At 49.5% G+C, this 263313-nt stretch overlaps 2 protein-coding genes across 6 annotated transcripts; both read left to right on the forward strand.

Annotated features, from left to right (window-relative positions):
* The first annotated feature begins 12351 nt into the window (after positions 1–12351).
* On the forward strand, positions 12352–111976 carry ATP10A (ATPase phospholipid transporting 10A (putative)). The gene is made up of 21 exons (XM_054561941.1): positions 12352–12797; positions 51863–52067; positions 74142–74227; positions 80004–80110; positions 80485–80616; positions 81622–81752; positions 84090–84342; positions 87085–87302; positions 90102–90296; positions 91115–91682; positions 96759–96862; positions 96954–97080; positions 97788–97972; positions 99948–100278; positions 102829–102905; positions 104508–104633; positions 107722–107922; positions 110491–110571; positions 110649–110753; positions 111056–111243; positions 111379–111976. The coding sequence occupies exons 1-21, from the start codon at positions 12352–12354 to the stop codon at positions 111974–111976; spliced, it is 4464 nt and encodes a 1487-aa protein (XP_054417916.1).
* Positions 111977–179979: 68003 nt separating this feature from the next.
* Positions 179980–243577, forward strand: UBE3A (ubiquitin protein ligase E3A). 5 transcript variants are annotated; one of them, XM_054561929.1, is made up of 13 exons: positions 179980–180513; positions 194611–194674; positions 196738–196857; positions 200043–200087; positions 212354–212658; positions 214815–216076; positions 224158–224302; positions 226946–227151; positions 227685–227849; positions 228870–229025; positions 229109–229182; positions 241945–242088; positions 242852–243577. In XM_054561929.1, the coding sequence occupies exons 3-13, from the start codon at positions 196838–196840 to the stop codon at positions 242970–242972; spliced, it is 2643 nt and encodes an 880-aa protein (XP_054417904.1). In that variant the 5' UTR covers positions 179980–180513; positions 194611–194674; positions 196738–196837; the 3' UTR covers positions 242973–243577. The 5 variants fall into 5 exon arrangements, with proteins under 5 accessions (XP_054417904.1, XP_054417905.1, XP_054417907.1 ...); XM_054561930.1 differs by lacking the exon at positions 196738–196857; XM_054561932.1 differs by lacking the exon at positions 196738–196857 and having other exon boundaries at positions 212550–212658.
* Positions 243578–263313: the final 19736 nt, after the last annotated feature.

Here is a 263313-nt window from a genome sequence, read left to right on the forward strand (position 1 = left end):
TGCCACCGCTGGCCTGCTGTCCAGGGGACAACCAAGCCCCAAGCATGTGACAGCTGCATCCAAATTAAAAAAAAAAAAAAAAAGGCAGTGTCGCGGTTCTGTCTTCCATCGCCCTGAGTGACTGTCGGGGTCTGGGGGTGCTTCGCCCTCCCCGACTTCGGCGCATGCACTGTCTTCCTCAAATGCCTTGTCAGTTCTTGGGGACAAGTACTTGCATTTTCTGCGAGGAAAAAGTAAAAAGCTGTAGGGTGACTAATCACTCAACTACAACTAGAGACAGGTTATGTGGAGGCTCTTCGCTGTGAGGCGGAGCTGGAATGTAATCCCAAAGGTTTCGAAGGCGCCCCTGGATGCTGGGCACAGAGCTGAGTCCAATTACAGAGAAGGACAAGTACCACGTGACCGCACTGTTCCTTAAAGAACAAAATAAACCGATGAACAAAATAGAAACAGACGCATAGATACAGAGAACGGATTGATGTGTGCCAGATGGAAGGGGGTTGGGTGCTGGGTGACAAGGGGACAGGCTTAAGAAGGACAATTTGTAGTAACAGAATAGTCACAGGGAGGTAAAGTTCAGCATAGGGAATAGAGTCAGTAATATTGTAATAACTATTTTTGGGCCTGGAGGTACTAGACTTATTGAGGGAATCACCTTGTAAACTCTATAAATATCTAACCACTATGTTGCACTCCTACAATATTGTATGTAAACGGCAATTGGGAATTTTAAAAACTTAACAATAATTAAAACCTCTCTAGGAATCCATACAGAGAAGGAAAAGCACAGGCCTGAGATCTAGCTGCTGCCAAAATGAGAAGTAGATTCTTACTCTGCTTTGAAAAGAAGAGAAGACATCAGATGGTGATAAATCCAGCAATTAAGATGAAATGGAAGAAGGTTTTCCTGCCCTGGCCGGGTGGCTCAGTTGGTTCAAGCGCTGTCCCGTACACCAAAAGGTTGTGGGTTTGAGCCTTGGTTGGGACATGTGCAGGAGGCAACCGATCAATGTTTCTCTCTCACAGTGATGTTTCTCTTCCTCTCTTTCTCCCTCTCCCTCCCTCCCTCTTTAAAAAATCAACAAGGATATTTTTGGGTGAGGATTTCAAAAACAGAAGTTTTCCTTTCTGACCTAACATGAATGTCCGCAAGTTGGAAAACAAAGCTGATTTGGCAAACCCGACTACGTGGGTCAAAGTTCATCTTGATAAATTTCAAAGGAAAGGGATGGCCTTGCCTTCCATTGCTGGTGCATAGTTCTTCAAGAGGTCGAAGGGTGCTTCATCATATGTTCTTTCTCTTTGATCCTGCCCTGTCGTTGAGGCATGGAACGCATCATGGCAAAATGAGGTCAATCAAAACATCTGCTCTGGCAAACAAGATCTTAGCAGAGGAAGAGGAGGGAGGGAGAAAGGATAAGGAAGCTCTAAAAAAATTATACACCACAACCAAGTAAGATTCATCACAGGTATTTAAGGCTGACTCAACATTCGAAAATCAATCAGTGTAATCTATCAACAAATAAAAGAAGAAAAATCACATGATTGTATCAATAGATACAGAAAAATCATTAGACAGAATCTGCCATTTATGATAAACACCCTCAGGAATCTAAGAATAGAGGCGAATTTCTTCAACTAGATTAGAAAAACAAACAAACCTCCAGTTGATATGATCCTTAATGGTGAGAGCGTAGAAGCTTTCTGTGACAGTTGGGAATGAGGCAAGGATGTCCCCTCCTTGCTTTCCAACACCCTACTGGAACTCCTAGCTAATGCAATGAGACAAGAAAAGGGAATAAAAGGCATACAGGTCGGGAAGAAGAGATAAAACTGTCTTTGTCTGCACATGACATGATTGTCTCTGCTGAAATTCTGATAGAATTAACAATAAGCCATTACAGCAAGGTTGTAGGATACCAGGTTCATACACAATAAGCTATTGTGTTGCTATGTACTATCAACGAACAAGTGGTATTTGAAATCATCGTCCTTTGTGATAATTTCGATTTGATTTCCTAGTACTTAAAATGCAACTTTTCTCCATTTGCCAGTTGTGGCTCTTCATTCTCTGTGCTTGTCCTGTGCTCCAGCCCACAGTCAGGGTCAGAGGGCACAGTGAATCCAATAATTCTTCAAGGTCAGTCACAAATACCTCCATCTTATCAAAGCCTCCCAATTCCAAAAGACTATCTTCTCTCCCTCTTTCCCTTTGGAACTTGGGGTTCTCATCCAGCTTTTCTCACCTCCATTAATTTGATTTAGTTCATTTGATTGGGTCCTGGCAATGTATTGGACTCTAGCACATATGTTTGGGTGCCTTCCTATTCAATGCCCACTGCTCTGTAGTAACTCAGGGTTCCTTCCTTGCATTGTAGTAATTTGCGTCCATTTTTCATTAGATTATAAGCTCATCGAGGGCAGAAACTCCTGGACTTGACATCATTCCTGGGTTACCGACCACTCTTAATGGAAGCCAGTGTCGTGACAAACTGGTTCACCGCTGGGGGCACCTGTGGGGTCGCAGGCACCTGCCTTCAGAAAACCATCCCGCAGTCAGAAGACGACCTGAACGTGCAAGCTGATGACAATGCCCACATGGACAGGTAATTAACAATAGTCAGAAAAACTCCAGGGGAAAAGAACAGGGGAGGAAGGAAAATATTCTTACAAGATAGTAAAACATTTAAATTATTTTTATTTATTAAATTTTTTAGAGAGAAACTCAATGTTTTATTCCACTTATTGATGCATTCATTGGTTGATTCTTGCTTCCACCCGGACTGGGGATTGAACCTGCAACCCTGGTGCATCGGGACGATGCTGTAACCAGATGAGCTCCCTGGCCAGGGCTACAACATATGCTAACATGTCCTTAATTAAAATAGTGTGATGTTGACAAAGGAAAGGACAGCCAGCCAAGGAATCAGAACACGAAGTCCCCAAATAGACCCAAGTATATGGAGACGAGCATATGATAAAGGCAGCCTCTTAAATTCCCAAATACATGTTATTGGGATAACCAGATGGCTATTTAGAAAAAGTAATATTAAATCTACACCTTACCCTCTACCTCAGAATATATGACAGATGTAACAGAAATTTAAGCATAGAATTTTTAAACTAAATTCTAGAAGAAAACGAAAGTAAACATTTTCCTTGCCTCAAGTAACAAAACCTCCCTAATTATGACTCAACCTCAACATTCCCGGTTATGACTCAAAATTCAAAATTTAGGAACAATGGGGAAAAAAAGACCATAGAGAAATCTGGACGAGACATAGAGAGATTTCACGGAGAATAAAGTATCAATAGCCCTTAACCATAGGAAAAGACTAATCTCACTCGACATAGGAGTGATACAAATGAAAATTAAACTGAGATACTGCTTGTTGCCTCCCAGGTGGACAAAAAGTCAAAAGTGTGGTAAATCACGGTGCTGGGGAGGCTGTGAGGAAGCAGAAACCCTCAGATATTGGAGGTGATCACAGGGGAAATGTGGCAATATGGAGCCAAACCACAGATGCATTTACTTTTGGACTCTATCATCACATGTCGAGGAATTCGGCTTAAAGATACACTTGCAAAAATGTGCAAAGATGGAGGCCAAAGGGTATTCATTGCAGCAAAAAGCAGAAACAGCCTATATGTCCAAAGAGCAGGACGCTGATGATATTTCATGTACCGTGAAATGGTAGAAAAGGAGGAGGAATTGGGCAACAGTAATGTTAGGGTTGGCGTGTTTCTCTCTTTTTTTAAATTGATTTTTAGGAGAAAGGGAGTGACAGGAGGAAGAGAGAGAGAGAGAAACATTGATTTGTCATTCCACTTATTGACACACTCATTGGTTGATCCTCGTACATGTCCTGACCGGGAATCGAACCACAACCTTGGTGTATCAGGACAACTCTCTAACCAACTTAGCTCCCCAGCCATGCTGTCCGTGTGCTTCTCTTGACCTTCATATTTGCTCAGCTTTTTTTTTTTAAATCATAAAATGTTAAGCCCTGCCCCTCCCTTCCCCCTGAAATTAGCCCAGGGGGAAGCTCCGTAGATGATTCTTTGATTATTCACCCCAAGGATCTCTTTTATGAAAGCAAAGATCCGAGCGTGGCCCGGGGCCTCTCCAGGAGCTGACAACAGCCTCCAACTTGGGGACGCCTGAGATTTTCCAGAGTCTGAAAGCCTCCGCTGTCTGGGATGTACGCCTGGCCGCTTTACAGGGAAATATTTTGTTGCCATCACAATTCCTTCTCTCTCTTCGGTTTACGAGCCTGGCTGCTCTTCAGGCCCCGCTGGCGGCGTGCGTCGCTGTTGGCGTTGGCCCGGCTGTCTGCACGCGACCGTGTGAATGTGCTGGCTGTGGCTTGCGGTGGCTCTTGCTTTTCAGCACTTCACCGCCACGGAGCCTCTCTCCCCGGGCCCCTGGGCATCGCTGCTCGGGGGGCAAGTGTCCTACAAGCTTCAGCGGGACTGTTTGCCGCCTTTTCCGTGGCCCAAGCCCTGTCCCGCCCACACAACTCTAGAAAGCAGCCTTGCAAACACATCCATCAAACGCAACGAGATTGGGTTTATAAATAGAAAGTGCTAGGGGAGTTAACTGCTAATCATATGGGAGATGTCATATAAAAATGCCAGCCACATAGTTTCACCATCCACGATTTTTAATTCCTATAAAGGCTGGCTTGGCTCGGGGCTTGGTCCTCCCTGCTCCTCACCAGCGTGAATAAACATTTCCATTCCTGCCTGAATACCTTTCCCTTATGCTTCCTAATTCTTTATTCTCTCCCCTGCCCCTGCCCCAGCTCAGAAGTAGTTACAAGGCCACAACGTTAGCACCCTAGAGGAATTTCCACCCTCTCTTTTTAAAAATATTTTTATTGATTCCAGAAAGAGATACATCCATTGGTTGCCTCCCACAAGTGCCGTGACCAGGAATCGAACCCGCAACCCTTTAGTGTATAGGACGTCGCTCTAATCAACTCAGCCCCCCAGCCAGGACCCGTCCTTGTCAATCTTGGTGGTTATTACAGTGTGATACATAGTAGGTGCCGAATAATTATTTACTCATGTTGTGAAATGGTTACTGCCTGGATTGGCTGACCTAGAGAAAAACCATAATAGGACTCAGGCCTTCTTGGAAAGCAAATTTCTTTCTTATTAGACAATCACTTTGCTCTCTTAACAATCCCTTCATCAGAAAAACAACACGGTGTTATCTAGATCTACCAATCAGTTTATTATCTATCATGTAATATATTATTTTTCCAAACATAAATGTGGTTACTCTGTGAGATAAGACTGCACGTCGCCGATCCTCGCAGCGCCTCCCCACCCCCCGCTGTGCCCCCCCACCCCCCGCCGACAGCCTGGTCAGGGCAACCAATCCCTCGATAAATCACTTAATGAATAAATCAATCTTAATTAATAACTTAATCTTAGGGATTGCCAGGGGCTGAATTGTGTTCTTCCCCACCACCACCAAATTCATACGTTGAATTCCTGACCCCCAGTACCTCGGACCGTGACCATACTTGGAAACAGTCATAGACACTGTGACCCATGAAGTTAAGACGGGGTCACACGGAGGAGAACGGCCCTCACCCAAGGGAGCAGGTGTCCTTACAAAAAGGGCAGTTTGGGGACAGGCGCTCCTCCGGGGAGGACGCCCCGTGGAGATGAGAGCAGAGATGTGCACAGCAGGGGCGTCAAAGACGGTCAGCAACATGAGACAGACGCCCTTGCAGCCCCTGGCGAGGGGACCCAGCCCTGCCGACGCTGGGTCGGGACTTCCGGCCCCAGGGTCAGGACTTCCGGTCCCAGGACGCGAGACGGTGCCTTGCGCTGCGTCAGCCCCAGGCCCAGCAGGAAGTGCCGGGCTCGTCCCGGTCCGGTCCGCGCCGTTCGCGTCGCACAAGTGGGATACAACGCGTCTCATTCCTACCAGCTTCCTTTCTCAGTTAATAATGCGAAACGTAGGAGACTGCGTATCTGTCTTCACCAGCACATTCGATTCCACCTCATTTTTTATTTTATTGGTTGGGAGATTTTATGTATTTATTTTTAGAGAGAGGGGAAAGGAAGAACCACATCCAGACCACTCCCCTAAACTCGAATCTGCCCCGTGCATCTTCCTGTACCCCGGACTCCTGCTCCCACCGTTTTTTCAATGCCTGCATTTACACACACGCACGCACGCACGCACGCACGCACGCACACACAAAACCTTTCTCTTTTCACCCAGAATGATTCATGCTCCCAGGCTGGCTCTCAGATCTTGGGCTTTCTCAGCAGATCTGTATGGAAAACTCATTTTTTTTCTTTCCCTAAAGCGCCTAGCCTACCTAATTATGTAATGCCTTTTCTTATATTTATTAGACTTCCTCGCCAACCCCTGCCACTGATCTCTCAGACATGCCTTACAGCCTTCTCAGGAAACTCCTTTCATCTTCTAAAGGTACGTTCCCAGTTTTCCAGCACAAGTATATGTTTATCCTTTACAAAAATATCATGTCTTGTGACAGAGAACTTAGTTTGGAGGAAAGCCGGACGATTGTGTTCAGGCTGGCATCCTAAAATAGAAATCTTTCCTTCAGTCTCCAGAACTTGCCATTTCTTGGATTTGGGACATGATCAGGAATTCAGATTCCTGAATCATTAGCCGATTAACCCAATTTTTCACAGCTCTATACTCTGATGATTTTTAAATGACTATTACAGTCTTATGAATGAATGGGTGGCATCTGTGCCTTGCTTTACACAGGACAAATGCCAGAATCTCTCATGCCTTTTTATTATTATTATTATTATTATTTTAAATTAGGGACTATCCTGCCTTGGCCAGTAGCTCAGTGGGTTAGAGCATCATCCTGATACGCCAAGGTTGCAGGTTCGAACCCCAGCCAGGGCACATCCAAGAAGCAACCAATGAAGGCATCGATAAGTGGAACAACAAATCGGTGTTTCTCAGTCTCTCCATCTCAAATCACTATATTTTAAAAAAATTATAAATTAGGGACAATCACAGTGTAAACACTGGAAAATGCTGTCAGGGTAAAACGCTGCAGAATGTGATTCTTGCTCACTCCGCAGGTACTTATTAAGCCAGCACCGCCCCGTCAAAGGTGTGCGGAAGCCAGCAGCAACCTTCCTGGCTGTCTCCTCTCACGCCTCCCACTGCCTACAGGTACGGTCCTCTTACCCTACAGCTCTGAGTCACAGGTTGCTCGGTCGCCCCCCCCACCCCACCCCCGCCCCACCGTGTGCCTCTCTAGGCCTGGCCTCTCCTGTCACATTCAGACTTTGCATGATGTCAGACACTTCAAGCTTCACATGGCTTCACTCCAGTTTTGTATTTTCTTTCCTGAACCTGTTCTTCCCCGTAGGGGCAGAAAATTTTTCCCTTCCTCCCTTCTACATTCTTTGGCCAGTCTAATAATTAAATGAACATAAGGCAGATGCATAGAAAAACAAACTTAACTTTGGCCCTGGCTGGTGTGGCTCGGTGGATTGAGCGCTGGCCTGCAAGCCAAAGGGTTGCCAGTTCGATTCCCAGTCAGGGCACCTGCCTGGGTGGCAGGCCAGGTCCCCAGGAGGGGGCGCGCGAGAGGCAACCACACATTGATGTTTCTCCCTCTCTCTTTCTCCCTCCCTTCCCCTCAGTCTAAAAATAAATAAATAAAACCTTTTTTAAAAAAAAAACCAAAAAACAAATTTAACTTTGTATTCCGGAATCCATAAAAAGACGAAGCTCAGAGAGGTGAGCGAAGCAGGCAGCTTTTATATCTTTTAGACAGAAAACAAGAAGTCTGTGAAGAACTGACAAAACAAAGGGATTAGAGCTAGGGTAGTAAGTTAGTGAAAACATCACACGGCTGGCCTATACATACAGTCCTCATAGTCCTTAATTCCTGTTTCTGGTGACAAAGGACAGCTTCTATGCCCTGGTCCCGGGAGGGCCCCCTTCGCGTTGAAGATGTAGCTCTTGCTCTCGGGGCCAAAGGAGGGCCAGTGGGTCCTCTCGGCTCTGACTGTTTCTCAGGTACCTTTAATTCAAAATAATCAATAATTGGCCCGTGCGGCATATTTTGGGTGATGTGTTCAGCTCCCTTTCAGCCGCAAGTCATTAACTCTATTTTAAAATTGATTTTAGAAGGAGAGAGAGAAGGAGGAGAGAAAGAGAGATATTGTTCCCCTTATTCATTCATTCATTGGTTGATTCTTTCATGTGCCCTGACTGGGGATCGAACCTGCCACCTTGGTGTATCTGGACGACGCTCTAACCCACCCAGGGCCCAGCCAGAGCCTCTAGTCTTGGCTGTTATCCTCCTGGATTCACCACTTCTTTCTCTTATCCAAACATTCCCCGTTGGCCGATCTTGCCGAGTCTACCTGGGAAAATACTTCCAGTTCTCCCACCCCCCGTCACTGCCCGGGACTAAGCCACCTCCGCCTGTGTTCACCGTCTCGCCGTTCCCACGGCCCCAAACCCATCTTCCACTCAAAGGGAAACAAGACCCTCATCTCGTGCCTCTGCCCGGGGCAGCCCACGGCTTCCTGTTGCCTTTGGAGCAAATCCAGAGGCCGGCTGCTTCCAAAGGCCACAGAAGCCTGCACGCTGGCCCCTCTGCCCACCCAGACCTTCTCTGTCACGCTTTTCTCCACCCAGACCCGCTCTGTGACCCCAGACTGTGCTCCCTCTGTGGGTCACCCTCTGAGCTCAGACGTGGCCCGTGGCCCGGGGCCACCTCCAGCCTGTCCCTCCCTTGCTCTGCTTCAGCAACTCCCGTTTTCAGCTGCTCAGCTGTCTTCAACTTGATTTCTTCAGCGGGCCATGTCCATGACCCTACCAAGGCCGCGGAGGCCTGAGCCACCAAGCCCTCCCCCCGCCCCCCGCCCCCGCGGCCTCTTCTTGCTTCCCTGCCTGCTGTGCACGCAGTGGCCGATGGGCCAGGCCCATGACTCCGCTACTGCCCTTGTCCCATGGCTAAAGGCTAAATCCAGGCTCCTGCGGCCTCTATCTCTGCTTCCCGCTGCCTGGGCCTGAAACCCACGGTCCCCCCACATGCCCATGTGGCTCGCTTCCTCAGGCCGCATCTCAGCGTTTCCTGGGCACCTTCCCGACAGCCCAGCTACTTCCAGTCCCCTGTGCCCCTCCCGGTCGGAATTCCTCCAGGAGGACATACGTCCCTGGGAGCAGGGACTCCGTGGTGTCCCCGGCCTGCCTGTATCACAGGGCACTCATTACACTGTGTGCGTGTGGTGGCCTCGGAGTGGCTTTGCCTCGCCAAGTAATTCTGCAACCCCAGCCGCGCCGCCAGCAGCCCAGCTCCATCCTGACACCCACTGGGCTGCGCAGCAGACCCCACGGGTCACGGGCTCCATCCTACAAGCCTGCCGCCACTTCAGGGGACAGTCCCGAGTTCAGGTCGTCACCTGTGCTTCTGACCAACAGGGATATAATTGGAGGGTTCCATGCCGCCCTCCTGGGGTTCAACTAATTTGCTGGAGTGACTCACTCATAGGACGCAGAAATATTTCACCTACGAGAGCCTCAGCTTATTAGAAGACTGTGACCCAGGAACAGACACGTGGCGGAGACGCCTGGGGCCAGGTATGAAGAGAGGGACCAAGAGCTCCCTGCCCACCCTGAGCCAACGACTCTCCGTGTGGAAGCTCTTCAAACCCATTACACGGGCCTGATCAATTGGCGCAGCCCCTCTCCCCTCCCAGGAAGTCAGGGGGTGGGACTGAAAGTTCCAAACCTCTAATCGCATGGTTGGTTCCCCTGGCAACCAGCCCCCATCCGTAGGGGTTTGAGGACCGAATGTATATACTTCTTACTACAAATCACGATATCATACCGCGTCTTCCTACCAAAACATTAGATCCACGATGTCGCCGATGATTCTCCCGTGTGGCCTCAGGGCCTGGAGCCTGCGGGGCACACCGGAAGTGACCGATAAGTACTTCGGTATGAAAGTGACTTGCCTGGGGCGCAGTGGCGGGGCCCCGTTAGAGTTCAGCGGCGCAGACGGCACGTCTGGAGTCCGTGCCAGCCGGCCCCAGCCCGGGCAGTTGAGTGTGTCCCAGTTCAGTTGGTAGAGAGCGTCCGAGCTCAGTCCCCTGTGGAGCAGTTGAAGGAGGTTCTCGTACCACGCACGTCGGTCAGAGCGGAACTCATTCCACGGGGGTCGGTGGATCGTGGTGTGGAGACCCTCCGGAAGGCCACTGAGCCAGCCGCAGCGTGGGGAATGGAGTTAGTGAAGAGCGGGGTGGAAGGTTCCAGGCCTGGGTGGCAGTGTGACTCGCAGAACCTTGGAACCTTAGAGTGGAATGTGGACGGGCGCGAACAAGGCCCGTTCTGAGGGGGGTAAGGAGACCGCTCGCCCTGGGGCCAGGGTGGGGGTGGGGGGGCGGAGAGAAAACAGCCAGTTGGTGCCGGTCCCCTGAGGGCCTCAAGGGGCCTCTGAGGAGTCAGCCTTTGACTTTGTAAGCAACGGGGGACACGCGTGAGCTCCAGGGTAAGGACACGAGAGGGTCACGTCAGCGCTTGGGCAACACGCAGACTGGCTGAAGCAAGAAGGCTGGGAGGCAGGGAGACCCACGCGGAGGCCCCGGGACACCCGCAGGGACATAGGCACCAGAGGAAATGGCGGAGCCAGCAGGCCCCAGGCCTCCTCACTGGGTTGATGATGGAGGAAAACAGGGGTACGTAAGGTCTTTGTCACAGAAACCAGGGAAGCTGTGGTCCTTCACGTGCTGTGAACCCTCAGTCTGAGATGCTGAGGGTCCTCTGTGAGATCCGGTTTCTTCCCCTGGAAAGGCAGGGACTTGGGGCAAACCTTCCTCTGATCTGGGCCTCCACACGTCGCTCTTGTGGCCCTAGGAACGGCAGGGGTAGGGGACGCTGCACGTGTGACATGAGACCTGTGCTCAGTAACTGACTCTCTAGCCGCCTCGCGCTAGATTCTGGTGAACGCCATGGGCTGTGGAATCCAGGCCCGCAGAGGCTGTGTGGCTGCTGAGGTGATAGAGGGTCCCCATGTGGGAAGAGAAATGAGGGGCTGGCCTCGGGGAGGAGACGGCCAGCCACGCCCCGAATCCAGACAGGCGGTACCCAAACCGGGACCCCAGCCACGGTCTCCAGGGCACGAGATCCCTGTTCCTCTTCTCTGTATTTATATACATAAATTTTTTTCTTGATTGAGAGAGAGAGAGAGAGAGAAACACTGATTCATTGTTCTACTTATTGATGCATTCACTGGTTGCTTCTCGTATGTGCCCCGACCCAGGATCGAACCCACAGCCTTGCAAATCCAGACGATACTCTAACCACCTGAGCTACCGGCCAGGGCGCCTCGCTGTACTTCTAAAGTGCGGGGCCGGATCTCAGAGCCGGGGCACATCTAGGGGCTCTGGCTGGGGGCTCCAGACTCCCTCACCCCTTCTCCGTGGGAGAACATTCTCCACACCTCCACACACGCCCCCTCTCTGGTTTCCGCTGGGTACCAAGGGGCGTCCTTTGCCTCAACAAACACTTGTGCCACTTCTGACACGCCCTCCTGGTCCCTCCTCTCTTCCCCACACGCACCCGCCATTCCCTGTCCCTGTCGGGGTCGCAGAGTCCACCTCAGAACCACAGCACACAAGGGCTGTTTTGTCCCTCCAAGTTTACCGGAGAGGAGGAGAGATTGCCTGTGCTACAGCGACACACTCCTCCCTTTGATTTTTATTTATTTTATTTTTTTTAAATCCTCTGTAGAGAAGGAAGGCAGCGTGGTGACGGGAAGGAAAAAGTCTAGTTCACCCAAGAAGTGAATCTTGAAGCAGGCGGGGCAGGGGTAGGGAGGAGGGCAGAGGCAGGGGGCACGGCGCCCGCCGGGGGTGTCCCCAGAGCAGATGTCCTCGGTGCAGAAGGTATGCGTGGGTCTCTCGGATTCCGGCTCTGGCTGACTCCAGAAGGGGGGTCCCCAGCCAGTGCCCTTCTGGAAGGAAGCGGGGCTGCCCGAGATGAGCCTCGCCTCTGACCCTCTGCAGCGCCCCCTCTGCGGCCTGGGTCGGCGTGTCGCCACGTTGGCGCCTCTGGGAAACGAAACTGAACCGCTCTGGTTTGCCGCCCGGCTCTTTGTGCTTCCCGCGCCCCGCGGAGCTGGGCGCGGCGCGGGGCGGGGCGGGGCAGGGCGGGCGCGCGGCGGAAGCGGCCCGGGCGGCGGGGGCTGGCCGCGCGCCGGGCGGGGCCGCGCTCACGCCTCTCCGTGCTCCTGCAGCCGGCCGCTGGCGATGATCACCTAGGAGGCTGGCGCGGGCGGGCGCGAGCGGCGGAGGAGCGGGGCGCGGCGACGCGCGGCCATGGAGCGGGAGCCGGCGGCGGCCGAGGAGCCCGCGCCCCCGGGCGGGCGGCGGCGGCGGAGGCGGCGGCGGCGGCGCCGGGAGGGCAGGACGCGCACGGTGCGCTCCAACCTGCTGCCGCCCCGGGGCGCCGAGGACCCCGCGGCGGGCGCAGCCAAGGGCGCGCGGCACCTGGCCGACAACCGGCTCAAGACCACCAAGTACACGCTGCTGTCCTTCCTGCCCAAGAACCTGTTCGAGCAGTTCCACCGCCTGGCCAACGTGTACTTCGTCTTCATCGCGCTGCTCAACTTCGTGCCGGCAGTGAACGCCTTCCAGCCCGGCCTGGCGCTGGCGCCAGTGCTCTTCATCCTGGCGGTCACGGCCTTCAAGGACCTGTGGGAGGACTACAGCCGTCACCGCTCCGACCACGAGATCAACCACCTGGGCTGCCTGGTCTTCAGCAGGTGAGCCGACGGGCCGGGCGGGGGGCGCTCCCCGCACTTGGTGTTGGGCACGGTATTGGGAGCACTGGGTGGGGGCGGCCGGGAGAGCGGCTGGAGTCGGGACAGAGGGGACAACTGCGCCGCCGGAGGCCCCTGCGCGCCCAGGGACGGAGAGCCGGAAACTTTAGATGCTGCGGCGCAGGCGGTACCCTGCCCCGGACTGTCTCTCAGACCTCGCCTCTGAGCTAGAAAGATCCCGGGGCGCGAATCCAGGGCGTCCTCGCCCTCAGCTTCTCCCGCCTTATAAGTAAAAAGGAGAGAAATCTATTCCCGGGCGCCCTGGCCTGAAAGTTCCTGCCTCCCTCTGGCTAGACTCCGTGGGCCAGGACGTTTAATAACTTTACCAACCAACGCAGGAATGTAAACCTCAATCTTGGGTGATATCTCATCGCGGGACAACGGAGTGAAACTGCCACCGAGTTCTGTGCGGGGCCCACAGTGGGTAAAGGGCACGGGGCATCACAGTAGCGTCAGTAGCCTGTGGCCAGCCCACAGGTGGCTGTTTCGCTTCCTGAGAGCTAAGCCCCGGTTCCCGATGGAGAGACGGAGGTTCTGGGGGGTTGGGGCGCCCTGCCCGTGGTTAGTACCAGGGAGCATTACCCCTCCTCTCTGCCCGCACCTCCCCAGAGGCCTGGCCAGGAGGCCTGCCGTCCCTTCTGCCTTTATTCCCACGTGAGGGGAGCTACTTGGCTGCAGGTCCAGCCAGGAGCTGTCTCGTCAGCAGAGCCCACCTGCAGGCCACGCCCCCAGGAAGGGCTTGGTCTTGGCTCCTTGCAAAGCTCAGCCCCTGGCTCCCTCCTGTTTCCTGGGCTTGAGTCCTGGTTTAGGGACTGATGGAACCTCCCGCGCGGAGGACAGGAGCTTGGAATCCGCCTCCCCCACATGTGAAGGGGCCCTAGGAAGTCGCTTGAGGTTTCATCGTCACATTGTCCCCTGCCCCCAGAGATTGGGGTCTCGGTTGTTCATGCCTCCTAGGATCGCTTTCAGGGGTATCCAGCCTCTTGGTGTCTCTGTGCCACACTGGAAGAAGAAGAGGTGCCTTGGGCCACACGTTAAATACATTGTGACGTGTAATCCCCTACAATCTCGTAATGTTTTAAGTAAATTCACGCTTTTGTGCTGGGCCGCATTCACAGCCATCCCTGCCTCGGGTTGGACACCCCCGGGAGCATGAATACCTATGCCTGCCATGGAGTATCTCCGACCCTCCCAGCCACGCCTGCTGCGCTTCATACTTACGCGTGAACAGGGGATCAGAGAGGTTCGGTAACCTGCCCAAGGCCACACAGCCGCGAGCTGGCGGTACTGGAATTTGAACTGGGTCTTCCCAGCTGCACAGCTTTTCCCGTATTCCTGCGCTGGTACTTCTCTGATTTCTCCAAAACTCTCTCTGGAGAAGCTTGTTAGAGCTAACAGGTGTCAGGTTCCATCCTCAAGGTTTCTGACCCGGCTCTTCAGAGACGGGGCCCAGGATTCAGAGTCTCCAATTTGCTCCCAGGTGCCGCCTCTGGCGGCTCCCACCTTGTGTAACGCTGCCCGGCTTCCTGTCAGGGGTGCCCACCCTTTAGCCCATGAGTGACGCGGCGGGACAGGGGTGTGGGATTTCCTGGCTCCAAGCCTGAAGCCGAGAAGGGAGGGGTGATTCCCGGCACAAATGCCCTCGGTGTCCCCGGGGCGAGGAGTCCGGGCAGCGTGTGGCTGCCATCTGCACCCAAGTTTTCAGTCTTCACACACACACCACTTCCTGTTATCACCCAGCCAGTTGATCCTGTGGCCGCCGTTTTACAAAGGCCTCAGGAAATACACTTAATTTTCTTTCAGTCGGCAAAGTGCTTTCAATCCAGCATGGTGCGTGTGACCCTTATAACAGCCTTCACCGCCGACACGCAGGTGGGACACTTGAAAAAAACGGGACCCAAAGCAGTTGCCTTCATTCCATGACCTCGAAAAGCTTCATGGGGCTTTGAAACTTTCATCTTCCTGTCGGACCCCCCCCCCCCCGCCACGCATCACCTCGCCTGTCCCCGTGACCGACATGGATCCTCGAAGGGTCCAAACAGTCCTGGGGCGGGCGGGTCCTCAGGGCTAAGGAGTTGCCCAACACCTCCCAGCTCCCGAGTCAGATTCCTTGGATGCTTTCCTGGGGAGAGCACGGCCTTCTCCCGGGGCGGGGTCCGTGGGCGCCTCAGCCCTGGTGACAGGGGCAGGGAGGGAGGCTGCCTGGGGGCGAGCCGTCCCTCCCCAGAAGCCAAGTCAAACTCCCCCAGACCCAGAATGTCTGGCGCCGGTGCGGTGTTTAGGACCAGGCCCGAGGACGGAGCGTTCCTGAGCCTCCCCCTGTCCTCTGAGGACGGTGAGTGACTCGTGTACCTGTGGCATGTGAGGCTGCGTGTGGCTGCCTGCCAAGCCCTGCCTCGTGGCTCACATGGGTGCCCTGAGCCGGTCCTCATGGACCCAGGCCCCCGCCGGGCCGTGGAGACGGAAATGAGGAGGCTGGGTCTCTTGGGGACTGATTGCATCGTGGGCCGTGCCCACAGGGAGCCCTGGCCAGCGGCGGGATGCGCGAGGCAGGGAGGAGAGTCTTTGCAGACAAGGGTGTGCGTCAGAGGACCAGGGGGGTGTGGCCAGGTGACAGCTGGAAGGGCAGAGGCTGCAGGGGAGGAACCGCAGGGTGCAGCATGTGACAGATGCAGGGCACCCTGAGGCTGTCACCAGGGCCTAACCTGTGTGCGGATGAGGTGCCAGCTGGAAGCCCTGGGTCTCAGGGAGCTGGCCTGTGGACCCGCCGGAGATGCCAGATTCACTGCCTTTCCCACACAGACCGTGGGAAGCCTGGTTGTAAACAGTCGGCGTCTATTGGGCAGCCTTGGTCGCTGACACTCTCTCTGCACGGTGGCTTCTCTCAGACGTCAACTGTTGATGCTGCTGTTGACTGACGTGGTGTTGCTGATCGGTGTGGACGTTGGGGCCCCACTCCGTGGGAGTCCCCGATCCAACTGGTTAGAAACGCGGCCCCCCAGGCCTCCTCCACCCGTCGCTGAGCCTCTAGCGTGGGAGCTGGTGCCTACGTCGCGGCTTCGTTTGCACACGGGTTCTAGAAGCCGTCCTCTGTTGCCACGCCCGGTGTTTAGGAAAGTTCTTTGAGCCTTGCCCGGCGGGGTGAGAGAGCACTGTGGGTGATCCCCGGGGGTCACGTCCTGCCTGTGTCGCCCGCCCGGTGGGAAGGTCAGCCGCGTGCCCCTCGGCCGTGGTGTTGCGGGAGGGGCGTGCTGGGAAAGCCCCTTCTGGTCACATGCACCTCCTCAGCGTTGGGAAAGGCTGGTTGGCGAAGCCACCGCACTGTGGGCCACAGGCGGAAGGACAGGGGGCATCTGAGTCAGACCCCCCAGTGCCTGGTTCAAGGGGGACAGGGTTCAGGTTTGTGTTGTGAGCGGCTGGGACTTCCCTTGACTGATGGGCATCAGCCTCCAGCACAGACAGTCCAGGGAAACCAGGCCAGTGCCACCAGGGCCCAGGGCAGGAGGGACAGCGAGTGACTGCAGGGCCCGAGGCTGACGGAGGAGAGCGAGAGGGACAGAGTCGGCCTGGAAGGCGGTGGCTCTGGTGGTGGGAAAGCGGAGGACAGTCACCATAAGGGCAGTGAAGAAAAACCAGGGAGCGTGCGTCACGGGAATTGCTGTCTTGCACCCGTTAAACATCAGGGCCATGTGGGTGACGCGCAAACCTCCACGCCTGCCTCTGGCCTGAGGAGCGGGCAGCCCCTCGGAAGGGCACGGCCGGAGGCGCATGGGGACGGCCCGGGCCCCTGCCTCCGTTTCCTCACTTGTTAAGTGGGAGCCCAGGTCCACACGCCCCTCCCAGCCTTGAACCCGCGGCCCCAGGAGGGTCCAGCACTCTTGTCCTGTGGGTCCCTCCCCCTGCCCCATGCCCTGCCCCGGTCACTGTGTAATATTTCCCTTATGGTTTCATGAGCTTTCATGAGCTCCGTGTTGACACCTTTTTTTTTTTTTTTTTTTTTTTTTAAATTTTGTAGAGAGAAGGGAAGGGAGAAAGAGAGGAAGAGAAACATCAATGTGTGGTTGCCTCTTGTGCGCCCCCTCCTGGGGACCTGGCCCCCAACCCAGGCATGTGCCCTGACTGGGAATCGAACCGCTGACCCTTTGGTTCGCAGGCCGGCACTCAATCCGCTGAGCCAGGCCAGCCAGGGCGTCTTTCAGCACGCCTAGAGGGGCAGCAACAATAGCGTTTATGTGTGAAATCCCCGTGGTGACTTGGCCCTTAACCTTCTCGGCTCTGGACTTGGATCCAAGTGTGGCACCTTGTGCCCTTCTGTCACCTTTGGGGAAAACAGTCCTCAGCGGTGCCATCTGCTTATCTTGGAATGACTGTCCTCCTCGTCCCTGCCCCTTCCTGCGATTCTCAGTCTGTCGCCCGGGCTCCCTGGGGTTATCACTGCCACCTGCTTCATTGCCCTGAGCTTCGTGGGTTTTTCTTTTTTCTTTTTTCCCAGAAGAGCCTGAAATGAGACCCAACAAAGTTCACCTTTTGAGGTCTGATCCTTTATTCTCTCTTGTCCCCTCCCTTTCCTGGAGAGCCCGTCCCTCGACAGAGTGCCTTGTGGGGCGGGGCGGGGACTCTGGTCTCTGTGTTGCTTAGACTAAAAGACCTGGAAACACAAGTGTCAGGACAAGACCCAGAACACAGGGACGTGCCAGGACTAGGCAGGTCCTCAGGTGTCCTGGGCCAGAGGGCATTGCCATTCACGTGGTTTTTGGAAATAATTTTTTTTTTGATACCTGTCATGTATCTTACGTGACTCAGCTCATGGGGTCCAGTCGTTGCAAAAGAACCTTGTTTTCCCCTAAAGGCTTGGTTGCCTTCTGAAGGTCGGCCTAGGGCTGTTTTTTTTTCCTCTTTTTGTTTGGTGTGGTTTCTTTGTTTTTAATCCTCACCCAAGGATATGTTTATTGATTTTAGAGAGAGAGGAAGGGAGGGGAAGAGAGAGAGAAAGAGCGATGTGAGAGAGATCCATAGATGGGTTGCCTCCCGTTCATGCCCTGACCAGGGATCGAACTTGCAACCCTCTGTGTATAGGATGACGCTCCAGCCAACTGAGCCACCCGGCCAGCGCCGGGCTGTCGTTGCTGTTGGCGATGTGAGCCAAGCGCTGTATATGTGCCATTCTCTCCTAACCCCCCAACAGCCCCATTTTCACAGATGAGGAAGCGGAGGCTCCCACACTCCATCGCTTGCCTGTCGGGAGATGGCAGTGCCGGACTTAAGCTGCATGTAGTCCTGCTCCGACTCCTGTTCCTGGATTTTCTTCTGCTTGCCACCCGCCCCCCCCCCACCCCATCCCCATCCCGCCCGCCCGCCCCCAAGAGCACGAGGCTTCATTTTTTAATTAAAAAATGTAAAATTGTTTTCCTCTCAACAGATTTCCTCATTTCCCTTGTGCCTTTAGATGCAAAAAAAAAAAAAAAAAAAAAAAGTTTTTTCCTTGTGGTGAGAACTTTCAAATACCATAGAGCAGTGTTAATGCTAGTTGCCCTGTTGTGCATGACTCCTCCAGGACTTATTTGTCTTTTTTTTTTTTTTTTAAGGATGTATTTATGTTTAGAGAGAGGGGAAAAGAGGGAGAGAAACATCAATGTGTAGTTGCCTCTCACATGCCCCCGACTGGGGACCTGGCCTGCAACCCAGGCCTGTGCCCTGACTGGGAATCGAACCGGCGACCCTTTGGTTCACAGGCCTGCGCCCAGTCCACAGAGCCACACCATCCAGGGTCCCAGGACTGACGTATGTTACAGCCAAAAGTTTGACCCTTTTGATCCCCATTGTCGAGTTCCCCAACCCACCTTCCTGTAGCAACGACAAATCTCATCTGGTTTTCTATGTATTTTTTTTATACCTACCACATAAATGAGATCATACAGTGTTCATCATTTGCTGTCTGACTTATTTCACTTAGCATAACGCCTTCTAGATCCAAACATTTTGCCACAAATGGCAGGATTTTTCTTTTGTATGACTGAGTCATATTCCATGATACACATAATGGAATATTAATACACAGTATATAATGTGGGATATATATACATCGCACCTCCATCTGTTGATGGAACTTAGGTTGCTCATATGCCTTGGCTGTTGTAAATAAAGCTGCTTGGAACGTGGGGGTACAGGTCTGTCTTTGACCTAGTGTTTTTGCTTACTTTGCATAAATACCCAGATGTAGGATTGCTGGGTCATAGGGTCGCTGTATTTTTAACTCTCGGAGAAACCTCTGTGCTGTGCCATGAACCCCAATGGTGTCATTGCTTGTCCCTTTGACAAGGGCCAAGCCACAGGTTCCCCGCGACACCTCAGCTGTGGTTTTGACTCCCTGATGTGGTGCACAGCATCTTTGCACCTGTAAACTCTTAGAACGATGTCGATTCAGGCCCTTCTCCCATTTGTTAATTGAATTAGAAACCTTGTCACTTCTGATGCAGTTCCTTTGTCGCTTTCAAGTGCCCTCCGAGGCCCAGTGTGCCTGGCCCGGCTCTGCCACGCAGCGGTCTCGCTGGATTCCCACCGGCGGTCGTCCCTTGGGGTGATCACCCGTCCACAGGGGGCGCCTCTCCTGAAAGGGGTCAGGCGTGTCATAGACGGTGGGGGCACTGCCTGTAGGCGGGACACGGAATCACCGCAGCGACTGCTGGTCTTCGTGGCCTTTGGAGCTCCCGGGCCAGCTACCGAACGTCATGTGATGTCCTCGACTTCCTCCCCATAAAGAACTGCCCTGGTCCCAAGGCCCTCACGGAAAAGCACTTTTGAAAGCCCATTTAAAGTCAAAGCTTACCCACGTTTCGGGACTTCCCAACTTGAGAGTTTTCAGAGGGGGCTCCACGCCCCGCGGGCTCCAGGCGACCGTGCGGGCCCAGCCCTGTCCCGTAATGGGGCCCGGCTTCTTGCAGAGTTCCCACATCAGGGGCGCCCAGGGCACTTTATTTGTACGAGGCTTCTCTTGCTATATATAGTGCGCTGAAAGGGCTCACAGGGCAAACGGAGAGGCTATTTTGATGTCTGCTTTTTTAGACTCCTCTCAGCTCCAACAGCCTTCCCTGTTGGCTTGTTTTGCATTTCCCCAGAATACGGCTTGTATACATTGCCCCCGGCATACCCTCTGGTGGCCTTCCCACTGGGAAGATGCTGGATTTCGAACTACTTTGCCTACCGAACTGTTTTCCTTAGATCAGAAGGAATTCTTTTGCTCGTTCTTAGCCAATCAGAGGCCACTGGAAGCTGTCACTGAGGTTAGAGGTCGTGCAGGCTGTGTCTGTCCTCAGCCCCGTCCCCTCATTTAGGGCGGGGAGGACCGCCGCTTCTGAGGTTGGGATGACGCGCAAAAGGCGGAACAAAGCCAGGCAGGCAAGTAAGTGGGCGAGCAGGTGCACCGCGCTCAGTCCTAGGCCCGCTCCTGTCGTGATTGCTATTGTCGCTACGATCTTTTGGTCACCATGTTTGTTAACGTTGCTACACCAAGGAAAGCGTCCTTCCAGCCAGAGCAAAGGCATGTGTGTTGTTTGGCCTGTGTGGTTTTATTACGGGTTAACGGACGGCCTTTGAAAAGCACTTTTGAGATATTGAAAACATCCCACCGGTAAGCTCAGGAACCCCCGATAATCCAGAGATAACCCTTGGGTGGCTCGCGACAAGAAAAGCTCTCCAGGAAAATGGTAAAATTAAGGCACTGTTTGTTTATCAGAAAGCAGTGTGGGCGTGTTGGATAAATCCAGTTGAATTTGGTAAATAACCTTGTGTTTAAGCACCAAGTGAGTTTAATTCATTGACCATTTCGTGGTGTCTTTGGAATACTCCATTTTGCTTATCAACTGCCATTTTTTTAAAAAAGTAAAGTGTTTAGTTTTTCTTTAAAAAAAAAAAAGATTTATCCTTAGAGGGGAAGGGAGGGAGAAAGAGGAGAGAAATATCAATGTGAGAAACATCTCTCGGTTGCCTCTTGCACATTCCCTGAACCTGGAACCCAGGCAGGTGCCCTGACAGGGAATCGAACCTGCAACTGTCCGCTTCACAGGCCGACAGCCAACCCACTGAGCCACACCGGCGGGGGGCAAATGTTTGGTTTTGGGAAGGAAAACCCACCTAGTGTAGCCAGGATGAGCTCCCTCCAAGGTGGGCCATGCGGGGCTGCTCAGGAGAGCGTCTCGCGGGCTCTTGGGACATCTGCGATGTTTGGATTGTGGAATCAGCTGGAGCCTGCCCTGTTTTTAATTCGGCACCAGGGTTTTCTAGAAAGGCCCCAGGGTGTCAACAGACATGAGGACACCGTCCCCTCCTCCCCGCACTGCTGAGCACCGACTTCCTGCCTCCATCTTTGCTTTTCTTCTTTCCCCCAGTGCGTTTGTGATGAGAAACGTCTACCCTCTGAAGGAATCAGAAACCTGAGGGGCTGATGACATTGAAGCGGACCCAAGCTGTCCCCAGACCTTAGAGCTGAGTGCCTTGGGGTTAAGCAGTTTGTCTTCTCTTCTACCTGCCCTTTGTTTCTGGGTACTTCTAATAGCCATTTAAAAAAACCAAGTTTAGGAGAGGGAAGGGTTGGTTCCAAGTTCTATCTCTCAAAATTAGACCGTGGGACTTTTTTTTTTAAATCCTCCCCTGAGGATATATCCACGGATTCCGGAGCAGGGGAGAGATATCAATGAGAGAGAAACATCAATAGATTACCTCCCACACACACCCCAACCAGGGACTGAACCCACAACCCAGGCATGCGCTGTGACTGGGAATCGAACCTGCAACGTTTTGGTGCCCGGGAGGGACGATGCTCCAACCAGCTGAGCCAGAGTGGCCTGGGCCCTGTGTTGTCTTTTTCTTTGACTCTTGGAAGCTTGCCGTGAATCCAGGGGTCCCCCTTGGCCCCCGGCTGGGGTCTGGGGCCTGAGCCCTCAGCTCCTCCGCACCTGCCTGAAGTCCCACCCCCTCGCCACCTCCAGCCCCTTCTCCCTCCCAGGCAGAGGCCCCTCCTCTGGACCCCGGGTACCAGTGCCCTTCCCCGGAGCCAGCTATGCCCACTGGCCAGCTGCTCTGTCCTGCCCCTCAAGCCACTGTGGGGCCAGCTGGTCTCCGCCGGTCCAATGGTCCCGCCCTGGGCCAGGGCCTCAGGCGCTCTGGCTGAATGAACAGACGAATGAGGGGACTGATCCTCCCCAGACGAGTCCAGGCGCAAGCACGTCCCCCGACCCCCGCTTCACACATACCTGTGGGTGCCATGTCAGTTACACCGGCGAATCTGGGTGGGTTGCAGGTATACTTAGGCGGCTCATCAGCTGACCTGTCCAAAGGGAAAGTTGTCCTGGATTTATCACCAGTCCTTAAGAGCAGGAGAGCCCAGAGAGATCCAGTGTGACAAAGACCCCACACGCGGCCGCCGGCTTTGGAGATGGGGGAGGGGCCACAGCCCGAGGAAGGCGGGGCCTCTCGGAGCAGGAGAGAGATCCGCCCCCAGCCTTCAGGGGGACCACGGGGATCATGGTATTTGGGGACATGTGTGTATCGAAACCTCCGTTTTATCCCAGGGAGACCGGCCTCCGGCACTGGAACGCACTCGTGTCATTTCAAGCCACTGACTTGTGGTCATTTGCTCCGCCAGCCACAGGAAACTAAGGCATCTGCGCGCATGGGCGTATCTAACCAATACCAAGTTCTCAAACGACCGCTTTTTCTGAGTCGTATGGATTTCTATCGTTTTAGTTCAAAACTTCTCAGCCGTTCGCGTTGGCTGAGAATACACCCAAATCCCACATCGCTTAGTGGGATTTTAAAAACCTCGTGAAAAGAGGTGCTTGTGTGTTTTTCTCCGTTGAAATACAGACAGAACATCAGACGTTTCGTTAGCATTGAAACTGGGTTTAGGAACTGGCACGGTGATATTCCTGGCCGCCCTGAGACCTCGCAGGCAGGGGTGGCCCAGAGACCGAGGTCTCGGCTCAGAGAGGGCAGGAACGGGGGCCCTGAGCTTTGGGATCCCAGGGCCACCCACCCAGGGCCACCCACATGCTGCTTCCCATGAGCCTCTGGGCCATTCTCATCTCTAATATGTGTGTAGACGGGCCCCAGCTATTTCAATATTTCAGGCTTTTGAGAAAGTGTCCAAAGCCAGATTGTTTCCCCGATACGTGTCCGGACCCAGACTTTACCAAGGGTGAGCGGCAAAGACCGCAGGGATGCTTTTTAGAGAAATCTAAATCTTGTGGTGGAAATTCCTTTCAGAGTGGCCGGTTCAAGCATTAATCTCCAAACATTATGAACTCACGGCCTTACCAGTGGAAAAACCCTTGTGCGCGCACTCAATGCGTATTTATGTATAAACCAGGCAGGCGCTGCGTGAGTTTATAAGTAAGTCGATAATGAGAGAACCAACAGTCGCATGTGAAAGCTGTGATTTTTTTTCTGTGACAGTGTGCGCTTCTGTGAATGAGCGGCCTTTGGGGACCGTGGTCCTAGGACTTGCTTGAGTAGCTTTCAGTTGTGACATGATTTTTGAACACTCAAAGAATATTGCACGTCCCTGTTCATTCTCAAGATTTCTCTTTTATCCAGGGAAACTTAGGAAATTTTGTTTTTCTGTTTTAATCCTCACCTGAGAATACGTTCAATGATCTTAAAGAGAGAGGGAAGTGGGGGGCGGAGAGAGAGAAACAGCGATCAGTTGCCTTCTCAACAAGCCCCGACCAGGGATCGAACCTGCAACCTCTTGCCATGTGGGACGATGCTCCAGCCAGCTGAGCACCCGGCCAGGGCTGCTTAAAGGACCTCTGACCCCCTGGTGCTCCCCAGGTGCACAGAGGGGTGGCTCTTCCCCCGTGCTGTGTGGGGCCAGTTCTGGTGGCCGAGGCCTGCGAGGTGCTGGGGACGTGGCTGTCACCTCCCGGGGCAGGTGGGTTACCCCAGCAGAGACGGCTGCTACTCCACGTCGGGGGAACCGTCCTTGCGCACCGCACACCCGCCTCGCGCACGCTCTTTGTTGTGCTTGACTTTTTGAAAAAATCTTACTGTGGTAAAATACATGTACCATTTACCACTGTGACCATTTTTCAGGGTACGGTTCAGTCTGCAGACTTTCAGTGAACTCGTGGGCACTTACTCCAGAGAATCGTACACTTATGTTCACACATAAGACCTGGAAATAGCCCAGGTGTTCTTCAGCAGGTAGAAGACGGAACACAGCTAGACATGCCCCCCACGGGATACAGCGGAGCAACCCAAGGGCATGCGCAATGGGCGCACGCAGCTACATGGACGGGTGTCAAAGAAGCTTTGCCGAGTGCAAAAACGCAACTTCAAAAGGAAACACGATCCAAGATCCCAGTAATGCAGCATTTGCAAAGTAACAGTTTTGGAGGTGGGAACAGATTCGCCATCGCGGGTGGGTTAGGGGTGGAGAAAGGGGATGTGATTTCAGGGAGATAGCGTGATGGGGTCTCGTGTCTCGAGGAGACTACTCACGTGGGCAGTGGCACCGCTACACCCGCGCGCGCACGCACACAGGTGCGCCTACAGCTGGTGGGATCTGAATAAGCTCCCGCGTTGATGTTGTTCACAGGTTCTGCAAGATAGTCACTGGGTGTAGACCGGGTATAGGATGCCCAGCACCTGTCTGTACATTTCTTTGCCACTTCCCATGAATCTATCATTATTGCACAATGAGAAGTTTGTTTTTTAAAAAAAAGGTCATTTCTGTTATGCAGTACCGTAATTAATTAATAGGCAAGGAAGACACAGAACATCAGTGTGTCTAGTGCCCCGCCAGTGGGGAGGCGAGGCTGCCAGGACTGGGTGGCAGGAGGCAGCCTGGTCCCCCCGGGGCGCTGTGTCAGACGGCCCCTGTGGATAAACGTGGGAGGAAAGACGCACCCTCGTTTTTTCTGGGGAGACGGAGCCTCGGAGGTTTACCCTTCTCAGCACAGATCATGTGCTTGGGAAACATCTGGTGCGGGTGTGGGCCTCGGCATAGAAGTTTTGTGAATCACCATAATTAAAGACAAATAGACGGTCTTGCTATTATTTCAGGCCTGACTTTAAGGAGGCTCGGTGCTCTGGTTATAAGGGACACTCAAAATGCCTGGGACTATTAGCTGAAATTAATGTCTGGAAATGCCCGCCAGGATTTTATTCTAATGTGCTTGCCTCTTATGAGGGGTTCAGGTTATTACATTGGAAGGGATGCGCAAAGCTGCGCCCTGGGGTGTTTTACGGTCATTGTCTGAATTGTGGGGGCCCTCCCCCTTTGGCCTTTGAAATCGGAATCATGACGCCTAAAGGTAGCCAATGTCTTCTAGGAAGAGTGGAGGCTGAGTAAAAGGGCCTTTTTAAAAAAGATTTTATTTATTTATCTTTAGAGAGGGTCAGGGAGGGAGAGAGGGAAAGAAACAGCACTATGTGGTTGCCTCTCGCACGCCCCCTACTGGGGACCTGGTCCGCAACCCAGGCATGTGCCCTGACTGGGAATTGAACTGGCGACCCTTTGCTTTGCAGGCTGGCACTCAATCCACTGAGCCACACCAGCCAGGGCAGAAAGCGCATTCTTATGTCATAATTGACACCTAGGTAACGATGCCCTTTTTAACCCATTTACAAGAAATGCATACTGTAGAGAAATACTACACTGTTCCAGAATGTGGCCTGGGCTCCCTGGCTGGTGTTTCTGCCCCTCTTTCTCTCTCCTCCCCTTCCCCTCTCTCTAAAAATAAATAAAATCTTTTTAAAAAGAAAAGCCAAAGATGCTCTGCGCTAGAAGGGCGGGGCAGGGGCGGGGCCAAGCCCCGAGGCGGGGCCTGGGATGCTGGCCAGTACAGTCTCAGCTGGGCTCCCTGGCCTTTGAGGCGAACAGCGTGGCTGGGAAGGTTTCAGCCAAGAGCGGCCGTCCTGTGGATATGGCTTGTCACGATCGCCTTGAAGGCTGTCTGACGCGTTTGCTCACTGGCTCCTTTGGACCCGACAGCCCCCAGTGCCTTCGTTCACTCTGGCTCGGGGAGGACACTGGTGTCCCCTGCCTGTCCTGTGTCTCGTGCCTGAGACAAGAGGATGCCCACATTCCAAAGCCTCCGGCCTCCAAGGTGCTCACTGCTGAGTAATAAGGACTATACTTTGAGTGTGTTGGTTCCACACTGAAAAATCAAAGTGTCCCAGCTTCTGTGAGTTCCTGCTGACACTCGGGGAAGCTGGGTCTGGGAAGGGCCTTCCCCGTGGGGTAGGTGCTGTGCGGCCGGCCTTCTGGTAGACCCACAGGCCGGGCAGAGTGGGTCTTCATGATCCTCCTCGGAGCGCCAAGCGGAAGGATATGCCTCGGCCATCTGGCCTTGGGTAGCAGCAGCTGATCCAGCGTGACCTCATCTTAACTTCACTAATCATATCTGCAAAGATGCGTTTCCAGATAACATCACCTGCTGAGGCTCCAGGTGGACATGAGTTTTTGTGGGAATCTGTTCAACACTGTATCACTGTTACTGTCACCTGTGGACACTTGAGAGTGTATTTAGGGAGGTTTTCTTTCTTCTCTTTCTCTTTAAGGATTCCACGTTGCTGCTGAATAATGAGTGGTTAACAGCAGAAGGTTATCTGGCTCTTTGGCAATCTATGCCAATGTGTGTTTTCTAGATGTTTTCCCCCATATCGGGCAGTAAGGTGGTGCCCATGGGAGCCTCTGTGAGTGCAGGGACAGTGTCCTGTTCTTTGGTGACATCTCCCCCTGCCTGTCACCATGCCTGGCACATCATAGGAGCTCAGTTAGAATTTGTGGATAAGGAGGAACTCAGAAAACATGAAGCATGAGTCCACACAGAATTTGGGGGGAAATAACTTAAGACGCTCTGGTTGCCAAGTATTTTGAGGTTATTGTTAGATCAACATCGGCTGTTTAAATTCTATGAGCCCCAGCTGGTGTGGCTCAGTTGGTTGGTCGTTGTCCTAGAAACCAAAAGGTCGCCGGTTCGATTCCCTGTTAGGGCACCTGCCTTGGTTTTGGGTCCGGGCCCCAGGCAGCGGTACATACAGAAGTACGGAAGGCATCCGATAGACATTCCCTGCCTCTCTCTAAAATCATAAACTAAACCCCAAAATTTAAAAAAATAATAAAAAAACCAAAAACTCTGAAAGCTTGGCTTCCTCCTCTCTGCACCCTGCACGGTCCTTCTGGAGAATTCCCAGCTGCGGGGCCGCCCCCTGCCAGGGGTTGCCCGCCCACAGCGTTCCTTGGAAGACGCTCTCCAGGAGACACTGTGTCCGTGAATAACACTAGCGTGTCCCTGAGGCAGCATCAGCAGGCAGAACCCAGTACAGTTACAGTAACAGCCCCACAATGGGCCGAGCGCCTCGTCTGGGAGGGGCCCCCGCCACACACACCTCTGGGATGACTGGGCTCCTTCGAAGGGACAGGGTGTGGGCAGAGACGGTAGATTCCAGACGTCCAGACGCAGTGGAGGGCGTGCGGGGCCCAGCCCGTCTGCGGAGGGTGGGGCGGGGGAGCCGGGTGGGTGGCTGGGAGTTCTGTTTGCATTTCAGGGCGATGCGTCACTCACCCCGAATATAACTTTGGCTTGAACAACACGGATGGGTAGTCAGATGAGCAAAAATGAAGCGAGGGCAGTCAGTGTGAGCATCCTGGGACCCTGGTGCCTTTTTAAAAGTCTGAGGACCTAGCTGGATTCCTCCTCTTTGAAATGCCGATTCCATTTGATACTGACAGGGTGTGTTTCCTAAAGCTCTGTTTTTTAAGGGTCTAATCACGAAAGTGAAGAGAGAGCATCTTGATGTCAGGCTTTCACAAGAGAGCCCAGGGGTAGGAAAATTCGCTCTAATCCTAGAGTTTTGGACGGAAGAACCACAGAGGAGAGAGAGCGAGAGCAGAAAGAAAAAAATAACAAAGTTGCCCCCTTTTCTGTCACTCAGAGATACTGTTGCCATACGTGTGGAGTTTTATATTATGTTTGTCACCTCGATGTTATGTTTCTTAGGGCAAGGAATATTCTGCAAAACTATGATTTTTTAGAGTCCAAAGTTTCTGCTTTATTTCTCCTATAGAGACCGAATGTTGTATTTTATTTGCTGCTTGCATAAAAGCTAAATTGGCGCTTCACAATATCCCCAAGGATCATTTTAATGGAATTCAAGATCAAATAAATAATGACATCGGCTATTTATGCTTTTTCAGGTGGCTTTTTCATATTTGTGACTTTATCTTCCAGTTGTTACCAACAAACCCATGAAAATTCAATGTACTAGAACGTTAAAACTAATTGCTAGTGAAGGACAAAAATGAGTACAACCCACGCTTGCTGGGTGGGTCAGTTGGTTGGAGCGTCGTCCTGTGCACCAAAGGCCGTGGGTTCGATTCCCAGTCAGGGCACGTGGGTGCTATTTCAGAAGGGCCTGGAGTGGAACCTGGAGGCACTTGAAGAACTACAGGTCTCTCCTTTATGCAGTAAGAAATCCATGTGCTCATAAAACGAGCCAGCAGGTCTGTCTGTGCCACAGCTGGCTGTCCTCTGTCCCCTCCCTGGAACCCCACACAGATTTCTCCTGCTTTGGAACTTGAGGGAATGTTAATAGTTTTGAACCTGACCGTCTCAAGGCATTGGACTGTTTGAGTGCATAGGCGTCCATTGCGATTTTGGGGTTTGGTTTCATGGAACATAGCTCTACGGGTCTTGTGGGATTCGACGTCTGAGTGTCCCGTGGTTTGATGTCAACGTGGCAGAGAGGGCAGGGGATGCAGGGAGTTCAGTTTAATTACGTTGATTTTTTATAACCAACAGAAAATTCCATTTTAATGCCGTTCTACTTAAAAGGACATCCAGAGGTCTTCCGAGGACCTTCTTACATACACATTCTTCACAACCACATGGGGCATTTCGTGTTTAGAAGGTAATATGTACACCATATACAGAAACCACAAATACGGGCGGAGCAAAAGTAGGTTTACACTTGTGCGTATGGAAAATAATACAATAATTAATAAATAATAATACAAGAATAAGTTGTGTCCCTTGCCAGTGTGGCTCAGTTGGTTGGAGCGTTGTCCCATATACGCTGAAAGTTTACCAGTTCGATTCCCAGGCAAGGCACATACCTAGGCTGAGGGCTCGATCCCCAACTGGGAGGCAACTGATTGATGTTTTTCTCTCTCTCTCTCTCTCTTAAAAAAAAACCCCCCCAAAAAAAAACCAAACAAACAGGCACTGGCCCTGGCTGCTGCGGCTCAGTGGATTGAGCGCCGGCCTGCGAACCAAAGGGTCTCCCGTTCGATTCCCAGTCAGGGCGCCTGCCTGGGTCAGGGGTTTAAATTTAAGAAGACTCGCTCATTTCCCTTTAGAAGGGACTGACTCCCAGCCGCCCAGCTTCAGGAGTGCGGAACCCTCCCGGGATTCTGAGGGATCATGTGAAGCCCCATTGGACGTGGATGGTACCGAGGAAGGGGCACGTGAGGCGTGGACTGCAGACCGAGCGGGCCTGGTCCCCAGCTGCCACCGGCGGCACCGGGCAGGCGGGCACAGTGCCTGGAACCTGTCATTTCCACCTGACATCTCCTTCCTTCCAAACTTTCTTTTACTTTCCCAGTGTGCGTGTCCGCCTGTGATGAGTTCCTCCCGTTTTTCTAAGCCCGAAAAAACCTGTATATTGCCGTTGTTTTCCAAATAATATTTTAACTAGCTGTAAGAGGGTAGGTTGACATTTTCTTTTTTCTTTCAGGACTTAAAGGCATTGCTGTCTTTTTCATTATTGGTCTGATCTTTGATTCTCTGTATGTACAAGAATGTCTCTTTGTTCTCTGCTTTTATGATTCTTTTTGAAAATTTTTAAAAGATTTTATTTATTGATTTTTAGAGACAGGGGAAGGGAGATAGAGAGGGAGAGAAACATTAATGTGTGGTTGCCTCTTGCACGCCCCTACCTGGGGACCAGGCCTGTAACCCAGGCATGTGCCCTGACTGGGAATTGAACCTGTGACCCTTTGGTTTGCAGGCCAGTGCTCAATCCACTGAGCCACACCGGCCAGGGCTGCTTTTATGATTCTGTCATTGATTTGAGGCAGTTTGAATATGATGAGCCTTGGTGTCATTTTCTCCTTGTTTCCTTTGCTTGAGTTTTATTGAGCATTTGGAATCTGTGCTTGTATAGTTTTCATCAGATTTGGGAAAATTGGGTCATTATTTCTTCAACCGTTTTTCTCTGCCCCACCCCCATGCACAAATGACACATTAATTAGGTTCCCATGGGATGACTGACCCTTTTCTCACTTCCCCCGAGTTTTAAAGATCTTGGTTTCATATTGAATAATGTCTATTGCTGTGTCTAAATTCACTATTTTTTTTAAACAAGGTCTAACCTACCTTTAATCCCACTAGGTGCATTTTTCATCTCAAAATCAGTAGTTTTCAACTCTTGCAGTTTGATTTGGGTCTTGATTTTTTTAGTCCATTCCCTGGCCTTAAAAATTTTATCTTGCCTGAATGCAGGGGTTATCAGAAAGGTGTTAATGTCACATTCACTCTTTTTTTTTTTTAAGATTTTATTCATTCATTTATTTTTAGAGAGGGGGAAGAGAGAGGAAGCAAGGGAGAGACACATTAATGTATGGTTGCCTCTCACGCACCCCCTGCTGAGGACCTGGCCTGCAACCCAAGCATGTTCCCTGACTGGGAATCGAACCAGCAACCCTTTGGTTCGCAGGCCGGCCCTCAGTCCACTGAGCCACACCAGCCAGGGTAATGTCGTATTCGTTCTGTCATCTGTATCATTTCAGGGCCTGTTTGTCCTGGTTGGTTTCTTTGCCCTTCTTTGCGGGTTATTTTTCCCTTGTCATTTTTTACCTCAAAGGCATAGGACATTGTCGTGTTCCTAGACATACTCCTGAGCCTTGTTCTGGACGCAGCGAAGTTCTCAGAAGCCGTTTGGTGCCGTCGAGCCTTACCCGTGACCTTGGGGAGTCAGGTTGAGTGCAGCTTTCTGTCTGGGGCGGCGCTAACCCCGTCAGATCACTCTACCTGGTGCCCTTTGATGCAAGAGATTTTGTGCCCAGGATGCTGAGCATGTGACTCTCCCTGGACCCCTGTGAGCTCCACGGATCTTTGTTTTTCTTTCGGGTGGCTCTTTTCTTGGCTGTAGGGGACCTTCTGGATGACCTGTCATGTCCTCTCTCTCTCCCCGGGCCTCCTCTGTCTAGGACTCTGCCCCGTAAGCTGTGGCTGCCTTGTCTCCCTGGACACTGGGCTCTGTCGCCTCCCCGTCCCATCTGCAGCCTGGTGACGTCCTCCAGGCAAGTCAGAGCTCCCATCTCTGTCCCCTTGGCTTCCGGCTGTCCTGTATCTGAAAACCATTTTCTTAAAAGGTATTTTGGCCCTGGCCGAGTGGCTCACCTGGTTAAGCATTGTTCCCTACACCAGAAGGTTGTGGGTTCGATCCCTGGTCAGGGACCGTACCTGGATTGTGGGTTCGATCCCCAGTTGGGACACATGCGCATGGCAACCAATCGATGTCTCTCCCTCTCTCCTTTCCGCCCTCTCTTTCTAAAAATCAATAAACACATATTCAGGTGAGGATTTTTTTTTAAAAAATGCATTTTGCTCCTTTTAGAAAATGGCATTATACCTTGCAGTTTCTAAAAACCCACCTCAGGGACAAATAGTGTGTGGCCGTCTTTCCACCGCCAGGGAAGATAATCCTGCAAGGTCTCAGACCCGCGTGTTTCCCTGCCGTCCAAGAAAAATAGAGACAAGCCCCGGAGCCAAAAAATAGCTTGTTTGAATTTAAAGTGGAACAAAATGAGTATTTTTTCCTCTGTGTTCAAGTCAGGTTGATGGCAGATAAGTGGAAAGGCTTTGATACCATCGGCCAAGCATCCTGCCAGCCTGGGGCCAAATGAGTGTTCTTGGAAAAGGATTTTTTTTTTGGGGGGGGGGGGAGGGTGTGTGCTGAGGGTGGCCTTGTTATGTTCCCGGCCTTTGAATGAAAAAAAGAAACTTATTTATTTGTGTAGTAAGGTTTCCTTGCAGTGACTCTGCAACAATGATAGAACCGAACGCTCCGCTCTCTGGGCTGCAAAGCAGAAAGAAACGAAGCTTTGTCCCCAGCCCCAGGCCGGGATCCACATGACAAAAGCGTTCTGTGACCCGGTGAGCGTCGGAATGGGGCTCCTGTTTCCTATTTTTAAGTGTGGTTGATACCACACACTCCTCACCGGAGAACAGGAGAAATAGTCAGACATGAAGGGAATGTTACCAAAAAAAGAGCTAAAACTCAGAGTCCCTTTGGTTTTAGCTCCGAGGCCTCAGGGTCTTCGATGCCACGCGGGGACCCCGGCTCTCAGCTTTGCGTGTCGGCTCTCGGGGCGTTGGTGCATTTCAAGCGCTCCCACGGGCAGAAGCATAGAAGACGCTCTCCTGGGGCCTGCCTGCCGCCGAGAGCTGTGGCACTCCGCCTGCCACCAGCTTCCAGACACGGGCCTCAGTTTCCCCTGGCCTCCGGGCGGGTCTTGTGGAGCAGAGGGCCATGAGGCGCAGCCGGCACGGCCGACGCAGAGGCTGGGGGCGGGGGACCCGCCGCCGTCGAGCTGGGCTGGGTCCGAGCGAGGCCCTTGCGTGTCCGAGAGCTGTCGCGAGCTGTCACTGTCCCCACACAGTGTCACTAGGGCTTTTCATTTCCTCGCTGGTCAGTGTTCGGATCCCTTTTTCACATGGGGCCAGTCTAGCCACAGACACATGTAACAGGACACAGTGCCTCTCTGGTAGGAGTTCCTTCTCGCTGTGTCGGGTGACCGGTCAGTTTCGGGTCGGAGCAGGCCCTCCGGGGACAGCGTTCCCAGGGGGCAGATTGGAGGGCTTCAGGCGTGCCCCGCCGGTTCCTTTTATCTGTCCCCTCTGTCTTCCCTCTTGGTCATCGTCTGCTGTTCCTCGCAAAGTCTGCCTCAGACTTCTTCCTCTTAATCACCCAACTCTGAGAGCCTGCAGGCGCCTGGGGCTGCCCGTGTCTGCGGGAGACGTCACCACACCTGCCTTGAGCCCTGCGTGTCCCCGATGCTGACGGTGGCCCACCCCCACGGACCCACCGAGGACCTGTTTTGCCTGGACCCCAGTCTCCGGTGGCTTTAGGGTGTTAATGGATTGTAACCAATCTAGTGACGTGAAAATGCCCACCAAGGCCCGGGCCGGGTGGCTCAGTTGGTTGGAGCGTCCTCCTGTGCACCAAAAGGTTGCAGGTTCGATCCCTGGTCAGGACATGTATGTGAGGCAACTGATCGATGCTTCTCTCTCACATTGGTGTTTTCCTCCCTCCCTATCTCTCTCTCCCTCTCCCCCTCCCTTTCCACTGTCTCTCAAATCGGTAAATGTATCGTCGGGCGAGGACTTAAAAAAATGCTCACTAAGGTGTTCGTCACCCCTGCTGGACCCCCTGAAACACAAACGTGGGCACAGAGCTGTGAGATCTCAGGTCAGGGCATTATTCTTTCCGTTCTGCTTTTGTGAGGTTGCGGTCAAGGCAGAGAAGCCTTCCACCCTGTTTACGGCTCTCTGCAGCGCCTCGCCTTCCTGGCTCTGAGGACGCGTCGCCAGCTGCCCAGCGTTCGCCCGTGAACTCCCAGGTCTCGCACCTCCTGCGGAGGCTCCTGTGTCAGACCCCGGGCGGCCGCCCTTGTGTCGTGCGCCCTGCCCAGGACCGTGCGTCAGTTTCCCAACCGGTACAAATGTGCCTTGTTGAGTTCGTGCCTGCTACAGGCAGGCGTAAGGCAAAGCCCCGTTAGATGTGGAATCTGAGTTTAGTGTGGCTGCTGTTACCTCTGGCCATCTTTCATCGTGTGTTTTTAAAAATATTTTATTTATTTATCTTTAGAGAGGGGAAGAAAGGGAGAGAAACATCAATGTGAGGTTGCCTCTCGCGCGCCCCCTACTGGGGACCTGGCCCGCAACCCAGGCACGTGCCCTGAATGGGAATCCAACCGGCGACCCTTTGGTTCCCAGGCCGGCACTCAGTCCACTGAGCCACACCAGCCAGGGCTTATCGTGTATTCTTAACTTTTGCAAAACAGCCTGTGAGCCCAGAGCCCCTTTGGCATCTCTGCACTTTGAAAACAATTAGGTGCATCCATGTCGCGTCCCCGGAACATCCTCAGAAGCAAAGGACCCATGAACTAAGCAGGCAGGGGGATGGGGCTGCGGTGCTTGAACTGCCCACGAGGAGCTGTGGGTGCCGAGCGACGTGGCCACATCGGACCCTCCTGGTCAGGTTGACAGCTCGCTCACCTGAGCCTGCCTTCCGGCTCCGTCGCCCGGCAGCCGCCTGGATTTTGTAGCAGCTGTCTTGGCGGTGACCAGGGGCTGGAAAGTTAGGGACACTTGACTCTCATCTCTGCCCCTTTGGTCTTTGGTTGCCTGACAAGCTGCCCTCCCATCCGCCGGGGGCGCTCATTCGTTTGACAGAAATATGGGTGGGGAGGTAAAAGTCACGGTCAAAACTAGAGAAAAACATGCGCCCGCCCTTCAGTCTTTTCTGGAGAAAGAGTGAATTATGGGTGGAACAAGACGGGAGAGGACCAAAACAGTCATAGGGCAGCTGTTCTGTGAGCACGCAGAAAAGATGAGAAGTGACTGGTTTGATGGGTGGCCTTGAGGACATTTAATCTTCTGAATTCGAGACTCACCGCAGTTAGTGGGTCGCTGTTGCTTCTTCGCTCGCAAGCAGGAGGGTCCTTTGTAAAAATGAAGGCAAACATCTCAGAAAAACACTGTTCAAAATAAATACCACGTGTGCCTCCCGTCTTTGATTCTAAAATACCTTTTCTTCATAATTCTCTGTGTGGGGATTCTTTTTTCTCTTTGATTTGAGGTAAAGGTAGAGACTTGTCTTCATGAAGTCAGTCGTGAAATGTTTGGCAGAAATAGGTGAGCCCAGGGAGGGAAAGTAGTCAGCTTGCTTGTTTTCTTTTTTTTGGAGAGGGGGAAAGGGAGGAAGAGAAACATCGATGTGAGAGAGAAACATCGATCGGTTGCCTCCCCAACTGGGGATCAAACCCGCAACCTAGGTATGTGCCCTGCCCAGGAATAGAACCGATGACCTTGTGGTGCACAGCGCAACAACCCACTGAGCCATACTGTCCAGGAACCAGCCTTCTTTTTTAGGCACAAAGTTAGCATTCTGTGTGTTCTTCCCTTTAGCAGAGAAGCACGACCCTCCAATCTGTGGCCCAAGAGGGTGCTGACGAGGACTATGACCCACATCTGTTAGGCGTGCATCTGAGGCTGACGTGTAGTTGATGCATCATCTTCCCCATTAACATCTATAAAGAGCCCATTCATTCCTGTTCTAACCTGGAGATGATGCAAAAGGGTGGGTCCCTTTTTTTTTTTTTTTTTTTTTTTTTTTGCTAAATGCTACCTTTGACGAAAGCGACATCTCCTCCTGGATCCCAACTCTTCGGCTCCCACGATGAACAAGAAGCGATGCCGCGGGCCGGTCGTTTCAGTCCCTGGTGAGGTCCTGGCTCCAAAGCCAGTGTGTGGCCAGGGAGACCAAGTCCCCCTGCATAGCGGCTCCGTCCTTCAAACGCAAGCTTGGAACTATCACTGAGACTCCAGCAGGCGCGCAGGCCCCGTGTGGACGTGGAGGCTGGTTTGTCTAGGCCACCCCCACGGTCACCACCCGCTCCGCACGCTCCCTGCCTGTCCCGTTTGGCGGGGTACTTCTCAAGTTGTGGGTCTCTGTCCTGAGAAACCGGCCCAAGTGCAAAATATCGTGAGTCAGAAACGCATTCACACAGCCAACCTGCTGAACGTCACAGCTTCGCCCAGCTCACCGTGAACATTCTCAGACACTCACGTGAGCCCGCAGGTGGGCAGAATTGTGTCACACAAGGAGCACACTGTAGGTGCCAGTTGGGACGCCCATGACCTTTGAATGACAGGAGTCGCGCTCGCTGCCACAGTCCAGCATCGGGCCAGAGTATCTGCTGCGTATCAGCAGCCTGGGAGCAGATCGACATTCAAAATTCCAAGCACGCTGTCTGCTGAACGCGCATCGCTTCTGCACCATCGCAAAGCTGAAAACTCCTAAGTCGAAGTATAGTGACTTGGGACCCATCGGTACTTAAAAGGGAGTTCTTCCTTTTCCCCATTCCTGCCTCGCTGTTTTCCAAACCCAGAGTATCTGCCTCCCAGGGGTTTATTGCCATTGAAGCAAATCTAAACCGCCAAAGCTTGCAGTTTCTAATATTTCTATAATATTTGATTTTATGCTTCTAAAAGAAAGTTGACGTATATTATTCACTCAACTGCTCAGCAGCACGTATTTGAATATGTGCATTCCCTAGTCTGCAAACGCTGCTATGGCTGGGACAGTCTGATTTGATCCTCTGAGAGGCGGACTCGCCGTGCGCCCTCAGCCACGTTTTGAGGATGAGGCGACTCACGTTGGCGTCCACGGGAGCTCGATGCCGAGCCAGGCGCGGATGGCGGCAGAGGCGGACTTGAACCCTCGCTGGGTGTTTTCGTCTCATGCTCTTTCCAACTCTACTTGGATGCCTCCCTGTCAATTGTCCCTGGTGTCTGTACCCACATGGACCCTTTTGTGCGTGTATGTGCACACCCACATGCAGATAATGCACACAGATGCACATACAACCGCATGCATATACCACACACCACATATGTACATGCATGCCTGCACCACACATCCATATACTCCGATGCACACTCCTGTGCACACACTGTACACATTCATACACACACCACACACAGAATTGCATACATACAACACACACTCCCATAGTCACATGCATACACACGTGGATGCACGCGTGTCCTGCGCAGGGCAGTGGGGGCTCAGCAGCGCGGGGTGGTGTGCGCGAGGCACGTGTGCCCAGGAGAGACGCGGCTCGGTGAGGATGACCGGGCCGCCGCCGTTGGCTCTGAAGGTGGAGGGAGACGCCGAGAGCCGCCGAGGGCGGTTCTGCCCTTGAACCTCCAGGAAGGGCGCAGCCCTCCCTTCCCTTGACTTTAGCTCAGCGAGACCCCGGTTGGCATTCCTGTCTCCCAAACGATAGCGTTGTTAGTCTGCGGGGCGGCGAGCCCCCGAATGGAGGGCGATCTGGGGCAGCAGCCGTAGCACAAGCCCAGTGTTCTCGGGTTCCGACCCGGCAGACGTCCGCAGCGCTCGCGCGGGCCTGCGAGAACTGCCTGGACCGTCGTCGGCGCCGCCGCCAGGGTTTCCGAGGGGAGAGCCCCGCCCCGCGTCCGCGATGCTAAGACGACCCCGCCCGCACTGCCGGGCCCGGCCGTGGCAGTGTTCCCACGTGCCCGGTGCCCAGTTTCTGTTTTAAGAAGGAAAGCATTCAGACGGAGAGTTCCCAAATCAGGTCTCGGTCCAAAAGTAACATTTTCCTGCCTTAAAACAGGGGAATGATTGAGAGAGGCTCTCTAGGGAACAAAGATGGCTTTGTACGTGGTGCTGAGCGTCCGCAGACCACATGGCCGCGTCACGGGGCGCGCGTGTTCCCCGCGCTGGTGGGAGACGCGGTGCCGCCCTGCCCTGCGGACTCGGGGAGGTTTCCGGGCTCCGGCCCCAGGGCTCAGAGCCAGCTGCGTGCCCCCTGGATCGCTCACTTATCGGAGCGGCGCGTTGATGACGGGGGTGCGTGTCCCGCCGGGCGCGTCGAGGTCCACGGGTTAGCACGCGGGTCCCCAAGGGGACTGTGGCGCCTTCCTGGCCGGTGGTGGGAAAGGACAGCCGGTCAGGTGAGCCTCGGGGGCAGGAGCAGGAGGCTTCACGGCGCTGGAACGTGTGTGTACTTAAAAGCAAGCGATTCCAAGCCAGAGTAAAACATTGTGCCAAAAGGAGCACATGAGGCCAGGTGAGTGGCAGGCTACAGGTCAGACGAGTCGCTGTCCCCAGGCTGAGTGCGTGCGCCTTCCAGGCTCCTGAGACGTGTCCACAGCGGCCCTGAGCGCATCGCGGACTCAGTGCTGCCCCCGCGAGGCAGGCGCTGTCGCCGTACCCGCACTTCGCAGATGGGATCACAGCGGCTCAGAGACGTGCCCGGCTGCGCAGCGGGTCCTTGCCTTCCCTGGGGTTGTGGCCCCAGGGTCTGTCCCCAGCCCCGACTCCTTTATTCAGCTTTCCTGCCTCGCCCCGTGCGTGCACCCAGGTGCCCATGAGTGACGCCCAGATGCCCCGCTAGCCATGCACGGACACATGGGCCGAGTCCCCAAATGCACCACCCGTCCGTCCCCCTGTGGGGACGCTGCCCAGACCTCCCTCCGCCGCTGACGGGGAGGCCGTCACTCCACGAGCACTTTCTTTTCCTCACGTTAGTTACCTGGAAGGAAACGCGTTTTCCTTGACCCGAGGTGACTCACCAGGCCCTGCGCCTTGTGGCCGCCGCCCCAAAGGGGCGGCGTTGGGACAGCGCCCTCGCCCTGCTCCCTCAGACCCCGGAACCCCGTCAGGTGCGCCGTGGCCTCTGCTATGCAAACAGGCCCCAAAGTGGTTGCAATGCCAGTAATAAAATAAGACAGAAAAAATGTCGATGAGATAAGAAGTACATGGTTAAAGTGGTTCTCATGAGGGCCGGTTTGGGGAAGTAAGTGGACTTTGCAAACCTTTCCACACTGAGCTAAACCGGGCACCCTGGAGTCACTCTGCGGGGCTGTTCCTGCGGAGGTGGCCGCTCTGCGATTCTGGGGGAGGGGAACGGCGGGGGGTCAGAGCGCCAGGAAGCTCCCGCAGGCCCGCGCTGCGGCCCGCTCAGGCCATAGCGTGTGCTGTTTTGTCCCGTGTTTGATTGTCACCCTAGTGCCTCTGGCCCTGGCAGCTGGAAGCCGTCACCGCTCCCCGCCCCCCCCAGTCATCTGACACTTTGCAGGAAGCAAAAAACCCCTTTTTCTCCTGTGACTGGAATCTTCTCATTGTTCTCTGCTTCCTTCCCGTGCCCCCTCGACCTTTCTTAGGACGGCCGGGCCCTGGTGGGCATTCTGACCCCCAGGCACGTGCTGAGCGTCGCTGTGATTCCAGGTGCCCAGCCTGTGTGCCACCCACGCGGGCACGCGGGCGTGGCTCCCTTTTCTGCGATGCGGGAGGTGGTGTCTGGGGCCTTGGGGTGCCCGTGCCAGCTTTCCTGGTGGCGCAGGGACAGTGGGCAGCTGGGTGGGCACCTATGTCCCTCCCTTGGGATCACTGCACCCCCGATCGCTGCGCCCCAGCTAATCCCGGTCCTTGAAGCGCAGAGCACTGCCGCACCCCTGGAGCGCGTATTTGCCTGCAGGACACTCCAGTTTTTTGGCGTTGGGCCTGGGTCTGCCTCCCAGGGCAGGTCTGTCACCGCCAGGACAGTGTCCAGTGTCGGTGACACAGAGGAGCCTGTTAGCAGGTTATTCAGTGCAGACAAGGGAGGGGCAGCTGGGCCCTGTCTGCCCATTAACCACGTCCCGGCCCAGGCTGTGGCCCTGACATGCTTCTCCCGGGTTCCAGCTTTTAAATTTTTTTTTTATTGATTGATTTTAGAGAGAGGAGAGAAAGATCGATTTGTTGTTCCATGTATTGATGCATTCACTGGTTAATTCTTGAATGCGCCCTGACCAGGGATCGAACCCGTAACCTGGGAGTAACGGCGTGATGCTCTGAGCACTGAGCTCCCCAGCCAGGGCTCCATGTGAAGAACCGTAAACCCAGGGCGGTCATGGCCACAGAAGTCGTGTGTAACGCTGTCCTCACACACCTTGCTGCGCTGACGCTGACCCCCGTCCGTGGCTCATGTTCGGCCTCGTCCCGAGCGCGTCCCTGAGGACATGACCTAGCGTGGCACCTGGCCGACAGGGAGGTCAGGGCAGCATGTCTGGTTCCTGCTGCCATCTCCCCACGGACAGCGTCTCTTCTTAGGGTGTTTCTGCCCCCAGCGAGTACGGGTTCCAGCCCTGGGCCCCGGACGCACCCCCTCCAGCATCCTGCGTCCATTGCGACAGAGTCTGTGATGTAAATGACAAATTCCAGCCCGAAGTAAAGGAGGCATCAGAGAGAGACGGGAGTCGCAAGGGGCACGGGGCTGCTGGCAGGTGGCCGCCGGCCCTGGCTTCCGTCCCTCCCGCTCAGGGGCAGCCTTTCCTCACTCCCCTGACGAGTCCTCATAGAGAAGCCTCCCGCTTCATGAATTCTGTTCTGGAAAAGTCCCACTCCCGACTTCCTCAGGTTTCCGCAGCCTCCGACGGAGTCGAAGGTCGCTCCGCGGTGAGTTTGAATTACGGCAGCTGCTGCCTCCTTCCCGGGGACACACTGTCCTGAGGCCCCATTGGCCCTTCCCCGGGGACACCAGGCAGGTTCCTGGCAGAGGACACCTGTCTAGGCCACATGTGGCTCTGGCCACGCCCAGGGTGCGCACCTGTGTGTGAATCCATTGCTCTGGGCCTGTCCCCCAATGGGAAGACGCCCTTGTACAAAGAGGGGTCACTGTTCTGTGATGTCAGCACCCAGTGAGTGCATGAACAAAAGCATCTTCTTTTTTCAGTCCTCACCCAAGGACGTATTAATTGATTTGAGAGAGACAGGAAGCGGAGGGGGGAGAGAGAGAGAGAAACATCTATCGGTTGCCTCCTGTACACGCCCTGGCCCAGGATCAAATCGGTAACGCAGGCATGTGCCCTGACCGGGAATTGAACCTGTAACCTTTTGGTGTGCAGGACGACGCTCCAACCCACTGAACCATCCGACCAGGACGAACAAAGGCGTGATAAAGTCCCTGGCGGCTGCGTGCTGCCACAGGAACCTGCAGGGTCCTGACCCACGGCAGACCAACCCCAGCTCACATTTCTTAGCTCAGACTCCCGCTGTTTGCATAGGTCACATTTTTTTTCCCCAGTGGATTTCCCCACACAGAGCTCCAGACTTAAGGAATAAAATGTCTAAAGAAAAACTTTCACGCAGTCACTTCAGTGCCAGCCCCAATCTGGCACGCTTTGGGAAAATAAATACTATTTCTACTAACAACGCGTGGCTGAAACCGAAGTCAGAACTCTAAGCCGGCGGCGCTTAGCTTGTTAGCAATGGAAACAGAAACCCAAAAACATTCAAGCAATTTTTTATTCCTTTCGATCCCAAATGACTGGGGGAGTTGAGGGAGGGGTCTGTCGCTCAGTCGTTTCAGGGCACTTCGGGGAAGGCCCAGTGTTGTCATTATTATGTGTGGGAAACTGGACCCGAGGTGACAGGTCCGTGCAGTGGGGTCCTGTGTTACAGTCCCCGTGTGGCATCCCAGCCTCGTGGCGGGGCTCAGCAAACCCTCTGGCTGACTCAGCCCCTCCGAAGGGGGTTGCTTTCTATCTTTGTATATTTGTGTGGCAAGAAGGACACGTAACCGGCTCGATTTCCCAAAGCAGGAAAAAAAAAATGTTTTTGTTTCCCTAAATAATTATAGGCAAGAACATCCATGATGGAGCAGTTCCCATGCCTCAGCGCTTTCCCTGGGTGACCTAAACCCAGGAGCATGAGTAGTTTGGGGCCTCCCTGCCATGCTTGGTTTCGGAGCAGCCAGGGAGACTTGGGGCATTGACTGAACCCACTCGGACCGTCAGTATCTTCTTCGTCCTTAAAATAGGAACGGCACCACCTCACGGGGGCGCTGCGACGGCGCAGCGGAAACCCTGACCGCAGTGGCCGCCTGGGGGCGCAGTCAGCCTGGCTGGTCTCCCCGAGTAAGCAACAAGGTCATTGTTTGTTCTGAATTCCAGCCTTGTGGGTCGTCCTCAGAAAACCAGGGGCGGGGGTGGGGGGTGGGGGTGGCACAGTCCATTTCCTGAGGTCACGCCTGCCATCGCTGCTTCCCTGGAGAAAAATGGGATTTGACTCCCACGCTGGGAATACCCAGGGCGTCTTACGTCACCACGGGAGCTACAGCAAAGGAAGTCACCACCGCTTCGTTTGGTCCAGATTTTAACGTCCCTTCTGTTCCAGGGGCTACATAGTGAGCCCCAGGGCAGACTTCCCAGCTGAGCGGCAGGCTGGGCGTTGGGGTCTGCTGCCCCGAGGGAGTGGGACCTCGCTCTGCTTTTCTGGATCCCGCGTGGAGTGGCTGCTGCTGGGATTCCTGGGCATCCAGAGGAAGCCTTGCGTTTCATCTGGGTCCCGTGGAGCCACAGGCACTCGAACGGCACCAGAGAGCCGGGGCCGGGGTGCGGAGTGAGCTGCCCCCCAAAGCGGAACCTCTGGGGAGTGAGCCCTGGCACGCGTAGGTCCCTGGGGACGGTGGCCAGCAGAGCATGCAAAGGTGACCAGACACTCTGGCCTCGGGCTGATCTTTGCTTACCCCCGACGCTGGGAGAGGCCGCCAGGGAGGGACGGATGGTGAAGCTTCACACTCCCCGCTCCCGTGGGCGGGCCCTGCACCTTCCACAGCGCAGAGCTCACACTGCTAAGCAAACACAGCCGCCATTTCCTCCCAAGGGGCCTGGCCTCCAGGAGGAAGGTGGTTTGAGCAAAGAGAGCTCCCGCCCCCAGGGCTGCTGAGGAAGATCTGGGACCTCATGAAGAAGTGCTCACAACCCTTTAAGGAGCACTGAGCCCCTGGAAGCGGAGGCAGAGAAGATCGGCCCCTGAAAATGGGAACAGACTGGTGGGCAGGCGGGAACCTTTCAAAAGAGAGAGAGAAGCAGCTAGCACTTACAGAAACGAGGGGCGCGGATTGTTAGAGACCATGGGGGAAACGAGAGCACCGTTGGAAGAATTCTTAAGGACACAGGACCTCTCTGACGTTTAAGACATCACCTGTAAGCCTGGGGGTCATGTTATGTCCATTCTGCCGATTTTGTGAGAACGGCGTACCAAGAGAATTCATGGACAGGAATTTACCCTGAAAACTCCAAAAGCGACCCCAAAGGTTTTCCTGGCTTTACAAACGTTGAGTGTGTCCCATCCGGTTCAGAAAAGACTGCCGTGGAGATGGTTTGTCCAAAAAATTAAGGTCAAAGTCACACAGATCCCTGGCTGGTGTGGGTCGGTTGGTTGGAGCATTGTCTTGTAATCGAGAGGTTGTGGGTTCAATTCCTGGTCAGGGCACATACCTAGGGTGCGGGTTCGATCCCAGGCCCAGGCACATACGATCCCCGGTCCAGGTGTATGCAGGAGGCAACCAATCAATGTTTCTTTCTCGCATCGATATTGCTCTCTCTCCCTTTCTCTGTAAAAGCAATGAAAACAATATTCTCCAGTGAGGATTACAGAAAAGTCGCAAAGAGGTTTCTAAGTTGTCTGCTGCTGGGTATCCTTTTGCTCTCACGGGCTGGTCAGGCCTGGGGACACCCAACCTCTGGGTGTGCGGAGCGCACGGTGCTGAGTAATAGTGTGGTCCCAGCGGAGGACTATGTGGGCCAGGGGACCTGGACCACGTTCTGAAGAAGCCACAAGCCCTGTAACCTGGAGAGGGTTCTGCCAGCACCACGTGAAGCTCTTCGTGACTTGCCCCTGGATGCGTCAATATCCTCCACCATCCGGACCCAGGGGGGCGGTCTCCTGCGTGCCCACGGGCGTTCCACAACCTCAGGCCATTTCTTCCAGCGCCGGTAGCTTTTAGGAATCATCTGGGATAGAAAGTATTTTAGAAAACACACTCTGTGCCCGTGGTTTAAACCACCGAACCTTTGGTAGTTTTGCTGTGGTAGGATCCAGCCCAGTACAATCTCTCCACTGTGCTCTCTCAGGGCCTCTGACGCTAGGTGTTGGCTTCAGAAGCCCTCAGCCTGTGTCAGCGAAGACGGGTGTTTCGGTGCAAGGAGAGAGAGACGACGCAATCTGGACGTTGTGCAACACTTTTGGGTTGAGTTCATGCTGCAGATTTTGCCATTTGTGATTCAGTGCTGAGTTCTCACCTGCGTGATTTTTACAATACGTTGGCCCCCGAAATGTGTGCTTTTTAAAAATCCCTTTTCCAAGAATGTTTGACGTGGGTGTCTTAAAGCATCTGTCCCCAACCTGGGACAACGTGGCCTCCGCGTCCCTCAGGAGGCACTTGGCAATGCTGGAGCCGTGTTTGGCTGTTCCAGCTTGTGGGGAGGGGCAGGCTGGAGGCAAGTCCGTGCGCATGGGCCAGAGATGCTGTTCAACATCCTGGAACACGAGGCAGCCAGCCCTGAACCGTGAAGAATGGCCTGGCTTCGGTCGTGCCAGGGTTGAGAATCCTGCTTTAAAGCTGTCGCCTCTGCCTGGTGCACAATGAGTGTGTATTAAACTGGGGCTCATTTTAGAGTTTCAGTGGGTCTTTTTCAAGAGCTGTGAAAATTTTCCCTGTCTCCGTCTCCCTCTCTTTCTCTCTGCCACCCACACCCCCCTTCATTTGTCCGCAATCTGAAAAACAGGCCTTGGCGCTAATGATCATTCCACGAGATTCTTGGCTCTCCTGCTTGAACCTCCCACGGACGGTTTGCCTCATTGCGTCCTGGTTTCTTGTCAGTTCTGTTTGCTTAGAAAAATGTTGTGCACACTCCCTTTCATGGACCCAAGGTGCTTTTCTGTCCGACAGTGCCTGGGAGGTCTCAGTCCAGTGGCTTTGCATGTTAGGTAACTTCCGCGTCTTCTCTTTCCCTTCGTTGTGGCCTGTGGATCTCTCCAGATACTTTCCATGCACACCTTGAACTCCTTGGAGGGAAAGAGCGTGCTTTCAGCTGTCTTGTGGGCAAGACAGAAAGCATCCAGAGGTTCCTGTCCAATGCTATGTCTGTTGGAAACGAAACACAATTTTAGCTGGATCATGCCTGACTTACCCCGGGGAAGTTTTGGCAACAGGAAACGTGGTAAACTGACAGGTAGACCAGAAGCAACTGATGTCTGGAAAAGAGTGTTTTTCTTTGCAGGGAGTGACTATTCCATGAAACAGCATGGAAGGACCCTCACCATGTCCTTTCATTTTTTGGTACCACTGTACGTGGAGCCCTACCCAGCCCCCACACTTGCACTTAACTGCTGTAAACACTTACACTGTTTCTCTAAGTTACAAAAGCAAAACAGCAGCTGCTGCTTTTCTTCCAAACCACAAATCAGATGGAAGATGGAACTTGCCGTTGGTTTGTAGTGCGGTCACGTGCCGCCTGACGCGAACACGTCCGAGACACGCGTCCTTAGGTGATTCGTCGTCATGCGGACCTCAGAGAATGCACTTACATCAACCTGGACGGTACGGCCTCCTGCACACCTAGGGTACAGGCCTGTGCAGCACGTGACTGGACAAAACAACGCGAGGCTAGATCAAGCCCACGAGACAATGACGTGGTCAAGGCACGTGGTATAAACATGGGACGGGCCAGGCTGCTGCCGGCAAAACACAGCTGTTTTAGAGCAAACTTCTTTACAAGTAGAAACAGTACAGTCTCAAATAACGATAAAAAGTGGAGTATGGTAAATACATAAACCAGCAATATCATCAGTGAGCGTTATCAAGTATCACGTGCACATAATTGGACACGCTGCACTTGGATACGACTGGCAGTTCAGTCGGCTTGTTCACACCGGCACCACCACGGACATGTGAGCAGTGCCATGACGCTATGACGTCCTAACAGCGAGATGTCACCAGGCGATGGGAGTTTTTCAGCTCCGTGATAATCTCATGGGACCAAGTTCTTTATGCGTTCTGTCGCTGATCGAAATGTCGTTACATGGCGCATGACTGTATTTCTGAGTTTATTTGTCAAAATCAAACACTTCAAAAAAACATAGTGGGGAAAAATCATGCCTCAGGAAATGGAAAGGGGAAAGGAAACAGAGACCATGGCCTTATTCGGTTGATGGCCCTGGGGACAGGCGCCCGTGAAGAGTGGGAAGGGCCGCTGGGGCTTTGCTGTGAACAGCGCCTGCTGCAGGGGACAGGAGAGGTTGCTCCGGCCCCGCTGGCCGACCAGGACACTGAGGTGCTGGCGTGGCAGCCCCGCACCCCGAGCCCTCTCCTGCTCGGCCTCTTAGTGTGAGTCATTAACTCGGTTGGACCACGTATTTCCCCCCGGGGTTGTGACCCTCAGCAAGTGCCTGGCCAGATGGAAGGCATCATCATAGTGATCTGTACTGTTTGTGAATATTTTGGGGGGAGCGATTTTTCGAGACAGGGCGGGGGCAGCTCTGTGCAGAAGTGACCCGCACAACACCTGCCGGTGGGGGCCGCCCTGTTGGAGTCATTCCATGGCCTCCCTTCTGCTTCCCGGGGTGTCCAATGTGCCCACGCTGGGAGCCCTTCCCGGCGCGTCCAAGGCATCCCGAAGCCATAGGAATAAACGGCCCTCCTGCCCAGCGCCCGCCCACCAGCCGCCCCTCAGCCCCAGATGGGGTCCCCAGGGCCTGAGGCCTGAGGCAGGAGGTGTCACTTTGTTGCAGCCCAGAGGGGCCCAGCTGCAGGTGGCCTCCTTGAGCTCATGGCCCATTTAGGGCCCACTTCTAGTTTGTAGCAAAAACCACACTTGGGTTACTCCCGACCTTGGGCATGGCCCCTGTAGTTTGCAAATACGCAGGCATCTTGGCAAACAGACTGAAATTGCCTGTTCTGTGTCTGCGTCCAACACCACATAGGTCGGCACCGCCCGCCTCCCTACCCTTGCTCAACCGAGGGGTGTTTTATTTTCAGGCTACAGTGGTCTCTGGGATGCATGATTTCAAAGGGAAAAAATGAAGTGTTTTTGGCTTCGAAGCTGCCTCCTGTAGGCTACCAGATAAGTAGTACTTTCAAAACCAGCACCATGGACTCGAGTCAGATTTGGCCCTCACTGGGCGCTCTCTGGCGCGGGACAGGACAGAGCGGGCTGTCTGTCCGTCTGCACGGCAGTGAATGGGGCTACGGTGTGAGGAGAGTGAGAGGCTTCGCTGACATAAAGGAGCTCAGTGCTCTGCTCAGGGCTGGTCCGTCCGCACTGAGCAGCGTCCGGGGGATCGTCCCCTTGCTCTGCCGCTGTAACTAAGACGGGGATGATGATGATGTCTCAGTCCTGACAGGGAAGTGGTGACCAGACCTCCTGCGGGCGTGGAACCGTGTACAGGAGGTCCACGTCTGGGAAACATTCCTTCCTTCAAATGACTGAGCTGGACAGGAGGTGTGCTTGAGTGACGACCAGGTCCGGAGGGGAAGAAGGGCCAGGGATATTTTAGGAAGGTGACCTCTGATCTGAAGGGGTGTGCGTTTTTTTCAGGTGTGAGTCAAAAAGTCGCAGTTTCAGAAAAGTAAACATGTAGTGATCGTGCACACAATCCAGGGGTGTTTTTCCAGATGTGTTCACTTGGAAGCAGAAGAGCGAACGGAGAGGCTCGAGGCAGGAGGTGTTGCACCATCGGACCCTGAGAGCATCTGCGTCGCTGGGCCCCGCCCCCTGTCCTACCTCGTGCCCCGCCCATCTGTCCATGCCCCGCCCCAGGCACCCGTAGGGCTGGCTCCCTCCCGGAGCCCCGCCCCTTGTAGCGCCCAGGGCCCCGCCCCTCACCTTGGCCCGTCGGCCGGGCCCCGCCCCCGCCCCGCCCTGGTACCTGAGCTGGCTCCCAGCCCAAGGCCCCGCCCCGTGCCCCGCCCAGCTGGCTCCCCACCCCTCGCATCTCTCAGTCCACGCTCCGCTGACGCCGCTGCTTTCCTTCCTGCCAGATGGAAAAAATAACCACAACCTTCCGAGCAGTAGTCCTTAAACCCTGCCTTCGTGAAGAGCTACAAAAAAGTGACAGTGAATTCTGGGGACAGCGTGCTTTTCAACTGCTTCCAGTAACTCCTGTAAATTCCGTAAATCAGCTACCTCCTCTTAACGAAATGCTTTGCTTAAGAACCTTAAAAACGTAACTAGTGTGAATACCTAATTCAACTCGGCCTAAACAAGTGGCCAGAAACAATTAATTTAAGGGGTGTTAAAACTCTGTTTGCTGCTTGTCCTTCAATAAAATCTGTCACCCATCACGATGTTCCCTTTTTCAGGCACCCCTGCACGGGGTTGTTTTGGACAAAAAAAGACTCAGATAAGAACTTCAAAGCTTAGCATGATGAATTGCAAAACGTTGTCAACAGATTTTCCCAGAAGAGGAAAGTTACTCATAGAAGCTTCACATTGGCCTGAGAAAAGACCTTTGAAATTTTGAGGGGTTTTTTTTTTTCCCCTGTGTCAGAAACATCAAACTTCCACCAATGACCTTCGAACCCTCGGATCAGTGTCTGGAGTCTAGAGACCCTTCGAGACCCTGAGAGATGGAGAAACCAAGGGCCCTACTTGCAAAATTAGTGCCATCCCGTATTTTCCAGAATGAACACTCAGGGCTCCTCCTGGTTTAATCCTACAAGGTGGAAGCCTATGAGGAAGAAAAAAGAGCTCTTGTTCTGCATTCTTTCCTGGTGACGCAGTGTCCCCTCAGGTAGACACGTTAAAAACCCGAGAGCCAGTCAACTCTGTGTGCTGCCCACCATGGAAGACGGAGCTGCCCGGAAGGGAGAGGCATCAAGCTCCTGTTTCTGTGCAGAAATTAGAAATGCTGTGTGTTCCTCTCCGACTGCTGGGTAATAAATTACTGCAGACTCAGCGGCCAAAACCGACACAGACTGATTCACTCACGGTTCCTGGGGGCCGGGAGTCCAGGCGCACTTGGCTGGATCTGCCGGGGCCTCCCCAGGCCGCACTTGAGGTTTGGGCGGGCCTGTCGCGTCGTCTGAGGCTCAGATCCAGTTCCAGCTCCTTCAGGCTTTTGGTGGGATTCAGCTCCAGGGGCGGTCGGACCGAGACCCCCTGCTCCTGCTGGCGGAAGGGCCAGAGGCCACTCTCAGCTTCTGGCCCAGGGAGAGAAGAGTCCCCTGGCTTGCGCACCCTGGAGCGAGTCCACAGGGACCCAAGGACACGGCGCGCACTGAAATCGCCGACCTGCTGGGTATAGAAGTCCAGAGAAGAGCGTGACTGGGAGGCCGGGCTGGTGGTGGTGTGTCGATGGGATTTAGGTCTGTCTCCTGTCCCGCCTTTCTGGGCGTCCATGGCGGGGAGAGCGCGGGACGTGCCTGGCCCGATGACCCCCGGCCACCCGCTCCCTTGGCTGCCCACCGTTCTCTCTCTGGGAGCCGCTCCCTCCAGCCGGACGCCTGTGAACTGAAGTCCAACACTGAGCTGCCGGCAGCGCTGGTGTCTGCGGAGGCCTCTGCCCCTGGCCTGCGTCAGCTGGTCTTCCCTCCGCAGCCGCCTCCCTGGTGTCTCTTCCTCTTCTTCAAAGGACACCAGTCCCTTTGGATTAGGGCCCCGCCCTATGGCCCCGTTGCCACTCTCTAAAAACCCTCTGTCCAAATGCAGTTGCTGGGGGGGAAAGAAATAGAATACCCTCCCCCTATAACATGTTTTTTATACATGTATATACATTATATGTAATAATGTATTGGTATAATTATTTGAGTATATAATCATCAAATATATCTTTATTAAAGTATACAACTAGAGTTTATTGTATATAATTATAATTTATTATATATAATTATAATATGTAATACTATACAATTTATATTGCATATTGAATATATGTACATATATAACAATGTGTATGTAATAGAGAATATGAAATACATATGATATACTTAATATGATAATATGTTAATTTAGTATAATACAATCAAATAAGAGAGAGGCCAGTGGGGACGCTGCAGGGGAGGGTGTGGGGACAAGACCAGCGCCGAGTGCTCTGCGCCGTGGGGCTTACGTGCGGAATCTGTGGTCTCTTGAGGCCGTGAAGGGGTCCCATCTTGTCCTTTCCCAGATGGTCCCTGAGCCTGCGTCTCCGAGGGTCCCGCCTCTGTAGGGATTCCTGGGAGCTGGGGGCCTTTGCACCCGCGCCAGGGCTAAATTCAGTGCCGAATGCGGAGCTTCCGGCTGCCTGTGCTTCCTGCCGCCCCCGTGCGCCCTCGCCCACGCTGTCCCCAGAGGCCTCCCCCGTCTCGGTCACAGTCTGCGGGCACCCCCAGGGACGTGGAGGGGTCTCCTTTGGGGCTCTAATGCCTGCACCAAAGTTAATTTCAAAAACATACTCTGGCCCTGACCAGCAAGCAGGCTCGGCTGGCTGGGCGTCATCCAGCAAAGCGAAAGGTCTCCAGTTCGATTCCCAGTCAGGGCTCAAGCCTCGGTTGTGAGTTCGATCCCCAGTCAGGGTGCGTACGAGAGGCAACCGATCAATGATGTTTCCCTCCCTTTTTTTCTCCCTCGCTTCCCCGCACTCTAAAAATACATAAGTAAAATCTTTTTTTAAACACGCTCTGAAGAGGCAGGTGAGCTAATGTTTCAACATTGCCAAAAGATGGAAAGCGACCCCATTTTTGATGAGTTCCATCAGTGGAATGTAGTTAAGGTAAACTGAACATAGGCAGCACCATGTACTGCCCCTTTGTCCCCATCATCACCTCCCTCTGCCTGTCCCCGCACCAGTCCGGGCCCACCGGTCTCCTGACAGCCCCCGCCACACCGACGTCTGCTCAGCCCACGCTCAGAGAGCCCACTGCCCTCCTCTGTGACTCAACAGTGACTTAGCTTTTGGAAACATTGTACTATTTTTGGTGGGAGCCCGACCAATGATCACAGTAAGACTGAGGCATTACTGCTTGCAATATTATAAAGTCAAGGTCTGACCTTTAGAAAAGGAAGTAGGAACTTGGCTGGGTGTCCACTACGGAGACGTAGGACTCTGCCTTATCTCAGAGCCAGGTGACCTTGGGCTGGAGCCTGATGGGACCTTGTCACAGCTGGAGAGCATCCTTGCAAGACGCCTGGCCTTGAGGGGCGTGTTGGGTTGGCCCGGGAAGAATATTTTTGTGCTCACATTGGGTGCCTGATTCTGCAGCTGCCACGGAGTGCTGCTGCTTAGTGCTTCAGTCTTGCCTTGTATTGATTTTTGAGGATAGAGTTACATCAGACTTAACCCTTGCTGGCCCTGGTAACCAAAGCATGCTTTGCGTGTAATTGGCGGATCTTGCGATAGGGGAGTACAAGAGAGTAGAGGCATCCTGGTGGTGTGGCTCAGTGGATTGAGCGTCGGCCTGAAAACCAAAGGATCGCCGGTTCGATTCCCAGTGTAGGGCACAGGCTTGGGTTGCAGGCCAGGTCCCCAGCAGGGGGCACGCAAAATGCAGCCACACAGTGATGTTTCTCTCCCTCTCTTCCCCTCTCTAAAAATAAATAAATAAAATCTTTTTTAAAAAAGGAAAGAAAGAAAACGGAAGCTTAAAGTGGAAGGGGTGATACTTCTCTCTCAATGTCTGAGGCAGCTGCTGGTGAGGAGCCTCTAGAAGCTTGCCTGGGTTCCCTCAAACCCACGGCGTGGAATAAGCAGATGTATACAACTCTCAGTGCTTCTCATCAAAGCTCCAGAGGCAGATAGACATAGCTAATGTGGTCCATGAGGCCCAAGTTCTCTGCCAGAATCCGGGCTCTTTGGGAACTTTGTTTTGTGGAGTGGGGACCAGTGAAAAGGTGCTAGTTAAAGTGAAATGTGTTTCACTGCATTTTTTTTCCTCAAGAATATCACCCAGAGGATATTTTAAATTTTAAATATTAATTTTGAGAGAGAGAAAGAAAAAAAGGCATCATTTTGTTGTTCCACTCATTCATGCATTCATTGGTTGGTTTTTGTATGTGCCCCAACTGGGAATTGAACCCGCGAACTTTCAGTCTATGGGACGATGTTCCAAACCAATGGAGCCACACTGGCCAGGACAACTCCAGGCATTTTATTTGCCCCAAATGGACACCTGTACCCTGTGAACAATTTCTCCTCATTTCTGCTTCCCTCAGCCCCTGGCAACCAATAATCAACCTCACGTCTTCATGGACTTGCCTATTCTGGGTATTTCATGTAAATGGAGTCACACGACAGGTAGCCTTTGTGAATACTCTTTTTAAAACACTTTCTATTATGGAAATGTTCAACATACTAGAAAGTCGGCAGAACTGTTACCTGAGCTCCACGTGCCCAAACTCAGCCACGGGGCCTCCTGCCGGCCTTGCTAACGACAGTCTCCTCCCCAGGGAAGAAAAGCAGTATGTGAACCGATTCTGGAAAGACCTCCGCGTGGGCGACTTCGTGCGTCTGCGCTGCAACGAGATCATCCCTGCGGACATTCTTCTGCTGTCCTCCAGCGACCCCGACGGGCTGTGCCACATCGAGACCGCCAACCTGGACGGAGAGACCAACCTGAAGCGGCGGCAGGTGGTCCGCGGCTTCTCCGAGCTCGTAAGTGCCCCAGGGCCCCCAGGGTCTCCGAGCGCCTGCACCCCCTCCATCAGCCAACCTGTTTTTCCTGGGTGGCGAAGATGAGACCGAGGGTCTGAGAGGACCCCTGACCTGCCTGAGCCCGTCACTGGTCTGCAGTTATGGGAAACAGGACTCCTTTTTTTTTTTTTTTAATCTTCTCCCAAGGATATATGTTTTAAAAAATTGATTTCAGAGAGAGGAGAAGGGATTGAGAGAGAAACATCCATGTGACAGAGAAACATCGATCAGCTGCCTCCCATAAATGCCCTGACCAGGGCTCGAACCCTGCAGCCTAGGGATGCGTCCTGATCCGGAATCGAACCTGTGACCTCTTTGATGCACAGGACGATGCTCCAACCGCCTGAGCCACCTGGCCGGGCAGGACTTGGTTTTTATGATTCCAATTTCCACTGTCCACCTTTAAGTTTCTCAGACCAGTATTTGGGGTCCCTTGAAAGTTGTAAGGAACACCATGCCCAGCTGTCCCAGCTCTTGCTTGGGGCTGGCCCGTTCCCAGCACATGGCTCCGTGAGGGCGTTTCTGGCCTCAGCATCACTGAGTTCTGTGACAAAGGCGCGTCAGCCGCGGCCCGAAGCGCACAGCCCAAGGAGCATCCTTAGGAGGGAAGGGGGTTCTGACCGCCTGCCCTCACCCAGGGCCTTACCACCAGAAACCTGAACCTTGTCAGGGTTTCTAACCGTCTGTCCCTGCTCCCTCCCCCACCTCCCCAGGTGTGTGCAGGATGCAGGGGAGCGAACTCCAGGAGCGTGGCCCTCGGGATCCGGAAGTGTCTGGAAGGGACATGGGCTGGACCTCACTGCTGCTTCCCACTCCCGCTCTGTCCTGTCTCCATTGTCCTTTGCCATCTGCCCACACTGAAGGAAGCTTTAAGAAATGCCCGCGCGTCAGGGCACACACCGGGGCTGCAGGTTCAATCCCCGGTCAGGGCACGTACTGGAGGCAGCCGGTCGTTTCTCTTGCTCGCTCTCTCTCTCCCCCCATTCCTCTTGCTCTAAAATCAAGTTCTTTTTTAAAAAAAGGCATATCCCTGGGCGATGATTAGAAAAAAAGAAGAAAGAAGTGCCCAAGGCCGTGAACTTTTGTGGTTCAGGAAGGGTGCCCTTGGGGAGGGTCTTCCAGTGTCACCTGCAGTGTGTCAATCAGTGCTATCCCTTGAGGGCTTCCTTCCTCTGCCATTGAGCCGCTGACCTCGGGCAGAGCAGCTGGGCCTCAGAGTCAGGACAGAACCCGGAGGGGGGGCATCTCTGCAGCTGTGGCTTGTTTGGTCACTTGGGGACGTCTCCAGGGCACTGCTGGCATTTGGGACGGGGGATTCATTAGGCAGGAGTGTTTGAGGGGCTATCGTCCCTGCCTCCGGATCGCGTCTGTCCATGCATCTTACCCTCGGTCCACTACGTCCAGCGTGTCCTGCCCGCAAGGCTCCCCCTGGCGGTGGCCCGTGGAATTTCTCAAGTGTCACTCCTTCGCCTTGCGCCCTTTGCTCGGATTCACCGCCAGCGTCTGGCTTAGGCCTCTGCCCCCTCTCACTTGCACCACAATTTCCTTATTTTAACATTATTTTGCGCTAAATATATTCTTGTGAGCTTCCTCAAATCTTTCTTGGAATGAGGCAAATCATGCAAAAAATGGAAAGTGCGGTTCTTAATGGGGCGCTCTCCCCACAGATTAGGGAAGCTGGCGAAGTGTTGGTTAGGGACCATCGAGGCCAAGTGCAGACAGTTTTCGCTTCCGTGTGGATGTGCTCCAGGGTCTGGTCATGAACGTGGGCCCCCTGATCGCTGCCCTCCCCAGCCCCCAGGCCCGCTTGTCGCGGGTCCCTCCAAGGTGGGCCTCACTCCCAGGGTCCGCTGGGAGTCTCCCAGGCCCCAGTTCCTAACTGCCCTCGGGGACACACATCTGCGTGTGGACTAAGCTGAAACCAGCAAGGAGACAGCGCCGCTCAGTTCTCACGGTGTCAGCACAGGGTCCGTGGGACCCAGCGCGGGGCCGGCTTGGCCCTCACCCGAGGAGCGGAGCAGCGCTGGTGCGCACGCGCCGGCGGTGGCTGTAACGCGCGCGGTGGGTGGGAATGAGCCGCGGGTGGCGCTTCGGATCGTGGGGCAGATCAGGCCAGACCTGGAGAGCAGGCGTACCCGGTCGGAGTGAGGGGTCGGGGGCGGCCACCTAGGGGTATCGCTGGTCGACTCTCAAGAATAAGCCCTTGTCTTTCCTATCTTATATCAGCAGCCGACCCGGTAACATTTATCCAAAAGCCCCTCGCGCCCACGTTTTCCCCCAGAACACATCAGAGCGCAGTGGTGCTTTATACCAGCGCTGTTTGTAAGTTGAACGTTACGAGTTCTCCGACAGCTGCAGGCAGATACAGCCTATGGGCACCGTCCTTCGTGCCCGTGAATGCGCGAGGAAGTAGATGGAGTTGTGCTGTCATGTAGTCAAAATGGCCAAAATTAACGTCCAAAGCAATGGAGATTTAAAAATATGTATTAGCAGGCATGGTTGGTGTGGCTCAGTGGATGGAGCATCGGCCCGCGAACCAAAGCGTCGCCGGTTCGATTCCCAGTCAGGGCACATGCCTGGGTTGCAGACAAGGTCCCCAGTAGGGGGCGTGCAAGAGGCGATCACACATTGATATTTCTCTCTTTCTCTCTTCCCTGCCCTAAAAAGAAATAATTTTTACATTAAAAATATATATATATAAAATCAGCACCCAAATTCTTTCATATGCATGCCCATTCTGGTCCCTGTTTTTGGTCTATCTTTTCACCTTGTCTTTTTTCCTCTTTTCCTAAATATCTAAAGATATTTCTGTAGTACCTCTTCATGTATTATTCTGAAACATCGTCATCATCATCATCATTATTATTAAATATATGAACCACCCCATGGGAAATAAAGATAGGGAATCAGCCTCCAGAAGCCGGATGATTGGAACACCTCGGCTGCGACCGCAGCGTGCGGTGTCAAGAGAACGTCCGTCCTCTGCACAGGACGGAGTCAGCTAGTGTCTCAGGCAGGGGCAGAGTCACCCCTGTCGCATTCAGAGCCCTGTGTGGGCTCTCTGATGAGTGGGGGCTCCTGGGAGGACTTCGAGGCGATTTGTGTGACTGAGGAGACGACTGAGAGAGGCCTTGGCATTAATGGGGGCACTGGGTGCGCCCACCAGTGTCCGCCGGGGAGGGGAAACCACCCATGAGGCTTCCGGGGCAAGGTGGATGTGAAGAACTCTGGTCGGGGGTGGGCATTAAGAAGTAAAGGGGGCTGGGCTAGCCCCAAGGGCGCGGCCCCTCCCCCTCCCCGCCCCAGGCTGAGTCCGTGCCCCCGGGGTGGCAGAAAAGCTACAGGCCGTACCAGGCAGAAGTGGGCCCTGAGGGTGCGGGGAGCCGCCCGCAGGGAGGAGCCAGGCCCGGGAACCTGGGAGATATCGGGGCCGGCAGCTGGCCCCTGGGCCCTGCTGGGGCCCGCTCAAGGGATGCTCTGCATGTGACCCTGGCTGCTGCTGTGGACAGACGCCCTGCGGGGGGGCGGGGGGGACTCCACGGGTCCTTGAGAAAATCGTGCCCTTGTGTCCTTGTCCTGGACAAACCTGGAGGGGCCAGTGGAGAGTAAAGCCACACACCCCTCCCCTGGAAGGCCAGCCCCTTCCCCTGAACGCATCCCTCTAGCGCCCTCTGCTGACAAGGTAAAGCGTAACTTCTCTTTCCACCCTCTTCCTTTCCAGAAGTCCTTTAGCGGGGGCCTGTTGGCCTTAGGGAAGGGTGCTAAGAAACGGGCACCTGGCCCCGGAGGTCAGGGGGGCTTCCGGAAGGAAGGGTGGAGTCGTATTCTGAAGCCTAGGATGGCGAGGGTTTGGGGGCAACCTATTTGAGGCTATGACACAGGTCAGAAGGTGTCTCAGGTGGAAATAAGATTTTACCGAATGAAGAGCATTGGACAGATTGTCAAGAATGGAGGGGCTAGAAGCAGAAGGCAGCATGTGTGGCCTGTGCAGACCCCCAAATCCAAGCACAAGGCCAGTGGCCCCAGAAACTTAAACACCCAGCTCTCTGGTCTCTGGCAAAGGGGACATAGATATTGGGACTTCAAAATAAACTTTTTAAAAAATCTATTTTTGGATAGAGGGGAAGAGAGGGAGAAAGAAAGAGAAATATCAATGTGTGGTTGCCTCTCATACACCTCCCACTGGGGACCTGGCCTGCAACCCAGGCCTGTGCCCTGACTGGGAATCGAACTGGTGACGTTTGGTTCGCAAGCCAGCGCTCCATCCACTGAGCCACACCAGCCAGAGCTCAAAATAAACTTGATAAAAAAGTTGGACCCGAGCCTGGCCAGGTGGCTCAGTTGGTTGGAGTGTCATCCATGCACCAAAAAGTTGTGGGTTCGATCCCCAGTCGGGGCATCTACAGGAGGCAACCAACCAGTGTTTTTCACATCAATGTTTCTCTCCCCCCACAAAAGAAATCAGTAAACATATCTTAAAATTTGGACCCAAACACTGAATACAAAGCTATCACAGTAATAACCCTTGCGTAGCCACGCTTCCTCACGCCCACATTTGTAGTAGCACAAACATTTAAAAACGCTACACGTATTTTTATATATACATCTTGTGAGGTCAGCATCGTCACACCCTTTTATAGAAGAGAAACGGAAAAAGTGGAGTCAGGAGGTTCTGCCCAGGTGCCTGCTCCCTCTCGCCCCCTGAACCAGGGTAGAGGCAGGAGCCAGTTCTGGGTTCTGCCCCCTCCTGAGGTGGTATGGTTTGGGGGGAAGGGGTTCCCGAGCACCTGGCTCTTCCCTGTCACACTGGGAATCCACTCAGACCCACAGGCTTGCGCATGAAGCAGCACGTGTTTAGCACCTACATGGGTGAAGACGTTTCTAGTTCATCTCTAACATCTGCACAGCCATTTCTGCAGAATTAGGAGCTCCCTAGGTGGCTCATTGGACTTGAAAATCATTATTTCAGCAACTCATTTTGTGATTTTCTTTTTCATTCTTTCAACCAGTATTTGTTGAATACCTACTGTGTTTCTAACACACTGCCTTGATCAAAACAGGCGAGCACTGGGGGACCCCCGCAGGGGGGTTTCTACGACCCATGTAAGGAAGTTAGGCAGACAGTAGACCAGCCTTAGGTGCTGAGGAGTAAAGGGCAAAGGAGAAGCACGGGTGTGAAGCACCAGGTGGGTGTCGATATTTCAGGTGGGGGTGGAGCGGGCCAGCCTCCCTGGCAATGGCCGGAACTCAGACCTGAGGCCCCGAAAGCCAGTCACCATCCAAGAGGAGGCGTCCAGGAGGTGACACCTGTGTTGGTTAATTTATTGACCAAAAATGACCCTCCAGGCTATTGCCAGGTAGCTCAGTCTTCCCAATACGCCAAGGTTGCAGGTTCGATCCCCGGTCAGGGCACCTACAAGAAGCAACCAATGAGTCCATGAATAACTGGAACAACAAATCGATATCTTTCTTTCCTTGTCTCTCTCTCAAAAAATCAATAAATTTTTTAAAAAATGTCCCTCCAGTTTATATCTTGGATGGACCTTTGGGACTATTGCCCACACCCCAGCGACACCCACAGGGCCATCTGCTCCTTGCTGGCGAGGTTTGCAGGAAGAGCTAACACCACCAGGCTGCCAAAGCCAGCTGTTCCCCGGCTGTGTGGGTGTGTGCCCACGCGTGTGCATGCGTGCCTGCTGCGTGCTCCTGCTGAGGAACAAGGACAAGGCTGTCACCGAGTTCAAGGGGCTTGCAGCCTATGGTGCTGTGTTCAAAAACAAAGTGTGATTATCCCAGGGTGGTTTTCGCTTATTTGCAGCTATGAAAGGAGGCAGGATTCATATCCAACCCTCTGGCTGCCTCCCAAAAGGGAGGCTTAAACTGTGGCTTTGATACACTATTTGGTCAATTACATGTTGAAGTCTTCCTTGCAGTTGGCTACACTCACTCCTTCAGTTCCTGTCTTGCTCATCCCCTTCACAGCTGGTCTGCCAAATACTGTGCTACATTTTAACATTTAGCAAGGATAGCATTTACCTAGTAATCACTCCTAGAATGGTGCAGACTTTTAGATCTTTGTCTTATCTAACAAGACTGGTGTGGAAACTGTCCTGGGCTGGAAGGAATCCGAGAAACCTTCTTCTCAAAGATGGAGCCAGTTGCCAGACCTGCACGGACGCTGAGACAGCGATGTGACTTCACGTCTGCTTCACACAGACATTTTAAAAAAAATATTTTATGGATTTTTAGAGGGAGGGAAGAGAGGGAGAAAGACAAGGAGAGAAACATCAGTGTGAGAGAAAAACATTGATCAGTTGCCTCTGGTAAATGCCCTGACTAGAAACCGAACCTGCAGCCCAAGGATGTGCCCTGACTGGGGATCGAACCCGTGACCTTTCACTTTGCGGGACAACGCCCAACCCACAGAGCCACACTGGTCAGGGGTGCACAGACTCTTTACTGTGGGCGCCAGGCGCCTCTAGGGCGGTGACAAAGCACAATTTCCTTTACAAGGGAGCCGCGGTCCTCCCCCAAGTCACTTGACGGAATTCAAGGAGCTTAGAAAAACGACTTTAAAATTTCAACTGTGTAGGAGGAAAAAAGTTATTATTTTCTGTTTGTTTCTACCTGCCCATGCTCCCGAAATGATCTCTACCAGGAGAAAATGAGAGGTGAAAAAAGTACAGTTTGCAAGATCATCCTTTTTCCTTAAGCTTTTCAGGTTGTTAGTCTTTAATTAAATTAGCTACCTTCTCTGCTGTGGAATGGAAGGAGGAAACAATTTATCATCCAAGTGGAAAACAAAGACAGCCGGCTGGGTCTGTTAATTGGATCCGTCTATCTCAAGCTTTTACAGAAATATCATGGTCTTCTTTTACGCACTGAAGCTGAGTCACTAAGCCCATAATTTATACGGTGGGGCATGTTCATTGTCAGATTTCACAATCGCATACTTTTGTCGGGAGATACGAAACATGTAACAGGAAAGACTGGGAGAAAGAAAATGACTTAGAGAACACCAACTATATTTAGAGAAAAATTTTAATTTCACCAAGTGTGGACGTCAAGCAATTTGGTTAGGTAGTTGATGTAATTATCTCAGAGTTACCATGCATTATAATATCCACTGTGTTTACTTCATGGGGGATGTAAATTTGGTTGTATAATACGATTTTTCCCCCTAATCCTGGTGGCTTTGCCATTGATTCTTTTCCTTCAGATGATGCAATAGCAAATACGTGCTGGGGTCCTTCTAAAATCAGCTCAATGCCACGAACTTGATCACAGCAGGCTAAACTGAAGTATTTATGCAAAAATATTTTATGACAGTATATGAAAACTTGAAAACTCTTGTGTGCGGTTCACTGCGCGTATGTTGCATGGTAGGAAGTGGCTTTTTCCCTAAGAAAAAGAGAACTAAATCAATAAGAAGTGTTTTTTTTTTCTATTTGTGGTGTTGAATGATGTGAAGTGCTGTTTTTCCTCTTTGTATTTTCATTGTAAAAAAAAAAAAAAGAACGTAATCAGCTTCCAACTTTCCTAAATGTAGTTGAACCGCATCGCAAAGGGCAGAGGGCCTGAGGCTCCGTGAGTGTGTGCATGGGTTGCAGGAATTTACCAGGAGGAAACGTGGACAATGGGAGCTCTCCAAGTGACGCTATTCCTCTTCACAACTGGGTATGGGTGTGGTACGTTCACGCGTGTGTACGTGTGGGTGTGTTTGCGTTACCAAACTCAGCGGGTTCACCCCTTGGGGTGCAATACTAAAGAACGAGACAGCCGCACTGTGGTCGTTGCAGGTGGTTTTATTGACGTGATGACCAGGCACGCAGAGGAGCCGCGGGTTCACACCCAAAGCTCAGTCCCTGAGAAAGGAGGGACCGCATATTCCCTCGGCAATTGGGTCAATTACGCGGTGAATTCTCTTCGCAGTTGGCTGCTCTTACCCAATGGGGTTCCCATCCACCGCATCCTGTTTACGGGCGGAGTCTGCAAAATGCTTAGCAAGAACGCCCAGACCTTGAGACCGCTGTCCTGGCGACACTTGCGTGTGTAGGCACGTGGTTGTACGTGTGCGTGAGAAGCAAAATAAAAGCCCAATCAAGTGCTGCTGTTCTGTTATCTTTCCATGTAGGAGAGGTGACCCGTCTTCCTTGGGCTAAGACACGCTGCTCCAGAGCCTGACTGAGGCAGGAGGACACGTGTCTGGGGGATCTGGAAGCTTCTGTCTGGTCGCTAAGCGCGTACTGTGTGCCCCGTGCGCTGGGTGACAGGCGACCCAGTCCGTGCTCAGGGGACTGTGGGACACTGGGCTCCTTGCCGCGGCGGCGGCCGTGCCTGGCGGTGTCTCATCCCACTTGTCTTGTGAGCAGAGCCCCGCCCCCCATAAGGGAGTTAAGAGGGAGCGTCCCCGTATCCACGGCATGAAGGCAGGCGCCACGGCCATCTCCTCGGCATCTGAATTCTTGGAGGTGCCCTAAACTTGTCTCGGAATATTTGCGTCTGTTTTCCCATTGCGCCAACGAAGACTCAGGAAGTTTCCTGATGCTTTCGGCTCGCCCGTGTTCTCGCCGCGAGTGGGAGACGGGGGTAGGGAGGTCCGTAGGCACGTTGGCACGCTCCTGACACTCCCCAAAGCCAGACCTTCTAAGGAGAGCTGCCTTGTAGGAGCAGCAAACATCAGTAAATACTGTTGAGGCTCTTGAGTGTGGGCGAATCCACGCTGTCTGGCAATTCTAAATTATAACCCCAAATTAGGTTAAAACTGTACTGAGCCCTGGCCAGGTGGCTCAGATGGTCGGAGCAGCATCCCGTGCACCAGGAGGTGGAGGGTTCGGTCCCCAGTCAGGGCCCGTACAGGAGGCAACAGACCAGTGTTTCCCTCTCACACAGATGTTTCTCCTGCTCTCTAAAATCAGTAAATGTGTCCTCTGGTGGGGATTTAAAAATAAAAACAACTGCACTGAAATAAGTTCCGGGCTTTTCCACGATTGCTAACGAATAATCCATGTGGTGAAAGGTGCAGAGGAAGTGACTGAAAGGGGCCCCGAGGGGCACTTTCACCCACCTGAGATGAGAGAGGGAGCCAACTGCTTTAGTTTGTTGCTTTTCAGTAGAGTCGCTTCCGCTGGTCTGTCTGTCTGAGTGCCTTCCACGCCCCGCCCACTACAGAAGGGCAGTCGTTGCCAGGGAGGACAGGTCTTCCTGTAGGTTCTAGAGAGTTCCAGAGGGTTCCAGAGAGCAGCCATGTAGATAGGTCTGGACAGGTTTTGTAAGTTAAGAATTGGGCCAAAGCTCAAACATCGTTCTTTGTCACGTACACGCACACGAGATTTACGCCCCCCCCCCCGCCCCCGCCAAAAAACAATACCATATCTATTCGTGGCTCTTGTGTCTTTGAGGAAAAAAAAGAGTAAAAATCGTTCTCACTCACCAGTAAGGACTGACTTTTCGACAGGCACATCTGCCGTTGGCTAAAAACAAGAGCCCATTCCCTGGGTGATGAAAGCAGCCAACTTCAAAGGATTATGGGTTTAGGTTTGTTTTGGATGGAACTTCAAATAGTTGGTTTGCTCCTCCGGCCTTTATCCAGCGCTTTGGAGCTTTGACAACCAGGCAGGAAGTGTGCAAGGACAGACGTTGTGAGGGTTCTGTCCCCACCTCGGCCCCGCGAGAGCAGCACGCTTGCTGCCGGTTCCTCGATGCGGCTGTGTGGGGGCACTCGCCTGAGGCCGGCGCGCGTGGAGTGGCGTGTGCCATCGTCACGGGTGGGTTCCTTGCAGGGGAGCCGTCAGAAGCCCGCGCAGTGGGCGCCAGAGACAGCGGGGAGGTCCTCCCTGTACTCTTTCCACGCCTCACGCGTCTGCTTTGACCTGGATGAGCCCAGTCAGCTGCCTGCGGCCTGTAGGAGGGAACCTGGCGGGATCGGTCGGTGCACCACCCACAGACCCTGCGTCCTAGGGTTCTAGGCGGTCGCACCCCCAACAGCTGTCCCCGCACCCGCATGGAAGGCTGGAGAGGGAGCAGGGAGGCGCGCTATTTGGAGGAGAGTTGCTTCCAGCTTCAGATTGTTGGATACCAGAGGAGAGGCCTTTTATTTGCCCTTGAGGATAAGGGATTTGGTCATGACATTGATTGTTGCTAACCGATTAAGCATGAGATTTGGAACAGGGTTCTAAGTTTAAGTAGCGGGCCATGACCTTTGACCTGCTCGGCAGAGCAAACGCAGCAGGTGCTGACCCCAGCACCGACCCTGGGGGATGAGGGGACAAGGGTCGCAGGGAGATGCTACCTCCAAACGGATGGGCTTCCTGCTTTCGTTGCTCAGGGCCAGTCACCCTCTGGGCCCTACTGTCTTTATCTCTCTCCCCTAGAAAAGAAAATACTTTCCTTGTAGTGGCATTGTGAGGCTTGGGGGCAAATTAAGAATGTTTTCTGGCCCTGACCTGTGTGGTTCTGTGGGTTGGGCTTTGTTTTGTCCTGCAAAGTGAAAGTTCGCGGGTTCGATTCCCAGTCAGGGCACGTGTCTGGGTGGCGGGCCTTGTCCCTGGTCGGGGTGAGTACGAGAAGCAGCCAGTCGATGTTTCTGTCTCACATCCATGTTTCTCTCCTTCTCGCTCTTCCTCCCATCCCTTCTCTCTAAAAATAAATAAATAAAATCTTTAAAAATATGTAAGTGTTTCCTGGCACGTAGCATGCACGCAGTGAAAGACAGTTCTGTATTTAGTTGCTTGGCGGGTCTGCCTGCCCACGTGCTGCTGTCTGGGATGAGCCGGCCTTGCCAGTCGCTACCATTCAAGAGACAAACAAGCCATGCGAAATTGATGATCTAGAGTTAAAAGGACACTGAGTCCCCGTGGAAGTAATTTATTTCAAGAATTCCATGCGCAAGCAACTTTCGGCTTGTGAAAGCAAAGCCCTCACTCCGGGCAGATTAATTTTGCTCGAGAACGAACTCAGCGCAGGTGAAGGTGCCATTATTTTCCTACAGAAAGACGTTCTTTTCCTGAGGTGAAAACAGCTTCGGAGAAGTCGGGTGACAGCGTGTTCCCTCACGGACAGGCAGTTCACAAAGCACTGGTTTCCACTGCGCTGTAAGAATTGTTTGAAAAATGAGGAGCTGGGGAAAATTAGGCTGCCCCAAGGGAAAAAAAGCTTGCTAGGTCATTATCAGGTGCCAACTTTACCCGCCCCTTTATTTTTAAATCGCTTCGTTGAGCCCTGGCAGGTGCCTCAGGTGGTTGGAGCGCCATCGTCCGGTACCCCCAAAGTAGGCGGGTTCGATTCCCAGTCACAGCACATTCTCAGGTTGAGGGTTCGATCCCTAGTCGGGGCACATACAGGAAGCAGCCGATTGATCTCTCTCTCTCTCTCCCCCCCCTTCAATAAAACATATCCTCTGGTGAGGATTTAAAAAACTGAAACTGCTTCAATGAGATATAATTAACATACAGTAAGCTGTGCATATTTTATTTGGATAACGTGATGCGTTTTGACGTAGCTACACACCAGGGATACTGACTACACAATCCTGGTAGTCAACTCACCCCACACCCCTAAGTCCATATGCTCTCTCTCCCACCATCCTTGGGCGCTTAGACAACCAGTAGTCTTCCTTGGTCACTATAAATCTATAAATAATTTTGGATTTTGTAGAGGTTCCTATAAATGGAGTCCTACAAGAAGGTACTTGGTTTTTCTGTTTGTTTGTTTGTTTGTTTTGTTTTTTGGTCTGGCTTCTTTCTCTCAGTACAGATATTTTGAGAAACATCCAAGTTGTTACACGTATCAATAATTTGTTTCTTTTTATTGCTAGTATCACTCTGTTATGTAGAATATCCCAGCTATACGCCTTGTGATACATTCATCCATTGGGAGGCACTTGGTTTGTTTAAGGGTTGTTTTGGCTGTTAAAAATACAGGTGCTGTGGAAATTCATGTATATTTACCTTTGCACGCAAATCAGTTGCATTTCCCTTGGAAAAGCAGCAAATACCCAGGAACAGAATCGCTGGATTGTATGGTAGTTTGTTTAACTTTCTAAGAAACCGCCACCTACTCTCCAAGGTGGCCACACCGTTTTGCGTTCCTGTGACTCCTTGTCCAGCAGAGCCTAACTTTGAATTGAGAGAAGGCCACCTCCCCATGGGGGTCACTGGGAACAAGGAAGGGGCTATTGTACAGCTTTTTAACTCCACTAGGTAACGCCAGACAGCGATCCGCAGCGGCCGTACTCACCAGCAATGTCTGAGAGTCCACCGTTCAATTAGCACACACTAGGTGCTTTCTTTGTTACTGACGTCCTTTGATGGGTACGTAGAGGTTCCTCACTGTGGGTTTTTTTTTTTTTTTAAGATTTTGTTTATTTATTTTTAGACAGAGGGGGTGGGAGGGAGAAAGAGAGGGAGAGAAACAATGTGTGGGTGCCTCTCACGCGCCCCCTACTGGGGATCTGGCCCACGAACAAGGCATGTGCCCTGAGTGAGAACTGAACCAGCGACCCTTTAGTTCGCAGGCCGGCGCTCAATCCATTGAGCCACACCAACCAAGGCTCCTCGCTGCGGTTCAATGTATACTTTCCTGATGATCAAGGATTTTGAACACTTCCCCTCTTTCTGTTCAATATAGCCTTCCTTTAACTTCCTTGAGATTTCATTTACTGTTTTCTTACCTTTAAGATGGATGCCCACCTCATTAATTTCATCGTCTAATATTTTTAACAGGTGCAGGTAGCTTTGAATGTCCCTTAAAGCCAGCCGTAGCTCACAAGTTTTGGACACACAATACATTTAACAGTATGTAGGTAAATATATGTCCTCATGGCTCTGGTGCCATTTTTCTTTCCCTAATTCAAATTCCTGCATTTAGAACTGTATTCTGTGATTTCAAAGCAAATTTTTAAAATGTTGGCATTGCTAACTCTGGTTTAGGTGAATTCTGCTTTCCGTCACTTCTTTCGTTATTCGCTTTATGGCTTTAGAGTCACTATTTGTGAACGTGCGTGCCACACTTAAAACTCCGTGTAGTCTACAGTTGTCGCGCGGCATGTTTCTGTGCGCCCCTGAGGTTAGGTGGCAGTGCTGTTCAAGTGGTGTCTCCCTTCCTGGCTTTTCAACTGTCATCGCAAATACTGCAACATGGCGTTCAGATCTCTCCCTGTGGTTGTGGGTTTGTTCATGTCTCCTTTGTTTCCATTAGTTTTCGCAACCTATCATCTGAAGCTACGTAATTAGAGTTCGTAAATTTAGAATTATTTTTATTTTCTTAATGCACTGAACTTTTTGCCATTTCAGGTTTACCCTTTAATTTTGGATTATTGATTGAGTGAGAGATTTGTTGTTCCACTTATTGATGCATGCATTGGTTACTTCTTATATGTGCCCTGACTGGGGATCGAACCCACAACCTTGGTGCATGGAGATGATGCTCTAACCAACTGAGCTACCCGGCCAGGGCCTGAAATAACCACTTCTAAATACAGAAATGCAACCTGATTCAAAGCTACTTGGTCTAATATTAATATAGGTGCACTGGCTTTCTGTTACTCTTTGCCAGCTCCATCTTTTTCATCTTTTCACATTGGTATTTTTGTATGTTTTAGGTATATTTCTTATAAACATCATATTCAGCTCTTTATATTCATTCTGGCCACCTTTGTAATTTCATTAAAGATGTGGTGTGATTTACTTTTACTGCCATAATTGGTATCTCAGAGTGTGAAGCTCCAATCTTTGACCTGGCTTTCTTTTTCCCTTTTCTAGATCTTGGTGTGATTATCCTTTACCTTCTTTTTATTAAACTTTTTATTGATTGATTTTAGAGAGAGAGAGAGAGAGGAAGGGAGAGAGGAGAGGGGAGGAGAGAGAGAGAAACATCGATTTGTTGTCCCGCTTATTCATGCCTTCATTGGTTGCTTCTTCTATGTGTCCTGACTGGGGATCGAACCCACAGCCTTGATGTAGCAGGGCGATACTCTAACCCACTGAGCTGCCCAGCCAGGGCCATGTTCTTTACCTTCTTGTAAAGCATCTCTGGCAGCTTTGGGAAAGCGTTTTTATTATCTTCTCCACTGTTTCTCTTTACCTTCAGTTGGCTCTGGGGTCCAAACTGCCTGTCCTGAATGCTGGATGGTTTTTCTCGCCCGGCCGTGCTGTAGAACTTCACTGTCTCGCCATCCGTGTCATCTCGCAGTCATTGCCCAAGCAAGCGCAAGAGCTGCTGGGCTGACCAGTGGGCGCCCTCTCTCCTACGCAGGTGCTATGGCACCTTTAGTATAAATGCACCCGATGCTTGAGTTCCCTTCCATGCTCCTGGTAAGAAGACATGGCCGTTTCCCTCAGTGATTTCTGAGACGTGACAGGTTCGCCCCCGCAGCCCTGTCTTTGCTCACGCCATCAAGCCGCCCGCAGTGCCTGCGGAGGGAGGAGGTGGCCCGTGGCCGTAAACCAGACACGCTGACGCGCAACTGGCGGCAGGTGCAGATTAGCTCAGCGGTGTTGCCGTGGACGCGCTTCCTGCTCAGCACCGTGTTGCATTAGGTACAAATCCTTTTAAAAGGCTATCTTAAAGACCAGCTCTCGTTTAGGGTTTGAAGTCGGTTTTCTGTAAAACAGCCCTTACTGCCTGGCGTCTGAATGCGTTGCCAGTCCTCAGATTCCCTCAAACACCTGATCAAAGAGAACCCAGGGCTTGGGGGGTGCGGGGGGGACAGCCACAGGTCCCGAAGGCCTCACCAAGCATCAGGCGCCCAGAGGGAAGGAACAGCTTTTGATTTTGCAAGTTCAAGCTCAAACCCCAGGCATTGGGAGCCTTTGAATTTTTTTGCCACCATCCAAACTAATGCTTCGAGGCTTTTTGACTGAAACAGCAAGGAGGCAGGGGAACAAAGGATGAGAAGGCAGGGAAGGGGAGGGAGAGCCATCTTTTTCATTTTCACGTTGGATTTCACGAGAAAAAGGCTGGCTTTTCTACCATCAGACGAGAGGTCTACTTGATCTCTGATGCTTGTTCTTAGCACAGGCAAGTTTGCAATTAGGAGAAGAAGGTGGGAACCCAAGACACCGCTGATCAGTTTCCCCTCTGAGCTGTCAAAGGCGGGGTACCTCCAGACACCTCCTGCGAGGCCCATGAGGCCCTGACGCCTGTACTGTGGTCTCTGTCACATTGTGTCCCTGCAGACGGCCTCAGAGGTGGCTGTCCACTGCCACATACTGTATGGTGCGCAATCCAGGCTTTGTCCTAGCCTGCTGCAGGCTGAATGATAGAGCCACACCTATGGCAACTGTAGTCTTAAAGAGTTACTCGAATGCTGGTGTAGCTCAGCGGGTTGAGCGCCAGCTCGTGAAGCAAAGAGTCGCCAGTTCGATTCCCAGTCGGGGCACAGGCCTGGGTTTCAGGCCAGGCCCCCAGCTGGGGGTGCGTGAGAGGCAACCACACATTGCTGTTTCTCTCCCTCCCTTTCTCCCTCTCTTCCCCTCTGTCTAAAAATAAATAAATAAAATATTTTTTTAAAAAAAGTTACTTAAATGTGTTTCATAACCATTTCTATTCCACTTCTGTTTGTACAGGGGCGTAAACTCCCAGTATAACACTGAATCCATGGAACCGATTGGAGAAAAGATACTTTGACCTAAAGCTCCTTGTACTTTTGAGTCTCCCGCTATCAGTACCAAAATACCTATGGTTTCATTCAGGTTTTTATTTATCTACTCAGTACTGTGAGTGTGAGCCTGGGGACTCTGGTGACCAAGACAGCTTCCTTCCCATTTCAGGTTAACTAATCAAAACTGTTGATTTGGCGACGCCGTCTTTGCAACAAGTAAGTAACTGCACAACGCCCATTCATTCGCTGGCTCACTCAGTCATACACTGTTGGCCATTGTTCGAGTTCCCACAGAATTGACAGGCATAGAGTAAATACAGCTTGGATTGAAAATGCCAATTGAGACTTAAGGTCATTATTCCAGTTAATTGGGGTTAAATGCTTCGCCTAAGTTAATTCGGATATTGTTCACGCTTTGTCAATACATGCGCAGTTACATTAGACAATACAAGGAAATCATTTTACTGTGGCACCAGGCGGGATGAGCTCCCCCTTGGCAGAGAGGGACTGTGCTTTCTGGAACATCAGAGAAGCCCTCGGGCCCCGTGGCAGTCCCTCCAGGTGAGGGGCCCGGAGCCAGCAGGAGGTCTGGACCCCGAGAGTCCAGCTTGGAGCTCTAGGACCATCTCTTGAGACACATGGGATCCTTGGGGCGTGAGCAGTGGTCAGCCCTGCGCGTCCGTGCCCCAGGCTCCGCGTTGGTCTCGCGGAACCCGAGGTCTAGCGCAGAACGGCGGGGTCTAGCGCAGAACCGGGCTCCAGGCAGGAATGGGTGCGTGACGCCCCTGCACTCCCGGCGCAATGGCGGCCCCCGTCTGACCCACCTCAGGCTAGCGGCTGTCACGACCTGTCATGCAGGGGACAACTAGTCAGGTGGACTGGGGCGGGGCAAAGGAAGCCGGGTGGAAAAGCGTGCGCCTCTCCGTGGCTCCCCACGTGGCGGGAATGGGCGCTGGGAGCGCGGCGGCGGCGGCGAGGTCGATTCCGGGACCCGGGACAGAGCCTGGCAGCTGCGTGGGAACGCGCGTCTCACGCTGCCGCTGCCGACAACCCGCCGCCCAAGGCTGGTGAATGGGTGCGGCGGTGACGTTGGGCTGCAGGTCCCCTGTGACCAGGGACATCCTGACAGGCGATGACCAGGGCATTCTCAGGTGCGGCGGGCGGAAGGAGCGCCTGCGCATCCCGCGCCCCGTCGCGGGCGCCGGAGGTGGCGCTGCTGGGCTTGGCGCCGCCTATCACCGGGGCCAGGACGCCGCCCGCCTGGGACCCGAACCTCCGCGCGCAGGGCGGCGCCTGCTTATCAACGTAAAACAACGTAAAGTGGTTTATTTCGCTTTTTTTTATGATAAAAAAAAAATGATGTCCTCTTTAATGAACTGTAAAGGCCCTTTCAGACATCACTGCTTCTGTTTAGGGGCCCGCTTTTGATTTTAATGAATGCGTATTAGTAATTCACTTAATGGATATGCATTAGTGATTCATTTAATGGACATCCGTGGAGGAAGGACGGAGCCCTCGCTGGGGTGACTCAGTGCGCAGGGCTCTCGGCCGCTGTATTTTCTAGCGGAAGCGCAAGTTCAAAGGTAGGGCTGGCGTCTCCCTTCCTACCTCTTAAGGTCAAACCACTTCGACCAGCGAAGCCTGAGAAACACTGGGAGCAAAGCAACAGGAAGGATGAGCATTTTAGTGCCGGGGACGGACTTGCTTGGACACGCGTGCTCTGCAGTGGCGGGTGTCCAGCTCCTTGTCGTTGATCACTTTTGCTCTGCGGGCTGTGGAATCGTGCGTTCATCAGGCTCCGCAGACCTCAGGGATTCAAGTTCGAGTGCACGCTCTTCACTTGCTAAAGACTCACATTTATTAATTACAAGAACTCGGACGAACTCCCAGGGCCCCTGGTGTTGACTCATTTGAGGTCCCCTTGCTAACTCCGCCTCCACAGACGCTGCGGAAGGTGGGAGGGGCTATTGGCAATCGGCCCAGGATACCCCGAATTGTTCCGGGAAACATTAAAACTGTTAAGACATTTATAAGGCTTTGTTGGGGGTTGTTTTTGTTTTTTGTTTTGCTTTGTTTTGTTTTTTGGAAATTTCCATAGACTCAATCATACACTTTCTGGCTTATTATACATAGTGTCCTCTCTTCCTGTTAATGCAGGATCGCCTCGGTGAGTGAAGGCAGAAGCTGGAAAACATTTTTCTCAAGTGCAGCCTTCTCTTTTTCATAGAAATAACACCCGAGCTACATAAATAGTGGTATTGGCGAGGCAGCTCTTATCCAGAGATAAGTGGAGATACGTAATGAGTTATCGGAGTCAGGATGTTGACATGGATTCCTAGCACAGCCTCTCATTTCTTGGGCTTTGAGGGGTGGGTGGGCTCAGTTGGTTGTGCTTCATCCTGCAAAGCGAAAGGTTTCCAGTTCGAATCCTGGTCAAGGCACATGCCTGGGTGACGGTTCGGTCCCTGGTTGCGGGACATACGAGAGACAACCGATCGATGTTTCTCTCTCACACTGATGTTTCTCTCCTTCTCTTTCTCCCTCCCGCCCCCTCTCTCGAGCTACGTGATGCCCAGAAGCCAAAGAAAACATGTTTCTCATCTCTTAACATTTTTTTTATGATGGAATGAGTTATAACTATAAATAACTAGCGATAAATGGCATATAGATAACTTATTTCTAGAAAAAGAAGAGGTAAGCAGAATAACTAGTTAAATCTCAGGATTTCAGAAACAAAACTTTTCCAAATATAAATTCTTATTTTTCTTACAGCGAGTCACTGGTATAGGTACGCAATTATGCTTTTATAATTACATTACTTGGGGTGATAAAAAGGAAAAAAAGGAATTACTCACACAGGAGGCCTTTATGTTTGTGCTGGCAGGTCCTGGGACGCCGGGCTGTGTTCTACTTGGTGATTAATCACTGTCCTCGCAGTCAGTTCTCAGTGTTTGTTTATACCTGCTTTTTTTTTTTTTTTTTGCTTGTTTGTTTTTTTTTTTTATTGTGGTAAAGTGTATAACATTTTAACCGTTTTTAAGCGTAGGGTTCTGTGGTATTGATTTTATTGCTGTGCATCCATCACCATCATCCTCTCCAGAACTTTTCCATCTTCCCCAACTGTATATCTGTTGTAAAATAAATGGAGTTGGCCCCAGCCAGCGTGGCTCAGTGGGTTGGAGTGTCATCCTGTAGACCACAGGGTCGCGGGTTCTATTCCCAGTCAGGGCATATGCCTGGGTTGCGAGTTTGGTCCCCAGTCAGGATGTGTATGAGAGGCAACTGATTGATGTCTCTCTCTCACATCGATATTTCTTTCTCTCTCTCTCTCTCTCTCTCTCTTCGTCTCCCTCTCCCTCTCTCCCTCTCCAAGCAAGCAATACATGCATCCTCGGCAGAGGATAAAAAATAAATAAAAATAAAATCCGTGGAGTTAGCATGCTCAGAGCAGAAGGCTGCTTTGGGACCTCTAACTCTGTCCCGGCTGCCGAAGACAGGGTTGGCAGTTGGGTGACCCAGGCGTGACCTGAAGCCAGCTTAGAAGCAAGCAGACAGGTAGATGAACGGATGGATTGGCTAACTAAATATGTTTCATAAATGAGCGTGTTATTACCTGGCCAAGTAAGTTAGAAACAACCGATTCAGGCAGAAATTTCTCATTCAAAAGGTGAGCTCCAGCTGGGAAAGCCTTTTTAAGTGAAACAAACTCAGAGGTGGTCGCTGGATCAGTTTGCTTGAGCTCCCATAACAATACACCACAGACTGAGTGGCTTCACCGTGGAGATTTCTTTTCCCACCGCGATGGAGGGTGGAAGTTCAAGGTCAAGACGTCGCAGGGTGACTTCCTTCAGAGGCCTCTTTCCTTGGCTGGCAGACGGCTGTCTCCTCCCTTGTCCTTCCCGCGGTCGTACCTCTGTGTCTGTGTCCGGATGTCCTTTTCTTATAAGGACACTAGTCAGGCTGTAGTGGGGCTCACCCTAGTGACCTCACTTTAACTTAATTATCTCTTTCCAGACTATATGTCCAAATGCAGTCACAGTCTAAGGTGCTGAGGGTTAGGGTCTCAACAAATCATCTCTGGAGATGCTGGTGGGGGAACGCAGCTCAACCCATTTTTAAAAAAAATTTTTTTTTAAAGATGTTATTGATTCATTTTTAGAGAGGGAGAAAGAGGGAGAGAAACATCAATGTGTGGTTGCCTCTCGCGCGCCCCTTGCTGGGGACCTGGGCCTGCAACCCAGGCATGGGCCCCACACTGGGACTCGAACTGGCGACCCTTTGGTTCACAGGCTGGCGCTCAAGCCACTGAGCCACACCATCTGGGGCTCAACCCATTTCTAAAGGCGCCCCCAGTTCTAAAAATCCTTAAAGGCCTCCCCAATTCCAGAGGGGGCAGGGGGAGGTGAAGCCAGGCATCCCGGGCATGCACACGTGTCCCCAAGGCACATGGCTGTTGGTAGCACATTGCCAGTGCAGCATTCCATTTCCAGTGACAGAATGTCCTACCGCTTCTGCACCGTGTGCATGACATTTTTCTCAGAAAGGATAATAAACAGAGATGGAACGTTTTCCAGCTCCCCTCCTTGTCTGCCAAGGATAATTCTGGTGTGCTCTGGAACTCGCTTCAACCACCGCCATCCTAGATGCTCTATCTGCCCTGCAAATGGCAACCAACTGGCTTCAGGATCATCTGCACAGCTTGAAATAAACACAAAGCAGCCCGAAGCAAAGTCTCGCTGTGGGAAGAGCCCGAGAGGCCATTGCAGTCCAAGGAGAGAGGAACGGATGGCTAATTAAAATTCAAGAAGAGCCACCCTGGCCAGCTGGCTCAGTTGGTTGGAGCGTCATCCCGTGCACCAAAGGGTTGCAGGTTCGAACCCCAGTCAGGGCACATGCTTAGGCTGCAGGTTCGACCCTTGTTCCGGGCACGTACAGGAGGCAACTGCTCAGTGTTTCTCTCCCCCACCCCCCACATCAGTAAACATATCCTCCAGTGAGGATTAAAAATAAAATAAAATTCAAGAAGAGCCTTTTAAAATGGCATTGTAATGCCAGCTATTGAATTGAGTCCTCCCTTTGACATAATCAATGCCCTTGAAAACAGAAGCGACTCCTAAGTAACTCCCGCTTCAGCTGTCCTCTGCACCAGGGAGCGCACTGTCGCAGTGGAATGAGCAGTTGTGACCTGGGGTGGTGTCACCAATAGCAGTGCCATTTCTGTGACTTTTAGTCACTCGCACTTTTTTTGTGATGATAGCTCATGTGAGCAAAGACAGTTCCGCTTTTCACCATGTTGTGATACTGGATAGAGAAAAGACTGGCAAACTTGATCAAAGGGAGCTGATTTTTAAAACCATTTGTTTGAAGCCCTGGCTGGTGTGGCTCAGTGGATTGAGCACAGGCCTGCGAACCAAAGGGTCACCGGTTCGATTCCCAGTCAGGGCGCATGCCTCGGTGGAGGGCCAGGTCCCCAGTAGGGGGCCTCAAGAGGCAGCCACACATTGATGTTTCTCTCCCCCTTTCTCCCTCCCTTCCCCTCTGCCTAAAAAGAAACAAGATCTTTAAAAACAAAAAATAATAATAAAAAAAAACCTTTGCTTGTACTCAGTTCTCTAAAGGCTTATGCCCTGTATTTTCCTCCTGTCTCCTTCTCCCCGCCCCCTCCCCTCTCCCCACTCCTAACATCCTCACATGTCATACCTATCAAGGGCTAGATTCTAAATGAAAGACTTTCTTTGCAGTGCCCTGCCATTTTTTTTTTCATTGAGCAGAATAACACAGAAGCTGTTGGCTTACCCGTTGGCAATTTAAATGTTTTTCTCCCAGTATCTGTGAAGAATTTTTAGCGCACCTTGAAGAAATACCTCACTCAAATCCCTCAAAGTTTGTTTCCCAGGTGGAATTTGCTGCTCCAGTAGGAAGTGGGGCGATACTGATCTATCCCCCCTCCCCGTCACTAGTGGCTCCCTTTGCTCTGATCTCGGGGTCTGTCAGTTTGCATCAGCGCTCCGAGCTCTGCGGCTCCCCTCACTCAGCAGCCGCGCTCTGCAGTGATGAATGATCATTCGTGATAAAAGTGCAGGTGCAGCCCTGGCTGGTGTGGCTCAGTGGACTGAGCACTGGCCTGCGAACCAAAGGGTCTCCGGTTCGATTCCCAGCCAGGGCACGTGCCTGGGTTGCAGGCCAGGTCCCCGGTAGGGAGCACGCGAGGGACAACTGCACATAGATGTTTCTCTCCCCCTTTCTCCCTCTCTTCCCCTCTGTCTAAAAATAAATAAGTTAAATACGTAAAAAGTGCAGGTGCAGGCACTGAGTAGAATCTCCAACATGGGGTTCCCCTGCCAGGGGTGCAAACCAGAAGGGTGAGGGCCCCCGCGGGGCAGAGCAGTAGTGTGAGCTCCAATTTCTCTAATGTGTCTGTGCTATTATTTTAGGTCTCCGAATTCAATCCTTTGACGTTCACCAGCGTCATCGAGTGTGAGAAACCAAACAACGACCTGAGTAGGTTCCGTGGTTGCATGTGAGTATCACCTGTCGGCCTGAGCTTGTCCTTCTGTTTGACAGACTCTACATAGAGCGTACAGTTGACCTTGAGCAACACAGGGTTAGGGGTGCTGACCGCCATGTAATCAAAAATCCTCATATAATTTTGACTCCCCCAGAACTTAACCAACAATAGCCAACTGTGGACCGGAAGCCTTACCAATAACTTAAACAGTGGATCAACGCCTATTCTGTCTGCTCTGTGTATTATGTACTGCATTCTTACAGTAAACTGGAGAAAAGCAGTGCTATTAAGCATAAAGACGAGAAAATAAATTTACAGTATTTACTGAAAAAAATACGCATATAAGTAGACCCACACATTTCCAACCATGTTGTTCAAGGGTCGCCTGTATACACACACACACACACCGTTCTACAATATGCATTTATTCACCATGTTCTTCGCCACGTGCATAGCCCTTTAGGAATGTTGCCCAGCATGAGAGCCTCTTGGCTGCTTGCAGGACTAGTTCTGAGATTGTGTCAACAGTAGAAACTTACCCAAATGCCTACGGTGTGGAGTTCTGGTTTCACCTCCTCAGCAGGGAGCTGGGAGGAGGGGGGCTGGTGGGCGGGGCTAACCATGAGTAGAAACACAGGGGCCAGACTCAAGGAGCCTGAGCGGAAGTTTGTTCGTTCGTTCATTCATTCATTCATTCATTCATTCATCTATCCATCCACACAGTCATTGAGTATTTATTGAGCACCCACTCTATGCTTCGCTCTGTTCAGTGCTCTGAGGGATAACAGTGAACAGAATAGACAGAAAGTCCTCCTTTGTGTTTATTTTATCCTAGTTAGGGGAAAAGAGAAAATAAACACGCGAACCAAAAAATACAACATGTAGTGTGTCAAATCACCTGGCCCCTTGCTCCAAAACAGAAAGACCCAAAAGGTGGATAAAGGACACAGGTTGGTACTTGTTGAAGCTGGGCTGTGGGTCCATGGAAGGCAATTATAATATGTGATGTTCATGTGCAGTTGAAATTTCAATAATAATAATTATTATTATTTTATTACATATTATTATATATTATATATGTTATTATATATTATATAATGATATTTATTATATATTATGTAATGTTATATATAATTATATATTATTATATATTATGTAATGTTATATAATTATATATTATTATATATTATACATGATATTACTTATATAATAATAATTATTATTATTATAACTGTGTGGGGAAAGATAACATGGGAAAGAATGGGGAGAGTCTGTGAGTCGGGGAGTGTCTCACAGAGAGAAAGTGAGATGTGTGAGCAGAACCTCAGCGCTGCAGGTTACTCCTCCCTGATCGCAGCTCGACCCTGGGTGACCGTGAGTGCTCCCAGGCTTAGCTGTCTAGGGAACGCGGGCCTCCTCCCCACCGCTGTCCCGCCCCAGGGCGCGAGCTGGCCGGTGTGGCACAGAGGGGTCCTGGCGCAGACTTGCGGGGGTTCCGTTCAGCAGAGCTCTCGGCATAAGCTTGCACCTCTGATTTCCCGCACGCCCAGCATCAAGCGCCAAGTGGCGTAAGACGTTGAGGAGCCGTAGCAAGAAGTCTGGACAAGGAAGGACAATGGATACTGCGGAGTCCTGGCCGCAGGCCCGGGGAGCCAAGCCCAGAGCAGCTCCCTGACAAACAGGAGCTCAGGCGAATGGCACTGCTCCTTCCAGCAGAGAGGCCGGTGCGGGCCGCGCTGAGGCGCAGGCGACTGGGGAGCAGGCCAGGCTGCGCGGAGCAGCCGGAGCAAGAAGCCTACAGAGGCAGCTGGCGGCACCAGGCCGCAGGAAGTAAGCAGCTCGCACCGGTTGCTCCCAGGAGAACGTGACATTCGGGTGGCAGGAGGGACCCTGGCTGGTGGCGTCCAAGGGGTCAGCATGAGGTGTGTGGCAGGCGGTGGCCCCGCGGGGCCTGAATGAGGTCAGTTCTGCACAGAAAGGGCAAGAAGAGGGAGGACTCATAAACAGCCTGCAAAGAGGGGGAAATTGAGGACTGGTGTTTAAATGGATATAAAAACGAGGGAGGAGGGGTCAGAAGGACCGCGGGGAGGCTGGTTTGGGTGGCTGCGGGGACAGCGGAGCCCACCCAGGTCTATGGTTGCTGGAGGCAACATGACCACCCAGGACAGTCAGCTGCGGACTGTCCGAGGTTCCTGGGCATCTACAGTGCCGTCTGCGACCCTGGAGGGGACCAGGCGGCAGTGAGTGCCCCTTGCACGTCTGCGTTTAAGCCGATAGCTTGCTACCCCTGTCACAGGCTCCTGTCACCACCCCTGTGGGCCAGGACTCAGACAGACAACTGCTGGTGTTCGGGACCCATCACCAAGAGCAGCTACTGCCAGGGACACCTAGCCTGTCCGAGCAAAAACAGCCCGCAGGCCGCACGCGGCCCTGTGTCAGCTGAACCCAAGGGGCCTGCACGTCACATTTGCCAGTGATCAGGACATGTCACCGGAAATCCTCATCGTCACATTTTACTTTTGGACAGTTGGTCTGAGGCGTCCAGAGGCCTGGAGACTTGAACTATAGGAAGCCTCTCAGGGCTCAGATGAAACATGAAAGGATGTACCCGTTTGCTCAGGCTGACCATAGACAAGGCAGCTCAAACCACAGAAATTTATTGCCTCGGATCCGAAGGCTGGAAGGCCAAGTTCAAGGTGTCTGCCGGACACGTGTCTCCTGAGGCCTCTCCCCTTGGCTTGTCGACGGCCGTCTTCTCTCTGTGTCTTCACATCGTCTTAACCTCTATGCTTGTCTGTCTCTGTGTCTAGATTTCTCCTTCTTACAAGGACCTCAGTCCTATGGATCAGAGCTCATTCATTGACCTCATTTTAATCACTCATCACACTTCAAAGACCTAACTCCAGATACAGTTACGTACTGAGGTGCCAGGGGTTAGACTTCAACATGACGTGGGAGACACAGGTCAGCCCATAGGCAGGGGTAGGCACTAAGGGCAGCAGGACAGCTTCATGTTGTCTGGTGCATCTTTCTGGAATCTTCTGGAGCCTGCTTCGGTGGGCCCTTGGCCGGACTCTCCCATCACAAGTTGGAGGTGATGTTCAGGTGCCGAACGCCTGCTGGGTGACTCAGGTCCCCAGCCACCCTGCTGAGACTCAGGTTCCTTCCCTTCTGCTTCTGATACAGGGCCTTTCACTCAAGGCAGTGACTCGGAAGCAGTGGATTTGTCCCCTTGCATCGGCTGCCTGCCCCAGTGGCAGTGGCCCTCATCGAGGCCTATGAAGCGGCCGGCGACGAGTTCTGGTGTGACTCAGCCTGAATAAAAAGCCCAGTGGTAGTTCAGACACGTGTCATATCAAAGGAAGCTTAATGTCATAGTTCCCTTGTTTCTACTGAGTTCATCTCTTGTTCTGAATATGCATGACTGGAACTTTGATGGAGATGATGTGTTCTTTCCTGAGAAATAATTTTCATGTCTGGTTGTCACAGAGAAATAATTTTATGACCCTGAGAAGTAATGTTCACGTCCAGTTGTCACACAGAGAGGACCGTGGCATCAGACAGTCGGGCACTCCAGACAAAGGAACAGGGTCTCAAGTCCAATGTCACATAGGCTGGTGTCTCAATGCTTTCAGTCGGCCATGTGGCGTTCAGGCTTGAATGTCTTTTTAAAGCAACTTCTTACTCTGTCCAGATGTGCCACGGGGGTCGTCGACAGTGTTGACGGGTCACCCCCTGTGTGGTCCTTTGCGCGCCTTCTGCAGAGGAATCAACATGGCGGTGCTAAATAACAGGCTTGCAGAAGATACGTCCCTAGCAGCCTCCGCCTCCTAGCTTGTCTTCTGCAGCGGGGAGTATATTCGTTTTCCTGGTTGTGAAGAACCCGAGTTATGTCTGAGGCGGAGAGTCAGCCCTGCCCCTCATGGTTATGAGGAGGCGCTGGATGTGACAGGAAGGTCTGCTTCCTTTGACCTTGCACCTCCCCAGACCTGCTCTAGTGCCCAGGCCAGTGGCACCATGCTGGGAACTGGTGAGCTTCAAGGACCACAGAGGGTCCTGGCTGGTGTGGCTCAGTGGATTGGGCACCTGCCTGTGAACCGCGAGGTCGCCGGTTCAATTCCCAGTCAGGGTTGTGAGCCAGGTCCCCAGTAGGGGGCGCTCAAGAGGCAACCACACATTGATGTTTCTCTCCCTCTTTCTCCTTCTCCTCTGTCTAAAAATCTTTTAAGAACACACAGAGGGAACATTGAGGCTCTGGTGTGTGGAAGAGGTATAGAGGACTATCCACTGAAGGTTCAAGAATGTGGCTACTTGGAAGGGCCCCCTTGGTGTAGAGTAGCCTGGACCCTGATTTCGGAGGTTTCCAGGGCCTTCCGCTGTGAACTGCTCATCCGGCCCCTGGGACCACACCTGTCCCAATGTGGTCTAGCACACGTGGTCCTGGCCAGCATGGTGACGAAGCGACCGCCCTTCCTGGGCCAAGAGGAGGAGCTGCAAACCCAGTGGCTTAAACGGGGACTGTCCCTCTGAATCTAAATAGCCATGAAGCCAAATCTAGAAAATCGTCTCCTGGAATTGATGGCGTTTCAAAAGTAATACATTAGTATTTCTAATAATGTTATGACTTTGTAGAAAGAAAAGTGACGTGCGTAGGAAATGTCGCTGAAGCCAATCCTGTTCTGCTTTCTAGAGGAACATTTGTGTTTCTGTGGCTGAGGAGCAGGGTATTCTCCGTGGTGGGAGGGCGGTCAGCTTCCCAATCAGCCTCACGTTCCTGGGCTGCCTCTCTGGCCGTGGCGTGTCCCCAAGGTGACAGCAAGACGTAACGCTGACACCATTTCCGACATGGGGTTTCCCCACCCCAAGCAATTCCGCGACATGAGCTGTGTGTCCTGGGATGGCACTCAGTCCTGACACCATCTACCTGGCGTTGGCAGACCCGACAGGTTCCGGGTTCCGTCGGACAAGCCCGCCCCCACCCCAGGTGCCAGTGCCAGCCTTGTCACCTGTGCTTCTGACAAATCAGAGGTACCCATGACCTCCTTCCCGGGTTCAATGAATTGGCTAGAGTGGCTCACAGAGCGCAGGAAGCCAGTTTACTGTTTGACAGTTTATTATGAAAGGATGCAATGAAGGGTTTAGATGAACATCCAGATGGAGACGTGTAGGGCAAGGCGCATGGAAAGGGGTGGGGAGCCCCCCACTCTCCGGCTCCCCCATGTGTTGGGTGGTGGTCACGCTGGTGAGCAGCCCCCACCCACGAGCCCACCCAGAGTCACCTTATTAGAACAAAACACACTCCCATCACCCAGGAAATTCCAAGACGTTTCGTATTCTGCGTCAGGAACAACCAGAGTCAAAGGCCAAAGCGCAGAACAAAAGGTGCTCCTGGAGCTCTTCACTCAGGAAATGACGAGGGTTTGAGCCGCTCTGAGCTGGGAGCCGGGATCAAAGACAACGTTAGAACAAAAGGTTTTCCTTGCGCCCTTGTTTACAAGCTCTTCAGGAGCCCTGCATCAAGGAACCCAGGCAGGGGCCAACACACAGGTTTCTAAATATTTTCCAAAGCCCATCAGCAAAGTAAACATCAGGCTCTGGGGATGCTTCTAGAAACCCTGTGACCAGTGATCACAAGCTCTTGTAGAAGCCACCAAGGCAAGCTGCCCCTCCAGGGTCCCCGCACCCTCTCCTAGCCCGGCACCTAGGCCTTCCCTCCCCAACGCAGTGCTACTTGGGATGGGAGGCACATACGGGCATCAAATGATGCGTGACGCACCTTCCCCAACAGCATGCACGACAATGGGAAGAAGGCCGGGCTGCACAAGGAGAATCTGCTGCTCCGAGGCTGCACCATCAGGAACACAGAGGCCGTCGTCGGCATCGTCATCTACGCCGGTAGGCAGCTGGTCTGGGATGGCGCTGGCTCGCTTCATTGTCCTGTACTTTCTTGAGCATGGCTCCTTGTTGTTGTTGTTATTGTTGTTGTTTTCTCATTATAAAAGTACCATTTGGAACACTTGGAGAACAAAGGAAAGGGAAAGAAGCACAATATCAAATAATATCTTGACCACCCTCTTAAGCCTGTCTCATTCCATGTGTCTCTGTGGTTGTCAGTTTTTTCAGATTATTTTTATACCCTGCTCTTTTGACCAAACCTGTCCCATAAGGACCGTTGGATGCCAGTATTGTACTTTGATTCCCAGAGTCAGCACCACACGTCCCCTCACTGCTAGGCTCTGACTCCCTGCACCCATTCCCCTTTCCCACAGGACACGAAACCAAGGCGCTGCTGAACAACAGCGGGCCTCGCTACAAGCGCAGCCAGCTGGAGAGGCAGATGAACTGTGACGTGCTCTGGTGTGTCCTCCTCCTCATATGTATGTCTCTGTCTTCAGCGGTTGGTAAGTCTCCTTGGTGGGACAGCCTCTGGTGAGCCTGGTGGGCTGCCTGCAGCTCACTCCTGTGCCCTAACTTAAATGGCACAGCTGTCACCAGCTGAGACCTGCGGGCTGTTTGCACCAGCAGGGGCCACATTGAGATGCCTCGTTGGCACCGTGTGTTACTTTTCCAATTGGAAACTTCCTGGATGGAAGGAGGGTCTAGTTCCTGCCGTTGTAGTGAGTCCAGTGGACGGAGTATCCAGAACCTGGTAATGAACCAGGACTCGTAAGAGCAGGAGAAGTCTAACACTCCTGAGAATGAGAACTTCATGAAAGGAGAAGAAAAATTAACTTGGAGCATGAGACAGGTCTGGGCTGGCACTTAGTTGGCCTGTGGGCCTCCAGACCTGGCCTTAGCAGTGCCTCACAGGGAAGGGCATCAAACCTCGGGGGACCTGACCTTCACCACGCCCGGGCAGGTGGGTTTAACGTCACTCAGATCCGGGCCAGTGGGTCACGGCACTCAGTGGTAACAGATGTAGGCATACAGGACAGGGAGAGGTTTTCTCTTACCCGAGAGCGGCGGGACCCATTGACGAGGTACCGCACATTGCCGTTGGCTTCGTAGAGTCTGAGATACATGACTTTGAATCTCCAAGAAGGGACGATAATGGGCAGTTTTCAGAATCTGCTAACGAGGCTGAGATTTTGTGCGGCACACACCGCGCTGGGAGATTCCTTTCTGGAGAGTTCTCAAGGGCAGCTGCCAACAGCCCTCTGATTCCAGCATCATGACCGGTGGGAAACCAGATGTGAGTGAGTCTGCATCCCAGCGCCTCCCAGCAGTCTGGTTGCGGGTCGCCAACAGTACCATGCACTTTGCTTTCTTAGGTGACAAGCAGGTGCTTATGGCCACATGTACCTGTGTCGTCGAGTCCTGGTCTTCAAGTTTCACTTTAATTTGCACTTAGCAGAGTTCTTACCTTGTCATTGGCTAAATGATGTTTCTCGTTGAATGTACTACAGGACACGGATTGTGGATACAGCGGTATCAAGAGAAGAAAGCGTTGTTTGAAGTCCCTGAGTCTGATGGCAGCTCTTTGTCCCCAGTCACCGCTGCAGTTTACTCATTTTTGACCATGATTATAGTCCTGCAGGTAATAGTTCTCAGTGTCACGAGGTACTGGCTTTACTTCGCTGGCAAGAACTCCATGTCGCCACACTGTGCTAAGCCTTGCCTCTAAACTCTGCATTGGGACAGTCACAAATGCACCTTCCTGACGCGTGGCATTTTATCTTGACTCCTGATTTGTCTAGAGTGTGTTTTTCTTGGGTGATGGTCAAGTTCAAATTCTCCTTTGCTGTTCTTAAAGAAGACGCTTAGGCTTTGAGGGGTTGGTTGTGATCATTTTTATTGTCTTGTTTTTCCATTCAGTTATTCCTTTTAAAAATCTAAATTTTATTTCAGATAAAATTCAGAATCAGAATTTTTTCTCAATTATCATGGACATTGGGTATTATTTTGTATTGGTTTCAGGTTGACGGCATAGTGGTTAGTCATATGCTTACAAAGTGATCCCCCTGATATATCCAGTACCTGCCTGACACCATACTTAGTTGTTACAATATCATTGGCTCTGTTTCCTGTGCTGTACGTTTTATATCCCCACGACTGTTTTGTAAAACTACCAGTCTGGAGTCATTTTAAGACTCAGAGACAATTTGTACAAAATAGTGCAGCGCGGTGCCCTGTGTCTGCTTTCCCTAATGTGAATGTATCACCGTAATATGTTGTCAGAACTAAGAAACCAGCTCTGGTCCTTTGCCCTGAACTAAACTCCAGACTTCATTCAGGTGCCACCACTTTTCCCAACAATGTGCTTTTTCTGTTCCAGAGATCCATTCAGGATCGCTCATCGCATTTAGCGGCATTGTTTATTGTTATTATTACTGTTACTATTATTATTGTTAACTCCCATGCCTCCTGCACGACTCCCAGTCACTAACTGAGAATCTGTGCCCAGGAGGAGAGGGGACATGGAGTGTCACACCCAGCCTCCTTGAGAATACACAGTGACCACAGGACATTTGCTTCGCCTTTGTCTCCCATCACATGTGCTTCATACACTGGCAAACAGCCTTACTTAACGTTCCAAATGATCAAGGGTTTGTTTGGAACTCAGTATGTCAATTTACCTCCTCACTGTTCTCTGTAAAAGTTTGATGGAAAAAGGATCAAAACTATTATGGTAACTATATGAATCAGTCAAAGAATTTTTATCAGTTATTCTTTTTTTCCCTGTAACATTGTTCCAATTTTATTGAGATGTAATTGACATATAAGGTTGTGTTTGTATTCATTTCAGGTGTACAACATGCTGACTAGATATTTGTATATATTGCAAAATGGTCACCACAATAAATTTAGTTAGTGTCCATCACCTCACAAGTTAGAATTTTATGTGTGTGTTGAGGACTCTTTGGGATCTACTCTCTCAGCAAATTTTAAATATCCGGTACCGTATCATTAACTGTAGCCACCACACGGTACAGGACCTCCCCAGGACTTATTTATCTTATTACTGGGAGTTTGTACCTTCTGACCCCCTCCCCCCATTTGGCCTCCCACACCCTGCTGCGAGCAAACACTAGTCTGTTCTGTTTGTAGGAGTCGGGCTTTGTTTAGACTCCACATATACAGGAGATCATAGTGCCGCAGGTGACAATACTTGTCTTTCCTTGACTTACTTCATTTGACAACGGCACGTTTTGTTCGCGCCCAGAGTTAGTCCTACAGTATGCGCTGCATTAACATACTTACGTTACCAAGAGTGCCAGTCCATCTGAACAATATTCTGAGCCCATAAACTATCAATTCAATACTGTTACTCTCTGAAAAAAGAAAAACATTAAACATTGATTTAATGGAGGCTGTTCTTCAGTCGTCACAGCGTGACTGAATATTTTTCGTGGAGCCTTCTTGTCTTTGCTCTGTATTGTACGTCACAGAGACTCTCCTTCAACACAAAACAAGCCTCTGAAAAAGTCTGCGGGGTTGTCATATCCGAGGGTCGGGCCACTGGGAGCCCGGGGACCGCCTGGGGGCCCAGTGCCGCTGTGGTAACGAGGTGACTTTGCTTGCGAGGACTCTGACTGTGCTGTGTGTTTTTTCTCTTTCTCTCTTTCCTCTCCTAGCCTTTCTCAAGCACAACTTAGTAACGAAAATGCTTGCCTCTCTCCAAGCCATGGTTCCATACTTCAGACACCGTAGTGGATTTCCGCTCTGCAGGGGCACTGTAGGCTGCCCTAGTTTAAATTCTATGCCAATATCCTAATACTTTTCCAATAGTGACTCTAAACCAACCTATGTAAGCTCTTAAAGGTACAGTACAGTCCCTACTTACTTGTGCTTGTAGTCATTTCAATAGATCAGACTGATTCCACAGCATCCTGGTCCTCACGGTCGCTCATCCCGTGTGCCTGGTGTCTTCTAGGTTCTGATCCCCATTTCGTTATATGTCTCCATCGAGATCGTTAAAGTTTGCCAGGTGTACTTCATCAACCAGGACATGGAGCTGTACGACGAGGAGACAGACTCTCAGCTGCAGTGTCGGGCTCTGAACATCACAGAGGACTTGGGGCAGATCCAGTATATCTTCTCGGATAAAACCGGCACTTTGACTGAGAACAAGATGGTTTTCCGAAGGTGCACCGTGTCTGGCATAGAATATTCTCACGATGCGAACGGTGAGTCTGGGGATGGGGACTCGGGGCGCGGGCTGGACCAGGGCTCGCAAGGCTGCAGCGAGCAGGCGCGTCTGCATATATGCGCATGCGCACGCTGTGCCTCGTCAGGGACCGCCGATTTTTGCGGGAACCTGGAATGGAACTGAGCACCCTTTACCGAAAAGGGGTTTCTGCGCGCTGCAGTGTCGCCGCGTTGAGGGCTTCGGCTTGCACACTCATTTCCTGCCACCCAAGCGGAAGCCAGGGGGGCATCCTGGCGGAACTCGCTTCTGAGGCGCCCGGTCCCTGGGCCACACCAACGGGCAAGAAGTGTTTCTGGTGTCGTCCATGGTGGTCTTGTAATCAGCTGAAAATTCTCAGAATGTGTGCCAAATTCGTTCCCTGGGACCTGTGATGTCACGGGAGCTGGGAAGAAGTGAGTCACCTCACGTTGGATATTTTAGGCGGTCTCTTCTCCCACCTCTCCTGTCTTTATCCCTTGCTGCCTCCTTTCTACCTGAAGGCACAGGTAGCTCTTAAGCGGAGGGCGAGGCTGGGGACAGGTGCCCGCCTGCGCCAGCAGAGGGCGCCCTGTCGTGTTTCTAGGGGTCAAGAGCAGATCCCTGCCCTACAACCAGGAGCCCCCTTCCTTCCCGAAACAGCATCCGAGAACATCCAAGAGACCGTGCCATGAAATGAAGCAAACACAAAACAGGGGACACCATTCATAGGAAGCTGTCCTTTAGGAAGACTCGGTGGGAACCGTCTGCTGGAACACAAAGAGTTTTGTGAGTTTTATAAAATGAAGAATTATCATGATGTCCACAAACGTCCTCCATGCAAAATTAAAGCCATCACATTAAACAGAAGGCGTAAGAACTTAAACACTTTGTTTAATGCTTTATTTGCCACCCAAAATAAACAGCAGCAGCATCCGATCTCCCTGTGACTCCTCAGCCTCAAGCAGAAGAGCCCAACTGCCCACAAGCAGGACTCGGCCAGGCTGTAAAGGATTCAGGGACCCAGCTGGGCAGGTCAGCCGCAGCCTCTGACACTTGGACCTGACGCTCCATGGGCAGCTGAGATTCTAAATGTTGATGGTTGTCACCGCTTACTACAAAACCCAAGGCTCCCGTTGCCTCTGGAAGACCCGGCGAAGCCTTTCTGGTGACGATGGAGACAACCAGGCACCTGTGCGGCATTTGAAAGCCATGCTGTGATCAGTAATCAACATGTCCCCAAAGCCATGAGCGTCTTCCGAGGTTTCTCCCATGATTTTGACCTCTCGAGGTCTCCTTAGGAAAACGAGCTCAGAGCTCAGCTCACGAGTACCTGACCTGGCCACCTGACATCCGGTGCTGGTGCTGGTGTGTGCCCAGGGCCAGGCGTCACCTGCTCCTGTCCTTCATCCTCCCCAAGGACATTCAGGCCATCGCAGAGGTCACTGCTGGTCAGACATTCCAGCATAGTCGCCAGCCCACCAGCGCTGGCCTGGGGTGGCTACTTTCAGGCTGTCATCTGACCCCGGGTGGGTGGGCTTGGCAGGTGTGCCCTCCAGGAGGCTGACGCCAGGCCCCTAATACACAAGTTTAGAAGCCGACAGTCCTGTGTCCAGGCTCTGTTCTTTGTCAGAGAACCCGAGCAGGATCCTGGTGTTGAGGTTACTGGGCCTTTGGCCGTGGACAGGCGACTTGCCCTTCCCCGTCTGTGTTTTGCTCATCTGCAAAGGAAGATGCTGACTGTAAGGCCTGGTCCGCAGGACAGACCCCCGGCCGGAAGCCCCTTCTCGGCGCCTCTCACGAGCGCCACCTTGTGTCAGGATCCCTTCACTGCCACCCTTGCCGCTCTCAGCGCAGTAACCGCTTGTTGCGACTGAGTAACCGCTCGTGGATGGTCTCCTGGTTGCTCACCTGTGATGACACAGCCGCCCGAACTGGGCCAAGCCAGGAAAATGTGTTCAGGGCCATTCTCGAGCCCGGGACAGCAGTGTGGACGCGCTTCCCTGATCACTGAGCGCCACACGGCCGTGGGGGCTGGTGCTTGCAGCGCCCCCTAAGGGCCGAAGCTGGCATCCTGGTCAGGTCCTCCAGGGCCCCTTTGCTCGCGTGGCCGTACCCCGGTGACCAGTGCACGCTGGGCACTCCCTCGAGGTCCGGAGGCCTCCAGGCTGCCCAGCGCTGCATCCGCAGCGGCTGAGGGCGGGCAGGATCACCTGGGCCCTTGCCCACGGGAGAAAACCCTCAGCACAACCTTGAGGACCGTCACTTCTGTGTGGCTGCGAGGCTCAGTGGCCTCTGTCGCCGTCACCCCAGTGAGCCAGGTGGGCCCTCGACCCCACATACTCTGTGGGCCAGGCCTTCCCAGCCACCTGTCCTCAGGTCCCTTTCAAAGGTAGGCTTCACCTGAATAGAGGGGCGCGCTCTGAACCCACCCCGGCCCACTCCGGGCCTCTTTGCGTGCCACAAAGGACAGGACCCAAACTCTGGCGTCCCACCCCCCGCGCCTGCGTCCTGTGACCGTAGCAGGGTCTCAAGGCCTCTGAGATCGGTTTGCCGATCTGTGGGACGGGCTGAGAATGTCAGCCGCTGCGGGTTGAGCGCAGATGCAGATAACTGGGAGCGCCCCCCCCCCACCCCCGCCCCGTCCCTCCTTAAAGGTGGCCTCGCCATTAACAGCGGGTGGCCGGGGCCCTGCACACGCACTTCCGTCCGCCCAGGGGCCCCCTCCCCCCGTGACGTGTCGCCTGCACCCCTCTCCCCACAGCGCGGCGTCTGGCCCGGTACCAGGAGGCCGACTCGGACTCGGAGGAGGCGGCGCCCAGAGGGGGCGCGCTGTCCCAGTGCGGGAGCATCGGGGGCCCTCAGAGCGTCCGCACGCTGCCCAGGACCCAGAGCACCAGGTCGCACCGGCGCACGGGCAGCCGGGCCGAGGCCAAGCGGGCCGACATGCTGTCCAAGCACACGGCCTTCAGCAGCCCCATGGTGAGTCGGAGCGTGCGCGCCTGCCCCCATCGGCCATTTCCCCGGCCCGTCAGCAGCGTCTGTGTTCAATTTTACACACACGCCGTCGCTGGCAGGCTCGGCTCTGCTCAGCGAGCGCTAGGCTTAGGGTCGCCACCTTCTCCCCACCGCCGCGGACACGGCCCCTTGGCCACCAAGCCCCTGAGGCTGGGCGACCTCCAGCGCGCCGCCCAGACGGGTGACGGAGGGGAAGCCCGTCTTGCCAAATGAAACAAATAAAACCTAGAGCAAGATGACAACTGTGAAAAAGCGAAGCCAAATGAAAAAATATATAGTTTTAATTAGATGAGCCCAAAGCCAATAAAACTTTTTCCTCCCTGGTTGTGTCGGCTGCCCCGACATTTCCGGCTGTGAGCGAGCGGCAGCTTCTAAGATCCTTTGGCTTCTAAAATGGTTCAGAACAGGGAGGGAGAGCCCGTCCAGCTCACTCCGGGCCGGCCTCCTCCCTTTCGGTGGCTGCTGGGCGGGTTCGTGCGGGGCCCATGGGGGGCCTATGTCACGCTTGGCAGCAGGGAGACTGCGTTGGAACAGGTTTTCCTGACGTCTGTTTAACAGTGTAGAATCCGAAGACTTATATGCAGAGAAGCTTACCAGTGCATCGTTTACGTCAGCCAAACAGTGAAGAAAACAAAAAACAAAACGTATCTAGTAATAAAGGAATGGTCAGGTAAACTATGTTACATCTGTTTTGAAATTGTGAGAAGCGCTATTTCCAAATACAACCGCTCTCCTTATTCAGGGTTTTACGTTAGGTCAACTGTGGTCCGAAACTATTAAATGGAAAATTCCAGAATTAAATTTCAAGCCATTCTGAGTGGCATGATGAAGCCTCACACCATCCCGCTCCATCCTGCCGGGGAGGTGGATCATCTTGTTTTTTGTCATCTCCACGCTCCCTGCTGTTTGTCACTTAGTGGCCTTGAAGGTTGTCAGGTCTATTCTCATGGTAGTGCAGACCTTGTGTTCAAGTCACTCTTATTTTACTTCATAAGTGGCCCCCAAGCACCACAGCAGCGACGCTGGCAATGTGAACATGCCACAGAGAAGCCAGAAAGTGCTTCCTTTCAGTGAAATAGTGTGTATGTAGAGGAAAAAACATAGTATACAAGGTCCGGTAGAAGGACCTTGTCAAACGCCTGCTTGAGTGTGGTTGGTAGAGTAATAACATGGATGTCATAATTTACAGTTCTGTTTTATTTTTTTAAAGGTTTTATTTATTTATTTTTAGAGAGCGGAAGGGAGGGAAAAAGCGAGAAAGAGAAACATCAATGTGCGGTTGCCTCTCGTGTGCCCCCTACTGGGGACCTGGCCCGTAACCCAAGCATGTGCCCTGACTGGGAATCGAACCGGCGACCCTTTGGTTTACAGGCCGGCACTCAGTGCACTGAGCCACACCAGCCACACCATAATTTAGTTTTAATTTTAACATTTCACATACCATGTCCTACGGCATGCTTGAGTGTGATATTGTTATGTTACAGCATGACATGCTTAGGATTTTGCAATGAAATATTTTGTAATAAAAAAGGGGTGTTATTTGTGGCGAACCCTGTATATAAGGACCCTATACTCTCTGCGGTTTCAGGCATCCAGCGGGGGTCTTGGAACGTATTGTCCGTGAAAAAGAAAGGACGACTGTGCTTCTGAAAGGCCTGGAAAAGTTCGGACACTATAATGTTCTGGGGGAAATGGAAACTGCCAGTTTATGTGTACATTTTTATTGAGATATAATTCACATATAAGGTGAAGTTGGGAAATGCAAATCAAACCATAGCGAGCTCACCCCCCGCCTTTTAGAATGGCTGTCATCAGAACACAACGACAGTAAAGTGTTGGTGGAGAAACTGGAACCCTTTGGCACTGTTGGTGGGAAGGCAAACGGGTTCGGCCATTATGAAAGCAGTAAGGAGGCTCCTCAAAACATTAAGAATGCGCCCTGGCTGGTGTGGCTCCGTGGACTGAGTGCTGGCCTTCGAACTTAAAGGACACCGGTTCAGTCCCCAGTGAGGGCACAAGCCTGGGTTGTGGGCCAGGTTCCCGGTTGCGGGGCGTGGGAGAGGCAACCAGTCGATGGATCTCTCACACATCCGTGTTTCTCTCCCTCTCTTTCTCCCTCCCTCCCTGTCTCTCTAAAAATAAATAAAGTCGTTTAAACAAATATTTTAAAAAATTAAAAGTGTAATATAAGATCAAGCATCCCCACTTCTGGGTAGGTAGCCAAAGAAATGAATAAAATATTTTGATTATGGACAATGTAAACATATAAAAAAACGCCTGGAAGAAAACACACAAAGCACAGAGTTTCAAACAGTATATACAGGGCGGGGCAAAAGTAGGTTTACAGTTCATATGGGAATTAATATGATAATTAATAAGTAATAATACAAGAACACCTCTGTTTTGCAGGCTCACAACTGTAAACGTACTTCGCCCCACCCTGTATTAACAGGAGGTGGTGTTAAGTTTTTTGTATTCTTCTCTGTTATTTCCAGGTCCTTCTGAGTAAGATATTTTATAACATATATTCTTAGATGTGTTATTACATAATAAGAGCATGTATATCTTATATAAGAATATATGCTTTTCAAGTTATATATTCTTATACAACTAAAATCATGCATAATTATCCTTATAAAATTACATACGTGTATGTGTAAGAGGAAGGAGTGTTTGCAGCTTATAATTAAAGTCAAGGTGTCCTAACTAGATGGCCACCAAGGCACTTAGTAGGGCCCCGGGTCTCACTCTGCTTTCTTCCAGGAGAAAGACATTACGCCTGACCCCAAGCTGTTTGAGAAGGTGAGCGAATGTGACAGATGCCTGGCCGTCGCGAGGCACCAGGAGCACCCGCTGGCCCACCTGTCGCCTGAGCTGTCTGATGTGTTCGACTTCTTCATTGCGCTCACCATCTGCAACACAGTCGTGGTAACATCCCCGGATCAGCCACGACAGAAGGCAAGTCGCCCCCTCCCCCGCCACCCTGCCCCGATGGAGCCCGTGCCGCCCTTGACGTTTGGCACGTTGTCAGTTTCTGGCTTTTCCTTCCCTGCAGCAGCTCAGCTGTCATGGGAAGGGCGCGCAGCTGGGGGCTTCCTGCAGGCAAGCCAGCTCGTGGCCCCGGGCTGTGGCAGTTGGGCGTGAGGCTAGGGGCCAAGTGGGAGAGGACAGACACCCTCCGAGCCCGGGACAGGAGGGGCGGGGGCGCACCGGTAGGGGCCCTACGTGACCTGCCCAAGTCTTGGGGCCCCAGCTTCACAGAGGAGAGAGGGGACAGGGCAGGCTGGGGACCGACTCTGGGACAAGCCACCTGGACTGGAATCCCAACTTCACCTCCCAGCTGAGCGGCTTGTCCTTTGTTCAGAAAGGTTCTTTGGGATTTGGGAATATCCTTTGTATGTGTACATTTGTTATGGACATAATTCAGAGAAATGTATAAACTAGTCTTTTCGTTAAGTGGTGGGGGGTCCGGGAGCTGGACTTGGTGACAGGCTATGACCAGCCGGTGCCTCCAAGCCTGCAGACACCGCCAGCCACACGCCCCTCAGAGTCAATCGGGGCCTCAGGGGCGGTGACCCGCGTGACCGCCTCCTAAGTCAATGTACACGGCGTCACCTTTAACGAAAGAGGCCGCAGGATGGGCTCAAGAAGGAGACGCTGGCTCTGGCTGCAGCTTTCACCGCCGGCGCAGAAATCTGGGGACTGGGAAACACGGGAGTGCCCCGTGGCAGCCTGGGCGGGGCCTCCTGGGGTCACAGCCCACTTGTCTTCGGCAGGTGAGGGTGCGGTTCGAGCTGAAGTCCCCGGTGAAGACCATCGAAGACTTCCTGCGGAGGTTCTCGCCCAGCCGCCTGACCTCGAGCTGCAGCAGCACCGGGAACCTGAGCAACAGCAGGTCCAACCACAGGTCAGGGCCCAGCTTCCTGTCGGCCCTGTCCGCGGACAGCACGCTGTTCCGGCTGGAGGAGCGGCTGGGCCCGCCGGCCCCCGGCGCGGGCAGCCAGGGCGGCGGCAGCGAGGCGGACGGCTGGGCCCCCGAGCGCGCCCCGGAGCGCGAGCCCGAGGCCGAGCTGCGCTACGAGGCCGAGAGCCCCGACGAGGCCGCGCTCGTGTACGCCGCGCGCGCCTACAACTGCGCGCTGGTGGACCGGCTGCACGACCAGGTGGCGGTGGAGCTGCCCCACCTGGGCCGGCTCACCTTCGAGCTCCTGCACACGCTGGGCTTCGACTCCATCCGCAAGAGGATGTCGGTGGTGATCCGGCACCCGCTCACCGACGAGATCAACGTCTACACTAAGGGGGCTGATTCCGTGGTCATGGACCTGCTGGTGCCCTGCTCCTCAGGTACCCCGCCCCCTCCCGGCCGTCCCGGAAATCGGCCCCGCCCCCAGCTCTTCCACGGGCCCAGCGATTTTCATAAAGCGGGGGAAGAGAGCGAAACATCCGTGTAAGACAGAAACAGCCATCTGTGGGCTCTGGTATGCACCCCAGCCAGGGATCGGATTGGCAATGTTTTCAGCGTCAGGGCGATGCTCCAACCAACTAAGCCATTCAGCCCGGGCCTTAGATGCTTCTTTAAAGCCTGCCTCTTGCCTTCCCATGTCCTCGGGACTGGAATGTCAAGGGGGCTTCAGGGCCAACTCACCTGAACAGAGGAGCTGGGGGTCACCAGGGTGAGACCTAGCGTCAGGTTTCAAACCTGGACAATGAAGGTTAAGAATGTTTAGACAAGCAGTTCTCGAAGGTTCCTTCCTGTCCTGCACTGGCCACAGTTTTTAGCCCCTTTGTGGAGCTGACTCAACCCCCCACCCCGCCCAGACGCGGGCCCCAGGAGTGGGAGCTGCTGGCCCTCTCGCTGGGCCCGCTGTCCTGAGTTTGGGCAGAGCAACTTCATCTTGGTTCATACGACTTTGGGGCGGAAAAAGAAGGGTTGGAGCCCTGGCTGGTGTGGCTCAGTGGATTGAGCGCCGGCCTGCGAACCAAAGGGTTGCCTGTTCAATTCCCAGCCAGGGCACATGCCTGGGTTGTGGGCCAGGTGCCCAGCAGGGGGCGCGCAGGATGCAACCGCACCTTGATATTTCTCTCTTTCCTTCTCTAAAGAAGAAGAAGGATTTGAAAACCACTGGCGTAGAAGGGTGGGACTTGATTGAGCAGGGCTGGCAGGTCTTCGCAGATATAACCTCTGGGAACAGGGACGGGGCTCCCTAGGAAACGTCTGACTCTGACCTGTAGAGCGGGCAGAGGAGAGAACGCAGCTCCCTGACAGAGGGGACCCACCGGGGCTCCCACCTCCCACACCTCCCGCCGCGGAATCCTGGAAACGGCTCTGAGGCGAGCGCCGCGGAGCCCCGTAGGCTGGGTGCGCACTCCCTGAGCTCTGGGGTGCAGTTCCTTTCCCGCCCGGCATCCTCTGCCTTCACCTCAGTGCTGGGGACGCGTGGGGCTCCTGGCTCCGAAGGCAGGGGCCACGCCCCTGTGGGAAAGTGCGCCAGAACAGCTCTCCCCACAGAGACCCCTTCCCATCACCGACGTGTCGCCTCCCAAAGGCCGCTTACCTGAAGGTGTAGAGGCGTCCCTACAAAGAGTCTGGACGGCCTTCTGGGAGCAGCCCCCTGAAGGGCGGGGTTTTGCTCCGCCCCCCGCGGGGGTACTGCCCTCGTGCGGCCAGAGTCCAATGCGCGGGGAGGCACAGGCTGCGTTCCCAGAGGCTTCTTTATTGGAAAATCTGACTTTGCACCCACACAAAAAGGAAACAGCTATAGCGATTAGCTGTGCAGATTTCCTTCTAATGCAAAAAAAAAAAAATTATTTGTGTCCTATTCCACCGCTTTGCAGTAAAGACAGGTTAATGGACTGTGGTATTTCAGATTTTACCTCTTAAGGCCTGGAGGGGGCGCGGGGAGCCCTGCTGAGCTCTGCCAGGGTCGTGCCAGCTGCCAAGAAGGCAGCAGGGGCCACCCTGGAACTGCGCTGGCACTGCACTTTTTGAATGAGTAAAAAGTCTCCCATTTCTATACGAAGCCCAAATGAAATTCCTATCGCTGAGAGTCGAGGGTGCAGGGAATCCAGGTGCAGGCGGGGGCCGGAGAAGCGATGCCGTAGCTGTGACGATGCCCGATCGGGGCGCTGCAGGGCAGAGAATTCAGAATAAGCAGTCGGTGTGGCTCCCCGCTCTCCTCCAAGCCAGATGGGTTCTGACGGGTTTGCACAGGGAAGATTTAGGGAGAGATGCCAGGCAACGTAAGATTCAGGACATCCAGAGATCCCAGCGGCTTCCCAACAGCGGGGCTTTGGGGTCACCTCGAGTTAGGCACCAGTGACACCGGGCATTGTTCAAAATCATTCCCCTTTGCCTTTGGGGGTGGGCAGGCGTGGAGAAGAGCAGAGGCCACCTGTGCCTGGGAAGCAGCGTGGCAGCCAAGCTGCTGTACCCGTGAGCAGGTGATAAAGTGACGACGCTTTTACCAAAACACGCACACCATTGATTGGAGAGAGAGAGAGAGAGAAACATTGATCAATGGCCTCCCATACGCACCCTGACTGGGGCTCGAACCCGCAATTTAGGCAGGTGCCCTGACCAGGAATCAAACCCACAACCTTTCGGTGCACGGGAAGATGCCCCAACCAACTGAGCCCCCTGGCCTTTGTTGTTGTTATTTTAATTTCAAAGTCCCTCCGATGGTAACATCTTAACTGAAAGGACAGTCAGAATCTGAAGTAAGGTCATCCTCACCTGCTAAGAACAACGTTATCACAACGCCCAGGAGGAAATGGTAGTCCGGTTAACATGACTTTGTGATCTTTTCAGAAAATGGTCATTCTTAAAGCAAAGCAATGGGAGCAGCGAGTCCCATTTCCCAACTCTCTGCTTTTTCATTATTGCCCCCTTACAGATTCTTTTTAGACTTACTGTTTCTAATGGTCCCCCCATGACATTTTTTTTTATTGATTTTAGAGAGAGAGAAGAAGGGAAGAGAGACAGACAGATGCATTCATTGGCTGATTCCTGTATGTGCCCTGACCGGGAATCGAACCTATAACTTTGGCATATCCGGATGACACTCTAACCAACGGAGCTACCTGGTCAGGGCCCCCCATGATGTTTTAATGCCACAGATATGTTGTGTCTCTGTGTGTGTGCATACCTCTGTTGTGTATCTAAAAATATTGTTTTGCCTTGAAGAACCGATCTTCAGTCCCTTGACACATGTGGAAGGCACAGGGCATTCGTCCCAGGTCCCATCTGTCATGAGGCTGACTTGAGAGCAGACAAACCTCATGACTGGTGAGTGGGTCGCCAGATTTAGCAAAGAAAATACATTGAATGTCCAGTTAAATATAAATTTCAGAAAAACAGCAGCTAATATTTTTAGTAAAAGCACGTCCTATGCAATATTTGGGCATCTTATTTCTGCCTGGCAGAGCAAACAGATGGAAAGGCTCTTCTGAGGAGAGAAACTGGACTTTCTTTTAAGGACGATTTTTCATAAACGGGAAGGACACGCACCTCCATTCGGTGGATGGGACAGACGATGCCAGGACGCTCTTAATGGAGCTTCTGTCTATGAAGCGTCTCATTTCAGGCAGCGATGTTAGGAATAGCCCAAAGCACACATGCTGATGAGATTCTTTTTTAGGTAACAGCTTCTCCTGTGAATGTGATATGAAAAGCGTGTACTCTTTACAAGTGGGGAGCCAAGCATAACCCCAGTGGCAAGTGCAGGGAGTTTCCCATTGGTCCCGCTGGACGTGGCTGGATCACAGCCCAGTGCGAAGACGCTCTTGTGACATCCCTACTTAATGGGGGGTGGGAGGGGGCGGGCGACAAAATTCCAATGCCACTGTCGCCAACGAGTTTGCGTTCTTAGTCTCCTGACATGAAAGGATTTAGACCAGGGCCCTGACCCATGTGGCTCAATGGGTTGGGCGTTGTCCTGCAAAGTGAAAGGTCACCGGTTCAATTCCCAGTTGAGGCACATGCTGGGTTGTATGTTCAGTCCCTATAAATAAATTAACACAAAAAAATTTAGACCAGAGACACTGATAAAAGCAAGGGGAGATTTATCGAGGCTCTGCAGAGGGTGAAAACATGGAGACAGGGTCCCAGGTTCTGCACCCCCAATGTGGGATTTAGGGGTCTTAGGGCTTGGGAACCCAGAAATTGCTGGGGTCAACCAATCAAGGTCTGGGTTACCAGGCTTTTTCCTTTTTGGCAACATTGATGTCCGGGTATACGTCCGTGAAGCAAAGCATTCTGGGATTGTGCAGGACTTCTTATGGGATGCAGGAAGGGACGTTCCCAACCAAGTATTGAGTTTGTCCGTGTGGCTTGGCTTCAGATCTGAAAAACACACTTGAAAGAAGTCAGGGTAGTTCCGGGACCATTGTTTTGTGGCTGCCTATCGATAAAGAGCCATGGTTCCGGCAGGGCTTGACTCGATGGAGCAGTTTCCAGGAATGTTTAATTCTACCTGTCTCCCCGCCAACCAGAGCAAAGCAGAAAGGTGAGGACCCCTTATTACCCTATAGCCCCGGAACACACTCACTTGTCATGTACTGTTATCACACACCAAGGGAAGTGGCTTCGGCCTCCCTACTCATAGTTGTTGGCCCAAGAGGAGTGCAGGCATGTCGCCTTGCTGCAGATTCCACAGCTGGGTGAGGCTCGCGGCCGGCATTTCCGCAGTTTTGCAATAGGCAGCAAGTCTGCTCCTCGTCTTTATCCACAGAAAACTGAAAAGGGCAGATGTGTGGAGACCTCTTACTAGCTAGTAGCTGATTTCTTAGTTGTTGGGTTTTTTTTTTTTTTTTATTGTGGCTAAAAATGCGTAAGTTACCATTTTGCCCTGGCTGGTGTAGCTCAGTTGGTTGTTGCATCATCCTGTACACCAAAGGTCGCCGGTTCGATTCCCAGTCAGGGCACAAGCCTAGATTGTGGGTTTGATCCCCAGTTGGGGCGCATAAAAGAGGCAACCAATCGATGTTTCTCTCTCTCTCTGTCTCTCTCTCTCCCCCCACCCCGTTTCCTCGCTCTCTCCCCCTTCCTCTCTCTCTAAAAGCGATGAAAAAACATGTCCCCAGGTAAGGATGGAAAAAAAAAAAAGAAGAAAAAGTGATGGAGATGTAAAGAACAAAATAGCAAATACAGTCTATATAATATTATAGTAACTATATATGGTTCTAGGCGGGTGCTGGAAATAATTGGGGGAACCCTTCCTAAAGTATATGACTGTCTGACTATGCTGCACACCCGAAACTAATACAAAATAATATTGAATGGCAACTGTAATTGAAAGATAAAATTTTAAATAAATGAGAACACCGTGCAGAGGTCCCCAACCCCCCTGGCCTGGCTCTAGGGCCTCCCACTGGGCTCTGTTTTTCTTGCTCACGCCCCTGTCTGCTTCTGCTCCCACCTAGACGACGCCCGAGGAAGGCATCAGAAAAGAATCCGCAGCCAGACTCAGAGTTACCTCAACCTGTACGCGGTGGAAGGCCTGCGGACCCTGTGCATCGCCAAGAGGGTGAGTGAGGCTGCTACCCGGGCGCGTTCCCAGGGTCTCCGTGCGGCTGGCACGCACCAGAGCGCGGCGCTCAGCGGGCCGTCTCGCGCAGGTCCTGAGTCAGGAAGAGTACGCCTGCTGGTTGAAGGGCCACCTGGAGGCGGAATCCGCCGTGGACAACCGCGAGGAGCTCCTCTTCCAGTCAGCCATTCGCCTGGAGACGGATCTGCACCTCCTGGGTAATTACGCTCTCCGAGTGCGTGTTGCGTGGGCCTGGGTTGAGTGTACAGAGCTCGTCCCGGAGCGATGGGAGGCGACTTGGCTCTACGGATTGGTGGCATCTCTGCACATGCCAGCTCGGTTAAGGAGCCTGCTGGCCCGAGGCCAGCGTGGCCCTCCCGTGGGCCCATCCTTGATGAAATACTGTCTCCGTAGCCCGGTTGTGTGAGGCTCCCTGGGTGCCCCACCAGGCAGTCTCCCGGGTCCCCCGCCTTACCTGGCCTGCAGCCCTGCTTTCCGAACGGAAGCAGAAGGCAGGCTTCTCGACAAGTGATGCTTAAAAGGATCCGCCCAACCGCCACACCCAGGAAACAGAAAGAAACTGTGTTGAGCCCCAGAAATGGCTGCCGTTTACATCCTAAGAATGTTTCCAAATTGTCTGTGAAGTTAAAAGGCAGCTGCATGTTTGGAAGAGTTGAGGGCACTTTGTTGTAGGTGCAGAGGACTCTGGTCGGGGGCTCCCAGTCACCCTAGGACACAGCCGTTCACTGCGCCCCGCAACCGCTCACTGCTCCACGCATGCGACCACATGGGGCGGACCCTCAGCGGGTCCCTGTCCGCAGGCTGCGCCGGCAGCTTAGCATGGGGGTGTGTGGCTGCTTTCCTCGTCCATTGGGCTCTGGGAACAAGAAGGATGGGGCCCACACACTGTCGCGCCTCTGACCAGGTGCCACCGGGATCGAAGACCGCCTGCAGGACGGGGTTCCCGAGACCATAGCTAAACTGCGGCAGGCAGGCCTGCAGATTTGGGTTCTCACCGGCGACAAACAGGAAACAGCCGTTAACATTGCGTACGCCTGCAAGCTGCTGGACCACGACGAGGAAGTCATCACCCTGAACGCCGAGTCTCAGGTACGGGCTTTCCCAGGACATGCTGAGGGGCCGGGGGCAGCCGCGCGGGAGAGTGTGCACGCAGAGCTCAGTGAGATGCACCAGGAGCCTCTGCGTCCGGCAGCCACTGCGCTCGCTTCCGCCTGAGCGTGTGTTCTGCTTCTAGCACTGAGCACACACTTGTCGTTCCCTTGCAACAGGTAGAATCTGCTGGGATTTCAGAGTCTCAAAGGAATGCCCACCTCGGCTTTATTTTACTTTTTTTTTTAAAGATTTTATTTATTTACTTTAGACAGAGGGAAAGGGAGGGAGAAAGAGAGGGAGAGAAATACCAATGTGTGGTTGCCTCTCATGCACCCCCTGCTGGGGACCTGGCCCACAACCCAGGCCTGTGCCCTGACTGGGAATCCAACTCATGACCCTTTGATTCACAGGCCGTTGCTCAATGCAGTGAGCCACACCAGTCAGGGCTATTTTATTTTACTTTTATTTTTAATTTCTACTTATTGATTCTACAGAGAGAGGAAAGGAGAGAGAAACATCAATTTGCTTTTCCACTTATTCATGCATTCCTTGGTTGCTTCTTGTCTGTGCCCCGATGGGGAATGGACTCTGCAGCCTTGGCGTGTTGGGACAACGCTACTGGGCCAGGGTAGCGCCTTAATGCGAGGCGTTATTACTGCAAAGTTCAGCCTGCTTTTTCCTGACAAACTGTCCGTGTCAACACTGTCAGAGAATTTTTCATGAGTTCACGAGCCAGGGCAGCAGGTTCATTCAGCGCTGACATCCTCAGGACGGCGGCGCTGTCTTGGCGATGCCCCAGCGGGCGCGGAGGGTTCTCATCCAGTCCCATTTATGTACTTTTTTATCCTCACGTGACGACATTGCTTTTAGAGAGAGAGGAAGGGAGAGAAACATCAATGCGAGAGAGAAGCATCAATGGGTTGCCATACGTACGCACCCGGACGGGGGATCGAACCTGCAACCCTTTGGTTACAGGATGACGCTCTGGCTACCTGAGCCACACCAGCCAGGACCAGTCCCATTTCTGTATTTCAATCCCTGAGTATGTAGGGAAAGTAGGGAGTATCTACGGCTCATAGGGCTGTCTCATATCCAGTAACACTTTCGGATGCCCCGGCCTGTGACCAGCTGTGGTCGCCAGGTCGTGTGTGTCTGTGACTGGCCACCCATCTTCCACCCCAGGCCAACAGCTGTGCCTTCTCAGCCTTTTTTTCATCCAGTCTCGCTCACTTTTTTAAATATAAAAGGTCCCCAGTAAGTGTGTGTTGAAGACAACTAGATTTCCTCAGTGCATGGCAGGAAACTGGTCACTAAGCAGAGGACCAGGAGCCGCGGGGGTTCCGTGGGTGGAGTGTGTTTGTTCCTGGAAACGGGCTGTTTCTCCTACGCCCTTGTCCCCCGAAGCTGCAGCCTCCCCAGGAGGGCTTCCTGCTCACTCTGGAATTCAGATCTGGTTTGGGAAGGGCATTGCCAATGAAAAGTCTCCAGAATAATGCCTCTTTTTAAAAACTTTATTTCCGTGGTCAACAGGAAAGCTTAGGAAGAACACTGATAATCACATTTCTTTTGAGGCCAGTCATAACAAAGGCTTTGAACGAGCCCTGGCCCCTGTCGTCCGCACCTTCCCAGGAATCAGGAGGGGCTGAGAGAGGGCCCCCAAGAACTGTGCGGGACTCCTCAGTCCCACCGGCCAGCAACTTCGCCACCATGTGGCCCAGCCTCCCAAAGCGAACAGCCCCACCCCCACCTCTGGGCATAGACGTGGAGATTGATAGAAACCCTAGACCAGCCCGTTCTCCTCTGTGCGGAAAGTTGTCCCCTTTAGCCAGGTTTAGGAGGGAAACGGGGCAGAGCCTGGTGCCTGTAGGCGATCAGACCCAGATGTGTTCCCCAGATGTGTTTGAGGGCAAGGGAGTAACCTAGGCTCCACGGCAGCCAAGCCAACACCACCGTCCTCACGTGTGCGTTTCAGGAGGCGTGCGCAGCCCTGCTGGACCAGTGCCTACACTATGTGCAGGCCAGGGTCCCCTGCCGCACCCCGGACAAGAAGGCAGGCGGTGTGAGCGTGGGCTTCTCCCCGGTCTGCCCGCCCGTGGAGCCCGCCTCCGCCTCCGGCCCCTGCCCGAGCCTCGTGATCGACGGGAGAAGCCTGGCCTACGCCCTCGACAAAAACCTGGAGGACAAATTTCTCTTCCTCGCTAAGCAGTGCCGATCAGTCCTCTGCTGTCGCTCGACGCCCCTGCAGAAGAGCATGGTGGTGAAGCTGGTCAGAAGCAAGCTCAAGGCCATGACCTTGGCCATAGGTAGGTAGGCAGGCCAGCCCGTCTTAGGCGCCTGCTTCCTCGCTTCACGTCCTGAAGTTCCCACCCGTCCATGCTGCACCGTCAGATGGGACGATGCTTCCTCGATCTTTTTTCTATTTAGAAAATCAGTCCCAGTGCAATAAAGCAGCAGCCTGCTGCAAACAGAACACAGAGGTTAGAAAGCCACATGTGTGTAGCGGCGGCAGTCGTAGCCACATATTAAGTCAGTAACACAGCAGCGGTTGGAGACGACAGCTTGTCTTGCCATTTGCTGGGCGGCAGAGTAGCGACCTGCCTGTCCCAGGCGGTCACAGCCGCAGCGGAGGACGCTGCGCGCTCAGCGTTGGCCCGCGCCAGCTCAGGAAGAAGGTTTTCTGCAGATGCTTCCGGTCACTGTGAGCTGCCGAGGCTCCTTTATGCCAGAAGGACCCAGAGGCTTGGGGGTGACAGAATTCCCATGGCCTCTCGTCTGCTGAACTCAACTCATTGCTCCAAGACAAGCATCTAATGAAATACATCCATCCTAAGATATGAATAGTTGCTGAAATTTACATGAGTTCCTTAGGGACTGTGCATCTGACGCTGGTTATTCCTCGCAGACTGTTGGCCTGGAGAGCCTTCTAGGCTTCCGTCCAGTGCTCCCCGTGCTCACCTGCCTCCTCCCAGGGCAGCATCCAGCCCCCAGACAGGTTCAGGCCCAACCTCCAGCCAGATCCAGGGACTCGGCAGCTCCCCCTGCTGGTGAGAGCTGGGAAAGACAGGTTGCTTAGAGAACGGGGAGACTCCTCGTGTCGCGAGGCATCCCTTTGGTTTTTCTGCCTATAGAATCCACACCTGGATGAGAGCTGGCTTTGCAATAAAGCGTCCTCACCCATCCGTGATAATTAGAGTATTTTCTGCCAAAAGTCTATGACAGCTGTCATGCTGATGCGGAGACGGCCTCCCTGGCACGCAGAGTGAAGGCCAGTGGAGAGCCTGGGTCTGAAGTGGGGTGTGGCCTGAGCGTGGTTGTCATGGAGACCATCCCCAGGGTGTGCATCCATAACTGCTGAGGGGAGGGGGCTGGGCGCTGGCCTGAGCAGTGAGCAAATGTTCATAATGGCCCCCTGGTCCAGGCCCAGGGAAGGCAGGCAGCTCCTCCCAAGGGAGACTGTCAGGGGACCACCTCTGTCCCCGCGTGCCTGGGCGAGCCTTCCAATGCCCGTGAGCAGGTGTCGGAGGCAGGAGCCTAGGAGGCTGCAGGCTGGGTCTGCAGCCCGGGAAGGCTGGCGTAGGCGTGGATGACAGACCACGTTCGCACAGACTGCCGCGTGCCTGGCTCAGCGACTGAGTCACGGATGGGAGGTGTTCATTTAAGAAAATGCAGGTAAAGCCTTGGCTGGTTAAACAGAAAAGGGAAAAAAAAAAAAAAAGCAAGAGAATTTCAAAAGAAAAAGTAGGGAGGCACCAAAACTTCAGCTCATTTCTTTGACCGTGAGTCAAAGCATCAAGTGTGACCAAGTCCCCACAGCCCAAAGATTAATAACAGAGGGCACTGTTACCCATTATCTCTCATTTTGAATGGGATGTTCTGGGAAAAGCTGCAGAGATTGTTATTGCTTCACAGAATTTCAATTCGATCAGTGTTGGCTAATCATCCACATTAGGCCCAGAGCAATAAAGAATAGGAAAGTCACAGGAGAGAGACGTCCGGTGGCCGGCCACTTGATGAGGCACTTGGACTTTCTTCACCTGCACCACTGTGTATTTGAAACTTGTCACTGTGTGCTTTGGGTCCTTCTGGAGTCCCTTTCAGAGAATGGTCACTGTCACGGAGCAACAATGACAAAGCCCCAGCTTTCCTATCTGCCAAGGGTATCGAGAGCTCTCACGTGTGCATTGTGTGGCTAAACATTTCCCGTCAGCAGCTTGGCTCAGTGAATAGAAGTTCTTGACTTCTGAATAGAAGTGCTTCCAGTCACTGTGAGCTGCCGAGGCGCCTTCATGCCAGAAGGACCCAGAGGCTTGGGGGTGACAGAATTCCCCCTCTCAGAGGGCGCAGTGGTGAGCATGGAGCTATTGAGCTAGCACGTAGTCAGGGCACAAAAGGATCCCAGCCGTGTTCTGGGTGGAATTTACCTTCCATTCAGCGTAGGGAAGCACCCATGTGCATGTGCCCTGGGGTAGCCTTGATATGCCATCCGTGTGATAAAGATCAAGGCAGTTCAGGAAATAATGCTGATGCAGGTGAGAGCATCTTTCACTGGGCCAGGCACCGCATGGAAGGAGGGCTCTCTCCACATAGGAGCCAGTAATGCAGAGTGAATCCTAAATAAAACAATAGCCACGCCAGCCTGCAATCTGAAACGCCTCTCAGTGTGGCTGGTGGTTCCAGACTTCACACCATGGTGGTTCTGACTGTGTGACAGCCTCCCACAGCCTGTCCTCGCTCTTCCTGGGACCCTTTCATGGGACTTGGTCCAGTGGGGCCCCCCTGAAGATCTGTGCAGCTGATTTCAATCTTTGTGTCTGAGCTCAACCAATCCTTCTTCCTGCCTGTGCTGTTTCTAGGAGACGGAGCCAATGATGTCAGCATGCTCCAGGTGGCCGACGTAGGCGTGGGAATCTCAGGCCAGGAGGGCATGCAGGTAAAGACCCATCAGGGCATTTCTTCCTGGGGGGTTCTGTCCAACAAAGCTGAAGGACTGGCCTTCAACACAACCGATGCTCACCTTCTGCTAAAACAATAGTAAAAGATAAAGTGGAGGTGACTCCATGTTTATGAAGCCGCGTGCTGATGATATTTTTTGCAAAGTAAGTAGAACCGAGGGTCAAAGTGAGTCACCACCTTCTCTGTGGCTGCTGTGCCTCATTTTCAGATGTACTTTTTACTGTTCCTGGACACAAGCGGTACCATCTGAAAAACTGACTGCTGTGGTTGGAACTCGGTATCACTATAACATGGGATGTAGCCATTGTGACTCATGAAATGTCATCCCGCCCTTCTCCTCTGTCACTGTGTTGTCTTGACCTGTGATCCAGACAATGCACAAAGGAGTTCATTAAAAATGTGCTCCTTTTTTCCCCAGTTGGGTGGCTCCGTTGGTTGGAGCGTCACCTCATACTCCAAAAGGTTACAGGTTCGATCCTTGGTCAGGTTCAATCTGCAGTCAGAGTGGATATGGGAGGCCACCCACCAATCAGTGTTTCTCTCTCCCTTCCTCTCCCTCTAAAATCAATGGACATACCCTCTCAGGAGGATATGTTTTGGATGTCATTACAGCAATTTCCTACATTTGGTTGGCTTCCAATCACAACATTTTTTAACTTGGTGGAGACTTTAGGGAGCAATCTATGGGGGCCGCTGCTTTTAAAAAAGCAGGACGTGGTCACCATGTGAAGCCAAGCAGTCGCCATGCGCCGACCCCTCAGACGGGCCAGGTCTCTGCAGAGCTCAGCAACCTTCTTACTTGACATGAAAATGACAGATGGAAAGTCCCAAGCAGGAGTCACATGGGCTCCCTCTTGAGCCCGTCTGACTCAAGCTGTGTTACTTGGGTGTTTTTTCCTTCCTCCATGAAATGGGAAACAGAGTCCAAATGGGACCCATTCTAGCCTCTCCCCAGAGCTGTGTGCATGGAGGAAGCGCAAGAAACATTGGTTGAGTGAATGAACACAATAGTTCATTCATCCAGGATTTTTTTTTTTAATCCTCGCCTGAGGATATGTTTATTGAATTTTGAGAGAGAAAGAGAGAGAAACATCAATCTGTTGTCTCTCGTATGCGCCTGGACTGGGGATCAAACCCACAATCTTAGCATATGTGGGTTCAGCCCCCGGGCAGGGCACGTATAAGAAGCAACTGATCAATGCATAAATAAGTGGGACAACAAATCAATGTTTCTTTCTCTTTCTCTAGCTCTCTCTCCCAAATCAATAAATAAAAATTAAAAAATGTTTTTAATTAAAAGCGTGGGAAATTTAAAAACAATTTCTTAAAAACCCATCACTTACATACATTTGAAATCTTCAATGAGTCCTACAAAGCGATTCCCCTGAACTCAGCATTCGTTGAGATAGAATCCTTCTTGAACGGAAGGAGATAACGAGAGATCCTGGTAAAACAAGCCTTGGCCAGTCACACAAATGCCACACTGGATGTCGCCACCCGTGTTTCACCTTGTGTTTGGGGGAATAAGACAGACGCTGGGACGCGGGGCCCCAGTAACGGAAGTCCTCTCCCTTTCAAGGCAGTGATGGCCAGCGACTTCGCGATGCCCAGGTTCCGCTACCTGGAGAGACTCTTAATTGTTCACGGACACTGGTGTTACTCCCGACTTGCCAACATGGTGCTCTACTTCTTCTACAAAAACACGGTAGGTATCGGACACCGCTGGTCTCTGAGCGTTTGCGTTCAAAAGTCTGACCTGAGATTTAGGGGACTGTCCCATGAATGCAGGACCACTTTATAACAGGAAGTAGAGTAACATGACGTCCAGTGCTTTGCACAAGGTCACGTGGCTGGTAGAGCCAAGGCCACGCTCATCCCCATTCCATGGGACACCATCTCCTAAGTCCTTAGCCACGCTGGCAACGTGTTTCTCAAGAGTAGGCCGCCGATGTGACCACAGACGGGGGTACCCCAGTCAGTCCCTTCTGTAGAGCAGACGGGGGCACGTGACAAGCAGGAGTGTGACCGGTGGTCCTGGATTCAGCAGGAGAGGACTCAGTCACGCTGCTGCCGTTGTGTTGAATGGCCCACTGTGGTGCACGTCCCTGCTCAGGGCACAGGCGCAGCTCTGGAAAGAAGGGGGGCCCCCCGCAGGGTCTGGTCACACCGTCTCTTTGGCTGAAGGGCAGATGCAGCCCCTTCCAGCCAGCTCAGTCTGAAGGGGATCCTTCGGTGAGGTCGTACCAAGCCGGACAGCTCTCTCTCCTGGGGCTCTGCTCCAGGGCCCGGCCCAGCTCACGTTGGTCCTAACACGTGACCCTTAGTCCCTTCAGTACTGAGCCCTTGGCGGACGGTCACTGTCCTCCACAGCCCCCCAGGAGGGACACGTGGCCAGTCCAGAATCCTGTTTTCCTTGTTAGGAGGGACAGACGGTCTGCTGAGGGGCTGCTGGGTGGCTCCCTGGCCTCTGCTGATGAACGGACAACCAACAAGACAGAATAAATAAACTCGTAGGAGATGTGACCTCCCAGGGTAGCCCCCACACCTGCCACAGCTGATCAGACACTACAGCGCCGATGTTGAGACCACCCGGTGGTCTCCTGAGAAAGGATAAAGTACAATATGTGGAAAGGCCTATTTCTTATTGTGTTTTCTTTTTCTTGTTTTTAATCATTTTTTAAAAAGATTTTATTTATTTTTAGAGAGAGGAGAGGGGGAGGAGAAAGAGCTAGAGAAAGAAACATCAATGTATGTTTGCCTCCTGCGCGCCCCCTGCTGGAGACCTGGCCTGTAACCCAGGCATGTGCCCTGACTGGGGATCGAACCTGTGACCCTTGGGTTCGCAGGCCGGCACTCAATCCACTGAGCCACACAGGCCAGGGCTGAACGCTCTCTGTGTTTATTCCACGTATGATGCAAGGCCTCCATTAACAAGCACTGAATCTACTTGAGAAGTTCGAGAGTAATTAGTCTGCCTCCCAAAGTAAGGAATTCACTCATTTTAGGAATAAGTTGGCCTTCCTTTCGAATAAAGAGGATAGAAGTTTCCATAGCAACTGTGGTTTGGGAAGAAGGCTCCAGTACCACAGGAAAGAAAAGTCTCGATACCTTCATACTTTTTCTCCCCTTTTTCTGGGTGCGGCTTTCTCTCTGATGGCTTGTGAGGCCGCCAAGCCTGTGGTGGTGAATCGGGCAAAGCCAGGGAGAAAGCCAAGTCTGTCAGCTTTCTCTGTAGAAGCACAAGGTTGCGTTCCATTGTAGGTTGGAATAGGACTTGGACGATGTGTGTCATAACTGGATACATCCATGCACACGATCATGTCATCTGACCTTCAGTTCAAGACACGGGCCCTGGCTGGTGTGGCTCAGTAGATTGAGCGCCGGCCTGCGAACCAGAGGGTCACCGGTTCGATTCCTAGTGTAGGGCACGTGCCTGGGTTGCGGGCCAGGTCCCAGTAGGGGGCGCGCAAGAGGCAACCACACATTGATGTTTCTCTCCCTCTTTTTCTCCCTTCCCCTCTCTAAAAATAAATAAATAAATAAAATCTTTAAAAAAAAAGAAAAAGACACTGAGGTGACTGAGTCAAAGTCCAAATGGCAGGCGGTGGCAGCTCCAGACCAAAGCCCAGTCCATTGTCTGTGGTGACCAGCAAAGAAGTTCCTTTCACCGTGTCCCTTCCCTCTTGGGACGGCTCACGCCCTCCAGGCCAGGCTCCAGGAGCGGCTGAAAAGACTGGGTGTATTACTCACACAGTGGCATAGTCAAGTCATTTAAGACCTGGGACCTCAATTTCCTTTCCTCTAAGTGGGGTAACCGCATGGCCCTGCATGAGCCTCAAATAAAGAAATGACCGTGCTGTTTGCAGTAACAACCGAAAGCGTGGGCGAGCCCCTACTGTGTGCAGGAGGCGCTGTGAGTCCTTGAGACGCATTAGCTTGTCATTCCCCATAGCTAAGAGCCGCTGTTGTGTGCCCGGTTTGGTTCGTGGATAGGGACCCTGAAGCAGGGCGGGTCCAGCGACCCTGACCGAGCGCATAGTTCATCACTGTAATAATGATTTTCAATCACTGAACGGCTGTGCAAGCCCCTTATACTACAGCACCGGCCACTGGAGTTCAGTGGTCACACAATGGCGGGAAGAAACCCACACAACCCCTCCTCGATGGAGCACGGGCTGTGGAACCTCCCTGACCCTCACGTTCCTGTTGGCAAAGCTGGGATGACGCCTATAGCTTGCTCACCCGCCAGCCGAGCGCGCAGTGGGGACCAGGGCTCGGTCAAGGTCAGTGATTTTGCTGTCACGCCTGTGTGGGCCCTCCCCACAATGGGAGTCTGTAATTGCCTGCTCTCCCTCATCCCAAGGATATGTCACTGCAGAGAGAGGTGGCATCCCTGGGATGGAGCACAGGTAGGTTTGGTTTAGGGTCGCAAAGGAGGGGTATGACGGGAGGGGCCAAGAGTGAGTCCCCTGGTCCTCGAAGTATGAGCAGCCCCCGACTTGGCCAGACCTTTGTTTTGTTTTCAATGATCTGTGGCTCTTCTATCACAAGGCCTCAGCGCCCCGAGGGCTGGACCTGGGAATTCCTCGCACCCACAGCCCCCACTTTGTGCTTGAGGGGACAAGGAGGAAGAGGGCGAGATCAAGGGTACCGTCGCCAGACCTGTCGTGGGAGGAAATCGCAGCCTATGAATTCAGCCTTTGCCTTCAGGCCCTGCAAGCCCTCAGGCGCCTTGGATGAGACTGTGGAAGGGCATCTGCGAATTGCTTGCTCCCCTTCTTTCTTCATTTCAGATGTTCGTGGGCCTCCTGTTTTGGTTCCAGTTCTACTGCGGCTTCTCCGCGTCCGCCATGATCGACCAGTGGTATCTGATCTTCTTTAACCTGCTCTTCTCGTCGCTCCCCCAGCTGGTGACTGGGGTGCTGGACAAGGACGTGCCGGCGCACGTGCTGCTGAGCGAGCCGCAGCTCTACCAGAGCGGCCAGAACAGGGAGGTGAGGTCCTCCCGCCCCGCCTCCTGGCCAGTCACGCACCTTCTGGAAAGTGCAAGTCCCCAGTTCCCAGGCCCCTCTGGGACCAATTCTTCAAGTTCTGTGATCGTCAGAAACAGGCAACTCTGTAGAGAATTTTTGTGAGTTTATTTGAGCCAAACTGAGGATAGTTGCTGGGAAGCGAAATGTCAACGAGTGGAGAAAATGTACCAGAGAACTGCAGTTTTGCACTTTATTTTAATATTATAATCAAAGGAGGAGGCCAAAGAGGGTTATGTGAATCCCATTGGTAAAAGATTAGGGAGGCGGGAGAACGCAGAGGGGAAACCTCTGGGATTGGGTAAAAAGTAAAATGATAGACAGGTACTTCTTTTACGCAGTGGGTGGAGGACAGCTAACAGTGAACAGTTAATGCAATTACAACAAGGAGGGGCATTTGCGGCCTCAGCTCTAGGCAGTGGTTGTGCCATGAGCTGGTTTGGAAAAAGGGAAAGTAACTTGACATTCCAAAGGTCTGTCATTGTAGATGCAAAAGGCCTCGAGACAGGCTCAGTTAAGGGAGATAAGGACTTTTGTCAGGGAAGATTCCAGCCTGGAACATGACCTGTTTTTAGTTAATAGTTTCCACTTCGGACCACATTAGGTGCCCTGTGCCTGTCAGGCTTCATGTGGGGCCCCTTTCTGCCCACGTCTGGAATCTGACCAGTGAGAAGAGAAAATGGATTCTGTCCACTTGACTGTGTGTTGCGTTAAGCAGAGTGAGGTGATTGGCGAGGTGCTAGGCCTTGACGTGCGTGTCCAGACCTATCAAGGTGTGCACGTTAAATGTATGCAATGTTTGTATATCAATTTACCTCCACAAAGCTTTTCAAAAAGAGGAGTGTTTTTTTTAAAAAGTATAATGGGCCCTGGCTGGTGTGGCTCAGTGGATTGAGTGCCAGCCTGCGAACCAAAGGGTCGCCAGTTCAATCCCCAGTCAAGGCACATGCCTGGGTTGCAGGCCAGGTCCCCAGTAGGGGGCATGCGAGAGGCAACCACACATTGATGTTCCTCTCCCTCTCTTCCTCCCTCCCTCCCCCTCTCTAAAAATAAATTTTTTTAATTAAAAATTAAAAATAAATAAGTATAACGGGGTAAAAACGGTGTCCACACCAGAGTTTCCAGAAGTAACATAACACAGTGTCCCCAGTCAAATGGACTCAAGAAGAACAGTGATTTTAGCTCGGGACTTTCCATCCGACTCTTATTTTATTTTACTTTTTTAAAGATTTTATCTATTTATTTTCAGACAAAGGGGAAAAGAGGGAGAAAAACAATAGGTTGCCTCTTGCACGCCCCGAACCCAGGGCCCCGCCTGCAACTCAGGCGCAAGTTCCTACCAGGGTTCATCATGCTTCTGACCCTTCAGCCAACCAGCTGAGCCACACCCTCTGGGACCTTTATTTTAGTGTCATACGATCTAAGTCAGGTCACTGTGATAGCTGCCGCCTGACGGGAAGTATTTTTTCCCCTGAAACAACCCCTCCAAAATGGGACTTATTTTGCAAGGGAATTAACAAGAAGACAAACGCACAGGGAAACTGTTGAAAGAACCAGCGAATACAAACGGATATAAATACACAGACATACGCCGCAAGGATCGACATGCTAATTACCAGCTACTCCTCGCAGCCAGCATTAGAGTAAGCCCGGGAGGGCTTCTCGTCAGCCGACTGCAATTGTCACGTGTGTGCAAAGCGAAGGGAGCCCAATAGTCTCTAGTTCAGAATTTGTTTACCGACCAGCTGACTTCCCCTGGTCGTCTCTGTTGACCTTGGGTTCCCACCCAAGCCGGCAGCTCAGGGAAGGGGCATCTGAAAGCAGGCAGATGAGGAAGACCCCTGCGTGTCCCCGTCCCCGTCCCCTGGGGGAATTCCTGTACTTGGCTGGGCTTCGCCCCCTCCGCTTGGGACCAAGACGTGGGGTACTGGCCCTGTGGTCTTGGGCCGCCCACAGGAAGGGCCCAGCTGACGCCCTCCCAACTGCTCAGGACACGCCCCTCCCGCCTGCTCTGCATTTTCCGCGCGGGAACTCACTGGTTCAAGTCCACGGGGTCACCCAGATAAGGAAGACCCTCTCGAGTCCATATCAAGGTCCTTTTTGCCCTTGCTGTACAGCTTTGCGATTTTGACACTAGGAAACCTTCATGATCGACTTCTAAGAGATCGCTTTAAAGAAACATAGGAGAGCCCTGGCCAGTGTGGCTCAGTTGGTTGGAACACTGGCCCCTGCCTCAAAGTGTTGCAGGTTCGATTCCCGGTCAGGGCACATACCTAGGTTTCAGGGCACGAAAGGAAGATGTTTCTCTCTTACGTCGATGTCTCTCTCTCTTAAATCAATAAAAACATATTCTCAGGTGAGGATTTAAAAAAAAAAATTTTTTAAAGAAAGAAACAGAGAGAGGAAAACCCCTGACAAAGGAGAGGCAGACCTCCGATGGGGGGAAGACGCCCGGAATGCCCCGTGGCTCCCTGGAAGATTTGAAGAGACAAGCGCTTGCCTGTAACAGCTGCTCTTGTTCTTGTGTCTCAGGAATATCGGCCCTGGACCTTCTGGTTAAACATGGCCGACGCCGCCTTCCAGAGCCTGGTTTGCTTCTTCATCCCTTACCTGGTAAGTTGGCACCTGGCGTGGCCTTTCCCCTCAGCGCCATCGGCGACCCGCAGACCCAGGACACCGCTGTCTTTCAGGCCTACTACGACTCAGACACAGACGTGTTCACCTGGGGCACCCCTGTCACCGCCATTGCGCTCTTCACCTTCCTCCTGCATCTGGGTATTGAAACCAAGACCTGGGTAAGAGCTCTGGGCCCCTCACTTCCGTGCACGTCTGTGAGATCTAGAAGGTTCTAAGCAAACGGGACCCACGGGCCCGCCGCAGCCCACGCCACCCCACAGCTCCTTCCGCCTTTGCCCCTCCTTAACCACATGCTTTTCTTCCCATGATGCCCCTGACTTCCATCTCCCCACCTGTGTCCAGGCCGGTCCCCAGGCTCCCAAGCCCCATTCGCCCCCCGGCCCCCAGAGCCCTCTTTCCACCAAGCCCTGGGAACATCACAGCCCCTCATGAGTGGCTCTTTCTTTCTCTGCCCCCTCAGACCTGGCTCAACTGGACATCGTGTGGCTTCAGCACCCTCCTGTTTTTCACCGTGGCTTTCATCTATAACGCCTCGTGTGCAACGTGTTACCCTCCGTCCAACCCGTACTGGACAATGCAGACATTAATAGGCGACCCCGTGTTTTATCTGACGTGTCTCATAGCGCCCGTCACGGCACTGCTGCCCAGGTGGGTGTCGGGGACAGTGCCCCGCGAGTCCTCTGGGAGCTCAGAGGGCGTTGTCATGGCTGTGTTTCCCAGAAAGCTCCCCGGAGACCCAAACCCCACAGCAGTCGCTGACTGTGTTGTATGTGCTCTTTCCAGATTGTTCTTCAAAGCCCTGCAGGGGAGCCTGTTCCCCACCCAGCTTCAGCTGGCTCGCCAGCTGGCCAAGAGGTCCCCCAAGAAACGCCACGTTCCCCAAGAGACTCAGGGACCCCTCCCGGGAGAAGCGAGGCCTGAGCCGTCAGAACAAAGTTGCTTCAGCGTCTCGGGATCCGTCTCCCAGGACCACACCCCGCAGACGTCCTGGCACACGCCGCGGCCGCCCAGCTCCCCAGAAGCCAGCACGGAGCCCGGCGCGGTGCCCGTGAGCCTGCCTTTGAGGGACGCATTGGGCGGCCAGGCCCCGGGGGCCTCCGCGCCCTGGGAAGCCACTCTGGGAAGGTGTCCCGGGGACTCCAAGATGAAACCCGCCAGCACCAGCCGGGCAGCCGCCCTCTCATCCATCTTCAGCCTGTCCAGCTTCAGCTCGCTCAACTGGATTTCCTCCCTGTCGCTGGTCAACAGCCTAGGAAGCGTCTTACAGTTCTCCCGGAGCGGTTTGCAGACCGACAAGCGGGAGGCCGAGTTCCTGCCCAGCGCCCCGCAGCCCGGCCAGGACCTATGCGGCTTAGGCAAGCAGGCCACAGACTACTTCTAGCGGCCTCGCCCAGGACAGCGAAAACCGTAAAGTGGCCTTTTTTTTTTTTTTAATAACATAGATACTAATTTTATTTATATTTCTCATTTGCACAAAAGAGTTCTAGCGAGATGTCTTTTATATGTTTCCAGGACTCACACCGGAAACGAAAGGTACCCAAAACAAAGTTTATTTTTTAAAAGTTCTACATAGAGTATATTGAAAAAGAAAAGTCAGAGCTTTATGGTATATAAAAGGTTAAAGAAGAGTGATCCTCGAAAAGTGTGTTTAGATTTATTTTATTTTTTCAATCTCGTTTTGTGAGAAAACGCAGTGTGATTGGTTTGGTTGCTCACGTGTGACTCTGGCTTCTCCCGCGTGGGAATGCGTGTGGTACGCAGGGACGTCGGGCGGGTGTGGACAGCCGTGAGGGGAGAGGACAGGGGGCCGCACGTGACCCCAGCAGCAGGTCCCCTAGAGTCTGTCCCCGATTTCCACGGCTTGGGAGTGTCGGGGCTCCGCGTCACCCAGAAAAGAGAAAGTGATATCTGAACAAAAAGAAACCCACGCACGTGAAGTTCATTGCCACGTTCGATCCTTCGCAGGCATTCCCTAAATATCTCCTCGTGGTATCCCAGTCCCTACAGGGGGTGGAGGGAGGTGGTTCTGGCCTGTCAAAATCGTCACAAGCAATAAACCAGCTCCATTTTGCAGAGAGCGCGCATCCCGTCCGCTGTTGCGTGAAACTGTGTACACGTGACCTAACGGGGCCTGTCTGAGCGCCGCAGGGTACTCCCCTGCGGCGCGTCTGTTTAGATGCCCTGCGGGAAACAGCGGGTGACGTGCAGGCTGCGCACTGTGACCCTGGATTATGCCACGGCTCCCTGCACCAGGCCACCAGAACCCCCTTGGACCCTTCCTACCAACAGGCTGTGCTTTGTAAGTGCGTATTTTTAGGCATTTGTCTTATGAGTCATTATTTCTGTCCCTCTAGACAGAGAAAAAAAGAGGAAAAATGATATTTAAAAACTCCAAGGCAGTTATATAGCAGTTCCTCTCGCAGTCCTCTCTGCACATTGCCAACAGCTGGGCGTCGCCTGCTCAGCTCAGCCTGGGGACGCGACTGGAGCGGGGTGTCCCCCCACTTGGGGCTCCTGTGGCTGCCTGTCCTGGAGAACAGCAGTGACCATGGAGGCGGTGGACCTCAGGACACACGACACCAGGCTCAACGCTCCTGACAGAAGACACACGTCATCTCTCGCCTGAGGAGAGAGGGTGTCACGCTCCACGGTCCGATTCGAACCCTGGTTCCTTTAGCTTCAGGCTGCCATGTGTCATGGGACAGCCTGAAACCGTGTCCTGGCAAATGGTGGGAGGTGGGGGGAGACCCCCCTGACTGGGGCTGGGAGAGAGGTCAGCTTTCCTGCAGGTACCTGGCCCTCAGGAAGGGGTCCCGTTATCGGGAGAGATAGAAGAGGGCGTGGCGGTGGAGGGGTGTGGTCAGCAGTCAGCCACGCCCAGGATCACGATGATGCTCTCCCAGCCCCGCCCCTTACTCGCAGATCTGAGGCTACCTCGTAGGTTCTGGGAGCAACACATGTGAAAAGAAAGTCTTGGTGAAGATTCACAGCGCTATGGTTGCCTGAAATGAGGTAACAGTGTTAGCGCCAAGTGCAGGAAGAGCTATACACAAATTTACCTGCACATCTGAGAGCTCAAAATGCGCCTGCCTCCAGGTTCTCCTGCACTCGCAACCGGCCTTCTCTCCAAAGAACGCCTTTCCCCCGTAGGTACTTCCTCTCGGGAAGTGGAAGGATGGAGAAGTGACTTTGGGAATAATAAGCACATCAGAGCTATTTCAGAGAAATAAACAGCCCGTCACGAAGCGCAGGCGCAACGAGCTGCTCTGGAGGATGAAGACTCCTCGTGGATGGACCTACGGTAATAATCTGTCCCAAGCAACGTCCCCAACCACGTCTGGACCCCCTTTCCTGGCTTATTAGTTCCTCGAGGTTAGCGGCTCTGAGTCTCCAACGAGGCGCGTTCAGTTATTAGCCACTAAATTATTTTTATTCCAAATTAGCTGGGCTGCCCATGCCGCGCATCACTAAAACAATCAAGCCGTTGGTCTTGACTTTGTCATTGCACGCTCTGAGCTCTGGTGTCATCTAGTTCTCATTATAGAGTTTTGTTCTCTCTTTATTGGAACAGCAATAATAACAGAGTTTTTCAAGACACTTATAATGCCATCGCTTGCCTCCTGGCTCCGTTAAAATAAAACCACAGCCAGGGGGGCAGGTAGAAAAGTTTATAATGTGGTTCAGACACTGGCCGGCATAAGGAAAACCCCTTCACCCAAGCCCAGTCCTTGCTGGTGCCCGGCAGCCCTCCGACTGGGAGGACACTGGGCTGCTTGGTACGTTATTGAGCTGTGTGTCCATCCCACATAGACTCACGGTTTTTTGAATTTTGTTGTTTTTCTGTGTGTCTTTCTCGCACTGCTAGCCTATGTATGTGTTTATACTTATATGCCAAGTCTTTTAAATCAACATTTATGTACATTAAAGTTAAGAGCCACCTGTCAGCCCTGTGGCCAGGTGGCTTAGTTGATTGGAGTGTTGTCGTGTGCACCAAAAGTTGCAGGTTCGGGTCCTAGTCAGGGCACGTGCCTAGGCTGCAGGTTCGATCCCCAGTTGGGGCAGGTATGGGAGGCAACTGATCGATGTTTCTCTCTCTCTCTCCCTTTTTATCTCTCTCTCTAAAATCAGTAAACATATCCTTGGGTAAGGATTTAAAAAAAAAAGAAAGAAAGAACTGTCATCCTCTGTTTAAACCAGCGTTCAAGGCCCGGATTTTCCACTGACGTGAATGCCTTTCTGGTCCTCACACTGGTCCATCCTTTCGGGCTGGAGGTGGGGCCCAGCTGGCTAAGGGGAGGCTGAGACAACAGCCCCGCTCAGAAGCCACAAGCCACATGCCACCCTCCAGTTGGCCTTTGGTACTTTCTGCGAGGCCGATTCTACGACACCCCAGGCAAATTCTTTTTTTACCAATGAAATTAATATTTCCTAGCCCATAATTTAATAATTTGAGAAGTGATGCATTTTTCTCCCTGGCTGGTGTGGCTCAGTGGGTTGAGCTCCAGCCTGCCGGCCGAAAGGTCACCAGTTTCATTCCCAGTCAGGGCACAGGCCTGGGTTGCGGGCCAGGTCCCCAGTAGGGGGCGCGCGAGAGGCAACCACACATGATGTTTCCCTCCCTTCCCATCTCTCTAAGAATAAGTATATAAAATAAAATAAAATACAGGTGGTTGATTTTTAATTTTAGAGATGCTGACTCTGCATCTCACCTTTTGAAGTAACAGGAAATAATAAATGACACATGATACACCGGCTCCAGCAAATAATCCATATACAGAAAAATACAAAAATGTTCAGCAGTCGGGGTTGAGCCGTTACACTTCTGGGATGCAGCCGTGAGTTTTAAGCCAACCTGGCCAAGGGCCAGGGTTAGTATGTCTCTAATTTGAGCTCATCAGTTGTTATTTTGATTTCTTTTATTGATTTTTTTTTTTAAGAGAGAGAGGAAGGGATTGATAGAGAGAGAGAAACATGGATTTGTTCCACTCACTGATGCACTCATTGGTTGATTCTTGTATGTGCCCTGACCAGGAGTCGAACCTGCAACCTTGATGTATTGGGGTGACGCTCTAACCAACTGAGTAGCCCAGCAAGGGCTTCATCAGTTACTTTAAAGAGAAGTCCATACACTGGGAAGCATGCAAGGTGTGTAGAAATATTTAACCAGCTTCCTCCTCTTCCTGGATTCCACTCTGTACCGGAGCTCAGGGTCTGTGACCGAGAACCTGGGCTTTGGGGGGTGCAACTGGCTGCCATTGTTTCTCTGGAAAACATTCTCGAGTACTGACCTCGAGTCAGAGACAGAGGGGACACCTGCGGCCTCTTCTTTGCCTTCCCATGTGCACAAACTCAACAGCTTCCACGGAGAGCGTCCCAGGCTGCGGGACATATGCTGAGGCCAATTAGTCACCGCGCCTTTTTCTTCATCAATCTAATGAGAGCGGCACCCAGGGGACAGGTGACCTCCCTGTCCCGGATCACACCTCCCAGGCTAAAAAACAGTGTTGCTGGAGCCGATGATATCGGTGGAGTGCACGCTGAAGACGCCCGGTGGACCATCACACTCCGCGCCTGCGCGGGAAGGCGACTTCAGGACAGCTCGGAACAGACGCAGCAACTGGGCTGCCGCGAACGGGCTGAGGATCCCCCGGGGAAAAAATGGTGCATTTCGCATAAGGACGCACAGAGAGAAGCGTGGCCGCCCACCTTCCCTTCTTTAAATACAGGGGGGGAAAAAAGCTCTCAATATTTTAAGCACTTACTATTCTTGAGAGTTTTAAGTGTGGCGACTTCCAAAATAAGCCAAGGCGGCAAGGGAGGGACTTGCCAGCGGTTGCCTGGGCGGCTGTCACAAAGGGCAAAGCAGGCCCCGGAAAGGCCTAACCTCGAAGAGCCGCAGCAGGTGCCTGGTCTGCAAGACGCAGGCTGCGGAGGCTGCGTGGTCCTGAAAGTCCCGTGGGAACTGAGATCTAAAGGGACATTATTAGAGTTCTTGGAAAGCAAAGACGGCGCCAAGTGCAGAAGGGAGCAGTTTTGATAGGAACGTATCTCTTTTGCCGCTGAAATGGAGCCGTGGCCCATTGGGGTGGCCCAGGAGTGGAAAGCTGGCCAGGCAGACCCCTGTGCTCCGCCCCTGCTCTGTGGGTAATTTCCCCCAGGAGCGAAGCGCTCCTGCTGAAGCGCCGGCAGGGTGCGCCCTCGGCCTCTGCCCGGAGCTGGAGGGGCGCATGGGCGTGGCCTGCCTGTGCCCGCCCGGCTCCGCGGAGCGGCTGCCTCTCCGCAGCCCGCTCCCCGCGTGGGAGCCAGGATTGCGAGATCCCCCTCGTGGCCGAGCGCCGCCTACAGGATGCAGATAGTCCACCCTCAACACCTGCAGGGCCCCCAATGGGTTGCCTGCTATGTTTTCCTTGGCCAAGAGACCGAGAGGCAGAGAGAGAGTACAGGAAATTATCTGATAGGTGAGACAGTGTTTGTCATAGTTAATTGAGGACGATTTTTATGATGAACAAACATCACTTTGATCTCTGGTACTGGAACGTCAGCCCAGGCCACACCAGGAAGCACATAGATTTTTCTCAGGCTTTGAACTTCTTTTGTTAAGGTTTCATTTATTTATTTTTATTTTTTTTTTAAAGATTGTATTTATTTTTAGAGAGGAAAAGGAAGGAGAGAAACATCAGTGTGTGATTGCCTCTCGCATGCCCCCTGCTGGGGACCTGGCCCGCAACATAAGCATGTGCCCTGCCTGGGGACCAAACCAACCACCCTTTGGTCCACACGCCAGCGCTCAATCCACTGAGCCACACCAGCGATGACAGGCTTTGACCTTAAAAAAAAAAAAAAAAAAATTAAAAAAAAAAAGAGGCACCAATTTCATCAGCTTCCTGGTGTGAACAGTGCTAAGTTGTTCCAAACACACGCAACTCACTCGAGCATTTATAAGCATGTACAATAAATAGAGCTTTATATGAGGTGTCCCTTGAAAATTTAAATGTTTTTTAAAGATTACAGAAAACTCCTTATTTTGGGGTTTTTCTGATTAAACCATGCCCTGGAAGCCCATCGCGCAATTCTACTGCTGAAAATAATATGCTAGTTTTTTGTTTTTGTTTTTGTTTTTTAAAAGAAGTGTTATATTACATTCCACTGTGTGGAGAAGGAATGTGATTCTTGGCTACACCTAAAAATTCGGCTGCATACTTATTCCTTACAAGGAGCCCACAGGGACGCGCTCTAAGACACGCGACCCTTCTGCTGGGTGGTGGCGGCTGTGTGCACAGAGCCCGGCCACTTTCCTGGGCTTGGGGGCAGCCTCAAACCCCACCTGAGCCCCGGGGACAGCCGGCACCCCCCACTTGCACACGCGGATTGCCTCCGAAATCATTCAGTGACTCCCACCGCGCAGGTGAGAATGGGGCAGAGCCGCTGGTGCGCGCCACGTGCTGCAGGCTGTGCGCAGACCCCGGAGGGGCCCTCAGAAGCCCGTGTGGAAAACGCAGCTTCGGCGAGTGGGAGGCTCTGAGCTATTTTTGGCTCCGGTCTGCTGCTGCGCACAGCTTCCCGCTGCAGATCTTGCAACAATAATCAGGGTAACCTGCCTCTTCCTCCGGTTGCCTTGCTCCCCGCTCTGCTCTGGCAGAGATTCCCAAACAGGGCCGGCGTCAGTGTCAAATGCAGCGGGCCCAGCCCAGGGCTGCGGAGAGATTTCGTTAAACAAGGATGCAGCCATGAGGATAATAGTCCCATATTTTCCTGAATATATGCATAATGTTGCAGATATCATAATCACCTTTAACAAAAGCATGTCCTTATATTCGCAACCTATAAAGCACAGCAGAATAATAAGCACATTCCAGGAAAATGGCGAGTGTCCCAGGTGAAACGGTGCATGTAAGTAACCCCTGGGGAGGCTTTTAAAACTGTCCCCAACCCCAACACACACACACAGGACAGTCAATGCTCTGTCGTGTGGCTTTAATGGTTTAAAATGAACATGGTATTAATTTGGTTCTCATGAAAGAGGCACAAAATTTTGTCTGTGCAACAATCTTGTACTGTCCTTGCCCAGTGGCTCAGTTGGTTGGAGCATCGGCCTGTGCACCAAAAGGTCGCAGGTTCGATTCCTAGTCAGGGCGCATACCTAGGTTCTGGGTGCCATCCCAGGACAGGGCGTATACAGGAGGCAACTGATTAATGTTTCTCTCTCACACCCATGTTTTTCTCTCTTTCTTTCTCTAAAATCAATAAACATATCCTTGGGTGAGGATTAAAAAATAATAAGAAAAGAATCTGGTTCTTAGGTGTTGAAGCGTCGCAGCGTCTAGATAAAATTTTACAAATATTTTCCATCTCTCTACCTCTCTTAAGCTTGAAAGCTCACCAGCTGGGAGGAAGGGATAGGAAGCCAGGTCCCCCTGGGGGGAAAAGTCGAGAATAAAAGGATATTGTGTCTTGCACCAGGGCACAGGGACACTTACATTGTTACTCTTATGGACCAGAACAACTCAGGGAGTTTAAAAGGGAAACTAAGCTCCCTGCAGCCTTCTAATCTGTTCCGAAGGTCCTCGCTGCCTGCCTTATTGTCTCTTGCTATTATTCTAAAGTCATCTTTGGTTCCTGTGTGTATAATTCCAAGAACAGCTCACCCTCAGTTACTTAGTTTGCAGACATTGTCCCCGCGATGTGACGGGGGCTTTTGTGAAAGGGAGACACACAGAGGAATTCAGCCACCAAAGGAGCTCGGGATTGAAAGGGAATTGGAGACACAAAGGGTGGGTGACGTCAAGGCGGCTGCCTTTGTCTTTGGGAGCTGGAGGGAAGGGTGCAGAGAGGCTTCCGTCACACCCCGGCCTCCACCCCCCGCGGGAGGGCCCTCACCCCGCCCCCCATCCCCTGACCTTCTTTCTCCCTCCTGCCGACTGCAGAGGGCCAGTCGGGGTGGGTTTTCACAAAAGAAAAAAGGGCCCCAAGTGCTACCCTGGCCCGTTTCCCCGGTAACACAGACAGGCCTGGGAGGTGGCCCCGCCCACGGTCTCCACGCCCCTCCCACCAGTAATCGCCACGCCCCTCCCACAGGCATCTCCACGCCCCTCCCACCAATAATCGCCACGCCCCTCCATTGTCATCTCCTTGCCCCTCCCGTCAAGTGGGCCAAGGACCCAAGGCCAGAGATGCTGAGGTGACTTGAAGTCACCCCTACAAAAGTCAAAGGGCTCTGCTCTTCGCGCTCCTTGCCCGGTGACTGCCTGAGCTGAGCAGGTGCAGCAGCCACCAGGTGCCGTGCAAGCGCTGCAGGTAACACAGGGCCCTCCGGGCTGGTGTCCCCACCGCGTCCTTTGCTCTCTCCTCTCAGTCCTGGTTTGCTTCTGGTGTTTTAGGGAAAGGGTCACACTTACACATTTTGCATGGAATAAGATTTTTCTCCGTTGAATAACAGCATTTAATTTTAGCCTCACAAAGCAACATCTGTGAGGTGAGAAGTAGGACTCACCCCGTGAGCAGAGCGGGGAACCGAAAACCAGCCAGAAGGCAAACAGGCTCGCGTTCGAGCCTCGCTCTTTCTTCCAAATCTGGAAAGAAGCTCGGGGACGGCAGACCCCAGGGAGCTGCGGAATTTCAAAGGGGCTTCGCAGGAGATCGATCCCGCGCCGCCCTCCTCCCGAACGTAATGCCCGTTCATTCTCAGTTCAGCGTAGCTTCTATGATTTTCTCGACTGGCAGATACCTAGAGAACAATCGCCATCTAGGGGAAGTCCACGGAATTTGTGTGTGTGTGTGTGTTTTTAAGAGAGAGAAACATCGATCTGTTTGTTTACGCATTCATTAGCTGATTCTTGTACACGCCTTGAGCTGCCCACCTGGAATTCTTTTCTTTCCATTCAAACGGGCACCTTACAAAGTGTTTGGGACCCCAGAGCGGGGACAGACACTTGCCGATCACCATTTCCCACCATCTGCTAGCTGGTTCACAGGGTAATTTTAGGGGCTAGATGGATAACGTTTTTAAAAGTTTATTTACTTTTCAATTACAGCTGACGTACAATATTATCTTCGTTTCAGATGCACAACAGAGTGACAAGACATTATACAACTTACAGAGTGATTCCCTCCATAAGTCTAGTACCCATCTGACACCACATATAAGAATTACAATATAATTGACGATATTCCCTGTGCTGTACTTTATATCCTCTTGACTGTTTTTATTTGTGGCAATTTGTACATCTTAACGCCTTTCATCTTTTGTTCCCACTCCCCCACCCCCCTCCCATCTAGTGACCGTCAGTTTGATCTCTGTGTCTTTGACTTTGTTTCTGCGCCGTTACGGATACAATGTAGCTGAATGTGTTAGCTTCCAGGGGTGGCAGTAGCATCAATGTTTTTTTCTGTTTTTAACGAACATTCAAGTAGAACAGAGACTGACGGAAAGAAAAGGCTGGTAGGCAAGGCGCGGCATCTCCGTGGGAAGTGCTCGTTGCAGGAGTGGGCGGCAGGAGTTTGTCGTGCGTGGCACGGTGCTGAGTTAGGCACGAGGGCCGTCGATGAAGGAAGAACTGGTGAAATGAATCCACTACCAGCCAGGGGGGCGGGAACATCCTAGGCACAAACCTGAGGGAGTTCAGCAGGTGCGGCTCTCACGATTCTTCCAGCCTCGCCCAGGAAGCCACCACGAGGACAGTGGCAGCAAAGAGAAGCTGCGGGACACCTGCCAATTATTCATCGCTCCCCAAACGCGCCTGCTGTCTGGGTGTCCCTGCCCATCGCTGCAGGCCGGGTCGGGCTCAGAGCCTGCGAGCCCTTGGAGCGCCCCCTGGCGGGAGGCAGCCGCTCATCCCCCACGTCCCCAGGTGCAGGGCCCCAAAGCCGCATCATTTCAGTGTCACCAGGCTTCAGCGTCCCAGATTCTGTCCTGGAATAACGATCCCTGCAGGAGACTCATTTTTTCATTCTATTGAAAGGGTTGTAGCCTGACGAGCAACTCCACGTGTGAATGAGGGACTCCGATGGTCCCAGTGGCTTTGAGTCACAAGCCCAACCTGATGCTGGTAGGAAGAAAGCAAGCTAGAGGGAGGGTTACATCAGACAGACAGAAACAATGAAAGCAGCAACGTCCCCAGAGACCTGCTGACATGGCGCGTGCACAGGTGTGGGTGCAAATAGTGACAAAGGCCCCACTCAAGGAGCACGGCAGGTAACCTGGCAGTCACCTGGGCCCCATGGTGAGAGAATGAAGCCCAGCCGAGCAGAAGGGGACACTTGAGGGCGGCAGGAAGCCAGGAGCGAAGACGCACAAACACATCAGCGGGAAGAAGATGTAGGGAGACCTGCCTGCAAGCCAAGGAGAGAAGCCTCAGAAGGAACCGGCCCTGCCGTCACCTTGATCTTGGGCTTCCAGCCTCCAGAGTATGAGAAAATAACTTTCTGTTGTTCATAAACCCCCAGCGGATGGCAGAAACCAATATAAGCTTTATGTGAATTCTCTATGCTCTATATGAAGGAAAACTGTTTTAATTTCAATCAGAAAAAAAGTAAAACAGCACTGGAGCAGACACATCCTTCCAACAGTTTATTCAGGTATGATTGACATTCCAACAAGCCATACTTCTACAAAGTATTGCTTTTTTTTACTGTATAATATAAATGTTATTCACAAACACATCTCTGTGTTTTTGTTTATAAAATACAGAAGCTGATAGCCCTGGCTGGTGTGACTCTGTGGACTGAGTGCCCGCCTACAAACCAAAGGGTTACCGGTTCGATTCCCAGTCAGGGCACATGCCTAGGTTGTGGGCCGGGTCCCCAGTGGGGGGTGCACGAGAGGCAACCACACACTGATGTTTCTCTTCCTCCCTGTCTCCCTCGCTTCCCCTCTCTCTAAAAATAAATCAATAAATTCAAAAAAATATATATATATAAGCTGATAGGTTTTGCCATAGCTACACACCAGTGAAACCTTCAGCACAGCCAGTCTAGCGAACATATTCATCACTTCCAGAACTTTCCTTGATCCCCTCTTGTCATCCTAATCTCCTCCTCTCTCCGCCTCCCAGCCCCAAGAAAGCCATGATCTGCTTTCTGTCACTGTGGATTGGTTTGTCTTTTCTAGAATTTCATAGAAATAAAACCAAACAGCGTTTTCATTCCAAACACTTGCCTCGCTTCTTTCACGCAGCGTAATTATTGTCAGGGTGGTTCTCTCGCATGCGGTTGCGTGTATCCATCACTGAGCAGTAGTCGATGGTGTGGACAGAGGGTGTGCTTACCTATTCACCCCAACGGACATGTGGCAGCCTTCCAGGTTGCAGGTGGTCGCAACGTGCTGATGGGAACATCTGTGTGTGAGCCTTTGTATGAACATATGCTTTGTTCTGTCTTGGTAAATACCTAGGAGTGGAACGACTGGATCATATAGTAGGTCTATGTGTAACTTTGTAACTTTTTTTGATCCTTACCCAAGAATATGTTCATTGATTTTTGGGGGTCAGGGGAGAAATATCAATGTGAGAGAGAAACATTAATCGGTTGCCACCCGGATGCACCCCAACCAGAGATGGAACCTGCAACTTAGGCAGGTGCCCTGACTGGGAATCGAACCCGCAACCTTTTGGTGCTCAGACGATGCTCCAACCAGCTGAGCCATCGGGCCAGGGCTCCTCTGCTGTTTTAATTTGCATTCCATGGCCCTCCACATGGGCAGCAGCTGGAACCATGCAGAGCAGCTGCTGTTCCCACAGATGCTACCCAACCGACAGGCCCTTCCTGCACCACGCTTTCCACCATATGGAATCAGCAACAGGGAACCCATGGTTCCAGCTTCTCCTTCCGACAAAATTAGACATGGTTTTGCCTAACGATTCCCGCCCTCCGCACCCCGCCAAGCTACATTCCCGTTCAGCCTTGCTGATCGTCATCGCATGGAAGTTCAAGTCCAGAAGATGAGGCAGCATCCACTGCTGGAATCCACAGTGCCCAGGGCACAGTCAAGGGCTGGTGTGAGTCTTTTCTGACGGTGCTTTGTTCCCTGCTCAGCGACTCCTTGTGATGATCGCTTTCAGCTCTCCAGGAAGCAGCGTGTCTACATCATAGAGCTCACATCTTCACCTCTTTACAGTCCCGGCCACAAATGAATTGGACAAAAGGCCTTTCTGCACAGGTTACCTATCTGGGTTTTTCAATCTAGAGTTAACAGTATCTCTGAAATAGAGCCTTAGCGTAGAAAATAAGGCACATAACCATTACATTCTAGTCCGATTTAAGTCACCTTTGGTTGCCCTGGCCAGTGCACCTCAGGTGGTGGGAACATCATCCTGTAGACTGAAAGGTTGCAGGTTCGATTCCTTTCAGGTGACAGGTAATAAATTTTCTTGGGTGTTGTCTCGGTGGCCGGCCACTTGGGTCACAAGTCTGGAAATGTAGCCTGGCCTCCATGTCAAGCTCAGGTTCAGAAACAAGGGATCCTTGGCTTGTTCATTGATTTGGCCAATCTTTCATTTATCTGTTAGTTCCCTCACTGCTTATTACGTATCACGTCTCTATTAGAGGCATCTACAATGTTTCTCTTGGGATAATGAGATTGAGGTGTGTTGGAGAGTTGTCTTTAAAAAGATGCATTACGGCTCTGGCTGGGCAGCTCAGTTGGTTAGAGCATCGTTCCCATTCACCAAGGTTGCATGTTCGATCCCCAGTCAGGGCACATACAGGGATCAACCAATGAATGCATTAGTGAGTGGAACAACAAACTGATGTCTCTCTCTCTCTCTCTCTCTCAAATCAAGAAATAAAAAATAAAAAGATCTGCATTAGTGAGTGGAACAACAAACTGATGTCTCTCTCTCCCTCTCAAATCAAGAAATAAAAAATAAAAAGGTCTGCATTATGTTTCTGCAAATCAGGGTCCATTAACCTATAACTGCTTCTGGAATGTTCTGAGATACACAGAGAAGCTTCATCTTACAAGGTGCTTAGGTTTCTGCTGCTGCAAAGAACATTATATTCAGAAAAGGGAAAAAAGTGCTGATGTGATTGTTTGGCTAAGTATCCATAAGTCAAGCTGAACACGGAGAACCCAAATAAGCGTGGAAGTGTCCTTTTAATTTTTTTCCCCAATATGAAAGTAACAAATGGTTCCATTAATGGCAGACTGAGAGTAATTCAGACCAACTCTTGCTCTGAGAAAAACAGAATATCTGGGTATTAAAATATATCATCTTGAAAGCATTCAAGAGCTAACAAAAGAGTGAAAATTCATCAGACCACACTTTGACAAAAAAAGAACCAGTAAAGAGAAACCGAAGGCTCAGAGCAAATTTTGCCTCCAAGGATTTTCTCTCTAAGCAAAGAAACAGCAGGAAAACTGATGATGTTGAGGTGGAAGTCAAACCTCCAGGCCTCCTGAATGGGGCCACAGAAAAACTACGCCCACCGGAAGCTAGAATCTGAGAGCAACCTGGCTTGGAGTCATCTTAGTGGTCTAGGGAGCCACAGGCTTTGAACTTGAATTTAAATATTCCTAGCCGAGTGGTGCACCCACCTCTGGATGCATAAATTATGGCACATCTACAATCTGCAGTTCCACTCTGCTATTAAAAAAAATACTGCTGCCCTGACCGATGTGGCTCAGTGGGTTGGGCATCGTCCTCCAAACCAGATAGCTGCCGGTTCGATTCCCAGTCCTGGTCAGGGCACATGCCTGGGTTGCAGGCCAGGTCTTCCACTGGGGGCGTGTGAGAGGCAGCCTATTAATATTTGCTTCTCACATCAATGTTTCTCTCCCTCTCTTCCTCCTCTCTAAAAAGAAATAAATAAAATCTTAAAATAAAAAGACTGCTAGGGAGTGATCTACTAGATATGTTATTAAGGAAAAAGGAAAGCTACAAGTGTAGCGTGACATCTTCTCTCTGGGCACAGCAGAAGTGATATAGATGCCTATGTGTGTGAGATTATATTTTTAAATGAAAAATTAAAAATAGATTCCTTTCAATGTAGTGTGTTTTATAAATTTGACTGTGGAACCGTGTATTTTCTACAATTATAAAACAGTTATAAATAGAAAAATTAATTGCTGAAAACCAAAAGCAAAACAAGAAATGAGCCACAAAGATGGGTAAGCAGATGATTGGAGATTTATTGATACTGATGATCTAAGACTGATGTTGGGGGGAAAGTAAAAGTCACATAATGTTAAGTTTGAATTGGAAGTATCTACGTGAATCCGTGTATATCTTTTTTCTTTTAAGGTTTTATTTATTTATTTATTTTTAGAGAGGGAGAAAGAGAAGGAGAGGACCATCAATGTGTGGTTGCCTCTCATGCGCCCCCTCCTAGGGACCTGGCCCGCAACCCAGGCATGTGCCCGGACTGGGAATCAAACCGGTGATCCTTTGGTTTGCAGGCCAGCACTCTATCCACTGAACCACACCAGCCAGGGCTGTGATGTATACCTTTAAGGGAAAAAAAATACATATTTCTACTTTTTTCCATCAAAGTGGCCTATAAACAATGACAAACCAGTAGGCATGAGCACTCCTAGAGCCCAGATTGTGGTCTCTAAATACCGTTTCCCAAAGAAAGAGCCAGAGTCTTAGAGAAATAACGTTTATGGAGGAGGAGGAAATGTATTCGATGAGCAGAAAGCAAGGAAGCTATCAGTCTCCTAGGGCCATGCCTAAAGAACTCAGAGGGAATCTAAAGAGTCTCCCACCGAACGAGCTGGGGCAATTGTAGCATCAATAATGGTAATTGCCCTGACCAGTGTGGCTCAGTGGGTCGGGTGTCATCCCACAGAGCATAGGTCCCCAGTTCGATTCCCAGTCAGGGCACATGCAGCCTAGTCCCTGGTTGAGGCATGTACAACCGATTGATGTTTCTCTCTCACATCAACGTTTCTCTCCTTCTCTTTCTCCTTCCCTTCCCCTCTCTCTAAAAATAAGTCAATAAATAAAAATAAAGGTAATAATGCCACAGGCTGAAACTCATCATCCATGTTAAGGCCATGAACACTCTGGTCTCATTTCTGTTGGTCCGGGGAGGCCAATTCATTATTTTGGGATAAAGCAAAAAGAATGAATGCTTTTATTTTGCCTTTCCTATTCCAATTGTACACAAGGGTAACCAAACAGTAGATGAGAACTGTTCCTTTATAGACTCTTCCATCTGGTGTGTGAAGAAGAAAAGATATAATTAGATCCTAATCCCTAACGCGTTGCTGGTCATGAGAGAGACTGAACAGCTGTGTCTGCTGACGGAAGCATGTGACGCCACCAGAGATGACAAATCTGACGCCCAGTTTACAGGGTACAGGGACAGAGCAACGCATTCAACTTGACGTACCCGTAACCATTCAAGAGCTCAAATCAGAAATTTAAACAATTTTCAACATAACGAAAATGTCTGCCATCGATGAGAATCCGTCTTCTAACCTCATGCAAAATATTACAGAGGTAGTAAGAACGCGCAAACTTCAGAAGCCACTTTAAGTTGGTGACATAAACGATACCAAAATCTCGCAAGCGCAGTGCCTGAAAGGGACATTGCAGGAGAGTTTCACTCGAGAAAAGAAGGAGTAGCCAAAAAAAAAAAAAAAAAAAAATGCAGTAATAGAGAAAAACGATAACATGTCATGAGCTAAGTGTGTTTATGTAAGAAACATCAGGTTACTTTGAGTATTCGAAAATTAATAGATAAAATTTATATGTTACTGTCGGTCCTATGACATGCCTGACCAAGGGGTCACCTGTCTGGAAAGGACATTGTATGAAATCTTAATAATGCCTATCATTCTGCGTCCCCTCCAGACCTTGCTCAAGCCTTTAGTCACCTCTATAGTCCAGGCAGCTGGAAGCTGGACGCATGTTGTTACTTTCAGCCAAAAGGATCTCCTCTCTTAATTGAATCAATTGCTACCATTTTCATTCAGAGAGCGGAGAAACTTCTCAATACGCCAACAGCTCAGCTAGGAAGCCATTTCTGGATCCCCGAGCAGGGAGGAAACCTAGCTACCGTGGGATCGGCGGTGGCCGTGGGCCAGCGTGGTCTGCAGGTCACAGTGACGCATTTGGAACAGAACCCTGACATCCGGAAATACCCAGGCCTGGCGGTGGAAAGCGTGGGGCCGTTCCAAAGTCTCCTCAGACGGGTCTTGCTGGCGCCCACATGGGCCTATTCTGAGACACGTTTTAAATAAAGTCCTGGCGGCAGGCCCCTGAGCTTCAGAAATAGATGCCCGTTCCTCCAATCAGTCATTCACACGTCTCTCTGAAGCTGTCAAATCTGAGCGCGTCAGTTGTTCTACACTTGTTTTTTTTAACGTGAGCAGCCAAGGAATTGAACTTTCCAAATCAAGATTTAGAAGGCATCCCTGCTGTTGAAGGTGGAACTTTCGCTCGCTAAGCTGAGCCTGCCCTAAAAAAAGGACCTGGACCCGCTGCCTACCTGGCTGTGCGCGCGCTGGTGTTCGCTTCTACCCCCGAGCCCAGGGGTCTGGGCGCTGTCTTGTCCCGGGAGTGACTCTCGCTCCGAACGGGACACTCTGTTCGCAGTGCCGCGGAGGAAATGCGTGACGCGGAGCATGTGAAAGGGTCTTCTGGAATTCCCCTGATATAGCAGGTAGTCAGACAGACGGGACCAGAGTAGGAACGACGGGCCAGGTACAGGTCACCAGGGCCGAAAGCCCCAGGTGCCTGGCACCAGACAATTGTAAGCTCCCAAGGTAACCTTTCCTCCCCCAGCACATCATTGGCCATGAAGCTTTAGACGCCGTGTCGCTAGTCACGGGCCAGACCCCCTGCGAGGGGGGACAGGGAGGCTGGAGAACAGCCTCACGCGACTCCCGTACAAGCCCTTGCAGCGAGGTTCTAACCCGCATCCAATAATCGCGGGAACAAAGCCTCGGGCCTGTGAGCGCAGAGACAGAGCTCTGGTCAAGCTGGAGACGGCATCTGGGACCCCGTGTGTTTCAGCTCCAGGCCCAGCAAAGCCGCAAGGCCAGGTGGGCCATGCCAGGGCTGACGTCTCCACCAGCCCCGATGACTGACGACCCCCTGCCCTGGCGCCCACCAATCATGGCCCTGAAAGGGCGCGCCTGGAAAGCTGCTGAAGGGTCTATGGACGTCCTCCCCTGAGGCCTCCAGATAAAAGCCCTTAGGACGAAGGAGCCAGTGCTCACTCGCACGCAGGCGCACACGCGCTTGCGCTCTCTTGAGCGCTCCCCCTCTCTTGTGCGCACGCACCTGCACCCCGCCGCCCCCCGGCCCCCCACCACGCGTCCTCCAGACGCTTTTTCTCTGCCTTTCTTTCTCCTAAATGCCAAGGGCCCTTCTTTTGCCTCTGTAACTTGTTTTCTGAGTCCACACAGCCCAGCTGGCTCCCTTCCTCTGCTTCCATGACTTTCTAACTAGACTTTCGCTCGTATTTGAGTCTTGGCTCTGAATTCTTTCTTAGCCAAAACTCAAGGACGAGGTCTAACATCTGGTGCTGTTCACTGTTAACACTCCCATAATGTCTTTCCTTTCCACTTAGCTTCAAAAATATGGGTAGGCACAGGCAAACCCTTCCTAAAAGGGGTGAGATTCCATGATGTGCTCTCCAGATGGTATATGAAGGAATGGGTATGTGGTGGAATTTAGCCCATACTTTCACAAAGGAGCAAATTAACAGGAGAGAATCTTTTAATGTTGCCAGTAAGAATTTTGTAAAAGATTTTTTTTTTTTTTACTTTTTTATTCTTTAAAAGAGAGAGAGAAACAAACAAGGGGAGAGAAACATCAGTGTGTGGTTGCCTCTCACGCCTCCCCTGCTGGGGACCTGATCTGCAACCCAGGCCTGTGCCCTGACTGGGAATCGAACCTGCGACCTTTTGGTTCACAGGCCAGTGCTCAATCCATTGAGCCACACCACCCAGATTTCTGAACCCCCACCTGTACAAGCAGTTCTTGACCTTGGAAAGTGATGCCTCAACCTTATTGTAGTGTATCCCTAGATACCTTTCTTGTCCTTATGGTGCCTACTAGATGTTCTCTCTCTCTCTCTCTCTCTCTTTCTCCCTCTCCCCCCACCCTTGGCTCCTACATCAGTGGATCCCAACTCTTTTTCTGCTCCAGTCTGCTTGAGCAACATGATGGTTCACAGGATGGCTCTCCCTCCAACTGAGCCACACTGGCGAGAGCGACAAGTGGCTTTTTTATCGCCTTTTACATCCCCATCCATCAGAATGATATCACTCATGAGAGATCAATATGGGAAATACCTGGTTCCAGACCACACACGCCCACAGCTTATGCCAACTGGAGCCAGATGCAAACCTTCTAAGCCACCACGTATTGGGAGGAGAGCCTTTCTCTTTGCACACCTGGGGCGGAGATGAGAGGCCTTCGGTCTAGGTCAAGCAGGATGAAGGTCACAAGAACTGACCTCATAAAAGTGGGTGGGGGAGGGGAGGGGCAGGCGGGGAGGGGGCGGGGCAAGCCAGAACATCAGAGGACCACTGTGTCTCAACCTTTCAGCTTCCGGCTTTGCGAAAATAGAGGAAGGGCAACCAAACGAGAGACGCAAAGGCTATTTGTTCCCAGCTCCCTGGAGCAAGAGAGTCAGCCACCATTGCCTGAACTTCGCGGAGGCTCAAAGGCAAGCAGGGGAGTAGGAAAGCGAGAGGAGAAGGCTTCTGAGGTGCCCCGATTGGAGGCGGTGGGCCCAGCGGGGCTGGAGGCGGGCTCACCAGAGCGGGGCATCCTATGTGACTGGTTAGGGGTACGTATTTGGTTTTACGTTGGAACCAGTTGCCAAAGTTGGGGAAGCTGTTAACTGCTAATCAAGTCCTGGGCCATTTTAGCTGATTGTTACAGAGATGACTCTGAGACCTCCCGGGTTGTCATCGTGACCGGAGGTCGCGCTCTGACTTCCGGCCGGCCGGGCTGGGCGCAGGCTGGCTTCCGCGGCCGGTGATTGCAGGCAAGGCGGCGGGCTGGCTGGTGCGGTTGCTGAGTTCTATTTTGGGGCACGGTCTGGTCACTGTCCCTCTGGGTAGGGAGGCTCTCCGTTCGGGATCACTGACGTGAAAATGCCATTCAGAGCCTTAGAATTGGGAGCTGCAGGAAAAGCTAGAATCCTCTGCTCCAGGATGGTCATGCGCGCGCGCGCACACATACGCAAACATGCACACACATACACACAGGTATGCATATGACACATATACACATACTACACACAGACACACGACTATATGCACACAAACACATACACCTCTGTCTCGGCCGGCTGTTTGGGGCATGTTCGGCAGACAGCCCCTCTTGGCAGAAATCCCACAGAATCCTTAAATACACTCGCTTCTCCACACCCACGCATTCCATTGCTTGGACTGTTCTCTCTCGTTCCACGTCCAATCCAGTAAAATTAACATTTAAACCCTGCTGCGTTTCTGCAGTGCCCTGTGTCTGTCTGAATTGTCCTTAGCGCGTCTCAGGAGCAGGACGGTAGCTGCTTTTGTCTGCTGATACTGGTCTTTTAGAAGAATGTCGAGAGCCATAAACCCAGAATGTTCTCAAGGGAGCGACCCATTAGGCTCGTAAAACCCCAGGGCTACGGATTCCCTTAATATTTTTTAAATTTTTACTTATTTTTTTTTTTGGAGAGGGTGAGATTTGTTCCAGTTATTTATGCATTAATCCTTGCATGTGCCCTGACCTGACGCAAACGTGACCCACGGGAACGATGCTCTTAAAACAACTGAGCTACAGGGCCAGGATCCGGGTTTCCGTAATTATTGAAGGCTGTTCCTCCGCAAACAGCCTAGAAAGCAAGGCCGAGCGCGCGCACCGCCCACGCAGCCCTGCGCGCGGCGCCCGAGTCCGCCCGGTTTGCAGCGCGGCCCGCGGGGCGCCAGCCGCCGGGTCCCTGCGCCCCCTCGTGCTCCAGGCGGGAGCGCCAGGCTCAGCCTCCGCAGCGCCCGCCCACTGCGCCGCTATTTTTAGCCTCCCTGGCTGCCAGGAGCCGGTGACGCAGAGCCCGCCTCCGAGGGCATCCCACCCACGCGCGGGGAGGATGGGGGACAGCAGCCGCCCCGCAGCCCTGCCTGCCCTCCGGCAACCACGCTGCGGGCCATCTGCGGGCCCCTGGGAACATGCAAGTGTGCCTAGAACGTCCCGTTTATCGCCATTGCAGTTTAAAGGGATTTTAGCGGAATAAGAGGGAGAGGTGTGGGAAAAGGAAGGGCTCCCCGACCCCCGCCGTGGGGCCGGGGTCCTGTCCGCCCTGCAGTGCAGGGTCGGGCATTTCCATCGAGGATCAGTCCCAGCTAAGACTCCGCTCCCTGCAAGTGGGGTCACTCAGATCCACCCGGAGGCGCCCTTCGGACCCTTGATGTGGCCTCCAGGGGTCGCCCTCCTCTCTCTGGAGCACCCAACCACGGCGCAGGTCAGCGGGCCCGGCTGTGCCCCAGCACAGCCCTGGGGCCGCCAGACGCCCCCTGTTGGGATGTGGTAGTCACAAGCACCCAAAAATACACAAGTTTAAACCATCCCCTTTTTTTCCCCAGGATCTGCTGTTCAAAATGATTTTCATTCATGCTTTGCTGTATCAACTGTATCTCATTCATGATCTGGTCAAATGACAGGGAGTGGATGTGGAATTACTATGATAAAACCACACGGCGGGCCGCTAGCGCCGTCTCTGCTCAGATGGTAATTTACAGAGCAGTGCCCAAAGCTCTTCTGATTCCGTGGGTCTGGGAGCTGAGAGTCTGAATTTCTTTCTTTTTTTCAATCCTCACCCGAGAATATATTTATTGACTTTGCAGAAAGGGAAGGAGGTGGGAGAGAGAGAGAGAGAGAGAGAAACATCCGTCTGTTGCCTTCCGGAAGCACCCTGGCTGGGGATCGAACCTGCAACCTAGGTATGTGCCCTGACTGGAAATTGAACTGTAAACCTTTTGGTGTACAGGACAGCACTCCAACCAACAGAACCACCTGGCCAGGGTTTTTTTAAAGGAAAAAAAATCTATTTACCTTTTTAAAACATGTGGGATTATATTTTTACCTTATTTACAGTTTTGCAATTATAAGCTCAGTAAACACAGAAGGATACAAGTTAAGAATGACCTAAAATAGTCCCTGGCCCAGTGGCTCAATTGGTTTTACCATACACCTAAAGGCTGTGGGTTCAAACCCCAGTCAGGGTATGTATAGGAGGTAACCGATTGATGTTTCTTTTTCTCTCTCTCTAGAACCAATAAACATTTTTTTAAAGAATGATTTAAAATGGAAAGCCACGATTGGCAAGACCAGTGTGATTTCTTTGATATTAATAATACAACTCCATACAGATAGCTTTACTTATAGGCATTTACCCCAGTAAGTCCATAGAACCCACGGGAATGTGGCTTCTCCTTGGCCACCTCTAACACCCGCAGTAAGGAAAAGCAGTGCCACGCACATGGGAAAGTCTAGACTCCTTATTCTCTTCTACTCTTATTCTATTGCAAGTGCAGGTAAGGGTGGGACCTCACTTTTTTCTATACTGTGTGGTTTGCAATAGAGTGTTTACTATCTAAAGGTTTTACTCTGGCTTGGTTCCCTCTTCCCTAATCCTTGGCCTAGAAATAAAGCTCTTGGGGGGCTTTTGTTTGTTCCGTGCATCTGTGTTTTCTGGGTTCCCAGTTTCTCCAGTTTGTAGTCTGGGATCTACGAGGCAAAATTAAAACCCAGGGATCGCACCATTGGGGCCTGTTTCCAAAGATTTAAGCTGTACTCAACTGGAGAAGGAATACGGAAATGTACGTCTATTCTGTCATCGACTGAGATTGATTACAGAAATCATTGGCAAAATCAACACAGTGATGACGACTAAGTAATTCCACAGGGAAAAGATAGTCTTTCAACAAATGATTTCAGAAAAAAATGAACATTAAAAAAGAAAAATGAACCTTGGCCTTTAGGACATCATATACAAGAATTAACTCAAAATGAATCTTAGACCTAAATGTAACAGTTGAAACTATAAAGCTTTCCTTTTCTTTAAAAAAAAAAAAAAAAAAGGTTTTTATTTATTTTTAGACAGAGGGGCAGGGAGGGAGAAAGAGAGAGACAGAAGCATCAATGTGTGGTTGCCTCCCACGCATCCCCTACCGGGGACCTGGCCTGCAACCCAGGCATGTGCCCTGACTGGGAATCGAACCAGTGACCCTTTGGTTTGCAGGTCAGCGCTCCGTCCACTGAGCCACACCAGCCAGGACTAAAGCTTTTTGGCAAAAAACCTTTTTTAAAAATCTTTCTGAATTTGGCAAAGTTTGATTAGATGTAACACAAAAACCCAAGTATAGAAGAAATAAAACAAAAAGTTGGACTTATTCAAACTAAAAATATTTTTACTCCTCAAAGACACGGTTACAAAAATCTCATCCAAGTCTATGCAAAAGCTGTATCTAACAAAAAAAAAAAAAACTCTTTTATTTAGAATATATAAAGAACTCCTATAACTTAGAAAAACAAAGAACCCAATTAAAAATGAGCAAAATATTTGAGCAAATGCTTTAGCAAAGAAAATTGCAAATGGCCAACAAGCACATGAAAAGATGATCAACATCATAAGCCATTAGTAAAATACCAATAAAGGCCACATATTCAGTAAGAGAACAAAAAATGAAGACATTTGACCATAGCGAGTGTGGGCAAGAACGCAAAGCAACCACAACTACATCCCTGGCTAGAATGAAAAATGAAACAGCCACTTTGGAAAACATTTTGGCTGTTTCTTAACAACGTAAATATTCACCAACCATGTGACCCAGCAGTCCAACTCCTTGGCATCTACTCAAGAGAAACCAGAGCATATGTTCACACAAAGACTTTGCATACAAACATTCACAGCAGTTTATTTGTAACAGCCTCAAGCTGGAAACAGTCCAAATGTCCACGAAGACGTGAACAAATAAACAAATTGCGGTGCATCCAGGCACCCAGCACCAAAATAGTACTCAGTTGATTGGAGTGTTGTCCAATATACCCAACGGTTGCAGGTTCGATCCCCATTCCAGGCGAGTACAGGAGGCAACAAATAAATGTTTCTCTCTCACATCTATGTTTCTCTCTCTGCCGCCCCCGCCCCACCTTCCTCTCTCTTTAAAAGCGAAGGAAAAAATGTCCTTGGACAAGAAAAAAATGAATGCATTCAGTAACATGGATAAATCTCAAAATACGCTGATTTTCGAAGCCACCTCCCACCCCAATACATATAGTACAGTTCTATTTATGTAAAATCCTAGAAAATACAAATCCATCTCTAGTCACAGAAAGAAGAATGACATTGTCTGGAGGAGGGGGAAATTGTCAGAAGAGGCAAGGAGGGGGTTACCATGAAACAGAAGAAATTTTTGTGGATAATGGATACAGGCATCATCTTGATGAGGGTTACGGTCGTACCAGCCTCATCAAATGGTACTAGTTTTGACTGGTTGCAGTTTAATGTCAGACAATGATACCTGAAAAACGCTGACTACAAAGTAATTAGCTCATGGGTTTGGGTTGAGGATTAAATGAAATAACATGCAAAGAAACTATTATAGCTAAATGCTTGGTAGCTCTTTTGGTTTATAGTTTCCTCTTCCTCAGTCTCTTATTCCCCTCGGCTGCCCTCCTGGAGACCGAAAGAGTGAATTACAAGAAAAGCGTGTTTTCCTTCCAAGACACAGGGGAAGCACTGGTTCGTCCCTAGGACTTAGCCTTTCACAGGAGCGTTTTCATTCAAGAACATTCTACTCTCCTTTTTTCTCACAGTTAATCAGTTCAATCCCTTCTGCTGACTTAACTTCTTTAAGTCCTCATCCTCATTTCTCTTTCCATTTCTGCATCTACTCGATCGGCATCTGTCTTGAAATCCTTTTACGTTCTCTACTCCTGATCTATTTTCCCTCTGCTTGCCACAGAAGGCTTCAAACAAATCATATTGAATTTTAATAAAAAGCTCAGTGCTAGCCTGTATGTACTACCTTAGCATTTTTTACCGTAACTGTACATTATCCTCTTTCTCTAACTCTGTCCTTTGCCTGGGGACCCTCTCTCTCCTAGCAAAGCATTGGCTGTACGAGCCCAGCCACCCTGACAACTGTGGGATGGACACATGGGCGGAAGGACAGACTCCTGGCCCGTGAGAAGTGAGTTCTGCAACGTTGCAGAACTCACTTCTCACGGGCACACGGGGTGGGAGTGTAATCAATATTATTAGAAAATGACTCAATGTGACTAACTGGTGGATCAGGTAGAGTTTTTTATTTATCTCCGTATTTATTACTGACCTGCTGGAGACAAGACAAGCACTGTGACCAGCTCTTCAGAAACGGAAATCAGACAAATGCCTTAGAATCTTTTGTTTGTCTACACTTCCCCTACTGAGATATGAGCTCCTTTTTTAAAATTTTGTATTTATTGTTTTGGGAGAGAGAGAGATGCACTGATATGTTGTTCCACATATTGATGTACCCATTGGTTGAGTCTCATATGTGCCCTGACCAGGGATCGAACCTGCAACCTTGGCGTATCAGGACAGTGCTCTAACCAACTGAGCTACCCCGCCAGAGCGCCTCTAGAATCTTAATATGTTTATATTGTTGAGGAGTATGCACATTAAATAGTAGTTTTAACCCTTTTTTGCACCATTGGAAACCTGAGGTAATAGTTGAAAGGGACGGATTTGTGACAGTTTTCCAGCAAAATCAGTAATTTTATGGATTCTAAACCGAAGTGTATACACAGGTAAAGCCACTGTGTTGACTTTGCTGGAACGAGCAGTAATTTGACAGGGCACTACGTCACACTCTCCTTGGTACAGACAGGAGGCTCCTGACAGATGGTCACTAGGACTTACGCAATATTTATTGTGGAAATAATTTAACAAACCAATTAAATCATTTAAAAACCATCATCCCTGGAAGTATAGCAGAACCATCCAATTCCAGGCTCACTTCAGATCTTATTGTAAAACTTCTTTCAAAAGACAGATGAAGGTTTTTGCATATGTTTAATGACGCATGGAAAACCTTAGCTCATGATAGAAAGTCGTTTAAAGCGTTTTATGTAAATTTCTGAAGGTGGCCTTAGACTATAATTCAACTGGGACGCTATCCAGATCTTGTCTACCCGAATTTAATTGTGAAGTTTTTGGCTTAGAACAGTTTTTTGGTGCTTGTGGAATTGATCAAATCACTAAGCACTGGATGAAATCTTTGAATGGCTCTGTGTGTGTCAGTGTGATATCCCATGGCCGTTACCCTTCCTTATGGAAAAAGCAGGCGGGCCCTGGCTGGTGTGGCTCATTGAATTAAGTGCCAGCCTGGAAACCACAAGGTCACAGGTTCGATTCCCAGTCAGGGCACATGCCTTGGGTTGTGGGCCAGGTTCCCCAGTTGGGGGCGCACGAGAGGCAACCACACATTGATGTTTCTCTCCCTCTCTTTCTCCCTCCCTTCTCCTCTCCCTGGAAAGTAAATATTTTTTTTTTAATATAAAAAAGCAGGAGGATTATGGGACAACTCTAGAAGAAAGGCCATAACAACAGGCTGATTCTTTGGGGCAGAAGTAGCAACTTCTTGTCTGTACTGAGTGCCTGATGCAGTAGCTGAAAGAAGCGGGCACCCAATCAACGCTGGCTGAGAGAATGGGTGAGCAAATGCACCCTCGAGACTTTGATTTGGTATCGCGATCTTTTCAGGATCTGTGTTCATGGTGCTGGTCCGGGCTTTGTGAGCTTCGTTTCTGGTCCCCAGGCACAAAGCAGAGGCTGGTTTCATTGGTTCTAGAGGCCTCTGCCTATCCTGAGGTTCTGCATTTCCTGTGAGGTCGGTGAGTGATACCAGCGGTTGTGAGGCACAAACACAGGGAAAGATCAAAGAGAAAATGAAAAGAACAGAGAGAGAGAGAAGAGAAAAACGGGGAAGTAGGAAAGACAAGTGAGAAGGTAAACCCAGACAGGGGGTGAGGGAAATAAAAAATCAGAAGGGAGGCTTGGGGACAAACCGGCTGGTGACTGGGGTGAGTGGAACGTCCCATTGGCTCTTGAACAGACAAGGGTCCCTCATGAGCTCTATTTCGGAGCCGAGCAATAGAATGGATAAACACGTCCTCTTTGCCTGAGATGCCACCTACAGCCTGACGCAGATGAAAGAGAGAGGAGGGAGGAGACTCTTCCCCCACCCCCCACCCGGCAGTGCACTTGACCAAGCCTTGGCTTGCAGCCCAGACCTTGGAACTAGGCCGTCTGTGATCGAGCGATGCAGCCCACAGCTGAGGAACAGACTTGAGAGTCGGGCTCAACCAGGAAGGCACAGAGGTAATGGGACTCTGCAGTAGACAGACAGATGGATGGACAGACAGATGATAGAAAAGTAGTTCGATATGTGATAGATAGATAGATAGACAGATGATGATAGATAAATTATAAACATGATTGGTAGATAAAAGGTAGTTGGACAGATACATAATAGTTGATAATAGATAAATAGATGATAATAGATAAGTGAGAGAGAAAGATACATGATTGATAGATAAATAGATACATGATAGATGGATAGATAGATGATAGATACGTGGTAGTTACATGATAGATGGATAGATAGGTGACAGATAGATAGACAGCAGAGGATGATAGATAAATGATAGACATGATTGATAGAAAAATGATGAATAGATAGATGGACAGATAGATGATAGATCATAATAGATAAATAGATGATAATGGGTAAGTGAGAGGTAGAAAGATACATGATTGATAGATGATAGATAAATAGACAGATACATGATAGATGGTAAATGATAGGTAAATAGATGATATATACATGATAGATAGATACATACATAGATAGGTAGATGGATGGATGGATGGATGGACAGATGGATGGATGGACGGATGGATGGATGGATGGATGGATGGATGGATGGACGGATGGATGGATGGATGGATGGACAGATGGATGGATGGATGGACGGATGGATGGATGGATGGATGGATGGATGGATGGATGGACGGACGGATGGATGGATGGATGGATGGATGGATGGATGGATGGACAGATGGACGGACGGATGGATGGATGGATGGATGGATGGACAGATGGATGGATGGATGGACAGACGGATGGATGGATAGCACCATTCCCTTCAAGTAGTTCAGAGCGCTGCCCCCTCAGGATAAATTCAGAGAGAAGCCCTCTGTTCCTATTTCAGCCTGGGCATCAGGAAGTGGAACGCTCTGCCTGAAGGTTGTATAATTAGGGATAAAAGTAGAAAAAGAAGTCAGGGTTCATGGTTCTGAGCCAGTTTTTTTGTTGTTGTTGCTTTTTTTCTTCCTTCCTTCCCTCCTTCCTTCCCTCCTTCCTTCCCTCCAAGTAATCAGCTCTCTCCATCACAAACAGACATGTGCATTAACATCACCGCTATCCATCACCCACTTCATGGGAAAATCTCAGAGGATTTTGAGATATTACCCTGACTTTATAGCCCCACCAGGCAAAGACTACACTTTCTGCCCTCGTGGAACATGCAGCCAATGACCTCTGGGCTGCCTGGGTTGGTGTGAAATGTATGTTGCACAATGCCCGTGAGCGGACTCGCTCCAACCCCGCATCCTCACGCTGCCTCTCTCTGAAGGAAGACGATTCAGCCTTTGAATTAGTTGCTGCCGCCTGGCCTGGGTCAGCGCTGTTCCTGGGACCACATTTTTGATGAAAGATGGGGGGGCGAGGGGATGGGAGGGGCGAGGGATGCTGTGTTAACAACCAGTGTAAAGAAATTTTATATTTCATAAAGACTTTAATCTTTGGATAAAGTATAACCGTTATGTCTAATGCAGAAAAGCTAGAAAATAAAGAACTGACATGAGTCACATTTGAGAGAGGAGCTCGCAGGTAATCAGTGTTTATCATTTCTGATGTTTTCTAGAATCCTATTACATTGATGTCCACAGCTTACTAAACAAAGGGTTTCTTACTTTCCAAAGAGATCTCATCGTAAGGTTCCTTCAGTCATCAGCTCCCGATTTGCAAGATAATTTAATTTCAAATATTTAAATTTAAAAAAGAGTATTCAGCCCTGGCTGGTGTGGCTCAGTGGACTGAGCGCCAGCCTGCGAAACAAAGGGTCGCCGGTTGGATTCACTGTCGGGGCACAGGCCTGGGTTGCGCGCCGGGTCCCCAGTAGGGGGCGCGCAAGAGGCAACCACACATTGATGTTTCTTTCTCTCTGTTCCTCCCTTCCCCTATGTCTAAAAATAAATAAATAAAATCTAAAAAATAAATAAAAAACAGTATTAAGAGTGTCCCTATATCACAGGCAGTGAGGGGTCCTTGTCCTTTGTCAAGCTTTATGAAGAAGGAACCCAATGATAACGATTTCCTAGCCACCGCACCCTTTGCCATTTAATTCCAGGGTCTAAGTATCTTGTTTGGGATATGGGAATAAGTCATTTGCTTATCTTGGCTCAGCCTGCTCTGTTTTCTTTTTATTTATTAATTTTTAGAGAGACGTTTGTTGTTCCATCTATTGATGCAATCATTGGTTGCCTCTTGCATGTGCCCTGACTGGGGATCGAACCCCCAACCTTGGCACACAGGCTGATGCTCTAACCAAGTGAGCTATCAGGCCAGGGATGCCCCCTTTTTGGTGCTCCAAAAAGAATTGGGGACTGTATCCTCTGGGACGTACATAGAGACGAATGCGCTAGCAATGAGGCTGGCAAATTTCCTCTAAGCACTTAAGGCCGCAAGAAAAAAAAAAAGACGTCCTTGTTTATGCTCACTGCACACTCAGACTGCACAGTAGCTTGCCAAAGGGACAAGAGGATATTGCAGACTCCAGTTAGCAGAGGCGCCTGTAAATATGTTGACACCGTTTTCTGCAGGGTAATGAAGAGCGGAGAAGTTTCCACATCCCTGTCCAGAGGCCCTGCCTGCTCGCTCTATCTGTCTAATGGCCTGCGCTGGTTTTTGTTGACGCGCGCGCTGCGGCTAATGGCTTGATTACCGCAGGGAAATCAGGGGCAGAGCGCGGAGGCCGGGGAACGAATCGGCCAATATGCCAGCAAAATGCCTACTGCCAGCTCCTTCCTGAGAGCAGGGAGCAAGAGCAGGAATCCAAAAGGAAGACGACGTTCAGGAATCGCCAAGTTCTCCTAAAAATAAAGACAAAGGGACGACAATGGTGGCTTAAAGGGTAGCGGCAGCCACTCGACATGCGTGGGATTTCTTTCCCAGAGGCGGATTCGGTGGATATCAGATCCCCTCAAGATTTTTATTTTTCGGTTTTCTTCTTTTTTGCATGAGCTTTTCGAATTATGCGCACCTTGGGATAACATTGGTTGGTAACCTGATATAAATTTGAGATGTATAAATTTATAATACGACATCTGTATGCTCTATCATGTGCCCAATACCCACAGCCTAGTTTCCTTCCATCATCGTGTATTTGACCCTCCTTACGCTCCCCCCCCCCGCCCCCGCTCCCAGCCCCGTCCCCCTTTGGTAAACACTGTGCTGTTGTCTGTACCCAGGAGTCTGTTTTGTTGTTTGTTTGTATACTTTTTGCTTTTCCTCTTACATTCCACATAGGAGTAAAATCTTATAGCTCTTGTTTTTTCCACCTGACTTATATTGCTTAGCAAGTTCCATGCACGTTGTAGCGAATGATGACATGTCGCCGTTTTTTATGGCTGAGTAGCCTTCCATTGTATATATGCACCACATCTTTATCCAGTCATCCATCAAAGGACATTGGGGTTGTTTCCATGTCTTGATTTATAATGATCCTTGTGAAGTCCTGGTGCATGGCCAGGTTGCTCCGTTGGTTGGAGTGTCATCCCGCACAACAAAAGGTTGTGAGTTCGATCCCCAGTCAGAGCACATACTGAGGTTTCGGGTTTGATCCCTGGTCAGGGCACACAGGGAAGGCACTGATCGATGTTTCTCTCTCTCTCTCTCTCTCTCTCTCTCTCTCTCTCTCTCTCCCCCTTCTCTCTCTCTAAAATCAATTTAAAAAAATATGTTCAGGTGAGGATTTTTTAAAAAAATAAAGAAGTAAAATGATCTTGTGAAAATGCAGACTTGGTTGGGGTGGGCAGGCCAGGCCCTCACCCCTCACCGCCCCCCCCCCCCCGCCGAGGCACACTGAGGAAACATCGTGAAGACACAGAGTAGGAGCTCAAAAAATGGTCCTGATGCCAAACTGAACAAAACTACTAAAAGGGGACATGGTGCTTCTTATGGGGAAAAAAAAAAAAAAGTAAAGATGTTTTGAAAATGTGCCTCATACAGTAAGAGAAGACAATACTAGCCCAGGAGTGAGGTGCCCGAGTCACATGGTATCTCTCTTTGTAATTTTTCAGGAACCTCCATACTGGTTTCCACAGGGTCTGAAGGAGATATTAGCATGCCCAGGCTCACGGCAGCGTTGTTCACAACAGCCAGGCAAGGATCCAACCTAAGTGCCCATCAACAGATGAGCGGGTAAAGGAAACAGGGCCAGCCCTGGCTGGTGTGGCTCAGTGGGTTGAGTGCCGGCCTGCGAACCCAAAGGTCATCGGTTCAATTCTTGGTTGGGGCACGTGCCTGGGGTGCGGGGCAGGATCCCCTGCCACACCATTATTTCTCTCCCTCTCTTTCTCTATCCCTTCCCCTCTCTCAAAAAATAAATAAATAAAGTCTTTAAAAAAAAAAGAAAGAAAAAGAAAGAAAGAAAGTGTAGCCTATGCATACAATGGAATATCCAGCCTCAGAAAAGAAGGAAATGCTGACCATACGTGACAACATGGCTCAACCCTGAGGACATAAAGCTTGGTAAAATAAGTCAGTTACGGAAAGACAAATACTGCATCATTCCATTTCTTTGACATATCTAAAATAGTCAAATTCGTAGACTCAAAGAGCGGCAGGTGGTGGTCAGGGCCTGCAGGGAGGGGTGAATGGCAAGTTACCAGTCAACAGACATGAATTTCCCTCCAGCGAGACGAGACAGCTGCTGGATAACGTTGTGCTAAAGTCAACTCTAAGGCAGCAATTTTCAACCTTGTTCATCGCAGGGCACATATAAGCTAATTACTAAGTCTGCAGCACATCAAAAAATGTATGCTTTGCTGATCTGACAAAAAAAATAATAGGTGTAATTTTGATTCATTCACAGCAGACCACTATTGTCGTGTTGGCTGTTGTCATTTTTTTCATTTGACAATTGAAGGGAAAAAGAGGTCAGTGCCCCTGACTAAATAGTCAGGTGTTGCATGCTTCTGCAGCACGCTGGTTGAAAATCACTGCATTGTACAGTTAAAGAGGTGTTTAACCCTGGCTGGTGTGGCTCAGTGGGTTGGGCATCATCCTGCAAACGGAAAGGTCGCTGGTTCGATTCTCAGTCAGGGCACATGTCTGGGTTGCGGGCCAGGTCCCCTGATGGGGATGTGAGAGAAGCAACCGATTGATGTTTCTCTCCCTCTTTCTCCCTTCCCTTCCCAGCCTTTTCTATGTGGTGCCCTGGTCACCATTAAATACCAAAATGCAATGGAATGAAAGAGAAATTTCTGCTCCAAACCCACTTCCCACCAAGCTCCCTACTTTGAATTCTCGTGAGCAAATCCCACCTCTTTATTCATTCTATCTTAAAAAATACTTACATCTATACTTCTAAAGTAAGATCAAAACCAAAAATAAACCAGGAACATAGAGTTTTTAAAGCTATTACTGGCCTAAGTATATGGAATTTAATCCTCGGCAATCTGAAAAGCTGTTAGAATCGCAGACAATTTCATCAGCTTTATCCTGGGAAATGAAGCAGACACCACAGAACTCCCTAATGTTCTTTATAACTAGTTTCTGGAACTTCTTGATTCCTTGGTGAACAAGAACTCAAAGGAAAGGCCCTGGCCAGGTAGCTCAGTTGGTTAGAGCATGGTCCCAATATGCCAACTTGATGGGTTCGATCCCTGGTCAGGGCACATACCAATGAATTCATCAATGAGTGGGACAATAAATCAATGTCTCTCTCTCTCTCAAATCAATGAAGAAGAGGAGGAGGAGAGGAAGAGAGTTTAAAACATTCGCATTTTATTTTTAAAGAACAGAAGCTTTTTTTAAAAATTTTTATTTTTTTTAAAGATTTTATTTATTTATTTTTAGAGAGAGGGGAAGGGAGGGAGAAAGAGAGGGAGAGAAACATCAATGTGTGGTTGCATCTCTCACACGCCCCCACTAGGGACCTGGCCCACAACCCAGGCATGTGCCCTGACTGGGAATTGAACCAGCAACCCTTTAGTCTGCAGGCTGGCGCTCAATCCACTGAGCCACACCAGCCAGGGCTTCCTTTTCTTTTTTACTTTCTAATGCTTTTTTAAGTTTTCCATGAGACTCCCTTTTTGACCCAGGGATTACTGAGGGTTATGTTTAGAGATTTTTCTGGTATTCTACTGTATCCATTCTTCCTGTTGTATGTCTAGTTTGATTACTTGTGATTGCAAAACACTCTCTGTGTGACTTCACTTCTTTTAACTTTGTCCAGATTTATCTTATTTCACAGGTTATCGTCTCTCTTGGTATATTTTCCATAGTCACTTGGAACAAATATAAGCTCTGCGATTTTGGGGTGGAGTGTTCTACCCTGTTTGTTGACAGTTTTCTTGAGTTCTCTTACATCCTACTGATCTTCTATATAAGTTGTTCTTTCAATTGCTAAGAGAGGAGTGTTAAGTCCCTCTAAATATAAGTGTGGATTTTTCTCTTTCTCATTTCACTTTTTTCCTTTACGCATTTTACAGCTCTGTTGCTTAGTGTTAAGATTGCTATGTCTTCATGATGGATTGAACCTTTTATTATGTAATATTCTTCCCTGTCCTTGGTAATTTTCTTTGTCCTGACGTCTACTTTATCCCATGTTAATGTTGCTATCCTTGCTTGTCTTTGACTAATGTTTTCATTACACTTCTTATTCCCTCCTTTTATTTTCAACTTGCTTATATTGTCATACATTTGAAACGAGTTTCTTACAGACAGTATAGAGTCAGGTCACTTTTAAAATCCATTTTCTGCCTTTGAACTTGTATACTTACACCGCTTACAGTTAATGTGATGATTTCTATGTTAGGCTTAAGTCGGCCACTTATTTATTTTTGTACTTTCAATTTCTGTTTTCTTCTTCTGCCTTTCTGTGAATTATTTGAGCCTCTTTTAAGATTTCATTTTTAGTTATCTATCTTTTAGTGCATCTCTTTGAATAATTTTTTATTTTTTAAAAAACATTTTATTTATTTATTTTTAGAGAGAGGGGAAGGGAGGGAGAAAGAGAGGGAGAGAAACATCCATCAGTTGCTTCTTATACACACCACGACCAGGGACTCAACCTGCAACCCAAGCATATGTCCTGACCAGGAACTGAACTGGTGACCTTTCAGTTTGTGGGATTATGCCAATCCAACTGAGCCACACCAGCCAGGACATATCTTTTTTTTTTTTTTGAATTCTTCCAGCTTTTTTAATCTGTTAGTCATGTCTATTTCCAGATTTTGCAAGTTTTCAACCATTATTTCTTTAATGACTCAATCCTGACTCCTTCTTCTCTCTTTAGGACTTCCGTGACACATACATCACATCTTGTATGTAGTCCCTTAGGCCCCTGATACTCTGGGTTTTGTTTGTTTGTTTGTTTGTTTGTTTGTTTGTTTTTCCTGCCTATTCTCTCTCTTTTTTCCCATTGAGTAGTTTCAAGTCATTGATTCTTTTCTCTCTCTGCTCTTTCTGTTGTTGATCTGGTCCATTGAATGTTTTATTTCATTCACTGCAATTTTTGCTAAGCTCTTCTGCTTTTTTATTTGTTTCAAGACTTTCCATAGTTGCTCACTGGAGCATTTTCTTGATGGCCTCCCTAAGATCTTTGTCAGATCCTTCCAACATGTCTGCCTGTCATCTCGTTGTTGGCATCTATGGATGATCTTCTCACCCAATTTGAGATCTCCCTGGCTCTTGGTCTGATGGGTGATTTTCCACTGGGACTTAGATATTTTGCTCAGCATATCTTTGGGTCTTATTTAAACCCTCTTTTAGATGGTTCCCTTTGCCATTACTCCGGCAAGAGAAGGGATGGGGTAGCACCTCATTATTGTCAGGGGTTGGTAGGAGTTTGCATTCTGTCCTGCTCTGTTTTGACAACTAAGGAGGGAATGACTCCTGGTTTCTGCCAGGTGCGCAGAGGCCTCTGAGCTCCTAACTGAGGCTTCCACTTAACCTTGGCTGGGAAAAGCAGGAGTGGCTCACTGCTGCCCCCATGTGGTCTCCACTGAACTCTGGACCCTGGACGGGGTGTTCCTCACCACCTATGGGATACAAAAGCCTCTCTTCCCTCCTTGAGCTTTATTAACACCACCATGACGCCGCCGCTGGATCACCTGACTGCTACCTTGGAAAGGTGGGAGTCGAAGCTTCCCCGTTGGCCTCGGACGGCTCGGTGAGCGGTGGGGAGTAGTTTTTCCTTGTTAGCAGAGCGGTCAGCATCTTAAAGTTTTCTTTCCTGCTAGGCTGCCTGTGTTTTGGATTCTTTGGCCGAAGAGCAGGCTTTGCGGGATTTCTGTGCGCACCCTTGGGCATTTCCAGGTTGCTGAGCTCTTCGGTTTTCGTGCTGGGATGTATAAGGCCCGAAGCAATCCTAGAGCTCACCACAAGGCTCTTCCTTCCGTTCTCAGGTCCTTAGCGGATGTCTTTTCTCCCCTCGACCCCTAAGAGTCTCCTTATGTATATTTTGTATGTAATGTCCAGGGATTTTATTTATATTCAGTAGGAGGAATGGCGGGGGGCGGATGGGGGCGAGAAGGAATATGGCTACTTCATCTTCCTGGGAGCAGACGTCCAGTGTCGACGTCAGAAAACAATGCACACTGCGAATTTGTTTAATTAATTAATTAATTAAATAATTTGTTTATTTATTTATTTTGTTTGTTTGTAAACGTGGCAGCCTATGACAATTCTGGGAACAGATATAGCAAGGTTTCCAGAACTTCACAAAGAGGGGTACGTTTTTGCCATTCGGGTGAACATATTATCCCCTTGTTCCAAAATCGATCCAAAGGAATCTTAGGAATTGCAGATAACGCTGCAAACACAAAGTCAAGCCTTTGGAGCAAACGGAGTGAGGGATACAGAAACGCATGCGGGGTAGCCCTGGTTGTGGGGCCGAGTTGGTTGCAGCGTTGTCTGCGCATCAAAGGAATGAGAGTTCGATCCTCGGGCCGGGAAGATGCCTAGGCTGCGGGTTCCATCGCAACCGATTCATGTTTCCATCTTTCTCACATCGATGTTTCCCTCTTTCTTTCTCCCTAGAAAATCAAACATATCCTCAGGTGAGGTTTGGGGGGGGGTTTAATGCACGCACCGTAGAATTAATAGAAATGGACCTGAATTCCCCATAAACTGAGAGCAAACGGGAGGCGCAGAGACAAGGCCAGGCAGGCCTAGCCCTTTCTAGTTCCAGGCTTTCCAAGTTTTGTCCACTCTGGGGAAGCAAGTAGGCATTGCCCTAACAGTCTAGCAGTAACCAGCTAATAAACTTGACCTTGAGCCCTTGATTTTTTTATCAAGAGACCCCTGGGGTAGACGCCAGCCTCGCCCGAGCCCCGCCCACGCCCCGCCCCGAGCCCCGCCCACGCCCTGACCGAGGGGAGCGTTTGCGGCCGGACTTCCGCGCCCACTTGCTCCGTCGGGTCGGCGAGAGGAACCACGCGCAAAGCTTTGACTGCAGGCCTCTGATTCCGGTTTTATCATCTTCTCCAACAAGGGCAGCTTGGGCTTGACAAGCAACAGAAAAACCAAGTTAATCTCGGGCATCTGCTTATTAGCATATTCTTCTTGTGATTAGGGGACGCGGCAGCGCAGCTGTGCCCGCCCCGCAGGTGCGCCGCGCGCGCGCGCGCCGGGAGGATGGACGCTGCGGCCGGAGGCCGCTCCGCGCTCCTCTGGCCCAAGGGCCGCGCCCAGGGGCACAGGCAGGTACTTCTGCTCGGCGACGGTTCTGGGAGAGGGAGTTGTCCTCCCCCCGCCGCCAACACACACACACGCACACGCACGCACACACACAGACACACACACACACACACACACACACGCACACACGAGGGGCGGAGAGAGAGATCCGGCCTAACCTCTACCCCTATTTGCCACCGGTGGGAGCCAACCTGCGCCTGTTTTCTTGGTCACAAAAGAAAGTCAGGCTCATCTGTGACCTCCTGTTCGATCGTTTGGTTAAAAACAGGCCATGCCACAGCGCTACACCCTCTTCTGGGTAGATGTTTGGATTAAAACACACACACTTTAACATTTTGTTTACTTTTTAATTACAGTCCACGTTCAGGATTATTTTGCATTACGTTCGGGTGTACAGCACAGTGGTTAGACAGTCATATACCTCACGAAGGGTTCCTCTCGTTGTCTCCCGTCCCCATCTGTCATCATGCGTAGTTATGACAATAGTATGGACTGTAGCCCCTTGCTGTACTTTATGTCCCCGTGACGGTTCTGTAACGGCCAGTCTGTACTTTTTAACCCCTTCCCTCTGCACTCGGGCTTCCGTTCTCTGTATGTATGAGTCTGTTTCTATTTTGTTTGGTTCTTTTCCTTTAGATTCCGCATACATGTGAAATCATACGGTATTTGCCTGTCTTCGATTTCACTGGGCATAACACCCTCTAGGTCCATCCCTGCAGTCACAAATGGTAAGGTTTCATTCTTTTTTTTATGGCTGAGGCACATTCCGTTGTCTGTCGTACGCTTTAAAGTATCTTCCAGTCCAGCCCTGGCTGGTGTGGCACAGTGGATTGAGTGCGAACGAAAAGGTCACAGGTTCGATTCCCAGTCAGGGCACAGGCCTGGGTTTCCAGCCGAGTCCCAGCAGGGGGCGCACGAGAGCCAACCACACATGGATGTTTCACTCCCTCTCTTTCTCCCTCCCTTCCCCTCTCTCTTAAAAAAAAAAAAAAAAAATCTTTCAAACAAATTATAATAAAGTATCTTCCAGTCCACCTTTCTGCTGGCACACTTGGCGATATACTGGTTGCCCCCATGGATGCTCTCGTTGGCCTCCTAAGTGCGTTCTCCTCTTCAGTCTCGACCTGTCAATTGCTTCTGCCCCCGCAACCCTTTCAGTGCCTCCCTCCGGCCTTGATGCTTCTTGCTCCTTTAACAAGCAATGTCCTGCCTGCCTCAGGTCACCTCCCACTACCCTACTCTCAGAATCCTGTGCTCAAACGCAGTCACACAGGTCCCTGCGCACATGCGCGCATCCCCCCCCCCCCCGCTCCCCCCACCGCCCCGCCCTGCCCCGCGCCCCGGTCCCCTCCTCCGGCCTTCGCTCACACTGTGCTCCTTAGGAAACTTCGCACTCGCAGTCCTTAGGCGACCTGCCACCGAGCCAGGCGAAGCGCCCATTCAGCCAGCTGGAAGCGGCCGGCCTGTCTTGCGAACCCCACCGCTCCCGCAGCCTCTCTTCCTTCTCACGCCACAGCGGCTGGTCTGCCTGGGGCAATCACCCGCTGCAGAGCTTCCTTCCAGAGGTTTCCACAGCAGCCTCTCCCGCCTGGCGTGCTCTTTTGTCACGAGACCTTGGCTTGGCCTCCATAGGAGACAGAGGGTTTTCTCCTGCCCCCTCGGACCTTCCGCAGCCTTGTGGCTGTTTTCCTCAGCGATCGCGGTGGAGGTGATGTTCTTGAGTTTCCCAGACCAGGAATGAGTTGGAAATGGCAGCTGCGGCAACGATGAGCCTCCGTCACCAAGCTCTGCCCAAACTGTGGAAACAAAGCAGCAGATGCCAACGTGTTTGCCTTCACTGGGTGGGTGGTCTCAGGTGTCTGTCGGCCCAGGGTAACACCCTGGCTCGGCTGCTTACCGGCACCGTGACCTTGAGTAAGTGACCGATCTCTCTCTCTCTCAGCCCCAGATTTCTGGTCTGGAACATGGGATAAAAGCAGGAGAACTGGATACAGTAATGAACACAGAGCACGTGGGGTCTGCGGACAAGCTTCAGCCTGTGTCAGTGATTCTTCTAGCTACTGGACAGCCAGTGGTGCGTGCCATTCACCTTAGTCACCCGCAGCGCGTCTGGGAACATAGAAGGCTCGGGAACACACTGATTCAGTGGAGAAGTGAATGGCCAAGATGCTGTGGGTTTGTCTGGGTCGTGAGAGTAGAGGCAATGAAGGGACGGGACTTGGAGGGTCCCAGACTTGTCCCCCAACCGCAGGGTGACTCTGCAGAACCCAACCCTCCTCATCAACCCCGCTGCCTTGGAAGGGCACTCACAGCAGTTTACCATGATTTAGGGAAAGAAATATACTCTGGTCTTCTAAGTATATCCTGTCCTTGTCGAAGCCAAAGCATATCCAGTTACCTCAATAATTCATCATTTTGGACCAGTTAATTAATTATGGTATAGCCATATTATAAGGAAATACCTCTATATACACATGGAAAGATTGCCCAAGGTGTGTATATATATATATTTTTAAATAACTTTTTAAAAGATTTTATTTATTTATTTTTAGAGAGAGGGGAAGGGAAGAAGAGAGGGAGAGAAACATCAATGTGTGGTTGCCTCTCATGCGCCCCCTGCTGGGGACCTGGCCTGCAACCCAGGCATGTGCCCTGACTGGGAATCAAACCAGGGACCCTTTAGTTCGCAGGTCGGCACTCAATCCACTGAGCCACACCAGCCAGGGCTCAAGGTATATTTTTAAATGACCTAAAAGGAAATGTGCAATGTGAAGAAATAATCTGGTTTGGGTCAAAATGGGGAGATGGAAATATAGAAAAAAGAGGATTGACCACTGGGATTCAGAGCAGAGAAGCCCTTTCTTTTAACAATATGAGTTGCAGTAGAATATTACTCAGCCATGAAAAAGAACGAAATTGTACCATTTGTGACAGCGTGGATGCCAAGTGAAATCAGTCTGTCAGAGAAAGACACATACCATAGGATTTCGCTTATACGTGGAATAAAAAGAATAAAATAAATGAACAAACAAAATAGAAACAGACTCATAGAGACAGAGAACAGAGTGATGGCTGACAGAGGGGGTGGGGGCTGGGGGACTGGGTGACAAAGGGGAAGGAACTAAGAAGTACAAATGAGTAGTTACAGAATAGTCACAGGGATGTAAAGTAGAGGGAATAGAGCCAATAACGCTGTCATAGCTACGTATGGTGCCAGGAGGGCTCTGGAAGGACCGGGCGGCACACTTTGTAAAGTATAGCACCGCTGTGCTGCACACCTGAAACTAATACAAAATAATATCGAGTGTACACTGTAGTTTTTAGAATTTTTTTTAATTGAACTCAAAACTGAAAAACAAAGCGAATACCTTACCGTACTGTTTGTCGGCGGTGAGTGGGTTCCACGTCGCCCCGTCAGCTGTCACGGTGAGCCTGCGGTGACCTGGGCCCCTTCCCGAGGCCGCAGCAGTCTCCTCACCCCGCCCTGCAGGGACCGGCCGATGCCAATGACCTTGGTTAAAACCCGCAAACACTCAGGGCTCGTGCACTTGCACGGTTTGTATTTCGTCTGAGAAACCGGTGTACAAGCCAAGCACTTCTCCGTGAAAAACACAAAATAATCAAGTCCTGAGAGGGGTCTGTGGTCTGCTTAGCAACAGTTTTCTATAAATAAAAGTGCCCTGTTTTGCTACGTTAGGATTCATAGCTCAACACGCTCGCAGAAACATGGGCCTTGCTGGCGTCCCTATTCCTTGTTTGCAGGGGACCTGGAACATTCCATGTGTGACCTTTCTCTGAATGCAAATGAAGTGCATGGGGTTTTAAACAAAAGAAATACTGCCAGGTGACGTGATCACACATAAATTTCTTATCTCTGGTCACATAATTCACCAATTGTGCCAACAGAAGGGTGTGCACTGTGGGCTCTGTCCTTTGCTGCCTTCTGTCATTTACTAACGCCCGACCTCTCCCCACGCCCACCCCACGTGAAAATCCCAGGTCTGGGGCTGACAAGCATGACCACTCACCGGGCACCCCCGTGGGGCCCTCTGCTCCACCCTGAAGGTAGGCCTTGTTCTCCCCATTCTCCCACTGAATAAACTGAAGCAGAGATCTATTCAGAAGCGTGTCAGGTGGAGCCCTGGCTGGTGTGGCTCAGTGGATTGAGTGCTGGCCTGCAAAGCAAAGGGTCACCAGTTCGAATCCCAGTCAGGGCACATGCCTGGGTTGCAGACCAGGTCCCCAGGAGGGGGCGCTCGAGGGGCAACCACACATTGATGTTTCTCTCCCTTGTTTATCCCTTCCTTCCCCCTCGCTCTAAAATAAATAAATAAAATCTTTTAAGAAGAAGAAGAAGCCTGTCAGGCTCAGAGAGCATGTCTGTGGGAAATGCAGGATCTGAGCCAGAGTTCAACCCAGTTCTGTCTGACGTGAAGGTCAGCTTCTCACCCGTCACGCCTTCCTGCTCCATCACCCGCGGCCACAGAGCCCATGGGCATGAGATTGTCGACCTGCAATAAGAACAAGGAAACAGAGCTTGGGAGCAAATAGGCTGTTCCTCACGGCCTGAGCAGAGAGGGGAGCTCACACTCACTTCCACTGAAGAAAGGCTTATTCTTCTAAGATAGGAAACATGCCTAGTGCTCCATGAACAATTACCGCAGCAAATGTATTATTTCAGGAAGTCTTTATAGCCCTTAGAGTTGCTCAGAATGAAAACCTGGAGGTATAACTAGAGAATTATGAGTGTTTTGGAGGGGCAGAGCCGACGGTATCTTTGCATCTTATAGGCGTTAACTAACGCCAATAAAAAACCAACAGCGCATCAAGTGTCTCAGGATGGAAGAGCAGCATCCTTCCCAATAGTCAAGGGCCTGGTAACCATGGGGAAGGGACAGGGATGGGGAAGGAGTGGCCATCATTGCGCTGACCTGTCTCCCTGATCTTATTCTGGGTCCTGCTTCCCTGGGACAGGACCAGATTGGGGGCATCTCCCTGGCTGCCTGTGGATGTTGTTAATTCCCATTCAAATAAAAGAAGACGTAGGCATGGGCTCAGGGAAATGAGATCTTTAAAAAAAAGTCTTTCCTGCAGGATTCAGGATGTGAACTGTCTCAATTCCGAGAGTAATGAGCCTTCGCAGGGGTACGCTGTGTAGCTCAGGAGCTTTCTCTGCACATAAATCACCCAAGCATCACTTAGGAGCTTCCGGTTGCGTGAAGACTGGGATGAGTTCATCCAACAGGTGCCTACTGAGCATCCGCCACATGCCTCCCATTCGGCAACGAACACGGATCCCTTCTCCCGTAAAGTTACTGCCGAGGGGTGGAGACGGGGTAGGGAGTGTGCTCTATAGCCCTGGTAGAAATGAGCAATCTATAATAAGGTCCCAAAGCCAGGTTAGAAATCGAAACTCTTCCTACACTGTTGACGTGGAGTAGAGCTTAAGTCCAAGATCCCCAGAGACAAACCACTGGCCCGAGTTCGGATTCTGTCACTGATGTGGCGTGACTTCGGTCACTGCACCTCTCCTAGCCTCTTCTGTGTGATGGGGAGATGATAATGTCTAGCTCACAGGCTCGCCGTAAGGACTAATGTAGGAAAATCATTCAGCTCTGTTTTCTGTTGGTCTGTCTATCGACAGCGATGCTATCGGCTAGGCATGCCTGGGCTTAACTTGCGCTTAATGCCTGTTGTTTACAGTGCAAACCCTGTGCCCTGTACCCGACAGGGAATCATTACGCATTTACTTCTCTCTGTTACCAGCAGCAAGGACTGGAGCCAGGTAAAGTGGATAGAACTTCCCTGAATGTGAGTTTCCCTGCCCTGTGCGTCCCCAGGTGGTCAATTTCTAGGCGCCAAGGAAATGGACATGTCTGGCCTTTTCTCCACAGGAAGCTCCGGGCAGCGGTCGGTCGTCTGAGGGGTGAGGAGGGTGAGAGATGCCCTCAGGCAGGAGCAGCTGATCTGTGACTCACGGTTCCGACAAGTGGGAGGAGCCTCCGTGTTCCAGAAGGCCTCGCCCGTCCACAGCCGTGCAGCCCAAACCCGGGCCGCTCTTGGGAGGCAGGGACACTGGCGGGCTATCTGACAAAGGAAGCCATTAGAAAACAGTGTTTGCAGTCACCCCGGTCGCCACCGTGAAGCTCACAACGCAAGGAGAGCCTTGCAGATAGATCCTGCCTGATTCACAGTAGGTCGTTTTTTCCACCGAAACCCCTTTGCCCAATGTTGTCGTGGATGTCATAATTACAGGGGTGTCCAAACGTGACCCCTGGGTCCCATGCGGCCCAGGATGGCTACGAATGCGGCCCAACACAAAAGCGTAAATTTACTTAAAACCTTTTTTTTTTTTTTGGCCATCAGTTTTTGTTAGTGTTTATGTATTTAATGTGCGACCCAGGACAACTCTTCTTCTTCCAGCGTGGCCCAGAGACACCAAAAGGTTGGACACCCCTGAAGGATCTAATTCACACCTGGCTTATTTTTGGAGCTGCTAAATTGTAGTGGCTGATTCAACGGCATGCCCAGCAGGGCGCAAAGGATGCTCATGAACAGCATCTCATTTGGCTTCCACAATCAGCCTTCACCGAGGATCGATCGGCACCTGAGAGCTGCTTCTCCGTTTCCCCTCACTTCCCCCTGATGCCAAGTTCAACGGAAGTAGTTTTGGCTCTTGGCCCTGCTCTGTCATGGACCCTCCATTGTATCAACACATACTAGTGTGAGCACGCACGGCCAGCTCGCAAGCACAGAGACGGATGTCAACCCAAGGTCAAGGCCCAGGCCGTCATTCTCTTGAAGTCTGCAGAAGCCATGGCTGTGGCGATTGCCTCAGGCCAGAAGCAGGACCAAGTGTGGCCAGTGGCCTGTGTATCCAAGGTTGACACTGTACCCCCGCAGGCTCGGGCGGGACAGCATTCTTGGGCATTCTGACCAAGCTCGCCTTTAAAATCAAGGCATCTTTAGCCTCAGGGAACTTAATTTGAAGGAACTCGGAGTTGGAAGTAACCTAAACTATTGCTCAATGGAGACCCTTTGCGATATTTAAACAGTCTTCGGCATTTCCATCTGGGAAGCCAGTGGCCAGGTATAACCAAGTTTGAGTGAAGCCAAGATTGCGCAAGCAGACCAGGAATGTTCTCGTCCTATCGAATAGCCCTACGTAGGGTGGTCTCCGGCTCTTTGAGCCTCCCTGTGGTCCTTATTAGTCCCAGCTTCATTCCTGACACCATCCCCTGCCCCCTAGCTGACTGGATGCTTCTTGGACTGATTCACTGTCTCTCTTCCGTCCTCTCCTAGCTGGGGGCGTTTGCAGAGACCTGGGGGCCTCTAACCAGTCCCGACTGTTCCTTTAGAAACCGTCTTGCGTCCGACCGGAAGCTGGTCCAGCTTCCGGCTCCTCGGCCTCCCCGCCTCCCGGTCTCTGCCAGGATGCTGTACGCCAGTCCTAATGACATGGGCCAGAACGGACCCAGCGCCTCTCCAGCCAAGCCAGCCTTCTCCCTGGCTTTCTCTTTCTATCAGTAACATCGCTGTCACCCACCAGTCACCCAGGATCAAAAGAGTCACATCACCCGCTTCTCCATACGCTTGTTTTGCTCCAAGTCCAAGCGTTTCTGGAAACAGCTCTGCTCTCAAATCTTCAGCTGTTGGCTAACCACATGTCAGCCCTTTCGCCCTGACCTGGGACTGAGAAGCAAGATTCAGTAGTGACTCTACTGTCAATACGCCAGCGTGGTGGCCCGTCCTTTTCCTAATGTTTTCTGGGTCTTAGTCTGATTTCTAGAAACCACCGCAGGGATTTCCTTCCTCGCTCCCGGGTTCCATAATAATGTCACCCCCATCCATTTCACGTGTCACAACCCCATCAAACGAGTCTTCCAAAAACAAGTCTCTCTCTTTTTACTCGCAGAAAAAAAAAAAAAAAAAAGAACCCATGATAACTTTTATCACCAAGCAAATGAAGTCACCCTCTTGTCTTGGGACTCCCTGCTTTAGAGTCTTCTGCCTGCTCCAGCCCACTCTGACCCCCGCCCCCGCAAGTCCCTGAAATAAGATCTGAGACAATATCACACTCGCCTTTATGTTCTAGTACTTAACCTTCCAAGGCCTTAAGTTGCTTTGTCATTTAAGTCTTGTCTCCAAAAGAGCTTTAAGACCCTTAAGGGACAGGTCTTCAGCTCTTTGGGGGCAACTGGGTCACAGAAGCTAGTTTCAATCAAATAGTAAATGTTCAACAAATGATTTTTAGTGGAGGTTCACGGTATGGTTCACTCTATGAAACGTGTGTGTGTGTCTCTTGTAAACCCATCCCTTTACACATACAGTTTTCCTTTAAAGGGATGACCAATATCGTTCTTCTCCAGAACCCCAATGACAATGTGATAAGGCTCTGTGGGGAAAAAAACATGGAGAAGCTTCTCTTGTTTTAGAATAAGAAAAAACTGGGAGGGGCGGGGGGAGGGAAGGTGGATAATTTTTTTCTATTTCATATGCAAACAGTGACATCTGCTGGTAAAAAGATAGAAGCACTTAATTACGCAGGACCTGCAAGTGTCTCAAAAGGGCATGAATTTCTTTGTCTTTTCTCAACGGCCTTCTAATCACAGGGACACCCTAAAGCCCGTTGGGAGACCGCCCCCCCCCACCAGGATAGAAGTTCATACCTGGGGTCCATACGCGTGTTATTCGGGAGCATCACACAATTTGGAGGGTGGCTTTTTTATTTTTTTTTAATTTTTACTGACTGTATTGGGGTGACATTGGTTAATATAATTTTGTAGGTTTCAGGCGTACTATTCTATAAAGCATCATCTGTAGACCGCATTGTGTGTTCACCACCCAAAGTCGCGTCTCCTTCCATCGCCATTTCTCCCCCCTTCAGCCTCTTCTGCCTCCCTCCGGTCCCCATTCCCTCTGGTCTTCACTGCGCTGTTGTCTGTGTCTACGAGGGTTTTTTTTTTTTTCTTTCATTTAATCCCTCCCCATTTCTCACCCAGCCCAGCAACACCCCTCCCCTCTGGCAGCTGTCTGTTCTCAGTATCCCTGAATCTGTTTCTATTTTTGTCTGAGTTTATTTTGTTCATTAAACTCTACGTATGAGTGAAATCACAAGGTATTTGTCTTTCTCCGACTGGCTTATTTCACTCAGCATAATGCTCGCCAGGTCCATCCATGCTGTTGCAAAGGGTGAGATTTCCTTCTTGACAGCTGAGTAGTATTCTATTGGGGCATCCCACGATTTAATAAGATAACACGTTTACCCGTCTTTTAGGAGATGCATTAGCCTAGCTTACACTTTTTTAAAAAGATTTTATTATTATTAGAGAGAGGGGGGAAAGGAGGGAGAAAAAGAGGGAGAGAAGCATCAATGTAAGAGAAAAACATCCATCGATTGCCACTTGTATGTGCCCTGACGGGGAACCGAACCCACAACCCAGGCATGTGCCCTGACCAGGAATCAAACCAGCGACCTTTTGCTTTGCAGGATGACACCCAACCACCCGAGCCACACGCCTTGGCCACCGCAAGCTGTAAATCTGGCCCCAGACATCAGAGCGGTGCATGAAAACGGGGACCCCTGGGCTTTCCCGCGGCGCGAAAGGAGAAGCCCAGCCGCGCCAGGACGCTGTGTCTGGGCGCCGTGGGCTTTGCGCATTCTCCCTTGGGCCTCGGATCTGTCCCTGCTTTTGTTCTGTTCCTGCCGCCACCTCCTCCGGCGTCCGTACCACTGTGGGGTTTCGGACCAGGCTGCGAGCCCCCACGGCCCCCCTCTACCGCAAGATGTCCCCGAGCACCCGCCTTCCGGTCCCAATGCCACCTCTGTGGGTGCTCCGCACAGCGACGGCACCGGGGCCTCCGAACAAGACTGCAAGGCGCGCGTCGTTTCCTGCAGGGGACAGACGGGGAAACTGAGGCTCAGACAGCACCTTGCCAGTGCACATCACTGAAGAGACGGGATTCTATCCAGGACCTGTCCCTTCTGCCAAGATGTCCCACGACAGTGTCGCTCCCGGGCCTACAGGAGTCACCAAGCGCAGGCGCCAGCACGAGGCCTCCGTCTTTCCCGCCAAGTCCTGCACCTTTGCCGACCGGGCGGCCCTGGAGGACGAGAACCAGAGCCACCCAGGCTCCTGGGCGGTGTGGCCTCGCGTTCGCTTCCTGGGCGGAGCCGAGGGAGCTGATGGCCCCCGCGGTGGCGGCGGACCAGTCCTCAGCCACGACGGCCCCAAACGGAACCCACCGCGGGGAAGAGGTTGGGACTGGAGCTGCCGGTCCCGCAGGACAGACCCCCGCAGTTAGCGTGCGGTCCTCGGTGAGTGCTCAAGGGGACGCTGAGGGGCTGGGGCGCCCCAGGGCCAGCGGGGGACAGCGACGTGGAAGTGGGGAGCTCTGCTTTTGGCAGGCTCTCCTGTCTGCTGTCAAATTATTAAACATTCACCCCTTCCTCAGGCAAAGCTGGAGAGGACTTTGTTGACCTATTGGAGCATTCGTTATTTTTTTTTTATGATTTTATTTATTTTTAGAGAGAGGGGAGGGAGAAAGAGAAGGAGAGAAACATCGATGGGGGAGAGAAACATCGATGGGAGAGAGAAACAACAATCGGTTGCACGTGCCACAACCAGGGACCCAAGCATGTGCCATGACTGGGAATCGAACCAGGGACCTTCCACTTTGTGGGATGACACCCAACCCACTGAGCCACACCGGGCAGGGCTACCATGCCCTTTTTAACGGATCCCATTCAGCCAGAGGCCCTGGAGCTGTATCATGAGCAGGCTGAAGGCTCTCAGCCGGGAGGGGCTGGTGATGGGTGTGTTTCCCGCCTCTCCTGCCTCCCAGGACCAGTGAGCCGCAGGCCGGTCCCTCCTGGTTCAGCTTCTCCGCCCGCCCTAACCTCACAGAAGGGGCTATTTCTCCGTGAAACTTGGGGAAGGGAAGAGAACTATGAGACATGCGGGCCTCCAGAAGGAGCTGAGGACTGAGGCAGAGGCAGAACAAGAGGAACGATGGGAAAGAAAGGGGAGACAGCCTCACCTAGAGGGCAGTGCCAAGGGCTTTGACCTTGGGGGCACAGCTGACCATCACAGCGCGGGGGGCGCGGAAGGACAGGCGGAGGAGGAGAGAAAGGGGACGCAGGCTGGGCTGGGTTTCCCATGGATTGGTAGTTCGGTTCTTCTTTCGTGTTTTTCTCGAGATGAAGCTTGGCGCTTTGTCTTTTTTTTTTTTTTAAATCCTCACCAGAGGATATGTCTTGTCTCTTTTTGTTTGTTTGTTTGTTTGTTTTTTTAGTTGATTAGAGAGAGAAAATGGGAGAGAGTTCGAGAGAGAACCATCGATCGGTTGCCTCCCACACACACCCCGCCCAGGGATCGAACCTGCAGCCCTTCAGTGTACTAGACGACGCTCCAACCAACTGAGCCACCCGGCCAGGGCTGGCATTTTGTCTTAAATGTGTTTACTGTGCTATTGCAATAGCTATTCTTTGACTGTGATTCCCAGAGAGGTGGAGCTTACGCAGAGCTGAGCCCATACAATGGATTGTCTCTGTTGCTGTCCAGCCCTCTCACCTGACCGCTAAAGAAGCTGAAGCACAGAGAAGGAAAAGCACTCACCTCGAAATGCATGGCACTGGGAAACAGCTTTGCCTGACTCATCTGCCTCTGAGTTCAACGTTGCACCTAAGACCCCTGCAAACAACATGCCTGTTCCTAAACACACACACACGCAACCACATCTCGCCTGCCCCACGAGCCCGCCTACTTCACCCAGTCTTACTGAGAAGGTAAAAACCACACACTCTCTCATCCGTAGAAAGCATTTCAAGTTCTGAAGAGAAAGTGCGCCACCACAATAGAAAGTGCTCCTGAAATAAATTAGATTCTGAGTGGTAGCCAGAAGCCACATCTCACACCTATGAATTAAAGGCAGAGTCTTCCCTTTAAGAAATATCTGGGAAGCTCAGTTGGTTAGAATGTCGTCAATACACCAAGGTGGCAGGTTCGATCCCTGGTCAGGGCACAGACAAGAATCAACCAATGAATGAATCAATAAGTAGATCAACAAATCCATGTTTCTCTCTCTCTCTCCCCCTCTCTCTCCCTCTTGAAAATCAATAAATAAAAATTTAAAAATAAAAAAAAACCTTAGCTGGGAAGGTAAATGAAGCAAGGGAGAGAGATACTTGAATGTTTCAAGTTCCTGTGTTTAAGTAGAATGCACATTCCATCCAGCAGGTGGCAGCAGCAACATACTTTTTAAATAAGCACATAGCAGTCCAAACTTCAGAAGAAAAAAAAACGAATCAGGGGAATGATATGCAAAACCTTTCTGTTCTCATCAAAAACCAAGTTATTCAGCCATCTGCCCTGAAGTAATATGGAATTAAACAGACAAACAACACCCACCTGAGCATGCGAGGTAAAAATCAACTAACAGCCCACAAATAACATGCTACTGATTACAAATTATTACTAACAATTGCTTTCATTCTGCTAGAAGGATTATTCATTTATTAGAATTATTCCACTTGTCTGTTGGGTTTAACTAGACCGAAGTGATTTCTTGAATATAGTTTGTTTCCTACATATCAACGTTCTTGAAGAAAAGCGGAGCCCTTAGTTGCTAACGATTGTTGAAGTACTCCCTAATTGCTGGAATTTATTTCACTTTTGTCCATTGCTACAAATCTAGTTTTCAAATTGAGGAAACATGTTAAAAAACCAGTGGCTCTTTGTTTGGGATCGCATGATTAAAACTTAAATAATAATCGACTTAGTATTCACGTTATAGAGCAGTCAAGGAGGTAATGCAATTTATCTTGATTTTAATTACATTCTGATATCAAATAATAAAACTATAAGCTTATTTTTGTGGTACTGCATCAAAATAGCACTTCTGGAGGTGCTTTTATTTTTGCATTCTCTTTTCATCCTCCTCTTTTGTTTTTTTTCTCTATTCTTACCCGTGATTCTCTGCATATCTAATACCATCGTGCAGAGGGGAAAAGATCACCTATACCTGTTTTCCAGCAAGGAGCTACTGCTTCACATAAGCAGTCCGAGGACAGCGACCTCAGGGGACTCATGGAGACACCTGGGTGCTTTAAATCTTCAAGGGAAACACAGAGACACCCACCATACATCTGGGACACACTAGGCCAAGGTAAGTCACCTCAAACATTAGATGGCTACATTCTCTTCTATGACATCACATCTTTGCAAAGCTGGGTTTTTGGTAGTTGCTGTGATGAATGTGGAAGAAACTCTTCTCTCCCACTTCACTGTTTTTCTCTCTTTCTCTCCACCATCCTCTCTCTAAAAACATATCCTCGGGTGAGGATTTAAAAATAAGTAAATAAAATAAAATGGGTATAGAAGGGAAGTACCCCTTGAATCTTCCACAGAAATCAGTAGTGAGCCCTGGCTGGTGTGGCTTAGTGGACTGAGTGCTGGCCTGTGAACCAAAGGGTCGCCAGTTCAATTCCCAGTTAGGGCACAGGCCTGGGTTGCAGGCCAGGTCCCCAGTAGGGGGCGTGCAAGAGGCAACCACGCATTGAAGTTTTTCTCCCCTCTCTTCTCCCTCCTTTCCCCTTTGTCTAAAAAATAAATAAACACAATCTTTATTTTAAAAAAATCAGTGCTGAGGGACAGTCAGGGATGGAGAACTTGTCCCCGGGGGCTTAAAAGGACAAAAGTCCTCCTGGTTCCCAATTCAGAGGCATGCATGCCATTTTAAAGTGATTTCACTTTCCCCAATTTAGTGTTGAAAAAAGTGCAGTTTCCCCCCTCACAACTTGACAAATGGTGTTTCTGCATCTTTATCAAAAGACAAGGACATCTTTCCCTCGCTGTGAATTATAGTGGGGACTCTGGAGACAGGGCCGAGGCCAGCTTAATCTAGTCAGTGCCACCCAGCAGGAACCTCGGGGCTGTGGGCTCACCTTAGAGACCCCAGAAGAACCTTGCTGTCTGTCCCATAGGGTGAGACCCGGGTTCCCTGCTTCTGGCCTTGTTCAGACCTGGAGGCTGTCTTTGAGGTGGTGTGGGGCCAACGTATTCCACTACTGAGCTGCGGAGGCCCCAGTGCAAGATTATAAGGTGGAGACAGAAATATTTTTTTTAAAAAGACCAAAATATGCAAATGTTACAACAAAGTCAATAATTGTGTGTGTATAAATATATATATTTTATATATTTATATATTTAATATATTTATATATAAAGGTTAAGAGTATATGTATATGTATATGTATACATATTCCTAACCTGCGGATATATCTGTTGATTTTAGAAAGAGAGGAAGGGAGAGAGAGAAACATCAATTGGTTGCCTCCCACATATGTCCCAACGAGGGATCGAACCTGCAACCTGGGCACATGCCCTGACTGGGCATCAAACCCTCAAGCTTTTGGCCTGAGAGACGACGTTCCAGCCCTCTGAGACACCCGGCCAGGGCGACATCAATAATTCGCAATGCTGGAGTCCATCCTGGAGGTGGTGTCTCCGTTCATTCCGGTTGATACAACGCTGTGCCAGACAGGGCGGCATGTCAGCCACACAGATTATCTTTGCCGCGCTTCTGGAGGCTGGGAATCGGAGGTCAGGGTGCCTGCGTGGGCCGGCGTTGGTGGGAGCGCCGCTCTGGTTGCACGGCGCCCACGGCTTGCTCTGTCCCCACGCGGTGAAAAGCAGGGGGCCTCTCCCAGGCCGCTCTGATAAGGGCCTCACTCTCCTAGTTCCCGCGCCCGCGGCCCTGGTGCCGAGTCCTCTGCATTCAGAGGGCAGCGGCAGAAGCTAGAAACCGAGCCTTCTCTGAAAACAGCCCCACCGCGCCCGCCTCCCATTGAAAAGCCCGCTGTGGTGCGGCGTCCTCGCAGACCGTTCGGGGACCCTCACAGGCGCGGAGGCTGCCGGACCCGACCCGCATCCCCATCGCCCCAGCGTCAAACTCCATTTGTAACTAAGGAACGCGCGCTGAATTGATAGAATGCATGGTTCGGGCCATTGTTAGGGTACAGGGCTTTGTGCGCTCCCTGTGCCCTCCTGGGCGGTCAGCATTTGCCTCTTCGCTCCGGTTTCCTTTAAAGCAGGATTGGCAGAATAGACTGGGTGATGCTATGGTAACGACCGGCGCGCCCCGCTCCCGGAGGCGCGCACAAAGGCCTCCTGCTCATTTACATCGCTGCCGTCACGCGCCCTCCCGGATCGGCGGCTCTGCGGGGGCTCAGCGCTGAGCTGTCGCCATCCCCGCGCGGGGACGTGGGCCGGCTGAACAGCCGCCATCTGAAACATCTTCAGTGACCGTGGCGGGGGGCGGGAGGCGAGTGCCGAGCGCAGAGTCCCCCGGCTGGCTGAGCTTCCGCCCTCGATGACGCACGTCATCAGCCAGCTGAGTTTCAAAGGAGCCCCGGGGGTTGGAGAACAATAGCGCGGCTGGCCCCTCCCACACACCCGGTTCCCCGGCGGGTCCTGAGCCACCGCCACCTGCACAGAGATCTGCAAAGAGACTCCTGGTTTCACTGTTTCCTCTATAGGTTTCCAGTCCAGGGGAGACACTAGGAAGACACCCCTTTGTGTTGAGGGTCCCCAGCATATCTGGTGGGTGGGCAGAATCAGCAGAGAGGTGCCACCGTGACATATGTGCCAGCCCAGGAAGCTTCGTTGTCCCCATGGGCCCGAGACTCCCCTCCTTCTCCAAGGCCCAACCCGGGGAAACCTGTTCTACTCGCCCAGGCAGTGCTAACAGGGAATGGGAGCCCCAGATAAATCACTAAGACCGAAGGCTCTGGAGTATAACTGATGAGCAGCCACGGCCGAAAAGTCAGTCAGGACCCGAGCCACTAAACCTAAACAGAGGGGCCGCCTGCTAAAATTAGAGCTGTAAACCAGACCCAGGCGCTCCTAACCCAACAGAGCAAATGTGCACGAGACAATAACCACCCCAGCCAGGCCCAGAACCAACACAACGTGAATGAGAAAAGACACCCAGCTGATATGAACACTGAGGTGGACGAGGCAGTTGTAAAAATAGCCCCAGGGACGTAAAGTACAGCACAGGGAATAGAGTTAATCAGATTGCAAAAATTATGTAGGGTGCCAGGCAAAGACTGGAAATACCAGAGGGCACTTGGTAAAGTATTTGTCCAGGCTCTATGCCGCACACCGGAAACGAATACAGAATTATATTGAATGGCAACTGTGGTTGAAAAAGAAAAAAATTTAAAAAAAAAATCTGTTACAGAAGCTCGGCAAAGAAATAGATACTGCAAGAAATAGTCATTAGAAAATGGAACAATACAACAGCAAATTAAAAAACACTCACTGGGTAGGCTCAGTAATAAATGATGATGGCAGAAGATCTCGAGGATAGAATTTACCCAATTTGAACAACCAATCTAAACAAGAGGGAGAAATAGAGTTTAAAAAAAAATGAAGAGTATCAGAGACCTAAGGGACTATTTTTTTTTTTTAACCCACTAATGTTTCTGTTATCAGAGTCTCAGGAAAAGAGGAGAAAGAGAAAGGAGCTGAAAGGGTATTTGAAGAAGTAATAGCTGAAAACTCCCCGCGCAGACTTCTACATTGAATACCTTAAACAGGATAAACGGAGAGAAATCCATGCCAGAGACAAAGCAAAAAGTCTCTAAAGAGGCCAGAGAGAAATGACACATTACCTATAGGAGGAAAATGATTTAAATGAAAAAAGATTTCTTGTCAGAAGCAATGACAGCCAGAAAAAAAAGTGGCTGGAAATTTTTCAAGCTTTGAGAGGAAAAAAATTCAACCGCAAATTTTTCTCTCTGAGAACACTGTCTTTCAGGAATGAAAGGAAAATAAGGACATTAAGAAGATGAACTAAAACTAAAAGAATTTGTTGCTGGCAGACCTGCCCTGAAGGACCCGCTAAAGCAATTAGTCAAAACAAAGAAACTGATGAAAGAGGGAGCCTTGGAGACTCGGAACAGAAGGAAGGAGAGAAATAATAGAAACATGGCACGTGCAATGCACTACCCTTCTCATCGAGGGCTTTGTAAATCAGGGAAGGGGGTGGAGCCACTCCGCCCTGCGCAGCGTGGGGGTGGGGCAGGTGCTCACGTCTACACTAAGGTCTTGGCTGCACAGGACAGCGGTACAATGCCAAAGCCACTGTCACATGCTGTCAGCAGGGGACATTGCTTTGCAAGCACAGGTGGAGAATTGGCACAGGACAGGCATACGGGCTTCTCTCGGACGGACGACCTGCTAGCCCAGGAATACCTTGAGGAAGAGGGGCATCCTTGACTCTTGACTTGGTGTATCCTCTTCTAAGGGAATAGAGGAATTTGTCTCAGGCACAGTCTCCTGTTTTCCTGGCCTTTCTCCCCTTTTCTGCCATCACTGGCACCTCTACCCAGGCTGGGCCCCACGGTCAGTTATTGCAAATCCAGTCTGGGAACGTGTTCTATCATTTGGCCCTTGGTGGGGTGTGGGGGCGCTGTCCTGGGGTCCTGTAGCTGGGCCAGGGCTGGAGCTGGACGCCTGCCCCTGGAGGAGCAGTTGTAGCAGGCGAGTGGGAGCTGGGACGGATCAGGTCATTTTTTTTTTTAAGATTTTATTTATTTATTTTTACAGAGAGGGGAAGAGAGGGAGAAAGAAAAGGAGAGAAACAGTAATGTGCCGTTGCCTCTTGCGCGCCCCCTACTGGAGACCTGGCCCCCAACCCAGGCATGTGCCCTGACTGGGAATCAAACCCGCGACCCTTAGGGTCACAGGCCGGTGCTCCATCCACGGAGCCCCACCAGCCAGGGCCTTTTTCTTTTTTAATTTTTATTGATTGATTCGAGAGAGAGAAACATTGATGAGAGAGAGGAACTTTGATCAGCTTCCTCCCATGCACAGCTGACCACGAGCGAACCTGCAGCCCTTTCTGGTGTACACGACGCTGCTCCAGCCAATGGTGCTGCCTGGCCGGGGCTGGCGGGATTATCCTGGGATCGTTCCTGAGGACATTGGACACCCAGCGGTCTCTCCTTGTTTCCGTGCCAGAGGTTAGCTGCAATCCTTGGCCAAGGACCAAGGAAGCGGGGAGCACTCACTCCCGGTAAGCTAAGCCGCCTGCCGATGGCGGGATTTTTCTCCTGGGCACTGTTTTCGGCCACATGCCGACCTCAGCAGCCTCCCGGGCTGCTTCCTAAGAGACGCGCTGCGAACTCAGATCCGATTCTAAGTCATAGACTCAAGTCCATTAAAGCGACATTTCACACCGGGTGCGGGAAAAGCCGGCGTACCGTCGTTTATATGGAAAATACTACAATAATGAAAGGAATCAAATTCCAAAACAGGAGACGAGAACACAAATAATGAATGAAGAATAATACAAGAATAAACTCTGTCTTTCGTATACTCACAGCTATAAACCTCCTTTTGCCCCAACCTGTATAATACAAAACATCCCCAAGACTTTGCTGAAAATGTAAAGTAATAGGATTTCAACACGAAAGACTTACCTGGACAATAGGTCCAGTTTCACTCATTTCCCCAAGACCTTTTCCCCTGGCCCTACACCCCCCCCCCATTTTATATCAACTTCATGCTTAATTGTCTTGCTTTCCCTTATTAGAATATTTGGGATTGAAGTAAACATTTAGGCTTTATTAAACCAATCTCCTGGCCCCCACACCTTCGGCATTGACGCCCTCCAGTTCTCCGCCTGTACCTCAAAGCAGCGGTGCTGCCCCCTGTTGACAGCAGGTGATAGTGGCCTGGGCCTTGCGCGGCTGCCCGGGCTGGCACCTGCCCCGCCCCCCGCCCGCCTGCAGGGAGGGTCCGCCTCCGCCCCTCCCCCACCCCCTCGCGCGGGCTGAGGAATAATGGTTCGGGTAATTCACAGTTCCTAATCCACACACGCTCCCTGGGTACCAGCCCCTCCAGGCCGCGTGAACACGTCACGTGACCCGGGTGCCCTCCAATCAGGGCCTCCCAGGATCGCAGCCTCTGTCGATGACAGGCTCCTACCCTTTGGCGGCTGAGCTCAACACTTGGTTGTGATTCCCGCTCCCTCCCTCCTCTTTGTCCAAATAGCACGTGGGTCACCACGCTGGCCTGTCGTCCGTGGAGATGCTCCTTGTGGAACCTGGTCGGTTCGCTGAGCCGTCGCGACTTTGGCTCCTCTTTCACTTGTAACGAGGTTTGCGGCTTTCCTCACAGTGAAATATGGGCTTCTTTCCTGCTTAAATTATAGTCCTCTGCTTCTATTAAGGCCGCCCCAATCTGATCTATTAACCTATTTCTTTAAAAAAAAAATTATTTATTTTTAGAGAGGGGAAGGGAGGGAGAAAAAGAGGGAAACATCAATGTGTGGTTGCCTCTCGAGTGCCCCCTACCGGGGACCTGGCGCGCAACGCAGGCATGTGCCCTGACTGGGAATCGAATCTGCGATACTCTGACATTCAGGCCATTGCTCAGTCCACTGAACCACACCAGTCAGAGCCTAACCTATTTCTTTTCAAAAAATTTTTCTTCTAATCCTCACCTAAGGATATGTTTATTGGTTTTAGAGAGAGAGGAAGGGGGAGAGAGAAAGAGAGAGAAACATTGATTGATTGTCTCCTGTACACGCCCCACAACCTACGCACGTGCCCTGACCGGGAATCGAACCAGCAACCTTCTGGTGCACAGGCTGACGTTCCAACCAGCTGAGCCATCCAGCCAGGGCCTAACCTATTTCTTACTCCCCAAACATGCACCCTCTATCTAATCAGCCGTGCCTCCTCGCTGCCCATCAGTGGTCATGGCCTTCCCCTCGGTACCTGATAGGGTTTGCAGAGCTACCGCCTTGTCTGTAACCACCTGTCCCGTAGCTCTTCCCGTAGCCCCAGGACACCCAGGCCTCTACCTGAGACACACAGAAGGAGCCCTCAGCCAGCCTCAGCAGCTTGTCCCCCTACGCACCCCAGTCTCACCTTTCATTCCTGCCCTGTCTCCTTTTTTACCTCCTTCCCTGCCTTCAACACGCCATGAGGTCTGGAGGGCCAGGGGTCAAGCAGAGGTGATGGTTTTAGCATTGGGTGCACGGATGGGAGGTCAAGGTCAGCCCTCAAAAGCAGGCACATGGGAAGCTGGAAACAGGCACAAATGCAGCTGTGTGGGCAGATGCGCGAGGCGCTGTCAGTGCCAGCTGCTGCCCTGTGGTTCTCCCGGAAGGGAATTCAGTCCCTCCGCAAGCTGCCGAGAGTTAGACTGGAACCCGGTCCCCACAGAGGGTGACTAGAGGCAGAACAAGGCAAAAACCCAGGTGCTGGGCCTGGGGGGGCTCAAGGTCAAAGGAAGGCTGTACCAAGGTCACACCAAGCCATGCAAATCCAACAGGCCTGGATTCTGAGCCACCGTGGGTCCCAGTGGGCCACCTAGAAGCCAGGTAGATTGTTAGAGTCTTCAAGGACAAGTACAAATTCTTTTGGTGGGAAACATACCTCCTGAGTGGCTGAGTGGTCAGTTGGCTATAGACAGACTCAGCCTGGGAGAGTCACGTGACACGCCTTTGACCAATGAGGTGTAAGCAGAAGGTGCTGGGCGGAACTTGTCTATGACCCTCCTGAGCTGACTTCCTATCTTCTCCTCCCTTCTGGAACAGACTCTTCTCAAGACTGGATGTCAGCTGCAGCCTTTGGTCCCTTGCCAAATATCTGTTACTTAACCCTTGCACTGTGTACCCCTGTATGCAAAAGCTCTCCAAAAGCTTGCCAGAGACAAGGGGCGGGTCAAACGCTACTTGCACACTCTCAGTCCTCATTTTCTTGGGATGTGGTTCATCCTGTAATACCGCTCAAAGCCTCTCTGTTGGGGCAGCTCCCCAAGTTCTTTGATTCCGTGCCGATCCTAGGCTGACTTTGAAGATCCTTCACTATCCCAACTGCCTTTGATCATCCATAAATTTAGACATTGACCACTGTTGTCTATTACATGTCCTCTTTTCATCAGTTACCGCTGCTTTGGCAATTGTATTCCCTTCGGGGCTTTGACAATTACATTGACGAAGATCATCCCCTATCCTGTCCTGCACCTCTTCCCCATTCACCAGACGCTTACTTCAGGGAGCCCCTGCCTCCTATCAATGTTCAAACCCAGCCTTTTTTTCTTTTTTAATCCCTAACCGGGGTCCTCCCGGCAGTGGAAATGTTTTGGTCAGTGGATTACTTTGAACTATCAGCATCAACTGGCCAGGTAGCTCAGTTGGTTGGAGCATTGTCCTGATGAAGGTTGCGGGTTCGATCCCCAAGCAGGGCACATACAAGAATCAACCAATGAATGCATGAATAAATGGAACAACAGAGCAATGTTTCTCTCTCTCTCTCTGCCCCCTTCCTCTCTCTCTCTCTCTCTAAAACTCAATAAATAATTTTTTACAAAGTTAATGGTCAGCACCAGGTATTAACTATGTGCTATGTACGGGCTGTGCCAGGGACTTATGCTTCTGATTCTCATTCTCCTAGCAGCTCAGTGAAGTTTGTTACCTTGCCGGCCCCATTTTAAAGGCGAGAAAACTGAGCCCTAAGGAAAGGAAGTGATTTTTTCATGAAATCAGTTGCCAGATTCTGCCAGTTCTAGCTCCCCAGCTCCCTACCTGTGCCTGCCCACCCTCCGTCGCCATACCACCTGCGGCGTCTCCCTCACCGAGGCCCTCGGAGCCCAGACCTCACGCTTCCAGCTGGATTGCTTCAAGCATCTCTCCCAGAGGCTCCCAAGCTGCGCCCTGCTGGCTGTGACTAGGCACGGGGCATGGCATGGCTGAAGACATGTAGATGGCATTTGGTTTCATTTCAGCATCTTTAGATGGCACTTTCTAGATGTTTTAACCTATCCTGCCCATTGCGCCTCTCCCACTGCAGGCTGTAGTTAGGTGGTAGTCTTCTACTTGTCGTATTTTTGTTATGTATAGCGCATACTTTTTTGCCCAGATTTTTCGGGGGAAATAAGGATGCACATTACACATAGGTATAACGGTTACATACCATGGGTATAAGAACCCTGTGTATAATGCGCACAAAAGGTCGGTGCACATTATACATGGCGAATGCGGTTTTTGAAAATGAGAGCATGCTTTTCGCTATTTAGTTCTAGGGACACTTGAGAAATGTCGACCACAACTAGAGTGGACATATACACAATTTCCAAGTCCTGGTCTTCTCCCACGTGGCCTGACCCATCAATGACCTTGAACGAGCCTCGTTGTTACAAAGCAACCCTCCTTCTCTCCGCCCCAAGTGGACAAAAACAACGTCCCAGCTGCCACAGAGTGGGGGGCGGCGGTGGATGGGCGCAGAGTGGAGACCCTCAGCTACCGCTCGCGTCTCACCACCCGATCTTTATCACTGTGCCCAGCAAGGAGCCCAACTGATTGGTTTCCTTGTCCTCTCTCCACATTTTTAAGAAAAGATTTTATTTATTTATTTTTAGAGAGAGAGGAAGGGAGGGAGACAGAGAAGGAAAAAAACATCAGTTGCCTCTCACAGACCCCTGACTGGGGACCTGGCCTGCAACCCAGGCATGTGTTCTGCCTGGGAATCGAACTGGTGACCTTTTGGTTCGCAGGCTGGCACTCAATCCACTGAGCCACACCAGCCAGGCTCTCCACACTTTTTTTTTTTTTTGTCTTTCTCTTCTCTTTGTAGTTGTGGTCCAAACAACGCATGGGGTGTTTGTTAAAAATGCAGATTCCTGGGTGCCGCCTTGGACCTATTGATCCAGACTCTTGCAATGGGACCTGGGAAGCTAGTTGTCAACATGCCACCCAGGTGAACCTTACAGATGTTAACAAGCCACTCTCACTGCCAGTTCTTTCTCTTATTTTTGCTCTCAGAAGCTTTGTGGAGAACACTGGAGGGGGATTTATAATGTGTGACTAAACCCTATGACCAGACTGAGGTCTCATGTGTTTCCGATAGCATTTCTTGGTGCTTCGCTTGGGGTCTCATAGTATGAATAAGCAGGAAGTGCATCTGACCCCCGAAAGGGTGCAGAGGACTTTGTGAACCATAAATCTCATTAGTTCTCATCCTATTCTCTCGTGGCAAATAGATATTCATAGAAAAGTAAGGAAAGTGAAGCTTATTTGGTGTTGATGAATCAGTCTCTCTTGGACGAATACAGTCATCGAAGAGCTATTAAGATCATAAGACTGCCTGGTAATAAGGGAACCCACATAACCTGGGAGCCGTTTCTATGGGAGAAGAATCCTTTGTTCATGACCCAGGCAGAAGCAGGCTCCATTCAAGACAAGAATTCTCCTAGCAGCATTATTCATTATGTCCAAAAAGAAGAAATAACCCAAACGGCCATCTCTGATAGAATGGGTTAATAACAGGCATATGCTAGCATTTTACAACAACGGCAACAAACTCACTGTGGATACATGCCCCACCGTGGATAAATCTCGCGCACGTAATTTGGAGCAAAAGAGGAAGCAGAGGCAAAAGCATATACGCTGTAGGACTCCATTTATGTAAAGTTCAAAAAAACAAGGAAAACTGTGGTTTTAGGGATTCCAATGAGGGTGACTAGGGTATGAAGAAATGTAAGGAGGTCGTTCCCACCGATGTCTCCTTCAGGGAAGAGAGAGCGTTGTGTAAAGCAACCTGTCACTCTGTTCTGGCCCCTCCTGGCCAGTCATCTTGCCTCTTTTATGTCACTGAGGGGGTTGGGGGCGGGGGGGCGTGGTATCTGTGGTTGGGCCGTAGTCTCTGGATTGTCCTACTGACTGGAAAGGCACGTTGGGCCTTTTTCTTGCATTAAGGATAACACAGCTTTGAAGCGAGCAATGAAAAACCAGCCAGAGGCCTGACCGGTGTGGCTCAGTGGCTTGGGCATCATCCTGTAAACCAAAGGGTAGCCCGCATCAGGGCAAATGCCTAGGTTGTGGGTTCGGTTCCCAGTCTGGGCACGTACAAGAGGCAACTGATCTCTCACATCAACGTTTGTCTCCCTCTCCTTCTCCCACCCCTCCCCTCCCTCTAAAAAGAAATATATTTTAAAAAATGTGAAAGTACTGCCCTAGAATCTTAAAAAAAAAAAAAATCAAAGTTCAGAAAAGAAAACATTCTGGGATGTTTCTAGATAAACGAGGACTAAAGAAACATGAGCGCTAAAGGAGTGTATTACTTAAAGGAGTGATTCTTGGGTAAAAAATCTATAAAAATACTCTTGAAACGATTGGGGAAACAAGTATGGATTGCATAGTAGGTATCATTGAATTGATGTTAAATATTATATGGAGTTGCTATAATGTGTAGGGATGCCTTTCTTCTCAGGGGAAACATGCGTAGGTAGGAGTGTGATGAAGTCTGTAATTTGTGGCAAATGGTTCCACAGTTAAAGATGGTAAGTAACTGAGCAAATATAGCAAAACATGAACTCAAGGGAAGCAAATAGCACGTTCTCAGGACTGTTCTTTAAACTTTTCTCCAGGGTTAAATAATGACTAGGAAGTGGGGAAGTAAGAACAATGATGGCATGTTTCATGCCACAAGTGTTAGACATGAAAGAGAGAAATAGGGAAAAAAATGGGACTGAGAGCTTAGTAGGGCTCGCGGTAAATTTAGGAGACCTGAGGGAGTCCCCCGTGCACATAGTAGGAAAGAAATTCTGAATGCGACATTACAACCGTTCAGTAATAAAGTCTAACATGGTTGGTGCGCACAGCAAGATTTGCCACAAAAACAGGAAAATGAGAAAAATAAGATTGCCTCTTCTGTATTAGAAGCATAATGGGCCAGGGGTTGGCATAGGTCACTTAAAAATTATTGATTTTAGAGAGAGGAAGAAGAAGGGGGGAGAAGAGGAGGAGGGAGGAAAGAGAGAGAGAAAGAGAGAGAGAGAGAGAGAGAAAGAAACATGTTATTGTTCCACTTATTCATGGATTCATTGGTTGATTCTTGCATGTGCCCTGACTGGGGATTGAACCTGCAGCCTTTGTGTATTGGGATGACGCTCTAACCAACTGCGCTACCTGACCAGGGGGCTTTAAGTCACTTTTAAAAATAGAGAATTGGCTTCCAGGCCTGCAAGGCATCACTAAAACCATTTTTAAAGAAGGGGCCAGTCATCAGTGGAAATACTGGATAGCCAGGCCAGGAAACACTGCATACAATTCTCCTGGGAGACTTTGGCCAATGAGCTTCAAATGTTCTTAATGCAAGTTCATTCTTAATGGAAGTTGGATGTATCAGGTATTTTGGCTCATTGCCATCAACTACAATTCCTCCAAATTCCTCTGTCTAGATTTCAAGCTTCCTAGGCAACATTCTGTTGTTGGGGACTCTGTGTGTCTTCTTACAGGGGAAGAATGTTCTGTTCATATGTCTTCCGGCATTCTAGTCCCCTTAACATTATTTCTCAATTTAAATCAAGGAACTGGTATTCTGATCTTTATAATTCCATCTCTTAAGCTTGGTTCATGTGACTTTGGTTGGTAGGCTGCAGAAATGTGTTTTTTTTTTTTAAAGATTTTATTTATTTTTAGAAAGGGGAAGGAAGGGAGAAAGAAGGGGAGAGAAACAGCAATGTGTGGTTTCTTCTCACACGCCCCCTACCGGGGACCCGGCCCACACCTGGGGCATGTGCCCTGACTGGGAATCGAACCAGCAACCTTTCGCTTTGCAGGACAACGGCCAACCCACTGAGCCACACCAGTCACGGCCACACCTGGATTTAAATCCCAGCTCTACCAGGCTTTAGCTGTGAGACATGGGCAAGTTACTTATTCTAAGCTCAATTTCCTAATTCATGAAATGTGTAATACTCCAAATTGTCACAAGAATTAATGAGATTCATTCATGCAGCCCAATGCACTTTGTGGAAATAAACTGTCATTTTAGAATCTTTGATGGATGCAACCAGTACCAGACTTAGCTTAGCTGAAATAAAACAAAACAAAAAGCAACATAAAATATTTTCTGCAATGACAGTCTAAATTACTAACTAAATAAACCTTGGTCTTTCTATATTGTAATGATAGTTGGCTATCAGGAGAAAAATAACAAACATTTTTAAAAAGGCAACCATTAGGTATAAAATTGTTTGAGTCAATCTCAGAAAGAGTCCAATAGTAATTTTAGCATTTTGATAATTTTGTATTCTTACTGTCAAGCAAGAATAAAAAATAGTGTTCCTTATCAACTGCAAACTATATTCATGATTCTCTCCTAGCCAGATGTTTTCTTTAGTTGAGATGCCCTGAAAAAAAAAAAAAAAAGTGCAGTTGTCCACACCGTTTTTAATAACCAAGATTTTATTTCACTGATGCACTTTCTTAGGTTTAGAAACTTATTTTGTTAGAGCATCTATCAGAATCAGTATGCGATGTATTAAAAATGGCATTAGACATACAAATGCAGTGGGCACGATTTCAAAGAACCCCAGTGACGCGCTTGTCAGAAGGCAACATTTCTAAGGGTGGCTTCATTGATTTGAGTGAAACTGTTTTATTCAGAGCAGCTCAGATTAGTGGCCGCGGCAGCTGGTGTTCAATGCATCTCCTCCCTTCCATCCACTCTCCAGCTGGGTTCGAGCAGGCACAAAGAGACCGAAATGACCAAGGTCAAAGCATAATTTGATAGGACTTCCAGGTTTTGTGCTTGAATGATTTATGTCGTCTTGGATGTAGGTGCAATTAGTGAAAATTACTGGTTGAATACGCATAGATTTAAGAGGACTTTGGAGGCCACCTTGCTCATACCTTCATTTTATACCTCATCATACGAAGGTCTTGTACATTGTTGCTTTCCTTCGGGGCTGGAGTTCACCGAATTGCTTCCAGTCAATTTCTTTGCCTGATTTTCCCGTCCCCGCTGAATTGGATAAGCAGGCATCTCTGCTCCTTGTATCTCTCTGCTTGACACAGTTGCAAAGTGAAGTAGCCATTGGCTCTTGCATTCAAAGGCTTTCCGAGGAGTTACCAGGCTTTAGGCACCGAGAGAGGCCACTGGGAACACAAAGCAAGTCCAAGGCCCTCTCCCCAAGGAATGGGAGGGGAGAAAGAAGTGTAACAAACAGCACGTGGTACCGACAGTGTGTGAGGAGATTCCCAACGAGAAGCAGGGCAGAGGCACGGCCTGACCTTGCTTGAACTTGGCCAGAAGGCAGAAGAAATTGCCTGTGAGCGGCTCCAGGTGACCTTCATGGGTAAGCAGCGCATGGTGCGCGGAAGGAGCGGGGCCGGGAGGAGGCGAGGCCCCCAGCCACCGGGCCACGTGCTTGGCGTTTGGCTGTTATCGCGGAAGCTGTGACGAGCCAGGGACAGACTCTAGATTCAGGCGAGGCAGCAGTGAGATGGTGTTGCTTTAAGAATCATTCCTGATTGGGGGTGGGGGGAGGGGGAACGGGGATTCAGTCGATCAATGCTGTAATAGGGACTGGCCTTTTGCTGGGTATGGGGGACCCAATCATGTATAAGGTAATTGGGAGCTTATATTCTGGCTCAAGTAAGACACACTGAAGGGCCTAAACAAAGGTAGTAGCGGAGAGATTTCATAGGAGGAAACGGATGCTATAATAATCATGACAATACTAGCCAATAATAGTAACAGTGTTTATTACCATTATTGAACAGCTCACGTGGGCTGCCTGTGTCCATTGTCCACCCAGTACTCAGAGTGATTCCCATAACCCAGCTCTGGCCATGACTCTTAACTCCTTCCAGCGACGTTCCCTCTCACTCAGCGCCACCTGTCCCTGAGACAAGGTACAAAGCCCGCCAGGCTCTGGGCCTGGCTCATTAGGTGGCTTTAGGTCCCTTTCTGCCTCAGGGCCTTGTCTGTCTGGAATGTTCTTCCCTGTATAGTCCTACCGCTCATTCCCTCACTGCTGCCAAGTCTCTGTTTAAATGCCTTTTCAGCGAGACCTTCTCTTGCCAACCTGCATGACATCTGTGGAATGTTCTATTCCCTTCACCTTCACTTACACGTCTCCTTAACAATGATGGCCTTTCCCACACACGTTCTGTTGGTCATTAACTCTATGAAGGCAGGCTCGTTGTCACTGCCGTATTCTGGAACAGTGCGAATACAGCAATCTATTCAATAAGTACGTATCCAATGCCTGAATGAAGGCTTGTAGTGGCCCCATGAGATCAGTACTGCTATTTTTCTCCTTTTCTGATGGAAAAACAAAATCGTGGAAGATTTAATGGAAGTTTCTCTGTCTGGTAAGTGGCAGAGCTGCAATCTGTATGGTGTAAAAAAGCTCGCTTTTATTAAGCTTGTATTATGTACCCAGAACTACCCTAAGGGCATTATGCATATTAATATTTAAGCTTCACAACCCCATTTTACAGGACAGAAAACTAAATCAGAAAGGGCCTGAACTTTTTGCCCTCGCTAATGCTACCTAATTCTAAAACTAATTCTTTAGGGACAATACGTGTGCCTTTGCCTCCTGTTTGCCGGGAGAATGAGGGAAAGACATGTAGGATTTGTACCCTCCCTACGCCTGGGGACTGCCAATGATGGAAGATCACCAGTCAAGTCAAGGAGTGGACGGTGCATTGGTCTGAGTCTCCCCTAACTGTGGATGCCTGCTTCCAATGGCCCCCTTGATTCCTTCAGCGGATACTACAAGGTCAGCAGCAGAAAAAGGAACCAGAATAGCCATGGCACATTCTAGAAGTCAGTAGCTGCGTCCCACCCAAGCTCAAGCTGGTACTCAGGCTCTGAGCCATGAAGTCCTGGGGGACCCCCACCCCCGTCGCTCTGTGATCCCTCCAATGTACCCCACAACCCCTAGCACATTCCAATCACGAGAAAGGGGTGAAGGGAAATGGGGCGTTCCATTTGCAGTGACGTGGCCACGCTTAGTGTTTATTACAGGCGACCGTGCGTCTGGCTGGGCAGTCCGTTATCATGGATGAAGACTGACTAAGGGTCAATTAGCGATCAATTTCTGCTACAGATACATAGCCTCGCAAATTTAACATTCCCTAAGCCCAGCTCCTCGTTCCTCCAAAACCTGCTCCTCTCCACAGTCATCCCCACATCGCAGTTAGTAGAGGGACATGGGACGAATCCAGCAGTTCCGTCTGAGACACGCTGTGTGTGAGATGCCTGCGGAACATCCGGCATGGATTTCCAACGTGTGTCTGTGAAGTTACTGAGTGAGGCCTGTGTTCCAGACTCCGACTCAATCCCTAAGTGATAGAGACAGAGTATAGGGCCCGGCACAAATAACACAATCCCTTTTGTTAAGTACACAATCTTTTAGTACAAAATCACAAGCATGTCATTCTGTAACACAACAATATCGCACTCAAGCGCCCCCTAGGACATTGTAGGCGAAATGTTCAAGTTGAAACTATAGATGATGACACCCATATTATTACCCTACGCACCACGCTCAAGCAGGCGTTACCTCTGCTGGACGTTGTTTACGTAAACAGTACGGTCAGAGACGGCACAGAGAACCGAGGATGGAGAGCAGAACATTCTGCAAAGGAGACTTGAGGAGGCGCAGCTGGAGACGCAGGAGAGGCTGGAGAAGGCAGGGAACCGGCAGAGGGGAGCAGTTTCTAGGAGCAGTTAGTGGTGCGCCCTGCACATTGGGACGCAGCCTTGAGATTTGGCTGTTCTGCTATTACCTCCATGATTGCAAGCTATGCAGAGAGTACAAACGGGGACGGGGAGGGCAAATGCTACATTTCAGTATCTGAAGAGAGACTTGGGAGGAATGGCAGGTGAGTACAGATAGCTCTTCTGGACGGAAGGAGAGAATTTATGAGCAGGAGGGGCCGCGACAGCAATTCAAGTCTTGAAAACACTCCCCTGCCCCCCCACAAAAAAAAATTAGCTGTAGAACCAAAGAAGGATGGCTCATACTTTAAGACAGGAGGTCGGGGGAGTGCAAATTGAGGTAGATCTGTAGAAATAACGGTGGAGGTGTGAAGTTCATGCTGAAGTGTGTAACGCTGAACAGTGATACAGATAATACTAATATTATTGCTACTATTACTAAGCACTAACATTTACCCAGCACTTACCATATGCCAGGCGATGTTCTTCACTGAGCTAATTTGGCTTCAACAGCCTTTCTTAAATACTGAAAGCTTAGTTTCCCTCAGTAGCTGAGTGGGTAACATTTTGTTGCAACCTAAAAATAGCAACGGTAACTCTTAGCCCACCTTATGGGACCCTTTTCTGTTTCAGAGTTTATTCCTGATCTCTGGGAATGATAGGTTATTTAAAAAATTGGGTGTTTTTTTTTTCCATTTTAATTCATCGGTTGTGACTCATGAAATCTTGAGCTCCAAAGCAGGCCTGTCAACAAAACCACCTCACCAGCAATTTGAGACAAATGTATTTTTTAAAAATTATGAATATTAGAAGGTATGTGTTAGTGAATACCCCCATAATCACTGAAATGCTGGATGATTTTGAAAATGTGCCCACGGTTTTACAGGTGTGAGTTCCTCTTGGACTGTGAGTTGAGGGCAGCAATAGGGATTGTCAATTTTTTATTGTTCCCCAAAGCCGGGCAGAGCTCTGGGTTCATAGTAAAAGTTCAAAGCTTGTTTGAGGCATTAATGCAGTATGCTTAAAAAAAAATAATAAAACTGCTTTCACTTTACACCTGAAATGAGAAAATTATTAGAAACGACTGGGTTTCATTTGAATCAGAAGTATAAAAATTTTACTGCTTAATAGAAACGAAGGCGTTTTTCTGGAAAAACACACGTGAAGAAAAATACGGGTCTAATTTGGGAGAAAATGTTATTCATAAAAACTGGAGATGGAAGACTATTAGTATTGTAAGAATTCCTGACAATATTCGTGCTGGTAATTTTTACCAGCAAACATTTCAAAATTTGAATATGGATAAGGCAAAGAGCACAGGGGGTTCTTGCTTCGTCTGCCACTAGTGTCACTCAAGAATCCCTCTTTAATATTAATGATCTCAAAGGGCTCGTGTATGTCTCCAGATTCCTCCTTGGTCTTCGTACAGAACTCGATAGTCATTCTGACATTTCACTGAGCAGATTTTACTTATTTGTATTCAATTTTTTTGGAACTCAGGGATTTCTGCCACATTTTGATATACCAGGTCATTATAAAATTACATTTCCTTTATTCAATTGTTACTTAAGAGGAAGTATATAGCTAAAAGTATCCTTACATGCTAGATCCTGTTGTAACATGTTGCTCTAATTACTCAGTCATTAAAGATTTTCATTCTCCTTTGCCTATTTTGATAAGAGGTAAAGATAAATCCTTAAAAGACTGCGATTTTAACTGATCTCTGCCATAAAGTGTAACTGCAAAGTGTCCAAATGAGGACCTGTAATGGGGAAATGGTGAAAGAATAAGGAATTGAGTTAAAATTGGACAAGATTTAATACTGTCATTTATCATCAATGGTCCTAGAATAATTCAAATTCCTCTAGCTTATTTTTTATAATTGGTTAACTTCTTATAGTTGGTTACAGTCGGGAGGCCCTGACTCTACTAAATACATTGTATCTATGATTGTTGATTTAAAGGTTGAATAGCAGATGAAGGGGATTTTATCCAGTATTTTACGATGGCCTTATCAGCAAAGTTGCAAGCAGTTAGGACAACGAATTGTTAGTGATTCTCTTATTGCTTTGCTAATAAGTGTGGCAGAGCCATTTAAAAAAAAACCCGTTTAAAGAAAACGGGGACTTTGGGACTAAGTGTGCACGGCTTTAAATGGATTTATTTGCCATCCGGAACAAACTCAGCCTCTCTCCCGTCGAGGTCAGCCGCGAGGCCACGTTCTCTCTGTCCACAACCTGCCGAAGGTCAGACCCGCCGGAGACGCGCTTCCCCTTTGCAAACTGTAACGCGCCATGTGTTGGCAGGGGCCTGGCCCCATGACCTTGGTCCCCTGTAGGCAGGCCAGCGCTCTCGGGCTGCCTCTGCCCTGTTTACAAAGGCACCGGGGAAAGGGTGGGGGTCGGAGACCTAGAGTCCGGGGTGCTCTGCCCGCAGCGGGCTCAGGGCCACCCAAGACCCCCTAGGCACACTTTCGACCCAATTCGTCCCCCAGCAAAATGGGGAGCGACCACGTTTTGGCACGCTCCTCGGTTGGGAAGAGCGGGGCCCCCACCGACACTCCTACAGGGTTCCAGGGGGTTTCCGGGGCCCGCTCGCCTCTTTCTGCTGGGCGACGGACAGCAGAGGATACCGGGAGGCACTGCCCCCTCCGCCCGGCGCCAAGATGGCGACCGATCCTGGTGGGACTCCGAGAGCAACGAGCCACTTCCCCTTCCCAACGCCCCCTGCGCTGGCGACGACGGCGATCGGGAGGGGGGCGGGGTCGCTCAGGGGGCGGGGCCGAGCTCTGCGTGCCCCGTCCCCGCCCGAAGCCGTCGCCGGGCCCGTGGCGCGCGCTGCCTGCCGGGATACTCGGCCCGCCCTCCAGTGCTCCCGGCTTTCGCCGCGGTCGCGAGATCCGCGTTTTTCCCCAAGATGGTGGCACTGGGCTCGGGGTGACTGCAGGAGACGACAGAACCTGAATCCCCCCCTGGCCGGAAGCTCGACACACCGCCCTCCTCTCCCTCGCGCGCTCCGCCGCCCCCGCTTGTGCGTCACCTCTGCCGACCCGGCGCTCACGGCCGCGGGCGGCGGCGCCTCCCTCGGCTCCTCCTCGGGGCCGCGCTCGGAGCAGCTCGCAGCCCAGCCGCGGCCAGGCGGGCCCCGCAGCCCCCTGGTGTGGACAGGCAGCGTCGAAGCGGCGGCTGGCGACGAGCTCGGGGTGTTGTGCGGCCCCGGCGCCCCCTTTCCCGGCCTCGGTCTCCGGAGAAGGAAGCGCGGGTCCCGCATGAGCGCCGGCGGTGGCGGCAACGAAAGGGAACGAGGCGGTGGCGGGCGGAGGCGGCGGGCGAGGGCGACGACGACCAGTGAGGCGGCCGCTGCTGCGAGGGCCGCAGCCCAGGCGCGGGGGCGACGACAGGTCGGTGTGGCCGAAGCCGGGGCCTGGGCTGGGGTCCCCGGGTGGCAGCTCCTTGGGGCCCTGCTGTCGCCCCAGCCGCCCGCGGGGCCGGCTCCAGCGAGGGCAGGGACGCCCCCATCCCCGGGGGGCGCGTGGGGTGGAGGGGCCGGTGCCAGCAGCAGGCCCCGGTGGCCGCGGCTGCCGCCGCCGTAACTGTCAGTGCTGCTGTGCGCCGGCGGGAGGGCTGGGCCGCCGGGGGACGCGAGCGGGCCCGGGGGCGGGCGGGCGCCGCGGTGGCCCTTCGCGGAGCCGCGGTCGCGGGCCGGGCCTGGGCCCAGCCCGGGAAGGGCCGCTTGCTCTCGGTGGTTGGCGGGTTTGGGGGGGAAATGTTCAGATGGGGGCCGGGGTGGGTTGGGGTTTAGGGCGTGACTGGTGGAGAGGGAGCGCGGACGGAGTGATAAATGGAAGCCCAGGGCTGTGTTCGCAGATTACCCACGGGTTCTGAAAGGAAGCGGGAGCCCTGGGGTTGGCCGGACGCTCTGCCCGGTGCAAGCTTGCAAACGGGGCGCCGGTCTCGCCCCCGCCCCCACCCCCTCATTTTCAGTAGAGAACATAAAAAGGACTCTCCTCGTCGTGGGGTACAGGGTTTTGTTGGTCAAGTCAGGATTGAATGTGGCAAATGCTTGCGTCCGTAACATTGTTAAAGATAGTGTAATACAGACCTTGTTTGATTAAGATTAGAATCCTCGAAAGAGAATTAAGTGTCTGAATTTTTAAGGACGTCCTAGGGGCTTACTGAAATAGATTCGTTACAGAGTTTGTTTAGGGTTGTATTTATTAAGTGGCTAGGGTGCTGGTGAAAATGTAAACTCATAGCACGTATTTACATTTATAAGTTACCCTCCGTGATGAAGCAGTGTGACTAAGATCCGTAATTTTTAATCGTCGCACTGCTTGCAGAATTGAGAGAAGCAGCAAATTCCTACAGAATTTTGGGGAGAAGGAAAAGGGCTTTGAATGGAAATGACCTGAAGTTTAGAAGTACAGCTTTTAGAAAGTTAGGTTTCAAAGACACTAGGCAACCAAAAAATTGTCGAAGGAATTGGACAAACAGGATGAGAAGCGAGTATCCTTCCTGAAGAGATTTTGTAAGCCATGTCAAAAAGTTTAGAATTCAGGGAGAAAAAAATAAAGTTTTGTTGTGAGTATAATGTTGTAATTAGATCCTGCTTGTAAATCTGAGCTACTTTCCTTTTTTTGATGACATGAATACAGTATCAGTAATGATGCTGATAAACCCAAAGGATAGCTAGAAGCCCTTTATGAAACTAATAATCACAGCAAAACAAAAATAAGAAATAGATTTAAAAATTATTACTGTTTGCAAAATTAGGTCGTAAAGTAAGCAGATCTTACTGTGTCAGTATTAGCTAACTAGCATCAGTGTGCTAATTAATATGTACACAGCCTCTGCACACTGGAGAGTGTAGCTTTATGCAATGATACAAATTAGAGTGTTTGATTCCTTTTCAGAGGTTTTGTGATTCCTTTTCAGAGGTTTTGTAGGCTGCTGCTGCTTTTAATGGCTTAAGAAGTAACTTCAGTGAGGGTACTTCCTCCTCAGAAGTGTGAGGAAGACACATTCTCCTCCCACTTTCTAGTCCGTGTAACAAGGTTCACTGGGCACCTGCAGTGTCTTTGACGTGTAGTATTTAATCAGCTGTATTTCTTAAACGCGTTTCTAAATGACCGTTCGTCTCTCCCCTCCAAAAATGTCCTCTGTCTCTTCAAAATAAATAATAATTTGTTATTTCTCTCAATATGCAGTCAGTGGAATAATCCAAAACTGTGGATCATAGCTGAATTCCTCAACCTGAGCACTTGAAATGATATTTACAAATGTCCGTTTCTGAAATGATTGCTCGTTATGTTCTTCAGTCATGTTAGTGTTGTTTAGATCTATCCTTGCATAAGGTAGAAACAGTACATGTGCAGCTGTTAAAAATTAGTTTTCTGATTTTTATGACTGAAGATAAGTTTTCACAAGTGATTATTATTCAGGTTGAATACTTGGGCGAAGCTTAGATGCTTGTTTCATGATGCTTTGTGACAACAGAGTTTTGGCCGATTTTGATAGCTCCCACTGCAAATGTGAAGATAAAATATAAAAATGACAGGCATGTGCGGTGCTTATAGTGGGAATAGCTTTGGAATTAGCTATTGCTTTCAGCTCTGCCCTTATTCAACTTTTTGACCCTTGACAAGTTACTCAGTCTTGGTGAGCTGCAGTTTTTCCACCTGTGAAATGGGATGATAAAACGAATTCAGAGTTGTCTTGAGGAGTCAAGTGTGTAAAACACCCGACACAGAGGCGCTTAATGAGCATGATCATCCTGCGAAGTCTCCCTGCTCAGGTTTTCTGAATGATCTCAAACCACCCGCTGTGCGTGGTAACACGTTGCCCTTCACCTTGCTCTCTTTCTGACTAGCCCTGAACGCATTCTATAAGGGCAAGGACTCCTGGTGTTTACAGGAGAGTGTGTTACCAGAGTACAGATGACTCAGTTACCAGTAAATCAGTAATGGTCAAATACCATTTATTAGGTACGTTCTGTATGAGCTGAGCTAAAGGGCAACAACCATGAGGATCTCTGTCTTTTGGAAGCTTCTAGTGACTTTTTTCACATAACGCCATTTTTCGTGAAGCCCTGTCACGTAAGGGAGCCTCTTTCTCCCCGGCCCTTCCTGTCCCTGGCTCCCCCCCAGCTGCTGTCCTGAAGAGATTGTTTCACTCCTTTCTTCATACAACTGCCTGGCACATGCCAGACACTTTGTATCTTAATATCTCTGTCCCAGTCTCCCACCCCATGTCTGGCATTGTGTGTGTGTGTGCGCGCGCGCGCGTGTGTAAAATTAAAAATCAATTTGACAGTTGTCTGTAAATACTCTATTTTTCTGAGGTTCAGGGATCATCCTGTCTTTTGATCATGGATTCATAGAGCTTGGGAAACCGAGCAGGACTGTCCTTGAGATCAGTCAGTCGCCCCCTTCCTTTCACGCACGTGGAAATTGAAGTGCAGAGCTTCTAGATGGTTTTCCCCAAGTCACCCAGAGGGCTGAGCCAGAGCCACGGCCTGCATCTCTGGACTCTGCATGCAGAGGGCGCAGGCCCTGTCCTGCCTGTGGGGAGGAGGAGCCGGTGTGCCCAGTCACGCTCGGGGACATCCGCGGTCCCTGCCCGTGTGAGAGAAGGCAGCCGTCACAAGGTGCCGTCAGTGCACCTTTTTTGACCATAACAGTCAGTGCAGGGAAGAGGGCTTTCTTTTCTGATCCGGGAAATGAAGTAAAATTACAGTACACATAGTGTCATCTAGAAACTCATATTCTATGTCCAAAACATGAGGTCTTTGGAACACTTAAAGATGCTATGTGAATGATTTTTAAATAAGTTTGCTTATTAACCCATACATAATGAATTTCTTTGCCAGCTTTCATTTTCGTTTAATGTCAGAACAAGTAAATACCATTATGCATGATAAATCAAGAGGATTTTTAAGGTTAAAGCCTATCTGAGAATAAAATAAAGCTAGTATCTTTTTTTTTTTTTTATATACCGTTATTTGCACATGAGGTTTGGGTGACAGTTATCACTCTTGGATTTTAAACCTTGTGACTGAACTCCCTAAGATTATGTATAAAATTTTAAGTGCTTCAGAGCATTAAGAGGTTCAGTGAACAAAAGCCACCGAGAGCCATTAGTGTGGAGGTGTCAAGAGACTGGGGGTTCATCCTTCCTGTTGAGCTTCCACTGGGTGACAAGCATGTGTTTTAGCTTTCTTAGCCTTTGTTCTGCTCCTCCGTCACACAGTGGGGTGACTTGCTTTGTCTGTTTCAGAGGGTTATGTTATTCAGGTGTGATCATTCTTTAAAAAAAAAGATTTTATTTATTTTTAGAAGGGAAAGGAGAGAGAGAGAGAGAGAGACAGACAGACATCAGTGTGTGGTTGCCTCTCGTACCCTCCCCTACTGGGGACCTGGCCTGCAACCCAGGCATGTGCCCTGACTGGGAATTGAACCAGCAACCCCTTGCTTCACAGACCGGCGCTCAATCCACTGAGCCACACCAGCCGGGGCCAAATGTGATCATTCTTGAAAAAATGGATTAAAACCAATGTAGAGATTTGTCCAAGAAAACAAGTTGGTTAGTGGTACACAGGTGATTGGAACCTTGGTATATTTTCATGGTATATTTCTCCATTAGCATTTTTTAACCTTTTAATAGAGAAGTGTTTGAGGAAATATTTCACGTGTGTTTATTTTATTTTAAAGTGGATAACTCCGTTTGAAATAAACAGCAGATTTCAGTAGTTGGTGGTGCATTATTCAGTATTGTTAATCCAGAGTCAGATCCCTTCTGTGACTGGCTTTGCTTTTGACCCCTCCTGTTAATTTGGTAAATGCCAAGTGAATGCCAAGTGAAGTTTGACCTGAAAGGGAAAGAGGTTTTGGAGGTGTAGAATCTGTGAGATAAGATTATTTCAGAGGTTCCATTGTAGAAAGTCTGCTGGAACCTCACACAAGACATTGCATGTGGATCACCAAAGAGAATCATATGTAAGACATTGTTGATTCAGGCCAGCCCTGGGCTGCACATGTGGGGGCAGCGTGTAAGCCCTGAGCACTTACCATGTGAAACTCTGGGCGGACCAGTGCGCGGTCTGAGGTGGCTGGTGACCCTTAACAGCTCACTGTTCCAGAAGTTGACCTTCTGTACCTCCCAGATCCATTAAAGTTAGTCAGGCACATATAGATCCCTTGATGTTACAGAAACAAAATGTGAAAGATTTTTCTTGACCTCTTTGTGATATGCAGGCTTATAGCTCTTTCTTAGTTCTTGAGTGCCCACTGTGTATACTTCCAGTAATTCAAGATGTTCCTTTTCACACAAATGGTGTCATTGGGGGCTGCATGAAGATGTTCCCGGGAGTGTTCCTTTCATTGGATGACTTGGGTCTCCATGAATCCAAAGGGGCGGCTCGTGCCTTTCAAGCCTCTGATAGACTTCTGCCTGAGCAGCCTGCCCCTGGACAGTGAGGAGGTGGCCTTCAAATGGCCCTCGTGGACTGTGGCCACCATCTGGGCTCATTTATTACAGAAATTCCTTGTGATGAAGAATAAATGCCACTTTTCCCCCAAAGTGAAAATACGGACAATTTTGTAGAATAATGTACATGTGCCCTTCAGTAGGGACAGGTTTTGTTGCTTCCTTGGGCTCTCTGGCTCCCTGCGAAACTCATGTTCCTTTCCTCTGAGACAGTGGCTCAAGCCCTGCAAACGCCGGGGCAGAAGTTCCTCCCTGCCGCCTGCAAATACTTTCCCCTCTCTTATCAGATGTGAGGCATAAGCGGGCCACCTCGGGAAGGGAAGGGGGAGAATGAAACCGCCCCGGTGTTTTCTCTGTGTGTGGGTCACAGGAGACAATATGGGTTATGTCCAGCCTCTTACGTGTCTTAGTACTTTTTTCTTAGGAACTCTTAGTATCATACCTCTCTGTGCACGTGTCGGTATTGCTAGCCTTACAGTGTGCCAGAAACAAGGATTTATCCAAAGCGTTTATTTAGGGAATTTAAAAAATATGTCATCCAGGTACCTGTTGTATGTGACCTGTATACTAATTGATAAATCCTATTTCACACCAAGATAATTGGGTAACATTTTCCTTTTATTATGGTTTTCTGAAGTGAGTTGATAATCTGTCATGGTCCATGTTGGTAATAGATACTGTGAAAGATAATCCAAATTTAGGTCTTGTAAGAAATAAAAAGTTTTCCTAATTAAGTTGCTTCTGTCATATTTAATTTCTTATACATGTTGCTAAGTCTGTAACATATTGGTGCAGTCTGAATGCTTAAACCGTCTAGAAATTCATGTGTTGAAACACTGCCCCTGCCGCCCCCAGGGCAGGAGGAGGTAGAGCCTCTGGGAGGTGATGAGGTCAGGAGAGGGGAGCCTCGTGAATTAACGCTGTGAATCCTCCTGAATTCACGCCCTGGTCTGACTCGAGAGAGCTCCCCTGCCTCTCCTGCCAGGGGAGCCCACGCCAGGAGGCGGCTGTCGGTGGCCCAGGAAGCGGGCTCTCCCCAGACACCGAATCTGCCGGCACCTTGATCTTGGACTTCCAGCCCCCAGATCTGTGAGAAGTAAATTTCTGTGGTTTAGAAGCCACCCAGCCTGTGGGGTTTTGGTATAGCAGCCTGGATGGACTGGGACACACATTAAACATGTTTAAAGAATAGGGAAAATAGGAAATTAAATGGATAAAGTTTGGTAGCTAAGGTAGGGGTGGGGTGCACTGCTTGACAGACTGGAAATGCTTCTTAAAAGCTGACCTTAGTGTTGAAATGTGAACACTTAAGTATTATAGTAGAAAAACTGAGCCGACTTTAGTCTTTTATGCCTATAAAACTAGATTTTAGCATTCCAAATTATTGTATATTTCTTTAAATGTAATTATTGCCCAGCATATTTTATTTCAAATTATCTTCAAAATGAAAAGTAAAATCTTATGGTCTCACGTAACGCAGTAAAGAGTCACTCGGCTCCCTCCCTCAGAACATTTCTTTTCCCTCTTTTGGGCCAGATGAGAAGTAGGGAGGGCGAACTTAGGCAGAGATGCCTGGACTGGAGAATAGAGAGGTCACTTAGCTGAAATGAGATAATTTATTTTCTCCTGGATTGAAGATGCTGTGAGAGCAGTCGGAGACCATTGTTCTCTGTGTCTCTCGATCTTTCTCTGTCTCTCTGTCTCTCTGTCTCTTGCAGTCTCAGGTAGTTACAAGCGCTGGGCGTGCGAACTCTGCCCGGTCCATTCAGGACTGCTTTTAGATGTCTTCTGTGGGCTGATGAGTGACCCTCAGGGCCTTAGGTAATTTTAGGGAGTAACAGACAGGACTCAAGGGTAGCCTGGACAATGGGAACTACATAAGAGGGAACGCAAATTGGAAGAAAATTTCACAATAATAAAGTACGGGGACTGTGTGGCATGTTTGCCTCTGGAGCTGTTGACCAGAATAAGTGACTTAGCATTAAAGCTGGAAAATTGTAAGAATTCTGGTAATTTGGAATTTGTGAAGGCTCTCCATAGATGACGCTTGAGAGCGGCTCTCAGAGAAGATTCTCTCAGATAAGATTATTATCTGAGCCACATACCAAAGCACTTTAGTAAACACGTTGTATTGGGGGAAGATAGCCTTTTAGTGTTGGCAGATCAAGATGAGTCTGCCTTGTGTAGTTACCTAGCGTTATTTACTTTCCGATGTGGTCACAGCACACAGATTGTGGGGGGTGAGGGGTGGGGGGTGTGGGGGAGGGCCAAGGGTCACTTCAGAGAGTTCAGTTCTCTTCTGCGCACAGTGCTTGTGACCCCAAAGTTCTAGCTATGTGTGACCATGCGACCTAGATTGACCAGCGCGGCCTCAACTGTCAATATTAGTTAGGCTAGTCCCATAAATCATAAAACCAGGAATTCTAACATTTTCTTATTCCCAGAGAGTCTCTTGTATTTTGTGGTTGGTTGCCCCCTCCACCCTCAAGTCACTCTCAGATACTGGTGGGTAGAATTATTTTTGAAAGTGAGGAAGTACAGAAAATAAATAAATGGATTTTTTTTAAGTATAAAAAGAAGTAAAAGTTTTCTCTGTTTCTTTATTCGGTCATAAGATTTGACCATTGTTAAATTATGTCTAGGAAAACATAAAATGCCTAGCAAATCAGATGTATGTATAAATACAGATACATAGAGCTTTTTCCTTTTGGGGTCTTTTCAGAAACTCATGCCATATATATATTTACAGTTTCCAGCTCCATTGTGATATAATTCACAAAACTTAAAATTCACCCTTTTAAAGTGTACAATTCAATGGGTTTTAGTATATTCAGTTCTACACCATCACCACAATCTAATTTTAGAACATTTTCCGCATCCCCAAAAGAAGCCCTTGTACCTATTCCTGTTTTCCTGTCTTCCAGCTTCTGGCAACCACTGATCTGCTTTCTTTTTCTGTGGATTTGCCTGTTTTAGACATTTCATATAAATGGAGTCATAACATATGTGTTCTTTTGTGTAGGGTTCCTTTTACTTACATGGCTGAGTAATGTTACATTGTATGAATGTACATAACTGTTCACTCAGTCATCAGTTGGTAACTATTTGAATTATTTCCAGTTTTTGGTTATTATGATGTTACTGTGATCGTTTACATACAAGCTTTTGTGTGGACATGAGTATATATATACTCGCATATTCAGTTCTCCTGGGGGTATATATGCCTAGAAGTGAAACTGTTGGGTAACTGCAGATTGTATCAGCAATGTATGAGGGTCCTTATATTTCTGCTTCTCAGCCAAGGCTTTTTGTTCATCCCTTTTATTTTTTAAAATATATATTTTATTGAATTTACTGGGGTGACACTGGTTAATAAAACTACATAGGTTTCAAGTGTGCAGTTCTGTAACACATCATCTGTAGATTATATTGTGTGTTCACCACCCAAAGTCAGATTTTTGGATATGGTCAGATGTGAGGAAGGGGTCCAACTTTATTCCCTTACTTACTGATATCCAGTTGTCCCAGCGTCATTTACTGAAAATACTGTTCTTTCCCATTGAATTGCCTTGGTAACCTTGTTTGGAAATCAGTTGACCATAAATGTAAGAATTTATTTCTGAACTCTTTTCCATTGATTTGTATGCCTGTTCTTCAGCCACCACCAAACCTTTCTTGATTACTTTTGTAGAAAGTTTGAAATTGGGAAATGTGAATATTCAAAGTTCTTATTTTTCAAGATTGTGGCTCTCTGGGGTTTCTTGAATTTCTGTGTGAATTTTAGGGTTAACATGTTAATTTCTGCAATAAAGGCAGCTGGGATTTTGATTAGGGTTCGTGTTGAATTGGTAGATCTAGTTGGGGAGTATTGTTGGTACCTTAATTTTATGTCTTTTGATGTATGAGCATGGGATGTCTTTCCATTTGGTTGGTCTTTAATTTTCTTTTTTGTTTTGTAGTTTTCAGTGGATATGTCTTACACTTCTTTTGTTCAAAAGAACTATATTCCTAAGAATTTTATTTTTCTTAATGTTACTGCTAATGGGATTTACTTAGTTTCATTTTCAGATTGTTTATTGCTTGTGTGTCGATTTTTGTACTGAACTTGTGCTTTTCTCTTAACACGCTACTGAAATCTTCCCGTGTGGGTGGCTCCATGCACGCCTACCTCACTGGCGTCGTGAATGCACGTTGAGTGCCTAAGGGTCACAGGCATTTTTCTAGATGCTAGTGGGTGCAGCAGTGTACAAAACCTGTTGACATTCCTGTTGTTATGGACTTTTACTTAGTAGGGAGAGAGATTGTAAATGCGTTATGTAAAATATATTGTATATTGCATACTGCTTTTAAGGAGAAAAATAAATAAGGAAGTGGGATATCAAGTTCTTGGGGATGGAGAGAATGAGTGCAACATTTAGGGGGGCTAGAGAAAGCCCCCCTGAGATGGCGACTTGGGTACAGAGGGAAGGAGGGGAGAGAGCCAGCCTATGGGTGTCAGGAGCAGCTTTTCAGGTGAAGGCTGGTGGGTGGATAGGAAGCCCCTGAGGAGGGCGGTGCCTGGTGTGCTGAGGTCAGCAGTCAGAGGGGCGTGACTTTGTTCTTCTATCAAACCCCTGGGCTGCTGTCGTCCCTTCCTGTTGGAGATGAAGCTGCCGTGAGCAGTGGTGTGAGAGTCTGCATGTGAGGTGGGTATGATTTCTTTTCTCTTGGTAACTTCCTAGGAATGTGATCATTGGGTTATAGGATAGTTATAATGCATTTCTGGATCTTTCCCCCAAATCGGTGGTTTTTCTTTTACATTCCTACCAACAACGCTTGGTTGCCCACAACCTTGCCAGCAGTCGGGGCTGCCGGTCTGTCCAATGTGGCTGTGGTGGCAGGTTGTGTCGTGGTTTGCCTTCCTGGTTTGAAGGGTGTCTTCACTTGATAGATAATTCTAGGCTGACGTGTTTTTCTTTCAGCATTTGCTTCTGTGAAAAGTCTGTGGTTATACGTTTCTCAGTATTTAAAGCCTTTTTTCCTCTGGCCTTTTAAAAAAGATTTTCTGTTTATCATTGGTTTTTTGATTATCCTAATAAGGGTTTTTTGTGTGCTCGCGCTCTCTCGCTCGCTTGCTCGCTCTCGCTCGCTCGCTCTCTCTCTCTCTGTCTCTGTCTCTTCCGTGAGTTTGCTTTCATCAAATTTGGAAACATGTCAACCATTATTTCCTCACATACTTTTCTTCACGTACTTTTAAAAATCACCCCCCCCCGTCCGGCCCTGTCTTTCCGTGGCGCTCCAGTTGTGTGCATGTTAGACCACTAGGTGTTGTCCTCAGGGCATGGCCCTATTTCTAGTGTTTGTCTCTCTGCGCTTCATCTTGCTTTGTCTTCTGTTTTGCTGCTTTTTTCCCTGCAGTGTCAAATACTTCAAGATATTTTAGTGTGTATCTCTAGAAGTTCTGTTTGATTTGTTTTACTGTTTCCTGTTGCTTTATTCATGTATTCTTTTGAATCCTTGAGCATAATTGTTATAGTTATTTGGAAGTCCTTGTCTACTGATTCCATCAAATCTTTCACATCAGGGTTTATTGATTGGGTTTTCTGTTGGTTATGGGTCATACTTTCCTGTTTGCACATTTAGCCATTTCTGACTGGATTTTGTAGTCGGTTAGTGTCAGACCTCGTTTTATCTGCCAGCAGAGTGACTTCTGGCCTGCGCGCCTTGCGGTTCCTTCCGGGCTGAGTTAGCGCGTGTCTGGTGGAGAAGGCGCAGTGTGAGGGGCCAGCTGCTGCGATGGCGAGGCCCCCCTGGTGCCCTACTAACTGCCCCGGCCTCAGCGTCTTCCCCTCACTCTGGGGGGAGGAACTGAGGGACCTCCCAGGCCTGTTTGAGAAAACAGCCCCTTCACCATGAAAGCAAAAATAAGGCTAAGATGAGCCCTACCCCCCTCCCTGCCCTCAGGCAGCTTACAGCTAGAGGCGCTGACCAGTGCGCGTAGGCGTGGAGTACTGTGCTTGGGGTGGAAATTCAATCCATTATTTTATGGTATGAGGAATAGATAGTAAGAGGAAAGAAGACGTGGCTATTAACACAAGAGCTTAGAGACCCGCGGGACGTTACCCGGGACAGGTGAGGTGGAGGCCGGCCGGGTGGCGGAGTGTTTTGGCGAAGTCCTGAGAGAGGGAAGCCCTGGAGCCAGACGTGCCGGTCGCTCAGCTGCTCCGTGCTCTCCGTGACCCCCGCCCCCGCCCCCGCCCCGGGCCTGGCCGCGGCGCCCTGTGGTGGCCGGGGCCTGCGGTACGTGGGGTCTGAAATCGGTCCCGTGGACACTGGGAAGGTGGACGCGTTTCAGCACGGGAGGGACGGCCGGCTTCCGGGGTTGGGGACGGTCCTCGTGGCAGCGGAGGGAGGGTGCGAGGGAGGGTGCGGACGGCAGGACACCCGGTGCAGGTGCAGCGGTGAGGGCCTGCGGGGCGGCGGGGCGGGCGGGCGGGGCGGGCGGGCGGGGCGTGAAGGGAGCAGGCGGCGTCTCAGAAACAGGAGGCAGGACGCACGCGGCCGAGTATAAATCGGCAGTGTCGGGGGAACGGACTGAGCACGGCCTTTAGAATCGGACATCTAACCTTGTGTTTACTAGTGAGGTGGCCCGAGGAGTCCCCTGAGGGAGAGCGTCCCTCTTTGTAAGGCGTTCGCTCTGTGAGCATTTTCAAGCACCGGAAGTACAAAAGGGAGCGCTCCGGGCGCGCTCTGAGGTGCCGTCTAGACTGCGCGGAAAGCGGCTGGGACTGGCGGGTTTGGGCCAACCTGTGAAGAGCTTCCTCTGAACTGTGTGGGATATTTGACTTTGTTTGGGAAGCGACTGAAAGCCAACAAGGGGGAAGCGGGGGTGCTGTCGGAGCACGGGGGGCTTTCCGCAGGGGCTTGATGGCGCCCGTGGGCAGTTTGCTTTCCTGGGAACGCGAGGGCGCCTTGTCCTCGGAAGGCGACGCTGTTCTCCCAGTTGGGCGGCTGGACTGATAGCGCCGCTGTCACGTCACTCTTGGGGGTTTCTCAATGCGTCTGATAAATCTCGCTCATGCCTCAAACCTCAGTTTATACGTCACTTCGTGAGGAATGTCTTCCCGTTTTCCCCAGACGGAGTCGGAACTCTGGGCACACAGCCAGCGCACACAGCCAGCGTTTCTTGTTGACAGCACTCAACTGTGCATCCGAGCGACCTAATTTATTGTTTTTTATTATTTATGCCCATTTCCCCATCATGTGGACAAGAGATTATGTCTGGTTTCTTTACCACTGTGTCTGCAGCCACTTAGTAGGCACTCAAAAATCCAGTGGACATTTTTTATTGAGGTATAATTGGTATATATATATTAAAAAAACACGGTACGATTAGCCAGTTTCAACTGGTAGACATTTTTTGAATGAATGGCTGTCAAGAACCTGAAGTTTAACAAGTGTAGTCCACCTAGTGGTCAGGCTGAATACAAATGTGGGGGAGAAAAAAAATGGCACCAATTTTTTCATGCGTGACAAGGACGACGGCAACACTGGGCACTTCCAGGGTGGAATGCGTTTTATGGGGAATAACTGTGTTTGACTTTAGATGCTCATCTAGGTGGACATGCACTGTTGGTAATGGAGAGTAGCAGGCGTATGATGCAAGAGATGAAGGCTTTAGAGAACATCCGGGATCTTAAGGGCTGAGGGGCTGTGGGAATGGATAATGTCGCACAGAGGAGTCACCGAGGTCGGGAAACAGGGCTCGTGGTAGGAACTTGGCCAGTGGCCACGGGTGGGGAGCCGCCTGTCGACAGCAGCCTTACTGATAACAGCCGATGGACACATATTTTTTATGTTATGCAGGGTCTGGCACAAATAATGCTCCTTTTTTCGTTACAAAATCGTTTATTACAAAATCATAAGCATGTAATTCTGTAACAAGAGAATCACACTCAAGCACAATATAGGACATTTTAGGTGAAATGTTCAAATTAGAACTATAAATTATTGTACCTGCATTATTACCCTACCAGCCACACTCAAGCAGGCCTCACTTCTGCCCGACCCTGTCTTTTACATCCTTTATTCTTACAGTGAGGTAAGCTAGAGGAAAGAATATTGTTAAGGGAAGAAGGGAAAGAAGGGAAGAATCACAAAGAAGGGAAAATACAGTACTGTATTTATTGGAAAAAACTATATAAGTGGACCTGTGTAGCTGAGATCCCTGTTTTTCAATCATCAACTGTATATGCATGTTCATTTTCTCCCATCAACCTGTGGGACACGGGGTGGGCTTCGTGGAGCTGGCTTCTTCTCATGTGATAGGAGGAGATGGCCCGCAGTTCCTGTTCCACTGAGAGATGCCGTGTTTGTGTGCCGATGCATTAACAATGCGGTGTTTATTTGGGTACATGCTTTGAGCTTTAGAATTTATTTTTCGATAAGAGTTAACTTTTGATAGGTATATTGAATATTTAAGAAACAATAATTGCTACCATATAGTGAGGCCCTATAATGCACCAGGCAGCATAGTTTTACATACTTTTAAAACATTTCCTCTAAAACAACCACCTGACACCTGAGACTCACAGGTCGAAAGACGTGTCTAAGGCAAGTAGTAGAGGGATGGATGCCCCTATGTACACCTAACATAGCAGTTGCTCAGCATACAGAATTTAATTTAAAGCTCAGTTGCTGTAGGGCTCTGAGAGAATTAGAGGCATGTAGTCAAACAGTTTCCATGTATTTTCAGCCCTTGGGGAGGGTAGGTGAGAGGAAAGAAGTGGTTGGCGCGGAGCTCTGGGTGAAAGTGGGAAGGGTGGGCCGTCCGCTGAGAGCGCTCAGCCCACCTGCCTCGCTGGCCTCCTTCCCCTGCTGCCTCAGCAGGGCTCTGTCCCTTGATAGGTGTGTGCTTGATGCTCCTAAGTACTGCAGAAAATGAATTTGCTTTCATAATAAATTGTTAAAATAAATTTGAAAGTTTACCCAGCTGTTTCTATAAAAAGAATTGAGTGAGGTGTTTTATATTTTAGGTTAAAACTCTGTAAGATCCTGACTTTAGACTCCACCAACTCCTCAGAAGTTTGGCGAAGTATGGTATGTTTCTGTTTTCTTTTTTTGGAATTAAAAATTGCATGTGTATCTTAATGCCATGGTTAGAATGATGAGAAATGTATTCAGTGAACTTGGGGGCCCGCCATTTCTACAGCGTTGTGCTAGGTGCTGAATCACCGCACTCCCAGGTAGGCTGTGTGCGGGCACGATTGGGAAAGAGCTGAGGAGAGGTCAGGGTGCGGTGAGAAGTAAGTTAATACGCATAACAGGGTCCAGGAGGCAGGTTGGGCTGTTGGGCTGTGAGTTAAAAATAACTTCCATTTGTTGAGACCTTACTATGTGCCGGGCACTGTTCGGAACCATCCATCTGCTAGTGTGTTCATCTTCCTGACAGCCCTGCCAAATAGACGCCGCTGTCACCCCATTGGTCTACGTTTTGAGGGAACAGAGGCTCCCAGAGATTAAATAACTTGCCCAAGATTTCCTGGCCAGTCAGTGACCAAACAGGGACTTGCATGCAGATGGGCTCTTGTGTGCGCCCTGCCGAGCACTGAACCTCCTGAAAAAGGGGGGCTAGAAGAGAGGACTCGACTCCGTCGGTTTCAAACACCATGTAGCTCTTGAATGAATTAATGCACCAACTAATGAATTACAGGTTATTTTGACTTGCTCATTTTTATGTCTACAGGTAGGAAAGTTAGACTTGCTTAGACCTTCTAAGTCCAAACACTCTGTCCATCTTCTGAGAAGCCAAAAGGGAGCAGTGTTCATTTCAGGGGGGACCCTTGCTTCTTCCCCACAGCACCTCAGGAATGTTCTAGGTTCTTACCAGGAGACAGGCAGCTATGACAGGGAAATCTGGGAAATTGAATGCTTTGCAGGGAGGATTGTATGTCCCATTTATTGGAGTCCCCTGAAGTCACTTCTGTGCACGTGGGCCAGCCCTTCCCGTCATCTGAACTTCAGCCCCGGTTTTGGGCTGCAGAGGTTGTGGGCTCAGGCGTGGTCTGGGCACTCCCAGATGCCTCGCTGCTTCATAGTGGGTCTGGATCCGTGCTGGTAGCCACCGTCTATGGCTGTCACTTTGCAGGTGTTAACTACCAAGGATCCTTTCTTCTCCCTCCTAGTTTTCTCATCTTTCCTTAGTTGGCTTTTCATATTTGCCCTGGATGTGCAGTTGGGTAGAGGAATCATCGGGGAAGAACTGTTGCATGCAAGGAGCTCTTGATACAGGATAGCTCAGGTGTCTGTCACAGAACTACAGTGTGATTAAGATGTCTGATAAATTTGAACCGTGGCAATCAGGAAAGTGCAGCCAAGGCCAAGTAAGGGGATCCAAAGATACTAGGTTAGGGAGGAGGAAATGTTTCGTAGTTGGCCATTTTTTATAAAACTGAATTGTAGTGGATTTATGGCTGAGAAGGAGTTGAGCACATTTTCATGTGAGGTTACTCTAGTCACGTAATAGGAGAAGTAGGACTAGACTGGTGCACGTGCGTGTGTGTATGTACATATGTTACTGTTCCAGGAAGCATTTGGCTACCTGGAAGACCCTGTGACTATCAGCCCCATTTAAATATTGCCATAATTGTGGGGTCCCAATCCACATTCTCAGCCACTACTCAGTTACACATGTTTAAGTGATGAAACTTTGTATAGCAAAACCGAACAGATCAGAGCATTCTGTATGGAAAGTCAGTAGATCCGGGTTTTAGGCCTAGCTTCACCACTAATTCTAAAATCTTGGGCAAGTCAGTTAATCACTCTGAGGCTGCTTATTTACCTATTTTTTAAAGTCTTGCTGCAGTGTTTGCCCTGATTAGGTAGAACCTGTGTTGTCACAAGACTCAAACAAGGTGTTGTTGACCAGAGTACTTTGTAAACAGTGAAACTCCATGAAAGTACACGAGGTTATGGCCACCTCGCCTCAGGGGAAGAGATCATTTAAGGAAAAAAATGCCAGAAGATAGTCCTTAAAGAATTTCTATAATTGCTCTTCTGAGGAATGTTGCATTGACAGCTTATTCGAAGCTTTGAAGATTATTTTTTGAACAGTGTATTGGGTTTATAAAGTGTTCTAACTAAAGATTTGTTTAATTTATTAGAGTTTTTAAATCTACGCTCAGATCAAGTTAGCAGCTAGACTGGTGTGACAACCTGTTTTTAATCAGTGACTCAAAGCTGTGATCACCCTGATGTCAACGAATGGCCACAGCTTGTAAAAGGTAATTTTTGAATGTTATTTTACAGCCTTTAAAAGGCTGTCACTGTAAAGTAAAATACGTGCTGTAAAAAAGTGAAGAAAATGTGTAGTTGGCAGGACTACTGCAAAGAACAGTGGACCAAATGGTTGATTTGCTTCTCTGTTTAATCTCCTTTCCAAAATATTTCATGCTCCCCACCCCAGACCTGTCTGTGTAAATAAATGGGAAAACATTTCTCAAAAATTTCAGTAAACGTTTTATCATGAACATTATGAAAACTATGACAGAGTTGTTAGTATGCATTTTAAAGTGTGCCTTTTATGCAGTGGGAGTTTTAACTAAATGTTTCCAGCAGTTTTTACAAGTGGAATAAAACTAGTATACTTTTCTCTCCTAGAGAGTTACAGTGGAGGTAGCAGGAGAGGCTGGAGAAGCTGCGCGCAGTAGCGTTGCAAGTGAGCCTGCGCCAGCGGTCTGGCTCGCGCTGCAGCGCGCAGACTAGGGGGCCTTTGGGGGTCCCACGCTCTGCCCTCCAAATCAAGACCTAGCACTGAGACTCTGCCAAGCTTTCTTTCCTAATGTCGCTCTCTATTGTTGAGTTTTAAAAGTTTGTTTCTGATTTGTTATTCTGACAAACTGTAAGTTAACCTGAGTCAGTAGTTTCTGTTTTTCATTTGATCCTCTCTCCTGAATATTGGTAAAATTATGAGCATGTGTTGGATCCTTACTTCCAAAAACCTGACAGTAAAGAATAAAGTCTCTTAGATGTGAGATCCTTCGCAGTTTTGAGAGTTCAGAATCCTCACTTTGGGATATTTTGGGTAAATTACTTAGAATACTGTAGAAATACAGTCTAAGTGAAATGAGTAGAAATTTATTCAGATATGTACTGTTACTTATTATTCTCTGCAAGAAAAGTGTTTCTTCTTGTTCTGTGTATATTCATTATTCTCTTGATTAAAAAACAATTTCTATTTTGAGTAAAAACAACTTGTGTTAACCATGTGTAAGAGATCTAGAATAGATCTGTTTTAGGATGATAATCTTTCAGTCTTTTTTATTTTTATTTTTTGTTTTTCTCTTAGACTGAATTGGTTTAAATGACTTGGTTTGACTGAAATGGCTGTTAGTAGCTCGCTTTAACCTGTTAATATTAAATGATACTCTAGTATATTTACAGTAGTTGAGAGACGTTTCGATGCCAGTATTTCATTGTCTCTTGTTTAGGGAACAGGAATTGGAAAGTAGAATGTAGTTATCATTTGATGATGTGTTTAACCTCTGTCCCATTTCAGAATCTCAACTTGGTGGCAGTTGCGCACTGTGCTTCTCAGACTCGGACTTGTTTGCCTTCTTGCTTGTACCTTAACCTTTTTGCAGTAGTATTTTAATTTTCCTGTCATTGTGTCCTCATTCCCCCCCCCCTTTTCTCTTCCCCTGTTAATTTTGAAAGTTTGCCGCCTACATGTTTGAAAGCTTCTAATCTGCCTCTCTTCCCTTAGTGCCAGCAGGTTTATTTTTTGTTTTGCAAGCCTGCTCTGCCTCCTTACAGTATGACATCTGATGCTGGAGGGTCGCACTTTCAAAAATGAGTCAGCTGGTACATGGGGTTATCATCAGTTTTTAGCTCCTCTGTCTGAGAGACACAAGTTTGGAAGCAATCTTGGGGTACTTACCCACAAGGCTGGTGGAGACCAGGTGTGTCACGAAGGTGATTTGCTTGCTCCCTGGGGGAGAGGGTGGAGTGAAACTTTTACATTTGTGTCACTGCCAAGTCACTGCCACCTCCAGCATGTCCCGATTTTTAGTTCTGATGTAATCCCATGTCTGATGGAACATGTGGATGCACCGCAGAGAAGATCCAAAGTAAATAGCTGCTGGAGTCCCTTTTTTCCCCATTTCCCCCCCCCCCCCGGACTGTCCTGCAGTGAGGGGTAATTTTGAAAGTCTGATAAAGAATTGAGCTTTTAAAAGATAAGAAATTGTGCAAAATACTTTTTTTCTTTTGCTGGTGGCTCTGATTTTAAGATTCTTCTGTTGAAGTTCAAAATTGGAAGTCTCAAATCAATGATACATTTACAGATCAAGTTTTTATAATGTCATTGTGAAAATTTAGCTTTTGACCTCTAAAATATATTTTGCTTATTTTGAGACTTTGAGAGTGTTAGAAATCAGTATTCTGTTGATTCACCTTACTGTACACTCACTGATGCTGTTTATAAAAATAGGGTAACTAACAGGAATTAATTTTTTAACCGCGTGATAGGGATAGGCAAAATTGGGTCATGACCAAAAATGAAAGTAGCAGGCTTCTTAGTGTCTTAGAATTTTGACTCTTTCTGCATGAGATAGCAGCAGAATATTTTTTAAAAAACCCCATAGAAAATAACTGGCCCCTGTTTATAACTGACAGTAATTCCCAGCTACCCACAGCGGACTTGCAATGCCCTGGACGGTACGCATCCTGCCAGCGCATTTTCAGGGGAAGCTCATTTCCTTGCTGAACCAAGACGGTCATGACCAGACTGTAAATCTGGTTTTTACCAGATTTACCGGGGCCATTTGGGTGAAATTTGATTTATCTAGAGCAGAGGTAGGCAGACTTTTTCTTAAAAGGGCCGGGTAATAAACGTTGCAGGCCTGCGGGCGAAGCGTCTGCCAGGGTTTCCCGGCCCCGCTCCTGTAGTGCGGCAGCGGCCCCGCACACCGTGCCAGCAGGTGGGCATGGCCCGGGTCCAGTAGAGCCTGAGTGGACAGGCGGCTGGCCGGGCCTTCGTTTGTCACCCTGGGCAGCAGCCTGCTGAACCCTGATCTAAAGCTGGGGACTGTGAACACCAGTGGATACCTTTGATACTGTGGTTAAGCAATCCTGGGTTATAGACGGTTTTCTAGTCGTATGCTTTTACTATGAATACTTGACTTTGTGAACAATTATACTGGTCTGTATGTTGGTATCTAAATATAGTGCTTATAGCTTCCTTTCCTTAACAAAAAAATGCACTGAGGTTTTTATTAGTCCAGCCCTTACAATAAATGCGTTGTGTGGCAATCTGACCGGACTACTTTTTCTCATGTTGAAATCTTTAATTACTTTTAAAACTGTTAACGATGAAATCTTGTTTTCAAATTTGTCTTCCCAAATAACGTCTGCCCCTTTTCTGGAATGTGGAATATTTTGCTTACCTTTCCTCAATTGCCTTTTGCAGATCACCAGGAGAACCTCAGTCTGACGACATTGAATCTAGCCGAATGTAAGTGTGACGTGGTTTGAGGCTGCGATGCCTTTCAAGTTGCCCTAGATTTCTTTGAATGGTACCCCATTATTGGAAAGTAATTTTCACTTAAAAGAGAGTAATGCTTTCACAAATAAATTGGGGACTAGAACTTTATGTACTCTTTTTCCTGCCACATAAATACCTCTGAAGCCTTGGTAGCATATCACTAGATTTCCCCTTGGTAGACAAGGGCATTCTCCTGGGTTCTTGGGTCTTTTTGCTCACCCAGCAGCTGTGGGGAGAGACTTGAGTTGAACAATTGTGTATGCCGCGCCCTCTGTGTGTAAGGCATCAGGCGCTGTGTAGTGGAGACAGAGATGCATAAGTATTCGTTCCTGACCTGCAGAAAGTTACACTGTGCTCAGCAGGAAAGACTTAGAAGGTACTCATTTCAGTCTTCGTGGCCGAAGGAGACCGAGGGTGCCGTGGGAATGCAGAGGAGGACCGGGGTGCTCAGGCGCACAGGGACCAGGCCTTGGGGCGGGAGAGGGAGGGCAGGGATGTTGGGGTGGCCAGGGAAGGCCCGCTTAAATCCCGGCGTGGGACTGGGGTGAGGCGGCTAGAAGCGAGGGCGGGCTGTTCTAGGCAGGAGCCTGAGCCAGGCTGCAGAGCAGCGTGGGAGCCGCGGGAGCAGCGAGCAGCTGAGGATTTTGGGTCAGACTGACCGGAGGGCAGGAAGTGAAGGGCCGAGACTTGGTAGAAAGGACCAGGGCCTTGCACACTCTGTGCGGGTCCCTGGCCTATGTCTCAGAGGGTTTAGGAGGCAGGAAAGAATGTGCTATACTATGTGTCCTGTTGGCAGCAGGGGGGCAGAATGGTGGAGAAGCGGGTGGTGGTTGGCGCCCAGGCCTCCGCGTTTCAGTCCCGAGAGCCGTACCGAGGGCCGCGGTGCAGTGGGAATTCAAGATAAGGCTGTCTGGATTTAAGAAGAATAGTTAGAAAACGAAGTAGGCAAGACATCAGTGATCCGTTGTGAGAATTTAAGAAGCCTAAGACACAGGAGAGGCGGTAGGTAGTGCAGCGAGGGCTTTCGGCAGTAGGGGTCGCAGTGGAGAGTACAGGTGTAAGGATGGCTCTGGAGTGAGGACAAAGACCCCTGTCCGTGAAGGCGGGAGGAGGAGCTGAAGGACGGAAGCCTGATGTTAGATGTGCTCGTAGGCGAGAATGGGGGTCGAGGCTGGGGGTGTCCGAACAGCTCGTCGTCTCAGCAAAGGGGCCTGGGTCCGCTGCCCCGCCGGCTCCATCTCCTGGGTGCTGCTTGAAAAAGGGGTTTGATGGCTGAATAAGCGTGGGAACGACAGTGGGCTTCTTTCTTGAGAATAGCTGAAATCTTTTGAAATGCTGCTTGTGCACGTGAATCTCCAGGACTCTAAAATGTATGTACCTAAGGTAACCTTTTGTTCCCTTCAAATTTTTGTTGGTAAAATGCACATACCATCTGCCACCTTGGTTGCTTATGAGCGTGTGCTTCGGCGGCACGGAACCCGGACCCCACACACCGCCTGCCTGGCACCTGCCCCACTCCTTCCTTTTTCTTGATTGTGACTCTTCTGCCTCGTAGAAGTGAAATCATACAGCATTTGCCCTATGTCACTTAACACATGTCCTTAAGCCTCTTCCCTGTTGTAGCATGTGTCAGAATTCCCTTCCTTTTTAAGGCTGAATAATTCTCTACTGTATATATGTGGCACATTTCGTTTATCCACGCCTCCGTTGACACTGGGCTTGCTTCCATGTTTCAGCTGCCACGAACGTGAGTGTACAGATTGCTCTTGGAGACCCTGCTTTCAATACTTTGAGCATCACCTCAGAAGTGTAGTTGCTGGGTCCTCTGGTCAATTCTGTGTGTAATTTTTTGAGGAGCCTGCATACCATTTTCCACAATGGGGGCGCCATTTTGTGTTCCCACCCACAGTGCGCAGGGGTTATGATTTCTTCACATCCTCGCCAACCCTTGTAATCATCTGGTTTTTCTGTTACAGCAGCCATCCTAATGGGAGTGAGGTGATTTCGTGCTTTTGTAAACATGTTGTCAATAGCGTTTTGTGGAACCTGGTGTTTGGTTAGGGGATTTGAGGAGCCTGAAAACCTCGAGAGCTAGCGGGCGGACTAGGTCAAGGCGTAGACCAACTAGTTTTGAGAGGTCGTGCTACTGGGAGGCCAGGTGTGGTTAGAGACCTTGTCATACAAGAAGCGGACGTGTGGTGTTCTAGGTCGGGGGACAGCAGAGCAGATGGGACAGACTGCTGGTGGCACGTGCGTAGGATGTTGCTTTTGGAGAAGGTGAGTTCATGTCATCGGCGACGGCCGCCTTGAGAAAGGTTGTGGGGCCAGGTGAAGCTGCTGGGTTGGTTACAGAAAGCCTGCGAGGTCAAACGGGCGGGTCAGCGTAAGTGACACACCCGTGAGGACACGTGGTGACGGTCAGCGGCTGTGTGTTTAGTATGCGCAAGGTGGCGATGGACTGAAATCGACCACAGGGGGGTCGTGGGGAAGGTCCCTCAGGTTAAGAAAGTCAAGTATTTTGGGGGCTCGTCGGAGACTAGGTCAGGCACACAGACATTGAGGTCACCATGCCAATGATGCAATTGGGGCAAAACAGCCTTTAGGGCGTGGGTGTAATTTACCAGGCCATCAAAGGAAGGACAAAGGTATTGAGGTAGGTGACAGGAGTTTCAGAGTACGAGCTGAGCTGAGTTTTGTCTGGGGAGATGAGCACTGTTTGTTTTCCGTACAGGGCATTGGAAGAACAATGGTGGACTGACGGTTTTAGTGTCTGTGAGGAACCCCCGCACCCGCTCCCCTACCAGGAGAGAGTTGCGTGAGAAGCATAGCCTTTGCAGGGGGTGACCAGCCTCAGTGACAGTAAGGAGGTGCAGGAACCGGCCTATAAAGCAGTTGGGGAGAGGGGGTGACCTGCCTCAGACATGTATTTCTGGAGATGTCGGTGCGTCAGGTCAGGAGGATGAATCAAGAGTCAAGGACGGAAATGCAGCGGCGTGACAGTTGTAAAATCCAAGGACGGCAGGCACGCGAGAGAGGCACAGGTTTTCAGGTGAAACTTTGGTTTTAAGTGCTGGTGCGTTTAGCAAGTTGTCATGTTGTTTAACCTCACTGGGCGAAGGCAGAGTGACAGGAAGTGAGATCTATCGAGCCTTGTGGACAAAGGCGTCCGAGGCTCTAACCGTAGCTACGGTGGCGGCCGTCGCTCAGGCTCCTGGGCCTTCAGAAGCCGTGACCGGGGTGCAGTTGGGCAAGGCACATAGGTGCAGGTGTGCTCTGCCCTCATCTTTGAGTCCTGATTTACAGGATAGGTAATGGAGCAATCCTGGTGTTACCTAAAGATTAGGCTAGGGTGTTTGGTCTATGGCGACATCTTACATTTATTGAAGCCTGATTTTTTTCCCTTTTTTTTGGCATTTCGAGACACGTTTGCATTTGGCATCCTCTACGGAACCCCTTGAGTGCATTTTGAGTAGTAATTATGTAAAATTAAGGAATATACCCATTTGTTTTTAGGAATTCTTAATGTTGCCTATTTCCCAAGGTGCGGAAAAACAGCACAAAATTTTAACAGTTGCGTGTCATTTTATAGTTTGGCCTAAAAAGAGAACTAGCCCAGTATGATGCAGATCTTTATATTCAATGCTATGTATGTTCTCCCTGGATTTTTGTTTAAATTTATATGTATCATGTCTCTTTGAACATATTAATTTAGACTTTTTAATTTCCTTAATGATTTTGAAGTGATCTGCAGTGACTCCCTGCCTCTCCTCTCTGTGGGTTGCTCCCTGCGCTTAGGCTGTGCGGGCGGGCACGCGACCCAGACAGTGCACAGCGTGAGCCAGTGAGTGGGGCGCTTTCTGGGCTCGTGTGTAGCGAGGCCCTCTGAATAAGCCCGCAGTTTTGCTGAACGTTGGCATGGCCCAGGGCACAGTCCTCAGGCCGCCTTCTCCACTCTGAGTAAGAGCTGCGCCATATCCGCTCTTGACAGCGGCTGTATTACTTGAGGTCCCACAGTCCCGCGGGGACAGGCCCAGCCTTAAACCTGGACTAGGTCCCTGATGTCTTTTGTCAGGTCTGTGTCTGTGAGGCCTCCTGCTGTGTAGGATACCAGTGCGCTGTCTCCAACTCTGACTGACCCTCTGAGTTAGAGACTCATGGCCAGTAACTGAATCTCTGTTTCTCCAAAATATTCTGGTCTCCACCCTCAAAATATTCGATAATTCAACCACTTTTACCCCCACCATTTCCACCTCTGGACTCTGATGAAAGCTATCGTCTTTTTCCAAAAGAATGAAATTGTTTCCAAGTAGTCTTTCTGCTTCCTGGTCACTCACAGTGTATTTTCTGCAGCTGAGTCATGGTGTGCTCTGAACCTTTCAAGGACTTCCTGTCTCTCAGCGTGAAGCCTGAAGATGCACCACTGCGTGAGCTCCCAGGCGCTCCTGCGGCCCTCCCTCCTCTCCTGCTCACTTCTTCTGCACTGCCTCATTATCTGGCTCCCATGTCTTTGTGTTCTTGAGGCTTGTGCCTGTGGTCTGTGGCCCTTCTCTGTGGCACCCACAGGGCTTTCTCACTTGCTTCAGAGGTCCCTGCTCAGTTGGTGTCTTCTCAGAGAGGTCTCATGATGAGGCTTCATCAGTAAAGGGGCATGTTCTCTCTCCTCTCTTCCCCTTGCATTTTTGTATTTCTCTTCATGGGACTTACTGTCACTTGACTTGTTTCACATTGGTTTCTTTGGTGTCTGACTCATTTAATACCAGCGTGGAAGCCTAGTGAGAGAGTACTTGGCATAAGTTGGTAGTCAGTAAATGCTTATTATATGAAAGAATGAGATTACTAAATTTATGCAAAATGTTTGTTTATGCCTTTTTAATCCCCTTTCAGAAATGCAAAAACTTTTTGGTATCAGTTATATGTAAATATGCTGATGTCCATGGACACAGCCTGAGGCTCAGGGATTCCTACACCCCCCCTATTCACAAGCGCTTACCTACAGCAGGCCCCTGTGCTCAGGGCTCTGCATCCACCACATCACTCACTAGGGGAGCTGGGCCGTGTAGTCAGAGTAGACTGTGGGGATCTGGCTAGTGTCCTCTGACGAGGATGGTAGAGACTTGGTATAATTTCTTCCTTAAAATTTTGATGAAATTCACCAATGAACTCATCCGGTTTTGGTGCTTTCCGTTTTGGGAAGTTATTTATTCAATTTTTAAAATTAGATACAGGCCCATCCAGGTCATCAGTTTCTTCCAGTGAGCTTTGGAAGATTGCGTCTTCAGAGGAATCGGTCCTTTACATCTGGGCAATCAAATTTGTGAACATGAAGTTGTTCACAGTGTTGCTTATTATCCTTTTAATGTCTGTGGGATCTGTAGTGATGTCTTTTCTTTCATTTTGGATATTAGTAACTTCTGTCCCCTCTTTTTTTTTTTTCCCTTTAGCCTGACCAGAGGATTACTAATTTTATTGATCTTTCAAAGAACTAGCTTTTGATGTTCATTTTTGTTGATTTTCATTCTTCAATTTCATTGATTTCTGCTCTCATTTTTATTATTTCCTTTTTTTTTTTTTTTTTGCTTTGGATTTAATTCATTCTTTTTCTAATTTACTAGGGTGGGAGCTTAGATGATTGATTTTAGCTCTTTTTGAATACATGCATTCAAATTTATAAATTTCCTTCTAAGCACTACTTTCACTGCATTCCACAATTTTGATGTTATGTTTTTATTTTTATGCAGCTCAAGATATTTTTTAGTTTCTCTTGCGATTTCTTTCTCGACCCATGTTATTTAGAAATGTGTTGTTAGCAGAGCATATTTTTTTCTCTGAGTGTAGACAGCTTATAGTTGGATCATATTTTTTGATTCACTCTAACAAACTCTCTTTTGATAGGTGCATTTATATATCATTGATGTGTGAAGCGATTTGTTGCTATAAGTGGATTAATACCTAATATATATCTGTCACTGTTTCCTATTTGTTGCCCTTGTTCTTTTTTCCTATTATTGTTTTTTTCCCTGTGGTTTTAGTTAAGCAAAATGATAAGCCAATCAGATCCTTATCTCAGAATTTACAACATACTGCCTGGTCCATACTAGAAAGTCAAGTGTATAATTAGTTAAGAAATAAATGATCTATCTTGATTATCTTAGAATGAGGAAAACACAATCAGAGACCTTATTTATTGCATGATCATCACAGAGAATTGATAGGTGTGCTACACTGATGCCACCGTATATTTTGTGAGGGAGATGGACGGATGGATGTATTTTGTTTTTTTGCTTATTCTAATCTTACTGTAAAATGTGACACTTCTAAAAATGTTTTTTTAAAGGTGAATAATTTTATATAAATATTCTAAAATTTTACTTTCTATTTACTGTATGACAAGCACGCTGGGCATTGAGATTATAAAGAGCAATAAATTATTAATTAGAGGTTTTTGTACTGTTAAACATATTCCTAACTGTAAAAATTACTTATATTTAAATTGAAATGAAAATGTAAAGTCCCCAAAACAAACAAACAAACAAACAAACAAAAAACAAAAAAACTTAAAGTCCCTTTGGCTGGATTACTGAGGTCCCACAGTCCCACGGTGACAGGCCCAGCCTTAAACCTGGACTATGTCCCTGATGTCTTTTGTCAGGTCTGTGTCTGTGCGGCCTCATGCTGTGTAGGATACCACTGCTCAGTCTTCCAAAATCTTTACATGAACTCTGACTTTGGAGGTTGGTAGTGTGTTTTACAAAGGCCCTAGAGGGGACGGAGACATCCTGCTTCCTTTGAGAAACCAGGAAGCAGTGCTTGTCATTGGCCTGATAGGCTGGACACGCGGGCCCTGGGCCCCTCCTGTGCTCCTCTGGCTTCCTGACCCCTCCCAGTTCATTCGGCCTCATCTCCAGTTAGAGTCCCTCTCCTTGCCAGTTCACAGTCTCTTTCTGAACTTTGCCTTTTTACCTTCTTTCCTTGTTCTGTACTTCATCCACTGTTAGTTTTTATGTTGCCTGTCACAGTCCTACGACTTTCATATTCTGTCACGACTTTTATTCTGATGTGAATCTTGTTTGCTCGTTGTTCACTGACACATCATCACTTTGACAGTTGCTATTTTTATGGCTTCATCTTTGTTCTTGTGTTCATCGCTTATTTTTCAACCGCCTACTACAGTCGGTGTGAGATCTTTTTTGACTTCCATCTCCTGTGTTGTTGGCAGCCACTTTGTGGTTCTAGCCCCATTGATACAAGGATGTTAAACATACTTCTCTATTGTTTGTCAGCCTGACGGTAGATTGAGTTGCTGGGCATAGTTATGGTCAGCTGATAACTGTTGTTTTTGTTGTTGTTATTGGGTTTTGGTTATTGTTAAGCACTAGACTCTCCGAGACACTGGATTCGATGTCAGCAGTGGTGGCGTCGAGCCCTTGGTGACCAGGCCCTGGGGTTCCCTTTCTGCCACCGAGGATGGCACCAGGTCCCTTGCCAGGTGACCTCTTTGAGAAGTGGCAGTGCAGCAGCAGTGTTTCCCCCAGGGTTTTATTTGGAAGACGTCAGACCGCAGCCACGTTGAAAGGATTTTACGGGGGGCCCCGCAGGCCTGGCATCAGGAGCCTCCGTCAGTGCTGACGTTGCTCTGCCACAGTCCGTTCTTGCAGTTCGCCCGTCCTCGGTGCGCGCAGAGCTGGCTGCTGGCAGCGGCGCACTTCTCCCGAGGCCGAGGCATTGGTCACACGATCTCTGTCAGGCTCCCTGGAGGAGCTCTGGCCTTCCACATAGGATTTACTCGGTCGCACGTTTATTTGTAGGGCTGGATCACTAATTCACTCACAGAAATAAAATATATAAAATGGGAAGTACTGTCTTTTAAATGTGCAAGTACTTTTAAGTGTCTGCTTTAACTTTGAGAACTGGCTCCCCTAGAGGGTCTCTCACTGGATACTCATTACTGACTCAATGAGAAAAGTATCCTTTTTTAGGAAATCAGCCTAATTACAAAGTGCTTTGTTTGTTTTTGGATAGTAAGACAAGTCAGTGAGAGGTGAGGAATGACAGAAGGCGCTCCCCAGCTCCTCTCCTGGTGGCTTGGTTAGAAGGGGCAGATTAGGTGCCACTAAACCTCATTTCTTTTCTTTTTTACATCTCTCTCTCTCTTCCTCTTCTCTTCCGTCCATTTCCATTGTTTCTTTAATTATACAGGGTCCCTCGCAAATAACACCCCTTTCTATTACAAAATCATAAGCATGTAATTCTGTAGCATGACAGTGCCACATTCAAGCACACCACAGGACATTTTAGGTGAGGCGCTCAAATTAAAACTATAAACCATGACACCCATATTGTGACCCCATCAACTGCCCTCAGGCCGGCCCTGGGCTTGGGGGAGGGCGGCGTGGGGAGGCCATGCGGTCACACGGCAGCGTCCCTGGAGGGCCGAGAGCGCGGCTCTAAATTAAGACTTGGGACGTTCGGTGAAGGGCCAGGTGGGGTCTATTTTGGGCCCTGCGGGCCACGCAGTGCTGTTGTTGCGGCATGCGAACAGCCTCAGAGAGCCTGTACGAGCGTGGGCTTGCGCGCTGGCATGTGCATTTTATATACTTTTTCCATGTCACAAGATGTTCTTTTTTCTGACTCTTGCAGCCATTTACAATGGTAAAAACCACTCGTAGCTCTACAAAGAGGGTGTGGCCTGGGCCAGTTTGGCCCCTGACCTGAGATTAGGTGATTCCTGCTGTGTAGGAATTTAACCTCATTCAAGTGACTCGCCAAATGGTCATCATTAGTGTGCACATTCCCGACTGCGAGGCCTTTTATACGCTCTGAACTTGATAGGGATACAGAATTTACGCAGATAATTCAAGGCATCACTGGAGTGAGGAGAAAAGAAAGAAAACACTTACTATGCTTGATTCCACTGGTAAAAGGAAAGTTTTGGCACAGCATCCTTGCAGGCCTGACTGTGGCTGCTTGTTCCATGTCGTGGGGCAGAGAAGCAGGTCAGAGAGGGACCCCTCTTCCCGCACTGGGAGCTCAGCTCCCCTTGGTGTATTAAAAGCCCGGGTTCTGGAGCCAGGCCTGGGCTCCCATCTCTTACGCAGACACGTGACCTGCTCTGTGGCTGCCGTGAACTTTGGCAGAAGGAGGGTTAACCTACGGACTCACAGGGTTAGGGGATGGGGCCGGATGGCAGCCTAGCGGGCACTGTATGTGATGGACTCCCTGAACCTGCCCGCAGCCGGGGTCATTCCCATGGACACTGTCACCTTAAAGAGGAGGAAACTAAGGCACAGAGAGGTTAAGGGCCTCGTTCAAGGTCACGGAGTCCATGAGTGGCTGAGCCAGCACATAAAGGTGGGCGGCCTGGCCCCAGAGTGGCAGCTCCGCCCTGAGGGGGCGGAGGCGTCCCGCGTCAGGATGGTCTGCAAAGCGTGTAGCACGTTCGTGGGTCCGCGACACGTTACAGACGCGCTGACTCTGCAGAGAGCGGCGGTGTGCTAGCGTGACGCCAGGCAGCGTGCCTAACCACGAAATTCAAGTTACGGTTTTTCAGAAGCAGTTTTACTTTTTTTCGGTTGTGCATTATTTATGGGATTTTTTTCCCCCCCCATACAACTTCTTAGTACTGCTATTAAGAATTATTTTGAATTGCATCACCCTCTGTCAGACTGTATAGTGGAAACACGACTTGAACGGTGGAGCCGGAAGATCCCCGGGCCCCTGTTCTTGTCCTGCACCTGCCTCTGTGTGAGCTTGGGGGTGTGATTTCATCTTCCAGTTCTGTGTCCCCTTGGCTGTGGACTGAAGCGACTCATCTGAATCGGTGCACTGCGGTAGCCCGTGTCCGAGTGCTGAGCAGTGCGTCTCGAATGTCGTCAGGCATTCCACAGATGGTGGTGCCTGGCTCACCTCCCTGTGACATGGCGTGACCTGAATGTAGGACGGAAAGGAAACTTGCAGATGGGACAGCGGGCCTGTTCGGAATCATACAGCTGTTCGGGTGGGCGGTGCTGTCCCTTAATGCGGGTCCCCTGATTCCTCACTTCTCTTCCATATTCCCACTCTGCTGCGTGCGTGGTGTATGCGACGGGGTTTTTCTTTTCTTCTCAGGACACAACCTGGCGTTTTTATTAGAAAATAAGCTAGAGTGTTTTGGTATTTTGATTTTTGATAACTGATCTTTCAAAAATCATGGGCGGTTTAGTGAGCCTTGAGGCCATTTAATCATGTACATGAAGTTTTAAAACCACTAACATTTTTTTCCATTCATATCTATTCATTGCAAGTCGCAGTTAATATGCAAGTAGCATGTTTATTGTAGGAAAAATAAATTAGAAGCAGAAAGATACAAGAATTTTTAAAAAACTGTTTCAGTTACATTATTCAGAGAACACGACTATTAACACTGAGATAGAAGTGGCTTCATCCTACACTTAATGGCTGTAACTCACTTGTCAGCCAGCGATGCGTGAGGAAGGCTGTTCCCTGCCAGATTCAGATCTTGGTGATTTTTATTCCATTGTGTAAATGGCAATCACTTAAGTAATCATCTGTCTTTGGGCATGTTGATTTTTTTTCAGATTTCATAGAAACAATGCATTTTTGCAAAATTGCTCAATTATTTCCCACAAATGGCACCTGTCACTTGTGTGGTTTATTCTCTGATTCACTTTGAAGACTGGATACATATCCACGCTTTTCCTCCAGCGAGGGGACCCGTGCCCACGTACATGCTCACCAGGGGTCGCTCCTGAGGTTCAGGGGTGGCAGCGGCGGTGGCCTCCCCTCCTCCCCTGAAGGACGCCTAGTACGGCGTCCGTCCTCTGGAGGCTCTGCTCTTTCTTTACGTGCTCACGCTTCACTATTTTGCATAGAAATATACCTAGAACAATAACTTTTAATTTTTAGAAATGGGTTTATGTATATAGCGCATAGAATAAAATGCCTCTTTAAGTCATGTTTGTAGGTTTTTAAGTGTTTTTTTTGGGAGGGTGGGTTTTCTTTTTTCCCTCTTTGCATGCAGTGAGTGGTAAATTTGCATGGAACATTTGAAACATACAAATGCCAGAATGCATAGATTGTGTTCGCACTGTTACTTTTTGTTACTTGGATAGCTTAGAGACAAAGTCCAACTTTTGAGGAAAAGTTAACTTACTAACTTATCCTCCCTTATCTACTGCTTACTGGCCTTCTTGTGAGTTGTTCATTTTTGTTGTGATTAACAAGATGCATTTCGCAATTAACAGGATGCAAACTCTAATGGCAGTTGCCTGCATAATAGTAGGATAATTGTGGGAACAGTTTGAGAATTAAATTAGGTAATTTTTTTTTTTTTTTTACTGTTCTGATTATTTGTAGTTTTTATTCCTGTGCATGTGAGCTTGGGACCAAAAGGGGTAGCCGCACATCGCTTCTTTGGGCACAGCAGACCCCTCTGTTGCTCCCGAGTCGGGTGGAGAAGCAGAGGTCTTAGAGCTGATGGGCCATAGGGGCAGGTCACGTAGCCCCGCTTCTTGCGCAATGGAGCGCGCAGTCCCTTCTTCGCTGTCGTTGCTGGCTCTGCTGGAACAACAGTGATGGAGCGTTAATTTGCTGCTTTAAGTTCACAAAGTACAAGGAATGTAAGATAGTTTGTGTTCCTATGATGTCAGATTAATGAGGATGTTCTAACAACACTTTTTTTTGGTTCAAAGTTGTATGATAACACAGCATTGGACATTTCATTTATAAATTTACTTTTAAATCCCCCTATTTGGGAGATAATAGGGAGGGGAAGCATGTTTTCTGCCAGATAGAAGTTTTGTTAACTATGAAGCCGGTATCTTACAAACTGTTGCACTAGAATGGTGGTTATATAAAGGAAAGCTGGATTGACACTTGGAATAGACTCTCCTTGTCCTAATTTTAATTTTTAAAGTGGTAAGATACTAAAAGTTTTAGCCATAAACCTTGTGATTTTCCCCTGTTAGGATAACCAGTTTAACCCCGTTTACCATCAAACAACCCTTTTAAGCCAAAGGAAAGCATAGTCTGTTAAAACGGTTTTGATCAGCATCGATACTCTATCGTAGCGCCTTAGGAACAACCCGGTAGCTCGCCGGTTCAGAGAGCCCAGAGTCGGTAGGTGTCGGCTCTGCGCCTCACCGGAGCGGGCAGGTGCTTGACTAACCTGCTGCCAGCCGCAGAGCCGCGCCCCGGGCGGCGCACTAACCACTGTGCTTGTTGTTTGACTGTCCGGACAGGAAGCGAGCAGCTGCAAAGCACCTAATAGAACGCTACTACCACCAGTTAACCGAGGGCTGTGGGAATGAGGCCTGCACGAATGAGTTTTGTGCGTCCTGTCCATCTTTCCTCCGTATGGATAACAATGCAGCGGCTATCAAAGCCCTCGAGCTTTATAAGATTAATGCAAAACTCTGTGATCCTCATCCCTCCAAGAAAGGAGCAAGCTCGGCTTACCTCGAAAACTCGAAGGGCGCCGCCAACTCCTGCTCAGACATAAAAATGAACAAGAAGGACGGACTAGCAGCAAGGAACGATTTTAAAGGTAAGAGGCTCTATTTCTCATGGAGGCTTTGTGGCTGCAAACCCGACTGCCGGTTTCAGCACTGTGTGAGGGCTTTGCTTGTGTGTCTTGTCTAGTCGTGTGACTTGGGGACACGGTGGCAGAGTGGAGCCAGTTCCTTCAATGGTGGTAAAAGACATAATTGAGTCAGTGATTTAACTACGTCTCACCGTTCTGATGGTTTCTCGTTAGAAGCCATTTCTTTGTTAATGGATTTGTGGGAACTTTGAGACATTTTCCGCTAGGAAACGCGTATCAAGCGGCGGTTAACCTCCTGGAGCAGCTGGACGAAGTGTCTGGCGGGAGCTGTGCGGCTCCAGCCCCGGGCGGCAGGAGAGCAGAAAGGAAAGGGGAGGGTGGTCCTCCGTGTCTGAGGCAAGGAGAGTCCATGATGGCTCCCGGGGAAATAGTCTTTTTCCTTCTAGCACATTTGTCCCACATTCCGCTCGCCTCCCCCCGGGTGCTCCGGCTCACTCCCGCTGTCTCTACCCAAGCCTTGGTTTGTTTTCGAAATGGCCCCGTATTCCCAAATTGTTGAAACCTCTTCTTTTTTTCCTTTAAATCCTCAACCCCAAGCTCTCTTTCCCTCAGCGAGGGTGATCAGTGTTAGGAATGAGACAGTCGAGCTTCCGAGTGACCGACAGGGCGCAGGCCCCCCAGGGGGGTCGTGCTTCAGAAGAGGAAGCTTCTGTTTGGGGCACAGACGGCCGTTAGCACCACTAATGCTTCCAGTAACGTTGTGAGTCAAGTTTAAACTAATTACTGAAATGGAATTGCATTAGAGCTCATATTCTTGACACAATAAAGCTGTTTTCATAACTTTAGACAGTTTTATTGCTCTAAAATGTATAGTTCTGTTCCATGAATTAGCTCCCACACTGAGGGTAAGGAGGTGGAGGTTGTCGATATCTGTGCCTGTGCCGGGGAAGTTGACCCCGTTACACCCGTTTCCTGAGCACATGTGCGCCCCAGGCGGCAGGTACTGAGTGTGGCGTGTGCTGCATAGCCAATTGCAGGCAGCTGTGCGGGTCAGGGGACAGAGGGCTGGGCCGTCTTCCTTGTGGCCGTGCGCTTCAGGTTGACAGATCCATGTAAACTGAACTAGTGTAACTCAGCACATACAACTCTTGTGTGCACTGCCTTGCATTGACTGTAGCCCCCACTCGGTCAGCTGAGTGTGAGGTCTGGTGGTGGGTCATTGGAGGTTCTATAGCCTCTCAGCAGGTCACCCAACAGCCACCTGGCTGCAGTTGACAGTGCGCTGTGCTTCCCAGGCACGCGGGCGCAGCCTTAGCGCCCTGTCCTGTTCATCCCGTGGCCGCCAGAGCCTCGGGCGCGCCATCCCGTTAGCCCGCGGGACGAAGGCTGGGTGGGCAAGGAGCGCCTGTCTCAAAAGGCCAGGAGAGTGGGCCAGCGCGGGGCCCAGGGAGGGGGGAAGTTAGAACTCTGCCGCACTGGTCTGCGCCCAAGCTGCCGCCCTCCCATGTACTTAACCCTTTCCTGGCACGCTGTGAGCTTGATGCCAGCCTGATGGCTGCATCCCTCAGCCTCGGAGCTTATAGGAACGGTTTGTTACTACTTCTCAGTCTCCCACGGAATGTCTACCTGGAAGGAACTGAAAAGAGGCTTGGAAGGAAGTAGCTAGGTCTCACTGCGCAGGAAAGCTGGACGAACTGCTTCTAACAGAGGAAGCTGGGGGGCCCTTTCCCCAGGCCGCGCCTTCTCGGTCCTGAGCGCAGAGGCATGAAGGCAACGAGGTGTCCTGCCGGGGAGCGAGGTGGTAAGGGGTGTCTCGTTGTGGGTCCGCACATGATGTTCTAGGCTTGTGTGTTTGTGTGTGTGGAGGGGGGGCGGGAGTGAGTATGAAAGCATTTGCGCTCACTACATGCTTTGTGTTAGTGAAAGAAGGTAAAAGATGGGTGAGGTTGCTATTTGTGGTTTATGAAAGAACAGGTAAGCATAATATTGTGTTGCCTGTGCGTATGAGATACTTTTTTTTAAAAGAGTTGAAAGTTTTAAATGGTATTGAATGCAAAATGTTTGGCTCTTTTACTTTTCACTAGAACTTAACCAGAACAAAGCAAACACAACAGAGATTCTGAAAACAAATGTTCTCTCTTTCCCCCGAATTTTTTTAGATGTGACTTACCTAACAGAAGATATAGTGTATGAAATCCTGGAATTATGCAGAGAGAGAGAGGATTACTCGCCTCTGATCCGTGTCATCGGGAGGGTGTTTTCGAGTGCCGAGGCGTTGGTGCAGAGCTTCCGGAAGGTCAAGCAGCACACCAAGGAGGAGCTCAAATCTCTCCAGGGGAAGGACGAAGACAAAGATGAGGATGAAAAGGAAAAGGCCGCGTGTTCGGCCGCTGCTATGGAAGAAGATTCAGAAGCGTCCTCCTCAAGGATAGGCGACAGCTCCCAAGGCGAGAACGTGCAGAAGTTAGGCCCTGAGGACGTGTCTGTGGATATCGAGGCCATTAGAAGGGTCTACACCAGGTTGCTCTCTAACGAAAAAATAGAAACTGCCTTTCTCAATGCACTTGTGTATTTGTCACCTAACGTGGAATGTGACTTGACCTATCACAATGTGTACTCCCGAGACCCTAATTACCTGAATCTGTTCATCATTGTGATGGAGAACAGAAATCTCCACAGCCCTGAATATCTGGAAATGGCGTTGCCATTATTTTGCAAAGCAATGAGCAAGCTGCCCCTCGCAGCCCAAGGAAAACTGATCAGACTGTGGTCTAAGTACAGTGCCGACCAGATTCGGAGAATGATGGAAACGTTTCAGCAGCTCATCACTTACAAAGTCATAAGCAATGAATTTAACAATCGGAATCTAGGGAACGAGAGAAATCTAGTTAATGACGACGATGCCATCGTTGCTGCTTCAAAGTGCTTGAAAATGGTTTACTATGCAAACGTCGTGGGAGGGGAGGTGGACACAAACCACAACGAGGACGACGACGAGGAGCCCATGCCCGAGTCCAGCGAGCTGACGCTCCAGGAGCTCCTGGGGGAGGAGAGGAGGAACAAGAAGGGCCCCCGGGTGGACCCGCTGGAGACGGAGCTGGGCGTGAAGACGCTGGACTGCCGGAAACCACTCATCCCCTTCGAGGAGTTTATTAACGAACCACTGAATGACGTTCTAGAAATGGATAAAGATTACACCTTTTTCAAAGTAGAGACAGAGAACAAATTCTCTTTCATGACATGCCCCTTTATCTTGAACGCTGTCACGAAGAATCTGGGGCTGTACTATGACAACAGAATCCGCATGTACAGCGAGCGAAGAATCACTGTCCTCTACAGCCTAGTGCAGGGCCAGCAGCTGAACCCGTACTTGAGACTTAAAGTCAGACGTGACCACATCATAGACGACGCGCTTGTCCGGGTGAGTCGGGCTGCTGTTCGCGAGGGGGCGCTAGGTCGGAGCATCGTGGCAACAGTTCAGGGGCTCCGTTGCGCAAGGGACCCCGGGTGGGGGCGGGGCATCAGGTCACATGGGAACACGTGGACCTAACTGCTTTTGCTTTGTTCTTGAATTCATTGGGGTGACACTGGTAATGGAGTTATATAGGTTTCAGGGGCACCAATCTGTAATACCTCATCTACATAGTGTGTGTTCACCTTCTCAAGTCAGGTCTCCTTGGGACCTTTTCTTAATTGTAAATGGTAGTATTATACGTTTGTTGTTTCTGTCGGGCCTATTAATTGGCGTGTTCCACAAAGCATTAGTTGTCTTTTATATTGATCCCCTTGTCTTTGAAAAAGAATAGATTTTCTAAATCTTGACAATTAACCCCAAAAGTCTCTCCGTTGAGGAGAGAAGTGGATGTTAGGGAGGGACCGGAGCCCAGGAGCTGGGGGATGCGGAGAGAGCCGGCCGTGAGGACGACTGCCCAGTGCCACCTGGGAGAGGTGCGCAGGGAACCCACGGCCTGACGTGGCGCGCGCTGTCCTCCCGTGCGGGTCCCGCGTGCTGCCAGCAAGGCTTCCTGCCCGGTCACTCCCAGCGTCCCTCTGTGACGCTGCCCGGCGGGGGTCGTTTCTTCCCTCTTAAACACCCACAGGGACCCCTCTGGACCCCGGGGTTGGTAGGACTCGTGGGAAAACAGCAGCTATTTCAGGAATCTTGCAGTTTCCGGTGCCAGTTACTACCATCAGCCCCGTCCAGGGAGGCTGAGCGGGGAGAGGCCTGGGAATGCAAGTACCCGCCTTCCCGCGCCCTGGGGCTCCACAGGGGTTTCCTCGCTCGTTTCTTCCCTCCACAGAAAAGAAGGATTTTGGTGCCCCCATTTAAGAAGGCGGGCCTGGCCAGAAAACAAACCACTTCTCATAGGGTCCTTGGTCACAGAGTTTTATGTTCATCGTAGTACATACACCTGGCATTGCTACTTTTTTTTCATCAATTTCAGGTAAAATTGAATGCCAAGTAAAACTAGAAACAATCAGCCTTCTACACTAACAGAGGAGAAGAACCCCGTGACATGGACAGCTAGGAAGTAGTGACACTTAACTTTAAAATGTATTTTAGTTTTATATAAGGGTTTGTCTAAACCTGAGAATTCATTAAATTGGAAACCAGTAGAAGAAATTGTTCTGCATCTCAGAAATTTAAGTTGCAGAGTTTTCCTTTGTTACTGTTCTCTGTTACCATTTTTTAAAAATACCAAATACGTCGATTGATCGTACTGAAGAAGGATCCTATGTTATCTAAGCAACTCCCGCAGTTTTCAGCAGAGATGAAAGGCGCCTTCCGAGGAGCGACCCTTGCTTACTTCCTGCTGCCCCTTTCATGTCATTCCGGTCGTTTGAGCCTCCGTAGTAAAATGCACGTGATGACTCATCACCAGGCAGCTTATTTTACACGGTCCAGCCCGTCTGGCCGGGAGTGGCGTACTTTGGGGAGCATACAGGGTCCCGTAGTCCCCGCTGGTAGAGCAGGCACGCACGCCCCAGATCCCACGCCGTGGGTTCGCCTTCTGGGGGCGGGATCCTGTCCCTTGTTTCCAGCCACGCCTGTGCCTGCCCTCGCAAAAGCAATGACAGTACTCTCTGCGAGATTCAACCCAGAGGTTAAGGGAATTGTCCACTTTTTAAATTTGCTTTCTGCTTAAACATCTACTCGGGCTTGTTTTCCTTCCCCTAGTAAAGCAAGGCGAAGAACCTACCAGAGTTTGGGTACTTTTTGTGTACTTAGCCTGTTTTTTAAATTATTTTCTAGGGTTTTGAGGAAGCAGCCCATTTTGGTTTATAAGGCCTTCCTTTTTAAGCAGGCGCTAGGGTAAAATGAACTGAGAGCTTTTAAATAAATGGAAACAGGTTATTTTTTAAAATGAGTTCTACTTAATTATGTCAAAACTGAGTGTGATTTGACCTGTTACGTATCAGTGTGCACCAGACACCTCCGAACTTGAACGTGACCGGTCCTCCAGTGAGTCCCCCGGTCAGTCCCCGGCGGGGGGCAGCTTGCTGAGCAGCAGAGCTGTCCTGCGGATGGCCCGGGACCACCGCGGGCCTCCTGGGCTTCCTGGCTGAGGCTCGGCAGACTCTGTTCCTGACCAGCCCCCTCCCTTCCAGTCGTCTTCGTCGTCTTCTTCTTTTTTTTTTTAAATAACACAAGGTGAAAAGATTAGAAAATAAGCATCACAATAGACCTTGGGAGTCAAATTGATAATTGCTTTTTTTTTTTTAATATAGCAGGTAATTAAGTCATAGTATTTTAGCAGCAAAGAGTAGTTGAAGATCATCGTCTCAGGTGGACCATCAAAAGTACTGGTGGATTTTAAACATCTTAGTCCCTAAGGATCTCCTTGGCTATTTTAAAGCCTCATTCTTTGTTTTATACCACAGTTTGGCAAACAAAATAAATCCATTGACCACTTTCATAGGGTCGGTTCATTTTGAACTGTGGAGTGGGGTCGGGAAGCAAGAGGAAATGAGCAGCTTTGCGGTGAGCTCAGTACTGATGACGTAGTGCGCTACAGGGTCGCCGGGGGCAGGAGCTGAGAGGGTCCTTGGAACTCACGCATTCATCGTTCGTTCTTAAATGAGGCCCAGAGAATAGTCACCACATACATACATGATACCCCTGAGAGCACTTGCCGTTGGCTCTTCTTTCTCAGTTATTCACGGTACTGACGAGCGTGGAAGAAGAGGGATGGGTGGTAACTTCAATGAGTAAGTACAGAGTTGTTTTTGTTGTGTTTTGTTCTGGTTTTGAAGAGAAATACGTTCCCTGCTTTCAGGTACGATGCAGCAAATTGTTTCCTAACTGGAGTTCCTAGAGGAGCTGTCTTTGATGGCAACAGAAGAATTAGTGTTTTTGCAATATTTTGTTGAACCTACGATAACATTGATTGTGGGACATACTGTTAATTTTTAGGACATTTTATTACTACTAAAAACAGGAAAAAAATGCTGTCAATTAGTTGTAAGATGCCGTCAACTGTATGGCAAGTCCTGATTTCAGAGATGTTAAAATGTGAAAGCAGAAAAGTGAATTTTAGAATCGGTGAAATATAAAATACAAGTTGTCTCCGCAAGGAGACATGTAAGACCTACCCCACACCCTGAAGTTACCGCATTTACTTCCCCCAACGACTTATTTTCACTATTTCTTTATCGCTGTTTCTTAAGAAACAGTACAGTGATAAACAGTACAGCTCAGAGCTCAGCTTCCATTGCATGAAAACATCCTAGGGTCATGAGGTTTTTACCGTGTTCTGCTCCCTGTAATAACATTCATCTGTTTGTGTGCTCTTTCAAAAGCAGTCATTTTTCTTAGACAAAACATTCTCAAGGGAAATAGCGTGTAAAAAAACCCCCACAACTTTCTTAAATTGCTTTTTATGCTGGGAGACTGAGGGTGCGAGTGTCTTGGGAGAGGGTGGTGGTTGCCATGTGTGAGGCGCCCCGGCCCCCTTCACATCTGAAGCAGAAATTTGTTAAAAAACAAAAACAAAAACAAAAACAAAAAAAAACAACAAAAACCCAAGGTTCTACCCTGTAGACACATCAGGAGCTCTGGCGCGGGGCCTAGGAATCCGCACTTCGGGCCGTCCCGCTGGTTTTCTGAGCGCGCCAGACTGCAAAGCCGTGCTTGGGCGAGGGCTGTTGGTACAGTTTACATGTATGTGTTTCCTGAGGCTTTTCTTACACACAAGGACACGGTTAGGAAACCGGCAGGCTTGCAGAGGGCAACTGAGGACCACAGGCTGCGAGCGCGGGTTCCCGGTGGCATGAGGCTCAGTGCAGATGAGCCAGGAACTCAGAATTTGGAGTAGAGATTACAGGCCAAAGGAAGTGACGGGGAGGTGGAATCGGTAGGGAAGTCCAATAGGAACCAGAGCAGATAAAGGTGACGGACACACACGCGAAGCCCTGCCAAGGGGCTCCGCTCTCTCTCTCTCTGAATCGCTTGCCCCGCCCCAGTGCATTGCTTGGCAAGCAGGCACCCCTAGTTGTCGTCGAAAACGACACTTGGTCCCTTTATTTATCAGTCTGCCCACAGTGCCTGAAGAATAAGATCATCCAGTGCTGCTTGGGGCATGGTCGGTCGTCTTACATAGTCTCTATACTGTGCTTAATGCAGTGGCCGTTACTGTTGCTCACATGAAATGAACTTCATGCCTGATCTATGTCCACAAAGTAGAATAAGAGAATGAACTAGATCTGCAGAGACTCACAGTACCACATAATAATTTAGCACAATGAAACTCATCAGACTCCTTAGTATTACAAATGAGGAAAAACGAAACTTGGAGGTTCTGGCCTGCAGAAATTAATGGCAGAATTGGAAGAGCTCAGGGATTTAAGATATAAAAAAAACTCTGCTTCATAGAGAACAAAAAAATCAAATGCATCTGGACAGTCTAAAAATCCTGTGCTGGTCAGCAGCGTAAGCATCCTCACAAGCAGAGCGCTTGACTGTAGGGTCTCAGGTCCAGCATGCGACTGAGGTGCGGTCGCCCAGCCGTCCCTAGGGATCCCAGGTCTCCCCGCGTCTCACTTAGAGACGTCCACTGTGTTGGACTGCACGCTGAAACCTCTGTGTCGTTGAGGAATTTTTTTCCCCAACTGAATGAGGATGGATTTGACATGCATAGTAGCCCAGAGTACTGTACGATTTTAAAAGTTGGGGTTTTCCTTTTGACTCTTGTAAACATGGCAAGTGTCTTTTTATATTGAGCTACCATCCTCTACCTGATTCTGGGAGTGCTTTGATACCATGTCAGTTTCAAAAAACTGACTGGGAGGTGGAATCGGTGGATGATTTCATCATCACGGCGAATTAAATACTCAGAAATTAAAAATCATTTTGTCCAACAAGTGATGGAATCAGGAGTCTTAGAATGGAGAGGAAGTCATACAAGGAAGACGTAGTTGTCATTACATCCTGCCTACTTTTCTGGTTTTCCCCAGCAGTCTGTCTTTTGCCAGTCTCCCTATTAAGTTAATATAAAGTATTCCCAACTCTTAAGAAATTCTGTATATGAAATTCTAGGTCTCTGCATTAAATGAATTCAGTTCAAGAAAGCACACAGATTCTCTTTTTCAGAAAGTTCATTGACATTTTTCCAATTTCTGGATATACTGCATTTGAGACAGCTTTTAATTTTAAAGAACGTTTTAAATTGTATGTATTTATTACATAAAGTGATACATTGATAACCTTTGCAATTTAATTCTTTAATCTCTAATTGAACAATGGGTTGAAAGTGGTTATTCCAGTGGGTTGAAAAATAAAAATAAATGCAGTCTCTTACATAATAATGGCCTTTGCCGAAATGCTTGTTGCTAAATTTTATGGTATTTGTTACCACAATTAAAAATAATTTTTTAAAAATACTTTTTTTTTTTTACAGAGGGAAAGGGAGGGGGAGAGGGAGAGAAACTTCAGTGTGTGGTTGCCTCTCACCAGCCTCCCCCACCGGGGACCCGGCCCGCAACCCAGGCACGTGCCCTTGACTGTGAATCAAACCGGCGACCCTTTGGTTCGCAGGCTGGTGCTCAGTCCACTGAGCCACACCAGCCAGGGCTAAAAGTAATTTTTTTTAAAGATAGGCTACCCATGGATATGTAAATGATGTAGTATTTTACAGACCCACTTATTTCTGAGAGTGATACTGTAAAATAGATCATAATGGGAAATTCTCACCTGCAGAATTCAGCTGTTGCCAGTTTTTCAAATCATTCTTTTTACATACTTGCGTTTGAATAATCCCAATTCTAAAAGTAATATATAATTATTGTAAAAAATTTAAAATACAGGAAAGCATACAGAAGAAAATGAAAATCATTCATAACTTGAACAAAGACTGCTCGCGCCAGCGCGAGGCAGCGACGTTCGGGGGCTCCCGCTGGCCGCCGGAGTCCGTCTCTGTTCTTCCGCTTATTGGCTCCGACTTGGGCAAGTTACTGAACCTCCGTCTCCCAAACGGGGTGAATAGTATCGCCGACCTCATAAGGCGGTTGTGAAAATTCTATGAGGCGACATACGTGAAGTGCTTGGGACAGTGCGTGGCATGCGGATGCTGCATACTATTGTATTGGTTTTCCTGGGATCTTTTCATACTCGTGCCTGAGTCATTACGTTTTCAGTTGAGCCTGAAAAGCATTTTAGAGCCATTAAAATGAAAGTAACAATAATGAGAGCTAATTCTTACGAGACGCTGTGCAGGGAATTCTTCCAAGTGCTTCATGTAGCAACTTAATATATAATTATGCTCATTTTATAGTTAACACGAAAGCAAAGAGAAAACCATGTTCAAAGTTACTGTAGGACTAGAAGGCACTGCCCTGAACCCTGTTGGCACTAAGGTGGAGAGGCCCTGGGGTCAGCGGGGGTGTGCAGACGTGACTAAGACTGAGGGGGCAGTTGGCTTTCGTTGTCACATGAAGTGCCTCAGGCAGAGGGCAGTCTGGACCACAGGACCTCTGAATCCCAGAAAGTCCCCACCACGTCCTTTACATGGTCCTTGGTCACAGCACAGACGTCAGCTCTCACTTGTGAGTGAGAATGAGGAAGAGCTGGAGGAAGCTTCCTGTGGGAGTTGGAGGACCATTTTGGTCACCTTGGAGTGCGTGACATCTAATGCGTGGCGGTGAGGGTGGAAGGGCGTGTGTGAACGTCCGCTCACACCCTTTAGCGCCTGGACGGGTGGGGGCTGGCGGGGGCGGCTCGGCACGGGCTCTGCGGCGATGTCGGAGGCTGGCCCCACGGAGACCGGAGCTGAGGCGGGGAACAGTGGGTCCTGCTGCCGTGTGCCATGCGTTCTGATCTGCCCGTTGCTGGCAGCCAACCACTGAGGGGGTTGGACCACCTGCTCCGGGCTGCTGTTGGCACTTTGAGACACATTGATCTAGGGCAACTGACCTGACTCATATTTTTATATATATAAAAAATAAGTATATATATTTATAGATAACACTAGAATGTCCAAACTAGTGCTGATAATTTAAATGAGTTACTATAGGACTATAATACAGTTTATTCCAATGATATTTACATTGCTCAAAAATACTTTAAAAATTCTATCTGGGATAGTTGCCAATAAATCTGAGCACCCTTAAATATTCTGTTTTGGCAAATTAAAAAAATTTTTAAACAAGCAGAAGGCATTTAAAGTTAATTTAGTAAATAAGGTGGATGATGATCAGTCAGGCGTGCCATTAGTAAATTTTAGACCCATAAATTGCAGTATAAATATTTCACATTAGAATCTAGAGCATTTGAGGCATCATCTCATAATGACAAATCACTATGTATATTCATTATTCTACAAGGAAATAATTGGCAAAGATTTATAGTCGAAATGGTGGAAAGTAGACTTTGATAACTTGCAAAAAATTAAGAGGAAGGATAGGAGCAAGTGGTTGCAAAATGTGTTCAAATCCATTAAAAACCAGTAATTTATACTGTGCCTTATTGTAAGAGATCATCAGTGGCTTCCTAGTCATTCTTAATTGAAATTATTTTATTTATGGCTTAATAGATATTAAAACTTAATTCTTGTTTTTTTTCTAATAAACTATGTAGTGAACGATTTTGAAGTCAGACATCTACATTGAGTTTTGCTGAAATGATTTTGTTTAGTCACTTAACGAGTTTTGCTGACTTCTGTGTCCTAACCCTATAATGCAGCTTTCTCATGCACAAGTAACAGAGAATCTAACTCTGATTTTCTACTATATGCTAATTTCCTAAGAAATCAGTACTTAGAAGGGAACCCTTTTAAGAGTCTATACCATTTCTTTTCTGTCCTATTTTTCCATCTTTCAGACTACATCTTTGTCTTAACTGAGTTTTTACCATTTTGCTTTTTTTTTCCCAGTTAAACCAAAAGTCAGGAACGTTATCTGCTCCCTGGCCCTGCTTCTTGTGTTTCTTTTGCTTCCCCGGGTTTTTGTCCTGCTTTTATCCTAGTAGTGGCAGTCACCTTCTTTTCGCTTTGTCTCATCACTCCCTAGCTAGAGATGATCGCCATGGAAAACCCGGCAGACCTGAAGAAACAGCTGTACGTGGAGTTCGAAGGAGAACAAGGAGTTGATGAGGGAGGTGTTTCCAAAGAATTTTTTCAGCTCGTTGTGGAAGAAATCTTCAATCCGGATATTGGTAAATATTTCAGTGATGTGTCATGGCGCCCCTTTTTTTTTTTTTGAATGAAGAATTTGTTTCCCTAGGCTCATAAATGCGCTCAGGTAACGAAGCGCAGCAGAAGATGGTGTGGGTGTGGATTACTAGGATCGCAAACACTGACCGAATTTGTGGGTTCCCGGGACTAATTTACATCGCTCATTTATTCAAGTTCTTATTTGAATTACTTAGGCAAATATTTGAGGAGGAGATTATCTCGTAGGTAAATAAAATTCAGAACTTTAGGGTACATTTAGAGTCTTTCTTGGCTCTTCTGAGTCGGAAACATTCATCAAACTCACAGCATTTCTAAAACAGGCGTGTCCTAGAGCCGCGGTCCGCACGACTGAGGACCTGTAGTCCAGGGTGTCGCGCCGGAGTGGGGAGCACTGGCTGAGAGCCCCCCCCCAGCTCCCGGGGGGGTATTTACGACAGGTTTCCGCACTTTCTGGGCTCCAGAAGCCTTTCTCTCCCCTGCATCTGGTAACACTTGCCTCCCAGGAGAGAGCTCACTGAACAGGGAGAGTCCAGTCCACATGTTGAGGAATTTGAATTTCCCGGGTGGGCGGGGGCGGAGCGCAACAGGCAGCGGCAGGCCTGGGCGCGGGCTGATTCTGACAGATTCCGGTTCTACGGTGGAGCCACCGCTCACTGGGCTTGCTCACTTTGAAAATGGAAGGCGTGACATGTAGGAAAATGGCCAATAAAGGTGCCTTGCAAATTGTGAAGAACAGGGCGCAGGGTTACGCAGACAATTTCCTACAAGCTGTTGATTCTCAGTTTGAACTGACTTCTCTGTTACTGTTCTTGGTGGGTCATAATATATACATACAAAAGTGAGGGGCCTTAAGACACTTCGAGTTCATTATGGTAAGACTGTATATTCTAGCTCATGCTAATCGATAATCAGAAGGTTATGTCATTTGTATGGAATTTGTTCCAAGGGAACCAAGACACCATTTTCTCAGACAGAGAGTTGGTTTATAAGCTTCATAAGTTTGGTAAACCTTAGCACTAGGCTCTGATGTATCTAGAATGTTAAACATTAGCTATAAAACATATTTACATTATATGTAGAAATACTCCTAAGGAAAAATGTACCTTACACATTTCAACTTGATGGAAGGTTACTGAAATGATGGCAGAGAAATAGCATAAAAAGTTTTAGAAGAGCCATGCCCTTTGTATATGTTGTTTTTCCTGGAACCTGAAAAAAAATGTGTCCAAAGTGGAATCTCCTTGTACTTCCAAGTATCTTTCAGACCCAGAGATAGGGGTTCACTTCCGTCATGTATATTATAATTAATTTGTACTGTGTTGCTTTTGATACCAGGCTTACATTTGTGAAGTTTCATCAAATTTATTAACTGTAATTATCTTGGACTGGTTTTGACCCTCTTAATACTGTGTTAAAAACTAAACGAAGCTGTTAGTGCTCCAATGTATGTTGTAATTTAGGCCTGTGAAAAGTTTAAATATGAGCTGAAATTCAAGTACAAGTTGGATACTATTCAAACTGTTATTTCATGAACATTAAATTGCATTAGGAAAATGTCCTAGCTTAATTTATGCTCGTATGATCTAGGAAACATCTTAAAGTTCCTTTAATCTTTAACTCAAACTAAATGAAAATGAGTATCTTTAAGCTTTTAAAAATCTTAATTGATTTATTTGGGTGCTGTATTGATTTCTAAAGCTCTATTTGAAATCCCCCCTTTTCAGATCTAATTCTTAAACTACTTTTAGTTAGTTTTCAAGTAGCAACTGAAAAACACGTTAGTAAAATGAAAAAGGTATAAATTCAATCATAAGATTGTTTAACCTTTTACTTAGATGTTCATCTAAAAGGAAGAAGACAATTCTGCCTTAGTAATAATGGTTATTTAGATAAGTAAAGCCAAAGATTTCTATTTTTAAATGAGCAACACAAAAAAATACATCTCCAAGCTTGGGTTTTGATTAGTGAAAACCGTAAGAAACTAAGAGAAGACTGCAAATACAAACTACTTCTCTTTCACTTGTTGGCTCACAATTAGTATGTGTATCAAACAGCTTTGAGTTTTGGCCACAATCTAAGTTTATCAAATTTATCTAAATTTATGTACTTGGCATCGTCTGACTTGGTTAGAAAGGTGCTAGAAATATTTCATGGGGCCATTGTACAATTTTGAAAAACACAGAACTTTTCCTTAAATCCAAAATGGTTTTTTAAAACAGTTCATATGAATTAATATGTTTTTATTAGTGAAAATTTCAAAATATAACCTTTTTTTGCTTTAATTTTTCAGCCATTTGGTGGATAATGTATGGATGCAAATTAACTTCATTTGTGTTAGATTAGAGAACTTGAATTTAATGAACATTTCCTAAACTTCTTGGAAAATGCCACAAAAATTGCTTATTACTGTTTCCTTGGGTTCCTTAAAATATACACAGCACTACCTCTGCCACAGCTTATGATCGCGTTATATGTGAACTTTGGTTTCTCAAGTGCTAATAGAGAAAAATTTTGTGTATGCCTATTACATAGACGTTCATTTGTGTAATTACTTTATATTGTATTGTTCATCAGCCTTTAATAAAATATAAGAGTAATGTATTTTTAAAAATCATTTCTTATAGGTATGTTCACATATGATGAATCTACAAAATTGTTTTGGTTTAATCCATCCTCTTTTGAAACTGAGGGTCAGTTCACTCTGATTGGCATAGTCCTGGGTCTGGCAATTTACAATAACTGTATACTGGATGTGCATTTTCCCATGGTTGTCTACAGGAAGCTAATGGGGAAGAAAGGAACTTTCCGTGACTTGGGAGACTCTCACCCTGTAAGTTTTTTCGTTTGGGATCTTTGTTCCTACTTACACCCAGTAAGATTGAGTGTTTGAATCAGTCTGAAGTCCCATGAACACTGTTCCAGCCTCAGAGGGGAAATTTTTGGTGTATTTCAATATATTGCTGTCAGCAAGCACGTTTTCCGAGACTGATCCTGTATAAAGTGTTTTTAAACATGATGCTTTTTAATGAAATCATATGAGATTGCCAGGTGAAATCAGGGCCGCGCTCTGAGTAAGGGGCAGGGTGGCTACAGTTAGTGTGTCTGTCCCTCTTCCCCAGTCCTCCCCGACCGGGCCTCTTGAGAGCGCAGTGGGGACGTGGCTGAACTGGGTAGGGGGCGTCTCGGCAGAGACCAGCGACAGAGCCTTTAGTTCCTATGTTGTCAACTCCTTGGGGGGTAGGGGGGCTGCTATTTATGTTTGAATTCTCAGTGGCAAACTTTCCCCCCCTCTTCCAAGAAGTGTTATTACAGTTATATTTTGTAGTTCTGTGGTGACCTTAATTTTCCCTTTCTGGTTGTCAGGTTCTATATCAGAGCTTGAAAGACTTATTGGAGTATGAAGGCAATGTGGAAGACGATATGATGATCACTTTCCAGATATCGCAGACGGACCTTTTTGGTAATCCGATGATGTACGATCTAAAGGAAAATGGTGATAAAATTCCAATTACAAACGAAAACAGGAAGGTAGTAAATGTTTTTACATCATTGCTTTTGTCTCTTTCTGAACAGAATTTGGAAACATAACGCTTGTCATTTTAAAAAGAGCATCTCATACAGTCTACACAAAGGCCCAAGAAGTCAAGTGACTAAGTTCTTGAAAATGCAACAGTCACAGTTTCTAAGTCTGGGATGTGTACCAACGTACAAGCTGCTGAGCACTAAACCCCTTTGAGAGAAAGGGAACGGGAGGGGTAGGAGTATCTCGTGGCTCCGTGGGGCTGAAACTCCAAGCAGGAAGCCCAGGTGTTCTCGTGTCCCGGGGCCTCAGGGCAAAGGTCCTTGTCACCATGCACATGGTGATGGCATTTAGTGGGCACACGTGTGGCATTCTTTAAATCACGTTTGTTTTCTCTTGACTAGAAAAGCCAGGCTTTGGAAACAAGGGAATAACCCAGAACATAGCAGGACAAATATGATAAATATATAATTAACCTTTAAATATGTCTTTGATAAAATACTATGCTCGCTAAGAGTAAAAAGTCTGTTTCCCTTGTGGTTTGGTGTAATAGCTTATGTGCTGAGTAAAACACAAAGATGCTTGCCGATTTGGGTATGGGTACAGTAGGCAGCTTCCCAAACATTCTAGAAGAGCAGCCACGAGATGGCCGGGTTTGCTCAGAGCTGGCACAGTGCCCCCCGCCCCCCCCCCCAAGCTCCGGTGTTTGCACACCTAGTGGGCGGGGCCTCAGAGTGCCGTCGGTGCCCAGCCTTTTTATGTAGCCTTATTTCATGGAATACCAGAATAGAAACTTTCATGTAGTTTATACATGGCCTGTTTAGAGGTTAACATTGCTGTTGCAGAGAGCTGTGAAATTGTTAAAGGTGTTTTCCTTTGTATATAATTTGAATTTTAAAGATATTCTCGCATGCTTTTCCTTTGGGAAAATAAATACAAATATAAAAACCCTGTGCAGCCCATTAGCTTGCTGTATTTTTTTTTTGGTACAGTATATAAGAAGTTCTTGTGGTTCATGTTTTCTGCAGGAATTTGTCAACCTCTACTCTGACTATATCCTCAATAAATCAGTAGAAAAACAGTTCAAGGCTTTTCGGAGAGGCTTTCATATGGTGACCAACGAATCTCCCTTGAAGTACTTATTCAGGCCTGAGGAGATTGAGCTGCTCATCTGCGGAAGCCGGGTAAGGCCACCGGGCCGCGCGCCGCCTCACTGTGCGTGTCGGCGCGGCAGCAAGGGCGCTAAGACGTTGTTTTGAATTTGCAGAATCTCGACTTCCAAGCACTAGAAGAGACTACAGAATACGATGGTGGCTATTCCAGGGACTCGCTTCTCATCAGGTGAGGTGTTCAATTTTTTTTTTTTTTTTAAATCCCTAACATTTTGTTAGTTGTTTTTTAAATAGTCGACATGTTTAAATAGTCGACAATAGTTTCATGTGTACCCAGGGGTCAGACATTTGTGTAACTTACACAGTGGCCGCCACACTAGGTCTGGGGCCCGCCCGGCAGCACGTGTGGTTATGAGAATAGTTTTGACTGCGTTCCCATGCTGTACTTTGCATCCCTGTGGCTGTTTTTAACTGGAAATTTGTACGTAGTTCCCTTCCTCTTTCTTATCCATCCCCTTTCTCTTCTAGATACCATCAGTTTGTTCTTTCTCTGTGAGTTTATTATGCAAGTTAGTTTTGTTTTTTAGATTCCACATGAGTGAGATCGCACAGTATGTGTCTGACCTAATTCAGCATTGGACCGTCTAGGCCGGTCCATGTTGTCCCAAAGGTCCAGATTGCGTTTTTTATGGCCGACTAGTACTCCATTGTGAAAAGGACCAAATTTTCTTTATTCGTTTGCCTCTTGATGGACAGCTATGCTGCTTCCGTATCTTGGCTGTTGTAGATAATGCAGTGAACATAGGGGTGCACACATCTCTTTGAATTAATGTTTTTCATCGGAGGAATACCCAGAAGTGGGGTCGCTGGGTCTCATGGCAGCTCTGTTTTTGATTCCTGGAGGACTCTCCATGCCATGTCCCGCAGGAGCTGCGCTAGTCTGCGTTCCCACCAGCGGTGCATGAGGGCTTCCCGTTCTCATCCTCGCTGGCATTGGTTGCTTAGTGTCTTTCTGGTAATAGCCATTCTCACAGGTGTGTTTTGGTTTGCAGTTCCTTGGCGATTCCTGATGTTGGGCATCTTTCCACGTGTCTATTGGCATCTGTATGCCCTCTTTGGAGAAGTGTCTGTTCAGGTCCTCTGTCCGTTTTTAAGTTGGCTTGTTTGGGTTTCCTTTTTTTGTTTTTTGGGGGGTGGTTTGCCATTTAACGGTGTGAGTTGTTTGTATGTTTTGGGTATTAGCCCCTTACCGTGCGTCTCCTCCTGTTCACTTCATTCTGACAGGGAAGGCGTAACCCCCACAGGGATGTGATTGGTGCGCACGCCTGCCTCTAGGTGTTGCTTAAAAGCTAGGCCCAGCCACAGTCCTCAGTCTGTGCAGTTACAAGTGGTTTTGGAATATAATCACCAGGTTTCATTGTTAATATTGTGGTTCCTGAATATTTACTTCCTGAAGTGTTCTATGTAAGTTGCATGTTTTCTTCTGCATTCGGGGTGGAAGTCGTCTAATATTCCTAGTGGTTCTGATTAGAATGTGCTGATTGCAGGTTAGAAGGTGATGAAAACAGAACATCTCTAAATATTTCTCTCCCCCCCTTTTTCTTTTTTACCATTTGTGAGCTGTTACTCAGCTGCCTCCTATGAGGCACCTTTTGCGGCACGGTTTTTTTATGTCTCACGGTGGCAAGTGACGATGCATGTTAGTACTTCTGTTTTACACCTGAAGAAATGGAGCCCCCAGTTCTCACAGAAAGATGCAGGAATTCCCAGTCTTATGGGCTTCCAAGCAGACGCTCTTGCCTCTGTCCTGCCTCTTTCTGTGTCACCTGTCCACTCACAAGAGAGACAGGCCTCCTCTCCCAGTGTCGATGCCGGAGAAAGGGGCAGGTGCCCCCGCAGGCCCTGCGGGTGCGGCGAGGCCGGAAGGCCTGCAGGAGGTGCCGCCTGTGAGGTTGCTGCTCTGAGACCTGAGCATGTGCTGTGTTATTTCATAGTATTTTCCATTCTCTTACTTTGTAGGTCACTGGTGTTTCCCCTTCATAGCAAAACTTGGTCATTTTTAGCAGTAGTTTTGAATGTATGTTCTGCTGCGTACCTGAAGGTTCAAAGGTGACTTGTTAAAGGGTTGAAGTAACGCGATGATAGGAAAACCTCGCCCGTGAGTCACAGGAATATCACAGCAGCGTCTGTTTGTGATGTGGGTCACAGATGGTTAGCGCTCTGCAGTGTCGCAGTGCTCCCCAGAATAGCTGGGAAGGTCTTGTGCTGTTCCTTATGGAGAAATGGTTTTTAAAATGAAGGTCTTGATTTTATTTCTAGCTTTTATAATGTAATTCCTACTTCACACACATCTTAAGATCACATGTGATGCATGGTCTGAAGGGCAAGCTAGTAGTTTGTGAAATAACGGTATAATAGCTTCCGGCTCATTCCCATAGTTAATGATATCTTAAGAAATCTTTTAGACAAAATTCAGCATCTTAGGTTTGTCAACAGAAGTATGAAAATACTAATTCATTACATGGAGTATACCATTAATTGGGAATTAGAGAGTGATTATAATAGGGTAAAAGTCGCAATATTGGTATCTTGGTTTGTATTTATTTCATGTAAAGTATTCAGAATTCATTGAAATGAAAGACTCTGAAACTCTTAATACTTTCCAATTAAAAATTAACAGTGTAACATCTAGTGTAAAACATCACTGAAATATTTTTATTTTTAATGTTACAAAAATATCCTATTAGAACTTACCAGAAATAATAATGAAGATAAATTGTTATTTTTAAAATCTTTAAAATGTGAACTCGTAGAAGTACAGCATTAATAAAAACAAAGCGTGAAAACGTTGAGTTGCAAGCAGGTTTGTGTGTGTGTTTTCCAGTCGCTGATAAAGCTCCGAGCCCGTGTGCGTGATGAGAGATTCTCTCTTCACATGCCCTTCCCCGCCTGTGTTTTTGGGGTGAGAGGCAGGGACTGCGATTTCTCTTTAGGTGATAGTGGGTTTCTGTTTCAAAGGCTTGATCAGATTCAGATTTGAACCCTTCTGTTGGTGTGATTAAACCCCTTGAACCTTGCAGTTTTTATCAGCCTTTCATTCCTAAGTCAGTCCAGCTTGTGGTTTGTAAGTTTATAAATACATTCCTCTATTTATTTTGTTAGCAATGTTTAATCCATTGATCACGATTGTAATTTTCTTTCATAAATTTGTTGAGTTTTGCTACCTCTCATGAGTTGGAAAGAATTCCTTTTTCATTTTCAGAAAGTGTGTAAGACGGCTATTATATTTTCCTTAAATATTTGATCAAATTCACTAGTGAGATTATCTGGGCCTCTGAGATTTCTTTGTAGGAAGGTTTTTGTGTTTCAAGTTTTATTCTGAAATGATTATAGATTCCGTGGAATTTTTCTTCCCCCAGAAAAGGCTGGTCATGTGCACCCTGCGCCCAGTTGCCCACACCAGCAGCACCTCACACCCCTGCGACACAGCATCAGATGCGGGACACTGCCGTGCGCGGCCCCTGGGCTGTGCTCCGACTTCGCTGGTGCTCGTGCGCTTGCTTGTAGGGAAGTGCAGCTCTGCGCCCCGTGACCACACGGGTGGCTCTGCGTGAGCAGAGGCCTCCTGGTCACACAGGCGCCCTCCGGCTGTCCCTTGTAGGCACACTCGGCCCCCTCCAGCAGAATGTCCTGGGGATCTGGTCAAGTGGTAGCATTTCGTTCTCTCTCTTGCTGCTTAGGATACCATGGGACAGGTGTCCACACCTGTGACGGGACACCTGGGTCGTTCCCAAACTTCTGGCTGTTGGGAATGAAGCCTCTACCGACATCCAGGCGCAGATTTTCATGTGAATGTAGGTTTTCATTTCTTTGGGCTGAATGCCCAAAGGCGCAATCACTGGGTGCTATGATAGTGCCTGTTAGGTTTTTTCAGAAACTGCCGAACCATTTTCGAGTTGCTGTGCGTTTTACACTCCCCTGGGCAGTAACGAGGGTCCAGTGTCTCCCTCACTGCCAGCCGCGGGGGCGTCGGCGCCGTTGTCTGATGCATCCTGCCAGCCTGCAGTGTTCCCTCGCCGTGGTCCACCTCCACTTAACCTGATGGCAGCGGCGTGGAGTGTCTTCTCATGCACTTATTTGCCATCTGTGTATTGTTTCTGGTGAAATGTCTGGTTTTTAGTGTTGAATTTTTAGTTATACAGAGAGGGGCAAAAATAGGTTTACAGTTCATATGTAAAATAATGCAAGAATAAATTGCGTTCCCCGTAAGCACCACTGTAAACCGACTTTTGCCTCACCCTGTATATTCTGGTGCCTTGTGAAGGGTGCACTTTGCAAAACTTGCTTCCATTTTGTAGCTAGTCGTCTTAGTAGAACTTCTGTGTAGCAAAGGTTTTAATTTTGATAAACTGATTTTTCCTTTTATGAGTTAAGCTTTTGATTTCAAATCTAAAACTACTGACCTAGCCTTAGGTCCTTAAGATTTTCTCTTACCTTTATTCCTAAGATTCTGTAGTTTTACATTTTACATTGAGGTCTGAGTTAATTTTTATATAGTATGTGAAGTTTAAGTCAGGATTCACTTTTTTGCCTGTGGACGTTCACTTGTTCAATGCTGTTTATTGAAAAGGCTCTCCTCTTTTTACCGTTTTTTGTGACTTCATAAAAAAGTAGCAGGTACCGCTTATGTGGATCTGTTTCTGAACTATGTCCTTCCATCGACTGATGTGCCATCCATCCCTCGGCCACGACTACGTGGTATCTTCGTCCCTGTAGGTGCTTGGTGGGTTCTGCCCTCAAACAGACCGCTCACTCCCAGTTCAGAAGGAAGCTTTCTTCACCCAGGTTATATCAGCAGCTCTTTGCTTTTCTGTGTAGATTACATCTTCACCCTGTCTGTATGCAAAACCCCGTAATGGGTTTTGATAGAAATGACCGTACTGAGATCCAGTTGGGGAGAGGGGACATTCTTACCGCGTTGTCTCTCTCAGTCTGTGACCATCGCTCAGCTCTCCTTTGTTCTCTTTCATGAGCATTTTCCCGTTTTCAGCACGCGGATTCCACACATGCTGTTTGATTTATAGCTAAGTACATGTTTTCCATGGTAGTTAATGTAAGTGTATTGTCTTTAATTTTGGTTCCCACGTTTGTTGTTAGGATATAGAAATGATAGATTTTTACATGATCTGATATCCTTAGACCTTGTTGAACTCACTTTTTTTGGTAGGCTTCTTGGGTTTTCTGTGTAGACAATCTTGTTGCCCATAAATTGGGACAGTTCTATTTCTTTTAAGTTTGTATGCTTTTTTTCCCTGCTTTAATGTGCTGGCTGGAACTTTTAGTACTGTGATGAGTAAGAGCTATAAAAAGTGAAAGTTTTGTCCTGTTCCCAGATTTAGGCGAAAGCATTCATTCTCCAGCCACTGACCTTGATACGAGTGTACAGTTAGGAGCTGCATAACGATGCTTCAGTCAGCGACGGGTCTCATGTACAAAGTGGTCCCATGAGATTATAATGGAGCTGAAAAATCCCCACCACCTGGCAACGCTGTAGCTGTCACCCCACGGTGGCGCAGCATCTCGCTCACCACCCCCGCCAGTGACGCTGGCGCCAACAGGCCCGCCGTGCGAAAGCGCAGCCCGGACCGCTGTGTCCGGTGCAGGAGGCTCAATGATGCTGATAAGCAGCTGGTGGATGTGCTCACTGCGCTGCGCTTCTGAGTGCGCTTCCTACCTACAGACCCTGCTGTAGGACAGTGTTACGCCACAGCAGCCTCCCACGCCTGTTTTACTGCGTCCCTCGCTGGCACCTCCTTCCTTGTACCTGACTTACTCGTGGGCTGTTTGATGTGGACTTAGCATAGCCCGAGTGCGCCTCGGCTGGGAAGCCGCCCGTGGTCCTCTCAGCGACTCCCCTCGCCCCGGACTCACAGCAGCTCCCAGGGCTGGGCTCCATGTGTGGTCGGTGCACAGCACGGTGCGCCGCTTCACCGTTTGTACGGCCCCCGTTCAGTGTGCACGTTTACACACGCACGCTCTCACCGTTTTTGTTACAGCCACGTTCAGTACAGTGACAGGCTGTCCGCGGACAGCGGGCTGGGCCCTGCAGCCTGGTGGGCAGGCTAGACCGCCTGCGTGTGCGCTCTGCGGCTCACACACCGTCGGAATCACCTAGTGATGCCTTTCCCAGAGCGGATCCTCGTCGTTAATCGACGCATGATCCTAAGTAGTGCTCTCCAGGTTCTGGGAGGCTTCTCTCTCTCTCTTGCTAAGTATTATCATGAATGGGGTTTTCCTCCATCGGTTGATAGGATGGTGATGTTTCTTCGTCCCGTGGGTCGCCATGCAACTTTCAAACAGTTTCCGGTACTGAGCTAGCCTTACCCACCCGAGTTGGTCCGTTTGGCTGATTGTTGATTTTGGCTTCGTAACTGGTTGACAATTTTTGTGTCTAGTTCATGAGACATACTGGTCTGTAGTTTTGTTGTTTTTTGTATTGTCTTGATCTGCTTTGAATGTTAGAGTTGATCCTGGCCTCATAAAATGAGTTCGGAAGTGTTCTACTTTCTGGAAGAGACTGTGTTAAAATGGTGTCACTTCTTTCTTAAATGTGTGGCAGAATTCAGCGACGCCATTGGGGCCTGGAGGTGTTCCTTCGGGGAGTGAGGGACCCACTTTATTCACGCCGTCAGCCCTGGGTGCGGGGTTCGGGGCAGTCTCGTTCCCTTGTCACGCCTGCAGGTCTCAACTGACCACCCCTTTTTGATTCTTGATAGTGGTTGGTGTTTTTCCTTTCTCCTTGTCAGTCTTACTGAGAGCTTTGTTGAAATTATTAAACAGGTAGCTTTTTATTTTTTTTCCTCTTTTAGCTTACTGAGGATTAGAAACATTGACTTTTTCCTCATTTCCAGTGCATTTAGGGCTTTAAATTTTATCCTCTGCCTTGCTTTAGCTGTATTCCAAATATTCTAATGTTGTATTGTCATTTTCCTTCATATCTGTGTAATTTTTAAAATGTTTTGAGATTTTTCTCTTTGGCTAATAGTGCTTAGATTTCAGGGGTTTTGGATATTCCCGTTTTTGTTCTGGTCTTGATTCCTGGTTGGATTCTTTTGTGGTTGGAGAACCTCCCCATCCCTCGGTCCTCCTGGGTCTCCGCTCTGTGCTGGCAGTTTTGGACCCTGCAGGTGCCGGGGGCTGGCGAGTGCACCGCTGTCACCTGGCGTCTGTCTGTCCGCTCCCCGGCTTGGCGCCAACACTTGGCTCAGTGGCGCAGCTGGTGCCTTGGAGGTCTGTTGTTGGTGAAATCACTGTGGGCCTCAGTGTCTTTCTGGTGAGTTGATCCTTTTATCATTAAGTGATGTGTCTCTGTTTCTACTAACTTATTTTCCTTTCAAACCTTGTATTAATATTAACCCTCTTTAGCCCTTTTTTAAATCAAACTTTTTATCTCAAGATAATTGTGGATTCACACGCAGTTGCAGGAGGTAACACAGGTCCTGCATCTGCTTGTCCCCACACCCCTCAGCGGGAACTTGACCAAGTGCAGTAGAGGATCACAGCCACCCCCATCCCTGACCCACCCTACCCCAGTCCCTGCCCTGACACTGATCTACAACCTACTTATGTCTGTCACTTCAAGAATGTGACACCCATGCATTATACAGGGTTGCGTTTTGGGACCGGCTCGCTGCGCAGCCCTATGTCCGTGAACTCCGGTGGGCCTGCCCTGTCATCTCACAGACGGTCCCTCTACAGCCTGTAGCTGTGTGTGCTCCGAGCTCGACAGAAACTTCTGTCTTTTATTATCTCCTTTACTTTCAAGTTATGTTGCTGAATTTGAAATGAGTTTCTTGGGGGGAAAAAAAAGTCCACTCTGTTCATCTTTGCCTTTTTGTAGGTATTTTAGGCCATTTGTATTTGAGGTAATTATTGATATGTTAGGGCTGAAGCCTGCCATGTTATTCTTGTTTCTTTCCTCTTTACGGTTCCTTTGTTCTATTCTTTGGTCTTTCGTGTGTTATTGAGCTTCTTGAACACACTTTAGGACGCCTTCCTGATTTATGGTTAGTGCTGCTGTGTGTGTGTTTAGGACGGTCTCCCTGCAGGCGGTGGTATCGTCGCGCGGTGCACGTGAGGTACTGACGCCAACATCTCATCCCGGGAAGTGTGGCAATCTTGCTTCCATTTAGTTCTCTTCCTTTCCCACTTTTAAGTATTATTGTCTTGAGTATTAACGCTGCTGTAACTTGTGTTAGTCATCAGGGACATTTACGAAAGCCGTAAAGAGGATAACTGACTCTTATGTGCCGGTATCTCTCTTTCCATTCTTCGCTCCTTCGGTTTAAACTGTCAGCCGTCAAAGGCAGGTCTGCTAGTGACAATTTCTTTTCCATTTTCCTTTCTCTGAGGATGACTATTTCCCCTTCATTCCCAAAGAGTTTCATTTATGCTCTTTGGGGTTTCGTTAGTTTCTTGAGTGTGTGGGTTTGTCTTTTGCAAAAAACGAATTTTCAGCCATTATTTCTTCAAAAATGTGGCAGCCCCCGCTCCCTTTCCAGGCCTCCGACGACACCAGTGTGCAGGCGTTTGCCGTCGTTCCATGTGCGCCTTAGTCTGTTTTCTCTCGTTCGGGTTTTTATCCTCTTTCATCTTCACTCTATTGACTTAACCCGTGTTTTTCCCTGCTCTGTCTTTCAGGTCTCCAATTTCCACTGGGCTCCTTGTCACTTTGTGTATTTGGTGGAGATTTCTGTTTATTTTGTAAAACAAACGTGTAATCGCTCGTAGAGTCATTTTTAAGGTGACTTCCTTAAAACCCTCGTTTGGTAACGCCAGTCCTGTGAACCCCACTGTCGGTGCCACTCGGTTTTCTTTCCTTTTCTGTGATTTTTTCTGGTTCTTGGTGTGACGAGTGGTTTTGGACCGTTTCCTGGGCATTCTGGGTGTTAGACTCGGACACTCAGGGTCCTTTTGGTATTTTCATTCTTAAAGGGACGGCGTCCTCGTGTACATGCACATACCCTTGCGCTCTCCGCTCATAACCTGATTTTGGATTTGACCGCAACCCTCTGGCTCATTTTTTAAAAGTGAAATAAATTTTCCATTCTTGTAAGAGGGAGACAGGCCAGGGCTGCATCTCATGCTCAGGAGCGTCTGTGCATTTAGTTTTGCAAAATCAAAAAAATACCACCTCTACTCCCATCGTGTGTGTGTGTGTGTGTATATATATATTTTTTCTTTTACCCTTAACCCTGGTCTGTTTGGATGCTACCTCAGCAGGTCCTCCAAGTGCAGGGCTTGTTTTGGACGGGTTTTGGCGTTCACGGGTTTTAAGGGCCCGGAGCTTCCTGCATGTTGACCCCCTTGCAGTCACCACAGGCTTATCGTGCAGAGCGTCCGCCACGTTGCTGGGACTTTACCGCCGCTTGGCAGCTTTGAGCTCCTGTCCCCTCGGCTGTCAGATGCCAGGGCCTTCCCTCCTGCTCGCACAGCTGCTGAGGCGGGGCTGCCTGCGAGGATTCTGTGGGCAGCATGTCGCTTAGTTTTGTCATAGGTGTTACCTGTGAGTCTCCCATCTTCTCAACTGAGTAGCTCTTTTTCCTGGGCCAGAGGGGAGGACTGAGGAGGAAAGCGGAAGCAGGGACGCTGGCACCGCTGTGGTTGTCTTCCCTGCACCTGCCCTGATGTGGGGCCTAGAAACGCCCTTACCGGAATGAGTGAGTTCCCTGGGCAGGGAATGGCGATGTGGGAGTTTTCTTCCGATCTGTCCTGCCATTCTTTTTCCTCATCAGTGGGTGCCAGTTGATTACTTTGAAAAAGTTCTATTGAAAATCAAAGCATGATGTTCAAATATTTTAGAGTACGCAGTTTATGTAGTAATTTCAAGAGTGACAATTGAAGTTAACTTTTTAGTTGTTTTTTGCCTATTTTCTGAGTACTATGATGAACTCATGGACTTTTATCTAGTTAATGTGTTTTGCAGTCATTATTCTTAATGATACCCAGACTGCTTAATCTCGGTATGCTTTTAACATGACTCTATGTTAAATACTGAGGTTCTTTTTAGCTTCCCTGGAACAATCTTAACCTTTGGTCTGAAGCAAGCCATTTTTATAAGAAATCATTGGGGAATGACATTTAGAAGCCGCGCTGGGAGGGGCAGCACAGGGGATCAGTGCCCACCACCAGGGCGTCGATCCCGCCCTTTTGCTGTAAGAAGAATCAGAAGCAGTGACTCCTCTTACGGAAGGATTAGTCCCCGCACTCGTGAGGAACGACACTGAGGCCGAGGGGTAAACGTGGGATTTTGGTGCATCAGAGAGAGGGACAGGCATAATTTTGCCACATTACAGAATTTGTGACATTTTGCACTCCCACCAGCAGTAAATACAAGTATGTCTTTGGCTCCAACGTCCCACACCCAGTGTTAAATTTGGGTGTTTACCTCGTGAAGGAGGGCGGGGTCTTTTCTTGTATTCACAGCTGTTTGTAGTTGTTAAGTCTTTTCATTGTGTTATTGGTCATTTTCTTAGAAACTGCGCGTCAGGGAGATCAGCCTTCACTTTGGTAGATTTGCAGATACTCCTATGCTGCCATTTGTCCTTTGACTTTCCTTTGAGGGTTACTTGCCAAGTAAAAGCTTTTACATTACGTGGCCAAACACTGATATTTTTATTCTGCTCCGGTATGTATGTCTTTAGTTTTTGTTTCCTTGCTCATTTGTTTCTGACCTGTGTGTTCCTGGTAGAAACTTTAGTTACGTGCCTTTTCCTTTGGGCATTTAGTACTTTCCTTTCTGGTTGACCTTTGTCCATCTGCCTTTTGTATCTTATTAATGGTGTTGTGTTTCCCCTCAAGTGGAAGTTTGGGTTACAGGTTTCCGTGTCTTCATGACTGATTATTTTGGTACTTTTCCCTGCCAGGAAGTTTTGCTGGACTCGTTTTGTAATATCTTTCTTAGGATTTTGGGATTTTCTCATTCACGTTTCTCTATGTTGGATTCTTCTGGGCCTGCTATTAGCTCTCCTAGGGTCGTGGGGCGCAGTCTGAGTGGCTTTCCATGGTCCCCCCTTCCGTTGCCATGGTCACAGCACTGTAACAGGCTTCTGCAGCCCAGCACGTGGACTTTGGTCCCCGTTCAGTGGGATCAGCTGCCTCCCTCCCCTGCAGCTGAGGCGCCTTCCTGCCACTGCCTTTGCGGCCTGGGCGGCTCCTCTCGGCTGCGCTGATTGGGTGCTGCCGCGGGCTGGGCTCGGCCCAGGTGGGCTGTGGCAGGCAGGCCGCAGCCCCCACACCGCCTGGCGTTTGCTGCCCTGTTTCCTGCTTTCCATCCTGCCCTGGGTGTTTTCATCACATTTTTCTCTCCGTTGTGATGTGCATGGGCTTCAGGGATGTGATCTGATGTCGCTATCACTTTCACGTAGAGAAGCAGCAGCTCCTGTTTTCATTTCAGGTGTGTAAGTAGTCGCAGTCTTAGTTCTTTTTTCTGTAAGCTCCACAATTCTGAATCAGTAAGTGTTCCCATTATATAAACCGCCAGCAACCCCAGCATTTTCCCTTCTTTTTAGAAAGCATCCGATACGTCTTACTACCAATGTGGCCATACTGGTCAGTGACCGCTGCTTCCTTTGGGGTCTGTCCCCAGCACCCCGTGGCCTGCCTCTGCCGGAGTGGCCGTCCCCCTAGGCGGCAGGGCGGCCCGTCGCTGGCCAGCCCCGCCCAGAGAGAGACAGTGTGGTGCGGCGCTCGCTCCTTCCTGCCCGGCCCATGTTCAGCGCCCTGTGGTTGCGTCTGCCTGCGCCATTTCCTCAAGGAGCGTGACAGCTGCGGGAATGGGGAGGCGGGGAGCGCTGTGGCAGGCAGCACCCAGAGAGCCTGCGCACCTGGCAAAGCACTGCCGGGCAGCCGCGTTTTAGCAACAAACGGTGGCCTGGCACGCTAGGGTTGTGACGACAGATGCGGGAAAGGTGCCGTTCTCTGCCGGGGATCGGGAAAGAACTTTTAAAATCAGTGCTTGACACACGTTCATCAATTAAAACTCTTCTCCACCCTCCTCTAAAATTTTGAGTTTTTGAGCTGTGAGATTTACAGATATCTGAATATGCAGACAAGCATGCCAAGCTCGCTGTCCCTGAGCTTGTGTTTTTACCACCAAGGCTTTGGGGAAACAGCGGGTGAGGCCTCCACCTCCTGACACCTTCCTGTGGCAGAGACAGCAGGGCGGTTGCCGCGTGCTCTGGTGGGAAGTGGCCCAGCCTGTGTGCAAATCCCATGCCTGTATTAGTGACTCAAACAAGCTAATATTATTAATTGATGTGAAAATTAATTGCCATTAATAGCCATTATTAATTAAATCAATTAGTTAATTATTAAATCAATTAAATTAATTAGATAATTAAATTTTAATCAATTAAATCAATTATCTAATTATTTTTGATTAATTAAATTAATTAGTTAATTGATTTAATTAGCACTATTAATTAATTTATTGATAAAATTAATTTAGCTAATTAATAAATTAAAATGTGTGAATTAAGAACAAAAGAAAAACTACTAGCCCCCATCCCTAATTTTCATCACCTTTCCCCAAAAGAGAAGGTGGGCTAAAGAAAATACACATATTCAAGGACACCAGAGTTAATTTTTCTGAGTATTTCCTTTGCACCAATTTCAGCTCATGGGATTTAGATTTGTCTTTTGTCACTGATTATACATTTTGAATATACCACTGTTTACATAATTATTTGCTCTTGTTGACACAACACTTAGGCTTGCCGGTTTCTACTGCTGTTAACACTGTTGTCATATCAAAACTTACGGTAAATTCGCATGTGTGGAAGTCCTAGATCATGGATCACCAGGCAAATCTTTCGTGTTCCTGCTACTAACTTCCCAGTTCTCTCTCAATGCAGTTTCCACACACACAGACCATTCACGCTGTTCGTAACGAGCACCAAGCTAACGTCAGTGCTGTGTCTTTCCCCCTCAGGGAGTTCTGGGAGATCGTCCACTCGTTCACCGATGAGCAGAAGAGACTGTTCTTGCAGTTCACCACGGGCACGGACAGGGCGCCGGTGGGCGGCCTGGGGAAACTGAAGATGATCATAGCCAAAAACGGCCCAGACACGGAACGGTAATTGCTTGGGCGCAGGGAGGCGGGGCCCCGGGCACGTGCGCGGCTGTCCCCAGAGGGCTCTCAACCGCCTGAGTGGCAATTCAGAGGATGCCATGCTGTCGAGGTTTTTTTAAACACTGGCATTATTGTAGGGCTCAGTTCATTGGATTTCTGCCAGTTGGTATGAGTCCGCCAATTTTGGGTTTAGAATTTAATTGAAAACCGTGTTGTGTAATGGTTAGAACGGGCACACCGAGGCTCAGGAGGTCATTTTGAAATCATCATCAATTTCATAATCTTAACAATCAATTGTATTCTTGCCACATGGCGCAGGTTGAGCCGCCTGAGCAGTGCCCCGGAAACCTCCTGCGGGTGTCCTACAGCACTCGGGGTGTGCTGGCATTAGCGTGACTGTATTTACACTCGCTCACTAGCACCTCATTGACATAGGCATGTTATCAGGAATATTTCCAGTCGGTGTTAGCACTCCAACATCTTGAAAACCGAGTGTGAACAGCGTCTCCACTGTGAAGGAAGCCCCTTACCTTCCTGGGGACATCAGCTCCACGGCAGGCGCTGCCCTGCACTCTGCAGGCTCAGTGAGAGGCAGCCACACTCAGCAAGCTCTGAGGGCCTCACGCGGTGGCTGCGGGGTCCTCTGCCTCCGTGCTGAGTGAGCTGTAGAGGACAGACATGCTTTGCGGGCGGGCGGGGGGTGCGGGGGATGCGCATCCTCCTGGGTGCCCGTCCCCCACTGACGGGTCTGTTCTCCCCTTTCTAGGTTACCGACATCTCATACTTGCTTTAATGTCCTTTTACTGCCGGAATATTCCAGCAAAGAAAAACTCAAAGAGAGGTTGTTGAAGGCCATCACTTACGCCAAAGGATTTGGCATGCTGTAAAGGAAAAGAAAACAGTGAAAGCGCAAGGAACGGAAAAAGAAATTTGCAGTGTGAATAAGTACCACGGGAGGGACGAGTTGGAGGAGGTGGAGCCCCGCCGAGGCTGCGAGACAGGGGACGCCGTGGCCACCGGCACCGCGCTCCCTTCCCGCCGGGCTCTGTGGGCTGGAACAGCACAGTTCAGCTACTTCTATGAACAAACCCTTTATTATTATTATTTTTTCTGTGTGAAAGTGTTACTTATCCTTTCACTTGTATGTACAGAGAGGTTTTTCTGAATATTTATTTTAATGGTTAAATCACTTTTGCTTGTGTTTATTACTGCTTGAGGTTGAGCCTTTTTGAGTATTGAGAAAACAGACACCAACAAAACGGCCCCCCCAGGGAAGAGCGCGCCCGCGCAGACCAGCCGCCAACCTTGGAGGAAGCGCGCACCCCCCCGCGTCCCGGTATCTGACTCAATCAGGAATTGTATTTTTTTTTTTAACCATTTGCTTTTGAAACTTGAAGTCTTGAAAACAGTGTGATGCATTTGCTGCTGTTCTAGTCCCCAAAGAGTTTTCTGTGCAAAACCTTGAAATCAATAAAGACGGAAGGGAGAACTCGGAATGCTACCTGCAGCCCCGGAACTCTGCGTCAGCCCCGGCACAGCCGAGGCGGCCCCCGCGCCAGTGCCGTCCGTCCTCGTGCGTCTCGCGGCGCCCTGCTTCCGTAGCCAGTCATCTTCCCTAGTAGGTGAAGGACAGGGATTGTTTTTGTTCTTGTTGTGTTCTTGTCGTCGTCGTTATTCTAAGTTTACTGGGGAAAAGTGCATTTGGCCAAAAGAAATGGTGAGTCGAGCCTGTTGCAAGAAAGTTAGGAAGTTTGTTGTTTTTAAACACAAAGCATGTGAAAGTGCACTTAAAATAAATTTTGATTAATTACTTATTACCTGCATTTAAATAGACAATCCAAAGTCTTCCCTCCGTGTCGGCATCCTCTCGTCTCATCGGCCCTCTGTCCGGGCGCACCGCCCGGTCACCCGTAACGGGGCAGAAAGCTGCTGGGCCTCGGGGGGCCGGGTTGTGCGGTGGGCACAGCTGGGACCGAGCGGGACAGCTCCTCGGAGTCCTACTTGCCCCGTGTGTCCCCAAAGATTAAATTTTACTCCAAAACGTAAGTGTTAACTACTACTTTCACGTACTGTGGTAAAGTACAAATAGGCTTAAATTATTGGACATTCAGAAGTAAGTAGCTTCCCCTTTCTAGTCTTCTGTGTCTATGATGTTGATTTCTTTTATTGCAATATAAAATAAAAGGATTATGTATTTTTAACTAAGGAGAGACATACGATATATCCTTTCACTACAAGCTGCAGCTGCTGTGCTGAGCTTGTGCCTTGGTGGTTTTAATCAGTACGACAGATCGGCCTGGTGATCTGTTTGGAATTGGCAGGAAAACTACAGCTTTGAAATCACTGGAGGGAAAAGGATGTCTTTCACGATCACGTTCACTCTTGGGAACGGCTACAGAGCTGTGGTGCAGCGCCACGGGAAAGCGAGCGGAGGCGCGGGAACGGGAGGCGGTGCTCCCCACGTCGCGCGAAGGCAGAGCAGGGGCCCCAGGCCCCCGCCAGGCTCCTCCTGCTGCTGGTCCCCCAGGGCCCTCTGCGCACCCCTTGTGCGCCACGGCAGGGAGACGAGACGTCTCTGGGGGCATTTTATATAATAAATTCGTGAAGAAATTTGTGCTCTTCAGTCCTCCAGTTTTATTATCACTATACTATTGAAACTATACAGTTGTAATAACATATCTGTAAGAACTTTTGGATGGTAATGAGTATAGGTTATCAGATATAGAATAGACTTTTAACAAACAGTTGAAAATAAACGACCCTTAAAAATATTTTGAGAGAAGTTATTGGTGACCCAGACTACCTGCTCCCCCTTTCTTAGGTGTCAGTGACGGTCCCGCCTAGGTGGCCCATTTCTGTCATCGCCCCCGTTCAGCCCTCTGTACGAGGATGTCACTACACTGTATCTTAGGGAAGAGGGAAAGGGTAGAAATTGTTACCGTAACAGATACTTCTAGGAAAGGACTGTTTTTGCAGGAAAACTCTTACCCACAGGGCGGGGCAAAAGTAGGGCCCACCGCTGTGAGCACGCCAAACATGGGAGTTAATGACACGTTTGCGACCCTGCCCTGTCCTACCCTGTGCACTGGGTTGCCGTGAACCTGTGACAGTCGCCAGGAAGCTCTGGGGATGACATGAGCCCTGAGCCGAAATGATGGCCTTTGCAAAAAAGATACAAGCTTGTTTTTCCTTTTCACTGTTACAGGACATTTCAAACATACAACATTTATCTGGAGCCTGGCAGCTCCCGCCAATGCGTTCCATCCCCTGACCCCGCGCGCTGCCTCCTGGGCTGGGGCCCGCGGAGTGAGAAAGCTGGGTCCCACCCCCTCACTTTACGCCGGGACCGCAGCCCGGGCAGGGAGCCCTGTGCCGGGCAGACCGCGCTCACGGAGCCACTCGCTGCTCGCACAGACGCGCCTTAGAACGGACAGATTTCCAGAACTGGGCATCATCGCTTCCTGTTACCTTAGGAATTAGACTGGGCTGGGGTTTTAGGCTCCTCTCAGGGGTCTTCTGAAGCATTTCCTATGAATTGCGAGAGGAAGGCGCGACTTCCCTCTGCAACGTTTCCGAGGGCCCTTGAGCCCCTTCCCTGCCTGCCTTCAAACCTCCCAGCAGCCTCTGAGGCCCATCCTGTCCCCGCCCCCCCCGTCCCCCCCGCGAGTCACCACGGCCCACACTGTGGGCACACACAGCCTCCACGCCTGCCCTCCCCCTGCTGTCTGTACAGAGGTTCCTGCTTCCGGCCGAGACCGTGCCGTGGGTAAGCTGGGGACCGGGTCCTCCCACAACCACGTCCAGACGCCAACTGCAGGACCGCCGACCAGCCTTCGCGACCGCCCGGAACCCAGGTGAAACAGGCTCCTATGACTGAGGACAGCCCCGAGAATCCTGGGGGAGAACAAGGCGGCTGGAGGGGTCGCGCTCCTGATACCGCACTCTGTATGACAAGGCCTTAGTAATCAAAACAGCCTGACAACGGGTGTAAAAACCACACTTAGGGTCAAGTAAAATTTGACAACGGAGGCAAAAATGTACAACAGGGTAAAGGCACTCATTATTCAATTAATGTTGCCGGGAGAACTGGACAAAGACATTCAGAAAAATGAAACTAGACCACTTTCTTACACCATACACGAGAATAAACTCAGTGTAGTAAAGACTTAAATGTAAAACTTGATAGCATGAAACTCTTAGAACAAAATATAAGCAGTAAAATCTCAGACATGTCTTTTAGCAATATTTTTCTGATTTATCTTGTGCAAGGTAAACAAAAGGAAAAAATAATGGGCCTGTATGAAACTAAAAAGTGTTTCGCACAGCAAAGGCATCAAAATGAAAAGACAACCTAGTGAATGGGAGAAGATATTCACTAATGATGCATTTGATAAGGGGTTAATATCCAAAATGTATAAAGAACTCATATACCTCAACACACACACACACACCCCCCCAATTACAAAATGAGAAAGTCCTGGATACACACACTTCTCTAAAAGGGACATACAGATGGCTACGAGACATGAGAAGATGCTCTAATCAGAGAAAAGCAAATTAAAACCACAATGAGATACCACAACACACCTGTCAGAATGGCCGCCATCAAACCCACAAACAGCACGTGCTGACGAGGGTGCGGAGAAAAGGGAGCCCTCCTGCTCTGTCAGTGGGAACGCAGACTTTGTGCGACACAGTATGGAGGGTCCTCAAAAAATCAGAAACGGTTATGACTTAGCAATTCCACTTCTAGGTATATGTTTAAAAAAATGAAAATGCTACCTCGAACAAAGATCTGCATCCCTCTTTCACAGCAGCATTAGTCACAGGAGGCACGGCAGCAACCCAAGCGCCCATCAGTAGACGAGGGGATAAAAAGCAGTGGTCAGTACCTACGATGCAAGAGTAGCCATAAAAATAAAACCTTCCCTTTGGAGGCGGCATCGATGAACCTAGGAAGTAAGATGCTCAGTGAAAGAAGTCAGAGAAAGACATCCCAACATGGTTTCCCTTATATGTGGACTCCAAAGGGCAATACGAACAAACCAAACAGACCCACGGCCCGGGGCGGGGGCTGGGCGAAAGGGAGCGGATTAGGAAGCAGAGGCTGCAGTTCCTACGTCCCGGGGGCGTGGGGCGCACAGCCAGCGTGGTGGGAACTGCGGGGCCAGGCGGGCACTGGGGGTCACTGTGTGACCCCCCCAGTCCAGCTGCTATGCTGTACGCCTGAAACCAGTATGAAACAACAATGAATGCCAACTGTAACTGAAAATTTCAAAAATAATGAAAACATAGGTTAGAAGCAGCCATGTTGGAATAGGTGGGAGGGGCAGAGATGCGGGACAGGCTGGCCCCGCACCGGTGCGTGGCCAGTAAGAATCGGGAGGGATAGCGCGGCTGCGGGGATCCTCTCTGCTGAGCGAGAGTCCCCCACCCTACCCTGGGCCCCCCGGGCCGGGCCCCAGTGTACGGAAGAGGAGCCCCCGTAACTTCCGGCTGGAAAACTGGTGGAGGTCGTGGCCGAGACACCGAGGCTGTTGGAGCCCTAAGCAGTTCCTCTTACGTCCCAGTGCAGGGACTTACTCAGACTCCCTCCCTCGGAGCCCCAGCCCCAGGGCAGCAGGGACATTTAGGAGCCACACCGCCTGGCTTCAGGGTGCGGGCTGGGCGGGGGGCACCTCTGTCCCGGAGAACAGCGCCTGCGGAGGACACCGCTCCTTCCCTCAGCCCCACCCCCACAGGCCGCTGGCCAGCGCTACCCCCAGCTTCGTTCACACTGTTCGCAGGCCCTGGGGACCCCGAACCCCGTCCTCACACAGCGTGCGGGACCACCCAAGCTGTTCCCAGTGCCGTTTCCATACAAAAGCGTATTTTCTGCCTTGGCTCCGGTGGCCCACTTTCCTATACTCGCCGCGCAAGCAGTGTCCAGCCTGGGCGTGCCCTGGACTTTTCACCAAGCGGCCCCGGGTCTGGCACCAGCAGCTGGCGTGGTTCCGGCTCGGCCTCTCCTGGGCACGGCCAAGCTTAGTGCAGGTGACAGCCACCTGTAGGCCACTGGAGCCCGTGCTGGTGGCCCCGGGCAGGGCACAGGCAGTGGCTGACCTTGGCCTGCACCCCACAGCGGGCTCCAGAGCCCGAGCGCCTGGCAGACGGCCTCGGACCACACCACGCCGTCCTCCAGGAGGGTCTGGCGGGCCCCTGGGCCCCCTTTGCCAGCCCCGCCCTGTGGCGTTCCCCAAGCAACACAGCCTCCATGGTGGTCACAGCCAGGCCTCCCAGCCGACCGGCCGGGGTGGGTAAATGCCAACCGCGATCGAGGCTCAACTGCAGCAGGAGGGTGCGCAGAACCCACGGCTGGGGCTCACCTGGGGCGGCCGGCTCCGACGACCGGGGAGGTGCCCGGGCCCGCAGGACGCCCGCTCCGTGAGGCCATTCTGCAGCGACCGGGAGACGTCGCCGCTCGTCCTAATACACACAGACACGCACAGGGAGGCCGCCTGAGCGAGGAGAGACGGAACCTGGCCCGCCGCCGTAGTGGAAAAACACGCGCGTGCGCACGCGCACGCACACGGACACACAAACTGCCAGAGAAAGAACAAAAAGGAGACAAGCAAGCTACCAGATGCAGAGTTGAAAACACTAGTTACAGGGATGCTCAGTGAACTTATAGGAAGAGTAGGCAAACTCAGTGAAAACTTAAAGAGGAAACAAAGATGGAGATTAAAAAAAAGTGAACCACTCAGGAATGAAAAATACACTCACAAACGAAGGGTGCGTTAGAGGACACAGCGGCAGAGTCGATGAGGCGGACGGAGGGCGGGCTGAACCAGCAGTTAGGAGGACATACAAGACACCCAGTCCAAACAGAAAACAAAAACAAACAAACAACAAATCCCCAAAGATCCAAAACCACCAGGATCACGCAGGGGGCCTCCGGGACAACACAGGTATCCCGACACACACGTCGTGAGGCGCCGGAAGAGGGAGCGAGGGGTTGGGAACCTATTTGAAGAAAAAATGAAAAACTTCCCTAACCTGGTGAAGGAAAATGACAAACCTGTCCAGGAACTGCAGAGAGTCCCAAACAAGGTGAACCGAAAGAGGCTCATCGTAATTAAAATGCCAAAGAGTAAAGACAGAGACTTTTAAAAGAAGCTTCCTCCCATGAGACTGTCAGTTGATTTCGCAACTGACACGTTGCAGACCAGGAGGGGTCCAAGAATAATAAATAGCAACGGCTTATAATCCATGTTATTCTGCCCAGCTGGGCTGTTGTTTCAGACCAGAGAGAGAAAAAGAACTTTGCAGAGAACTAAAAGCTAAGTGAGTTGATAACCATGAAACAAGTATTTCAAGAAATTGTAAAGATCAAAACTATGAAGGTAAAACGACCTTATATACACATCTGTCAACAGTTACTTCGCACTCTGGTCTCAGGCTTCAGTACAGAGTCTGGCACAATTAATGCCCCTTTTTCATTACATACAAACCTTTTATTACAAAAATCACAAGCATGCGATCCTGTAAGGTAACAACAGCACACTTAAGCACGCCCTACGACATTCTGGGCTTAATGTCCAAACCGCTGTCCCTCTCGTGTGACGCATTCCCGGGCCGCACCAATCGCACTGGGTGACCCTCCTCCTGCCGGACCCCGGGTACCTCCGGGGGCGCACTGCCGCGTTGCTGACAGTCACCAAGATGTGGACGCAATGTGCGCATCCTCCGAGAGATGAGTGGATAATGAAGAACGTGTCACGGAAGAGGACTCGGCCAAAACGAAACAAACAAAAAAAAACACACCTTGCACGTGCAACAACATGGGTGCACTGAGGGGGTCCTGTTCTCATTGAAATAAGAAAGGCAAACATCGTAAGGTTCCACTGGTACGTGGCATCAACAAGCGGCCAGAAACAGACCTATAGCTCTCAGGGCCATTTTGATGGCCCTGAGAGGGAGCAGGGTGGGGGGCTGGGCGTAAAGGTCAACGGATTAAGCAGCACACATTCACAGCTACGGAGCAGCCCCGGGTGTGAGGTGCGGCCCAGGGAACGCAGCCCGTGACGTCGTAGCTGCAACGCCGGGCGGGTACGCGCTGACTGCGCGGCCACGTCGGACGCTACATAAATGTTTACTCTCCACGCTGTACACTTGGAGCACATACTGTGCATCAACTGTCACTGAAAAGTAAAAATTATTATAAAAAAAGACGTGCACTCAAAAGCAAGGGTTTCCTCATCAAACAGACACAACGAGGTACCTATTTTAATTGGCACGCAGGAGCCTAAGAAAGGCTTCTAAATTCCAAAACAGCTTCGTTGAGAGATTTGTTGCAAAAGGTTAGTGAAGAATTAAAGACACAAGGTGCAGCCCAAGCGACCCTCAGGGGATGAATGGGTAACACACCTGTGGTACATTTACATGGTGGAATATTACTTGGTTGTAAAAAAGGAGACCGTACCCTTCGCAACCGCATGGGTGGGCCCAGAAAGCATTATGCTGAGTGAAATAAGCCAGTGAGAGAAACACAAATGCCTTATGATTTCACCCATATGTGGGATCCCATGAACAAAAACTGACAAATAAGAACAGACTCAGAGAGAGCAGGCTGACAGCTGTCGGAAGGGAGGGGGGCTGTGGACAGAGGTGGGGAAGGGATTAAGCAAAACACACTTTTGGACACGGACAACCGTGTGGCAGTGACCAGAGGGAGGCGCGCGGGGGAGGCCGGAGAGGGTGAGGGGGATAAACGGTGACGGAAGGAGACCCGACGCGGGTGCGGAACTCGCAACGCACTGCGCAGGTCGTGTGTTACAGAGCTGTGCGCCTGGAACCTGCCGTTCTGTCAGCCAGTCACCCCAATAGTCAACGGAAATAAAACAGACTGTGTGACTGATGCGGCTCCCACTGCATCCCTCCGCCACCCTTTGCCTGAGTACTCGTCCTACCAGTCCGCCTGAATTGTCTTCCCACGCTGAAGAGCACGCGCAACCGTATAAACGGCAATCCCCCAAGTTAGTGGCCCTACGGAGCCCCCCATCTGCCTTCACACGTGGTGTTTCCAGGGGATCTTCTGGTCACTGCTACGTTATTCCCTGAGACAGCCAAGGGAAACTGAAGTTAATGGATGTTTGAAAGGATTTTATTTTTATTTTTTTCTTTCGATCCTCGTCCAAGAACATTTTCCCACTGCTTTTAGAGAGATGGAAAGGGGGGAGAAACTTTGATGCGAGAGACAAGCATCAACTGGTTGCTTCCCATACGCGCCCCAACCAGGGATCGAACCTGCAATCTCGGTATGTGCCCTGACCAGGAATTGAACCCACAACTTTTTGGTTATGGGACGATGGTCCAACTGACTGAGCCACACCGGCCAAGGCGGAAAGAGTTTGATAAAGGAGCTTTGTGGTCAGAAGGTGGCGGCACTGGAAGCTGATATTCAAAGCCAGGCCATCACTTGTGTGAGGCCTTCTCTAAGCTAAACTGAAACTGTGCATCCACAGGGGCAGAAAACCTTCTGAAGCCTTGTGGAGGGATTTGCTCCAGTATTTCACAAACAGCTCTCAATCCTGAGTACAGAAATCTAGTTGGAAATCCTCTCCCTATTATATAAGGAAGCAAACTCAAGATAACGCATTTGAATGGATTGACCTCGGACGCCATTTCAAGTGCTAGTGACTTTTAGTTGACAAGTCTTTGCAAAGCCAGATACGTGGCTGCAGAAACAGCCCGCAACCCCGGTCCTTTATCCAACCCCGAGCCTCTCGTTCCCCCAGAGGGCTTCTTGGAGCTCTGGCTTCGGGTGCAAGTCCTTCCTGAAGGAAGCCGAGTTCCTTCCCTGCCCTCCTGAAATGAAAATGCGTCACTTGTTCTTCCCTTTTCTGGGAATTCTTACACCAGCTGCGCCCTGGCCCCTGGTCCAGCCCACAGAGTCCATGAGATCGCGGGTCAAGGACAAGTACAAAGCTTTCGCCATCGGAGCAGATAAACAACTTATTCCAACTGCTTCTTTTAAAGGAGCGGGTGAGTTTCTGATTATCATTCCTGTCTCATTCCTAAAATTGTAAAACAAAAACTACAAGGCCTCTGTTTGCATTGTTCTAGAAGGTTAGAAAGCGTGTCTTCTTGTGTGTGCTGCAGACGTGCGGGGGTTGTACTTGCAGGCAGTACTGCTACAACTAACTTTTAAAAGCACTCATGAGTCAAATATTCCTAAAACTCTCAGAAATATAACAGAAACCTGATTCAAATGTTTCTTCTGGTTCACACGCCTTAGGATTCATCTTCAGTAAATAGAAGTTGCTTAAGGTTTAACTAAGACAGACATGTTAGAGTTATCAGAAGTAAATAGAACACTTTTATTCTACCAAGGTTGAGTACAGTCAAATAAGCTTACTTTATCTCTCACAGAATTTGTCAGCAAGAATAACAGCTTGGGACAATGGCTGACTTTGTCTAGGTACATTCACAAACGCGCCGCTCTCTAAAGGCTGATAGAACACGTTCCTCACAATTACTGACTCATTTTCACTAGAAACTACTTCGATGAACGGATAAAGAAGTGGCGCTCACTCAGGGTGGGGGCAAAGACAGGTTTACAGTTGCGACTACATGAAACATGTATCATTTATTAACTATTGTATTATTTTCCATTCAAAGAACTGTACACACCTACTTCGCCCCGCCCTGTATACAATGAAATATGGCTCAGTCATTAAAAAAAAGGTACCGAGCCGTGCACCCGCGACAACACAGACAGACCTAGAGGATACTGTGCTCAGTGAAACAGATCAAGGCCAGATGATTTCACTTCTATGTGGAACCTAGGAAACAAAAGAAACGAACAAGCAGAACAGAACAGGCTCGGAGGCAGAGAGGACAGGCGGGCGGCGGCTGGGGGAGGAGGGGGAGGCGCTGGAAGGGCAGACGGGCAGCGACAGAAGAGGCGCAGGGATGCAGGGCGCAGCCCACGCGGCGCGGTCGGTAACATCACAGTAACCGTTCGGTGTCGGGCGAACACTTCGTAAGTTCCATGAACGTCCAATCACGGGGTTGCACGCCTGAAACTAACACTGGACGTTAGCTGTGACTGAACAATAAAAAATGACGTAAAAAGGACAGAAATGTCCTGGGGCAGGATGGGCGGGATGAGGGCGGAGCCCCGGGCCCCTCCGTCCCCCCCCACGCCCCCACCCCGGGCAGCAGGAGGGCCATCTGAGAGTGAGCAGCGAAGCTACAAGACCGGAGAGTCCATCCCTGGAAAAACAGCGCGAGCCAGGGAGCAGGCCTGCGAGAAGCGGGGCTCTGCTAGCCCACCGCCCACCTCTCCCTCCCTCCGTCCGTCTCACACACGCGCACGCTCGCTGTGTAGTAAACCGGAGCTATGGCAAGGGCCGGGGGCGCTCAGGTCGGTATTTATGGTGACGGAAGACAAACCTGCTCCATCCTATTCCAACTCAAGTGTGAAGTTTCTCTCACAGGCAAGTACCCAGGGGGCCGCCGGCCGCGCGCGGGCCTGCCGCCGGGTTCACAGGGATGCGCAGCTGCTCTGTTCCACCGAAGCGTCTTGTGAAGGGGGGAGGATCTACAGGCCAGACCTACACGTGTAGCCCGCGGGGTAACAGAGGGCTGGCACGTACGACTTGGACCCAGAATTCAGATCGCAGGCGGAGAAGGGCTCGCTGATTCCCCGTGGATGGTTGGATGCAGAGCAGGGACACAGTGTAGGGCTCAAGGGGACCAAGCTGTCCCAGGAAAGGAAGACAGGGCAAATCATGGGGGTGGGGGGCAGGTGGGGGGCCTTGTCGACCACACCAAGGACTTCAGCCTTTATTTTGCAGACTGAGAAGCAAAGACTCGCTTTGGCATTTTCTATTTTGTAACATAAATGGGAGGACCGTGTGGTCTTCGTACTTAGGGGACAATTGCTGTCATCCTGGAAAGGCACAGATAGAGCATCTGAGGACAGAAGGCAGGGGACAATCTGAGATGTGTTTCAAAAACAATAAAATACTTAGGAATAAATTTAACCAGGGAGGTAGAAGACCTGTATTCAAAAAATTCTGAGACACTGAAGACACCAAGAAGTGGAAGCATATACCATGCTCATGGATAGGAAGAATTAACTTCATCACTATCAACCACTCTACCCAAAGCAATCTGTACATTTAATGGAATTCGTATCACGAAACCAAGGGGATATATATCACAGAACTAAAACAAACATTCCAAAAATGTTACGGGACCACAAAAGACCTGACACAGCCACAGCAATCTTGAGAAAGAAGAACAAAGTTGCAGGAATCACACTGCCTGATCTCAAACTATACTACACAGCCACAGTGATCAAAACAGCATGGCACTATCATCCAAACAAGACATTTACTACGGGGGACCCAAAAACCCAAAATTACCTTCTGGAGGGTGGTCACCTTGTAGGCCAGGCTCCCCACTCTAGATGAGTGTTCTAGGAGCCCGTATGTATCAGTGGACCAGCTGGTGGTGTTGTGAGAGGCTGCGTTTGGCTTCAGTGAATTTTTTTGGAAGGCTCTTCAAACACATTAGCCCATTGCACGATGGGTGATTTGCGAGCGCACCTGCCCACATAGCGCTGAGTGGTCAGCAGTTCTTGACTAAAACCGGCAGGACCCCCATGCCCCACCCTCCCTAGTCACCTGGTCTCACCCTCAGCAACTGTTTTCTTCTTCCCTAGATGAAACAAGTCCTCAGATGGACACATTTTGCCAATGTGGAAGAGGTGAAACAAAAAAGAGCGGGATAGTCTCTTCAATAAATGATGTTGGGAAAAAGCTGCAACCAAAATACCCTAGTCAGCAAGGTAATTGTTCAGAATGGAAGGCGGAATAGCTTCCTGGATAAGAAAATTGTCAATAATATTATAACTATGCACGGTGTCGGTGGGGGGGGTGACTAGCCTTTCTGAGGGGATTATTTCATAAGTTAAACACATGTCTACCCGCTGGGCTGCACACCTGTAACTAATATTGAATGTCAACTGTAACTGACAATTTTTTCAAAAAATAAAACTACAAAGTTTCTTAGACAAGCAGAAGCTAAATGATTTTATCATCACTCAATGGGCACTACAAGAAATACATGGACATTTCTGAAGCAGAAAAGAAATGGGCAAAACTAAAAATAAAATATAAGGAAGGAAACAAGTCTCACTGATAAAGGTAAACATTTCGTAGCAAATTAACAAGTTATAACGCCAGTATAAAAGTTAAAATGCAAAAGCAGTAAGACCATGTGTAAGTGCAATAATAAATTAAGGAAAATGCACACAGAACGTAAAATATGATGTCAAAAACCGCAACGTGGATGGTAACTGCCAATCTGCTGCTTTTAAAGTGCATTCTTAAGTGACTTCCAACCTTAAAAAGGGCTACACACACAGCTGGTTATATACGAATCTTACAGTAACCACACACCAGAATCCTGTAATTGATATAAAATATAACAGAAAGGTATTCAAATTAATAATTATTAAAAAATCATCAAATTACGAGAAGAGAGCCAGAGGAGAAAAAAGATGCAGAGAACTACATAAACCACCAGATATCAATTACTGAAATGTCAATAGGTACATAAGTATCCATACTATTTTAAATGTGAATGGACTACATGCTCCAATCAAAAGACACAGGATGACTGAATAGACAAACCAGACGTGTACTATGCTGCTTAAGAGAGACTCACTTAAGACTGAAAGACACAAAAACTAAATGAAGAGATGGAAAAGATAATAATAAAAGACTGAGAAGTGCATTCCACATGACAAACGGATCGATTAAACACAAGGACGCAGCTCTTGCAAACGCCTACCCCATGCAGGAACGCTCAATCCAGAAAGCAAGTATGAGCCAATACAAGGAGGGAGGTGGGCAGTGATACAGGAATAGCAAGGGACTTGAACTCCTCACTTACATCCACACAACAAATCAACCAAACAACAGATCAACCAGGAAACGGTGGCCTTTAATGACACATTAGACCAAAGTGACTTTCTCCCCCAAACCGTGGGATGCACATTGTTTTCAAGTGCACACGCAACATTTTCCAACACAGATCAGTTTTTAGGCCACAATACAAGCCTCAAAAATACAAGGAGGTTCAAATCATATCAAGAATGCTCGCCAGTCATGTTATAAAACTAGAAATCAATTACACGAAGAAAACGTGTTACTAAACCATCAATGGGTTAACAAATAAAAACATAATTAAAAGACATGTATCGACCAGTGAAAATAAATACACAACAAACCAGAGTCTCTGGGACACAGCCAAAGCAGTTCTGAGAGGGAAATTCACAGCCTCCCTCAAGAAACAAGTAAAATTGCAAACAATCTAACTTAACACCCAAAGGAACTAGATGAAGAAGAACAAAGCCACAAGTTCGTAGAAGCAACAATCAGAGGGGGAACAATAAAACAGAGACTAAAAAAACAGAAAAGACAGGTGAAACTAAGAATTGGGTTTTGTCGTTAGAAAAATAGATTAAAAAATTGATATACCTTTAGCAAGACCCATGAAAATAAAACCGGGCCCAAATAAATAAAATAGAAATGAGAAAAGATAAGTAACACCTGAGTCCACAGACATTGAAAGGATTATAAAAGTTACATTACAAATAATTATATGCCAATAATTTGGACAGCCTAGGAGATGGATAGATGCAGATACATGTATTTCAAAACTGAATTAGGGAAAAAAACAAAACAAAATATGAACAGACTGATTACTAGTAAAGAAATTGAATCAGTAATGAAAAAAAAACCCAAACATTAAGGAAGTCCATGATCAGATGGATTTACAGGTGAATTCTAATACTTTTTCTTCTAAAATAGTTCCAAAACATTAGCCCTGGCTGGTATGGCTCAATGGGTTGAGCACTGGCTTGTGAACCCAAAGTCACCCATTTGACTCCCAGTCAGGGCACACGCCTGGGTTGCGGGCCAGGTCTCCAGTTGGGGGCGTGCAAGAGGGAACCCATCAAAGTTTCTCTCACACACTGATATTCCTCTCCCTGTCTCCCTGCCTTCCCCTCTCTAAAAATAAAGTTTTAAAAACTCTAAAGAAGTAAAATAGTTCCAAAAAATTAAAGATAAGGGAAAGCTCCCAAACTCATTCTATGAGGCCAGCAAGACCCTAATACGAGGAAAAAAAAAAAAAAAAAAAAAAAGGAAGAAAAAGAAAATTACAGGCCAATAGTTCTGATAAACACAAATGCAAAACTCACCAACAAGCTATTAGCAAACTGAATTCAGCCATACATACACCATAAACAGGCAGTATTGATTCCAGGGGTGCAAGAATGGTTCAATATTCCCAAACCAATCAATGTGATACACTGCATAAATAAAAGACAAAAACCGTATATTCATCTTAGTCTGGCTGCAGAGAATGCATTTGGAAAAAAAATCCATATAAAAAATCCAACACCCATTTATGATAAAAACTCTCAACAAAGTGGGCATAGAGGGAACACACCTCAGAATAATAGAGGTGACACAGGACACACACACACACACACACACACACACACACACACACAGCTAACAGCATAACGAGGGGGAGCCGAAAGCTTTTCCTCCAGCCTCAGAAACAAGACAGGACGCACACTCACCGCCCCAATAGAACGACGTTGACACAACCACAGCAGCCGGACAAGAGGAGCCCAAGGCATCCAAGTGGGAAAGGAGTGACGCTGTCACCCTTTGCAGATGACATGACACTCTATTACAGGAAACCCTAAGAATTCTGACAAAAACCATTAAAACTAATACATTATGTAACTTTGCAGGATACAAAATTAATATTCAAAAATTGGTTGCACCAATAACAAACTATAAGAGAGAGATATTAAGAAAGCAACCTCATTTACAACTGCATAAAGAAAAATATACGTAGGAATGAATTTCACCAAGAAGGTAAAAAATCTGTACTTGAAAAAATAGAAGACGCTGATGAGAGAAACGGAAGGAGGTACATATAAATGGAAGGATGTATTGTAATCATGTATTGGAAGAAGTAATAGTTAAAATGTCTATACTACTCAAAACAATCTATTCGATGCAACCCCTATCAAAATACCAATCACATTTTTCACAGAACTAGAAAAAAATCTTAAAATTTATATGGAACCACACAAGCCCTCGAATAGCCAAACAATATCGAGAAAGACAAAGGGACTAAGAAGTACAAACAGCCAGTCACAGGAGGAGTCACAGGGAAGTAAAGTACAGACAGGGAATACAGTCAATAACACTGTAACTACTACGTACGGGGCCAGATGGGTACGAGACTTAACGCGGTGATCCCTCTGTAAGGCATACAAATGTCTGACCGCTGTGTTGTACACCGGAAACTAATGTAATATTGTTATGTCAACTGCGATTCAAAAAATGTTAAACCAACTTGCAAACCTTGGATAAGTGCCAGTTGGCCATGAAGTATTTCTATAAGTGGTCCAATTTTCTTTACTACAATTTTAATTATAATTTTTTGCATTTATGTTCATAAAGGATATAGTATATAGTTCTTCAAACTTTTGGTCTGTTTTTTTTCTATCACAACAAAGCTGTCCATTAATATAAGTCAGAAAGCCTTCCTTTCTCCTAGATTTTCTGGACAATTGTAGAATTAGTTTTATTTCATCTAACACTGTTAAAGGCCTGGAGTTTCTTTGTGGGGAGAGTTTTAACTACAAATTCAATTTATTTCATTAAAAAGTGTCATTTAGATTATCTAATTCTTCCTAATTGAATTTTGGTAGTTTGTGTTCTTCAAGAAAATTTTCCATTTGATTTAAGTCGTCAAATTTACAAGCATAAGTATGGGGATTTAAGCACATAAATTTTTATAAATTCTCCTTATTATTACAATACCCATAGAACCTCAAATGATGTCTCTTCTCCCATTTCTAGATGTTGGTAGTCGTGTTTTTGCTTTTTTCTTCCCTTAATCGGTCTGGCTTGAGTTTTACAATATTATTCATTCATCAATTGATCAGTTTTTACTTTTACTCATCTTTTCTCTTTACGTATATATTCATTTACAACTTATTAATTTTGCTCTTATCTTTAGCATCTTCTTTCCTTTTCTTAACTGTAGGCTTAATTTCCTTTTTAAAGTTTCTCAAGATGAAAATACAGTTGACCCTTGAACAACATGAGGGTTAGGGGCGCTGGCCCGCTGCACAGTCAAAAACTTGTTTTGACACCTCCCCCCAAAACTTGACTGCTAAAAGCCTGCTATTGTCCAGAAGCCTTACTGAGAGCCTCAACTTTCTAGTAACATGTATTCTATATGTTATAGGTACTATATATGTAGAAAAGAACGTGTTTTGAGAAAGTCCTAAGGAAAACATTTCCAGCACGGTGCTGCAATATTCATGCCATCAGTTTGTCGTTTGTTTACAAAATGAATCATGTGTCTGTAAATCGCTATTGTGGCAGGGTACAATACACTGTATAAGTTATGTGTGTAACTAAACCTAGACATCAAAACTAAAGAGATAATGTGGGAAACATCCTATATATTTACGAGCACGGCGGCTGGCCGTGGAGCAGCAGCAGTATGCTCGCTTTATGGCAGGCTAGGGCCACAGGTTCCATCGCTCCCAGTGGCTGAGCCCACAGGCTCATGAATGAGCCGTTATAAAATTCTTATGGCGTCCAGTGTTAGGCGTATGTATAATAACAGGACCGGAAACACTGTACAATAAAAGAAACTTACCTGGGGCGACAGGCTACCGACACCCACTTTCCCCAATTACAAAAGACACGAGCATGCGGTACAGTACTGTCATTCTCTGAATGCAAAGCTACAGGACAGTAAGGAAACTAACACGTTATTAATGCTGTATTACATATCACTCACCTGATGCCTATGTGAGCGCTCGATCTGCTTTCTCAGGAGTCTCGCACAAGATGTTCCACACACGGTTCTTGCTTAGCTGACGATGGTGACACAAAACATCTCACATGGCTCTCGCCACAGTTCCTCGATTTTCCCAGGCTGTCGCTCATACACAACGGGGAAGTTTGTTGACGGTGATGACTTCCTACTCATTTTGTGGAAGTGGATCATCATGAGGGTCTTTAGTCTTGCCTTCACGCTGGGGAGGCGGAGGAGGGGGAGGGGGAGAGGGGCTGGCCTTGGGGTCTCGGGTGGAGGAGGAGGCGGGGGAGGCAGGCACACTCGGTGTAACTTTGCAGAAAGACATCGTAACTTCTCTTTGACACTTTGCTTTTCCATGTCTCTCAAAACGTTGCTGTGCAGTACCAATTCTTCTTCCACCATTGGCTTTCGTCTCTGCGCTCACACTGTAGAAAAGGTCCACATTCCAAAAGAAGTCCAAAGCAGCCCTGACTAACCGCAGCCCTTCCAAGTCCACGCGCGTCCTTGCACGGCTCCTCCCACTGCTCGCCCTCCCTGTGCAGCCCTGGCGCGGAAACGCGTCTCCATCAAGCCGTCTCTGTCAGTTCCTCTGGCGTGGCATCGCTAGCTCTTGACTTTTTCCAAGGTCCACATCTCGAGACCCCTCACCCTCCATGTTTCTCTACCGAACCTACTCTCTCTCCTTCATGGTTTCTGCGGCTGGCTCTCGTGGGTCCTGTGAAGTCACACACAGCGTTGGGGCACAGTTTCCTCCCGCAGGAGTTGACTGTTTCAGGCTTGATGGCTTTCACAGCTTTCTCTAGAGCAACGATGGCATCTTTGATGGTGGCTGTCATCCTTCCAGACTTCCGAGGTGTGTTCTCTATCGGGTTCTCTCTCGCGGCTCCGTCAATCCTTTCCATAGAGCGCTGTGCGGAACGGACCTCACGGGTCCTCGGGACCCCCCGATCCAAAGGATGATTGGACACATCGTGTCTGAGGGTGAGAGGACCACTTCGGTGCTTTCGGCGACAAACTCAAGGGGTTCTGGGTGGCCAGGGGCCCTGTCCAGTATCGCAAGAACTTGAAAAGGCCGTCGCTCCCAGGCAAGGTGCTTCCTGACTTCGGAGACAAAGCATCGATGGAACCAGCCCAGAAAGAGGGTTCTCACTGTCCAGTTCTCCTTCTTGCACAACCACAAGACGGGCAGCTGGCGCTGACCGCCCCTCCGAGGCTCGGGGCGAGCAGCCTTCCAGACGAGGGTGGTCCTGATCGCAACTCCACCGTAACTGGCACAAAGCAGCAGGGTTAGCTCATCCCTTCTCGCCTCAAACCCTGGAGCTCTCTTCTCTTCCCTTCTAATAACCGTCCGTTTTGCCATTTCTCCGCCTTCAGAAGGGGCCCTTTCATTGCATTTGAAACCTGTTCCAGTAGTTACCCTTCATCCTGAGTAGTTCTCTCTCAGTTTCCAGAAACTCGTCGGCTGCCTCTTAACCATCGGAAGCCGCTTCTGTCGTTCTGACATTCTTTTAAGCCAACCTCTTTCTCAAGCGATCATAGCGTCCTTCCCAGGCCGTAACTCTTCCGGGTTTGGATCCTTCACCTCCCTCTTGCTGGAAGTCGCCATCCAGTGACTTCGCATTTTCTGGGATCGTAGTAGACAGTCTATCGGTTTTCCTCTTCTACAGCAACCCTGCGCCCACACAAAAGCTGCGCTTTCAATACAAGATGAAAAGGTATTTTGCAGAAAGTGCCAGGTTCTCGTGCCTGCCACATAGCAGCTGTGACCGCCTCCCGTATTTCCCGTTCTTTTCCGTTCCATAATCCTTACGCTGGATCCGTTTACTTTGAAATGCAGGACAACCGCCGCTGTGCACGTCAATCTACAGGCCATAGCACGCAACTCAAAGCCTTCTTGTCACGTCACGACCTTTCTCTCGGGGGCACTTCCAGCATCACTAGTGGCACCTCCTACGGGTCCCGTGGTGTCATTCAAGGTTTACGGTATTGCACTGAACACAATGAAAAATACACGAGAACCACAGAGATCACTGTTTGCTGTGACACACAATGTAACAGACAAGCTACTCGCACGAAGATGATCAGCATCACACAAAAGCACTGAAAGGGAGCTACAAAGGTACGATACGACTGCAGTGCGCGCTACGGTTAACCGCGCGCAGTTGTGATTTGACACTGCATCTCTGCACTGGTTTACGCTTCTCTCAGCGGTGGGGGCACCGTGTGTGGGCTGTGAATGTGTGTGTGTGCATGTGCTTTTGATAAATTATATCTTATGTTTATGTATGTTTTAGGGGAGTAAATGAGACTGACTAGCATCTACACATATCTTATGCATTTATGACATACCTAACTTTTAAAAGAAAATATTTCTAGGCTACACACTTCATCTGGAGGTTTTTTCAGATGGTCACAAATCTCAAAAAAATTTTACAGGGTATTTATTGAAAAAGAGCTACATGAAAGTAGATACGTGCTGTTCAAACCTGTGTTGTTCAAGGGTCAACTGTAAAATCATCAGTTTGAGATCTTTCTTCTTTCTAATATAGACATTTTATGGCTATGATTTTTCCCCTCAGTGTAGCTTTACCAGCATCCCACCAATGTTGATATGCTATGTTTTCATCTTTATTCCGTTCAAAATACTGTTTATTTTTCTTTTTTGTGGGAGAATACTTTTATTCATACTTATGATTACATCCTGGCTACATTTAAAACACTTTTAAAATTGAGTTTATTGGGGTGACATCGGTTAATCACATTACATGGGTTTCAGGTGTACAATTACAGAAGACGTCATCTGTACACGGTACTGTGTGTTCACCGCCTCAAGTGAAGTCTCCTTCCATCACCGTTCACCCCGCCTTCCCCCTCGTCTGCCTCCCGCACCCCCTTCCCCTGTGGCCATCACCAAAGGGGACTGCTGCCTGTGTCCCTGAGGTTTTTTCCCTTAATCTTTCTCAATCCCTTCACCTTGTTCACTGAGGCCCACAATTTCTTTGTGTATCTTCTTTGACCAATGAATAGGTTATAATCGCTAATTTCAGTTCCCAAGTAGTAAAGGATTTTTGAGAGCTGTGACTTTTACTGATTTCTAATTTCATTCCACTGGGGAATTAACACAGTTCATATTACTTTAATTACTTTCAATTTCTTGAGACAATCTGTGGCTCTCCCAGCATGTGAAGAACTTCACAGGCACAGGGAGCTGGGATTCCCTGCTCTGTGATGTGCTGTTACTATTTAAATATAGATAAACATACTGGCAGTAAGAAAAATAAATACCAATTGAAAAAAATACGTACA

The sequence above is a fragment of the Pteronotus mesoamericanus genome, unplaced genomic scaffold (genome assembly GCF_021234165.1).
Source record: "Pteronotus mesoamericanus isolate MK-2021 breed Mesoamerican mustached bat unplaced genomic scaffold, CSHL_Meso_final scaffold_582, whole genome shotgun sequence".
NCBI classification, from domain to species: domain Eukaryota; kingdom Metazoa; phylum Chordata; class Mammalia; order Chiroptera; family Mormoopidae; genus Pteronotus; species Pteronotus mesoamericanus.

What these genes read in the sequence shown, in the direction of transcription:
- ATP10A (XM_054561941.1), top strand. Translation starts at nt 12,352, where the DNA reads ATGGAGCGGGAGCCGGCGGCGGCCGAGGAGCCCGCGCCCCCGGGCGGG. An exon ending in GTCTCTGTCTTCAGCGGTTG is followed by an intron (nt 80,617 to 81,621) that starts GTAAGTCTCCTT and finishes AATGTACTACAG; the next exon opens with GACACGGATTGTGGATACAG. An exon ending in CAGGCCAGGAGGGCATGCAG is followed by an intron (nt 102,906 to 104,507) that starts GTAAAGACCCAT and finishes CTCCCTTTCAAG; the next exon opens with GCAGTGATGGCCAGCGACTT.
- UBE3A (XM_054561929.1), top strand. Translation starts at nt 196,838, where the DNA reads ATGGCCACAGCTTGTAAAAG. An exon ending in AATCTTCAATCCGGATATTG is followed by an intron (nt 224,303 to 226,945) that starts GTAAATATTTCA and finishes CATTTCTTATAG; the next exon opens with GTATGTTCACATATGATGAA. An exon ending in ACTTGGGAGACTCTCACCCT is followed by an intron (nt 227,152 to 227,684) that starts GTAAGTTTTTTC and finishes TCTGGTTGTCAG; the next exon opens with GTTCTATATCAGAGCTTGAA.